We start from the raw sequence: 267,728 nt of genomic DNA, 5'->3' as shown, positions 1-267,728 counted from the left end.
CCTAACCCTAACCCTAACCTAACCCTAACCCTAACCCTAACCCTAACCCTAACCCTAACCCTAACCCTAACCTAACCCTAACCCTAACCCTAACCCTAACCCTAACCCTAACCCTAACCCTAACCCTAACCCTAACCCTAACCCTAACCCTAACCCTAACCCTAACCCTAACCCTAACCCTAACCCTAACCCTAACCCTAACCCTAACCCTAACCCTAACCTAACCCTAACCCTAACCCTAACCCTAACCCTAACCCTAACCCTAACCCTAACCCTAACCCTAACCCTAACCCTAACCCTAACCCTAACCCTAACCCTAACCCTAACCCTAACCCTAACCCTAACCCTAACCCTAACCCTAACCCTAACCCTAACCCTAACCCTAACCCTAACCCTAACCCTAACCCTAACCCTAACCCTAACCCTAACCCTAACCCTAACCCTAACCCTAACCCTAACCCTAACCCTAACCCTAACCCTTTGAGGACATATCCCAGATAAGTCAATTCAGTTTGACAGATCTGGGCCTTTTTAGCTGATGCCTGATACCCTAGGCTTCCCAAGTTTGTAAGCACACCACCAGTGCTTAACTTACAGTCTTCTTCAGTGTCAGCTGCTATCAGGAGATCATCCATATACTGCAGGAGAGTGATCTCTGGGTGTCCCCTCCAGTACTCCTGAGGTCCTCATGTAGGGCCTCATCAAAGATAGTTGGAAAGTTCTTGAACCCCTGGGGCAACCTGGTCTAAGTCAGTTGTCCATTATATCCCTTTTCAGAATGGTGCCATTCAAAGGCAAATAAGGACTGGCTCTTTGGGACTAAGGATAGGTTGAAGAAAGCATCTTTAAGACCCAATACTGTATACCAGGTCTGGGTGGGAGGAAGTGAGCTCAAAAGGGTTGTGGATTTGGGACAGTAGGGTGAATGTCCATAACTCTGTAATTGACCTATGATCTGCATGGGCCAGTAATCATTTGAGTTTGGCTTATTAACAAGGAGCAGGGGAGTATTCCAGTCTGAACAGCAATTCTTAGTTCTATGAGATGTCTGATGTGAGGGGTGATTCCCTCCTTAACCTCCCAGGACATGGGATATTACCACACATGGGCAGGAGGTGGCATTGGACTTGAACACAATTAGCACTGGGGCTTGATGTTTGCAAAACTCATTCCCCTAGTCTCTGCAAATGCCTCTGGATACTGAGCTAGCCATGTGGTGATATCCTGAAGGTAAGATGACAGCTCCTGGTGTAATCTACATTCATCCTCAAGCTGGAGGGTGGGGATTTGGATCAGTTGTTGGTCTTGATTTTAATTGAGACTCCATTCTTATTGAATGAGATCTGAGCCCCAACTTTAGTAAGCAAATCTCTGCCTAATAAGGGATAGGACAGTTATGTATGACCAGATATGAGTGAGATACTCAGGCCATTCACAGATCAACTAATATTCAGGTAGTACATGAATATTGGCTCATACCTGTGGCTCCCTGCACCCAAGATGTTTTCTGAAAGATTTCTTTGGGGTTTGGTTAAGACCAAATGTTGAGATTCAGTATGTGTTTCAACATCTGAACATTCCCCTTCTACTCTAAGTGTTACCCAAACCCTGACATAACCTTGTCTAATGTTAAACCTGACTCTAAATCTGTCTAACCCTATCCCTGACCTAACCATGAACTTGAACCTAACTCCTGACCCTGTCTAATCCTAACCCTAAACTTGACCCTAACTCCTGATCCTGTCTAACCCTAACCCAAACCCTAACCCTGACCCCTAACCCTGACCCTGACCCTGACCCTGACCCTAACCCCTAACCCCTGACCCTGACCCTGACCCTGACCCTGACCCCAACCCCGACCCTGACCCTGACCCTGACCCTTACCCTAACCCTAACCCTCTAACCCTGACCCTGACCCTGACCCTGACCCCGACCCGGACCCTGACCCAGACCCCGACCCTGACCCCGACCCTGACCCTAAACCATGACCCTGACCCTAACCATGACCCTGACCCTCTAACCCTGACCCTGTCCTGACCCTAAACCCTGACCCTGACCCTGACCCTGTGAGACCAAAATGAGCCATCTTAGAAATAAGACCAAAATGCTTTCACCCTAAAATTAAGGCCTAAGATTTCTCCTTTGAGGAATAGGCCATTAGTTACTGAAACAAGTCAGTCCAGATTCCAGAAACTAGCAAGTGTAAAACTACAGAGTCACAAGGTAGTCATGAGGTAATGACTGCCGGACTATAGAATGTTCTAACCCTGGTGTCCAGGGTAACTGACCATAAAAATGTCCCTAACTGAGAGCAGCCAATGAGGAATGGTGGCAGGTTAACCACTCCCTTAGAAGTAAGATTAAGCCATGATTTCTAGAAAGCCCCTAGAAGTGAGCCAATCAGAATTGTACCCATACTAGAACCCCTAAATGATGTAACCTTGTGATTTTTCCCTTTAAAAACTGAGCTTGCAGACAGGCGAGCACTTCTTCCAGCCTCCACTGCGTTGGATGTATTGGACAAAGTCCCTGCCTAGTGCCGTGGATATTGCTCTATATAAATAAAGCACTGATTGGCCAGTGACCAGGCAGGAAGTATAGACGGGACAAGGAGAGAGGAGAATGGAGGAAGGAGGAAGGAAAGGGAGACCAGCTGGAGCCACTGCCAAGACAAGGAAGATGTAAAGTACCAGTAAGCCATGAGCCACATGGCAAAGGAAAGATTAATAGAAATGGGCTGAATATAAGAGTGAGAGCTAGACAATGATAGGCCTAAGCTAATGGCCAAGCAGTTTAAATAATGTAAGAGTCTGTGTGTTTATTTTATAAGTGGGCTCCAGGACTGGCGGGACTTGGCGATGGGAGCTGGAGAAAAATTCTCCAGCTACAAATGGCGCCCAATGGCTCGAGTTTCTACCTTAAACCTAACAATATTTAATAACCAATTCCAAACAGAGCCAAAACCAGGTTCCTGCTTCATGTCTCATATGGGCAGCTAGACACCGCAAAACGCGGGTTTGAGCTACTGGCGGGTTCCTGGCGTGTGCACTTGACCTACAGTATGGCGGGCACATTACGCTGTGTGGTAGATTTAGTCTTTACTAGTATTTAAAGAGAGAGAGAGAGAGAGAGAGAGAGAGAGAGAGAGAGGTTTCTGGGCTACACGCTGCTTGTAGACCCACTATTTCTGAGACTTGATGCTCCCAGAGCTGGCGGAACTGCCATGTTGGGAAGCTAAAGTGGGTGGAGCCAGCAGCCACAGCACCATTTCAGGCTTAGAAGGCTGCAGTTTAAAGCAACAGGTTCACAATAAGACTGATTCAGATGAAATAGTTTCCAATGTATGTAAAAATGTACGTAGGCTTCAAAAAGATAAAAAGGAATATATACAGTTATATAAACAAATAGTTTTTAAAAGTAAAGTCTTTAAAGAAACAATAAAGGTAATGAGGCAAGTAAAGATGGCTATCACACAGAGAATCTAGATTATGTCGTCTTTGATATTCATAACTGAAGAAAAACATTTGATTGTAAAAGCTGTTCAGTTATGCCAAAATGTAAATTTTAAAGGTACCTTGACTTCAAAATTTAGATATAAGGATATGTTACTTTGGAAAAGAGGTTCTGCTTTTGTTTCCACAGAAAGCCAGAGGCTATGGATTTGTTCCAGATTAAGATACATCAGATTTGACCAGCCAAGACCCCCTGAAAGGTCTCCAGTGACACCATGGCCCAGATGATCCAACATCTGGAATGGTTTCAGGCAGCTGGCTCAGATGATACACCCTCATGGACTACTCCATAATCCTAAAATTTTCTTTGTGTCCCCATAAGATACAGTGCCCCCCTCTAGCAGGAAGTAGTAAGAGAAGCTACGCCCAAATTCCCAAATTTACCAAGCTGGCTTTAGAGATGGAATTGGCTCACTCCCCCTCTAAACCCAGACATATTGCTTAAAAAAAATGGTTAAGAGATTCTTGTGTCCCAAATCAGAAAAGCCCTCTGGTGTGGGACAGAGAAAAACCAATATTTTTATTTAAAACAGGTTGATTATAAATACAATCTCTTTCTAAAAAAAAGGGGGGATAGTTTAGATATGATAGGATGAAAGGGTAGATTAATGAACCTACTTTTAAAGAGTAACAACATTTAAAATGTTTTACATTGCTATAGATTTTAGTTTATTGATACAAATTTAAACTTAATTTTGTTATACTGTATATATATTTCTATTCTTGTGTGAGGTATTATGTTTATGTAACTCATTTAAAATTGTAATGGATAATTAAAAAATAGATTAATAATTAGTCATCTATGATAATCATATTTGTAGCCATGTTAGTTAAGTCTTCTAGGTATACATAGATATATTTCAGATAGATAGGTAGTCTTCAAACACTTCAAAGACCTACAGAATATGGCATTTAAAATGTTTTAAAAATTTAGACTTTCTGGACAGTGAGACATGTCTGCTCCTGACAGCACCAATTTACTTCAGAGAAGAGTATGGGTATCAAAGACACTCCATATGGAGTTTATCTTCACCTTGACAAAAATAGCCATTTGGACAAGAAACTGTTCTTGCCTGGACTTCTTGATCAACTTGACATACAGGACCCATAGAAAGGTAACCACTGAACTTTGCTTGACAAAATGGTCCTTCGGGTTCCTGATTTGCAGAGAAAACTGCAAGATATTCTACAGGACACAGAAAAAAGTGAATGAGAGACTCTAGGTCTGCGGGCTGAAGACAGATGCCCCAACTTTACAAGAGAACTTTGAATGACTGTCCAGGCTGTCAGCTGTCTCTGTCTACCCTACAAGACTCCCAAAAGTTGCTTGCATCCTTCTCCCATTTCTCAGGTAGTATTATATCCTTCTGAGGTCTTTGATGTGGTTAAAGACTAGATACTTACAATTTTCCTTAGTTATGATAAAAGATAAGTTAGATATAAGACCTTAAACTCACAAATATAAGATAGATATCTTCTTTTATATTGTAACTATAGTTCTTACTCGATAATTATTTTGTTATATGTAATATTACTATGTTAAAGTTAAAACCTTCTTTTTTGAAAAAGAAAAAAAGGGGAAGTGCCGTGGATATCGCTCTATATAAATAAAGTACTGATTGGCCAGTGACCAGGCAGGAAGTATAGGCGGGACAAGGAGAGAGGAGAATGGAGGAAGGAGGAAGGAAAGGGAGACCAGCTGGAGCCACCGCCAAGACAAGGAAGATGTAAAGTACCGGTAAGCCACGAGCCATGTGGCAAAGTAAAGATTGATAGAAATGGGCTGAATATAAGAGTGAGAGCTAGACAATGATAGGCCTAAGCTAATGGCCAAGCAGTTTAAATAATGTAAGAGTCTGTGTGTTTATTTTATAAGTGGGCTCCGGGACTGGCAGGACATGGCGATGGGAGCTGGAGAAAAATTCTCCAGCTACAGCCTAGGCTTATATTGCTTTTGGATATCCAGAATTTAACCTTACTTTTGCATTCCGGCATGCTTGTCTTTGGTGGTCTCTCTGGGGGTCACGATCTGGGCACAACAACCCTAACCCTAACCCTAACCCTAACCCTAACCCTAACCCCAACCCCGACCCTAACCCCAACAGCTATACCAATCTTGGGCATATACTCAAAGGATAATCAATTGTACCACAAGGACACTTGCTAAGTATGCTCATAGCAGGATTATTTATTATATCCAGAAACTGGAAACAACCTGGATGCTCCTCAACTGAAGAATGGATTAGGAAAATGTAATTTACATAATGGAGTATTACTCAGTTTTAAAAACCTATGACCTCATGAAATTTGCAGGCAAATGGATGGAAGTAGAACAAATCACTCTGAGTGGGGTAACCCAGAACCAGAAAGACAAACATAGTATGTATTCACTCTTAAGTGGATATTACGAGTAAAGTATAGGATAGCAAACCTACAATCCATACCCCAAAGAGGCTAGATAACAAGGAGGGCCCAAAGAGGGATGCATGGATTTCCCTGGGGAAGGGAAATAGAAGAGATCTCCTCAGTAAACTGAGTGAGGGAGCCAGTTGGATAGGCTGGGTATGGGAGGCAGGTTGAAGGTGGGATGGAGGGGGAGAGTAAAGAAAGAGACATCTTGATGGGGGTGGTGGCATTTTGGGGTTAGGGAGAAACCTGGCACCAGGGAACCCCCCATGAATCCATGAGGATAACCCCAGCTAAGACTCCTAGCAATAGTGGAGAGGGTGCTCGAACTGGCCATCTACTGTAATCAGACTGTTGACTACCCTAATTGTCATCAGAGATATTCTATCCAGTAACAGATGGAAGTAGATGCAGAGATCCACAGCCAAGCACTGGGCTGAGCTCCAGGAATCTTGCTGAAGAAAGGGAGGAGGGGTTGTTCAAGCCAGGGGGGGGTCATGACAGGCAACCCACAGAGACACTGATCTGAGCTGATGGGAGCTCATGGACTCTGGACCAACAATTAGGGATCTTCCACGAGACTGACACAGGCCCTCTGAGTGTATGTGATAGTTATGTAGCTTGGTCTCTTTGTAAGGCTCCTGGCAGTGAGATCAGGACCTGTCCCTGGTGCTTAGAAGGCTTTTGGGAACCTGTTTCCCATCCTAGATTACCTCACCCAGCCTTGATGCAAGGGGAAGAGCTCAGTCCTGCCTCAACTTGATGTGCCATGCTTTGCTCAAGCCCGTGGGAGGCCAGCCACTTTCTGAATGGAGACAGAGGAGGAGTGGAAGGGGAGGGGGTAGACGAGAAGTGGGTGGGGGCTGGGAGGAGAGGAGGGACGGTATGTAAAATAAATGAAAAAAATGTTATTTAAATAAAATCTGTATAATCAAATAAAAAAAAGTAGAGGCTTCTGAGTCTCTTGAGTTCTTCTTTTCAAGGGATATTTAGCTACTGTCTCAGACTGTTTCCACTGAAGGATCAGCCAGATAAGATGGGTGTGTAGTGTGTACACTCTGCCTAAGAAGAAGCACAGGCCCAGCTTAAGCTGACAGCACAGCATTATAAAAGTAGATATAGGACCCTTCCTTCTAAGGCTGTTCCCCAGCCACTGCATAGGCCCTTGCCAGGGAGCCAGTCTGCCCCACTGCAAAGTCTTCAAGTGGATCAAGCAAGAACACTGCAATTCTACCCTGGAGCCTCTCAAATGTAAGAGATTAACACAATTTGAGGGTATGTTTGAGTTAATGAGGTTACTAGAGACACAAAAAGGACAGAATAGCTTAAAATGTAGATGTTTGTTTTGCTCTGTGGCACTGGGGATAGAAGCCATGATCTCACACATAATGTAAGTGCTTCATGTTAATTAAATTTCTCAGCCTTCAAGAGTACTTTCTTGAACTTAGAAGCATGATAGTCAGGATTCCAGGGGGTCCATGATATATATTTAAGAAATATTTCAAAAAAAATCCTCAAAAGTAATCTCCTATCATTGACATTGAAAAGCTTTTCATTTTCCAGTCTGTTTTCAGCTCTTCAATGCTACACACAGGATATTTTAGTAACCATATTAAATCACAAAAAACGTGAATTTCCATTGGAGAATTTAATGACTGCTTCAATTTCTGTACTTTTTGCTTTCTCACCAATGCTTACTATTAAGTTGAATTTTACTGAAGCATCCATGTTGTTTTTGTTTGTTTGTTTGTTTGTTTGTTTGTTTTATTAATCCTCTACCTCTTCTGTTACTGGTACCTTTAAAATTTTTAGTTTTAAAATATTTTTGTAATATTACTTTTTAACACTGTTTAAAACTCTTAAGTGACCCATTGGTTTAAATAATTTTTTTTATAAATGTAAGTTTCAAACCTACAATACGAATTGTTTTCTGAAGGTTGAAGAATGCCACACTTGGCAGCTCCAGGCACTAAGAGCATTAGAAAGGATTGTCTCAACTTAGTATGTTCTGAAAATGTTTTTAATCCTTAAATGTCTTTGTGAATAGCTGAACTCATTTTCTATTCAACCAACGTATCAATAAATCTGTCTCAAGAGATTCCCATGCATAGCAAATTGAGTGGACCAACAGAAGGCTGTGAATTCTCAGAGCTGGTATTGAGACATGGAGCAGCGGAGTCTAAGAATCACCAGGGAGTTACTGAGCCCTTTAAACTACTGATCTTACCACTCACTTGGTGTGCTGGTATCAGTCTCCCTTAGACTACAGATATCAGCCACTCATTCTTCTAGCCTTTACCCTCCCTCCCTTCCTATCTCCTCCCTTCCTTCTTCCCATGCCTCCTTTCCTTTCTATTCTTTTTTTTTTTTCTGAGTCAGTGTCTTATGTATCCCAGGTAAGTGGTTATGTACCCAAAGACAATTTTGAAATCCTGATCCTTCTACCTCTGAGACCTCCCAGTTGTGGAGATTACAGACGTGTACAACCACTGGATATTTTAGTGTTTTCTTCATTTAGAGGTGGAATACAAAAGAGTACAAGGAATACTTTCCCAGTTCTTGTTTTCCAGCAGAAAATGTAATTTAAAAAATGGCATTTCAGGTGGCCATTCTTTCATGAACAATCATCCAACTTCATTTTTTAAAGTTATGTTTTATTCCTTTCAGAACTATTTGGCAGCCGGGCGGTGGTGGCGCACGCCTTTAATCCCAGCACTCGGGAGGCAGAGCCAGGCGGATCTCTGTGAGTTCGAGGCCAGCCTGGTCTCCAAAGCGAGTTCCAGGACAGGCGCAAAGCTACACAGAGAAACCCTGTCTCGAAAAACAAAAACAAAAACAAAAAAAAAAAAAAAAAAAAAAGAACTATTTGGCTTACTTTTCTTAAGAGAATGAAAGGAAGTTAACATTGCTTTGAGCACATGTTTTATCTTTCAAGTGCAAGGCCTGGTGAATTTCTTGCCATTCACATCATCCCATGTGCCAGTCTTGGTCAGGGCACATAGCAGCCTTGGGTAAAAGGAGAAGATGGAAGGCTTTGCTGGCTTATAAGAGCCACTTGCTTTGTTGGATTAGTCATGTAGACCCTTTTGGGAGATTGAAGGACTGTAAAAACTTCTAGTTAGTTATAACATAAATCTTAAAAGGTCTTATTAATAAAAACAAACCTGGAGCTGGGTATTGGGGTGAATGCTAGAAGATCAGAGAAGCAGAACAAACCACAGCCACCTCACCTTGCCACTTCCTCAGCTGATCCTGTTTCCTCAGACTGGAAACCTTTGAGTCCTCATCCAGAATGAATCTCAGCTGAACTGTTGCTCAGAAGCCTAAAAGCTTAACCAGGCCTAGTTCCTTGTCCTCATGCCTTATATACCTTTCTGCTTTCTGCCATCACTTCCTGGGATTAAAGGCTCACTTCCTGGGATTAAAGGCGTGAGTCACCATGCGTGGCTGTTTCCAGTGTGGCTTTAAACTCACAGAAATCCAGATGGGTCTCTGCCTCCAGAATACTAGGATTAAAGGTGTGAGTGCCACCATTTTCTGGCCTCTATGTCTGTCTAGTGGCTGTTCTGTTCTCTGACCCCAGATAAGTTTATTAGGGTACACAATATTTTGGGGAACACAATACTACCACAGTTAGTGTCTGGAAATTCCCTAAAAGACACATGTGGAAATAGGTCTCACTTGTTCAATTATATCTCAAAATACTTAAAGTGATAATGAAGTTTAACCATCACAGGGTTCTTCATTCCTGAAGAAGGTTCTAAGTAACTAACAGATTTGAGTAGCTGGGGTTTAAGCAGATGACAGGATTTCTTTCTGTTTAGAAAATAAGAAAATTATATTAAAATTAGAAAACTAATGGGAGGATGTTTTTGGCACACTCCATATGGTTATGTCTCTGTTTGAGCAACTCAGTTTCCACCCTACTTTAAACCACTGCACTAAGCCAGTCTAATTAACAGATATGAAAAAAGTCTTTTGATAAAAATGTACTGTATATACATAGCTTGGTCACACTATCACAACACAATGACTTTAGAAGAAGCTTAGCCTGCCAAAATGTAGTTTACATGGAGGCAAAACATATGCAGAGCCTTCTTTCATATCACATGCACTCATGGATTCACATTGCTGTGCTCCTTTGGAAAAGAGCCAAAAATGCTCCAGTTTTACTCTTTGGACATCTGGCAGGGGCATAACAGGTCCCACATGTACAAAGGCTTAGCAAGTAGTTATTTGAACAGCTCTGAAGAGTCACAACCAATTGATATGTCTTGTCTAAAGATTAAAAGATTTTCTTCAGTCTCTTAGTTAATTTCGACAATTTCAGTTTTCCAGGTGCACTAGCTTTTGGCTCACTTCAGGGAAAAGTTTGAACAAAACAGACATTACAAAACTTGTCTTTATTGCTAAAAAGGGAAAGTCAGAAGATTGAATATTTAACCTACTATTGGCCTTGAATGGAAGCAAATGCAAAGCAGAGCACAGGATGACAGATGTCCATGATGTCATCACCTGCATGTCTAAGTGCTGTTGTGAAATCAGGAACACAACCTCTGGGCCAGAATACAAAGCCCAAAAGGATGCCTTGGTCCTCTTCTTACCAAAGCTCTTAGTTTCTCCCTAATGCTGACTCTGAAGGTATTTCCCAAAACACACAAACATGGGCTTCAACGATTTGGAAGATGGAAAAGAATAGGGTGAACTCATGGGGTGCATGGTCCAGTGTCTAGAATCCATTCCTACTGACTTTCTGTGTGATATATATATCTGATCTTTCATTTAAAATTGAAAAAAATGTACTGTGTACACTGGCAGTTCCCCAAGCTAAGGCAGGCTCCTGGGAGAGCGACCAGTACTCACTGCCACTTGAGAATGGAACTGCTTCCTGCTTCTTAAACTGAGATGCTGTGATTTCCCCTAGATCTCCAGCCTACAGTTGGACATTGTAGGATTCCTTAGCCTCTGGGAGTATAGGCTACTCTCATCCAGGTTCTATTTTGAAAGGAATTGAGGAAGGAGAAAACATTATCAAAATATATTGTATGAATTTTTTTCAAAAAATGTTTTAAAAAGATCTAGTTATATTTCTGCACACTACATTGTATCTCTTCCTAGGGAAATGTCTAATACATCCTCATCATTATTGTGGGTGAAGCAGAGATACCTTTGCTTCCAAGGGCTCTAGCAAGATTAGAACAATAAATATGCCAAAAGGAGGGGAGATAACAGAACTCACCAAAATCCTGAGCACAGCCAGTATTGGAGTCTGCAGTAGTGTTAGAGTCAGGTGATTGTTGGGATGGCTGATCTGGGTGGAAAAGAGTTTAGAAACCACACACACACTTTACTTTCCAAAGTGAAGGCTAGAAACTATGGATGACAGAATACAAGCTCAGCTGGTAGAAATAAAATGCTTAAAGGAGACAGAAGCTTCAGCTAAAACTGGCCATGAGATTCTAATCCCACAAAGGACTGTCACGTATTTTTTATCAGTTTTCTATAGGATAGCAACTGAGAAGAGAGAATTAGAAACACAAAGACAAAATTTGTCTCTTGGTCTCTTACTGTTTTCCAAAAGCAGAAGAGAGTTCTTCTCAAATAATGGTTCACAGAAAATGATTTCATTTAAGTCCCATATGACTTGAGGTGATAATATAATTCAAATCATTTCATAGGATGGTCACCTCAATTGTCTTTTTCCACCTGTTATGTACAACTATGTGAAATACTGGGTTACTTAGCCATTGAAATTTGGGTATAATTATGATAAGCAAAGACCATTGACAAAAAATATAGTAGTTTTATAGTCTTTGAAAAGGACTTTGAAAAGGTGATGACAACTGTTCCTGCTATCACATTACTTTTGTGATCCTCCCTTGGAGTCACCCAGTTGGATGTTTTGGTCAGGTTTTTATCAATGGACTGAACCTGTTGGGAACTATACAAAAGAGCTGGAGATTACAAAATGTGTGTGCATGTATACCAGTGAACTTCATACATGTGTCAAGCATTTACAGGAAGCATCATCCCCTGAAATCAGCTCCCTCAGTGACTGTATGTAAAGTTGAAAATGACAGCATAATTTTAAGCCTGTCCTACAGACTAATCTCTGCATTTTTGGTAGTGTAACTGGAGAGTTTTCTCTCCGGGTCCCACCAAACCCCAGCAGTCTGACAGCCACTTATAAAATAAACACACAGACGCTTATATTATTTAAACTGTTTGGCCTAATGGCTCAGGCTTCTAGCTATCTAGTTCTTACATCTTAAATTAATCCATTTCTAAAAATCTATACCTTGCCACGTGGCTCATGGATTACCAGCATCTTCACATGCTGCTCGTCATGGCAGCAGCTGGCAGTGTCTCCCCCCCACCTTCCTGTTCTCTCAATTCTCCTCTCTGTTAGTCCCACCTATACTTCCTACCTGGCTACTGGCCAATCAGTGTTTTATTTATTGACCAATCAGAGCAACACATTTGACATACAGACCATCCCACAGCATGGTAGTTTTGAATTTAGAAGGAGAAACCCCTTTATGAATGTGAAGTTATCGAAGAACCATTAAAGGTCAAATTCTTGTTGATTGTAAACACCTTAGTTTGCACAGTAGGGAGACACTTGGGTCCTCTGAGTCCATATGTCCTTATCAGTCACTGACTTAGATTCACCCAGGAAACAAACAGTGAGATTTCCAGTCAGGTATCAGGAGAAGACTTGTGTGACACCTCTGGGCTTGCTGTGTGGAAACATCAATATTGAGACTGCCCAGGACTGTACTTCTGACTACGTTTAGCCCCCAAAAGTTGATGATTATCAACCATGAGGAAGAAATGGGCTGTGGTAAGAGAAGGCAAGTGCCACATCTGTAACCCCTTGTCCATTTCAGGGGGTTTCCATTCTCAGCATGATCACACAGAAATGACAACTTCTTTCAGTCATTGACTTCAGGTTGACATTCTATAACACAGGAGAAACTACTCTGTATTAAAGGGATTTTGCTTTCATCACTTTTTTTATTATCTAAAAAATATTAAGAGGATCTGTCAGTCAAGTTGCTATACAAATGTGGGAAACACAAGACTAAAAACCTGACTTAGTATATAAACTAGACATTTATATAGAATAACATCCTTATGAACAAACAGAAATGCTGACTGTTTCACATGTGACCTTCTGGTCTGGAACAGGAATAAGAATGAGCCAATAACATTCATTCCCTCCATTGGAAAATAGGTCCTTTCCATATCTGGTGATAAAATAAGGGTGATCTATAAATACTTCAATTTAAAGTAAATTGACCCTCAAAGGGTGAGTTCTAATAGCAAGTAGGCTCTGGATTTGTCTTGACCTGAAGTTTAGTTTTGTTCTGCTAATGATTTATTTGATTTGATTTCAGGAAGTTGGTTTACACAAAGCATGTGAACTGTCTAGTATGCAGTGGCTTCTTGATTTCTTGGTTCTTGTTACTTCACAGAGAAAATGTGGCAGTGACAGAGAAGAGTCTAAATCCCACCTCGAGGACAGAATTTGATGGGAGTGTTGGGTCCTGAAATTGTGCAAATAACTCTAGTCCCAGGAAAGCAAGGAGAGGGGACTAGAAAAAGATTTTCAGGGTTAAATGGGAACTGGAGAAAGGGGGTTTGTGAGCTGGGATGTGTCTTGTGAGCAGAGACTGAGGGAGTCTAGAGGATAGCATTGACCTCCACAAGTTAATAGTCACCAGTCATATGTTAATGGGAGACCCACCAGTTCCTCTTGTCAGCAAGCAGGAACTTTCTTCAAGCCCCCTACCCTTCCACCCCCCCAGGAAATGGGGGCTTTTGTCTAAATGCCTGACCTTGGGAAAGGGAATTTCTTGGGGGACCAGATGATACCAATTGGTAATTTTAAAGTAAAACTTTTCTTAAAGAGTTTAGACAGGGAATAAAGTGTTAATGATGTGTTTAAATTACATGCAAGCCAAAGGAGCACAAATGATTTGGCTCTGTTATTATTATAAACATTAAAAACATCTCTTGAATATACTACAATTATTAAATTTGTGTCCTTTGTATTCCTTGGTCACAAAAGTGGGAGAGTTTTCCTTCTTCAAACTGGAAACCTAATTTGTGAAGATCAAATTTGACAGCACAACCACTAGATGGAATGCACAAATTATCCACTCATGAATATACCAGACCATTGTGACCAGTTAAATACAATCAAGATGTTATCCAGTAAGGTAAGAAAGTAATGCCATTTTCAGAAAAATAGGTATGATGTAAGTTTCATGAATGGAAATTTATAATTACTGAATTTATTAGATTTAATCCAATTACTGGCCTTAAAGTATAACTTAAATGTATAAATATAGTCTACTTTTAGTGTAAATTTATTTCAGAAATAGGTTTTTGGATGTAGTATTCCATGTACAAAATCCATATTTGTAGTCATTCAAAGAATATTTGACAAATATATTTGAATTAATATTCTTTTCACTCTCATGTGACTAGAACTGAGGCACAAGTCACCTTCCTGTCAGGTTGTTGACTTGTTGAACTCCTAGGTATGCAACAGTGCATTGTGCTTTTTCTTCATATTCTCCCCAATAATAAATGAACACAGTTTAATTAGTTTTATATGGCTTAACTGTGTGATTTCCAAGTTTAGATTTTTTTCTTATTGTTTTCCTGACTATATCTAAGACTATATTTGGACTTTATGAGAATCCCTCTGGAAGGGTGTGCTAACACTGCCACCTGATATTCCAAATTCAGCTAGAAGAAGCCAGACCAGTCATTGCCCCAATCCCATAATGACAGTTAGGGTTACTTCTTCAGAGGGAGGTGCGATAAGAACTGGGGTAGAAATCAACTAGGCAGTTTAGGGTAAAAAGACCCCAAAGAAAAGTAACCAGTCGCCTTTTAGCGATTTTGTCTCTTGCTTAAATGATGTAGCCAAGAGACTGTTTGGGCTGGGCGAACACTAAAGCACCTTTGTTAAACACTTGGCCTTTGAAAACGCAAACCCTGCCTGTCAGGAAGTCCTCCGCCCTCATAAAAACAGAGTGGACCTGTCTAAATATGTCAGACTCTGGGTGTTGGTGTTGGTGCTGCCCATGCCATGGGATTAGCAATTGGTTCCGTCCTGAGGGCTTTACAACAGCATGTAGCTCGCACCTATTATTTCTGTAAACAACCTGGACATGTCGCTAGGGAGTGGCCCCAGAAAGGTAACAGCCTCACACCCTTAGCCCAGCTGGCCCAGGAGGCCACCTCTATGAGACCCCTGCCTTTCACTCTCTGCCCCCACTGCAACAAGGGCCGTCATTGGGCTACAGAATGCAGGTCAAAAACCAATTATCTCGGTCAGCCCCTTCCTCTGCTGGTGTCGGGAAACTTCCAAAGGGGCAAGCCCCTGGCCCCAATGCCTCCAAGAGTGCACCCTGGGGCCTTGAGGTCCGCTCACCCCCTGCCTCCCCAGCCTCAACAAATTCTCCCGCCCCAGTTCCCTTCTCCTCCCTCTGAAGAGCAACTCCTGGCAGTGCCGGATTGGACTTGTGTGCTGCTGCCGAAACAGTATTAAACTCCCTTGAAGGGGCTCAGGTCATCCCTACAGGGGTTACAGGACCCTTACCTCCTAATGTTTGCGCACTTGTCCTTGGCCGTGCTTCTGCAGCCCTCCGAGGGGTCCAGGTCTATCCTGGCATAATAGATAGTGATTTCACGGGTGAAATTAAGATTCTGGCCACTGCTGTAAATGGCATGGTCATGATTCCTCAAGGTACACGCCTGGCACAGCTAGTTCCTCTACCCTCGTCTGTCTGTGATAATCCCTCAATTACAAACACCCTTCAGGGGTCAGCTGGATTGGGCTCCTTGGACGCCTACTGGGTCCAGCCTGTTACACTCAGGATCACCCTACTCTTACCCTTACTATAGAGGGAAAGAAGTTCCAGGGTATCTTGGATATGGGGGCAGATACCACAGTCATTTCTCAGTCTTACTGGCCATCTGCTTGGCCACTGGTTCCATCCCTCACCAATTTAAAAGGAATTGGTCAGTCTACTAGTCCTTTAATTAGTTCAAGGACACTTTCCTGGAAGGACGAGGAAGGAAACCAGGGGACTGTCACTCCTTTTGTGGCTCCAGGCCTGCCTGTTAATCTTTGGGGAAGGGACATACTTTCACAAATGCAAGTAATCTTATATAGCCCAAACTCTACATTCACACAACAAATGCTACAGATGAATTATATCCCCAGGCTTGGGCAAGGCAGCTCAGGGGAGAGCCCAACCAATTCAGCCTGTTCCCAAGGAGGATAGACATGGGCTAGGATATTCGGGTTTTTAGTAGTGGCCACTGACTTTCCTGTACCCCATGTAGACAAAATTACCTGGATGACCCAGACCCCTGTCTGGGTGGATCAGTGGCCCCTTACTCAAGAAAAGCTACAGGCTGCCACTATGCTTGTACAGGAGCAGCTTATGGCTGGCCACATTGAGCCCTCCAACTCCCCTTGGAATACACCTATATTTGTTATAAAAAAGAAATCAGGAAAATGGAGGCTCCTTCAAGACTTAAGGGCAGTAAATAAGGTAATGAGGCCTATGGGGGCACTTCAGCCTGGATTGCCTTCATCTGTGGCCATTCCTGCTAAATTTTACAAGATGGTCATTGACCTTAAAGATTGTTTCTTTACTATTCCCTTGTACCCCGAGGACAGAGCCTATTTTGCATTCAGTCTTCCCTGTCCCAATTTTCAGGGACCCATGCTTTGCTACCAATGAAAGGTATTACCCCAGGGCATGACCAACAGCCCTACTCTCTGCCAGAAATTCGTGGCTCAGGCTGTGGACCCTGTCAGACTTAATTGGCCCCAGATATATATCTTACATTACATGAATGACCTTCTCCTCGCTGCACCTGATCCCATCTCCCTTAAGCGATGTTTTTCAGAACTCAGTAGAGCCCTTAATGGATTGGGACTACAGATTGCTCCAGATAAGGTCCAAACCCAGGACCCTTTCAATTACCTGGGGTTGGAACTCCATTCAAACCAGGTCCTCATTCCTTGCATCCAGTTACGCACTGACCATCTCCATACCCTAAATGATTTCCAACAATTGCTCGGCCATATCCAATGGCTTAGGCCTTATCTTAAACTTCCTATGGATTCTCTCCTTCCCCTCTATGAGATCTTCCAGGGCGACCCTGACCCCACATCACCCCGTGTGCTTTCCCCTGCAGCCAATGAGGCTTTGATTCAGATAGTCATTGCCATTAACCAACAGTCTTGCTTTCAGATTTCCTATGCTATACCTCTATATTTTATAGTTCTGCCCACACCACACACCTCCACAGGAGTCTTTTGGCAACATGCTCAAGAACCAAAACTTAAAGGCAAGATACTCCTCTGGGTCCACATGCCCACTGCCCTTTCGAGAGTCATTTCTGTCTACTCCGAACAGGTGGCCTCACTCATTATGAAAGGATGACAGACCTCTTGCCAACATTTTGGCAAGGACCCTGATACCATACTCACACCCTATTCCAGGGATCAAACCCAGTTTTTGTTCCAAACCTTAGATAAGTGGGGGGTTGCCTTGGCAGGGTTTATGGGGACCTTGGATAATGACCTCCCAGATGACCCCTTGCTCCATTTTGCCTGACTACATTCCTTCATCTTTCCAAAAATTACAAAAACCGGTCCCATTTCTCGTGCACTTACAGTCTTTACCGATGGTTCCACTAATGGTGTTGCGGCCTTTATGGCCCAAGGTCACCCTACCTTCTTCCTAATGCCTTTCCGGTCAGCACAGTTGGTTGAACTTTCAGCAATTTTAAATGTCTTTCAGACCTATTCTGATCAACCTATTAATATTTATACAGATAGTGCCTATACTGCCTTTTCCGTCCCCTTGTTAGAAATCTCTCCAGCCATAAGGCCTACCTCTAACACCACCCCACTTTTCTCCCAGATTCAACAGCTTGTCCTGACTCGCCAACACCCATTTTTTACAGGCCATATTAGAGCCCATAGTGATCTTCCTGGACCATTAACCAATGGCAATGCACAGGCTAACTTTCCCTGTCATGGTCAGCTCAGTCCTACAGGCCCAAACTGCCCATAAGATCCACCATTTAAATTCTCAGACCCTCAGTCTTCTTTTTAAGATCTCTAAACAACAGGCCCAAGAAATTGTCAAACAATGTCCCTCTTGTGTTGTTTCTCACCCTGCCCCACACTTGGGAGTCAACCCTCGAGGCCTCTTTCCCAACCAAATCTGGCAGATGGATGTTACTCATTGCCCCGAATTCAGCAGACAAAAATTTATCCATGTCTCTGTAGATACCTTTAGTGGCTTTATCTTCGCCTCTCCCCATGCTGGGGAAGCCACAAAGGATGTTCTTTCTCACATGATTCTTGCCTTTTCTGCCTTGGGAAAACCAGCTAAGATAAAGACAGACAATGGCCTGGCTTATACCAGCACAGGCTTCAAAAAATTTTGTGATAGTCTAAAAAATTATTCATACCACAGGGATACCTTACAATTCCCAGGGACAGGGCATAATAGAACGAGCCCACCAGACCCTAAAGACCTGGTTGGCTCGCCTCAAGTCTTCTAACCTTCATTTTACCTCACCCAGAGATCAATTGAGCCATGCTCTGTTTGTTCTCAACTTCCTCACCTTAGATGCTGCAGGGCACTCTGCTGCTGACAGGCACTGGCACCCTTCTCCAGATGCCACCTGGCCACTAGTCATGTGGCAAGATCCCCTCATGGGGCGTTGGAAGGGCCCCAACCCAGTCCTTATATGGGGATGAGGTTCGGCCTGTATTCTTGACCAGATACACTCTGCTCCCAGATGGTTACCAGAACGTCTGGTTAGAGCTGTAAATATACCTGATCTGCCCAGGAGAGATAGCCCCTCTCCTGAGGAAACTTCTTCTGTTTCAAATGCTGTCCCTCCGGCAAGCCCTCCAGGCTGTTGTCCTCACCCACAGCAACCCCCACCAGCCCTTTAGCTCTGTTATCACTCTGCTCCACCTTTTTATGAAAAGAATGGCTGTTGATTTAGCTTATGTAGTATGTGGGTCATCAACTTCCATTCCCTTTCCTTGGAGTTCCATTGGCTGAGCTTTAGCAAGCGTGTCAGTTAGAATGGCATGGGAAAAAAATTTAAAAAAAAATAAGATGGGGAAACGATCTTTATTATTGATTAATAATGCTATGTTGGCTTTTCAGAGTTCCTGTGGGGGGACAGTGGGAACTTTATAGCAAACTGTGCTTGAGACCTTTCACACAGTATACAAGTCCCATAGTCAATCATGTTCTGGGCTGAGCAGGGACACTGCTTGTCACAAATCCAGTCTGACAGCAGGGGTCATGTTTCCAAGGGCAGTGCTGAATTTTCATCCAAAGTGTCAGAAAGGTTTGTTCGACTTGCTGGCCTTGGTGTCACAGGTGGTCATAGCCATGTTGGGCTAGCTTGACACAGCCTGTGGCTGGCAGGTAGCACAGCAAACAGGGCAGCACCAAAGAGAGGGCGCCCATGAAGGACCAGCGAGTACAGCAGTTGGAGTGGGAGCAGGAGCAGGAGCAGGGATGGCCAGTGTAGGAGCTCTCATCATCCTCATTGGTACAATGGTAGAAGATGCCTTGTACTAGGCACATGCATGTGCCATAGACCTAAATCTTCTTTGCTCAGTTGATTCTAACCTTCTGCTTATAATGATACTTGTAGCAGGAATCTTAAAGAGTCTTATTAATAAAATCAAACCCAGAGCCAAATATTGGGGTGAAATGCTGGAAGATCAGAGAGACAGAACAAGCCATAGCTAACCTCACCTGGCCAACTTCTCAGCTGGTCTTGTTTCCTCAGACTGGAAGCTTCTGTGTCCTCATCCCAATGGCTCTCAACTGAACTGCTGCTCGAAAGCCTGAATGCTTAGCCAGCCAAAAGCTTAACCAGCCAAATGCTTCTAGTTTCTGGTCCTCATGCCTTATATACCTTTCTACTTTCTACCACCACTTCCCACGATTAAAGGCTTGCTTTCTGGGATTAAAGGCTTGATGAGTCACTATGCCTGTTTGTATCCTTGAACACATGGATTTCTGCCTCTGGAATGCTAGTATTAGTGTGCTACCACTGCCTATCCTTTATGTTTAATATTGTGGCTGCTCTGTCTCTGACCCCAGATAAGTTTATTAGCATGTACAATATTTGGGGGAATACAATACCACATTTCCTCTCTTTTTGTCTAAAATTTAAAAAAGCTTATAACTAATACAAGAAAAATTATATCCAGTAAGTATATACAATATACACAGTCAAGATTACATTAATGATGTCTAGCCCATTAACATTTGACAGATTCAGACAAAAAACTCCATTATATATATTAACAATGTCCAGTCCAGTGACATCTGATAAACTCAGACCAAAAAATTTTCATTACTTACCTTATTTAAAACAAGTAGTTCCTTTTTAAAAGTAGATTCCATAATCTCCCTTTTTATCTTATCATATCCATATTCTCTCTTTTTTCTTTTCATAATACATTCAGTAGTCTACCTTTTGTCATTTTTATATCTTCCCCTTTTTCTTCAGTGTAGATTCAGTGATCTACCTATTTATCCTATTATTTCTTTACCTTTTTTCTCAGAGTAGATTCAATGATCTATCTCACATCTTATTCTCATTTTCTTTTTGCTTTCTAGGGGTGAAGATATCTTTAGGAAATTTTGAAAAGAAAATTTTTGGGTTAATTGTCAAGTCCTGTATCATTTGTCCAGTCTCTGCATAATAGGAAAGTTCAGAGCTTGTCATAAATCCTTGCTCGAGTAGTCTATCAGACTGGATCATCTCAGCTAGTCATCTCGAAATTGTCCTGACTAGTTTGTAGTCCAAAGTCGATTTTTCCATGGTGTTAATCAGCTTAATGGCTTGATCATAGTCCACGTGGAATCATCTTTGTGGGGTCCCGTCATCCTTTGGAAGATTTCAAAGTTGCTGTTAGGTGTGGTCATGGTTCCCTGCAGACTTTTTTTTTATTGTGCCTCCTCTGTGGTTTGGAGTAATCACAGTGTGATAAATGTCTGTCTCTCGGAACCATGAGTATTCTTCCCTAGAAGAGAATATCTTCATAGCAATTTCTCCCCACCATTTGTCTTGCCAAGCTTTTCCAAACTGACCTTTGCCGATGCTTTCTTGTAACACGATGGCCCTGGCAAGTCGTCTCTGAACAAGCAGCAGCAAACCCTTTGCCCTAGGTAGCAGCATCACCACAGTCACCAACACGATGAGACAAAGCAAGCAAATTGGAGTAGCAGCCACTGCCTCCATGGTCCCACCACTGTTTGTGGTTCAGTCAGGGCCGAAGCTTCTCCCAAGCCTCCTAGACCTGCCTCAAACTCAGGATCCTCCTGCCTCTGCCTCCTTCAGTAAATCCTATGGGCATGCATGCACCACCACAACCGGCCGACTGTAGCTCAGGCCTGAGCCTGGGGCCCACAAGGCCACAGGCAAGAGGCTTTTTCCACAGATACTCTTTTAAAAAATCCTCTAACACTGATGGCAGAGGAAGCCCACCGATCCCATCATACATAGTGCACCTGCAGATCACTGGGTCAGGTCGCTGTGTTGCCACTCAGGACACTTAGGTCCCTTCCACCTAGACTAACCTATTATTCCTCAGATCAATTCCTAGATCTCTAGGAAGAGAAGCCATGCTGAGACAACTGCCTTGACAGGAGCCTGTTACTGCCATCACCTTAGCAGTCCTTTTGGGGGTTGGAGCAGCAGGAACAGGCACAGGGATTGCCTCTCTGGTCCTGTGCAACCAGCATTACTCTGAACTTCGACTGTCCATAGACGAGGATATTGCCCAATTTGGACAGGGAATTTCTGCCCTCGAGTCATCCCTTTCCTCCCTAGGTGAGGTAGTTTTACAGAACAGGAGAGGCCTGGATCTCCTCTTTCTACAACAGGGTGGTGTAGCTAGAGTTTTCCTGCCTGGCCCACAGTCAGGACAAATCTCTGTCACCTGCCAGTCCCACAGCAGCTCAGACCCGACCAAGTAAACACAGAGACTTATATTGCTTACAAACTGTATGGCCGTGGCAGGCTTCTTGATAACTGTTCTTACAGCTTAAATTAATCCATTTCTATTAATCTATACCTTGCCACATGGCTCGTGGCTTACCGGCATCTTCTCATGCTGTTTGTCATCGTGGCGGCTGGCAGTGTCTCTGACTCAACCTTCCACTTCCCACCTTTATTCTCCTCCTTGTCCTGCCTACACTTCCTGCCTAGCCACTGGCCAATCAGTGTTTTATTTATTGACCAATCAGCAACACACTTGACATACAGAACATCCCACAGCAGGGTGGCCTTTGTACTGGGCTCAAAGAGGAATGTTGCTTCTTTACAGACCACACCGGGGTAGTCAGGGACAGTATGGTAGGTTAGAAAAGGACTAGAAAAAAAGAAAAAGAAAAGGAGAACAAGAGCTTGGGTGGTTCCAGAATTGGTTTTCCAACTCCCCTTGGCTAACGACCTTTTTTCCCTCCCTCCTAGGACCTGTTGTAGGCCTGCTCCTGGTCCTTGCCTTTGGGCCATGGGCACTTTTCTGGCTCACTTGGTTCATCCAAAGCCAAATAACAGACCTGTGGGCCAGGCAGATCCAGGTTCATTACCACTGTCTTGATATGCAGGACTCCAGGGTTGAAATTTCCCCTGAGGAGAGATGCCCCACACAGACCCCTTCACTCAGGGGAGGCTGCACCTGTGTGTGGGAGAAAGGCTTGCTCAAGGCATGATTGGAGTGCAGCTGGGACTGCACAGGCTGGGGACCATGGTGCCCCAAAATTCAGAGAACCTGGATTATATGCCCTGTTGCATAGCAGTTGTGCAGTAGCAGCCTTGTGCTTACCCATTTCTACTCCCTCAAAAAACTGCATGGTCCATTGATTCCCACATTATGGGGATGCCTGTGGTGCTTGAGTCTGGAGAGACATTCCCTCTCGACCTTTTTTTCACAACCTTTAAAGGGACAGGGCCTCTGTAATCCTCCATGCAAAGCCTCTTTCAGAGCCCTCCTTTTAGACCATTCAAACCTGGTTTATGTTGGCCCTTAGATTTATTACTAAGAAGGGGGAGATGTCAGGGACAAGGACAGAATCTTTAGTTAGTAGAAAAATACAGACCCCCGATAAGACAGGGAACTAGATCATCTTACAGTCAGGTTGCCTAGCAACAGGACATTGAGTAGAGCCCTTGACCTTTTCACCCTGTAAACATCCTACACAAACATCCTGTTAGCTTGCCCCACCCTATGCAGATAACAGCTTCTTGCTCCCCCCACCCTGCAGGAACTATATAAACCCTCCTGGAGAAAAATAAAGTTGCACCTTGATCAGAATCTCTCCTTGGTGTATTTCCTTTGTGTCTCCTGTCCCTATCATTCCATCCTTAGGGTGGTCGAGAACCCATTGAAGCCCTGCTGGCCAGGGCAACAGATCATCTTCAAACACTTCAGAGATTTACAGAATATGGCATTTAAGATGTTTTAATAACATAGATTTTTTTTTTAATGACAATGAGACATGTCTGCTCCTGGCAGCACCAGTCTACTTCAGAGAAGATGATGAGCACTGAAGAACCTCCATATGGAGTTTACTTTCTTTGTGGGAAAAGTTAGCTACTGGGCAAGAAAATGCTCTTGCCTCAACGGCTGACAGTATGCTGCTCAAGGTGGACAAGGAAGACACAAAAGAAAGAACTGCCAAATCTTGCCAAGACAAGGTAGGAAGACTGTAGTGGTATTTGCTCCAAAAATCCTGCTTCACAGATATGTCTGTCAGATATGCTATGCCTGTATGCCAAAAATGGAAGCCCCAATGTTGTGGAGAAATCTTGGGTGACTGTCCAGGTATCCAGTTGTTTCTGCCATTTCTCACATTTTTTGGAAGTTGCTTGTTTGTACTTCCTGCTTACTAGGTAATATTATTTTCTTCTTGGGTTTCTGATGGAGTTGAAGATTAGATAATTAAAGTTACAGTTTTCCTTGCTAACAAATTCAGAAAAGAAACTCACTAAAGAGGTGTAAAGTGTATAAGTTTGAAAGACATTAAAATATAGTTTTTTTTGTTGGTAACACAAGTTAGGATAAAAAGTGAATTGGGTTCAACACTTTGGACTCACCAAAATAAGATGATAGAGGAGCATTTTCTCTGGATCTGTAAAATGCTAATGGACTGAACATTGTTAATGTAATTCCTGACTGTATATATTGTATATACTTATTGTACTTATTGTATATAGTTTTTCTTACATTAGTTATAACCTTTTATTATTTTAGACAAAAAACAGGAAATGTGGTGATATATTGTGTACTCTAATAAAGCTTGCCTGAGGATCAGAGAACAGAGCCAGCAACTAGATTAGACATAGAGGTTACACAGTGGTGGCACACACCTTTAATCCCAGCACTTGAGATCTCATGCCTTTGCTTGGGAAGCACACATACCTTTAACCCCAGGAAGTAATATAGCAGGGCAAAGAAAGGTATGTAAGGCATGAGGAAACCAGAACCGAGACTCTTTTTGGCTGAGGCTTTTCAGGTGAAGACTCAGAGGTTTTCAGCCTGAGTATTTGTGGAAACAGGATCAGCTGAGGAGTTGGTGAGGTGAGGTTGGCTGTGGCTTGCTCTGCTTCTCTAATCTTTCAGCTTTTACCCCAATATCTGGTAATGGGTTTTTTAAATTATAAGACCATTTAAGATTCTGAACAACATGTAAGAGCTAGCTAATAATAATCCTGAGCTAATGGTGAAACATTTAAAATTAATATAAGCTTCTGAATGGTTATTCGGGAACAGGTGGGCAGGAGAGATTCATCTGGTTACAAAGGGGAGAAATATTCTCCCTTTTAGCCCTTCTAACCACATTAGAATAGCTTCCAAGAATGATTATTAAACACCTAGAAGATCAGTTTCACACCAGCTCATTATTTTTAACTACTGTATAATATTTCAACAGCCAGACATAACTCAATAAACTTTTGTTTGATATACATTTTAGTCAATCCTTGAAATAGTAGATATCTGATCTTGCCAACTTTAACACAATATATGATTCCTAAATCTCATCCTTTATGTACCTTAAACAACTTACTCAGACATTCATAACTTTTTTATTCTGGAGTCATCCAAACATTATCTTTATATTTCTAAGTCTTTCTTTACTAAGGCCATTTCCATATTTACATTCTTCCAATATATTCTTTTATGCACTTGTTCCTTTTTATAATACCATGAGGCATAGGAACATTAACAAATATGTTTATGATCTATTGTGGGAGTTTTCACCTCTGTGGAGGGGGATGAAGCAATGTCTATCCCATCCCATTGGGATAGACAATGTCTGTCCCAATGTCTTTGGTGGACTTTAAGCAAAGTCTACCCTGGGGAACCAATGAGTTTATGGAGCTTACTTACTGAACATGGCTGAAGAGATACTTACAGGAGTTTGGATACTTTGGTGATTTGAATCAAAATGGCTCCCATAGTCCTATAGGGAGTGGCACTATTAGGAGGTGTTGCCTTGTTGGAGGAAAAGTGTTACAGTTACTTTCTTCTGCCTGCTGATCTGGATGTAGAATTCTCAGCTCTTTCTCTAGCACTGTGTCTACCTGCAGGCCACCATGCTTCCTGCCATGATGATAATGGACCAAACCCTCCGAACCTGTAAGCCAGCCTCTGTGAAATGTTTTCCTTTGTGAGAGTTGCCATAGTTATGGTGTCTCTTCACAGTAATAGAAACTCTAAGATAGATACTCAAAAACAGCTATACAGGAATGTCTCCACTTACTATATACAATGACTCTCCCATAGCTGCATATGTAGAGCTTACCTTCTCTCTACTCTTCCAATTCCCATGTACTCTAGCATTGCATTACACTTCTCAGTGTAGATAGGAAGTAAGCCTGAGAGCTCAAGGTAAATTCCCACTTTTAAAGACGGCTTTCCAATAGGTGCATATGCAGAATCCAACTCCATCTAAGTCTTTCTGAGGCTATATACTCTAGCTCCTCCCACAAACCATAGGGTCATGTGTCATTAGGGCTGAATTGCTTACAGTTGGCTGGGAAAGAGGCTGTATACTCAGAAGAAAGGGAAACTTCCTTCTATGACGGAATATCAAGAGTCAGCAAACTCTGTGGTGGTCAATCTTTGTAAGCAGACACAGTTGATCATAGGAAGGTACCAACTGTCTTAAGATAGTTCTGAGCAACAAAAATTAAGTAAAAGAAACATGAATAAAATGGTGAATAAGATAATGTAATAAATTAATATTTCCTAGGTACAATTTGTTAAACTAAACCATAGAGAAAACACAAGACAGTCTTGTCTTCACATAATACATGGCATCACTACTATAACCATGCTTTTGGTTTTTAATGGATGTATGTAGGCAATACAAAGAAATAGAAAATACATGACAAAACATCATTGAATTGATGTATACACAGTACAACACAACTAAGAAATCCCTCTTAACACTATGATGTTCCAGCTTGCTATAGAGATATCTATACACAGAGGATCTCTCTATCCTCTCCATGGATGAACATCCCATTAGCTGTTCTAACCACAGATGTATGACTAATAACAGTATTCATAAAAGGTGAACAAACATTTACATCCTAGCATCCTAATTTCTAACAGGCATGGTTAACATATGGCTTATCTTTGGGGTATTTTAGATGCAGCCCTCCCTTAGCTAAATTCTCCATTGTGTGACTTACAAGATCCTAAGCATTGGTAAGTCTTTTATATCACCAATTCTATTCTTCTACATCACAGCTTAGTAGTAGAGTCTACTAAACATATGAGATGCCATTTACAATTTTCACAAAATTAACTCCAAATGGATCTTACACCTAAATGTCAAATTGGAAGTGCAGAACTTCTAGAAGACACTTGAGAAACTAGGCCTCTCCAAGTTTGGCAACTTGCCTAGGCCTCAAGAGCTTTCTCTAAGGCCCTGATGCAAAACAGTTCCTTCTCTAAAACCTGGAATATGCTTGGGAGAGCTGATAAAGGTCTAGGGCCAGGGCATTTGGGAAGGGGGTGCTTCAGATCCTGAGAACCCCACTCTTTCCACTCATTGGGCTGTGGTTATCAGTCCCAGCACCATTATGGACCTTAATAACAAAGTTCTTGAGTTACCCTGTGTTCCCTTTGTGCAACATTGTCTGATTAGCCTCCTGAATTTGTATACTTTCTTTTTAAAATTGTATCCATTGGTTTACATTAGCCAGAGACTTGTTGAATTTGGTATAGATCTCCAGTCAATTTGAGATAGGTCTGTGCTATGGGTGGAAGCCAGGGGGAAACTCCTGCAGTGTGTTCCTTCAGCTTACTGGGTCCTGTCATTCATACCTCACTAGCCAATCAGAGCCTCCTGTGGACGTGCCAGTTGGATGGGCGGATTCTTCCGGGCTCCAGGCTCAACTTCTCTGCTGAGGGAGACGGAAGTCGTCTCAGCTGCTGCGCCTCGGACTTCCCTGTGGGGAGAGTGTGGGCAAGCTTGGCAGCCACACCATGGTGAGTGAGCGGCTGCTGTTCCCAGACTGGAACGAGTGGCTGGCCATGGTGAATGAGGGATTGCTGTCCCCAGACTGGGTGGAGCAGCTGGCTGAGCTATGGGAGCCGGTGTGTTGGGTCCTCCCCTGCCTGGGTGGGAGCCAGTGGCTATGCAGAATTTAGCATGTTCCTGCATGGTCCTGAGTAGTCCTGAGTGGTGCTGCATGGTCTATCCCAGGGATTGGCTGGCAGCCAGTAACTTCACTTCACGGACTGCGTCTGCACCGGAACGGGACTGTGCTTAGAAATAGCCTTGTTGTTGACATCACTGTGAAATGCTGGCACCGTGGTGCTTGTATTGTCACTATGGAAGGCAGATTTGCCAAACTCGGAGAGTCCTGGTCTCTCTAGTATCTTCCAGAAGTTCTGCACTTTTAAAATTTAGGTTTAGGATCTGTCTAGAATTAATTCTGTGGAGGTTGTAAACAGTATCTTCCACTCCACTGCTAGACTGTGATGTGGAAGAGTAGAATTGATGATAATAAAATTGATACTATAAAGATTTACCAATTCTTAGGAGACATTAAGTCAAAAAGTAGAATTAAGATAAGGGAATGCTGCCTCCCAAATACCCCAAAGATAAGAGGTGTGCTAATCATGCCTGTTAGAGATTAGTATGATAAGATGTAAATGTTTGTTCACCAGGTTTAACTGGCCTTTAAGATACAGTTTCCATAACAATGGAGACAAGTCTGATTTACAACCAGCCAAAAGGCCCACAACCAACATTAAATCCTGGTGTGCCACGAAGATATATTAATTCTAGAACAGCTGCATCTCCAGTCGTTTTGAAAAGTGGTTTTGAGTCAAGGTCTCCTATGTAAATTGAGGTGGACTTGAAACCTGTCTGTAGACCCACAGGGCATTGCCCTTGCTCTGACTAGACATCCTAAATTCTGGGATTACAGATCTGTAGCACCACAGAATTCTAAAATTACCAATTTGAGTCACATAGTAGACTGTCCATTGCAGTAACGGAAAGGATTTTCATGTGGAGCATGGCTTCTCCCTTCAGTTCAGAAGAGGAAGAACAGTGTATTGTGTACACTGCAGGGATAAACAGACTAGACAGTAACTAGATCACAGACAAAAGTTTAAGGCAGTGAGCTGCAAGGGTCTCCATCATAAAGACAGACCTGCAGGAGCAGGGTGAGTGACTTTCTATGTAATTTAAGTCTTTGTATTAATTGCTTCCATGTACATGAAGACAGGCAGAATTGGTGGGTGTACAATTTAGGGAGGGTACCTTGAACTACTGAGTTAGGAAACTCTCCTATGCAGATATATGCAATCCTGGTTGACACAGTTAAGTCAGCTCAGAGGTTTGAGACACAGGACATCAGCTATAACTCCATGTGTCAGCTTATAGCACTCAACAGCTAACATTTCACATGGGACAAAGTCATCCAATGTCTTATTAATGGCATTTTCTCTACCAGGAAAGTACCTAGTCTTTTTCAAAGTCAGTATAGCTAAGTGTTTTTCCAATTATTTTTATCATTTTAAAAAGTCAGTTACTGGTTTCATTTTTAAAATTTCATTTTCTTTGAATGCATTACTGATCTAATCTCTGTTTGTTTCTATTTCCCAGTGTTTCCCAGCCATTAGGAATTTCATTCTGGTTTTTTCCTTAAGTGCTATTTATTTATTTATATGTATCAGTTTAGAGCAGTGGTTCTCAACTTGGGGGGTTGAGGCTCCCTTTGAGGGATCAAATGACCTTACCAAAGGAATGGCCTAAGACCATTGGAAAACATAGATATTTATATTACAATTCATAACAGTAGCAAATTGCAGTTATGAAGTAGCAATGAAAATAATTTTACAGTTGGGGGTGGTCACCACAATGTGAGGAACCATATTAAAGGGTCACAGCATTAGGAAGGTTGAGAACCACTGGTTTAGATCACTGTCTCCTGTAGCTCAGGCTTGCCTCACACTATGTAATTGAGAATTGCTTTGAACATTTAATCCTTCCTCTACTGCCCAGGGCTGAGAAGACAGTCCTGCAACTCCTTCCAGGCTGGGACTTGACTGGTCTATGAGAAGGAAAAATAGACCAGTGAGTGAGTGTCCTCCAACTTCTCTGACTTTTTTGGGGAACTTACAAATGAAGAAGGATCTGTGTAAGAAATGAGTTCACGGACCAACTGTAAAGCAAGTGTAGTCATAGCACAGAAAGGGAGGCAAGAAGGAGGGTAAATCTTTTCTGCTTTGACAGTAGTTGACATTAGCAATGAGCAGTGAGATAATCAATTTTAGATGATCAATAAATGTCCTGACTGGCCATTTATCTGGTTTACAGACCAGGCAATCAAGAACTGGACAAAGAATTGAACTTTTGTGAAAACAAATTACTGTAGTTACACTAGTTCAACCAGAATAGAACTGGATAAAATGCTATGGTCCTGCATAACATGATAGGTTTTCCAGGTTTAAGATGTATAACCTGAGAGAAATGATGTGAGTAGTACTTGGTATGCCCTAATACAAATCCCTTGTCTCTAGAGCACATGGCCATAAAGCCTGATTCAACTTTTTAACATGATTTTTTTAGGATTATGATGATATTATTTCTACTACTTTTCCTGCATCCAAGTCCTCCCAGAGACACTTCATTGTTGTCTAATCCATGGCTTCTTTTTGCTTTAACAACAGTTACTGTTTGAATTTGACATGCGTTTGGCTGTAGGACCTCTGAGCTATGAAGTAAAGGGTTGACTGCACTGGACATTGAGTGTGTAATGGAATGTGCACACAAAGGACCCTGTACCTTGGAAGAGGAACAGAAAGTGTTTTGGAGAAGAGGAGATTCTACTAAACTACACTTTTCCCAGACTAGGTCCCTGTGTGACCTTAGGGTAGAAGGGCAGAGCTGTGAGGGCCTATGCTGTCTTAGTCATTTGATCTCTACTCACTCAGTGGGGTAACTGCTGATGTCTGGACCCCCAACTGGGTGGTCCTAACTCTGGGAAGACTTAGCGATCAGGAGTACCAGTAGGAGGTAGGTTCTTTTCAAGATTCTCTTGTGTAGGATTCTCTTCTGTTCTGTAGGGAGCCTTAAGGACGACTACAAGCCAGGAGGAACAAGTCTGCTGAACTGTCAGAGCTGCTGGGACTGGGATGGACCATGAGACAGACTGTGTTTCTCTTGATCCATGTCATGACTTGGGCAGTGGCCCTTGGCTTCTGAGCCTTGCTGAATGTGGATTCCCTGGGGAGCAGGAGGTTCTGTTGCCTTGGCATGGGAGGCTAAGATGCTGGTAATATCACTGTCCAGTGTGCACACCCAGGCACTGCTTTTGGTATGCAGTGGGAAGACAGATTGGAAAACTGAAGATCTGGTTTCTAGAAGTTTTGAACATTGCATTCCACTTTCAGTTGTCTTATAAATGTTACAGATAGTTTAGAAACTGATAGTAAGGAGGTGATGGGGATCATCCTTCAGCAATATGTGATTAGAATGCCTTCAACTTTCTGCTACCACAAGCCACGATGGTGTGATTCAGGGAAGTTCAGTTCCAGTGCACAAAAGAGGTTTCTGAGCTGCAGAGGTTTCTCAAGTTTACATGGTATTGGGCAGGTGGATAGGGCAGATGCCATATCTTGTGCCTTAATCCATGTGGCAGAAGGCAGACATTAAATTATTTTTCTATATTGTTTTGTGATTGGACATCATTGGGGCTGGGTTTGCATGAAAACACAGTGGGTATGAGGGCCTGTAGAGCCATAGTAGGCTCTGGAGATGATCATCTCCATTTGCAGAGAGGTCTCTAGAGCATATGGCCTTTCTGTTTGGAAGAAATATCTGCCAAGGACTGGTCCACCGGGAGTACCATGACCATAGGAGAATCAGGGCTTGGGTAGTCAGGAAGGCAAGGATTCGGCAAATGACAGACAGACAACACACTCAGAAGTGGTTTGAATCTGCTGGAATATGGACTCTTGTACTTTTTCACCTGTAAGGGGAAGGGGTTCTGCTGTAGTCCTTAAGTTTCCCATGCTGAACTTCCTCAACAGAGGGGCCCATCATCTGCCTCCTATGAGATAACGTTTTTTACCATATGTCACTTTAGTTGGGATTCTTAAAGGATTCCTAGTGGGTGAGTGTTCATTCCCTAGAAGTGCCTGAACCTTTATACTTTCTTTATCTAGCAGCTTGGGGTCTTTAAGAAATAGCTCATTTTGTTATATATGATTAAGATCCATGTCCAGCTTCCCCTTTCCTCCATAGTTCACAACCCAAGCATTCATTAATTTTGGCTGTGCTTCATAGATTAATTAGAACATTATCAGAAAAGCAGTTATACAGAACCCATAGCCCAGGGAGCTCATGATCCGTGAAGCACGTCTTCTTCGAGGGCACTCTGCCAGGGACCTCCAGGGATCTTAGTCCCGTGGGACACGTATCTCCCATCTGCTATTATAGACATAATTGTTTATGTCACACAGACGACACTGGAGTTGGTGTGGCATTTCTCGGTTTTTTTGTTTTTAAGATGTAGCTCCAGCAGATCACGCCTCACTGTGTGTAGGGAACGTAGGATAATTCTGAAAAGACAAGGAAATAATAACACAACCAAAAGAAAAATAAGAATCAATATTCCAATGAATGCAAAGCATTGTGTCCAATCTAGAGGATTAAGAGAGCAGACATCTGACTCAAGATCATGAGCTAAGGCATTCAAAGTGCCATTCTCCAAATCAGCTTTGCTCATAATCGCAATATCTTTTTGTAAAGCTTTCATGTTATGAGTGGTATTTGAATCCTTTTAGACTTTTTGTAGATGATTTTTTACCTTTTTCCAACTTTGTTTTTGTTTGTTTGTTTGTTTGTTTGGTTTTTGTTTTGTTTTGTTTTGTTTTGAGACAGGGTTTCTCAGTGTAGCTTTGCACCTTTCCTGGAACTCGCTTTGGAGACCAGGCTGGCCTCGAACTCACAGAGATCCGCCTGCCTCTGCCTCCCAAGTGCTAGGATTAAAGGCGTGCGCCACCACCGCCCGGCTCCTTTTTCCAACTTTGACTAGCGTTATAAGGCAGAGGAGTGACACAAATATATTGATATGCAGCATGATACCTAGTCCCTAATCTATTTTGAATATTAGCCAAATCCTGTCCAAGAGTCAGTACTACTTTTTTTAATACATTAATCTTTGTTTTTAATTTTTTATCTATAAGGGACTGCTTTGACAAAGCCAAGGTAACATTTTTATTTAATTTATTAACAAAATGAGCAGTATGAATTTCTTGCATTAAGGCGGTGGTAGCCACAGCAAAGGTGGTAATAATAGCTATCAAGGCAGATATGCCTAAATTTAATGTAGCAACAGTTCTCATAGTAATGAGTATAGTGATGCCCAAAATTAAAGTAGCAATAAATCTTTTAGTCTATTGAGAACATTAGTAATTTTTTTGATAGCATATGTTAAATAGACACCTCAGCCGTATATCCCAGGTTAGGAAATCAACATTCCAGTCTTTTGTAAATAAATGAATGATAAGGGGTGATATAATCATCTCATTACTTCCTGCTGAAATTTGGGGCGTAGCTGGGGACCCAAAAGGCTGGAATGTTGACCAAGTCTAGGAAGAGCAGACTGCTTTATTTGTTGTCCAGGTGATGTAGGACCATCTGAGGCTAGGGACATGCAGGCAGCAGTTTGAGTAGTCTGTAACCTTTAAGTGATTAGAAATCTGTTGGAACAAATATATATTAATGGGCAGAACATGAAGTTAAGAAATTTTGAAGAGGAAATTTTTCTCTTAGGGGTACATTTGGAAATTTTTTTTTTTATAGATTTATTTATTATGTAAACAGTGTTCTGTTTGTATGTATCCCTGCAGGCCAGAAGAGGACGCCAGATCTCATTACAGATGGTTGTGAGCCACCATGTGGGTGCTGGGAATTGAACTCAGGACCTCTGGAAGAGCACTCAGTGTTCTTCACCTCTGAGCCATCTCTCCAGCCCAACATTTGGAAATTTTAAGTGCATGGTTTTGGCAGATGAGAAAGGGGAGTTCCAATATTCAGAGAGAGAAAAAAAAAGATGTGTCCCTCAAGGAAATAGGCAGTTGGGGAAACAAACCATAGATTGATAGTACTTTTTTGAAGTCTGTCTTCGCCTGTGGGCATTGGTGGGTTTAGATCTCTTGAAACCTGTAAGAACCTTCTTAAAGAGATAAAAACTCCAAATGGTATTTTGTCAGAGCAAAATTATGAAACTTTGAAGTCTCAATATAACAGTAGAATAGCAAGAGAGAGAAATCTGAAATGTTTCATTTTTTTATACATCTCAAGTCACTTTTTAAAAAGTTATTATTTAAGCCTTTTTATCCTCAGCCCTTTATAACTTGTTTTTACAAATTTTAATAACTTGTAATTTACATACTTTCCTTCTTCCCAAAACATTCTTTTTATATTCTCATCCCTAAAGCCTTTACATCTTAGACCCTAAATAAACTTTACTTATACTCAAACCTCACAACTTACTTAAACTTTAAAGTTAGACTTTAAAGTTCCATATTTTTATACCTCAAACTACTTACTCAGATCAAAAATATCACATACTCAAACCCTCACGACATGTTTAAGCCTTTAAATTTTTACATCTTAAACTGCTTCCTTAAACCAAAAAAATCATTTATTTAAACTTTTATCTTAACCAACAATAATTTGAAACCAATTTTCTTAAATGACAGCGAGTATTTGTAACCCATGGAACTCAAATGACCAAAACCCATGTACATTTTTATTTTTCCTGTGGAAACAAAAGCATAATTTTCCCAGTATCTTGAACTGGTAATTCAACATTTCTTAAGCAATATTGGGACAGAGAAGAGTTAACAAGAGAAGTTGCTGGCTGGCAGAAGAGACCTTGAAGTCTCTCTCTTTGTCTTCCAGGAAAATAAGGGAGGTTAGTAGAAGAAACAAATAACATTTACACAGACAATCCAAGTATCAGTACATTATTATTATTATTTTTTAAGGGAAAATTTTAAGGATATCAATATGTATTTGTCTCAGAGGAATTAGTTTGTCTCATATTTATACTTTTAATCTTACATTTCTTATTTCTTCTCACTCTTTTCACCCAACCTTTTCTTGTGGGGGGGTCTGCAGCACCCTTAGTGAGGTCCTAGCTGTGGCGACGATTAGGGGGTTGCCTCTTCTTATATGGACAATCCCCAGGAGATGCCTCCATCTTGGACAATCTCTGAAAAGAGCTGCCGCTCTGCCCTTCATAGTCTTCTTGATTACCTTTTCAATATCTCTGTTCCTGACGCGCCAGGTATTGCTGCCTGGAGGTCCAGCCTCCAGCAGCACAGAGCACGAAAGGAATCCACAGCATCGGCGAGTATTAGACTTTTTATCTGAGGGGGTAAAACTTAACTCTCTGAGGCCGGCTAAAAGGGATCTTAATCTCTCTCTAACTATCTGAATCTACCACACCTGGTATCACTTTGAAATGCTTTTTATAATTGGAACTCCTTCCAATGATAAGTCCCATTGTACCTTGTGGTAATTTACCCAACACTTTAGTGGGAATTATAGTCACTCCATCCCATGAGGAGAGGATGACGTCCTGTGAACTTACAAGATCTAATCTTGAACTACCAGGTGTTGCTCTAGGTAAGTCATGGATAGTAAATTCTGGAGCCTCAGGGTCGAGGTCTGTATTAGCCTCTCTTGAATTACCAGGACTGAGAGGATGCCCCTCTTCTAGTTTTTTGAGTTAGTGCTCTTATCACCTTTTTTCCTGTTAAAGGAGTTCCATCTTTGTGGAACTTGGATTTGCATTCATTCCTCTAGTGTCTGTCTTTCTGACACTGTGAACATAATCCAGAAGCCGTATTTTTATGGTCCTTGTTGCCTTGCTTTGTACATGCCTTTTGCATGTGGCCTGTTTGCCCACACTTGAAACAGGTGGGTTCTGGGGATTGATTATTGCTGCCCCCATATTTTTTTTTTACATAGGCACTAAATCTCTGTCCTTTTATAGCTGCAGCATATGCCATACCTTGGACAACTGCTGGTGAGGCATCCATGCAAGCCTTAATATAATCCTGTAGACTACCTGTCTTTCTTACAGGTCTGATAAGATCCTGACACAGGGGGTTGGCATTTTCCCATGCCAACTGTTTAAGGAGCATGTCAGTCCCCTCTGAGGGGGGCACCATCCTATTAACTGCCTCTTCTAGTCTAGAGACAAAGTCTTAATAGAGCTCCTCATTGGATTGCCTTATACCTGAGAGCAGTTCCCTTGGTTCCAGGAGGAGGCAATATTTTCCATGTATTGACTGCATTGAGGGTAATAGCCTCCAGGACGTCTTTAGGAATGGAGGTCTGAGACTGAGGGGTGGCATAAGCTCCTGCCCCCAAAAGCTTATCCATACCTGGTTTGGCTCCTCTTTTCTTTAAAAAGGAAGCCACAGTCTCTTTAGACCTATCATAATCCGTCCTCCAGAGGATATAATCCCCTGGACTCAAGGTTGCCTTTGCTGTCTGATGCCAGTCATAAGTTGTAAGCCATAAACTGGCAACCATGTCCAATACCTGGATGGTATAGGGTGCTGATGGGCCAGCTGTTTTAACAGCTGCCTGTAATTCTTTAAGAGTCTTAAGGGGAATAGGTTCCCAAACAGGTTCTTCCCCATCTAAGGATTCCACCACCGGGAAGGTGAATGTAGTATCCCCAGTTCGCCTTGCTTCTTCCATAGCTCCTCTAAAGCCAGAAGGGATCAGAGGGCGTCTTTTAGGTTTTTACTTCACAACCTTAATGGGATAGAAATGATTGTGATGGTAGTCCCTATCCTCAGAGGGGCCATACTTAACTGCCTTCTCATCTAGGTCCCAATCATCATCATAATCATCATTCTTGGCTTTCACATAACAGGCACCTTCTAATAACAGCTCCTTACTACTTGAGGAGGTATTACTTGAGCTGGTACCATATGATTTAGTCTTTGATAATATTGGCTCAGCCTCATGTACAGAAGCTGTCTCCTGCTCTAGACCTTCAAAATCAGTAGAGTCAGTTAGTAACTCTCATCTGCAACCACAATGGATATGCATGGGGAGGGAGTTCCCCTTCACCATTTTTCTCAACATATTTTCTCATTTCCTTCCCCACACGTTTCCAATCTGGCAGGGTAAGGGTGCCTTCCTCAGGGAACCAAGGACTCACCTTCTTAATAAAGGCAAAGAGCTCTCCCAGTGATTGCTCCGATACTTTTAATACCCTGCTTGCCATCATATGCTTAAACACTGACATAAACAGCCTTTTCTGTTTTGACTCATGTTGCCCCATGTTACCTCAAGATTACTTGCCCTTAACCGATGATCTTTTATCGGCAGAACTGCAGCTTCCTGGCAAGAGCTGATCCTAAGCCTTGAAAGAAAGAAAAAAGGGGGAAAGAATTACCTGTCCCAAGGGTCCCTGTTCAGGCATCACCTGCCATGGACTGGCCCACCGGGAGTACCACGACCATAGGAGAATTAGGGCTTGGGTAGTCAGGAAGGCAAGGATTCAGCAAATGACAGACAACACACTCAGAAGTGGTTTGAATCTGCTGGAATATGGACTCTTGTACTTTTTCACCTATAAGGGGAAGGGGTTCTGCTGTAGTCCTTAAGTTTCCCATGCTGAACTTCCTCAACAGAGGGGCCCATCATCTGCCTCCTATGAGATAACGTTTTTTACCATATGTCACTTTAGTTGGGATTCCTAAAGGATTCCTAGTGGGTGAGTGTTCATTCCCTAGAAGTGCCTGAACCTTTATACTTTCTTTATCTAGCAGCTTGGGGTCTTTAAGAAATAGCTCATTCTGTTATATATGATTAAGATCCATGTCCAGCTTCCCCTTTCCTCCATAGTTCACAACCCAAGCATTCATTAATTTTGGCTGTGCTTCATAGATTAATTAGAACATTATCAGAAAAGCAGTTATACAGAACCCATAGCCCAGGGAGCTCATGATCCGTGAAGCACGTCTTCTTCGAGGGCACTCTGCCAGGGACCTCCAGGGATCTTAGTCCCGTGGGACACGTATCTCCCATCTGCTATTATAGACATAATTGTTTATGTCACACGGACGACACTGGATTTGGTGTGGCAAATATCAATAGATAAAGGGTAAGAAACACAACAGTTTAATGTCACTTGGAGTTAATTTTGTGGGAGTTGTGAAGTCTGTTTATTAAATTGCCATACACATAGAATCATAGGTAGCTGGGTAACATTGGTCAAGATCACAATTTTCCTGGCTGAGTTTCCTTTGGTTTTTTGATTAAAAGTTGACTGTATTTTCCTGCTTTTGTTCTTTGGCGTATTCTCTCCATCCCTTTATTCTTTTACAAATATTGTACACAATCTTAATTATGGTAGCTTTTGTGGTAAATATAGAAATCACATTTTATCCATGTGTGTACTATTTTTTAACAATCCCCTTGAGCATTTTGAGTGTTTCCACTTTGCATGTAGCTTTGGAATCAGCTTTTCTGGTATAAATTGTTGGGCATTGTCTTTGGATTCTGTTAAATTTATGGTGCAAATTGACCATATACATCTTAATATTGATTGACCATATACATCTTAATATGGATTCACCATGTTCCTAAGGATAGTTTATTTACTTTATTTATTTAGGTTTTGTTGTTGTTAGTCTGTGAAAGGCTTTTAGATTATTGAATAAAAAGCATCATGGGGCTTGGTAGGTTGCTCAGCACATATTCTTCTTGAGAATAACCTGAGTCCTGATTCCAACACCCACATTGGGAGGCTCATAATCACCTGTAACTCCAGGTCCAGGGCATCTGATATCTTCTATTCATGTGTGTCACCTGTATACACATGGAAGACATTCTCTCAAACACACAAACATATACATACAAACAGTAATAAATTTGTTTTCAAAAGTGCTTGTGACTTACAAAGCAATTAGAGTAAAACAAATTACTTTAGGTGTATAATACAGGTCATACACTGTTTCTTTAAAAATCTGTTATGTTGCATTTGGTTTGGAAAAGTTTTCCTGTCATTATTCTGATGCAGACTTACATCTAGTCATCAATCATAGGAAAGTGATCCTAACTTTCATGAGCAAGAAGGTAGATATGCATAGTCAGTGTAACAAAATTACATTTTATTATGCTGATGGTCATCACACAAGGTTCACCCTCTAAATTCCTAACTGAGATCCTAAACCTATTTCCCAAAGGCTGCTCATCCGTGTCACACACCTTAGCTGAAGTTCAGGTCCAGTCTCTAACAGATGTCTCTGATTCAAGGGTCAGGATCCTTGGGGAAATGCTCTAGCTGCTGGGCAGATCAAGGTGATGTCTCTCCAGATGTACAGAGCAGAGCATTGCTCTTGGTCTCTGCTTATATACTGCCCAGTTGGCATCATGGTATTCTAGGACTATGTCTGATAATCTTGAGTGAGTGATGTCACTGGGTTCTGGTTATTAAGTACAGCCTTGGGTATAGTGGGGTTCTTGAATAAGCTATTTTTAACATATCTAAAAGGCTTTTTTTTCTATGCACATTCCATTCCATTCCCTGATCCTTGAGGCATACACAGTGCCAATGGGGACCACATAAAAGAAATATTAACAGTTTCACAGCAATTTACAAATTTAGGCCACAACAGGAAAAAGAAATTATATAATAAATATTCCAATTACTAATAGACAAATAAATGCAGGCAAATAAATCTCAGACACTAAAACATACAATTATTAAGCAAAATGGTCCAAACAATATAGATCATAGGATATTGCTATGATCTTTTGCATATACTTATTTTCCCAAATTTGTATTTTCTCTAGGTTTGTTATGCATCAAATAGAAAAACACATTCAGAAATAACAGGAAATGTAATCACTTTCAAACAAAAATGTTAATGGGGGCATAGCCAGGGTTTGAGCTGTAGGAGTCTGAGTTAAGCAAATCATAGTAGTGCATTATTCTAACTTGATCATTTTAAAGCATGTGGGTCATGGCCATGGGCCAGGTATTTCTTCTTTTATTAGTGAAAAGAGCAACTAAGAGTCCCATAAGCTTCATAATTGTATTGTTTCTCAGTTTTTTTGTAAGTTAATATTATAAAAAGCAAATGATGAATATAAAGCATCAGGAAGTCTGGTGAGTCTCCAGTGGCATCCATCTTTGGTCTATGACCAATGTATGTAGACCCTCTTTCTGGCAAAAATGCCAATGATGTAGTGAGGCAGAATCTGGAATACAATATTCCTGGCCTGAAGTGTCATCATGGAGATGAAACATTTCCTGAAGAAGTTTTTTTAAAATCATGATTTGCACAGATATGTCTGCTGGAATCATACATAGCTGGTTTGTTCCTTCTGGTATGATAGGAGTCTCTAGAGCTCATTGTCATAATTTCTCCTAAAATGAAGTTTATTAAACCAGCCCAGAAAGAATTTATACACTAAAAAGACCAATATGATGTGTACAAACAGCCAAAGGCTCTCCTCTATCCAGTGGAATAAGTTCCTTTTAGGGAAGCGGTATAGTCAAATCTAAATATCCTAATAGTCACATCACATAAAGAGCATTTTTAAGCTTGGTAACCTTATGGGTATAGGCAATAGTGTCTGCTTTGAGTATAGCTGATAAATGTTGGACTCTATCTATCTGTCTTCCTGGAGTCTCAATATTCCTAGTAATCTCATAATCCATTGACTATAATTGTGGCATGTTAAAGGCAAGAACAGTGGAAATATCATTAATGACTTTCTAGCCTTTCCTAGCAAGCCATCTTCTGGTTTATTAATATATAAGGTACCTGAGTCAAAAACATATCTCTATTCAAGTGTTAGGATAGATAACTTGAAAGAAGCTGTAGCTCTAGTAGCATTGTATATATCCAGACAACCAGATTCTGCAAAATAAAAAGTAGAATCCAGTGTATCCCTGGTGATGTTATATGGTGATGTTAACTGTGAGGTTGAAGGCTTCATGGAGCATGCAATAAAGACTCCATTGCCAAGGTCTGTGAGTTGGTTTGCAAGTACCTAAAGGGTCCATTCTGACAATTGGTGGTGCTCACTGAGCAGAGGGTGGGTGGCCATAAATATGTTGGCCCCAAGTGAAATGGTATGTTCCTCTGGGTACTAGATACCCTCTGTACTAGTCTAACTTGTTTGCAGGAAAGAATCAATAGATACAACAAGCCCATGCCCAAGTTTTCTAGGCAATAGTATGTGTGCTAAGCTGGTACTGCATTGTTTCTATAGACTAAGTGTAAATGTATTTTGCAAAATATACTCAGACCAAGAGGTTTGCCAGAGACTTACAGATTGCTGTTTTTGTTCCAAGTCCTGAGAAAAGGGCTGAGCTAGGTCTGTGTACTCATTGAAACATCCAAGTCTTGCTGGATACATTCTTTTCTTTGTTCCTCTGAATAAGTTGTGGCAGATAATTTTGAGAGATCTTGTAGACGAATTTCTAAACAGTCTATAAGAAACATAGAGCCAGCCGGGCGGTGGTGGAGCACACCTTTAATCCCAGCACTCGGGAGGCAGAGCAAGGTGGATCTCTGTGAGTTCAAGGCCAGCCTGGGCTACCAAGTGAGTTCCAGGAGAGGCGCAAAGCTATGCAGAGAAACCCTGTCTCGAGAAACCAAAAAAAAAAAAAAAAAAAAAAAAAAAAAAAAGAAACATAGAGCCAAATACAGAGTTAAAGCCTAAGAGATCAAGGCAAGAGCCACAACTACCTTTAGCTTACCACTTGCTGTCATCCTTCCCCTGAGAGAGAGACCGTCTTCCTGTGTGCCTTGTGTTTTATTGCTTTCCTCTTCTGCCTTCTCATTGACTTTAAGCCCAGTCACATGACTTCCTTATCACTGCCTGTCTATACAGACCTCCTGGTCTCTATGGTTGGTACTGGGATTAAAGGCTCAAAGGTCACCACACTTGGCTGTGTCCTTGACCACACAGAGACTCTGCCTGCCATGTGATCAGATTAAGGGCATGGGCTACCACCAGCTGAATTTTGTTCCTGGCTCACTAATGACCTCTGATCTCCAGGCAAACTTTATTTATTAACATACAAATAAAATCACATTTCAGCACAATTAAAATATCACCACAAGATCTAGTTGGCTACAGCTAGTCTCTTCAAATTTTCAGCTATATATCTGTTAGTATCTACCAATGATTGCTTTAATACACTTAGTTCCAGATGAAGATGAAAAAAATCAGTTTTTGAGTAGTAGCTAGTCCATCAGACAAGGTGTTAATAGCCAATGTTTGTTGTTCAGTAAGATTTCTGATGTCTGCTGCACCTGCATTTATGTCTGAAAGAACAGAAGATGCCATGGTAGCTCCCTGTAAGGAGCCAACCAGCATAGCTCCAGCAACCATCAATTGTAAAGGTTTTCTTGCAGCAAACTTATTTCCTGAGGAGTAGGAGAATACTGGTATTTTCCTAAATTCAGGCTCAGGGCAGAGTTCTTCAGACAGGAGCCATGATTTGAGGTTGAAGGTAAGTGAGATTTTCTGGATTCTAGGTGTAATTATGTCTTACAGGCAGGCTAAGGTCAGGCATCATCATGGGTACTCTGTAACCATTGGTGGGAAAGTAGGGGGATTGACATTCTGCCTTGTAGTAGGCTATGAAGAACATGTTCTCATGCTGTCCTCCTCTATTAATAATGTATGGTGTTAGGTTGCCTTCTTTGATTACATAGAATTTCCATATTATGGGGAAGACATATACCTCATCAATTTGGGGTCCTTTGTGTAGAGTTCCTACATGTGATACGTTGAGTTTGGGCTCATGAGCCACAAAGTCTGCAATGTCTCATTTCTTGAGCTGTGGTAGTGGAAGAATCATGTGGAAATAATAGGGAGGTCCTGGGTATGTATGTTTCCAAGGTTCCAGTTTGGAAAGATCCATACCTGCAGTTTTCCACCAATGTAAATTTCTGTGATCTGCTCTAGTCAGAAGTTTTCTTGTTTCCCAGCTGGCTGGTGGTCGGGACAGATCTCTTCCATTTGCATCCCCCAAGTAAGCACACAGAGGCTTATATTAATTATAACCGCTTGGCCATTAGCTCAGGCTTATTACTGACTAGCTCTTACACGTAAATTAACCCATAATTCTTATCTATGTTTAGCCATGTGGCTTGATACCTTTTCTCAGTTCTGCCTTGTCATCTTGCTTCCTCTGTGTCTGGCTGGTGACTCCTGACTTAGCCCTTCCTCTTCCCAGAATTCTCCTCATCTGCTCACTCTGCCTATAGTCTGCCTTTTTAAATGTGATACCTTGGTACAAAGGAGTCATAGGATCCATCTTGGGCATCCTCTGGTTGCAAATTGTATCATATCCACTCTTGGGTTGATATAATCAGTTTGTTAGCCAGTATAAGTACAGGCTAGAATTTCAACAGACTGGGAACTAATGTTCCATATTCTGGAAGGAACCAATGTGTGATGTTCCTGGCATGTATATCCAGAGGAATTGGTAAGTTTATTGTTTCATTGTTGTGGAGTATATGCATTTTATCACAGCTACAAAAATTCTTCTTTGTTTGGCAAGCAGATTTTTCTTTGTTATAAAGATGGGTTCCAATGTATTATCAATAATTATTGGAGTCCTTTGGTTTCATTTTCCTTAAAAATGTGTCAGTAAATGTAGTTGTCAAGTTGTAAATCTTCTGAGAATGTAAAAGACCGGAAGGTCAGTTAGGTTACTCTATTGTCTCTTCCATCAGTTAAGTTTGTTGTTTTGTTGGTGGTGTATTAAACCTTGTATAGTGGTGGTCCAGAAGAAGCTGGAGCTCTTGATGGGCTGCAAGGCAATCTGAACAGACTTACCCTCACAAGTCCAGTGTGAATTGAGTGATTGCATTGAGTGTTTGCCCCATATACAAGAAGTGACATTAGTCAGTACATTTTTCCTATTTGCATTGATTGGTATCTGTTCCAGAGATTCTGTTATGGGGGTTGAGGCCTTTTGCATTAAAAATTATGGTGGTATGCTGTGGGCCACAGGAATATATCATAAGAACTCAGCTGGTTATGGCAAAGTCACTACCTGAGGAATCAGAGAATTCCTCCAGAGGAAGCCAAATCCCAAGGAGTTTTTGGTGTTACTTGGCTTGTTATATATCAGCTGTCTTCTGTTATGAAAATCATGTGTGCCTTCATAGTTTTCCCAATTGACTTTTCCCTAAGAAGGGCTAACAATGTGGACTGATCACTCTCTAGACATACACATTCCAGGCATTTGGAGAACAGCCTCAGGAAAGGCTTTCTCTGGAATCAGATATCTCCCCTAGCCACTTTCAAGGACTAAAGGAAACACCACCCAGGTGGTCGCCCAATTTCTGAGGACTAACAGTGATAATAACCCACAGGCGAGTCTCCTGATCTAAGGTAAATTCCACAAGGAGACACCACCCAGGGGGGCGCCCAACTTCCTAGGACTAACAGTGATAGCAGCCCACAGGCAAGTCTCCTGATCTAAGGTAAATTCCACAAAGAGACACCGCCTAGGTGAGGTGGGCATTAAGTAAATAGCTTTACACAATTTAGCTCGGACCCTCCCTTTATATACCGGGACTTCCAGGGCACAGGGGGAAGAGAAAAGAGAATGGAAGAACTAGATGGGTAACAACTTAAGAGGAACAAACTGAGATGGGGAAGAACTAGATTGAAGGGCTAGAAGAGAATACTAGAGGAACGAGATGGAAGATGTGGAAGAGCCAGATAGGGAAGAACAAGATGAGGAAGAGCCAGATGAAAGAGAAGGAGATGGGAGAGGTGCTGATAGGGGAAAGAACTAGATAGATGAGAACCTAGAAGGGACAGAACTAGATGAAGGAATTAAGATAGAACCTAGAGGGGACAGTAGATAAATATAGAGAGAAATCAGGCAAGAGAGGAGCTAGATAGACATGAGAGCAGAATAGAAGCTATGCAGAGAACTATCACAGAATAATAAAGTGTATGAACTAAGGAGTTTTGTGTACATAGATTCATTTCTTTTCATCAAAGATTAATTATCAGCTGGTTGTAGATTCTTCCCCGACCCTGGGAGGGGACTGTCGAGGGGCTGGACCCCCATAGTCCCCGATAGTGGTATATAGTCCATGTATGTAAAAAATATGGATGGCTGTGCTAAGGTATAATTTGAGTTCTGTAGAACACCATGCAGGCACAAAATGTCTGGGCATCTGCATAGGTCCTCAGGTGGTGGGGCTTTAGTATCATAAGATGTGAAGAGTTGTGGCAATAGGTCAGTCATGATCAATGGAAATCTGTAATATTGTAAAATTGTAATATTACAGTGCTGTAATTTCCAGACAGTCATTAATAGGTAGAAATGAATCATTTTCTGCTTTCCATACCAGGTGATTATTAAATATGTCCATCTTACCATAATAGGGTAGGTTGGGAAATTTGACCACAAACACTATGGTCATGTTTGGCATATTCAGTTTGTGCTTATAGCCCCAAAATTGAATTTGAGCATTTGAATCCATGTGGGAGTGGTATTGTATTCCAAGAGAGAAAATGCTTCCATGGTGTTTTCCTATCAGTGTCTGGATCAAAGGTACAGTTCTGCCAAATCATGGGTTCTCATGGGTTTGTTGTGATTGATGTTGATGTCTTCTCTGTAGCTAGAGTTTTCCTGCCTGGCCCACAGTCAGGACAAATCTCTGTCTACCACAAGTCCCACAGCCGCTCAGACCCAACCAAGTAAACACAGAGACTTATATTGCTTACAAACTGTATGGCTGTAGCAGGCTTCTTGCTAACTGTTCTTATATCTTAAATTAATCCATTTCTATAAATCTATACCTTGCCATGTGGCTTGTGTCTTACCGGCATCTTCACATGCTTCTTGTCATGGCGGCAGCTGGCAGTGTCTCTCTCCTCAGCCCAGAATTCTTCTCCTCCTTGTTTCACCTATACTTCCTCCTGCCTGACTACTGGCCAATCAGTGTTTTATTTACTAACCAATCAGAGCAAAACATTTGCCATACAGAACATCCCACAGCACTCCTCAGTCAAGTAACCTGGCTCCTGGTCTCAATCCAGATAATTGTATACATTTTCACTTGCAATTCTGGTAGTTTTATTGTACTGGTAGCCAAACACAGAGTTCATCTTCAATATGTATGGCATGAAGAATGCTGAAAGGAATTTTGTGTTTGCTACTGTTTCCATGCCTGGCATCTGTAGATGTATCCAACCTTCTTATTAAATAATAAACGCAGAACCAATGCAAAGAAGAAAGCCAAGAGGTCAGAGCTAAGAGCTAAAACCTTACCCTTCCTCCTGCGGTGGTCCTACCTCTCCGAACCAGAGATACCCCTGTGTTAAAGTCTTTATATAGAGTTCCTGTCCTGCCTTCTCATTGGTTGTAAACCCAACCACATGACCGCCTCCTCACAGCCTGTCTGTATAGGCCTCCAGGTTTTCCATGATTGGTATTAAGATTAAAAGCATGTGTATCCAATACTGGCTGTATCCCTGAACACACAGAGACTTACCCAGCTCTGCCTACCAAGTGCTGGAATTACAAGCGTACGCTACCACTGCCCTGCTTTCCTATGGCTTGCTAATAGCTCTGACCCCCGGGCAACTTTATTTATTAACATATAAATAATATTTTAATACAAATAAAATATCACCATATTTCCCCTTTTCTATTTTAATAAAAAGGAAAAAAAGAAAAAGCTTATAATTAATATAAGAAAAACTATATACAAAAGTACAATAACTATATACAATATATACAAGTAATAAATACCTAAACAATGTCTAGTCCATTTGTATTTGACAAATTCAGAGAAAATAATTTCATTATCTATCCTATTTTGGTAAGTCCAAAATGTATCCTAATTAATCTTCAACTATAACTAACTAATCTTTAACTCCCTCAGAGACCCAAGAAGGAAATAATATTAGCTAACAAAAATAAAAACAGGAAGTGCACATAAGCAACTTCCAAAAAATTTGTGAGTTGACAGAAACAGACAGCTGTCTGGACAGTCACCTGAGGTTTCTCCGCAGTGCTGGGGCATCATCTTCAGCCTATAGGCTTAGCATATCTGACAGACTCATTTGTGAAGTAGGATGTACACAAGGTCAACAGTTCAACCTCACATTGAGTGAGAGTAGTCCATGTACCAGAAACACCTGAATTCCACTAGTGTCATGTCATGATTCAGGATTTTAAATTCTGGAAATTGTTGATGGTTTTTTAATTCAGCTGTCCATTCTTCTTTGCTGTGTATATATGGCTTCATCTCAGCATCCCATTCTTCTCCATATCCCTCCATCAAATGCCAGTCTACTATTGAGAGGCGTGAGCTTAGTTACTCTTCAAGAATAACTGTTTCAGCTGCTGTTCCATTGCACATCAGAGGCCATCGGCCCACTGCCTGTTCAGCTGCCTTCGAAGAAAAGGGCACTGTACCTTTTTCGAATTGCGAAGGCCACTTCAGGGATGGTGCCATATTGTCCTGGCCTCTGAAGATGCCTTTTGATAAAGCCATAACCACACTTGTTTTGGCAAGAATCAGTAGTCCTTTGTTTTATGTCCTGTCTGTCCATTTTGTCCTGTTGATTCGAGGATACTTTGTTGTCCAGTGGCTAACTTTTGCCACAATGAAAGTTAACTCCATATGCAGTTTCTTCAATGCCCATATTTTCTCTGAAATAGATTGGTACTGCCAGGAGCCGACATGTCTCATAGTCATAACAAAAAAGAAAAATTTTCTAAGTTATTAAAACATTTTAAATGCCATATTCTGTAGATCTCTGAAGGGTTTGAAGATAACCTGTCTATCTAAAATATATCTACTCAATCTTGAAAACATACCTAATATAACTACAAGTTCTATTATAATATCTAACTACTAACTTTCATTTCTTTATATCCTAATAGTTGGTAATAACATTCAAGGATCAGAAAACTGCATTACATTGTTAGATGAACGGTACAATTAGAAAAATATATATAACATTTTCTAACAATATCAATTTCAATACATATAATTTGTATACAATATAAAACAATCCAATCCAATGTAAAGTATTTACATTTTTCTTTTCTTTCTTTCTTTTTTTTTTAATAAGAACCTTAAATCTAATCTCCTTTGCTTAGCCTTTTCCCTAACCCTTGACAACAACTTGTAACCAACCTCCCTAATCAATGAAAATTATCCCAGACCCAAAACCCATTAAAAGACCAAAAAAACCAACCGCCCCACACCACCTCTTTGGGAATGTGGGCGTCGTATTCTTGAAATTGCTTCCTGCTGGGTATGGGCGAAGGTATCTTTATCCTGAAAGAAAAATTTTAGGTTAATTGTCAAATTCTAGGAAAGGTAAATATATCCTTCGTTATCCAGTCTGTGTATAATGCCAAAATTCAGGGTTTATCTCAAATCCTTATTCAAGTAGTCTTTGAGACTGGATCATCTCAGCTAGCTCTTCTCAAAATTGCTCTGAGCACTTTGTAGTTCAAAGCTGATCTGTAGATGATGTTTGTCAGCTTAGTGATGTTATTATTGTCCACGTGGAATTGTTGTTGTTGTGGGGCCCCATCTTCTTCCTGGAGACTTCAGTTGATGTTAGGCCTAACCGTGATTTCCTGCAAAAAACTGATAAGAGACTCGAACACAAAGACTATATATGCGACTTTTTAGAATTAGTTAGTACTCTATATGACCCTTTATATCTTAACAAAGTTTAAAATGTATATATATCTATATATATTGATCTTGTAAATTTTGATATAAAATTCATACTTTAAGAAAAGTTTAAAGAATCAGAATAGAATCAAAGAGTTGAGATTCGTAATAGAATAGTCCCTTAATTAATTTGGCTTTTCTCCTGTCCCATAGCAGAAGATGGCTCTTTTCTTCTGGCATGATACAGGGAGTTTGCATTTTCCTTTTAACAACATGCTTGAGTTTAAAGAAGGAGAGAGCCATTCTCCAACTCCAAAGTCAGCTTTAAATTTTAATTGAACTGGGACTATTAGAAGTTAAATAGTGTTAAATCTTTAAAGAAAAGCAGAAACAAACATTTAGGAAGACATAAAATTTTTTTAGATAACATACCCATACGCCATTTCACTCTGTTTCTTAGGATAGATGATTTGTTCCTTTTCTTCAGTTGTCTCATTTGTCCAGTGTTCTTCAAATTCGTTAACCTTCATTCTCCTAAAAGACAAAAACAAAAACCTTTCCCCAAGGTTTTTTGGGGATGTTCCTTTTTGACAAGTTATCTGATTAAATGAAAAGGCATGTGTTACTGGTGTAAGTTAGTTTAAATTGGATGTTTACGATAGTTGATGAACTATCACCTCCTCTAATTAAGAGGTCTCTCTTGTTCAAATCGAACCTTTATCAATTTTGATGGTGCCCACAGCTTATCTTCTCCTGTAGAAATAAAAGCAAAACCTCGTCCCCAACGTAACACATACCCTGGTTTCCATTCTTTAAGGTCAGCACATCCTTAAAGTATATAGGTTGATTTAATTCTGTAGTTTTTTCTATTATCCAATGTCTCTCTGCAGCTGTTGTTCCTTTCTCATTGGCATTGAGAAAATTCAAAGTTAATAGAGCATTATGTAGTCTATTTCTGGGGGTTTTTGTTACTCCTTTTTGTTTATTTAGCATATCCTTTAGAGTTCTGTTTGATCTTTCTATAACTGCTTGACCTGTAGGATTATGTGGTATACCTGTAACATGGTTTATATTATAATAAGCAAAAAACTGTTTCATTTTAACAGAGACATATGATGGAGCATTATCAGTTTTGATTTGTGCAGGTATACCCATAATGGCCATAACTTCTAGCAAATGAGTGATTACAGAATCAGCTTTTTCAGAACTCAAAGCAGTTGCCCATTGAAATCCTGAATAAGTATCGATAGTGTGGTGTACATATTTCAGTTTTCCAAATTCTGCAAAGTGAAACACGTCCATCTGCCAGATTTCATTCCTCTGAGTACCCTTTGGGTTACATCCTGCTGGTAATGGTGTTTGATTGTAGAAGGAACAAGTAGGACATTTCTTTACTATTTCTTTGGCTTGTTGCCAGGTTATGGAAAAATCCTTTTTTAAACCTTTACTATTTACATGATGTTTTTTATGAAATTCTGAGGCCTCCAGCACATTTCCTATCAATAATTTATCAATCTCATCATTGCCTTGTGCTAGAGGGCCTGGCAGAACAGTATGGGATTGGATGTGAGTTATATATAAAGGATGACTCCTTTTTCTGATTGTATCTTGTAATTGAATAAATAATGAAGTTAATTCTGAAGCATCGTGGATAAATTCTGCAGTCTCAATATGTAATACTACTCTTTCAGCATACTGAGAGTCAGTTACTATATTGAGAGGTTCTGAAAAATCCATTAATACCAACAGAATAGCATACAATTCTGATTTTTGAACTGAATTATAAGGACTTTGAACCACTTTACTTAAATTTTCTGATTTGTAACCTGCCTTTCCTTGTTTGTTGGCATCTGTATAAAATGTACAAACTCCACATATGGGTTTTTTCCTCACAATTCGAGGCAAGATCCAATCAGCTCTCTTTATAAGATCAATTCTATTGCTTTTGGGATATTTGCTGTTAATTTCTCCCAAAAAATTACTACAAGCTTTTTGCCAAGCTTCATTTTCTATCCATAATTTTTCAATGTCCTCCTTAGTTAAAGGTACGACAATTTCTGCTGGGTCTATTCCTGCTAATTGACGAAGTCTCAATTTTCCTTTCCAAATCAAGTCAGAGATTTTTTCCACATAAGTTTTTAATTTTTTATTTGGTTTATTTGGTAAAAATATCCATTCCAATATAATATCTTCCCTTTGCATTAATATTCCTGTTGGGGAATGCCTAGAAGGTAAAATAACCAAAATGCAATCCAGCTTTGGATTAATACGATCTACGTGCCCTTCATGTACTTTCTTTTCTACCAAGGCCAATTCTTTCTCAGCTTCAGGTGATAATTCTCTTGGACTATTTAAGTCCTTATCACCTTCTAAGGTTTTAAACAAATTATTCAGTTCATCATTTTTTACCCCAACAATAGTTCTTAGATGAGAAATGTCTCCAAATAATCTTTGAAAGTCATTAAGAGTCTGTAGTCGATCTCTCCTAATTTGCACTTTTTGAGGTCTAATTTTTTGAAGTTCTATTTTATATCCTAAATAATTAATAGAATCTCCTCTTTGTACCTTTTCTAAAGCAATTTGTAATCCCCAGCAAGGCAAAATTTTCTTTCCTTTTTCAAACATTCTTTCTAAAGTATCTGCATTTGAATCAGCTAATAAAATGTCATCCATATAATGATAAATTATAGATTTAGGAAATTTTTTACGTACCACTTCTAATGGCTGTTTTACAAAATATTGGCACAAAGTTGGGCTATTCAACATTCCCTGTGGGAGAACCCTCCATTGAAATCTTTTAACCGGTTGAGAATTATTATAAGTAGGCACTGTGAAAGCAAATCTTTCTCTGTCTTTTTCTTGTAAGGGTATTGAAAAGAAACAGTCTTTTAAATCAATAACTATGAGAGGCCAGCCTTTTGGTAACAGAGTAGGTAAAGGAATTCCAGATTGTAAAGAGCCCATTGGCTGAATTACTTTGTTAATTGCTCTAAGGTCTGTTACCATTCTCCATTTACCAGATTTTTTTTTATAACAAATACAGGAGAATTCCAAGGGCTGGTTGATTCTTCAATATGATGAGCATTTAACTGTTCTTCCACCAGCTCTTGTAAAGCCTGTAGTTTCTCTGTTGTTAAAGGCCATTGCTGAACCCATACAGGCTTGTCTGTTGACCATTTTAAAGGTAGAGCTGTTAATGTTTTTGGAAGATTATCAGTTGTTGTGCCCTGTTCTTGTATGACATGGATGGCTGGTGAGCACTCATTAGAATAATATCTTTTAATATTTCTCTCAGAAACATGTACTAATTTATGATTTGTTTCTGAGATTGGAGGGATATTAATCTGAGTATTCCATTGTTGTAACAAGTCTCGACCCCACAGGTTCATAGCTATGTTAGCCATATATGGTTTTAATTTTCCTTTCTGTCCTTCTGGACCTATACATTCAAGCCATCTTACACTTTGTTTCACTCTAGATAATGTCCCAATTCCTAAGAGTTGAATGTTTACCTCCTGAAGAGGCCAAGTTGGATGCCAAAATTCTGGTGCAATTATGGTAATGTCAGCACCTGTGTCTACCAGACCAGACAACAAAACACCATTTATTTTTATTGTTAGTTTTGGTCTTTGTTCATTAATAGAAGTTTGCCAAAAAATTTTCTTTATGTTTTTTCCTGTATTTCCTATTTTCTCTGTTTCATCATCTCGACTAACATGATTTATTCCAATAGACATTTGGTTATTTAGTTGCTTTGAGTAGGGGTTTCCTCTACAACTGCAGGAAAGGTTTGAACTGGATTTACTGTGGGGGCCTGCCTGAGGCCCCTCTGGGAGTTTCCCGAAGCTCGAGGCAGAGGGTTACCCTGTCTGTCCCTTGTTGATCTACATTCGTTGGTCCAGTGTTTTCCCTTACCACACCTTCTGCATACTCCAGAAGGAAGGGGCATTCTGTTGCCAGTGTTCCTTGAAGAAACATTATTTCTAGGAATGACCTGTTTACAATCCCTTTTCAAATGTCCTTGCTTTCCACATCCAAAACATCTAACATTGCTCAAACCTTTTGAAATTGCTTTTCCTACCCACATATCATCATGGTCATAAGCCTCTACATTAACTGTATCTCTAATCCAATCTTCCAAAGGTGCAGATCTTGCCTTTAACGGCCTAATTATTCTTTTGCACGCTGCATTTGCATTCTCAAAGGCTAAAGATTCAATTATTATCTGACTAGCCTCTGAATTCGGGACCATTTTTTGTACTGCTGAAGTCAATCTTTGTAAGAAATCTGTGAAAGATTCTTTGGGGCCCTGTATAACCTTTGTAAATGACTCAGTTTTTTTTCCTGGTTCTTCAACTCTGTCCCATGCATTCAAAGCTGCCGTTCGACATAGAACTAGGGTTTGGACATCATATGAACATTGTGTTTGTACTGAAGCATATTGGCCTTCGCCAATAAGCTGATCCTGGCAGACTTGTATTCTGCTATCCCTCCATTGTCTTTCTATATTTTTAGCCTCATTATTGAACCACGTTTTCCACTGGAGATTTTGTCCGGGTTCAAGAACAGCCTGTGCCAATTCCCGCCAGTCCTTTGGTATAATCCTATTACAAGTTGACCAGGTGTTTAACATTTGCTTTACATATGGGGAGTACATGCCATAAGATGCTATTGCCTCCTTAAATCTTGGTAAGTCTAACATTTCAACTGGAACCCAAGTATTTTGTTCATTCTCTTCATCAGGTAGCTGCTGTACGGCTACTAGATAAATTAAGGGTGATTGTGTGAAAACTGGCTTTCTTTCTGTAACCTTACGATCCAATTTTGAAACAACTTCACTATTTATTTCTTCTGTCTGAATTTGAATTTCTCTATAATTCATTTTTACCGGTTTAACAAGTTTTTCTAAGACTGTTATCCTGGCACTTAAGTTGACGATCTTTTTAAATAGTAAAATGAGGATAAGAAAAGTAATAAACTGAATAATTCGATCAATATTAATCTTTTCATATAGTTGTTCCATTGTCAGAGTGCCTAAAATTTCAAACAAAGCCCAATTTTCTTCCAATGTACACATAAAGCCCTTTTTTTTTTAATGTAGAAAAAAATTCTCTTTTAAATAGATATGTTAATTGACTTACCAAGTCTGGGTAGAACAGTAGAATCCCAGGGAATTTCACAGCCACCTGGTGTTCAAGGTGTGAATCCAGCGAGAGAGAGAGAGAGAGAGAGAGAGAGAGAGAGAGAGAGAGAGAAAGTGTAGCCGCTTGAGCCGAGTCAAGCCTTGGCTTTACAGGCAGGGGCCCTGTTCAGCAGGGCAGGTCTGAGTTGTTTGTAGCAGTTGCAAGTAGCTCCAGCTGCGGGTCAGTCAGGCCTGGGCCCAAGCTAGGCAGCCGGGCCGCCCAGGCTGGAAACCGGACCTGCCGCCAAGCCAAGCCAAGCGGTTTTTAATGAATTCTTGTCACGTTGGGCGCCAAATGTAGATGTATCCAACCTTCTTATTAAATAATAAACACAGAACCAATGCAAAGAAGAAAGCCAAGAGGTCAGAGCTAAGAGCTAAAACCTTACCCTTCCTCCTGCGGTGGTCCTACCTCTCCGAACCAGAGCTACCCCTGTGTTAAAGTCTTTATATAGAGTTCCTGTCCTGCCTTCTCATTGGTTGTAAACCCAACCACATGACCGCCTCCTCACAGCCTGTCTGTATAGGCCTCCAGGTTTTCCATGATTGGTATTAAGATTAAAAGCATGTGTATCCAATACTGGCTGTATCCCTGAACACACAGAGACTTACCCAGCTCTGCCTACCAAGTGCTGGAATTACAAGCGTACGCTACCACTGCCCTGCTTTCCTATGGCTTGCTAATAGCTCTGACCCCCGGGCAACTTTATTTATTAACATACAAATAATATTTTAATACAAATAAAATATCACCATAGGCATCTCAAATCTTATTCTCCCCTTGTTCTTCATTGTAATATGGAAGGATGATTTAAGAGATATTTTTCTACATTGGAAGTTGTAGATGACTGTTGCTGCTGTGATGTTTTTCCAAATCTATGATAAATGGCACTCCACTGGGTTTATTTCTTTAAAATTGGTATTTTCTGTGTCCTCTTGGTCATTGGTGATTGACTCTCAAACTTGGTCTGTCTAGCTTCTCAATCTCTAGTCCTACTTCATTGTTCAATGGTCTTAGCCTCATCCTTCCACTAGGTCCTCTGTTGTAATTGGGGAACAGCTGCTAAGACAGCTGTAACCAAATCTCTCCAGTCTTGAGGGATAATTCCATTGCAAGTTGACCACAAGTTTAACATCTGCTTCACAAATAGGGAAATCTAACATTTGCACAGGAGTTCAGTCAACTCTTACACAGCCTTGAGCATTTGGCAGCTCTTGTAAGGTTACTGGATAGATTAAGATTGGCTGTTTGAAAGCCTTAGGCTGTTTGTCTGTAACGTATAATGCAATGCTGAGATTGATTCACCTTTAAATTCCTCTGTCTGGGACTGAATTTCTCTATGATTTGTTTTAACAAGTTTTTCTAAAACTTTTATCTTGGCACTTATATTAACCAAGATATAACCTTTTTAAATGATAAAACAAAAATAATTAAATAGTATTTATAATTGACATTACATAAATCCCATCTATATTAATTATCCTCTCATTTAATTGTTTCATTTTCAGACTGTCAATTGTATTATCAAACAGAAACCAAATTCCTTCCATTGTAAAAATGTTTCCCATTTTTTAATGTGGGAAAAATTTTTTTAATTTCTCCCTTTAAGAAATCCCAATTGTCTCACCAAATCTGCTGACAATGATAATTCAGATGTGAGGCTGACTGCGTCTGTGTAGAACAGTAGAAGCCTGAGCAGGTTTCAAGGCAGCTACCTAGTGTGGTAGCAGCCCAAGATGGGGATACCGGGAGAGCCCTCAACCTACCAGGAGAGAAGAAGCAAAAGAGCCAGCCATCTGCATGAAGGAACATGAGAAAGTGGCTAACTCCTATGGTTTTTGGAGCCCCCACACACACCTAAAAAAAATCCTATGGTGTTTGCTGCAGAGAGGCTGCAACAAAAACTTAGCCAGTGGGTTAGGGACTCGAGTCCACATGGGGTGGAGGTTCTGGCTGAGTGCAGCTGGGACCTGAACCATGGCCTGCAAGGCCACAGGCAAGCAGCTTTTTCGTGAACCATGCCCCACAAGTTGGACACCAGATGTTGTTTGAATCTTGGATGTTTTTTTTTTATAAAAACAACAACAACAACAAAAACCAAAAAAACCAGAGCCAGATATTGGCATGAAAGCTGAAAGATCAGAGAAACAGAGCAAAACACAGCCAACTTCATCTTGCCAACACCTCAGCTGATCCTGTCTCTATGAATGCTCAGACTGAAAGCCTCTGAGTCCTCACCCAAAAGGGTCTTGGCTGAACTGCCTTTTTCCTAACTCCTCATGTCTTATATACCTTTCTCTGCCCTGCTGTCACTTCCTAGGATTAAAGGCATATGTGCTTCCCAGTACTGAGATTAAAGGTGTGTGTCACCACTGCCTGGCTCTGTTTCCAGTGTGGCCTTGAACTCACAGAGATCCAGACAGATCTTTGCCTCCCAAGTGATAGGATTAAGGGTGTGTGCCACTACTGCCTGACCTCTATGTCTAATCTAGTGGCTGGCTCTGTCTTCTGATCCTCAGGCAAGTTTATTAGGGTACACAATATATTACCACTTACCTGTGGCCCATGTTTGTTATTGTCCATCCCAATTAAGAAAACAAACTTTTCAGGACCACCCAACATGTACTCGTCTGGAAACAAGAAAGAAAGAAAACTTAAGGTCATAGATTCTTAGTCTGTGGTTACAGTTCAGCATTGTTGCAGGCATCTATATTTGGTAGAGTAGACACCCAGTGAAGAGACTGAGAGTTCATTGCATGAAGCTGTGATGATGAAGCCTGGTATTGTTGGTTGGCTGTTTCGGTTTTGTGTGTGTGTATGTGTTTGTGTTTGTTTGTTTTTTAACTTTTTACTCTTTGGGGGGCCTGCCACCCACTGTCAAATAAATCACACACATGGAGGCTCTTTTCTTTCTTATAAATGCCTGGCCTTAGCTTGGCTTGTTTTTAGCTAGCTTTTCTTAACAGAAATTATCCCATCTACCTTTTGCCTCTGGGCTTTTATCTTTCTCTATTCTGTGTGCCTTTCTTTACTTCTTACTCTGTGACTTTTTTTGTAGCTGGATGGTTGGCCCCTGGTGTCCTCTTTTCTTGCTTCTCCTTTTTTCCTCCCAGATTTCTCCTATTTATTCTCTCTGCCTGCCAGCCCTACCTATACTTTCCTGCCAAGCTATTGGCTGTTCAGCTCTTTATTAGACCAATCAGGTATTTTAGATAGGCAAAGTATCACAGCTGCACAGTTAAAGAAATGCAATATAAAAAACTGCAACACACCTTTGCATCATTAAAACAAATGTTCCACAGCATAAACAAATATAACACATCTTAAAGTAATATTCCACAACAATCTGGATTGCTTTTTGAGACCACAAGATGTTAACATACCTAAGCTATGAGACATCTTCCATGGAGACTTAGCTGCATATTGGGAGTGGAACTAACCAAAGAGAGAGATGTATGAGAAGTATCAGGGATAGGGTCATCTAAGCCCTTTAAAACTGAAGCCCCATGCATCTGAGACAGAGTTACAGGAGTTGATGTTTGTCCTGCTGTGCTTCAGTCTTGCTGTGGTCCAATCTTCCTTCACTGTGTCTCCATTTCTCTCTTTTGGAATGTGAATGCCATTCTGTGCCATTGTATGTTAGAAAGATGTAACTTGTTTTCTGATTTTACAAGATGTCACTGTCAAGAGATTATCTTGAATGTTAAAAGAGATTTTGGACATTTGAACAGTGTAGGGGCTGTTGTAGACTATAAGAATCACTGAAGTGACTAAAGTATTTTCTTCATGGATGACCATTAGCCTATAGTGACTTAGGTCAGAATGTAGTTGATTGAATGAAAAACCTCCCAGATAGGAAGATGTATTTGAGCCTGTGTCTCTCCTTGGTGATTTTTTTCAATTGCTTGTGAAACCATCAGTAGGAAGAGACTTTCTGGATGAAATTCCTCATTGGGGATATAATATGAGTCTCTATAGCCTCAACACGTTTCCTGTTCCATGTGTCAGTAGATATGACATAACACTACTGTTATGTCTGCCATAACAGTAGTGTTATGGCTGAAACTAATCAGCCAGCTTCCTTCTTGTGCTGTCATGCCTTCACCACTGTTATAGACTCTCTCCCTAAATCACATAAGATACAGTAGAAGCAATTGCTATGCAGTGCTAAGGCAGTTTGATAGCCTGTTGTATTAATTTTTTGTTTGTTCTTTAAGACAAGTTTTGTTGTGTAGCCCTAGCTGTCCTGAAAGTAGCTCTATACACCAGGTTGGCCTTGAACTCAGAGATCACCATGACTCTGGCTACAAAGTGATGGGATTAAATGTGGGCCAACATTCCTGGCTTTTTGTTTGTTTGTTTTTATATTATAGAGTGATGGGCCTGGAATGTAGGTTTTTGTCCACTGAAGTGTATGCTGTTGTACTGAGCTTCATCCATATCTTGAATTTTAAAATTTCACAGAGGGTATCATTCTGTTTCCCAGAATGGCATGTATTCATGACATTAATATTGCTTGAGACTTCTGAGTCATTGGGTTGCTAATGCATCACCTTCTTCCTGCTTGTTGGGTTTGTTTTGAACTTTTTAATGAATATGAGTATTTTTTTTTTTTTTGGTTTTTCGAGACAGGGTTTCTCTGTGTAGCTTTGCGCCTTTCCTGGGACTCACTTGGTAGCCCAGGCTGGCCTCGAACTCACAGAGATCCGCCTGGCTCTGCCTCCTGAGTGCTGGGATTAAAGGCGTGCGCCACCACCGCCCGGCGAATATGAGTATTTTACCTGTATGCATGGATATGCACCATGTGGGTACCTGGTTTTCACAGTAATCAGAAGATGGTCTCAGAAACCTTGAACTTGTAATAATGAATGGTTGTGATCCTCCATGTAAGTACTGGCAATTAAGCCCACCTATATGCAAGACTAGCAAGAGCTCTTTACTACTGAGCTGTCTCTCCTGCCCTGTGTTGATTATTTATGATCAACATTTATATTGCTAATGTTTTCATCTGTCTATTTGTAACATTTTTTTTAAGATTTATTTATTTATTATGTATACAGCATGTATGACCGCAGGTCAGAAGAGGGCACCAGATCTCATTATAGATGGTTGTGAGCCACCATGTGGTTGCTGGGAATTGAACTGAGGACCTCTGGAAGAGCAGTCAGTGCTCTTAACCTCTGAGCCACCTCTCCAGCCCCTATTTGTAACATTTTAAACACACAGTGCCTTTTGTAGCTAGAGTTTTCCTGCTTGCCCACAGTCAGGACAAATCTCTCTCACCTGCCAGTCCCGACCAAGTAAACACAGAGACTTATATTGCTTACAAACTGTATGGCCGTGGCAGGCTTCTTGCTAACTGTTCTTACAGCTTAAATTAATCCATTTCCATTAATCTATACCTTGCCACATGGCTCGTGGCTTACCGGCATCTTCACATGTTGTTTGTCATCGTGGCAGCTGGCAGTGTCTCTCTGACTCAGCCTTCCACTTCCCAGCTTTATTCTCCTCCTTGTCCTGCCTACACTTCCTGCCTAGCCAATGGCCAGTCAGTGTTTTATTTATTGACTAATTAGAAACACATTTGCCATACAGAACATCTCACAGCAGCCTTTTAGTAAAATCTTATTGATGTTACAGTTTAGATTGGATACTTCAGTTTCTGGAAGATGAATACTGAACTAAAATGCATGCATAACTCTTTGTAGGAACTTCAGTAAAAACCTCTGATTTCTTTCTATCTTTTTTGTTTATTTGACTGATTTTTGCATGGGAGACAGGGTCTTAATATGTACCTCTGGCTGTTCTGGTCCTGATTGCATTGACTAGGCTGGCATTCAACTCAGAGGCACATATACCTGCCTCTGCTTTCTGAGTGTTGTGATTAAAGGCATGAGCCAATACACCCAGCTTGCCCGTATTATTTTTCCTTTTTGTAGTTAGTAATTAATTGTTCATACAATTTCTGTCATGTGTACTCTGTACTGTTGATCTGTTTACTTGTCTCTCTATGTTTGTTAATAGGCATTTCTCTTATAAGGTGATATCCCATTCAAGGGTACAGAAATGACAGAGGTGAACCTCCCATATAGTTTCCTTCTAAAGTGACTTGCTGATAAAATTATAATGTCTATGTCATGGAATAGGTATGGGGAATACCAGAATTATATGACTATACTGTCAAGGAAGTATACATTTACATTGTTGTTAGCATCATGCTTTCTGTTGTACACATGTATGGGATATTTTAGAATACAATCACCTATGATGATGTGCATGTCAACTTTACTTGGGAAGAGTGGACTTTGCTGGATCCTTTCCAGAAGAATCTCTACAAAGATGTGATGCTGGAGACATACAGGAACCTTACTACCATAGGTAAGACTGAATTTTCCTTCATGTTTTAAAATGAGACAACTGTTTCTTAGTTATTGATGCTCTTCTGTAATTTGTTTGAGATAGAAGAGTGAGCTGAATAAATCAGGCATAGTACTAAGTTTCACTGAGGATAGTAACTTAAATTTTGCATAGCTCTCAAGTAACATACATTTTCTGTTACTATATTTTAGGATACAGTTGGGAAGACAGTAATATTGAAGTACATTGTCAAAGTTCTGGAAGACATGAAAGGTAATTTTCATGGGCAAGCTGATACAAATGTGCCTCTGAAGAAATTATAATGTGTCCTGAAAGTTTTACACAAAAGCAACCATGTAAATAAGCACAACTTAAAGTGCATCGATGATTATGAAGTTCTCAAAAAACTATATACCTCAATTTCAGGTAGGTGAATTGCCTTTGCAAGGCATGCTTTTAAAAAAGAAGACAAGGAAACGATGCCTTAACAGATATCACCATTTGAATCATAACACCATGAGAGCTATGCTGTAGAACTGTCAATCTATTTAGTTTCATACCATTCATATTACAAAAGGTATATACATTGAAGAGGTAATAAGTATATCTTCAAAAAATTCTAATAAGTAGTCCATAGTAAAGCTAGTGTAACTCATACACTTGTGACTGCTAAGTTGAGTGAAAGGAGAGGCAGTTAGAGTCAAGGGGCAGTTGTTGTGGAGATATATTAACCCCTATACCACAAGCTTATGAGGAATGGAAAGTCAAACTGTATGAATTCAATGTGGAACCCTTTTATTCATTATTCTCCCTTTACTAGGCATATGATATGTCTCCCTGGAGACAAGACATATGAACATAGGGATAAGGAACAACGTAACATACCTCTCAGAAAAATTAGAAGATATTTAGCAGTCCCCACATTGAGTATACTTGTTGAATTTGATTCAAGTATGCAAGTAGTTGGTTTTCTAGTTTTATTGTTTATCAACAAACTTACACTGCTAAAAAGCCCTATGAGTACCTAGTTCACTTTGCAAAGGTAGTATGACTCACAGTATAGGAAAATTTATGAATGCACTAGACTTGGTAAAGCTCTGAGTTTTTCCAGTTCTCTTCAAGTATGTGGAAAATCTCATATAGAAAAAGATTCTGTAAATGTGAACCATGTAATAAAGGATCTTACCATCATAGGTATCTTAAAAATGCAAAACAACCCTTAATAACCCTTCTCTTTACAATTGGATCAAATGGTAAAATTAATTCATACAGATATAAAGATTCAACAGTATATTGAATGTGGTAACACTTTTACATGTGCCAATTATCCTTACAGGCATGAAAGAAGTCATACTGGAGAGAAACCTTCTGTATATACTCAGTGTGTTGAAACCTTTGCACATCATGGTAATCTCCAAATACATAAAAGAATACATACTGGAGAGAGACCCTCTGAATGTAATCAGTGTGGTAAAGCCTTTGTATGTGAGAATAATCTCCGAATACATAAAAGAACACATACTGGAGAGAAACCCTATGAATGTAATCAATGCAGTAAAACCTTTATACATCAACATACTCTTCAAATGCATGAAAGAACACATACTGGAGAGAAACCCTATGAATGTAATCAGTGTGGTAAAGCCTTTGTATGTCACAATTACCTTCAAAGGCATGAAAGAACACATACTGGAGAGAAGCCCTATGAATGTAATCAATGTGGTAAAGCTTTTGCACATTACAGGCAACTTCAAATGCATAAAAGAACACATACTGGAGAGAAACCCTATGAATGTAATCAGTGTAGTAAAGCCTTTGCTCATCACTCTAATCTTCAAAGGCATAAAAGAACACACACTGGAGAGAAACCCTATGAATGTAATCAGTGTGGTAAAGCCTTTGCTCATCACTGTAATCTTCAAAGACATAAAAGAATACATACTGGAGAGAAACCCTATGAATGTAATCAGTGTGGTAAAGCCTTTGTTCAATACAGTGCTCTTCACATGCATAAAACAACACATACTGGAGAGAAACCCTATGAATGTAACCAATGTGGTAAAGCCTTTGCACGTCATGGTACTCTTCACATGCATAAAAGAACACATACTGGAGAGAAACCCTATGAATGTAATCAATGTGGTAAAGCCTTTGCACATCACAGTCATCTTCAAATGCATAAAAGAACACATACTGGAGAGAAACCCTATGAATGTAATCAATGTGGTAAAGCCTTTGCTCATCACTGTAATCTTCAAAAGCATAAAAGAACACATACTGGAGAGAAACCCTATGAATGCAATCTGTGTGGTAAAGCCTTTGCACAACACAGTACTCTTCAAGTGCATAAAAGAACACATACTGGAGAGAAACCCTATGAATGTAATCAGTGTGGTAAAGCCTTTGTTCATCACAATACTCTTCACATGCATAAAAGAACACATACTGGAGAGAAACCCTATGAATGCAATCAATGTGGTAGAGCCTTTGCATGTGTCAGTAGTCTTCGAAATCATGAGAAAAAATCATACTGCAGAGAAACCCTATAAATTTAGTCAGTGTAGTAAAGTTTTGCACTTTATATAGAAGTAAAACTTTTAGTGTGCAATCATTCTGTTAAATCCTTTGCATATTACAATAGTCTTTGAGTAACTGAAAAAAATCCTGAGGGCTCCTTATTATAAAGTATTTTGTAAGATCTTTATCCAACACAGTTATATTCAGTTACACTAGAATTTATTCTGTAGAAGAAAATTTGACAATGCCAATATCTGTTCAAGCATTATGATGTCCATTTTTATATTGTTTGTACCTACAAACTCAGAGAAAAATGAATTTGTAAGGCCATATGTGTAGGGTAAAGGGCCAGCCAAAGAAACACCCTGGTCCTGAAACCAGAGCCAGTGAAAGACACACTTTGGCCCTGAAACCAGAGCCAAAGGAACACACTCTTCCCCTGATGAACTGAGCATGAAACCAACCAATCTATGAGCAGCAAAGCAGGGTCTAGGTACCCAAACCACCACAAACCTCAGCTGAGACAACCCTGTTTTACCTGATAACCAGCCAATCACCGGAACCCTTGGCCATTCAGGCCAAAAACAATAAAGGAAACACACAATAAAGGAACAAAAGACCTATCCAACAAAGACATCATGAGCAACACCTGTACCTATACCTATCCCAAGTCCAGATGGCTAAACGGAAGTGTAAGACTACATTCAACAACATAAAGAGCAGTATGGTACCACCAGAACCTGGTGGTTCTACAACAGCAAGACCTGAATATTCCAGTGCAGATGAAGCAGAAGAGAACGACCTTAAAACAACTTTATGAAGATGATAAAGGCCCTTAAAGAGGAAATAAAAAAATCCCTTAAAAAATCAAGAAAAAGACCAACAAAAAATTGGAAGAAAACAACAAATCCCTTAAGGAAGGCTAAGAAAAAAACAAGTAGGTCACAGAAACATTTCAAGACTTGAAAATTGAAATAGACACAAAGAAAACAAACTGAGGGAATTCTGGAAATGGAAAATCTGGATAAATGAACAGGAATTACAGATGCAAGCATAACCAACAAATACACAGGAAGATAGAAGAAAGAATCTCAGGCATTGAAGATATGATAGAGGAAATAGGTTCATTGGTCAGAGAAAATGTTAAATCCAGCAAATTCTTAACACAAAACATCCAGGAAATCTGGGACACCATGAAAAGACCAAACCTAAGAATAATAGGGATAGAAGAAGAATAATTCCAACTCAAAGGCACAGAAAATATATTCAACAAAACCAGAAGAAAAGTTTCCCAACCTAAAGAAGGACATGCCTATGAAGATACAAGAAGCTTACAGAACACCAAATATTCTGAACAAATTTTTTAAAAATCCCCTTGCCACATAATAATCAAAACACTAAACATACAGAATGAAAAAAAAAAAAGAATATTAAGAGTTGCAAAGGAAATAGACCAAATAACATAAAGGCAGACTTATCAGAATTATACCCAACTTCTCCATAGAGACCCTAAAAGCCAGAAGGTCCTGGACAGACATTTTGCAGACACTAAGAGACCATGGATACCAACCTAGACTACTATACCTAGCAAAACTTTGAATCATCATAGATGGAGAAAACAAAATATTCCATGACAAAACCAGATTTAAACAATACCTATCCAGCCCTACAGAAAGTATTAGAAGAAAAACTCCAGCTCAAGGAAGTTAGCTGCACCCACAAAAACACAGGCAATAGATAATCTCACACCAGCAGATCTCAAGGAAGGGAAACACACAGAGACACACAAACACTACCACTGACAAAACCAAAAAAAATAACAGGAATTAACAATTATTGGTCATTAATATCTCTTAATATCAATGGACTCAATTCACCTATAAAAAGACATAGGCTAACAGAATGGATACAAAAACAGGATTCATCCTTTTGTGGCATACAAAGAACACACCTCAACTTCAAAGACTGACATTGCCTCAGAGTAAAGGGTTGGGAAAATATTTTCCAATCAAATGGACCTAAGAAGCAAGCTGGCATAGCTATCCTAATATCTAACAAAATAGATTTCAAACTGAAATCAATTAAAAGAGATAGAGAAGGATATTTCATACTCATCACAGGAAAAATCCATCAAGATGAAGTCTCGCCGGGTGGTGGTAGTGCACTCCTTTAATCCCATCACTAAGGGGGCAAAGGCAGGTGGATCTCTGTGAGTTTGAGGCCAGCCTGATCTACAGAGTGAGATCCAGGACAGGCATCGAAACTACTCAGAGAAACCCTGTCTCAAAAAACCAAAAAAAAAGGATGAAGTCTCAGTTCTGAACATCTATGCCCCAAATACAAGGGCAACCACATTTGTAAAAGAAACATTACTAAAACTTAAATCACACATCAAACCCCACACACTAATAGTGGGAGACTTCAACACCCCACTTTCACCAATGGACAGGTCTCTGAGACAGAAACTTAACAGAGAAATAAGGAAACTAACATGTTATGACTCAAATGGATTTAACAGACATCTATAGAACATTTCACCCAAACACAAAAGAGTATAACTTCTCAGCATCTCATAGAGCCTTCTCTAAAATTGACTACATATTGAGCCACAAAGCAAATCTCAACAGGCACAAAAAAAAACTCTAATAACCCCCTGTACCTTAATGGATCACCATGGCTTAAAGTTAGAATTCAACAACAACACAAATTACAGAAACTCTACAAACTCGTGGAAATTGAAAAATGCTCAGCTGAGTCACCACTAGGTCAAGGAAGAAATACAGAAATTAAAGACTTCGTAGAATTCAATGAAAATGAATACACAATAACCAAAATTTATGGGACACTATGAAAGCAATGCTAAGTAGAAAATTCATAGCACTAAGTGCCTACATAAAGAATTTTGAGAAATCTCACACTAGCAACTTAAGAGCATACCTGAAAGCTCTAGAGCAAAAAGAAGGATGCTCACCCAGGAGGAGTAGATGGCAGGAAATAATCAAATTGAGGGCTGAAATCAATAAAATAGAAACAAAGAAAACAATACAAAGAATCAATGAAATAAAGAGTTGGTTCTTCGAGGAAATCAACAAGATAGACAAACCCTTATCCAAACTAACCAAAAGGCAGGGAAAGAATATCCAAATTAACAAAATCAGAAACAAAAAGGGAGACATAACAACAGACAATAAGGAAACCCAGATAATCATCATGTCATACTTCAAAAACTTGTACTCCACAAAATTGAAAAAACTAAAAGAAATGGACAAGTTTTTTGGATAGGTACCACATAACCAAATTAATAGGTCAATTTAAATAGACCTATAACCCCTAAGGGAATAGAAACAGTCATTAAAAATCTCCCAAACCAAAAAAAAAAAAAAAAAAAAAAAAGCCCAGGGCCAGATCGTTTCAGAGCAGATACCAGAATTTCACAGAAGAGCTAATACCATTACTCCTCAAATTGTTCCACACAATAGAAACAGAAGGAATATTGCCAAACTCTTTTTATGAAGCTACAGTTACCCTGATACCCAAACCACACAATGATGCAACAAAGAGAAAGAATTACAGACTAATCTCCCTCATGAACATTGATGTAAAAATACTCAATAAAATACTGGCAAACTGAATTCAAGAACACATCAAAAAAAAAATCATCCATCATGATCAAATAGGCTTCATCCCAGATATGCATGAGTGGTTTAACATGCAGAAATCTGTCAATATAATCCACCATATAAACAAACTGAAAGAAAAAAACCCTACATGATCATTCCATTAGATGCTGAAAAAAACCTTTGATAAAATCCAACACCCCTTCAAAAAGGTCTTGGAGAGATCAGGGAAAATATCTAAACATAATAAAGGCAATTTACAGCAACCCAGCAGCCAACATCAAATTAAATGGAGAGAAACTCAAAGTGATTCCATTAAAATCAAGAACAAGACAAGGCTGTCCACCCTCTCCATATCTATTCAATATAGTATTTGAAATTCTAGCTATAGCAATTAGACAACAAAATATTGCATGGTGCAGAATTATGCAGTAAGAATTAATCCATCATTTATGAGGCCAACCCATCAGAAATGTGGATTTTGTTGGAGGAAATCATCACATATAGCATTTTGGGATTATTTGCCTTTTGAATGGATTGCTGGTCTGGCTGCAGGATTTCTTGTTAGCTACAATACTTCCCGTCTGTTACAAATTTGGGATTTATTCCCACAGTTTAGCAGTGTTCTGATCATTTATTGGGCATAATTTCCTCTATGTATTGGTGTATTTTGGATGACCTCCCTAAGCTATGTGTGAAAGCAGTCACACAGTCAAAACCTTTGTTTCCCACAACCAAGTACTTGTTTTATTTTCCAGTGTAAACTTAGAGGTCTGCCTTCCTGCAATTATCCTTATTGGCCAGTGTTAGTGTCCAGGCAAGTAATCTCATTTGAGACATTCACAGACACTTCATGTCTGGACCTGTTGATTTATAGCCACTCAGATAGGGAACAGTCGTGCCCTGGTTTCACCCTGCTGACACAAACTACCTCACACTAACAGACCCTTAACTCCTTGCTTTTATTCTCACCTTGGTTTATTAATACAAGATTTTAGCTTAGAGATTTACTGCTTGTGATAACAGGTAAAGTAATTACACATTTGTTCATTCTCAAAGAAAGGTAATTTTCCAGACTTGCTGAGATTTATGCCACTAAGACTAGAGCAGCTGAGATGTGCCGGGTTCCATATGTTGTGCAAAATAGGCTCATGTCCTCCCTTTGTTTTAACCGCTTAAGGCAAAAGGTGTAATCCTTTAGATCTGAGAGCTTCTTTAAAGCCAGACAACACTGGCAAAAGTTCTACAGCAGACCAAAAGCTGCATGTATTCCTCAACTGCTTATGTTGGTTGCCTAGTAACAGAGGACACGTCCCCTGTCCACTGGAAAAGCAGCATGCGAGCTGCTTGGAAGCATCACATGGAGAAAAAGACAGGTTTTTTTTAACTTTATTTGTGATTTTTACTGATTATAGACTTTTAGCTTATTACCTAGCCACATTTAAGAATGTAGTTTAAGCACACAAATTATATTTCCTTTGTTGGTTTAATCTGTAGTTGAACTCATCAGGGAGCCTCCATTAACCACTCCCACTTTGTGCCGTAAATGAAAGCTGACAATAACTGCTCTGTGTGTCAATCTTATCTCTTTGAGAAATTCAAGCCTTGTAATATATTGCCAAAGAACCCACTGTTTGTAAATGTATATAAGCTGGTACTCTCACTGTAGAACTTGGATAGTTTCAGAACAATAAAGAGACATGGATAGAAAGAGCACAGTGTGAGTAGACTTATTCTCATCCTCAGATACTAGTATTTCCTCACTTGTTGTAGTACCTATTTAGAACCCTGGAAGAAGGCTTTTAAGGTAGGCACTTAAAAGTCTTCATTTCCTGGTGCCTGGGTGTTAGGGAATCAGAAAAAGTAGGTATTCAAGCATATCCAGGGAAAGAGGTATCACTTGACGGGAGCTGTCCAGCAAAGGGAGACCTAGCCCCTCCCAGAGATATGAATAGGAGACCTCCCTAGTCATCAGCTACAATCAAGATCTCACCAAAGGATTCTGCAGATCCCGGGGGAACCCACTGCCTGTCAGAGCAGTGAGTAGAGACATTAAATAACCCCTCCCTTTAGCACTCTCCTTAAATCTTTCCCGCACTATGTGACAAAATGAATCTAAATAGAAACAGCTTTTTGTGGAAGTTATTAAACATATGCTAAGATGAAGGAGTTTGAGTTAATTCTAGTCAACTTTCTGAGTTTCTTAAATTTGTATAGAAACTAAGTCCCTGTTTCCCAGACCATGGGGCCCCGAATTCTGAGGCATTGGAAACTGTATGGAAGGATATTAAGAACTGGCATGCACAGCATGGAGCACAGCAGATGCCATCCATAGCATTTTCCATGTGGAATATGCTTAAACAACCTCTGACAACTGATCAAGAACTTAAGCTCCAGCTAGAATCAGAGCTAACTATTCTCTCACCATCTGTTTATACCATGGCACCTCTCCTTCAGAGAACACTCCACACATACACACACACACTGTCTCCATGTTCAGAATCGAAACAGAACATTTTCCCCTCTTTAAGGGACCCTAAAGAGGAGATTTCTGATAATTTTAGTGATGAAAAATCAATCTCTGAGGAAGAAGATGATTGGGTAAAGGGAGCAATAAACTGTTGAACACCCGACTGCCTTCTGCTACAGTGTTTAACCATACACTCCACATGGCCCCCTGAAAAACAAAAAAGAAGTGAAGGGAGCTGGTGGGTTTTGCTGGAGTGATCTGACAAGCCCACCTTCAGGGTGAGGCACTATGATGCTTTCCTGTTATTGCACCTAGTCAAGGAACTAATGACTGGCCCACATGGGAACCCCTTCCTTTTAAACTGCTTAAGGAAATAAAACAGGTTACATCTGCCTTTGGGCCAACTTCTCCATATACACTCAATCTTGTGGAGAGTTTAATTGGTCCCAAGTAACTAAAGCTTGTTTAGCAGGAAGCACTTTCTTATTATGGAAAGCTGAATATGAGTGCCTCACTCACCAGGAAATGTCTAAAACTGCCAGGAGGAAAGGTGGGGAGACTTAACGTATGAGATGTTCATGGGCACTAGAAAATGATTTGAGACAGCTGAACAATTAAAGTTATCACAGGGAACCTTGCAGACAATTTCCACAGCAGCTTTAGCAACATGGAAGCATTTACCCTCAGCTAATGCTAACACCAAAGGGCTCACTACTATAACCAGAGGATCCATTTACAGAATTTATTGCTAGACTAATGGAGGTTGTGGAGAGAGCAGTTCCCAGCTCTGAAGCAGGAGATATCATTTTGAAACAATTGGCTTTTGAAAATGCTTCTCCTACTTGTCAATCTCTATTAACTCCAATAAAGAAAACTGGGAGCATTTCTGATTATGTTAAAGCAGGTGTTGATGTGAGTCCCTCTTACTTTCAAGGTGTGGCAATGGCAGTGGCATTATAGGGATGAACAACTGCCCAATTTCTAAATACGCAACAATGGGGAGATTTTAATCAGAGAAGCATGGGTCTCAAATGCTTCTCATTTGGACAAATTGGGCATACTAGCAAATACTGCTCCTTTCAAAGAGGGATTAATAATAAGTTCCAATCCCAGAGGCACTAATATAAGCTCAAATTCTCCAGCTTTGGCTCAAAATATAAATCAAAGCATGCCTCTTGGATTATGCCCTCATTGCCAAAAAGGCTTTCATTGGAAAAGGGATTGTAAGTCCCAATTTCCATAGGGATGGCACTCTCCTAATTGTTGCTACTGCCTCCCCAATCAGTGCAAGACTCCTGGCCAACCAGGGAAACTTCATGAGAGGTCAGCGCCAGCCCCATCAAATAGTAGGAGAAGTCCAGCCAGCCCAAACAACCCCTTCCTAAACGGAGGACCATTCAACAATTTCAGAGAGCAACTTGCAGAAGCATAAGAATGGACTTATGTGCCACCACCTTTATATTAACTCACAACTCTCCAACAGTTTGTCTTAACACCAGAGTCTATGAACCTCCCCCAGAGGGGACACTGGGCCTAATAATAGGCTGTAGCTCCTCTTTTGTAGCTACAGTTTTCCTGCCTTGCCCACAGTCAGGACAAATCTTTGTCACCTGCCAGTCCCACAGCCACTCAGACCCAATCAAGTAAACACAGAGACTTATATTGCTTACAAACTGTATAGCTGTGGCAGGCTTCTTGCTAACTGTTCTTATAGCTTAAATTAATCCATTTCTATAAATCTATACCTTGCCACGTGCCTTGTGTCTTACCGGCATCTTCACATGCTGCTTGTCATGGTGGTGGCTGGCAGTGTCTCCCTCTGCCTTCCTGTTCTCTCAGTTCTCCTCTCTGTTAGTCCCGCCTATATTTCCTGCCTGGCCACTGGCCAATCAGTGTTTTATTTATTGACCAATCAGAACAATTTGACATACAGGCCATCCCACAGCACTTTCCCTTTTCTTTCTTTCTTTCTTTCTTTCTTTCTTTTTCTTTCTTTCTTTCTTTCTTTCTTTCTTTTAAGAGGAAGGTTTTAACTTTTACACATCTCCAAAGCCAGTTTGGTATATTTGGGAATTTGGGTGTAGTAGCTTCTTTTACTACTTCCTGCTGGAGGGGGCACTGTATCTTATGGGGACACAAAGAAAATTTTAGGATTATGGAGTAGTCTGTGAGGGTGTATCGTCTGAGCCAGTTGCCTCGAAACGGTTCTGGATGTTGGATCATCTGGGCCTTGGTGTCATCGGAGACCTTTCAGGGGGTCTTGGCTGGTCAAACCTGATGTATCTTAATCTGGAACAAATCCATAGCCTCTGGCTTTCTGTGGAAACAAAAGCAGAGTCTCCTTTCCAAAGCAACATATCCTTACATCCAAATTTTGAAGTCAAGGTACCTTTAAAATATACATTTTGGCATAACTCAACAGCTTTTGCAATCAAATGTTTTTTTTCAGTTATGAATATCAAAGAGAACATAATCCAGATTCTCTGTGCGGTAGCCATCTTTACGTGGCTTATTTTTTATATTACCTTGAGCCTATTGCTTTAAACTGCAGCCTTCTAAACCTGAAACAGTGCTGTGGCTGCTGGCTCCGCCCACTTCAGCTTCCCAACATGGCAGTGGTACGTTTTCTGCCATCTCTAGGAACCATCAACTCTCAGAAATAGTGGGTCTATGCTTCTATCAAAGCAGCGTGTAGCTAAGAAACCTCTTTTTTGTTTTGTACTAGCAAAGGCTAAATTCACGACGCAGCTTAATGTGCCACTTGTAGAGGCCTCATTCCCACCAAACTGCAGGTTGAGTGCACATGCCAGAAACCTGCCATAGTAGCTCAAACACGCAGGCTGCCACTAACTTGAGAGAAACAACTAGGAACTGTTTTTAGCTCTGTTTTAGAATCTTTTTTCTCAGGTTTTAGGTGGAAACTCTTGCCAACATGTTGGGTGCCATTTGTAGCTAGAGTTTTCCTGCCTTGCCCACAGTCAGGACAAATCTTTGTCACCCGCCAGTCCCACAGCCACTCAGACCCAACCAAGTAAACACAGAGACTTATATTGCTTACAAACTGTATGGCTGTGGCAGGCTTCTTGCTAACTGTTCTTATAGCTTAAATTAATCCATTTCTATAAATCTATACCTTGCCACGTGCCTTGTGTCTTACCGGCATCTTCACATGCTGCTTGTCATGGTGGTGGCTGGCAGTGTCTCCCTCTGCCTTCCTGTTCTCTCAGTTCTCCTCTCTGTTAGTCCCGCCTATATTTCCTGCCTGGCCACTGGCCAATCAGTGTTTTATTTATTGACCAATCAGAGCAATTTGACATACAGGCCATCCCACAGCACTCTTTTGTACAAGTTCTTAATGTTGTCCCAGGAGTGATTGACCCTGACTTTACTGGAGAAATTAAAATTATTGTATAACCTCCCACAAAAAGAATTCATATTTGTGCAGGACAGCACATAACACAGCTGTTGCTGCTCCCATATCAGGTTACAGGAAGCACAGCCTGTGCAGCCCCAAGGGGAGCTGCCGGTTTTGGTTCTAGTGACATGGCTTTCTAGGTTCAGGAAATCAGAGACTCTAGACCATCTAAAACTCTTAAAATACAAGGAAAGAAAATAACTGGTTTGCTGAACACTGGTGCAGATATTTCCTGCATTTCTGGAAAAGATTGGCCAGGGACTTGGGAAATGTGGATTCCTCCTTCCTCCTTAGTGGGTTTGGCTCAGGCAAATAATGTAGCCAGAAGCTCAGAGCAAACTCCATAAAGAGTTTCTTCAGTGCCCATCATCCTCTTTGAAGTAATTGGTGCTACCAGGAGCAGACATGTCTCACCATCCAGAAAAATCTAAATTCTTAAAACATTTTAAATGCCATATTCTGTAGGTCTTTGAAGTGTTTGAAGATTATCTATCTAATTGAAATATATCTTTGTATACCTAGAAAACTTAATTAACGTGACCAAAAGTTTGACTATCATAAATGACTATTAATCTGAATTTCTTAATGATATATTACAATTTTAGATGAGTTGCATAAATATAATACCTTAAACAAGAGTAGAAATATATATACAGTATAACAACATTAACTTTATATTTGTATCAATAAACCAAAATCCATACCAATGTTAAGTATTTTGAGATTAACAGTTATTTTTTGTATCAAAATAGACTCAATAATTTATCCCTTTCTATCATTTCTATATCATATTCCCCTTTTTTCTTTAGAAAAAGATTGCATTTATAATCAATCACCTTTAAATAAAAACAAACATTCATAAACAATATTTTAGGAATTTGGGTATAGGTTTTCATACTACTTCCTGCTGATTAGAGGTGCTGGCAATCTTATGGGGATCCTGAGAAAATTTAGAATTATGGTTAAATCTTGGCTGTAGTAGTCTGTGAGGCTGCATCACCTCAGTCAGTTGCTTTGAAGCTGTTCTGGATGTTGCATCATCTGCGCTATGGCTGTTATCATAGAAGATCCCAATGGAAGGCATAAGAACTAGAGACCCACTTGTTCACACACTCTGGATCCCATAAGAATACTAAACTGGAACCCATAATATATACTTGGAGGACCTAGTGCAGACCCATATTGGTCCTGTCCATGCTGCTTCAGTCTCTGTGAATCCATAAAAGCTTTGCTAATGTTTATTTAGCAGGCCTTGTTTTCTTGGTGTCCACCATTCTCTCAGGTTCACAAACTATTTTCAGACTCCTCTTCCATGGAGTTCCCTGAGCTCTGAGGGCATAGATTTCATGGAGATATCCCATTTTGGGAGCTGAGTGTTCCAAGGTCTTTCATTCTTTGTGCAGTGTCTGTTTGTGGGTTTCTGTATTTGTTCCCTTCTGCTACAGGAAGAAGCTTCTCTGATGGTGGCTGATGAGGGAATTGATCTATGAGTATATCAAAATATCATTAGGAGTCATTTTATCAATATGTTTCTTTTTTTTCTTTTAGACCAGTATTATTTCATTTTCCAATAGGTTCCTAAGCTATTGGTTAGGGGAAGGGAAGTATATGATCAATATATATAAGGAAACAAGGATGGTGGTGTTGCACCCTCTTCTGGCCAAAGGTTGTCGTGTGAGGATGTGCATACCAGGTGTGGGGTGCCACCTTGTGGAAGTAAGGATTTAGTGCATCTGAGCAGTGTCTTCTCCCATAATTGCCTTGGTCCACAAGCATGTTTCCTCTCTCAAAAAGGTACCCAACTTTAGTCATAACAGAAAGGCACACTTGTTCTCTGGTGAGATTCATGCTCACCCCTCTACCTGGCAAAAGTCCAAAGGTCTTTCAGAACCATGATAATGCTAGGGAACCCAGGTCACTGACTATCATTGGAAAACTCAGGTCAGTGTCTTCTGGGACACTAGGACACTGTTCTCCAAATACCCAACTAAAAGTTCTTACTCTACAAGACTTGTCAGATGTCAAATTTAGTCATTATCCTGAATCCCACAAACTAATGATTATTTTATAATGAGTCAATAGTAATGTGATTGTTTGTGGCTGTAGGACACCAAGAAGAAACTGCCTGCCATGGTGGTACCCACTATTAGCTGGAGAACTCAAGGAGGAGGACAGAGACTAGCAGATAACAGGGAGTAAAACATCCTGGTTTACATAAATAGCTCCAGGCTAAATAAACATGAAAGAAACCTTCTGTTCCAAAATATGATTTTCAGTACTTGGCAACCAAGATGAACATGTCATTGCAGATATTATAGTGTGTGTCCCTTCTGCATGCAGAGTGTAAGATTAAACTTTATCATGCCAAGAGAACATTCATGAGAAACTCAGAAACCCAAGCAACTAGACAGATAAGAGCAGAAGTGATTAAAACATTAATATAAAAATATAGCCAGAGGATGGTGGCATACGCCTTTTAACCCCAGCAGGCAGATCTCTGACTTGCAGCCCAACCGCTACACAAAGAAACCCTGTCTGAGAAAAACCAAGAGGTCTGGGGGTAGTGGGGGGAATAAAGCTAAGTTTTACATAGGATCTTTTAGAAGCCAAAGTGGCTGATTCTGTACTATTATTTAAACAAACAAAAAAGTAGGCTAGAAAGTCTACATCTATTTTGTTTAAAAATGCAACTGTAGTCTTAAACTCTATTGCTGTTTTACAACATCCTTTTATTTTTAACATCCTACCAGTTCCCTGTCTTTAAGATGAGTGTTGTTTGTAAAATAAAACTTCAAACTAAGCTATATATATAAATATATACCACTACAGTTCAAAACTGAAAGAGTTAACATTAAGAGAGAATAAGCTTGTTCCAAAATTTGCTGTTCCCTGAGTATCCATTTGGAAAGTGTCTTCTTATGGTTATGGTGAGCAACTTTGCCTACCATTTCCCATCAAGCAACTCTTTCCATGCAAATGAGGCCATTTCTGTGGTATCCAGTTGCAGGTAATTCTGATTAGCTGCATGATTCTGACATTTTGTGGCTCTAGTTGAGTGTATAGAAATTCCGGGTTTTCTGCCTAAGGAATGCTTTTTGTAACTTGGTTGAAACTTGGATATGTATCCCATCTGTGCTTTTTCTCCCTCCCCCCATTTTATTATTTTATGTCTCTATGTGTTTTGTCTGCTTGTATGTGGGTGCATCACATGCTTGTCAGGTGTAGGCGGAGTCCAGAAGACAGCATTGCCTCTTCTGGAACAGAATTACAAGTACAGGTAGTTGTTAGCCTTTGAGTGTGTACTGGAAACCAAACCCAGATTCTCTGGAAGAACAAGTACTTTCAACTGCTGAAATACCTTTCCAGCATCCACCCCACACTGCTGTCTACTACCCTTAGCTGTTCCTCTACACTTCAGTTTTTCTGTAGCCTCTTTGACTCCACCTGCCAAAACAAAATGACTTTCAGTGTTACACCATCTATTTAAATAAAAACAAACAAACAAACAAAGGCTCTGGGCTCCCTCCAGATGTAACTATGGCTACATGCCCATACCATTTTCTTTGTTTTTATTGTGGTCTTCTTACTCCAAATGACAGGAGAGAGGCAAGTGGTGCTATGTTGTTGGTTAGTATACATCTAGGAACCATTATAAGATTGTCTTTTTTTTTAAGTTGAACAATGGCATTTGATAAAAAGGACAGAAGGTAGATAGCATGTCCAGCCCTCTATGAACCATTTTATTTCCCCATAAAAAATGCATAAAAACTGATTTTCCAAAAGAGGTCACCAAAACAACATTTTTAGATTCTATCCTTTGAATTGAGACCTTCCTTTTGTTGGTTTTCATTTGCTGAGATTCAATTTCTTTGTGTATCTCTAGCTGTCCTGGAACTAGCACTGTAGACCAGGCTGTCCTTGAACTCAGAATTCCTCCTGCCTTTGCCTCCTGAATGCTAGGATCAAAGTTGTGTACCACCACACCCAATCCTGAACTGGGACCTTTTTTTTTTTTTTTTCCAGAGCTGAGGACCAAACCCAGGGCCTTGTGCTTGCTAGGCAAGTGCTCTACCACTGAGCTAAATCCCCAACCCTGAACTGGGACCTTCTTAACACATGATTCAGGGTTATGGAGAGTGCATTTCTGTTTTGGGACCCCTTGATTACATATATATATATATATATATATATATATATATATATATATATACCTGCAAAAAACATTCATGCATACATACATACGTGTTTGTATGCAACAATAATTATCAGAAAAAGAAGCAATCAACTGGGGAGTGGGGAAAAAAAGAAGGGATACAAGAGAGGAGAGCACCTTGGAAAGAAAGGAGGGATGATAGGAAGGAGGAAAAGCATTTCTTCACTTTCAGTTAAAAACATCTAAATATAACCCTACCCACAAACCCAAACCATTTAATATGACCCTAACCATAAACCTAAACGCCTGACATTAACTCTCTAATGTGAACCCTAACCCTAAACTTAAGCCTAAACACCTAAACCTAGACCCTAACTCTAAAATCTAACCCAAACACTAACCCTAACCTCTAACACTAACCCTACCCCCTAAACTTAACCCTAACACCTAATCCTAACCCCTAACCCTAATCCCTAACTCTAACCCCTAACCCTAACCCTTAAGCCTAACCCCTAACATCTAACTCTGTCTAATCCTAACCTTAACCCCTAACTCTAACCTCTAATCCTAACTGTAACTTCTGACCCTTGACCCCGATTCTTGACTCCTGACTCTAATTAAAAAAAAACAAAAACAAATACCAAACACTTCCTATAGTATACAATGGCAAATCTCAGTGAGTACCTGGTGTTTACTGAAAGAAACACATTACAACTAAAAAAAAAATCAATGTTGAGGATGAAGAATATTGCAATCATAAGAGTAGATCATTGCAGTGGAAACATATATATTATAGCAAACCATGGAAATGTTTAGTGACGTTGAGGAATGGTTCTCTTTATATAGTACTGATGGGAACTGATCTTACAACCTCACATAGCCAGAAAATGGTTTTATACTAAGTTCTACTTCCAGAAAATGATATTTTTAAATGCAAAAATTTCAAGGATTAGATCAGATATTTTGAAACACTAATTCTTACCACAATAACAAGAATCATATCAGCCCAGGATAGAACAGACAGTTGCTGGGCAGATGAACTTGTTTTTAACAAAATCTCTAGTGTTGTTTTTTAACTAAATCTCAGTCATTTGATTTTACCTTTAGACTTGGGAACCAGATGCTGGGGTGAAAGGCTGCTAGCTCAGAGAAGCAGAGAAAGCACCCAGCTGCTTTCTCCTCTACCAGCATCCCAGAAAGAGCTTTTTCCTATGCCATCTTAAGCAAAACTCTACCAACTAAATGTTCCTTCCTCTACTTCCTATGTGTCTCTCTATTTGTACTCCTCACTTCCTCTTACTCTCTATGGTTTATTATGTTCACTTCCTATCAATTGGTTGCTTGCTCTGCCTCTTGACCTATGGTTGACTTCATTTAATCCTGTTGACAATATTCAAGCAGAAAGCTCGTGGATTAAAGGTGTATGCTAGGGCTGAGCCATACCACAATTAGAAGCAGGTTTGCCAGGCAGTAGTGGCCCATGCCTTTAATCCCAGCACTCAAGAGACAGAGACAGGCAGATCTCTGTGAGTTTGAGGCCAGCCTGGTCTACAGAGTGAGTTCCAGGAAAGGCCCAAAGCTACACAGAGAAACCCTGTCTCAAAAAACAAAACAACAACAAAAATAGAAGCAGGTTTTTCCAGCAAATAATACAATCTCAGGGTTCACAATCCATATTGACCATTGCAGTAACCATAGGTAACCTTAAGACATGTACAATGTCAACTTCAGTCACTGTCCAAGTGTGGAAAATCTTGTTGTTGATCAGGACAGACAGAAAAGCAATAAGAACCTGGCCTGGGAGGTAGAACCACATTGGACCCAGAGGTAAACTGTCAGGTGCTGGAAGAGCTGTTCCCATGAATGACCTGAGGAAGAAATACTTAATCTGAGCCATGTCGGAGCTTCTATGGGGTCTAGCATTAGGAGCTGGGGTTGAAGCCACCAAAAGACACTGTGGAAGCCACATAAGCGACCACCAAAAATCAGGGTTAGGTGCCAGGCAGCAGCTTCTAGTGGTCCTTTAGGGGACAAGGGGGAGCTGGGCCCAGATACTCTTAACCCTGGAAGTCTGAATGGTAAGAGCCTCCTTGGGATGGGGATGGAGGATAGGGCGATCCTGACCAGGTTTGCATAACCAGAGCAGTAATCACAAGACCTCACTGACCAGCAAGTCTACTTGAAATGGTGAGCTCCTGATTCAGTGGGGGTATCTTGTCTCAAAACTAAGGTGTCTATCAACCTCTGGCCTCTATACACTCACACCTAACCCCCACCTCTCTCTCTCTCTCTCTCTCTCTCTCTCTCTCTCTCTCTCTCTCTCTCTCTCTCTCTCTCTCTCTCCTCTCTCCCCTCCTTACAGTGTTTTTGTTTATATTTGAGGCTATTTGGAATGAGACTGTATTACCTCTGTGATGCTCTCACTCCCACTATCTCCTCATTTTCATGGGTGGGGATGTTTATGGCATCCTGTATGCTATGCAGCAAATATACCTGGGCCTATAACAGAAGCATGGATGGTGGATGCTTCAGCCAGTGCTCCAAGGCAGTTCACCCTAATATCCTGAAATGTCTAAAAGGTCTCAGAGAGTTTTCAAAACAGCCTTATTTAAGTACAGCTGCACACAACAGAACAGTATTTATAGTATACAGTTTGGTAAAGGGATCAACATAGGCTGGCATTATGATATGCAGCCGGGCAGGTGACCCAGTGAATCTACAGCAAGTACCAGTGCTGCACCTCTAACTCATCCAGGCACAGGCAAGATACTGGACTACTGGGACCTAGCAGCAATCCTGAGGCCATGTCTATAAAGCCCAGTTTGAGCTGTCCTGAGCAGCCAAAGAATGGTTACCTCCAGGCCTTGAGGATCAGGTGTGAAATAATCGAGAGAACAATGAATGTGAAATACCCTCTGAATGCCACAGGCAGGAAGAGGCTTTAACATCAAAAATGAGTTACTCTAACTGACATTACGGTCCTGGGAAGAGAGGACCCTGTGCTGCTGATATGGCAGATAGGTGTTTGTGTTCCATTAATTCTGTAGGGAAAAGAAGTGGGGTAACATTCAGCAGTCACAGGTGGATGAGGCTTGGATATGTAATTTATTTAAAGGTAACAGTGTTCATTTTTTTTTAGACATTTCTAAGCATACATTCATAGTTATTGTTAGATTTCCTAAGATATCATAGCTTTCATGGAAGAGTAAAAGGCAAGTCTAGAAACCATGGGATGCTCACAGGATGGAGGGACCAGGGAAACCAAAGTGTGGTGAGTAGTCAAGGTAACTCATGGGATTCCCACAAAACAAGTCACCTTGCTTAAGATTTCCACAACTTCCAGTGAATTAGTTCTTCTCATGACATACAAGAGAATGTGCCTTTAAAAAATTTGCTTTCACGTTAATGCTTACTTCTAATTTTGAATGCAGTTAAATTGGATTTCAAAAGCATATACTTCTTTAATTTATTTTGCTGAACAGTTTGGAAACTTCACAGGCATAGATAAAGTATAGTCTCTGGAGCAAATGGTTCATGGGATTGTCTGAGTCCTACCACTTCGAAAACACATGACTTTACACTAACTTTTGGGCTTCAGTTTCTATTCAGAGAAATGAGACTGATACCACTCACAGTATGGACAAGTAGTGAGGAATGAAGGTGCTCACATCACAATGTTTAGAGTCATGTCTGCAATAAATTTAATACCTGACAAACACTTGCTCATGCTTCAAATTTCTCCTTATATCCTATATTGTTCAAAATGTATAAAAAAATTACATGAATCGATGCAGACAAAAATCAGTGTTTATTTGCCTGTGTCTTTGATATAAAATAGTTTATAGTACAGCAGAACAGACATAACCCTCCCTTGGTCTAGCTACTTCAGAGTAAACATCAATGTCTTTACACTTTGGTAATAACTACAGAGATATTTCCTAAAGTCCCCATCAAGAACACAGCAGTGAGTGGTAGCAATAATCTATGTGTCATAAACACTTGTGTCCAGGTTGTAGCTGTTCTTGTCCTGCACATGTTCCTGAAATGTGAACAGGAAAAGTACAATACTGTAGGGAGCACACATCGAGAGAAAGATACCCATTATGATGAAGGCAAGCTTGGAAAGACCATACTTCCTCATCGCTAAAGCTTTGTGAATTCCTCACCCACACAGAGCAAAATATAAAAACCAGCAGTGGAGGAAAAGTAGCAAAATGTTCATCTTTAATGTCAGAAGATACTTCCAGAATGTCTCTTTAGCTGGCAGAAACTGTGGGCTACTAAAGGAGCACTTGTCTTTCTGATTTTCTATTTGAGGTGTATAAAACATGAATTCGAAGTGATCAGAACAGATATGACCCATGCCAGCACACTTGTAATGGTTCTACCAGGCACTGCCATGAGGGCTGCAGATAACTACCTCACCTGAAAAAGTGCCTGGTACCCTGTCACAATGAGAAGGATGTTGGAAAGCATCTCACCATGTAAGCTTGCAGAGTGGAGTCTAATGAGAACTTTACACATGAATTTATTAAGGCTTTCCCTGTGTAAAGCACTGTGAGAGCATAATGGCATGGGAAGCAAGAAACAAAAATTAGAAACTACCAAGTTTAGAAAGTACACATTTCCTACATGCATGAATCCTTTGTATTCACCAGGATGAACAATTAATATGTTATCCAGGAGCCCAACCGAGAACAGTGTAGAACACAGCTGTAGCACCTACCAGGCTGACAGGGGCCTGGTGTTGTATCTGTCATGTTGTTGCACATCACTGTTCTCCAGATCATCCTGTATGAGGACATCATACTCATCTTCCAGGACCATTGTATAATTTGCTATCTTCAGGCTACACTGTGGAGAAACCAGAAGTTATTTTTCCCATTCTATGGCCATATCTTCCCAGAGGAAACCACAAACAGGATTGGACTTACACAGTCACACTTTGCCCTTCTTGAGACTTGATTTTAGCCAGTTATAGGGGAAAAAAACCCCTCAGAACACTAAAGTAAACATTTCATTAACATGTGCTTACTTATGCAGAGCAGAGACTGTACTCTGCCTATTCATTAAATACTCAAAGACTTAACAATATGCTGGGTACTATTAGGAACCACAAAGTTCTGCCTGAAATAAGATTTACCAAATAATTAGAAGTAGATACCATGGTTAAAGAAAATAGAGCATCTCATACTTTCTATTAGTTTGAAAAGTTTTCTCACCCCTTGAAATGGCTTCTAGGCAGGCTTATGCTTTGCTCCAGATGGTTATAAACAAATGTTTGCAGAAGTAAAACTGCTCTATTCTTCATGGACAAAGTTGATGAGGTTGAGATGACTTACCACTTAACTAAACTTGAAGGAAGAAGGGCTTAGCTTCTCAACATACTGTCCAGGAGACTGCATCAGCAGGGCAAGAGAAGACTGCTCTCTTTTAAACAGACTGACCCTTACCCTGAGGAACCAAAGAAACCACCATTGATTCTGGGCTGTGGTCCTCCAGTCACAGAGCTCAGGTGCCAGCTGGAATCAAGAGATTTTAATGTTTCTCAGACCTTGTGAGCCTCTGTTGAGCTGCTGAGAGAAAATAGGAAGTTTTTCTTTCCTTGTCCCTCCCCAGTACCTCACCTTTGACTTCCCTGTTCCCTTTAAATAGCTGTCCTCTTGGCTACCCAGATATGGGAAGTAAGTTGCTGCTGTTTCCAGTGATAGAGGGAGTGATCAAGTCATGTAGTTCAGGGTGGCTTTGAACTCACAGAGATCCAGACAGATCTCTGCCTCCCGAGTCCTAGGATTAAAGGTGTGTGACACCACTGCCTGGCTTCTGTGTTTAATCTAGTGGCTTGTTCTGTTCTCTGATCTTCAGGCAAAGTTTATTAGGGTATACAATATATCACCACAGCTATTCAGCTTTCCATAGCAGACAAAATATCTGTGATAACTCAAAAAAGAGAGAAAAAGTTGAGCCTGGAGATTGGATGAAAGACTAAAATGTGTAAGCATGAGGAACGGAATTCAATTGTTCAGAACCCATGTAAAGCCAGGTGCAGTAGCTCATCTGTAATCCTAGTGTTTCTATAGAGATATGAGAAGAAGAAACAGGACAGTTCCCAGAAGCTCACAGGCAAGATAGGCTGGCATACACAGCAGCAAATAACAAAATACACTGCCCCCCAAAAGGTGGAAAGTAATTTCTGACACTCAAAACTATCCTTTGACCTTCATACATGCACCCTGACATGCATACACCTAAACTAACACAAACATTCATACAGAGAGAGAGAGAGAGAGAGAGAGAGAGAGAGAGAGAGAGAGAGAGAGAGAGCATGGCACAGAATGGGAACCAAGCCTTTAATACATAGGCCTTTGGGAGACATTTACTGAAACTCCAACATTCATGCATTTTGGTGTCACTAAACCATGTTCTGTGACTTTGGCCCTTGAAATCTTTAGCTTTGGAAGTATGGATTCCTCTTTATTACAGTAGTTTAATTCCACCTTCAGTCTAAAAGCGGTCATATTGTACTCTCACTACCCCATACAGACCACTCATTCATTCAACAAACATTCATAGGTTCTAGCATGTGTCCAGCCCTCTTCTAGATGCTGGGAATACAACAATGAACAAAAGAAAAAATCCCGACCTTCATGGAGTCATAAACAAAATAAGTCAATGGTAGGTAGTAGGAATGAATTTTTTCAGGGAAAGTAAAGTGATAAAGAAGAATGGGAGGATCAGGTGGTTCAGTAGCAAGAGGCAGCCTTGTTGAAAGAATGGGCAAAGGAGCAGCAAAGAATCAGTCCAATAAATAACACCAATTGCTGCTGTAGACTAATCCTTTTGTACACTGTGAAGATGTGTTGCTCTCATTATTAGTAAAAAGCTTATTGGCCGATGGTTAGGTAAGACTTTTGGGGCAGAGAGAATGCTGGGGAGAAAAAGGGCAGAGTCTGAGGAGATGTCATGAGACACAGAGTGAGCAGGATGGGAAGTACATACATCAGGTAAACGAGCCTCAGGACAGCACACAGATTAATAGAGATGGGTTAATTTAAGTTATAAGAGCTAGCTAAAAATTAGTCTGAGCTATCAGCTGAGCATTTATAATTAATATTAAGTCTCTGTATGGTTATTTGGAAACTGGCTGGCAGGACAGATAGGTCTGTCTTCAAGTTGCCCCATTCTTTCTTGTAAAGTTTTTATATCAAGTGTACTGAAAGCACATCCTAGGTCATAATTTTAGCAGTAACTGTTTAAAATAAACAGACATATTCTCAATTTTAAAAACATAGTATATACTGTCCCTATCATCAATAAATTGCTTTCAGATCCTAACCCACTCTTTGCAGTATTGAATGGAGATTATAGTGACCACATTTCACTGTTTTGCAAGCACCCACACTGTGATTTGGATACAGTCTGTGTGTAGCACGAATCTTAAAAGTTCTTATTAATAAAAACAAACCTGGGGCAGGTATTGGGGTGAACACTGGAAGATCAGAGAGACAGAACAAGCCACAGCTAACCTCACCTGGCCAACTTCTCAGCTGATCTTGTTTCCTCAGACTGAAAGCCTCTGTGTCCTCATATCCAAATGGCTCTCAGCTGAACTGTGCTGCTCAAAACCTAAAAGCTTAACCAGCCAAATGCTTCTAGTTTCTGGTCTTCATGCCTTATATATCTTTTTCTTTCTGCTGTCACTCCTTGGGATTAAAGGCTCACTTTCTGGGATTAAAGGCGTGAGTCACCATGCTTGGCTGTATCCTTGAACAGATGGATTTCTGCCTCTGGAATGCTAGGATTAAAGGCGTGTGCTACCACTGCCTATCCTCTATGTTTAATATAGTGGCTGTTTTGTCTCTGACCCCTATTGGTGAAATTATTAAGGCCACTCCACGTAGTTAAAAGGAGATTTATTTAATGGCATAACTTACAAATTAAGGGATAGGTAGGTCGCGGGGTCTGGGGAAGGTGTATCACAGTCCAGCGGTGTTCTCTGGAGCTCTGCTTGGTCCACCTCCACTATCCAGGGTCCTGGAACAGAGAGAGCGCCCGCCGATCCAGATCTCGGGTCCCCAGGCACCTCCCTTGGCCCCGCCTTGTAGGCGTGACAGTTGCTGAAGTCTCAATGGGGGTTGGAACTTCCAGATTAAAGCTGGAATGGCTACCCACTACAGACCCCAGATAAGTTTATTAGGGTGGACAATATTTCGGGAACACAATACCACCACATCTGTGTCTCCCAAACTTTCATGTGTTTGAAGCTTGGTTTCAGTGAGGTGAAGTTGGAAGAAGAGAGTGAAAGATCATTAGGAAGGCATTGATGCAGTTCACATAGGGTCCCAGTAAGTTTATGTAAGAGTGAATTAATATATACCAAAACAATGAGTTAAATAGAACTCTTTTCTTTATAAGGTACCCATTATTGAGCACTTTATTATAGCAACAGACAACAGACCAGTACATCACATGGGTGACTTCCTACTGAATTTTGCTGACACCTAGAATAGGTAACCTCTCAGTAAATTTTTCTGGCATCTGAGAACATATTTCTTGGCAAAGCATATCAGCCACTTTTTCAAAAAAACACAGTTGCCGGGAGGACACAATACAAACACATCTATTCACCCCAGAAAAGAGAATGTATTACAGACCAAAGTAAAGACTGCAACAATGTACAATTTGATAAACCAACACTTTTTTTTTTTTGGTGTTACTAACAGGAATATGGGTGAGGAGTTACTTACAAGAATCACGGATGACTCAAAAGCAGCTGCATGACTCACAAAAGCTGCAACCATGGAGCTTTCTGCACAGCTTGAGGAAGCTAGTCAGAAGATTTTTTTTCTCTGTAGTGAGATGGTCAGAGTTTCCTCTACCAGAAGTTGTTTACTCCTTTTGATACTGCTGGGGATGGGCACTTAATAATTCTCAGAGTTTTTGTTTTCTTTAACATGTGAACTTTCGTATGAAGGAAACAGCCACAAAGCAGAACAAAGGAATTCTTTATTTTGGTTATGGTGTCAAAGATGTTGTATAGCTGCTTCCTGCATATTGAAACATTTGGGAGGAGCAGAAGACTCATGAAACTCACAAGAAACATGTTATTCAGAAGCCCATGAAATTGGTGGTTCTCCCCTGAAGAAGCATAAACAGCACACATTCTCTGGGAGAAAGGAGACTCTTCAGTGGAGGGGCCCACAAATTGTTCAGGAAGCTCCAATGATACAACTTTTATTGCTCATGGTTGTGTGGGATTTTCAGTAATATGGCTGCCTGAGTCATCCAAGTTTCTCTAGATAGTCCCTTCAACCATGTTCCCGTAAGTAATCCCAATAAATTCTCTGGTTTACCAAGCTACACTTCAGCGGAATCATTTTCTTGATCTGTTGTCATTGACTTATTTGGATAAAACAGACACTTTATCATCTTTTCCCAGGGAATGTCATACAACAAGAATGTTCAGTTCATGATTGCTTAGTTCTATGTATTTGGTCTCAATATCATGGTGGCAGAAGTATGTGGTCGAGGAGGTTCTTCACCTCATGGTAGATAGCAAGCAGAGGGAAGAGAGAGGAAGGACAGGCCTTCAAAAGCACACCTCCAGTGACCTGCTTTTTCTAATAAGACCCATCTTCCAAATGGTTTCCACCACCTCCCAAAACATCATCAACATCTGGCACCAAGAATTCAATATAATGAGCCTACTGGGGACATTTCATATTCAAGAAATAACAGAGGCATGAACGATACCTAGGGAATCTACTGTCTTGTGACTCTCACTTGTATATTTCAGGCAGTTTCATGTTCTCCAAACTTAGCCTGCTGTAACTTAGCACCCTTGTTAACCACTTAGTGACTTACAACAAATCCCTCTTCAACAAGATATATCAACCTTGGAGGAAGTTCAAAGCTAATTCCTTCCTTGGGTTCTCTACATCAACCTACATGCAATAGATGCTACCTGTAGCACTATTCCTGTATCATTTAGAGTTCTTCTTACTCTTTTTAGTAGTTCATACTCTTTCCTAGTTAAGAATTCTTTATATTTAGTGGCTAGTTCAAGTTACACAAAATATGTGGATGCTGAAATGAAGAGTGCTGGCCGGTGTCAGGTATCAAGATCCTAACTTGACATTCAGAATAGATATTAGATTGTTTGGAATTACCATATTTGAAACATGTTTCTTATAACTGTCTCTGAAATATTTGTTTTCATAGGTTTTCTAGCCATCTAATTTTAATTGGTAAACATTACACTATAGAAAATTTGAAATGCTTATAAAAAAGAATATACAGTGGTAAAACTTTCAAATAGCATCTATTCTGTCATATAGTCCTTAATGGGAAAAGTACCAAAACTACTTTTAGGAAACAATCTTTTTTCTGCTGGCTTGGCTCTTTGTTATTAAATAGTAGTTTACAGGAGTACATACCCACATGTTGTGAGTTTTGGAGGATTATATTTTGGTATACCAGAGATGGAACAGGGGAAGAAAAGGTCACAGAAATCCAAGTGGTAACATTTTTATCATCTATTGACATCTGTGATTTTCAGTGAAAGAGAAAAATTTAAACCAAGAACCAGATCATTTAGATTCCTGGGAATCCAGGCCTCCAAGAGTTGGTCAGAGTCTTCCCTATATGGGACAGAATGAGGCAAAAATCAGGCAGAAGAGAGGGGGTCATAATGTAGTAACAACTAAGTAACAATTAGTTCAGCTAATGCTATAAGGAACAGTAGAGATAAAATGGCCTTGAGGAGTGTTCTGAATTTGGATGTTGGACCAAGCCTTTCCATCAGCTCCCATATTAAGCCACTCGATAAGAAATAGCATAGCTTGGACAGGTAGTTCCAGGTCTCAGCAGCCCCATCCCTGGTAATCAAGGGAGTGGCAAGTGCCTTGGCCATGAAAAGGGCACCTGGACAGCTCCCACAGTATCCTTTATGATTAGAAAAGGGAATCTGGATTTCTTACAAAATTTATTTACTCTGAATAATAAGAAATGAAAACTAAAAATCATAAAACCACAGTTTTGTAAGACTGTAGAAACCACACAGAGACATATCATTCTGAAAGAGGAAGTCACATGCCCACTGAGGGGACAGTGTCTATTGCTCCACCAGACCATTAGGTTGGCTTTTCATTCTGTCCCAAAAATGTGAACAGAAGGATCAGAGAGGAATTGAGACTTTTGCCCAACCCCCATTTTTCTAGCTCTCCTATTTCCTCTTCTTTCCCATCTATTTAGACACTCAAGATTGATGGGGTTTGAAAAGACTCAGATAAAAAAAAATGTTTCATTTATGTTTTAATATTGAAAATTAATAACTTAGATAGCATCCTCATTTTACAATAGTACTTCTAATAAAATTAAATTATGACTCATTCTAATTGTACAGGAAAAAGGTTTCAGCCTGTGCTACAGCCTAGGTGGCCTGTCCTAAGTTCTGTTGAGCACTTAGGAAGCTCTGCTTCCTTCCTATCCTCAGGGACAGTCCCTGAGACTCCTCAGAGGTTGCACACCATTCTTTTCTCAGGCTCCAGAGTCTCCAAGGATTTGAACTACTATCTACCCCAGAATCAATGACCTTTATCTTTTCCTCACAAAGGATTCAGCCACATCCTCTGGAAACATTCTTAATAAGGTGTCTCCATCTCAAGTAAACCAAGCTCTCAAAACCACAAGGCTGGTCTCATACTCTCTTTTTTGCAATTAATTACATATTATAATTATACTTATATAAAATAAAATATAAAACAATAATTACATATGTAGCAGTTTTTGTACCACGAGATGGCTAATCTTGGTTGTCAATGTAACACAATTCTGAGTCTCTATGGGATGCGCAACCTCATTTGAGGAATTGACTAGATCAGATTGGTCTGTGGAGTATTGTCTTGATTGTGGGAAGTACTATCTTTAGGCAGGCGGGCCTGGTCCATACAAAAAAATGCTAACTAGACATGTGCTAGACATGAGAGAGCCAGCCTCCATGGTCTCTGCTTCAGCTCTGCCTGAGTTTTTGTCCTGACTTCCCTCAGTGATGGAGTGCAACATGGAAGTGTAAGATGAAATAAACTCTTTCCTCCCCAATTTGCTTTTTTTCTTTTTCTTTTTTTTTTTTAAATTTATTTATTATGTATATAGTGTTCTGCCTACATGTATTCCTGCAGGCCAGAAGAGGGCACCAGATCTTATTACAGACAGTTATGAGCCACAATGTGGTTGCTGGGAATTGAACTCAGGGCCTTTGGAAGAGCAGCCAGTGCTCTTAACCATTGAGCCATCTCTCCAACCCCCCAATTTGCTTTTGCTCATGGTGTTTACCACAACAAGAGAAATCAAGCTAGAACAGACCATCTATTGTGGGCTGTGATGTAGGTGTAGCATGTGTGAATGGAGGACTTTTTCATTGTTTTGCATGCTCTGGTTCAAACCATAGATACTAATGACAAACTAACCCTGAACCTGTGAAGAATGAGCACAATAATTTGCCATAATATTCTTTTGGGATATGTGTGTTGACCATTCTTTTTCCATATTTCCCAAAGCTACTGGCTTGCTAAGATTTACTAATCCTTACATTCATTTTTGTTATTTTAATTTCCCAGAAAATTATACAATTCATTATATTTCCCAATGATTTCATATAAGGCCATGAATCCCTAATTTTCTTTTTTTATTGTTTAATTAATTTATTTATTTTACAGTTTCCCCTCCTCCCATATGTGTCTCCTATGTTCTGTTCAGAAAGGGGCATAAATTAGTCTCACACTTTCTAAAGAGACCAAACATGGGGACAAAAAGAAAGTAGTGCTTTTCTGGAACAAAGAAGAAAAGTTTCTTTGCATCCCTTTTCAACAGATCACCAAGGAAGAAGCAGACAGGAGTTGAGTAGTCTGCCATTCTGAAACCATCATAATGCTGTAGATATTCTGTTGTCTACCCATGTCTTTTGCCAGTCTTTGCAGCATTGGTCATTGCTGACACTTCACTTTCTCTTCCTTTCAGGGTCCTCTTCCCTGGGCTGCTATATATTTTTAGTACAAAAGTACTTCTGCCTTTTCTAGCAAATTTCCTTGTTCTTTAGCTGCTTGCATTACTCTAATTTCTGTCTGAGGCATTTTGTTCACCCTTGTGGCATCCATTGCCCATAACTCCAGGTGTACATCTCTATTCAGTCACTCTTCTTACTGCCCTACCAGTATTCCCCACTCAGTTTCCTCTACTGCCTAGATTTTCCTTATTGTTTCTAACTAAACCTGTCTTAAAAATGGAAACCATCCTCCCACGTTCTGAAGTCAGTGCTATTCATTTCACTGGGTTGAGGGTCAAGCTTGACTCCCATACCTGTGGTGGGAATTTAGCAGAGTCACTGTATCCAAAACAAACTGATTGTTTTCCATCATTTGTTTTACTGAAGGGGCATTATTGCCATACTATGACTTTGGTCACAAGACACCTCAGGTACACCTGAGGCTCTTTCTTGTAGTGCTGTGTATTGCAAATGATAAAGGACTAAAGTCGTGAGGGCATGTGATGCTTTCCTTTAGTAAGACATGTAAGTTAGGCTAGGGACCTTGGTATGAAGAAATACTTCATGTAACAATCAATACATACGCCTTTGTATGACTGTTCAGGGGGTTCAGTCCACCAGAGAGGCTGAATCTTCCTGCTGCCACATAGGCCTTAAAATTTCATCTTGGAGTGCCTTTTTTCTTCAACCAACTTGTGCTACATAGAACATCCTGACACAACCTCTCCCTAAGTCCAAGTCTTCATGATCATCCAACTTCCCTCATCACATTTCGAGCCATTAATATCTTCATTCAGAGCCTGTCTATCTAAGACAATGCCTGTTATATTTTTGAAACAGCACTAGCCACATCTCTGTCTTCAGCCTGACTCTTCTATCACAGTCTCCACAAGCCATCACCAATGAAAGATTCAAAATCATGTTTCTGTGAATACTCTGGATTTAATGTTTTCATAGTGTCAACTTGATTGGATTGAGAAGTGCCTAGAAGAACATAGTAAAGCCCTCCTCTAGGTAAGTCTGTGAAGGCATTTATGGAGAGACTCATCAAAAGGGGGAAGATTTGTCCTGCAAGTAGTTAGCACCATCCTACAGGTTAGGAGCCTGTAGTAGGCTTTCTTTGGGCCACCAACCAGCTCCCAAATAAAGACATGGAGACTTTTTATTAGTTATGAATGCTCAGCCTTATCTTACACTTGTCCCATTAGCTCTTATAACTTATTTTAACCTGTTTATCTTCATCTATATTTTGCCTCAGGGCTTTTTACCTTTCTTCCATTCTGTATTTCCTACATTTCCTGCTTCTTCCATGTCTGGCTGACTGGCAGCTGCCTGGCTGGCTGGCCCAGGGCATCTCCCTCTCTTCCTCCCTCATTCTCTCTTTTCTCTTGAACCTAGATTCCTCCTCCTACTTATTCTTTCTGCCTGTCAGCCCTGCCTATCCCTCTACTGCCTAGCTATTGGCCATTCAGCTTTTTATTAGACCAATCAGATGCTGTAGGCAGACAAAACAACACATTTTTACATAGTTAAATGCAGCATAAACAAATGCAACACATCTTTACAAAGTTAAACAAATGCAACATGTCTTTACATAGTTAAAGTAATATTCCATGACAGAGCCAAGATGGAATAAAAAGGGGAAAAAAAGAAAACCAACCAAAGCAGTCATTTTTTTTTCTATGCTTCCTGGACACCAAGGTGTTAGCTGTTCTGCTCTACCATTATCTTTCTGCCATGTTGGACTAACAACTCTGAAGCTGTGAGCCAAAATAAATCTTTCCTACTCTAGAATAATCAACAGTAGGTTGAATAAGGAAGGAATAAAATTAAGGATCACAGAACAGAAAAATGGATCTTATGTATCTTGAGTATGCCTGAAAGTTATGGGGTTGGATATTACCATTGGATTCTAAAGCATGTGCCCTTTGCACTGATATAACTAGTAGATGTTAGAAAGCTCACTCTTGAGGCTCATGTTCTCATTGAGCCACATCAGAAGACAGTTTAGACAGCTTAGCCCTGGTCTTGGAAGGCTTCTTATGTGCCCATGGAACATGCATCACTGCATTGTGACTGGGTTTACCTCTCTAGCTCCTTTATTTAGACTTTTACATCATTCCAAGATAACCTGTGTCTATTATAGTCCTTGTACCAGAATAGTAGCTTCTCAATAAATCTTTGTTAAAGAATAAATAATTTTAAATGTGAATCCTCTGAATTAATGATGCTTTCCATTGTAATCTTTTATTTATTCCTTAATAGAAGGAATTTAATATAAAAAGAGTACTATTTGACCCTTTGAAGTATGGCAGTTACTTTGAAGGAGGAGGATAATATTCTTTTGCAAGTAACATAGGTCCCATAAGAAAGCAAGTTTACGAACTATAGATAAACATCTTGTCATGAACAGTACTAATAAACAAGTAATTGTTCACTTGAATATGAAATCTGTTCATTCTATTGAGAGAATCTCAGGGGAGAAGAGCTGCTGAAAACTGGATGGGAGAAGTAATTCATGATGAAAATGTGCAAGAAATGGACACTTTTATCCAGGTGCTAGTTAAAGCACTCAAGTTAGTGAGACGAGTTTGGGCTTACTTGGCTAAAAAGGAGAGACTTGAAGGTTGGTAAAGATGGTCAGAGCACAGAGTGAATACCTGGGAATCTGGACTTAGAAACACCAGACTCAGGTCAGTTCTGTGTGGGACATCTACCCTGGTGGCCACAGATCTTTTCTTCAGAGATGTGCCTTTTGACTGCCTCTGTAGGGTCCAGTTATGTTCATTATTTCTAGTAGTTAGGCTATAATTGATCCATTTTAGATGGCACAGACTTAAAATTTGTGATCGGAAGGCAGCTTCTGTGGCTTGTGTAAACTGCAATGCCCCTTGAAAGGCTATTCTTTTCTCTCCTATCCTATTCTCTCCTCATATCACCCTTCCTTTCATTTTTTTCTCTTCCTCCTTTCCATCTCCACCCCTTACTTCTCCCTCCCTTCCCATTTCTATATCCATAAAGTGTCTATCTGTCCATGTACCCATCCACCCATTCATCCATCCATCCATCCTTGTTTGTCTCTGTTTGTCTGTGTATTTATATATCTGTAATGCATCTATCAATTCATCTAATTTCTGTGCCACTTTAGGTAAGTGGACCACACCTTGCTCTATTTTACCTCTGCACATTTGCAGAGAATTTCTACTCTTCCATTTAACTGTGAGCCAACTCTTACTTGGCTGCAACAGGGCTTCCCCCAGAACTCCTTTCTCTAGGTTTCTGTTCTTGGTCTGTGTAGGCCACCTTCCTTTTGCTCTTGGAGTCTGTTTCTGTGTCATTCACAGTGATTCTTAGAAACTAATGTGACTTTATCTATATTAGTACATTTTTTCCCTAAATAGTGAATCTCATAAAGTTAGAAGCTATTTTGTGGCATAGGTTAACATCTTGAATACAGCAGGCCTCCATAAATATCTATTGAATGATTACAAGGATACTGAATGTTGCTATGGATGGTTAGTACACCCATTACATATTACCTTCTCTCAATGTTTCTGCATCTGCTTCAAGAAGGGTGAAAGTTCTGCCCAAGTTCTCTCATCCTCTTGAAGGAGAACTGAAGAAAGCATCCCTATCCTAGCCATGATACTCCTTATCTTCCATGGGGGGAGGGCAGACTTAGGGTTGACTAATTAATTCTCTTCTCACAGGCACATCTGAGAGTGAAACTCTAGATGTAGATGAAAGGAGAGGGTAATATAAGAACAATTTCCTTTCTGTGCCTAAGTAAATATTTTCCCATGTGGCCTTGTTGGGGCTTTTCATTGTGTATTGCTCCTTTAGTTCTTGATAAGTTAATTCTTATGTGTTTCTCTTAGTTTGTCATATTATATTGAAATCCATAGTGGAGGTTTAAAACTACATTTGCTTTCCTAGTTTTCCCTGAGTTATAGAGTCTACATCTGTAGCTGCAAGTTTTCCTGTGCCCTGCCTGGTCTGCAGCCGCTCAGACCCAAGTAAATACATGGAGGCTTATATTAATTAAAACTGCTCAGCCATTAGCTCAGGCTAACTACTGACCAGCTCTTACATTTAAACTCAGCCCATTTATGTTAATCTATATGTTGCCACATGTTCTGTGGCTTTACCTATGTGCCATTATATGCTGCTCCCTGAATGTCAGGCTGGTGTCTCCTGACTCAGCTTTCCTTTCCCCAGAATTCTCCTTGTCTATCAAGGACTATTGGGGTCCAGTCCCTCAATGGTCCCCTCCCAGGGCCCGGGAAGAATCTACAACAAGCTGATAATTAATCTTTGATGACAGGAAATGAATCTATGTACACGAAACTCCCTAGTCCATACACTTTATTATTCTGTGTCAGTTCTCTCTCTGCATAGCTTCTATTCTGCTCTCATGCCTAGCTCCTTTCTTGCCTGATTTCTTTCTACATGTATCTGCTGTCCTCTCTAAGTTCTATTTTAATTCTCTCATATTAGTTCTGCCCCATCTAGGTTCTCATCCATCTAGTTCCTTCCCATCTCAGCTCCTCTCCTATCTCCTTCTTTCTCATCTTGTTCTTCCTCATCTTGTTCTTCTCCATCTGGCTCTTCCTCATCTTCATCTCATTCTTCTAGTACTCTCTTCTAGCCCTCAATATAGTTCTTCCCCATCTAGTTTGTTCCTCTCCAGTTCTTACCCATCTAGTTCTTCCATTCTCATTTATCTTCTCTGTCTCATCCTCAAGTTTTATCCCTCAAATTCCTCCTCTGAATCTCCTTATACCCCTCAGTTCTTTACCTCCCCTAGTTCTCTAGGGTATCCAGTTATATACTCAAGCAATAGCAATCCTCCACCTCCAGCCAGATCACCAGGTTTGAATTATTACAGGGTCATACAGGTAAGGATTTTCCTCAGGCAGTGACCATCAGGCTTTCTTTTACAACCTGAAAATGGAGTGGTTAAGGGAGGAGACCAATTGAGAGCTAATGATTGGTTAGTATATCAAGAAGGGGATCTATGTGCTCAGTTAGGTAAGAAGTTAGGAGTCTATAATGTTAGTGATAGAAAAGGAGGGTCTCAGATTGCACAAGAAATAAAGCTATCTGCCTGACCTAGGAGACAGGTGTTGTTTCGTTTGGCCTTGGATGCTTGATAGGTATTTTACATAAATACACTGTAAAGAGTTTGTGGAAGCACGCATAGCATTACAAGAAAATCACTGTAGGAACCAGCTAATATATATACAAAAGCTAAAATATCACCAAGAGACTTCTTAAGCCATGGCTTGACCTTTGGAGAAGTCCTTGACTTTTCCAAGCAGTAGCTTTTGTGATAGTAGCTGAATTCCATTATGTTTTCCTGTGGCTTGCAGGTCTTGTCTGCTTATCCTGCCTATACTTCCTGCCTGGCTACTGACCAATCAGCGTTTTATTTATCAACCAATCAGAGCAACACATATTCACAGCATACGAAACATCCCACAGTATACATCTGACCAGAATTATTAATGTCCTGCTAGCTCACCAAAAAATGATTCAGAAGTAGCAATATATGAAATATATGGAAGACAGTGATAAATTTTCCAGGACATTACACTGATCTCTGTAGTATGGTATTGATTGGCTAATACAAAATGGTATTGACGTCACAGGCAAGAAACCCTCACGTAGAATTCAGCTTTCTGGAACTTCTGTCTCATGACAGAATTTGATTTGAATTTCTAGACATAGGTAAGAGTACTGTAAGAGTGCTCCAAGATAAAGAGGAACTAGACATCCTGTAGCAGTTCTTATTAATAAGATCAATAAAGTTCTTATTAATAAGATCAAACCTGAGGCCAGTTATTGGGGTGAATTCTGGAAGATCAGAGAAGCAGAACAAGCCACAGCCACCTCACCTCACCAGTTCCTCGTCTGGTCCTGTTTCCTCAGACTGGAAGCCTCTGAATTCTCATCCAGAATGAATCTCAGCTGAACTGCTGCTAGAAGCCTGAAAGCTTAACCAGCCAAATGCTTGACCAGGCCAAATGCTTCTAGTTTCTGGTCCTCATGCCTTATATATCTTTCTGCCTTCTACCATCACTCCCTGGGATTAAAGGTTCACTTCTTGGGATTAAAGGTGTGAGTCACCATGCTTGGCTGTATCCTTGAACAGATGGATTTCTGCCTCTGGAATGCTAGGATTAAAGGCGTGTGCTACCACTGCCTATCTTCTATGTTTAACATTGTAGTTGTTCTGTCTATGACCCCAGATAAGTTTATTAGGGTGCACAATATTTTGGGGAACATAATACCACCACAACATCCTTAGTTTTTATAATAGCAAATATCTACAAGAATGTCTGTGAGCTAGGTAATGCCATGCTAAGGTCTTACCATGCAATATGCTATTTATCCTCTAATCAAAACTATGAGGCAGGTATTATTATACTCAATTATACAGAAGAAAACTGAGGCTTAAAATAGTAAATTTTGCATAATAACTCAATACCCTGTGTAAGACGAATTGCTAAATGGTCTTATTAATAAAAAACCTGGAGCCAGATATTGGGGTAAAAACTGGGAGATCAGAAAAGCAGAAAGAAGCCAGCCATGTTCTTACCACTTGGAAATCCTCAGCCAAAGAGACCTACTTCCTGTATACCCAAGCCTATATGCCTTTTTGTTCTGCATCTCACTTCCTCTCTCTGCCCAGCTACATCACTTCCTGTCTGCCTGTACAGACTTCCAGACCTCTATGGTTAGTTCTGGGATTAAAGGTATGTGTCACCACACCTGGCTCTGTTCTCCAGTTCTCTTGAAATCACAGAGATCTGGATGGATCTCTGCCTCCAGAATGCTAGGATTAAAGATGTGTGCTACCATTGCCTGACTTCTATATTTAATATAGTGGCTGGCTTTTTCCTCTGATGCTCAAATAAGCTTTATTAGAGTACACAATATATTGGTGACACAATATATCACCACAACCCTGACGCCAAAATCCAAGTCAAACTGATATTTATATGCACACTAGTATAGGTAGAGTTTTCCTGCCTGGCCCACAGTCAGGACAAATCTCTATCACCTGCCAGTCCCACAGCCCCTCAGACCCGACCAAGTAAACACAGAGACTTATATTGGTTTCAAACTGTATGGCCGTGGCAGGCTTCTTGCTAACTGTTCTTACAGCTTAAATTAATCCATTTCCATAAATCTATACCTTGCCACATGGCTCATGGCTTACCGGAATCTTCACATGCTGTTTCTCATCGTGGCGGCTGGCAGTGTCTCTCTGACTCAGCCTTCCACTTCCCAGCTTTATTCTCCTCCTTGTCCCGCCTACACTTCCTGCCTAGCCAATGGCCAATCAGTGTTTTATTTATTGACTAATTAGCAACACATTTGCCATACAGAACATCCCACAGCACTTTCTCCCCCCCCATTTTTTTTTTTCAAAAAGGAAGGTTTTAACCTTAACAAAGTAAAATTACATATAATTTGGGAATTTGGGCGTAGCTTCTCTTACTACTTCCTGCTGGAGGGGGGCGCTGTATCTTATGGGGAAACAAAGAAAATTTTAGGATTATGGAATAGTCCATGAGGCTGTATCGTCTGAGCCAGTTGCCTTGAAAACATTCTGGATGTTGGATCATCTGGGCCATGGTGTCATCAGAGACCTTTCAGGGGGTCTTGGCTGGTCAAACCTGATGTATCTTAATCTGGAACAAATCCATAGCCTCTGGCTTTCTGTGGGAACAAAAGCAGAGTCTCCTTTCCAAAGCAACATATCCTTATATTCAAATTTTGAAGTCAAGGTACCTTTAAAATATACATTTTGGCATAACTCAACAGCTTTTACAATCAAATGTTTTTCTGCAGTTAAAAGTCCCAAAGACAACACAATGCAGATTCTCTGTGTAATATCCATTTTTACGTGGCTTATTTTTTATACTACCTTTACTGTCTCTTTAAAGACTTTATTTTTTAAAACTATATATTTGTTTCTATAACTCTATATATCATCTTTTTTGTTTCTTTCAAGCCTACGTATCTTTTATACACATTGTAAACTATTACATCTGAATCTGTCTTATTGTGAATCTATTGCCTTAAACTGCAGCAGCTGTGGCTGCTGGCTCCACCCACCTCAGCTTCCCAACATGGCGGTGTTACCTTTTCCACCAGCTCTGGGAGCTATCATGGGTCTATGCTTTTAGCCAAGCAGCGTGTAGTCCAGAAACCTCTTTTTTTTTGTTTTGTACTAGCAACGTCTAAATCCACCATGCAGCTTAATGTGCCACTTGCAGAGGCCTCATTCCCGCCATACTACAGGTCGAGCACACACTCTAGGAACCCACCAGTAGCTCAAACAGGCAGCTGCCACTCATTTGAGAGAGACAATTAGGAACTATTTTTAGCTCCGTTTTAGAATCTTTTTTCTCAGGTTTTAGGTGGAAACTCTTGCCACCACGTTGGACGCCATTTGTAGATGTATTCAACCTTCTTATTAAATAATAAACACAGAACCAATGCAAAGAAGAAAGCCAAGAGGTCAGAGCTAAGAGCTAAAACCTTACCCTTCCTCCTGCGGTGGTCCTACCTCTCCGAACCAGAGCTACCCCTGTGTTAAAGTCTTTATATAGAGTTCCTGTCCTGCCTTCTCATTGGTTGTAAACCCAACCACATGACCACCTCCTCACAGCCTGTCTGTATAGGCCTCCAGGTTTTCCATGATTGGTATTAAGATTAAAGGCATGTGTATCCAATAATGGCTGTATCCCTGAACACACAGAGACTTACCCAGCTCTGCCTACCAAGTGCTGGAATTACAAGCGTACGCTACCACTGCCCTGCTTTCCTATGGCTTGCTAATAGCTCTGACCCCCGGGCAACTTTATTTATTAACATACAAATAATATTTTAATACAAATAAAATATCACCATACACTAGACTTGAAATGTTCAATATAATAACCCTGGCCACATTAAAATTAAGTAAAATTTAAAACCCACAATAGCCACATTCTGCACTTGTGTGATATCTTATCATTTTAGAAGATAAAGACCAAGAGCATGACATTAGGGAAATTCTATTGGACAGACTGGTCTAGACATTTTCTATCCAAAATAGCCCTGTCAGTTAATATCAGTAGTAATTCAAATTACCAAGTTCCCTTCCTAAACTCCCACTGCCTCAAGATGATAGTCAGGTCAATATGACTTTTAAGTTATTACTCTTCTGACCCCCAGAGTTTGATCTTTATCATGAAGGAAAGACTGAGTTGACCAATCAACAGTCATGATTTGATTATATATTGAGAAAACATAACTTCTTTATAGGATATTTTTGAGTAATCTAAGATAATGGAAATAAATATAAGTAGAAGAATTTTGGAGTAAATACAGACTATACTGAAGTCTATATTTCCACTATATTTTTATTTTTAGACTTAGTTGCATTATGTTCAGAGTTATATAGTTTCACAAGAAGAGCAACTTATATCTGCTTTTCAGAAATATCCCTCATAGGCTCATGTGCTGTGTGTAGTTCCAAGATGGTGGTACTATATGAGACTATAGAATCTTTAGGAGGTGAGGTCTGGCTAGCAGAAGAAGGTCACTAGGGATGGTCCTTTGAAAGTTATAGCCTGCACCCTGGTTCTGTCCACTGCTTCCTGGACTGCTGTAATGTAAACAGTCTCTGCTGTACATGCCCATATATTCCAATAGGACAGATGAACTATTCTTCTCTAAATGAACCAAAAAAAATGAGCCAAAGTAAACTTTTCCTCCCTTCAGTTGTTTTAATTGAGTAGTATTGTCACAGTGACACAAAAGTAACTAATACAAGCCAAGTTTTGTTTTATGTATATGTGTGCATACATTTAAACTAAATGCCAGACCATCTAAGAGTTGCTATCTTAATGCTAAATTTTCACTCATTACAGAATTAACATTGCCTGACTAGGGCTGCAATGAACTACTCGGATTCTCAATTCTTCAGAAACAGTACTTTACTAGGCAGAGTTTAAAGGGAGCTCACAAGAGCAACAAACACTAGAGATAAGAGGAGAACACTTTGGCCAACATAAGCAAAATCAATGTTTGTCTGTAAAACATCCCTAGTATACCCTTTTCTACACAAGAGACTTGTTTTCTCTTTTAAATTTGAAGTCTCTAGGCTCAGCATGGGTCCCAGACGTCATCTGACTTTTATTTGTTTTTCACTTGGAAAGGACAGGAACCTCAGAACCAGAAATTAAACTGCAAACTGAGAGCCTCAAATTCAGGTGTTTTGTATCATCACTGAGTCGAGATTCATATGCTTTATAAAGCAGCTTTGAGGAAGATGGAGTGATGTTTAGTGGTGAAAATCAAGAATCTGAATCTAGACTCCCTGATCCACATGGCACCTATTTGCAGGTCAAGTATGATTTTCTTCATACCCCAACCTTCACACTCTGTGTCACAGGCTCAGCCTCCAGCCATCATACCCAGTATGACAGGCTTCAACCCCAGTTTTCACTCCCAGTGTCTCTCAAACTTAGCTATTCTGAGAAGCATCTGGGGAGTTTGTAGGAGTTAAAACCACAAGCCACATTATGGGTTGATTGAAGCAAAATTGATTGGAGTAGAATTGATTAGAGTGGGACTCAGGGTCACTATTTGTAAAACTCCCCCATGTCACTTCAAAGTACAGCTAAGATTAAGCCAGGACCAGAATATGGCCTCCATGAATTGTAGGTCCAGCTCCTGAATTTATCCAGGCATGATTGTAAGGGGTACCAGAAACCCTCCCACCTACTCCACTCAATGACTTATCACTGACTGCCCACTGAGACTGGGAAACACTATCATAGCATAGTTGATGCTTGGGTCCTCTGAAGCCTTCTCTGGGGCTTGTAGTAAACTCTGCTCTTCACCCACACAGGGAGGCACCTAGACTGAATGGTACTCAATGGCTTTTCCATTTTCTCTCTCATTTTCAAGGTATATAGTTTTGTAAGAGTGTTGCATCCAAATGGATGATAACAGTAATGGAGAAAAGAGAGGATAAGTATCAAAGAAAACCACCTGCATCTCAACTATATTTGATCACTTCAAACACATGGGATATGCAGATTAAAATGAAATGCAGGAGGAGTTTGTAGCATTTCACATATGTGAAAAAATGCCTAGTTAGAAATAATTTCCTGACTTTATTCTAGGTCTGGGCTCCAGCATTCTGCAGATCCACCTGAAACATTTATTTTATTCAGTGTCAACTTATGTCCTAAACTGATGCTCTTCCTGTTCTTCAGAAGCAGTGAGAAAGAGCTGTGTGTCATCTGCCCTGAGCTGATCTGGATATGCCTCTGTCCACAGTGGAATGAAAGACACAAACAGTAAACGACCAAGTGAAACCATGCTCCTTGTTTGTATGCTGTGGTCAATGCTGATTGCCAAGCATCCTTGCTAATTTGCTAGTTGGCCACTGGTGGGCAGTATGGAAGCAGTATAACCCAGGTTATTTGCAGTTTGGATAGCCTTCCCATTGACTCAATCAGGGAAAAGATTCATATCCTCCACATATGCTTTAAAAACTATTTTTGAGGTGGTGGCACACTTCTTTAATCCCAGCACACAGGAGGCAGAGGCAGTGAGTGAGTTACAAGACAGGGCTACCCAAAGAACCCCTGTCTCACAAAACAAACAAATGAAAAAACTATTTTTATGATAACAAAAATAAGCTCCTGAAACATGACAGAATTATAATAACCCAGAACTTATAATTCAATGAAGTAGTAACAATATGGAGCCAAATGAAATGTTAAAATATTTATAAAATTGTGAAAAATATATATACATAGTTATATGACACCTCAAGCAACTTTTCTTCATGAATTCATCCAACATATGGAAAGGTAAGGACTGTATACATCAGCCATAAAAAACTGACACTTTTTGTGTTGGTTGGTATTTTACTGGAATTACCTAGAAAACACATTTCTGGCTGTATCTATGAGGGTGTTTCTAGAAAGGATTAACTGAGAAGGGAAAACCAACCTTAATGTGGACAACACCATTCCATAGGTTGGGGACTTCAACTGAATGAAAAAGGTAAAGGAAGCTTAAATCAGCATTCAGTTCTCTGCTTCCTGATGCAGATATAATGTGACCAACAACCTCACATTCCTCACAAACTATGATAGGCTGCATTCTTTCAAACTACCAACACAAGTAAACCCTTCCTTCTTTAAGATGCCTTCCTCAGATATTTTGTCACAGCAACAAGCAAAGTTACTACCATACTTTCTCATATCCACACAATAGCTGGCTTTATCATAGCAGATAGGGATCACTTCCCCCTGATTCTTTTCTCTCCTCTAACCCTAGCTGCTTCCCACTCTTCTTTGATACATTCCACCTTTGGATCTAAGGTATGAGAAGCAATCCTTTGAATCTGGTAAGAAGTTACTGTACTAGCCAGAGCCCTGTCTTGCTTACTACTCATCTTGTGTACTTTCCATTAAGAGCATGACCAGCTCCAACATCTTCACACATCCTGCTTTGGAAACTGACGCTGTAGCAGACTGAAAACCAGTATGTTCCAAACACTCCCTGGAGCATCTATCCTCTCTCTGAACAAGAAATATGAGGACAGAAATCCCAGTGTTACATAGTTGCCGTTACTAAAATTACTAACACACTTTGGGAAAGAATTTTAAATAAAATAAAAGCAATGCTGATCCTCTCTACCATGTGCCTCCCACTCAGATACCAGACCACAAAGTTGCATGTCTTTATTTTCAAGCAGATTCATGACTTCTGACATCAATTTGTAAGTATATTAAAACTCTTTTGGTTGAGGGTAAGCACAATTTGAAATTTACAATCTTTCAAGGCAACTCTGCTTAGGAACTACATGCTTAGAAGTAACACCTTTAACAACAAATTGTTACAACAATTTGTCTCAGGAAGAAAGTTAACTGTTAAAAATATTTTAAAGGAAATATAATCACCATCACCATACATTTAAGCTAAGGACTATATTTAAATAAGTACTATTTGGGGATGTTCTCCAAAACAACTACTTATAAAATACTCTCATAGTTTTGTGTACTACTCACTGAATGTACACTTGATTGAAAGAACAATAAAGAAATTATTTTTTACAAAGCACTTTTTATAAGACATATCTTCAAAGAATTTACAACTTTCTATATGCTTAAGAATATAGAAATACAGAGCTGAGTGTGTTCATATACACCTGTAATCCCAGTGCTTGAGATGTAGGAAGGAGGATCACGCACGAGTTTGAGTCTAGTCTCAGCTACATATTGGGGGACAAAATGTGGATTCCAGGAAAGAAAAAAGCAAATGCTCACCTCCTTGCTGACAGCCACAAGGCTCTGGTTTCACATTCAGAGCTCAAGAAAAACAAGTAGCACCTTTTGTTAACCAGACACTTTAATCCTCTGAGTGATTCTCACCCTTTTGTTTCTTCCCTTAGTCTTAACCGCTCCAAAATTCAAAACAATATCATAAATAGCAACTGCAAAAACAACAAAAAATCCTAAATCTCTCTGCAGTGGCTAAAAATAGCATTGTTTGTGTGAAGAAGTCATCTGTAAAGAGTTACTAAAGCCTTCAAACTTAGCCTGGAACACAGAGGGTGGTAATTACACTTTCATGACTTCTGAAGCTCACAGCAACTTGTTTCTAAAAGGATGCATTATCTCTCTGATTTGATGATTGCTAGGTAAATAGAGAAAATTGATGTTCTTCCCTCACATCTTAGGGCCTCTGCTCAAGGTTGTAAAGCTCTGGGTTCAAACTGTATAAGCAACCCTCAGCTAGAATCCACAAGGAGTCGATATTATTCCTAGATTTCAGGTTCATGATTCATATGCCAGGTGTTTTACAGCTCCCTGGTTACCCCTTAAGATTCAAAGCTGGTATGGCAAGATTTGTGTCTGAGAGAAGGAACAAAATGCTAGCCTGAGGCAACAGGTTGTAAAATGAGACTACCCTCCTAAGCCAGACTCTTTCCTGTACTCTTCTTTTGTATTTGTTGTTTCTTCAACAATTATTCCAATGTGTTTGAGCCTAGGTCTTCTTGTTCACCTCCACCTCGAATTTACCCCAAGTTCTGCTGACTCTACACTCTACATGCAGAAGTGGTACTTCCCCCCTGTCTAGCCCGGGTAACTTGATTGCACTCTGACCTTATTGTTGCTGATCTACTTTCCCTAAATGCTCACCATTGTCAGTACACTTAGCCATGAAATAGGCTTTGTACAAACCTATCCAGGTGCTCCCACCCTGCATATAACTTGAAGGAGCAATGCTGACATGGTGCATTCTGATCCAGCCTTGACATTTCTCTCCATGGCCTTTCCAGCTAGCCACAAGTATACCTCTGCTTTGCTTGTGCAGTCGTGCCACCCAAAGAATGGTTTCCCTCTCATTTGCTAATATATGATCCAGTTCAAATCCCTTCTTATAAAGGGATTTGTTTCCAGCCCTCCCAGGTCACAGAGAATTCACCTGATCATACAAGTCTATAGAACTAATTCATGTAGCTTAGTTATCTATCTCCTAACTAATCACATTCTCATCTCTTCTTCTCAGGGCAAGACAAAGACCTATTTTAAGTACATATATAGCCTGAATTTTGCCTTGTAAGGGAAAAAACTGTACAAGGTATTCTTCTTGATTGATGTTGTTATTTCTGTTCAGATAGTCAAGCTCAAAAAACTCCCAATTCTTGGGATTTTTTTGTAGTGAATTTTTGTGGCTAAAGAAGAGTTTGCCAATAACTGGAGGTAAGTGGGAATGAGACCAGGGATTGTTATCTTATCAATACATTCTCATTTGGCTTTCTAAAGTCAATCAGCTTTAAAAGACCCAATCTATCTAAAATAAATATCCAAAACATGCATGTATCTTAGGCCCTCGATGATAGTAACTTCTTTTTTAAAAAAACATTCTGACTTCCAAGTTACATAGAAAAACCAAGTGATACACAAAACAGCCCATGTCATAAACCAGTAGAAACTTCCTGCTCCCCTGTGGACCGGGTATAGACTGAGTTTATACGATCAAGATTGTCTTGCTGGAAGATTGGACAGTGCTTGCAAAAGCGTTTGACAATGTGTTTTTGGAAGAACACTGAGAGATAATTCCGGAATTTCTCCCCAACAAAGGCATAAATGACAGGGTTGATGCAGCAGTGTGTCATTCCAAGAGTCTCTGTCACCTGCATGGCCTGGTCTAGTCTATTAGAACCACTGCAATTATTCAGTCCAAAAAACTCTTGGAAGGTGATCAGGAGAAGGACAATGTTGTAGGGAGTCCAGAAGATAAAGTAGACAATCATGATGGCAAAGATGAGCCTCACAGCCTTGTGCCTCTTCTTCTCATTCCTACAGCGAAACAGGGTGTGGAGGATTCCTGAGTAGCAGATGACCATGACAAGCAGGGGAAAAACAAGGCTCAAGATGACCATCTTTAACGTTTGGAAACTCTTCCAGAAATGATATTGGGTGTGTGGAAAATGAGGACTACATGTATAACGAAAACCTTCTTTTTGAGATCTGATAAAGATTATTTCTGGGAGAGAGGCAAACACTGCCACCACCCAAGTGACTCCACTTGTCATCACCCCAAAGGTGACTGTCCTGGCTTTTAGAGCAAACACAGCATGGACAATAGCCAAGTACCTATCAATCGTCAGGAGGATAATGAAGAAGATTCCACCAAAATAGCCAATGTGATAGAGCCCTGTGAATAATTTACACATTATATCTCCAAAGACCCACTCATTTGCAGCATAGTGAGCCCAGACTGGGAGAGTAAGCAGGAAGAGCAGGTCAGAGATGGCCAGGTTGAACAAGTAGATGTCAGTCATGCTCTTCAGCTTTTTGCAACTTATCAGGATGAGAATGACCAACATGTTACCCACAAAACCAAAGATGAATACCAGAGAGTAGAGTGGGGGCAGAAGCTGGGCTGCAATTTGTTTCACATTGGTTTTTTGGCAGGGTGCTGACATACCATAATCAATATCATAGAGATAGGTTGGACTTGACACTTGCAAATCCATCCTATAAGAACCTATGAATAAAAAAAAAAGACAATGCTTAATAAAATTAAAAGCTGTTACTGGCCTACCACAATTACAAATGGTTTTATAATTTAGTAGGTCTATGAGGGATAGATTTCTACATTTAATTTTCCCCTCATTGTATGACCTGAAATTCACCAAAGATGCATTTTCATCAAATAAAATCTTGCTTTTCATATCAATGTGAGGTGAATTAATCTGTGAAACTGAGCCAGGCACTATGTAATTCACAGGCTAAGTACTTTAATGAAGATGCTGTTTATAGGCATTTACCCACAAATAATAGGTGCCACACAAGTGCCAGCAAGAATGAACACTGAGTTCCAATCACTGTTCTAAGCTTCTTACCTACTCATTCATTAAATGCTTGAAGTAACTGTTTGAGACAGGTAATATTGCTCACATTTTTTTCTAGATAAAAAGGCCCCAAGTACAGAGAGAATGAATAAGTTAACACAAAACCACACCACTCAGGAATAACTGTTTTTGAATTCGGGCACCATGAACCCTTAACTGACGTGTTGTCTGTCACTTCTTGGTAACTAATAAGCTTTTCTAAGTAACATGTTGCCTCTCTGTAGTTAAGATGACATGGGCTGATGTCCAAGTACTCTAACAGTGTCATAGAATCTACCATCAATTATTAAAGTAGGCTATCTTCATCTTTTCTCTCAAGTTATTTCTGCTCCCTAAGTTGCCACCATCAAGAGCTCTCATACAAGCAGAAGAAATGGTCAAGTAGAAAATGTTCCATCCTTCTCCATGGGTGAATATCTTACAGGCTAAATAGTTCTGTGTTCAGTCTCTACAACCAACTGGCTTGTCCTATCTAAGTTCCACTGCTTTCCTTGTGAATTTTCTCTACTTGATCCTTATACCTCTAAAGCTCTTCATATCTCCCACTTAGATAGTTAAGAGAAGCACCCAGAAAATCTCACCTTCAAGTGCTGACCCAGAACAAGAATCCTCTACTAAGTGTGCTCTAGAAACTTTGATATTTGTAATTTAATATGAACTTAGACAATTTTTAGGTTTCCCTCTTTTCTAGGAAACAGATGGGACAGGGAGAGAAAGAGAGCACAAGAGACTTAGAGCTTCTGACACATGTGTTCCAGGTGACCCACGGAGAGATTTCACCTCTTCTCAGCTGGAGATAATGATTATCAAACCAGTTTTCGGCCAATATCATTGTTTTAGAAGCTTTTTTAAGAGGCAAAAACTCTGCTTGTTTTAAAAACACAAACTGTCTCTTTTAAATATTTCATTTGCAATTATGTTTTATATACTGGATGACATCACATGCTGAAACATATCCTAAATTCTTGCCCTTTCTGTATCTTAAAGATTGTATTTTCAGATAATTCAGTGAGCACCTGGTGCTGACAGATGTCCTCCCAGGATTTCCTGTTGAAGTTTTTACTCATCACAGAAGCTGAGCTAACTGACCTGCCAAGGGCTGAGAGGTGACTTACCAGAGTTTCTTGTAGGGGAAACGGATGTCTCAGCTCCTCTGGCTGTGAGTGTTGTACAAATCAAACATATAGACAGTATAAAGTAAGAAACACAATTTCTTTCAAAGGGGGTGGAGTCTTATGAGAAAGGGTATTACGTAGTGTTTCAGTTTATGTGTGGGAGTGTTGGATCAGTTCTTCTTTTTTTTTTTTTTTAATTACATTTAAAGCAGAAAATAGAAGGTAGCTCTGGTCTGAAATTTTATTGAGGAGCTTCCCTCCTCACATTATTTTACTTATGTTCTCTGCTCATCCAACTCCACAGTCCATTAGAAATTAGAAAGAAGTAAAGAGTATTAAAGCTAAAAGAACACTTGTATCCATTACTCAAAGCCCACGTTTGAATCAAGGGAGTCACTGTTCAAGTGACAAATAATGTACACAATACCTCAGCTTCTCACTGGTAAAGCCAAAAGGGCAAGAACATAGTTTGTTCTCCTCATAGTTGTTCTTGGTTAAAGTAAAATCCAGCCAATTTAACATCAGATAGGAGGTTCATTACAGAACAGAACCTTGTTCCTTCTTTTACCCATCCTCCCCTTCTGTCCTACTGCTCGGTATGACTCTTCTGTGCAAATTAAAGCAACTGGCAAAAGAGTATCAAAGGGTTTACCACATATTTTCCTGGGAACTAAACATATTTCTTGGTTCTCCCCTAAATCTAGCAGCTGCTGAGACACATAATTATGCATTTTAAGTAGACATTTATGAGTACCTACTCTATGCCAAATTTGAAGGTAACAGAGTGTGGTATTGTATTCCCCCAAATATTGTGAATGCTAATAAACTTATCTGGGGTCAGAGACAGAGCAGCCACAATATTAAGCATAGAAGTTAAGCAGTGGTAGCACACACCTTTAATCCTAGCATTCCAGAGGCAGAAATCCATCGGGGATCTCTGTGAGTTCAAGGCCACATTGGAAAGAGCCAGGCATGGTGATTCACGCCTTTAATCCCAGGGAGTGAGCCTTTAATCCTAGGGAGTGGTGGTAGAAGGCAGAAAGATATATAAGGCATGAGGACCAGGAACTAGAAGCATTTTGGCTGGTTAAGCATTCAGGCTTCTAGCAGCAGTTCAGCTGAGAGCCATTGGAATGAGGACACAGAAGCTTCCAGTCTGAGGAAACAGGACCAGCTGAGGAATTGGCTAGGTGAGATAGCTGTGGCTTGTTCTGTCTCTCTGATCTACCAGCACTGACCCCAATAACTGGCCTCAGGTTTGATTTTATTAATAAGAACTTTTAAGACTCATGCTACAACGGAGTGCCTCACTTCAAGAACATAATTTATCTGGAGCCATAGGGGATTTTTCATGCAACAATGAACAGAAGGGCATGATAAAATTCAGGATAATATGATAATGCTATATGTGGCCATATCAGGTCTGCTGGATGGTGGGTGGACTTTTTAAAGACATCAAGGAACGACAGCAAAGAGCTGCCAATGACACACAAGAGCCCCTCTGGGCTTCCACAGCTGAGCTGTGGAAGCAGCAGCTTTGACTTACGACCTATAGGAAGGCAAGGGAACTTAAAACAGCAAAATTACTTGTCCCTAAATCTTCATGAGGCAACCTAGCACATGGACCCAAGCAAGGCTTCTGCATCCAGACTGCCACACTTGACTCACATCAGCTGCCTCATGTGTGTGTTAGGCTGAATAACAGTAGTCACTTCATGGTTTGTTATAACAGGCTGTTGCCTTCAGTAACTTCATTTTTCTTTATTCTTATTCCTCATTCCCAAAATATGGCCTTCTCTCCACACTCCAGAGCACCTTGTCTTCAAGGTAAGAATAGACCATCACCAGGTGATTAACATCTCTGGCTAGCACAGGATTGTCTAACTCAGGTTCCTGGGAATGTTGAGTCTACACAGAACCTTTAATCTTGTCCTCACATAAATATTCCCACTTCCCCAAACAACTTGGAAGGGGGGGAATTGAGACATCAGTTTTCTTCCTTCCAGGTGACTGGCATCCTCCATAAAACCTGCTTTATTTTTTTCAATTATTGTCTCCTGGGGACTAATTTTCTGAGTGGTAGCAATAAGAGGCACTACAGCAAGTATATAGACAAACTACACACACAATAAACAGCAATCTCTTAGTTACTCACTCAGTGGTCTTTTTAAAAAAAAGACAATTTAAAAATCTTCATTTCTTTATCATTCTCTGAGGTAGACCTCTCCAGTGCTGCTAGACAAATTTTATAATTTCATTTGTGAATACTACTGAGTCTTATTGTTTCCATGTAGATCTAGGGCTTAGCTTGGGCTGAGATAGTTTCATAGGGTAGTGGAAGATGTGAGAGCTATAGCTCACCCCCAGAGGGCAGTGTGGAGAAGCTCTACAGGCTCAGAAGTTACTCAGACAGGGCCTCCAGTGTAGACTTGGCATGCTACTTCATCTCTGAAATTCCATTGTCTCTCCTGTTAGTGATGTGCTAGAAGATGCATGAAAGAATTAATGCTACCAGAGATCATGCAGTGTGCCTTAGAACAGAGCCAGGGCCAAGATCACAGTTTGCAACAAGAAGCCCAGCTGAGCAAGGTATTACCCTCTCTCTATTGAGTACCTGGTCCAGAGATGTGTTCCAGTCAGCTCCTGGGTAGAAGTTTGTCTCAAGATGCACAAGGAAATGAGGACCTATGGACCCATGGAGGAGTCTTTACTCATAAATAAACTTTGTTCTGGGCATTACAACAATAGTACACTGTGCTACAACTTGGATTTTGGTCTCTGCTTCACTTACTGCTTTGTCCATCTCAGTTTGCATTACTTTGTTCTCATATATGTTGTACTTAGACTCCAATATGAAATGATCTTATGATTAGTTTGTCCCTCTAGATTCAATGGCCATGTGGAGTATCTCAAGCCAGTCTTCTTCTGGGATACCAGTAACTTCTCCATCACTAGCCATTATAACAGTTTCCCTCTCCTTGCTTTGCTCTCATTGCCCACAATATCCCTGAACCCATATTCAGAGCATCCTCAGCAAATAGGGAGATGCTGATCTTTCCCTTTGAGTTCAAGGGGCCACCTACATGAACACAAGAACACAGCAACTTCATCTCAAATCCTTGTCAGTGTAAGATGGGCTGTGAAACAGTAAATGAATCTTTTGAAAAAACAAGTGTCTAGTGCTGGGGAGACAGTTCAGTGGATAAAGTGATTGCTCTGAAAGCATGAGGACTTGAGTTTGGATCCTCAGTACTCAGATTTTTTTTTTTTAAAGCCAAATGTAGCAGTGCTGCCTTTAATCCTAGTCCTGAGGGACAGAGACAGGAGGATCCCAGGGGATCACTAGCCAGCCAGTCGAACCAATTAGTGAACTTCTGGTTCAGTAAAAGATCTTGTCTCAAGAATTAAGGTGAAGGGTGATTGAGGACACCTGAAATTGAGCTCTGGCCTCCACATGTTCATACACAGGTGCCTGAACCCACATACACATGCATATACCACATTCAGACAAATGTCTAATTATAAGAAGAAGTGGAGGAAAACAAAAATAAAAGTAGCCATATTCTCATAATTCAAAATCTAGCCCCCCTTTTAATACATTTCAATCCTAAACCTTTCCCATGAACCCTTTCAAACTGTTCTCACACATACACCACTCTAGCTTCTAGGTTTTTTGATAATTTTTTTCCTCAGTATTGTGGCACAGTCATTTCCTTGTGCTGTTAATTTTTTTTATGGTCCAGGTATAGTGGGGATACACCTTTAATCATAGCACTTGAGAGGCAGAGACAGGTAGATTTCTTTGAGTATGAGGTTAGCCTGGTCTACATAGTGAGTTCCAGGCCAGCTAGGGCTAAATAGTGGGACCTTGTCTCAAAAACATTTTTATTGTGAATATATTTCTTTAATTGTAGTTTTAATGGAAGTCTTATATATTAATTGTATAATTTTGATAGTTTTGATTTACATAGTTATAAAACTCCATCAAGATTTGGTGATAAGGAATATATCTTCCCTATGGACCAGCAAGGTGCCCTCTGTCTTGCCCAGGGGTAAGTGTCATTCTGACCTTATATAGATCAGATGGTTTTTAACTTCATAAAAAGGAAATCCCAGATGCTGCCTTCCTCCTGCCTGGTATCTTTTGCTCTACATCACAACATTACATGTGTTTTACAGATCAAATAAGATCTCTTCTGTAATTTACTAACAGGAACAATGTTATACTAATTGTCATTGTCAATGTTCTTTTGTCCTGTCAAGGAGGAAGTCCCTAGTGCCCACAAGGCTACCTTTATCAGGGTAGCCAGAGACTCCTTCCAGTCCTTACAAAAATAAGAAAATTCTACTCATCACCTCTCAATGTCACACATTGTTACCTGTGTGCTTCAGCAATGATACTTGGGTTCACTGACTCCCAGACTCTTTACTTTCTGTCTCATACTCATGTGGTGGTATTGTGTACCCCAAAATATTGTGCACTCTAATAAACTTATCTGGGGTCAGAGAACAGAACAGTCACAATATCGAACATAGAGGTTAGGCAGTGGTAGCACACGCCTTTAGTCCTAGCATTCCAGAGGTGGAGATCTGCCTGGATCTCTGTATGTTCAAGTATACAGCCAAGCATGGTGACTCATACCTTTAATCCCAGGAAGTGATGGCAGGAAGCATAAAGGTATATAAGGTGTGAGGACCAGGAACTAGGGCCTGGTTAAGCTTTTAGGCTTTTGAGCAGCACATTTCAGCAGAGAGGCATCCAGTCTGAGGATACAGGATCAGCTAAGGAATTGGCAAAGTGAGGTAGCTGTGGCTTGTTCTGCTTCTCTGATCTTCCAGCATTCACCCCAATACCTGGCCTTGGGTTTGGTTTTGTTAATAAGAACTTTTAAGATTCATGCTACATACTCTTGTCATGAAAACTGGAATTGGGAGGTACTGTGCTATTTTCCCATTTTTGTCTTTGTCCTCTAGACATTCATAATGAAAACCAAAACCCTCTCTCCAGCCTATACACCATTTACATGCTCCATGAAAAATATCAAATCATGTAATATTCAGAGACTGTCTGCTGTTTACTTTGATTAGATATGTCTGGGACATGGCATAAACCACTTAGCTCAGTTTGGAATTCTGCCCAATGTGTTTGGAATCTTTATTTTAGAACAGTTCAAAGGCATGGATGTAAGGATGGGGATGGTAACAGAATCTAAGCACCAGTTAAAGCTTACAACACTTAACTGTCATCTTCAGTGGGTCAGATCATACCTGCAGCTCCATGCATAACAGGATATTATGTAAGACTATTCTGATCACTGTGAAACTGGCAACCATAACCTAAGGCTGAGGTCAAGAAGTGTTAAGTGCTTCTTCATTATAGAGGAAACCACTGACACTTGGGGTTAGACACCTTTCCTGGGCTTACTAAGAAGTGACAGAACCATCCCTGTGCTGTCTCATCAACTCTTCCTAATGTCTATATAAGCAGCCAATTAGTAGGAGGACAAGATTGATGAGGCTCTTCCTCTCAGAGCTAAGTGGGGCTCTGAGAGAATCACATTTGAAATGGGGGCTTACAAAAAGGAAGGGCAGAACTCCTTACACCATGGGCCTTCACAGTGCAGCCAGTTAGCTGAACAGGGGACTAAGGGGTGGAATTGAAGTTGGGGGCTAGAGGCAGGAGGAAACAAAGATATGTACTTCATGTTCACTAGGTTGCATGGCTACCAAAAGAGGCAGCCAGGCTACAGTTGTATTGTGGAGCCCACTATCAGAGACAGGTAACATCATCACCCAAGAAATGGTGGATTGGAAAAAGCCCAGTTGAAGGAGATTTTACTTATCTAATATCTAATAGGTGGTCATGGGTATCCTTACTAGCTCTGGGTCCTCTGAAGGAAAAACACATCAGTGTTCATCTTTCTTGGCATTTTTGTCAACACAGAGGGGCCTGTGGCAGGGACCAGCTATGTAAAGAAATATGTGCCCTTCTCCTGGTCATATCCACTTTCCTCATGGCTAGCTATGCCTGGAAAGGAGAGGCACTAGAGGTCATCTTGAGGCAGACCACAAACCAGGGCTGAGGGTAGGGGTGGAGTTGGGACAGAAAAGGCAGAACTCATACCTACTTTAGGCACAGCCTTTCCGAATCCAATTGACTCTAAGAACCAATTGAACTTTATTCAGGAGAAAGAAAATAATTTCATATTGCAAATAGATTGCATTAGGAGGTTTAATAGTCAATGAACCAAAACTTTATTCAGTTCCCTGACCTTTGCTTATGAATTGCTGAGCTGATATGGCACAAGCTTTATGCTGGGGCCAGCAGGGATATAAGTCTTGATTTATATACCCTCTCCCCTGCCTCCCATACACATTCACCACATATCACACCATACCAGAAGCTTCTCAAAGTTACAGATAATATGTGTGGTGGTTTGAATAAGAATGGCTTCCTATAGACTCATATATTTGAATGCTTGGTCACCGGGGTATGGCACTATTTGAAAGGATTAGGAGGTATGACATTATTGGAGTAGCTGTGGCCTTGTTGGAGGAAGTGTGTCACTAGGGGTGGGCTTTGAGGTTTCAATGGCCCAAGTCAGGTCCAGTGTCTTGTTCTTCCTGCTGCCTGTGGATCTGGATGTAGAACTCTCAGCAACTTCTTCAGCACTATTCCTGTATGTCACCATGTTCCCCACCCTGATGACAATGGACTAAACCTCTGAAACTGTAAGCAAACCCCAATTAAATGCTTTCCTTTATAAGAGTTGCCATGGTCATAGTGTGTCTTTACAGCAATAGAACAGTGACTAAGACAAAATGCCTAAGTATCCATATTTTAACAAATTCTAGCCTCTATTGGTCACTCCCTAAACCTATGCCTGTTCTTTTCCCACCCCATTCCTGAGATGCCTTGCAGGAGCACTCAGCCCAGACTCCTTTTCTCTCATGATGTGTTTCTGTAGAGATACCTGGGTAGTCAACTTTGCTGGATATTCTCATTTGATGTAATTTCATTGGTCAGAGAAGTCTAAACAATGAGTAAAAGCAGATGGATAGGTTTTACTGGAGTCCTTTCAGGCAGCTGCAGGGTCCTCTGCACATACTCAGCCTCCCCAGCTGTTTTGACAGCACAGACCAAAGGCCATTTAGGAACAGTGTCAAGCCCACTATTCCACCAAAACTGTCCAAACACCCATCCCTTGGTATGGTGGCCTTTCTTCCCCTCATTCCTACTTTCCTCCAACTGTCCACTCAAAGGTTCTCCCCAGATGAATTTAGAGCTCACTTATGGAAACACATAACAGACAATTCCTACAAGGCAATTTCTTCTGTGGCAACAAAATCCTACTGTAGATGTTCATACTGTGCTGCATGACCATCATTGAGTTAGTCCCCCACCCTCTGGATTCTCAAAAAAGTCTTACATATTCTTCTTCCCCTTTGTTCATGTGATCCTATCTGAGCCCTCTGCACCCATACCACTCTCCAGGGCCCTGGACTGCAAGGTCTAAAGGACATGAAGGCCATGACAGTGACATCCATTTTTACCTTGCCCATCCAATCTGTAGACACTCAGGCTGTTTTTCACACTGCATCCCACAGTAGAAAAACATTTTTTTATAAACATTATCTCCCATCTGTATTAGTTAGCATTGTCTTAACAAATAATCCCCTTGGCTTATCATAGTGGACATGGATTTTTGCTCCTCTTCTTCATGCTGTGGTCCTAGCTTCATTTCTCTTATTTTCTCACTCACCAAGATGCATGGCTTTAGTTTGCTGAAAAGAGGCTCACGCCAGCCATGCTGAAGCTATAATTGGAAAAGGCAGAGTTCTCTGTGTTTGTCTTTTAGCAGAATAACTGCAGAAGGGTGTATAGCCTGGAAGGCAGGCTGTAAGTCACACCTCTCCAGCAGGTACCAGGTATGTGGAATTGCGAAGTAGTACAGGGGAAGATGTGTGTAGTTGTGAACAAAATAATCAACCACATTGGTATAACAAAACATATGCTTGTTTCTTTTTAATATTTCTAGCAATATAGATAGAGCACTGATTTATTTCTCAAATCATAGGTTTTTAAAAAATATTTACATCTCATCATCATTAAAATAAAACTATTAGGATATCTGAAGGTGATACTCTTATCCCTCACTTCTTCCAGAAACTTTTTCTCATCATGTGGTAGCAAAGCCAAACCACAAAGACTTCCAGTTCCCAGGCTGTCTGTTCCTTTGTTTGTTGCTTCGTCAGATGAGAAACATACTATGGGATAGGGAAGAACATTCTTGGTTCAATTCAGGAGAGATATTTTTCTTATGAGAAGGAATTTGTCTAAGTCCTCTTCTTTGTAAATTAAATTGTTAAAGCTTTGGTTAGAAGCTGGCTTGATTTAAGGATCCCCACTCACCCAAAGGACAATCTATCACCAGTGGCACATCTAGGAAGAATGATAAAAAGGAGTTTGGGGAAAACAAGGCTGAGAGAACAAGTACACTGCTGACATGACATCTGTGTAGCATGTGCTGGGCTCAAGATGGCTTAGACTCTGTATCACCATAGTTGGGTAAGTCCACAGATCACAAATCTAAGGCCCTGTCAATCCAGAGTTGTCTATGTCAGTTCAGATGCTTAAAGCCAGAATTTTCTCTATAACTAATGTAACACATTCAAGTTTGGCAAGGTAAAACCTCTTATAGAGGTATTTCATCACATTTAAAAGTTAAAGTTTCCAGTCTTGATTTTTATTTTTTCTACTTTTGATTTTTTGAAATCTTTGAATTATGTTTGTATCCAAAAATAAGGCACTGAAAGATAGTCTGTGACACACTTCCTCCCACTCCATCGGCAATCTTTTTTATCCAGGCTTACCCTGCCTGGTAATTAAGATATGTTCTTAGGTTAGGAGTATAATTTCCAAAGCAAGAGCTTCTGTCCCTGCCGCATCCATCCCTTTCTTTGCCCACAAAAACATACCCAGTGCATTTTCTCTTCTGGGACTATCTAGGGTTTCATATTTGGCTGTTTCATACATACTTCCCTCAGGCCCACTGATGTTTGAAGTATGGCAGTTAAGAAATAAAGACCAACGGGAAAGAGGCAGGTGCAAAAGTAGTGGAGCAGCAGGAAATAGCAGCAATGAAATAAAACCAATTCACACCCAGATAGCACCCTTTCCTCAGTGCTGAGGCATCCATTTTGCCTCTGATTCTATGTGGTTCCAAACACACATCCCTGCTATTGTGGTATTGTTCCACATATCCCCTGTCTTTTTGCTTCAGCTCTCTATGCCTGATGGAGGGATTGGCTTTTCTTCCCATTCTTGGTCACTCACTACCTCAAGTCTTTGCTCTTTCTGGAAAGATCAAAAAAGAGCCTTTATTATTTTTAGGCTAACCACTAATGATGCATATTTTATAAACAATAATTTTATAAATACCATGTGAGGAGATGTGGCTTGAAAAACATGTAAGCAATGGAGTGTGATATTGAAGATTTTCCATTTTGTCATATATAAAAATAACAAAGCAAAAATGTGCTATGCAGTTATGTATAAAAGGATCATGGGGCTCAAATAAAGTTCCCAACTAGTTATTACAGTTCCCAGATTTTCCACAACCTGATAAAGCAAGCCTTCATAATTAAATACAGATGGGAGATGGAGCTAAAGACCAGGACATTTCTTTCCAAGTGAAAAAGACCCCTGCTCATCTTATCTTCATCCAGGATCAACAATGTTTATCTCTTCTTCCTTCTCACTCAGTTCTGATGCCCTTACAACCTCCTTCCTGTTCATTCCATGCCTATCTTGTTAGAAATAAGGGGAAACATAGTGAAGATTGGCAAAATAGTATTAACACAAGGCAATGAGGCTCTTCCTAGAGACAGAGATGAGTTCACTGCAAAGCTGAAGATTCTATCAACATTTATTCTAGAATGTTGCCCGAACATGTGTTATATATACAAGAAGTGATGTAGTTCTGTCTTGGCATAATCCTAAGGTTCCTGGATACATGATTTAAAGGTCTCTATTCTTCAATATATCTTTGAGTAGTGGTTCTCAACATTCCTAATGCTATGACCCTTTAACACAGTCCCTCATGTTATGGTGACTCCCAACTATAAAAATATTTTTGTTGCTACTTCATAACTGTAATTTTGCTACTGTTACGAATTGTAATGTAAATATCTGTGTTTTCTGATGGTCTTAGACAATCCCTGTGAAAGTGTCATTCAGTCCCCAAGGGGTCGAGACCCAAAGGTGAGATTCATTGTCTTTGAAGCTTGTTACCATATACAAACTGCTCCTGGTACCTGCCAAAAAATACAAACTGCCACTTGCTTTACAACCCAACTGAAACTTCTTGCTCCCCAGTGGAAGGGGTGAATGTTGAGCTCACTCGATCCGCTGTCTCTCTGTAGAAAACTGGGCACTGTTTGCAGAGACGTTTAGCGATGTGCTTTCTGAAGAATATAGAGAGATACCTTCGGAACTTCTCCCCAACAAAGGCATAAATGACGGGGTTGATGCAGCAGTGTGTCATTCCAAGAGTCTCTGTCACCTGCATGGCCTGGTCTAAGTGATTGGCAACCACACAGTTACTCAGTCCTAAGAATTCCTGGAAGGTGTTCAGGAAGAGAACAATGTTGTAGGGAGTCCAGAAGATAAAGTAGACAATCATGATGGCAAAGATAAGCCTCACAGCCCTGTGCCTCTTCTTCTCATTCCTACAGCGAAACAGGGTGTGGAGGATTCCTGAGTAGCAGATGATCATGACAAGCAGGGGCAAAACAAGGCTCAAGATATTCCTCATTATTGCATGGAAATTCTTCCATATTAATGGAAAATAAGGACCACAGGTGTGATGATAATATTCTTCTTTGAATTTAGTAAATATAATTCCTGGGAGAGAGGCAAACACTGCCACCACCCAAGTGACTCCACTTGTCATCACCCCAAAGGTGACTGTCCTGGCTTTTAGAGCAAACACAGCATGGACAATAGCCAAGTACCTATCAATCGTCAGGAGGATAATGAAGAAGATTCCACCAAAATAGCCAATGTGATAGAGCCCTGTGAATAACTTACACATTATATCTCCAAAGACCCACTCATTTGCAGCATAGTGAGCCCAGACTGGGAGAGTAAGCAGGAAGAGCAGGTCAGAGATGGCCAGGTTGAACAAGTAGATGTCAGTCATGCTCTTCAGCTTTTTGCAACTTATCAGGATGAGAATGACCAACATGTTACCCACAAAACCAAAGATGAATACCAGAGAGTAGAGTGGGGGCAGGATCCAGGCGCCAATTTGCTTCACATTGTATTTATGACAAGGTTCACCATTATCATAGTCGTAAGGTGTGGTGGCATCTTCATCAAGCTCTTGGATACTTCTTGTAAACAGAGAATGAGATGTTGACAGTATGCCATGGATGATCTGAGGTAACATATCACTGTCTTCCATTTCCCTTGCTTCTGTGGACAGAGAACAAAATGATTACCTATAACACAAATGTCAAATTCCCTAATCCAAATAGCCTTGCCTGATTCAAGCAGCATCCCAGTCTTCAGTTTCTCTTTTATAGTCGTCTTCTTGACACCATGTGTTTATCACTTTCCTTTTATTCCTCATAGTAGACACACTTTGTCAACTCGGTAACCATTTCCTTAACACCCTTGATATTCCCTGGTGAGCATGTTTCTCATCGTAAGGCTACAAATGGTGTGTAGTGGGTAGTCATTCCAGCTTTGATCTGGAAGTTCCAACCCCCATTGAGGCTTCGGTAACTGTCACGCCTACAAGGTGGGGCCAAGAGAGGATCCTGAAGACCTGAGATCCAGATGGGCCAGCTCTCTTGGTTGCTGGACCCTGGATGCTGGAGGTAGACTGAGCAGAGTTCTCCAGACAACACTGCCAGACTGAGCCACACCTTTCCCAGATCCTGTAGCCTATCCCTTCACTTGTAAGTTACCCCACAAAATAAACCTCCTTTTTAACTATGTGGAGTGGCCTTAATAATTTCACCAATATCTGGCACCCAACATGGGGCAAATTTCAAAGGCCTGGGTAGCTCGGCTTCCTCCCCGGCTGGTGGGCACTTGAAGCTACAGGGTAACACCTGCAGAGCTCCAGGTCTGCCAGCAGGCACAGCTCCAAGCCCTCTCTGTGCCTGAGTAGGGTGGCGCTGGGGACAGTGCCCTGTCTATTTTAACTAGGAGAAACTGTGAAAGCCTCAGGCTAGGGCGGGGAGCCAGCACTCAGGGAGTAGGGGGAACGCCTCACTCACAAAGGTTTCATTGGTCTGGGGACTAAACTTGCCACAGAACTGAGACCGGATTAGCTCCTTTTCAGGAATGAAACTGTGTAGGTTTTTCCTGGTTTTACAGAACTCTGCAGGTGGTACCCTGCATCTTCAAGTGCCCACCAGCTGGGCTCAGAAGCTGAGGGTGGGAACCACCCAGGCCTTTGAAATTTGCCCCATGTTGGGTGCCAGATATTGGTGAAATTATTAAGGCCACTCCACATAGTTAAAAGGGAGGTTTATTTTGTGGGGTAACTTACAAGTGAAGGGATAGGCTACAGGGTCTGGGAAAGGTGTGGCTCAGTCTGGCGGTGTTGTCTGGAGAACTCTGCTCAGTCTACCTCCAGCATCCAGGGTCCAGCAACCAAGAGAGCTGGCCCACCTGGATCTCAGGTCTTCAGGGTCCTCTCTTGGCCCCACCTTGTAGGCGTGACAGTTACCGAAGCCTCAATGGGGGTTGGAACTTCCAGATCAAAGCTGGAATGGCTACCCACTACATCAGTGCATGTCTGGATTCGTTACCTCCTTTGCATGTGGTGAACAGGAGTATGACACATCACTGAATGATAAGATGTAATTAGGAGGTTTCTATGGAGGTTCTTCCCCAATAAAAGAGACGAGACACAGAAGAAACACTGCTGGCCCCTTCTCTTATTTTAACTTGCCTAGCATAAGCTTGGTGCTTAGCACTATAAACAAAAGACTTAGACATTGTACAGAAACCACAAAGGGGGCTCACTTTCTGACTTCTTATTTGAGAAAGAAAATAACCCATTGTAAATTGCATCATCCATTCCTTGCATCCAAAAGCATTCTAATAACCCTCTCAACTCCTGCCTCCACCATCCTCCCACACTTCTTTTGACAAGGTTTCAATGACAACCCAATGTAAATGCTTTAACTTTGTTCCAAATTCATTCTCATTGAGTATTAATTTCCCTATTCAAAACCCTGTTTAGGGGGCTGGAGAGATGACTCAGCAGTCAAAGGCACTTACTGCTCTTGCAGAGAACCCAAGTTGGTTTCCTGCACCCACAACAGGGAGCTCATAAAAACCTGTAATTCCAGTTCTGGGGGATCTATAACCTTCTGACCTCCATGCCCACCTGTACACACTTAATTCACATAAACTGAAGTAGGCACACATATTTACACAAAATAAATAAACAGATGAATCTTTTTTTAAACTTCTTTTTTAGCTTCTAAGAGGACATTCCTACCTGACTACATATATATATATATATATATATATATATATATATTTTGGTTTTTCGAGACAGGGTTTCTCTGTGTAGCTTTGCGCCTTTCCTGGAACTCACTTGGTAGTCCAGGCTGGCCTCGAACTCACAGATACTTATATATTTTTCTTGTGACATCTCATTACTCATTCCATAAAAATTCCCAGGCATTATACTTGGCTTTTGCCCCCTTTTACCTTTTGTTTCTTGCTCCAAAATTCTTCTAATTCAGATTGGCTGAATTATGTCATATAATCTTAGGATTCTGATTCTCCTGCATGCCTATTTTCCAAGGCTCTGTGTTCAAATCCCACCTTCTCCAAAACCTTAGTTTATGTTTTCACTATTTGATGGTATCTCTTCATGAATTTGTCCACACAGTCAATATTTATTTAGCATCTACTATGACTTATACATGAAGAGACATACACATATACTGCTATACATGTTCGGTGGTCAGAGGGCAATCTGTTCTTTCCCTCCTGTACAAGCTACAGGGATTTGAACTCAGGTTGCTAGGTTTGCACAGCAAGTACTTTGACACAGGAACTATCTTGCTGACCAAATTATGAGGTCTTGATCTTAGTTATTACCATCTATTACATTGTGTAATACATAAACTCTGGTATTATTCCAAATCACTCCTCTTCAGATAATTAAGGGTTGTCCCTCAGAACCAAATAGATTGGGTTCAAATTCTGCCTCCAGGTTAGATGACTAGATAGATGACTCAGCAATTAAGAGTACCTACTGTTGTTCTTGCAGATGATTTAAGTTCAGTTCCTAGCACCCATGATGGATCCAATGCCCTCCTCTGGTCATTACAGGTAGCTAAATTCATATGGCATTCACTAACACAGACGCACACATACTTTAAAAAAAAACAACTCAAAAATTAAAAAAATCCTGACTCTAACATAAAAGCTGTGTAATTTAAAGTCAAGTATCTGTTTCCCTGTATAGAAACTAAGCTGTTGTGAACCAGCGATGAGGACTTAGCACAGCATATGTTACAGATAAATGTTCTGTGTTAGTATTATATCATATGAGTTCTACCCCTACATACTTGTCAAATTCATCCTTTCTGGCTCTATGAGCGGCTGGTTTCTTGTCTCATCCACTACTCACTTCACATTGACATTTCCTTATATAGAGCTCATCCCTCTCATTCTGTCTGCTCTAACAGTTAACATTGTATATGCATTCCTCAGCCTGAAACCCCCAATAGCCACATGATTTCAGTTTGGTGGGACCTCATAGTGGTTGATCCACTCACTAGGGCAACTTGCTTCTCAGTTTCATCTCCAGTCATTTCTCACATTCCCAGTCCTGTGCACAGTTACAACCATCATCTCTCCATTTCCTTCATGCCTTGGTGATTTACTATGTGTATGTCCCTTGGCCTAAAATGGCTCCTATTCATCCTACCTCCTACTCAAATTCCCCTTTTCTTGTGAAGCCTAATCTGCACCTTCTGACAGATCACTCTGCTCTTGTGAAATCTAAGTAAGCACTTATCATGTTATCTTTTGCATACTATGCACCTCTCTGAGGTTAAGGAGTGGCAGTGTTTTTAATCTCTCACTTTTATAATTTCATCTGCCTAAAAGTTACCAGTAAATGCTAACTGAATGAGTGCACACAAGTCTATATTTATAATTATAAAATTATACGATGTAACATCATTAGATCTTGATTGTTAAGAATACCTTTTCTTGATATTGACCATAAGTTATTTATATCCACCTATATAGCACAGCATTTTTCCATCTCTTCAATGATAGTCACATTTTACAAGCTTGCATTTCACATCACTGAACCATATCACTAGACTGCAAAAACTAAATGAGATCTCTGATGAAAGTCAAGATGAAAATGTATGTGTCTGAATAATTACACTGTACTAAGTCCTAGTCAGTTCCTGAAGTTCCAGCTGTTATGGAAAATACTAGGCAATTCATCTAACCCTACATATCAAGGAGCCAACAAAGTGACTGGAAGGTATTGCCTGTGTATCACTTTGGGTATCAAAACCTAACACCCAGGGCTGCAGGAAAGCTGCCTTTTAGAAGGGGGGGGGGGTCTTTTCAGCTTGTGTGGCCCTCATGAGAAGAGCAAAAGGTATATTTAAATGGAATATTTTGGTTCTGGACTTGGACTAGCCCATATATATACTAGAGTGAAAGATTTCATGGTAGAAAGTTCTAGAAATTTAAGCCCTCTGCATGCTAAGTAAACCTGTGGATGCCTAGAAGATGACCAGGCAGAGTACTTTTCCTCCCTTAGTTGTCTCCTTTTAATCACCTGATCCCCAAAGGATGGTCCCACCCAACAACACCCTCATTTCCTGACTGCCACTAGGGTCTTTCTAACATTTCTTAATGCATATTACACCCTCTCCTCTACCTGAATCTTGATCACTGTCTCCACAGGCACAGGCTGTACAACCTCTCAGGCTGTCTCTCTAGTGCCCTGCACCTCAAGCTTGGAGATGCTTGAGCTTAACATTCATAAAGTCATGGAAAAATCACAACTCACCAGGGATGGCTTCTTCTTGGTAGCACTGGTATCTCAGACTTCTCAGCAACAAAAACCTCAGATCTGGAGGTAGAAACTTGGTGTGCAGAAGTAGGAAATAAAGTTTCCTGCAGAAAGAGAAGGCGGAGATAGAACAGCAAGTGATGGTAAAGAGTTGAAGAAAAAAATCAAAGATTTACAGTTCTTCTTTTCCAGCCAGGAACACTGTATACTGGGCTGAGGTCTCCACAGGATTAATTTTGAAATCTTGCTTATGCAATTTTGTGTGTGAGTCAGCCACTCCCTGTCCCCCTGCTTCAGTATATTTCAACTCTGAACTTCTTTGACTTACTTTCATAGCTTTTCCACTCTCTCTGTTCTCTTCTCTGTGTTATTTGGCATGGCCCAAGTGCAATAGAACCCATTACTCCCAGAGAATAAATACTAATGAGGACATTGATCATAACAGAAGAAATGCAGTGAGGTTTCACTGAGACTTGTGTGTTGCTTTCAGAGTATTGTGAATTGGAATCTGGTTACAAATATTACTTAAATAAAGCTTTCTAATGAAGGAGAATGCTTAGTGATCTTTTGTGTTAAGGATCTTTTTAGCAAGAGGAGCTCTCTTATTATTATTATTGTAGGTCACTTTCCTCTGAAACAGGCTTTGTTTAAAACAAAATCTGCATCATAAGCACCTACTTACATATGTCCCTAATGTTCTGCAAATCTGGACAGAGTTATCTGAGCTGGTCTCTGGAATTCTGCAGTATTACCAGACCCGGCAGTCAGGATCTTCTAAGCATTGATTTTCCCAACAGTCAAACTTGAATCATCAGAGCTCTGGGTCCTTGGATGGGTAAATGGATACGAAACAGCTCATGGGTCATCTGGTGTACAGTAGATGTTAAGCAAGTGACAAGCAAAACCACCAAAGCCCTATTGAGAGCAGTGGACTGAGGGGTGCCACCACTGTAAGAGATGGCAGCAGCAGGGAAGCTTAGTGCAGACCAAGGGTCCTTTCCAGATTCAGGAAGTTGGCAATCATGTGTATAATACTTAGGTTTTGTTAAGCAAAAACATCTCCAGTTTTTCTTAGAAAACTTTCTTTTCTTGTTCTAGAACAGCTCCATTTCTACAATCAAGACCCTTGGTTAAGACTGTTTTTCATTTCCATCTTAATACTATGTAGATCACTGATTCTAGCTATGGCATTTTGAAAACAAGGAGAAATACAGTGTTGGGTAGGTAAAAAATGATCTGACTCTAGGGTATAGAAAGATGGGTAGGGTCAGAAGAACCAATACCCAAAGATGAGCCGCAATGGAAGCTACTACCCCTGTGTTTTTCAGGAGGCCCATGTTTACCCCAGAACATGACTCTGCCATATTTGTTGGCATATTGGTGGTTGGTGAACAGCAGCAGATTCAGAAAGCTCTCTGCCCTCCCCTATTTGTCCAAAAGCAGAACATACAGTTTTTAAAGGTAAAAGGTATCCTCCTACCCTAGAGAGAAACAGCTAACCACTGAAGACAACTTTAGATCTTTATCAACCTGGAAATTATACCAGAAGAATCAACACAAACTTTACTAACTAGTCTTTTGCTGCCATTTTTCAACTGTCCCACAAGTTTCCACCCACAGAGATGCAAATTCCTTTTTTCTTTGTTTTGCTACTTCTTTAAACTTTTACTATACTTTGTTGAAGATAAGTTGGAATCCAAAGCCACATGTTTGAAAAGTACTTGTTCTCTCCAAATATTAAATATACTTCTTTTTCCCCCCTTAATTCATCATTTGATACACAAGTATAATCCAACTAAGAAATTTCCAGGATTGAGGAAAGAATTTTGTTTTCCTCCTTAGAACTTTAAGGGTCAAAACCAAAACAAAATAAATCCACCACCTGAGCTTTGACATTCAGAGCTAGAAATAAGTTGCTAGAATTTGGCAAAACAGGGTGGAAGAAAGACCTCAACTGCCTACTCCCACTTTCTGATCCCCTGTCTGCCTCCCAATGAGTAGACCCTACAAGACAAGAGACCAGTGGGAAGTGAAGATGTCCACTGGAAGCTCAGAGTGGATCTTGGAGGAACCACAAAACTGTTCTTGCCACCTTCATCTCATTTATACCATATCAATAGTTAGAAATTTGTGAATTTACATCTTAAAGTCTTTATGTGGATAAGGAAAACAGACAGGATGCCTTTGTGTGAGTTTAAGAACTCTGTATCTATCTGCCAGCTATGGGTTCATGTTTTTTAGGATTTTTAGTCAGAAAGATGAGTGCTGTGTCGTCTTTGAGATACTTCAAAGCCAACACATCACCAGCTGCACAGCTCTGGTATACCTGTTAGCTAAGCAGGATTCCAGTGAAGTCATGGCTGTGGTGCTTCAGGTAACCTGGAGAAGGATGAGGATCATCTCAATTCTCTGCAAACCAATGAAATGAAAATCATTTGTACTCCCCAAATGCTGTAAGAAGACTGACACTGGACATGAGATGCTTAAAATCATGTTGATTGCTGGGCGGTGGTGGCACATGCCTTTAATCCCAGCACTTGGGAGGCAGAACCAGGCAGATCTCTGTGAGTTTGAGGCCAGCCTGGGCTACCAAGTGAGTTCCAGGAAAGGTGCAAAGCTACACAGAGAAACCCTGTCTCAAAAAACCAAAAAAAACACAACCAAACAAAAAAACCCACAAAAACAAAATCATGTTGATTATCACTTTGAAGGTTAACTGAAGGTTATGTTCTCTCAAGTGACTTAAAAGGATTAATTTGAACCCCACTGGGGGTTAAATCACTCAAACTGAAAGTTAAGATGATATCAAAACTTATCTCTCTGCCACTTATCTATGGCAAGACACAACCAAATGAAAATGTGGGAATAGCATGTCCGGAGAGGTGACAGCAGAACAAGAAAGGTTTAATGGTCTCAAGGCCACTTTGATGGTGTCCTTTATAACTTCCTTACTCTTCTGTGATGGGTTTGTTCAGTTGCTACTTTAAAAGTGCAAACACTCTTGCCTCTTCTCATCATAGATGCTTTGGGTTCATTGTGGTTTCTACGGTTTATGTGCTTCCTGTGTCCTACTAAAATAAACTAGTGAATTCTAGGATTTTACACCTTCAGTTTTGTTACACATGATCTAAACTAATACAACTCATACGGATAAAGCAGTCAATATATTGACATTTGCTTTGGTCTTATCTTCATAACAAAATACACATGATTTCCACTGCTTCTGTGTCAAATAATAAAATAAGACAACAAGGCACAGAAAGTCAAAACAAGAAAGGCCAGCAACTCCTGATTCTTGTAAAGGACATATCAAAGATTAGAGACCAGGCATGAATTTCTTTCCCCTTTTCTATGATCATGAAAAGTGTCCAGATGAAGAATAGACAAAAGTATGTAATCAAAAATAGAAATAAGGCATTGGGAAGATCGCTCAGCAGGTAAGAACATTTGCTGAGTAAGTGTAAGGATCTGGATTCAAATTTCCAGCCCACAAGCTAGTCATCATCATGCAACCATAGGACAATGGGGCATGGTGACAGAGGATTGCTAAGGCTTGCTGGTTGCCATCCTAGCTCCAGGTTCTGTGAAAGACCCTGTCTCAAGGGAATAATGTAGATAGAGGGGACACTTTATATCTTCCTCTGGCCTCCATGTATATACGCACACAGGAGTAAACATCCATATGCACATGCATTCATATACCAAACATACACATACACATGTCAGAAAAAATAAAAAGACCATCCAAGAAGTAATTAAATTTTAATAAATTTATAATATAAAGGAAGCAGATTGTTTCTCTTTTGTCCATTCAAATAAAATTTGAGAAGAAAGATATGAAGTCAGAAACTTTGCTTTTTACTTGCAAATGAAAACCTGACTCTTAAGTTAACTTACTTAAGAGGATTTGTGCAGACTAGTGTTAAGGATGCTCTGTGCTAGATCTAGAGCTCAGTATAGATGTCTTAGCAGTAGCCTGCCATTAGGAAGAAGACTTGGCAGTGGTAAGGCATAGCACATTATTTGGCAGACATGTATCAATAACTCTGACACGGCAACAGCCAGTTGGGAGGGAAAGGATGGCATTCATATACCATTGCATCTTTCCTTAAGTCCTGATGAGTAAAAGTAGCATGAAAGTGAATACCATCAGTGTCTGGTTTTATGTCCAAAACTGTAGCTTCTGACATGCCTTGGGGAGGGCCATGATGCTATAGTAAGCACCAGAAAATCCAAATGCACTCTTCGTGGGTACAGTTGCAAAAAAAACAAAAACAAAAACAACAACAAAAAAAAACCCCTCAGATCTGGATGTGGCAGAAATTCTGTTTGGTACACATTGCTGGCCTAACTCTGGGTGGACAGCAGGTGATGGAAATAATGAGATGGACCCTGGCTAACCACAGCTAGTTGAAGTTCTACCCAAATAATACTGGCTTTGCCGGAACCATAAACATGTGGTAGGAGAGGGACAAGAATGTGGATTACAACTCATTTGTAGTGCAGCTCAGGTATGTATCATTATTTCAGAAGCAATACATTTTGAAAAGAAACGTTTATTTTAAAACATAAAGTGGCAAACCTTTATCTATATCACTAAGAGGAGAAGAGAGAAGATGCAGATAAGTAAAACCAGATGAAGGTGGAGTTAACTTTAAGCAAAAAACAAAAACAGTGGTGGTACATGCCTTTAATCCCAGCACTCAAGAGGCAGAGGCAGGCGCATCTCTGTGAGTTTGAGGCCAGCCTGGGTCCAGGGCAGCTAGAGCTGCTACACAGAAAACCCTGTCTCAAAAAGAAAAGAAAAGGAAAGTGACAAAGCAAAACAACAAAAACAAAAGGATATAAAAATACATTTAAACATGTTAGCATTTTGGGCTACTTCCATCTACCCCAATTACTCTCAGCTTATAGGTTTTATTTTGCTCAAATTGTTTAGATGGTATAATAGCTTGTGTGTGTGTTTGTGCATGTGCATGCATGCATACTTTGGTACTTTCTGTCTTTTCTACTAAGCAAGCTAAAGTTTTTCCTATGTTATAAATTATTCACAAACATAATTTTGGTGGCTATCTATTGATCATTATCCTCAGAAGATTGTAGCAGACACAAAAGCACCTCAGACTTCTTCAGATCTTGCTTCACTGTCAAGAAAATGGGAAATTTTACTATTCACAGAATATTACTGCAAGTTCTCATTTTATTACCCAAGACTTTGGGAAATGTAGCAGAACCTTAGAGCTTTTTATAAAAATTTCCTCTTTTCTTCTTGAGTTAGCAACTTGGTCACTATTTATTTAGCAGATTCTAAAGTCTGAATGATTAAGATTTTTCATTAAATCACCTCCCTTGTTTATAGTAGCTTTGTGTTTACCTTTGTTATCTAATAATATGATGGAATGTTTACAGTTCACTTAAATTATTAACAAATATTACTGGGAACAGCATGTATGAATTCATTCATCAAACACAGACTGAAAACCTAAAGTGTTTGGAGACTCTGCTAATGAAATACAAAGATGCATTGTAGCATGAATCTTAGAGGGTCTTATTAATAAAAACAAACCCGGAGCCAGGTATTGGGGTGGATGCTGGAAGATCAGAGAAGCAGAACAAGCCACAGCTTCCTCACCTCAGCAGTTCCTCAGCTGATCCTGTTTCCTCAGACTGGATACCTCTGAGTCCTCATGCAGAATGAATCTCAGAATGAATGAATGAAACTGCTGCTCAAAAGCCTAAAAGCTTAACCAGCCAAAAGCTTCTAGTTTCTGGTCTTCATGCCTTATATATCTTTCTGTTTTTGCCATCACTCCCTGGGATTAAAGGCTCACTTCTTGGGATTAAAGACGTGTGTCACCATGCCTGGCTGTTTCCAATGTGGCCTTGAACTCACAGAGATCCAGAGGGATTTCTGCCTCTGGAATGCTAGGATTAAAGGTGTGAGTGCCACCATTTTCTAGCCTCTGTATGTAGTGGCTGTTCTGTTCTTTGACCCCAGATAAATTTATTAGGGTGCACAATATTTTGGGGAACACAATACCACCACAATGCATGACATGATAATATACATGTCCTAAAGGGAATGACACTGTGAAAATCTGGAGAAGTGTTAACATAAAGCAACATAAGACAGTGCCCACAAATGTAGACTTCTGTGCTTTGGAGAGCTCAGAGTAAGGAGAACCTCTTAATGGTGGTTTTCATTAAATACTTGATAAAAGAAAAAAGGTTTGATATGAACCTTGGTGGATTTAAATCTGAGGAGATAATCAAGGAAAAGACATGGCCAAGACAAAAGTGAAGAGGGAAACAGAGGGAGGGAAATAATTCATGAGTTCACCCACGCCTCCAGAACCAGAAACTCTTGGAATGAAGCAATCTGTGTTGTAACAAGCTTCTCAGGTGATCCTGATGTACACTGAGGCTTGAAAATCATAGGCCTAGAAAAACAGAGCTTCTGCAATAGAAAAGATGTTCTGTGTAATCGAAAACATCAGGTAGGGTCCAGAGATGCCTGCTGTTGATCTGGATAACCAAATGTAATACATGTGGGCTTAGTAGGCAGAGCCTCAAACTAGATACCACATATTATGATCCAGCTCTGCTAGGTTCAGTTGATTATGGGCCTGGGAAGGAAACACTCTGAGACTCAGCTTCCTAACCAGCATGATTATATATAAAGACTTAAAAAATGGGAGCACTTAATAGTATTTCTTTATCTGTACAATTAATTACACATTTGACCTAGCATTATATGCTTCTAAAAATACTCTGGAGAATAGTCACTCACCTCTTGGTCGAATCGGAGCTGGCGGACTCTGTGTATCAAGGAACTGTTGAGGTCTTGCGGGGGATGGGTGGTTTTGGGGACTGAGTGGGACTTGTAGATTACAAAGCCCAGTGGGTGTTGGTGGTGGATAGACCTGCCTGCAGGAGTCTTGCCTGCTGGCCTGCAACTGGGGCTGCAATGGGTGGGGGTGGGGGCACGGGTTGTGCATTGGGGCCTAGAGACTGGGCTGACCAGCTGGGAGAACAGTCACTCACCTCTTGGTCCAACTGGAACTTGCAGAGTTTATGTCTCAGGGAGCCGCTGAGGTCTGTGGGGTGGGAAGGTTTGGGGGACAAAGTGGGCCTTGTAGATTACAGGGTCCGATGAGGGGGATGGTGGGGAGGCCTGCCTGCAGGAGTCTTGCCTGCTGACCTGCAACTGGGGCTGCAATCAATCTTATTTTAGAGCCCTTAAAAAGTGTACCAATGCCTAAATTTTTATTCTGAAAAATTTTGTGTGGACTGTTTGCCAAAATCATATTTTTTTTTTGCAAATTGTGAAATACATTTATCATCCATGCTGTATGTAATGAATAAAGCATCATAGTGTACAAAAATCTTCAAGTGAGCTTTTTGAGACTGACCAACAACTTCAGAGTTTGTATTTCAAAGGTTTGGAATGTGGCTGAAAATGAGCACTCTTGATAAGCTGTCAGTCAAATCTTCTACTTTGGTACTTTCTCTGGGAGTCACAGACTTAGAAGTAAACCTGATACTAAGCAAAGCTCATGGAGTGCTGGGAACTTAACCAGGTCCTCTGGAGGAGCAGCAAGTTCAGTATAAAGAGTCAATCATCTTGAAATGAGAGTCCATCAAAAAGAGCATAAGACAGTTATCAGACAAGGACATTTCCAGCTTTATCTCTAAGCCAGGGAAGGCTTCAGAGGTCATTTAAACTAATGCCAGTCTCTGAGATGTAAGGCAGGGAGACAGAAACAAAGAAAATCCATTTCTACTTTTAAACAAAATTTCTACTTTAAATTTTTTTTAATAAAGAAGTTATACTACTCTCCCATGAAAGATATTTGAATTCTCAATTGGAAAAGTGCAGAGAATTCTTTTTCTCTGGGATGCTACTCATGGACCATTTCCACTTTGTTGTCTCTTGGTGGAATACTCAGGGATAGGGATAGACGTTTGTAAAACAATTCAATTTCTGTTCCTCTTTTTCTATACCATTATCTTCCTCTTTTGGTTTCTTACTCTTGAGCCCTACCTTCTGTGAAATGTTTCAGTTCCCTCTCTATATTTTTGGACCAATTTTCTATCTTTCAACAGATGTGTCATGGGTACTTTTTTACTTGGCTCCGTAAGACCAAGACCCCAGTGGAAGACTCTTTATGAGAAGAGATACAAAATGGGACCTTTATTTCAAAACCTCTGATTTAATATGTTAATTTTTACTTTGTATGTTTGTTTGGAGTTTTTGTTTAGCTTATTATCAAGGCTTGGGTTTTTTTTTTCTTTATTATATTTTACATACCAACCACAGTTTCCCCTCCCTCTTCTCCTCCCCTTCCCTTCCCACACTTCCCTTTTATTACCCCTCCCCCAATCCACTCCTCCTTCCTCTCCATTCAGATGGGGTAAGGTCTCCCTTGGGAATCCACAAAGCTTGGCATATCAAGTTGCAGCAGGACCAAGCCCCCACCCCCCATCAAGGCTGAACAAGGCATCCCACTGTAGGGAATAGGTTCCAAAGAGCCAGCTCATGCATCAGGGACAGGACCTGGTCCCACTGTTAGGGGCCCCACAAAAGACCAAGCTGCACTGCTGTCACCCAGATGCAGAGGGCCTAGATCAGTCCCATGCCGGCTCCCTAGCTGTTTGTCCAGAGTCCATGAGCTCTCATAAACTCAGGTCAGCTGTCTCTGTGGGTTTTCTCCCTTGCTCATATAATCCCTCCACCCTCTCTTCAATTGGACTCCCAGAGCTTGACCCTGTGCTTGGCTGTGGCTCTCTGCATCTGCTTCCATCAGTTACTGGATGAAGGTTCTATGATGACAATTAGGGTAGTCACCAATCTGATTACAGGGGAAGGCCAGTTCAGGCACCCTCTCCACTATTGCTTGGAGTCTTAGCTGGGGTCATCTTTGTGGTTTTTTTGGGAGTTCACTGGCACCAGGTTTCTCTCTAACCCCTTCAGGGCCCCCTCTAGCAAGATTATCTCTTTTTTTTACTCTCCCCCTCTGTCCTGCCCCCAGCTCCTACAGAATGGGAAAAGATCTTCACCAACCCCACATCTGACAGAGGACTGATATCCAAAATATATGTAGAACTCAAGAAACTAGACATCAAAATACCAATAATCCCATTAAAAAATGGAGTACAGATTTAAATAGAGAATTCTCAAAAGAAGATACGACTTTTTATCTTCTTTGATTAAATTTATTTCTAAGTATTTTATTATTTGTTTTATGATTATAAGTTGAATTATTATTATTTTTAAGTTTTCTTTTTTGGCTTTGTATTTTTTGTACATATATTATAAGCCATTTTATATGAGTTTATGTCTTGTAACATTGCCAAATTAATTTATCATCTCTAAGAAACTTTTCTTTTCTTTTTGGTATGGACTCTACATGAAAGATCATATAATCCATAAGCAGAGATGATCTCACTTCTCTTCTAATTTCAGTGCCTTTTATTCATTTCTTTTCTCCTATGTGTGTGTGCATGTGGGGGTATGAATGCAAATGCACAGCTATACAGTGCACATGGAGGCCAGAGGTCAACTCCAGATGTTTCATAGACAACATGCACCTTGGTTTTTGAAACAGGGTATCTCACTGATCTGGAACTTACCAATTTGGCTAGGTTGGTTGGCTAGTGAGTCGCAAGAATCCGCCGATATCTACCTATGTAGAGCTGGGATTATAAGCAAACATTACCATTACTAGGCTTTTCCCTCTTCTATTGGTTCTGGGACTAAACTTAGGTCCTCAGGCTTGTGTTGCAAGCACTTTATTAACTGAACAATTTATTCAGACCTCTTTAGTAAATTTTCTTGTCTAATTTTTCTGATGAGGACTTTCAGTGCTATATTAAGTAGTGTTGGTAAAAATGTACATTCTTGTCTTATTCCTAGTCTTTTCTGTGGTTTAAAAAGTATTTTTATTTATTTATTTTTATTTTTTCAAGACAGGGTTTCTCTGTGTAGCTTTGCTCCTTTCCTGGATCTCACTCTGTAGACCAGGCTGGTCTTGAACTCACAAAGATCCGCCTGCCTCTGCCTCCCGAGTGCTGGGATTAAAGGCGTGCGCCACCACCGCTTGGCTGAAAAGTATTTTTTAAATGCATACATTTTTTTTTTTAAAAGAGGGTTTCACTTTGTAATCCTGACAGGTCTGGAACTGCTAGGTAGAGGAAGCTAGCCTGGAACAGAGATCCACCTACATCTGCCTCCCAGGTACTAGAATTAAAGGTGGAATTCTACATTCTGCATAGATGGACCGCCACATCTAACTACATTTTTTTTTTTTGTATTATTAAAGTAAAAGGATTTCAGCAGTTTGAAAAGAAAGGGATTGTTTTATTAACTTAACTAGCAACAATGCTGAGAGAACAGAAAGGTGAAAAGGAGAATGAGAAATTTGTGGCAAGAATATTGTATAGATATGTGTGCAGCACATAGTTTAAAATTTTGATAGCTATTAAAAATGACAAAAGAGTGAATTAAAATGAATAGTGGTATAGGGTAGGCAAAATATTTAATCAAAATTGAACATCTAAAATTAAATGACTTTGTCTTTATACCAAGGAATGACTCTCCAAGAAACCCCAGCCTTCAACTCAACCATCCTGATCCCTCATGTTCCCATTGCATGCCCCCCACCACCCTCAGGTTACCCAGGACATCTAATCTATTTTCTCTTCCTAGAGAGATCCATGTATCCCTCTTAGGGTCCTCCTTGTTACCTAGCTTCTCTGGGGCTGAAGATTATAGTCTGGTTATCCTTTGTTTTACATCCAATATCCCTTATGAATGAATACATATCATGTTTGTCTTTCTGGGTCTGGGTTACCTCACTCAGGATGAGTTTCATCCATTTGCCTGCAAATTTCATGATGTCATTGTCTTTTTTTTCCTCTGAGTAATACTCCATTATGTAGATATACCACATTTTCTTTATCCATTCTTTGGTTGAGGGGCATCTAGGTTGTTTCTAGGTTCTGGCTATTATGAATAATGCTGCTATGAGCATAGTTGAGCAAGTGTCCTTGTGGTATGGATAAGCATCCTTTGGGTATACACCCAAGAGTAGTATTGCTGGGTCTTGAGGTAGATTGATTTCCAATTTTCTGAGAAACCGCCATACTGATTTCCCAAGTGGCTGTACAAAATTGCCTTCCCACCAACAGTGAAGGAGTGTTCTCCTTACTCCACATCCTCTCCAACTATCATTAGCGTTTTTGATCTTAGCCATTCTGACAGGTGTAAGATGGTATCTCAGAGTTATTTTGATTTGCATTTCCCTGATAGCTAGGGATGTTGAACACTTCTTTTAGTGTATCTTGGCTATTCAAGATTCTTCTGTTGATAATTCTCTATTTAAATCTGTACTCAATTTTTTTAAATGAGATTATTTGGTATTTTGATGTCTAGTTTCTTGAGTTCTTTATATATTTTGGAAATCAGCCCTCTGTCAGATGTGGGGTGGTAAAGATATTTTCCTATTCTGTAGGCTGCTGTTTTGTCTTGTTGGACCATGTTCTTTGCCTTACAGAAGTTTCTCAGTTTTAGGAGGTCCCATTTATTAATTGTTGCCCTCAGTATCTGTGCTATTGATGTTATATTTAGGAAGTGGTTTCCTGTGCCGAGGCATTTGAGGCTACACCCCACTTTCTCTTCTATCAGGTTCAGGGTAGCTGGAATTATGTTGAAGTCTTTGATCCATTTGGACTTGAGTTTTGTGCATGGGGATAGATATGGATCTATTTGCATTCTTCTACATGTCAATATCCAGTTATGCCAGCACCATTTGTTGAAGGTGCTTTCTTTTTTCCATTGTACAATTTTGGCTTCTTTGTCAAAAACCAGATGTTCATAGGTTTTTGGATAAATGTCAGGGTCTTTGATTTGACTTCATTGTTCCACTTGTCTGTTTTTATGCCAATACCAAGCTATTTTTATTACTATAGCTCTATAGTAGAGCTTGAAGTCAGGGATGGTGGTGCCTCCAGAAGTTCCTTTATTGTGCAGGATTGTTTTGGCTATCCTGGATTTTTTTTTTCCATATAAAGTTGAATATTTGAGTATTTTTCTTTGCAGGTCTGTGAGGAATTGTGTTGTGATTTTGATGGGGATTGCGCTGAATCTGTAGACTGCTTTTGGTAAGATTGCCATTTTCACTATGTTGATCCTACCTATCCAAGAGCATTGGGATTGTAGAAGCCCACAACTGACTCAGTTTCCCAGTTTGAATCTGAAGTATATTCTGAGTCAATAGAGTTCAGGCTTGTTTGCTCCAGGGCTGTGAGAAAGTCCTGATTAGCCCATGGGAAGGAACATACTATCTAGCTAGACTCAGACTGCTGGTGCCAGCTGGAGGTACATTGAGATAGAAGATGAAACTGCCTGCCCCTTGACTCAAGGACAGGATAGATAGGGATTGAATGTCTGTGCATTGTTCTACTTTCTGTCCTTCAAGACTGTATATAAGCTAGCTGTGAAATAAACTCAGGACTGTTTGGCATTAACTAGCAGTCCTCTCGACTCTTTTCTGTTTTCTTCATTGTCTCTACAATCCACACGCCTCCACCCAGATACCCAGTCGACTCGTCAGCAGGCTGACTCTGACATGGGAGATCTTTCCATTTCTGAGATCTTCTTCAATTTCTTTCTTTAAAGACTTAATGTTCTTGTCATACATGTCTTTCACTTGTTTGGTTAGAGTTACCCCAAGATATTTTATGTTGTTTGTGGCTATTGTAAAAAGGTGATGTTTCTCTGATTTCTTTCTCAGCTCATTTATCATTTGTATATAGGAGGGCTACTGTTGTTGTTTTGTTTTGTTTTGTTTCGAGTTAATCTTGTATCCTGCCACATTACTGAAGGTGTTTATCAGCCGTAGGAGTTTTCTGATAGAATTTTTGGGGTCACTTGTGTATACTATCATATCATTTGCAATAGCTAAAGTTTGACTTCTTCCTTTCAAATTTGTATCCCCTTGATCTCCTTTTGTTGTCTTATTGCTCTAGCTAGAACTTTGAGTACTATATTGAATAGATATGGAGAGAGTAGACAGCCTTGTAGTTCATGGACTTTGGCCTGTCAGCTTGGAAACATACATGAAACCAAACTAGGCCCTCTGAATGTGGGTGACAGTTATGTGGCTAGATCTGTTTGGGGAACCCGTGGCACTGGGACCAGGACTTATCCTGGGTGCATAAAATGGCATAATGGATGGTCTTGGTTCTGCCTCAATTTAGTATGCCAGACTTTGTTGACTCCCCAAGAGAGGCCTTACCCTCTCTGAGGAGTGGAGAGGGGGATGGGAGAAGAGGAGGGAGGGGGAACTGGGATTGGTATGTAAAATTAAAAAAAAATAAAAAATAAATTAGCAGAGGAGCCAATACATCTCAAGTGTAAACAGGAGTGGGGATAGCTGAGCTCAGCAGATTACAACCTCACTTCCCTTGCTTTTTTGAGTCAACTGCAGCAAACTCGGGCCTTTCCTGAATGTGCATAAGTTATGGTGAGGTCAAAGATAGAGTTTTAAGGTTGGGGTTGTTAAAGCCAATGCTTCTCAATCTTCATCTGCATAAGGATTCCCCAGACATCTCCTTGGAAAGCTAATTCTGCTTCTATGAGACTGCAAAAAGCCCGAGCCTTGAATTTTTATTTGATTTAAAAAGTTCATTCATTCATTTTGCAGTGCCAGAGATTAAACCCAGAGTTTTATACATTGTAGGCAAATTCTCTTCCATTGAGTTCTATTGCCAGCATGAGATTTGTATTTTTAATGAGCTCTTGGCTAGTGCTGGAACTGCTGGCATTGGGTACAACACTGAGCTTTTGCAGGACCAACTCATCTTCCCAGGAAGTAGAGGTTGTTTTCCTGCAAGTAACTTTGTGTTATTTATATTAGTGTACTTAGAAATAATATTTTTTCATGATGGGATGACATGAAAAAGGCTGAGGTCTACACCAAAGGGTTCTTTAATTTGGGTGGAAATGAGAATCACCTGAGGAATCCAAAGGCCCAGGCCCTGTCAATTTCAAAGAACATGAATCCATAGCCCTCCATTGTTACCATCCTGGCAGGAGCAAATAGATTTTGAAGAGACACTTGTGCCCTTTATTTGGCTGTCAGACTATTAAAACAATGGACTCCCAAAAACTGAATATCCTCTAGTAATTTTATTCTGGGAAAGAGAAAACCTAAAACTTGATGTCAGCCAGAGGAGGCACTTGCCTCTCAGAAAAGAAATTACACGCAAGGCTGACAACTTGTCAGACCACCTTTCTAGAGATACTGGAGGTCAGCACTGGTGAGCAGGACCAAATGTAACTGGGACTGCTTAGATATGAAAATCCCTGGCACTCTATTTAAATTTTAATATTACTTAAGGACCTTGAATATGGATTTCACTGGAGGTCACTGGATCTCTTTGTTCCAATTTACAATATGGCCATACGGAATATTTCTTTCTCTGGTTTTTGCTATTAATTTGGTTGTTGTGATTGGCTTATTGAAGATTGGTAGCCTACCTGGCTTCTTGGAGAACAGACCATGATCTCAAGTTCAATAAAACTATGATTCTGATTCATATTAAAGTCTGAGAACCACTGCACAGATTGGGTGATTTTAAATGCCTCAGTAACTATTTAGTAGCCTTCAAGAATGTGGCAAAGCCCTTCATCTACTGTAAAAAGCAGCAAGGTTTATTTTCCTCTACTAGCTTAGCAAACGGGGCTTACTATGTGTCATGTGTGGTTTTGCACACTAGTGACATGGGTGCACAGAGTTAAGTCAGTCATGTATTCTTCTCATGGAAAAATCATGGCTTTGTGCAAGAGACAACAAGGGGATAACTGTAATAAATTACCTAGAGTTCACACTCTCACAGAAATAATAAGACATCTTTTTATAATGTAGTCCTCAGGGAATGGTTACTGTGAGTCGGGTGCTGAGCTTATAATAATGAATCAGATAGTTTCTGTCCCTGGGAAACTTATGGATAAAAAATAATGTGATAAGGTTAGCATGCCAATGTTGCTGGGAGTCAACTATTGAATGTCTACTCAACAACAACAACAAAAACTCACAGACTTCTCACTCAAAGATTCATATAAAAGATTCATTCAGATCAATATCTGTTAAGTCGCCATAGAAAATAAAATGAGTCTTCATTCAAAGTAGTTTTCACAAATATTTTGAAATACATAGTTGATGTTTTTCCCCAGACCCAACTTTTATGCTCTTTCTATGATCATAATTCATAGCTCAAAGAAAATGAGAGGTTAAAGTTTTTATATATAATCTTTCTTTCATTTTTTTACCTTTGAGACAGCTATATAGCTTAGGTTGGCCTCAAACTCGTGATCTTCCTGCCTTACCCTCAAAAGTACTAAGATTACAGGTGAGCAAACCGCACCCATGTGATGTTTAATCAAAAGAGAATTTCATCTTCCTTTGATCTGACGTGACCTATAACAACAGTATCACCCCAACTGTTGAGTTAAAAACAGATATCAGGACAAAACAGAAATGTTGGGAACACTACAGAAGATAAATAAGATGGCTTATACCTGGTTATGATATAGCCAAATTGACATGATAAGGGGAAAGATGAAAACTAGGACTGCAATAAAAACTATGAAGTTGGTCTCATCAGGCTCTGACCAGCTCCTACAAAACACCCTTTTAGGAATACCTGCAAGACACTGTTGTGCTTTCTGAAGTAAACTGTTTTACTTTATGAATAGTTACACCTTTATACATACTACTACATTTAATGTATCTAATTGTAACACACCGAACTGTGAGTAAGTTGGCTTCTAAGAAAGCCTCCACCCATTCTAGGAAGGAAACCATGACCAACAGCCCCAGGAATGGATAAGGGGAAGAGAAATGACAGACCAAGTCTTATGCATCAAGATACTAGAAGTTTTTTCCCATTGCTGCTCAGCTCAATCTGCCTTTCACTCTGGGGAGTGTACTTTGCTTTTTTTTTCTCAGCTGCCAAAATCACTTTGATTACTTGCTTGCTCTACTTGTGGCCCTTGTGGATTCTTCTTCAGGGGTACAAGAACCAAGCCTGCTGTTGTGATTGTAATGGGAGGGAATTTGGGGAGAAGGCATATTTTACCCTATCTATAACACAAACCTCTCCCTCTTTAGTTCCATTATATTCCAATGTTTTTGAGTTCCATGTCCTCAAATCCATGCAACTTACATACCACAGAAGGGAGGTGTCCTTTCTGCCTTTCCTTACTAGAAGCCACAACTTGCTTTGAGCAGAAATGACTCACTTCCTCTGACCTCTAACTCCTTTGATGTCAAGGTCTGAAACTATATGGTCAGAATCAATGTTATGAGAACAGTTTGTTGTAGGATTCTGGTATTTTCAGCTGTAAACACTCTTGTGTTGGGCCTAGTAGTAAGGTCACCCACCTGAAGCATAATGTGTTTAGACATCAGCCTTTGGTTTGTTTCACCAAGAATAATCAAACAAAAAAGGAAGATACTACTCCAGTGCCAAGAATAAGGAACTGGTTTGTAACATACATTTAGTAATATATTCCCACCAAATATTGAAAATTTGCCATTTTAATTTTTTTAAAGAACGATATAATTTTGTTTGTGAGCACCAAATATACTGTGTCTCATTCTTTGATTTCCAAAATTTCACAAATTCAAAAATCTGTGGCTTTTTACTATGTTGTATAAAACCTCCAATCCAACATGAATTTTTTCTCTTCTAAAATCATGAAATTACTCAATTTGTATCTCTTTCAGTAATGGATTAGTATGTGCTGAAAACTGAGAAGCACTGCAATGAAAGAGATGTCAAGATTACCTATTTCAAAAAACATGCTTTTCAATGAAAAAGGTAAGCTTAACATGTGAAGGGACAGGCAACAGTGCTACATTACACTCTTCCTCAGAGAACAAAGTTTCAATTTATGCACAAGTTTACATTATACTTCAGTTACATTCAGAAAGGCTATTGATCCTCTATTTTTCTATACAATGTCTATATGATTTTTACCTATTAGTTAAATCACATAGTCTCATAGAATGAGTTAGAAGTACTCTATACTGAATTTTATGAAGACTGTGAAACCTAATGTTTTCTTTAAAAAAATTTGTCAATGTATCTTGTTCACAGAAGGGTTTTTAATAACATTTTGAAGGGCTGGAGAGATGACTGAGTGGTTAAGAACACTGACTGCTCTTCCAGAGGACCTGGATTTAATTCCCAGCACCTGTATGGCAGATCACAACTCTCTGCAACTCTAGTTCCATGGGACAGGACACCATGGCAAAACACCAATGCACATAAAATAAAAATAAATTTAAAAAAGATTTTTAATAACATTTTAATTTATTTTATAGCTATGGAGCTACTTAGTGCATTTCTTTCTTTTTTTTTTTTGAGTTTTAGTTTTTGTATCTTTCAAGAACTTACCTTATCACTAAGTTATCTAATTTGTTCTGAAGTTGCTCACTGCATCCCACTGATAAACCCTTTATATTGAAGGATCTAAAGTGATATTGCTGCTTTCATTCTTAATTCTTGTACTTTCTGGTTTTTTTTTTTTTTTTTTGGTTTTTTTGAGACAGGGTTTCTCTGTGTAGCTTTGCGCCTTTTCCTGGAACTCACTTGGTAGCCCAGGCTGGCCTCGAACTCACAGAGATCCACCTGGCTCTGCCTCCCGAGTGCTGGGATTAAAGGCGTGCGCCACCACTGCCCGGCTTACTTTCTGTTTTTATGCAGTTTCTTATCAGTCCAGCAAATGTATTGTCAGTTTCATTGATTATCTTAGAAAATCAGCTTTTGTTTAACCAACTTTGTTTTGGAGTTTGTTTTCCAGCACATTGATTTCAGATCTTTATCATTTCCTTTCTTCTGTTTACATTGGATTTACTTTGACTTGTTTTTGTAATTTTAGGTAGAAGTTGGGATGATTTGAGACCCTTTTCTTTCAAAATATAGGATTTGATACTATTAATTTCCCTCTAAATATTGTTTTACATTGTTCACAAAATAGATTTCAATTTGAAGTAAAGTTAAACAAAAGAAAAGCATACTACTCTAGGAAATCTTAGAATGACAAACATCTGCCAACTAGTACACAATCTTTCAGGACCTTTGAGAATAGTTGTGTGGTAGGAGTACTAGAAGAGCCTGGGGTACAGTCCTAACTCTGGCTACCAAGTCCAGTGACAACTGTGGCTTTCTAGAGAGGACACATAACATAATTTGCTAAAAGCATTCTGTAGTTGTTTTCCCTTCATTGTTAGGAAAAGATTTCTAAGTTCAAGAAGAGTGGGCCTCCTATTGAAGAGCTTTGTGGAACAAAGCGCATACCTTTATTTTTAATTTCTTCTGCAATGTAAGGCTTGATAATGGTAAATATTTTCTTCAAGTTTTTCTTGTTGTTGCTTTACCATGTCTGATTGTTCCCATTTATTGCATTTGTATTTTGCGTAGTAGGGCCTTTGTTGTCTCACAGTAACAAAAATATTGTTCTGGGTCTGGATAGACAACTTAGTGGACAAAGTGTTTGCTGTATAAGCAAGAAGACTTGAGTTTTGATCCTCAACACTCATGTAAAAGCTGAGCATGGCTGTACATGCCTGTGTCCCAGCTCTGGTGGGTGCAGCAGCAGGAGGATTACTCAGGCTTGCTGGCCAGTCAGTCTAGCCAAAGCAGCTAGTTCTGGGTTTGGTGAAAGAACTTGTCTCAAAATAAAGATAGAGCATGCTAGAGGAAAACACCTCTATGTGCATCTAGCCTCTGTACACACATGTCAGAGAAGACACACACACACACACACACACACACACACACACACACACACACACACACCCCAAAAGCATTTTCTGTGTTGTAATACCTTTAGAATGATTTTTTCCTTGTTTTTATTAATACCTTTCACCTATCTAGAATTTTTTTTCACACATGAAACAAGGTAAGAGTTTTACTTTATGTATTTTCAATGTATAGCTGATTTCCCCAATGCCATTTGAAGAATAATTGTTATTCTTTTAACAATTTGGAGTATTGCTATTATTATATACTAATCATCTATAGCCATGAAATTGTCTTGGTTATTTTACTTCATTCTTTTTGTTTTTGTTTTGTTTTTTGAGACAGGGTTTCTCTGTGAAACAGTCCTGGCTGTCCTGGGACTCACTCTGTAGACCAGGCTGGCCTCAAACTCACACAGATCCGCCTGTCTCTGCCTCCTGAGTGCTGGGGTTAAAGGTGTGTTCCACCACTGTCTGGCTATTTTACTTTATTCTTTTATCATCTATTTCTGTACTATTGACTTTCATTTTCCAATTGTGTTTTTTGGTTTGTTTTTTGCTTTTTTTAAACAATATGTTTTGATAACAGAAAACTTTAGGCTTTATTCTCCTGTTTTTAATGTCATTATTTGGTGTCTTACATTTATTTTCCATGCAAATGTAGAATTAGAATTACTTTGTCCAATTTTTTAAAAAAAATACTGAATTTCACTGACTTTATAATTTTATGTAAGATCAGGCATTGCTGTGGAATAATCCTTTAGTACATTGTGAAAAATGTGTTGCTCTCATTGTTAATAAAAAGCTGATTGACCAATAGCTGGAAAAGAAGAGATTGGGTAAGACATGCTGGGAAGAGGAAAGGCAGAGTCAGAGGAATTGCCAGCCAGACACAGAGGGAGTAGGAGATGAACCTACCATGATAATAAAGGTACCACCATGAGGCAGATCATAAATAAGGACTATGGTTTAATTTAAAATGTAAGAGCTAGTAAGTAATAAGCCTGAGCTATTGGCCAAACATTTATAATTAATATTAAGACTCTGAGTGGTGCCCCTTTCTCATAGAGTTTCTCTTCTCTCTCTTCAGCTGGACTCCTGGAATTGGTCTGGTGTTTGGCTGTGGATCTCTGCATCTGCTTCTATCAGTTACTGGAGAAAGACTCTATGATGACAGAATATTCACCAATCTGATTACTGGGTTAAGCCAGTTCAGGCACCCTCCCCACTATTGCTAGTAGTCTAAGCTGGGGTCATCCTTGTGGATTTCTGGGAACTTCCCTAGCACCTGGTTTCTCTCTATCCCCGTGATGTCTCCCTCTACCATGGTATCTCTTTGACTGCTCTCCCATTCCATCCCTGTTCCAGCTCGACCATCTTGTTTCTTTATATTCTCATCCCCCCCCCCTACCCTCCATTGGTCTCCCTCATCCCCAGTTTACTCATGGAGATCTCATCTGTTTCCCCTTCCCATGGCAATCCATGCATCACTCTTAGGGTTCTCCCTGTTAGCTAGCTTGTCTGGAGCTGTTGATTATAGTCTGGTTATCCTTTGCTTTACATCTAGTATCCACTTATGAATGAGGGAAAACCTACAGAGACAACCAAACCAAACTAGTGGGAACTCATGAAATTGAGACTAACACCTGTGGAGCCTCCATGGGACTGGACTAGACCCTCTGCACAAGCAAGACTGTAATCTTAAAAGGTCTTATTAATAAAATCAAACCCGGAGCCAGGTATTGGGTTAAAGCTGGAAGATCAGAGAAGCAGAACAAGATACAACCACCTCACCTTGCCAATTCCTCAGCTGATCCTGTTTCCTCAGACTGGAAGCCTCTGAGTCCTCATCCAGAATGAATCTCAGCTGAACTGCTGCTCAAAAGCCTAAAAGCTTAACCAGCTCTAGTTCCTGGTTTTCACGCCTTATATACCTTTCTGATTTCTGACATCACTTTCTGGGATTAAAGGCATGAGTTACCATGCCTGGCTGTTTCCAGTGTGGCTTTGAATTCACAGAGAGCCGAATGGATCTCTGCCTCCCAAGTGATAGGATTAAAGGAGTGTGTGCCACCATTTTCTGGCCTCTATGTCTATCTAGTGGCTGTTCTGTCCTCTGACCCCAGATAAGTTTATTATGATGCACAATATATTGGAGGACACAATATATCACCACAAAAGACAGTTGTATAGCTTCATCTGCTTAAGGAGCCCCTGGCAGTGGGATCAGGGTCCATCCCTGGTGCATGAGCTGGCTTTTTGGAGCCCACTACCTATGGTGAGACACCTCGTACAGCCTTGAGGCAAGGGGAGGGGCTCGGATCTGCCTCTATAAATATACCAGGCTCTGCTGACTCCTTACCTTCTTGTAGGAAGGAATGGGGGGTAGGTGTGGGGGAAGGCTGGAGGGATGGGAGGAGGAAAGAGGGGGATCCATGCATGATTGGTATGTAAAATGAATAATAAAATTTCTTAATAAATAAAAAAGAAAGAGAGAGTCAAAGGAATAGAAAGAAAAAAAAGACTCTGAGTGATTATTTGGGAGCAGGTGGTCAAGACAGGAAATCTCTGCCTACAAGGCATCAAGGGAAAATTTTGAAATATGCTTAATTGAGTGAAAAGAAAATATAACCATGAGACACTACTAAAGCAGTGAAAGACATAAAAATGTATAACACAAAATATTTACATTAGAAAAGAGGAGGAATCTCTGATTTTCCTGCTCCCCTAAGAGTTAGAGAAGAAGTTAAATAAGATAAATAAAAAGTTTACTAAGAATAAGAGCAAGAAAAATTAACTAAGTTGAAAAAGCAAAAAAAAAAAAAACAAAGAAAACAAATGAAACACAAATCTGATCCTTCTAAAAGAATGGTAGGAGGTGGGAATTTAGCTCAGTGGTGAGATCCTGCTTAGCATGGGCAAAACTCTGGGTTTGATCCTCAGCTAAAACAAGCAAACAAACAAAAAAGACAAAATTTTAAAAAGTCAATATCATTAGTGTTAAGACAGACCAGAGAAAAATCAAAATACAAATTATCAATACAGGAATAAATCAAGAATATTGCTAAAGACCTTGCAGAATCAACGAGAAAAAATACTTTGAAATTCCAGTACATAAAATTTATAAATTCATTGAAATGGGCCAATTCCTTGAAAAATATAAAATATTTGCCTAAAGCAAGAGGTAATTTCATTATTACCTATGACTGTTAAAGAAATTAAATTAATAACTTCTTCCCAAAAATCCTCCAAAAAGAACTATTAAAAACATTATGGGAAATTTAAAAATTATGGAAAATTATCAACAATCTCTACCAGAAAATACAAAAAGAAGGGAAAATTTACTATTCTATGTAGCTGAAATTACCTTAATACCTAAACCAGAGGTCAGCACAACAAAAGATCATTTTAGTTCAAAACTATCCTGAATACATATACAAACATCCTTAACAAAACAGAATTTAGCAAGATTTTTAAAAAATAATTGCACACTATGATGAACTGATTTATTCCAGGGAAGCAAAACTTGATCAATATTTGAAAAAACAATGTGCCGTCAATGCAAAAACACAGTTTTAAACTCAAAGGAAATACAAGATATTTATTCTAGAGGTAAATTTGAATGGCATTGGCTCAGAAACATGGGTTTAGGTTACCTCAAGTTCCACTGTTCCAAAGTTTCATGTAATTTCTATGGTAACAGAACTAAGGAAGTTATAAATCAAGCCATACTTAAGACACAGTGATGCAAACATCAGAGAAGCAGGTTACAAAACAAAGTGGGGAGAACTCTGTCATAGGCCTGATGCTCTCTGACAGCACTCTTGGCCCTTTGATTAGCTGGGAAAACAGGGTTCTGCTAAATTGATACATTTTAAGTGATTTGTCCAGATGTTAGTTCTGGAAGTAGCAGAATGTTAAGTCTGATGCAGAAGAGGGGGATGGAGTAAGGAATGCCTGTTCAGTAGGCCTAAGATTGTCCAACAAAATTATTATTAGGATAATTAGTTTTAATTACTTAGCCTCTGCAAACACAGCTTCTCTTCAGGAATTCTTGTTTATACTGTCATATTAATGGAATAATAAAGAAAAATCATATGATCATATCAATTAATGTAATAAAAAGGCATTAACTAAATCCAATGTATATTAATGGAAAAAGGGAATCTCAGAGCACAAGAAATGCATAGAAATTTTCTCAGTTGATATAAATACACTACAGAAAACCTATAACTCACATTACACATGGTGATGAATGTCATAATATTTCTTGAATAGATAAGGAGCAAAGAAGAGTACACTTTCTCAACTTTATTCATCATTGGATTCTTCTAGCTACTGCAATCATACAAGAAACAGAAATAAAAAATTAGAGTCAGAAAATAAGAAATAAACTGTCATTATTGGCAGATGTTGACATTACTATCTATAGAGAAAATTCCTAAAAATAAGAAATGAGTCTAACAACGTCTCAAATATAAAATGAATTTTAAAAACCAGTTATTTTGATATATGTTAGAAAGTAAAAACTAAATCATTATTAATTAAAAAAAAAATCAAGAGCTAGCAAGATAGCCAAGTGGGTAAAGAAAGGCATTGCCACCAGGCCTGATATCCATGTCCTGAGTTTAATCCTCAGGATGCACAAGGTGAAAGGAGAAAACTGACTCCCACAAGTTGTCCTCTGACCTCTACAGGTATACTATGACACTTACTTACTCTCTTTCCTTCTCTATCTCCCCATGCATGCATATAATACAATACATTTATATATATATATATATATATATATATATATATATATAGCCAGCAGACCAAGGTGGGGTCATCCTTGTGGATTCCTGAGAGCCTCCCCAGCACACCCTGCCTCTTCCTATTCCCATGATGTCCTCATCTATCATGGTATCTTTCTCCCTGCCCTCCTACTCTGTCCCTGTTCCAGCTTGACCCTCCCATTTCCCTATGTTCTTATCCCCCACTCATCACCCTCTGACACCCCCCAACACCCAGTCCACTCATGTAGATTTCATCCACTTCTCCTTAGCAGGGTCATTCATGTGTCCCTCCTAGGGTCTTTCCCTGTTAGCTAGCCTCTCTGGAGTTGTGGATTGCAGTCTGGCCATCCCTTCCCTCACATCTAGTATCCACTTATGAGTGAGTACATACTATGTTTGTCCTTCTGAGTCTGGGTTACCTCACTTAAGATGATATTTTCTAGTTCCATCCATTTGCCTGCAAATTTCATGATATCATTGTTTTTTTACTGTGAGTAGTACTCCATTGTATATATGTGTCACATTTTCTTTATCCATTCTTCAGTTGAGGGGCATCTAGGTTGTTTCCAGGTTCTGGCTATTACGAATAATGCTGATATGAACATAGTTGAGCATGTATCTTTGTGGTAAGATTGAGCATTCCTTGGGTATATGCCCAAGAGTGGTATAGCTGGGTCTTGAGGAAGACTTATTCCCAATTTTCTGAGAAACTGCCATACTGATTTCCACAGTGGTTGTACAAGTTTGCATTCTCACCAACAGTGGAGGAGTGTTCCCCTTGCTCCATATCCTCTCCAACATACACTGTCTTCAGTGTTTTTGATCTTAGCCATTCTGACAGGTGTAAGGTGGTATCTCAGAGTTGTTTTGATTTGCATTTCCCTGATGACTAAGGATGTTGAGCAATTCCTTAAATGCCTTTCAGCCATTTGAGATTCTTCTGTTGAGAATTCTCTGTTAAGCTCTGTAGCCCATTTTTTAATTGGATTGTTCAGTATTTTGAAGTCTAGCTTTTTGAGTTCTTTATATACTTTGGAGATCAGCCCTCTGTCAGATGTGGGGTTGATGAAGATCTTTTCCCATTCTGTAGGCTGTTGTTTTGTCTTATTGACCATGTCCTTTGCTCTACAAAAGCTTCTCAGTTTCAGGTGGTCCCATTTATTAATTGTTGATCTTAGTGTCTGTGCTACTGGTGTTATATTTAGAAAGTGGTCTCCTGTGCCAATGTGTTCCAGACTACTTCCTACTTCCTCTTCTATCAAGTTCAGTGTAACTGGATTTATGTTGAGATCTTTGATCCACTTGGACTTGAGTTTTGTGCATGGCAGCAGATATGGATCTATTTGCAATCTTCTGCATGTTTGTATCCAGTTATGCCAGCACCATTTGTTGAAGATGCTTTCTTTTTTCCACGGTACAGTTTTGGCTTCTTTGTTGAAGATCATATGTTCATAGGTATGTGGATTAATGTCAGGGTCTTCAATTTGATTCCATTGGTCCACGTGTTGGTTTTTATGCCAGAACCAAGCTTTTTTTTTCATTACTATAGCGCTATAGTAGAGTTTGAGGTCAGGAATCATGATGCCTCCAGAGGTTGCTTTATTATACAGGATTCTTTTAGCTATCCTAGGTTTTTTGTTTTTCCATATAAAGTTACATATTGTTCTTTCCAAGTCTGTGAAGAATTGTGTTGGGATTTTGATGGGGATTTCATTAAATCTGCAGATTGCTTTTGGTAAGATTGCCATTTTTACTATGTTGATTCTACCTATCCATGAGCATGGGAGATCTTTCCATTTTCTGATATCTTCTTCAATTTCTTTCTTCAGAGACTTAAAGTTCTTATCATACAGGTCTTTCACTTGCTTAGTTAGAGTTACCCCAAGGTATTTTATATTATTTGTGGCTATTGTAAAGGGTGATTTTTCTGGTTTCTTTCTCAGCCCATTTATCATTTGTATATAGGAGGACTACTGATTTTTTTGAGTTAATCTTGTGTCCTGCCACCTTACTGAAGGAGTTTATCAGCTGTAGGAGTTCCCTGGTAGAATTTTTGGGGTCACTTACGTATACTATCATATTGTCTGCAAATAATGAAAGTTTGACTTCTTCCTTTCCAATTTGTATCCCCTTGATCTCCTTTTGTTGTCTTATTGCTCTAGCTAAAACTTCAAGTACTATGTTGAATAAGTATGAGGAGAGTGGACAGCCTTGTCTTGTTCCTGATTTTAGTGGAATCGCTTTGAGTTTCTCTCCATTTAATTTGATGTTGGCTGTCAGCTTGCTGTAAATTGCCTTTATTATGTTTAGGTATGTTCCTTGTATTCCTGATCTCTCTAGAACCTTTATCATGAAGGGGTGTTAGATTTTGTCCAAGGCTTTTTCAGCATTCAATGAGAAGATCATGTGTTTTTTTTCTTTCAGTTTGTTTATATGGTGCATTACATTGACAGATTTCAGGAGGTTACATAAATTTCAGGCCAGCCTGGGCTGCAGAAAAAAGGATGGAAGAAAGGGAGGGAGGAAGAGAGGGAGGGAGGGAGGGAGGGAGGGAGAAAAGAAGGGGAAAAAGAAAGCATAATGAAAGTATGTGATTGAGGCTATCTATGAACATTAAGACTTTATTATATAACAATTGAACGAAGTTGGAAGCAATGACTGATGATTTAAAAGACAGATTCAGAATTCATAACCATATCAATACCTGGAATAATAAAGATAAGATACAATAGTTTTCATGTAATTTTCATTTTTATATACATAGTAACATTTTACTTAAAAATTTAAGTAGCAAAATTGCTATTCTTAAGTTTGCCATAAATTAGATCATTTAAGATATCAGTTCTAATGAAAATGTCTTCTGAGGTCAATATCCAGGGATGTTCCACATTGTCCATACTGTCACTTTAAGACCAATTTTCCCAGTATGTGGACCTTTGAAGACAGAGTACCTATATCTTACCCATAGCAAAAAGATAAGCACTCATCATAGTACAAAATATTAAATACCAACCTTTTAGAAACTTTACACATAAAATAGTTTCCAATTTCTAAACTGGAGACGCTTCTGCCATAGGCATAAATATCTTTATCATTCATATATATATATATATATATATATATATATATATATATATATGTTTTTCAAGACAAAGTTTCTCTGTGTAGCTTTGGTGCCTTTCCTGGAACTCACTCTGTAGACCAGGCTGGCCTTGAACTCACAGAGATCCACCTGCCTCTTCTTCCCATGTGCTGGGATTAAAGGCATGCACCACCACCGCCCAGTTCCTTTATCATATTTTATGTCTGAATTGCTGTGCACGTTCCCCATCAAGGTTTTTAAAGATAATTTCAATTTCTTGATAATCATGATCAATGGGAAATTTTATTTTCATAAGTAGTGAAATCAAAATTTAATATTCATAAACATTCAAAAATTTGCAACATTTAAATCATATTTAATTTTTTACTAGTTCTTTATATTTCATTAACAAATGTCATAGTTTATGTAATATGAAAATACAAATGAGTATCAAAAAAACAAAATGTTTTAAATTAAGAGGTTCAAACTGATACAGCTCTGACAGATTATACATAAATTCTTAGAACAATCACCTGTGGCTGGCTTGAAACCTGCAGAAAGGACACATCAGACACAAATTGACAGAAGAGTCCTAAATACGTAAAGCAAAATTTGTGTTGCTGTCTGGCTGGGGCTTCACAGACCCTCAACTAAGCTGGAGGCCTTTGGCATACCCCATGTTCTTGGGCACAGGGAATAAGAGCACAGTCCTCTAAGAGTCCCCAGGGCCTTGTCCTTTATGAGCAGCTGGAACTCTACAACTGGTTGGTGATAGGCATCTACCTAGAGAACTCATGGGCCTTGCATGTCACCATGAAACAGCAAGGGTTGAATAAGCACCTTTGCTTACTGCTCAGGGCTCTTGACAAAGTTCCCAAGCATACAGTGAGGTGCTCATGTTGGGCTACTCTTTGCAAGACCCCATCTAGATGTTCTTAGGACAGAGGACAATGACATGTCACAACATGCCACAATTCACTTATGTATTCCTAACTGAGAAGTTCTAACACAGAGAATATACTTTGGAGCTATTGTAATAGTTGACTGTGTACAATTTCATCATAGAACTATAGGAAAATTTGATAAAACGGTATCATATAAATCATAGTCTCTGACTATAGTTTATTAAATTACAAAAGCAAAAGAACCTGTTTAGAAACTAAAAACTAAATTTCTAAATGCTCCATGAGTTAAAATGAAAGCAGAATAAAAACTACAAAACATTTAGAACAGAATAAAAATAAAAGCATAGATTCATGATGCAATCCTGAAATCTAAATATTCTGAAAACTTTTGCTTTTTACCACCGTTCATTTTGTGATTTTCTTGGCCTCAGGCTACTCAGTTTTAATAATGTGACTTCTATCAAATATGACAAAGAAAAAAATGAGAAAGTGGACAAATAAACAATATTGCCTTAGAAGAAACAGCAACAAAACAACACATGATTAAGTAGAAAAGAAGATATAAATCCCAAAAGAACACCTGCAGCAACTCTGTGACAATAATCCATGTGGAAATGTGAACAATAGGTGGCTTTCTGGATTTACCTTCTAATTGGTAGAAAAGTGAAATAAACTTGTAAAGAAATTTAATTATCTGTATCCCCCAGAAGATTTCCAACAAAAGAAGTACACATGGCCAGTAAACATGAAAATACACTAAACTTCCCTTAAAATCAAGAAAATGTTCTGGGCAGATGGCAGGTATAATTCAGGGTTAAAGTATGTGTTTAGCATGTTCAAGGCCCTGGGTATCACCTCCAACACACATACACAGAAGAGACAGAGGAGGGGAGGGAGGGATGATATAGTAAAATGGTGAAATGGTATAGTGTTAACATTTCCCATCCTTCTTATAAGGCGATATTATAAGTCTGTCTACACCAAATTTTAGAGTTGTGAAAAGTTCACCTTGCCCTGTCATATGGGTTGGACATTAGTTGGGAAAACCCCTTTGTAGAAATGTAGCAATATCTAAAAAGCACAGAGCTGCCCTGATCCAACACTTCGTATTTAAATCAGCCTAGAGAAATTTCAATACCTGTGCTCAAAGAAACACCAAAAAGACCAATAAAATTGTTGTGGGAGGACCAAGGATTGTGCTGAGACTCACAGCAGACTAAAGAATGGTAGACAGCACTTGGTCCCTCCTTGAAAATTGTACCTGGCTAGAGGAGGGACTGGAATTTTCAGCAGCATCCCACAGGTCTTTCTCTGAGCATAGACTGTTAAGAGGTGAGCAGAAGCAGGGAGACAAGTTGGGTCAAAGGTCCACCTACCATGGTGGCCTGGTAAAGGCAGGAAGAGTGGTCACAGAATATGTGGCCAGATGGAGGACACAACTCCAGGCACATTCTGATACTAAGCACAGGTGGTACCAGTCACATTGATATGTACCATTCACAGAGGTGAGTTTTGTGGTTACAAACAACAGCCAAGTAGTCTCCATCAATGTGAATTTGCTTAAAGCTAGTATCTTTTTCAGTAAGCAGCCAGTCTTTCCTGTTCCGTGTCAATAAGAGGAAGCTACTGCTATTGTGTTTACTGGTTCAATTTTGTTTGTTTTTGTTTTTTTAAAACAAGGCCTTACACTGTGGCATAGCTGGCCTTAGAGTCATGATTCTCCAGACTCATACTCCTGAGTACTAGGGTTAGAGGTGTATGCCTCCATGTCTGGCTGTGTTTTCATAATTTTGAGCTTTTAAAGCATGGATATTGGAGAATGACTCTAGAGCAAAAGGACCTGACCAGTGCTTTATACCAAGCACACAGATGCCAGGGAATGGAGTAAGGAAGGCATGCCACTGAACTCTCTGATGCTCTTAAGATAAGTAGTTTCCACTGTAGGGAGGAGGGCACTGGACCTGCCTCAACTAAATCTACCAGGCTGGGCTGACTCCCCAGGGGAGACCTTGCCTTGGAGGAGGTAGGAATGGGGGGTGGGTTGGGGGGAAAGGCTTGGAGGTGGGAGGAGGGAGGACAAGGGAATCCGTGGCTAATATGTAAAATTAAATTAATTATAAAATAAAAATATTTTTAAAAAGATAGGTAGTTTCAAAACCAAACAACAATATCTGGGTATGGTAGTTCACATCTCTAATCTCAGCACTTGGAAAGTTGAGGCAGAACAGCCATAAGTTTGAGGGCACCATGAAGCCACATAGTAAGGACAAAAAAACTATAAGATTACAATAATAATATTGGAGATTTATTTATAAGACTGGCTCCAGAAGTAACACAGCTGCTACCTGTTTGAGGGGGATACCTGCCTCTGGGTCCTTCTGTGAAGGCAGATTTCCACTGTGTCCTATTTGAGTATAAAGGCATTGACATTGACTGACTGGATCTCCACAACTTGAGACTTTATGAAGAATATAAAAGAATTATTTGAAAAAAATCAAATCATTCTGCAAAAAGTACTGGCTGCCAACAGTTAGTATGAATGTATGTATACCCACTTGAGCCCAGTAGTGTGATTGTTATTCAGAGCCCTGTTAGGGTCCTGTTAGGTTGGGAACATTCAGAATTTTTGCCTGGTCTAAGTGTGGTTTAGTCACTAACTACCTAGATGGATTCCAGGTAGCAATGCCCCATTGGCAGGGTCATATTGCCTCATTTAAGGCTTAATCTATTCAACTGTCCTTGACAATTCACCCCTCTGCTCCACATCTTAGTAAAATCCAGAGAGGAAAACAGTTAGACAAATCTACATTTTGGTTTAGACTTGTTCCTCTTTTGGATCCTTGTTCATTGCTAACCTCTTTACATCCCACACTACCCAGGCTGACCCAACCCATCACTTCCCTTTATCAAAGCACACACATTCCCTGCCAAGAGCATCTCTTTGTTTGCAGTTTACAGAGTTGAGGTTTGAAAGTAGATGATTTTCATGTCTAAGTGCCATGTCTAAGGTTTTATCTGGTTTTCCCCTGCTAAACACCTCATAAATCTCCTGAAACTTAAGAACTAATGAGCTAACATTTTCTTATGCAGCATTTCTAAAAAATGTCTGCTTCCTCTCTGCCTCCTTCCCTTTCTTGTTAAAGCCTCCAATACTCCAGTATTGACGTGGCTGTGGTTTTAGATCTACCTTGTTTGTGGTAAGTGAAACACTCTCTATAATGGTGGAATTTGAGGCTTCAAGTAGATAATTTTGGTTTGTGATTCCACAAAAAGACACTGGAGAGACAATTAATGTTGCTGGCTCATCTCACTGGTTCTTAAATTTTCACACAAGTCTCAGATGATCATGCTAATCTACTTTCTTCATTACTTTTTCTTTGATCTAAAAAGTTCTACTTTTTATCATGGTAGATTGGAGCATGAGCTCTGTGCTTAGTGTTTCTATGTTAAAGAGACATTGCCTCTAGAACCTCAGTTTCTCCAAGAGCAAAGAGAAAGGGGTGCTGCATTCCATCTCAGAAGATCTGTGGATGTCAGGAACTTGCTTCTAACTCTGTGCACTGTGTGTTATTAAAAAAAAGGCAAGGGAGCCACCACCCAGTTGCTTGTATTTTTGGCATCTCTTTCACCTATTTCATTATGACTCTAAGGAAGTGGTATTAAAGATAAGTGAGATTGCAGAAATGGTTTATCTTAAACACAGTGAAGTTTTTAAAAGTGTTTTTGAGTCCTACCTGGTTCATCAGACTTGCCCTTATTAATGACATTCAGAGAGTTTCTGTATCAGAAGGTATGGAGGGAGGACAAGACTGCTTTTCTGGCAGTATGTTGGTTTAAGGATCTAATTTTGAGAAGTACTGTCTCTTGGGCCTGGACTCAAAGCTAGAAAACTCCCTAATGCCAAGCTCTTCCCTTGTTATCTTTCCAAAGCTCCTGACTGATATTACATGAGCAAAGTCTTACTTCCATACCCATGATTCAGGAAAAGGCACCTAGGCAGGACAAATGTCTCAGCCTTCTCGAGCATCAGCCCAAGCCTGAGTCCCTGACTACAGCCAGGCTGACAAGCAGTTTCTAGGGTAACAGAGCCGAGACAAAGAGGTTTTAGCTTCTTGGTCTGGTGTCCTTCAGATGTTGGTAGTAGGAGACAGAAAGTTACAAGCAGTCTTGTTGAGAGAGGTTCAAACTAAGAGAGAAGCAGAGAAGTCAGGAGGAGAAAGGGGCCTCCTGATTCTCAAGGGTCCCTCCCATCTGTCATTGACCACTTTTGAGGTTCTTTTACATCTCTATCTTTAAATATCACAAAGTACCCTATATTCTTCAAATACATTCTTCTTAATTTGTTGTCTTAAATTGTCTTTAAAGTTTCAAGGGCCCTCACGTACCCTGGTAGGTGGCAATTAAAGAATTTTTTATTTATTATATTTTAGAAGGAGGCCAAGAATTAGCATTTTTAAGAGGTTCCCATTTAGTAGGATGCTACTGGTCCAGGGACTTGGAAAGTCACTGGCTTTGAAAGTAGTCTCCTCCTTATTTCTATTTACATAATAATAACTGGGAAGATTGGCCATGTTCTTCCAGATATACTGGTTTATATATTTTAATGATTCAGTCTCCAAAATGACTCTCTGAGGGGAGATTTTGTACCTCTACAGATGAGAAAACTGTTGCTGTGAGAGATCTATCTAATGTGTCCAACTTCCCTGTTACAAAGATGACAGAGCCAGAAATTGAAAGTCCAGGATGCTCTGACTTGGAAGCTCAATTTCTTCATTTGTGCTCCATCTCACTTCCCATTCCAGCCACTCTAGATTTGTCATAAACTCTATCACCATGTCCTAGACATGGCCCACATTTAGCCCTCTGTGTTTCTGTTCTCATTGGTCATCCCTGGATGCCTCTCTGCCATACACTTTGCCCAAACTTTCAGAGGCCACATCCAGTCTTGCCTTTCCTGTGAAGCCCACAGATTTCCTAATCTCTCCCTAATTCCTGTCCAAAATGTTTACAACAGCTTCCTCCTTTGAGCAGCTTTAACACTTTGTATTTGTCTTACTGTATTTTACACTTTGGGGTCATTTGTCTTCATAGTTTCATTGCAAAATCTACCAGATTCCTAAAGGTGGAGACTGATGTTTGCCTGTGGTAGTTTCAACTTGGCTCCTCTACTCACAAAATGTAGTACAGTGCCTCAAACACAGCTGGCACTGTGCAGATGTCCAAGAAGTTGAGTTACAAAAAAAAGGAGGTAGAAAATGGCTCATACCTTAACAAAGTTTCTTGGGGAACTTTGGATCTGATTTAGTAGGTCTGGGTGAGGTTGGAGGTTGGGTCTTAATAATAAGCACAAGTGCAAGCACCGAGGTTCCACACACATACACACACACACACACACACACACACACACACAAAAAAAAAAAAAAAAAAAAAAAAAAAAAAAACCCTTGGCACAGCTGTTCACTGACTTCCATTGCTTCACGATAGGACAATGATACCACCATTTGTTATAGGTATGTTCATTATTCATCCATACTGGTTCCTTGGACTGCTTTCTTGGAAACTCTCAGAAAAAAAAAATCACAAAACCTGGCCTGCTCCCTCAGAGTTCATGAGCTGAATACATAATTGTGGGTTTTGGGAGGATAGAGAATGAGGAGGCAAGAGAGAGAATGGGCAGCAGAGAAGGAAGAAATGGAGGAGGAGAAAGAAATTGCCCTCTTGGTCCCCGGCTGCTCCAGTTTCAATTTCTTAGCTCAATTCCACTTCTCACCTCTTACATCACACTTTTATCTTGGTGACTGTAGAAAGGTTGAAACTAACAACCTTTGAGTTTAAACACTGAGAGTAATTTCCTTCTGGTAGGTCATTATTACTTGCTTATCTCTCAGGTTTTTGAAACTCTCCCTCTCTCTGTTCCCAGTGGACCCCAAAGCTCTCCTACTACTAAGATGTATCAAGTTGATTTATCAGCTTCTCCAGGAGACTCACCTCCTTGCTTGTACATCAGCCTTCTCTCTGAGACAGAGAAACTGTGGATGCTATCTCATTCAAACACTATTTACACTCCTATAATTTCTGCACACCACCTCAGTGGTTGCTCTGTGTCACTATGCAATAGACTTATTCAGCTTCAAGGAACAGACTGTTTAGAGTCATTGAAGTTACCAACCTGGGGTAAGATGTACCCTAGGACTTTTCATTGCAGATCTCCTTACCCAAGTCACTGGGTAATGTTCAAATTGTAATCATGGGAAGGTAAGAAATTGAGGATGAGGCTAGACCAGGGTAGCAGAAGTGGCACCTCAAGAAATAGCTTTCATATAAAACAATCCTGTACAGGGCTCGACCTTGGTTCTTGATTCTATCCAAGCAGCTTGGTCCAGTGAGTTTGACTTAGTGGCCAAAGCACAGACATCATCTAAATCTGCATCCAATTTTCAGATAACCTATCCTTTAGGACCATGATGCAAAGGGAGAATCTTAAGGAGGCTGAGGCAATCTAGAACCAAGAAAGAATACTCTCCACAGTGAGGAGGTTTTAGCTCTGCTGTCAAACCAAGGGCAGGAATCACTTGTAGAGAGCTAATCATTACAGTTTCTCTTTCCTCTGCCACAAAGATAACCCTGCAAGTATAATACTGAATTAGGAGTCCTGTCAGTATAGATGTTGGTGGGCTTTAAAAGAGAGCACGTATTTGTTCCCTTTTATGACATCTAAAAGAGTGTGCTGGAGCAAAGTTATAATCTAATTTTTAATCTCTTATAGTTTGCCTTACTAAAAAAAATCTTTCTAAAGGATGCCAGCTATCTGTAGCATGAAACCTGTTTTTTTTTTTGTTTTTTTTTTTAATTTATTTTAATTTATTTTGCAATACAATTCAGTTCTACATATCGGTCACGGATTCCCTTGTTCTCCCCCCTCCCGTCCCCCTCACCTTCCCCCCAACGCCCCCCCCCCCCGCCCATTCCCATCTCCTCCAGGGCAAAGCCTTCCCCACAGACTGAGGTCAACCTGGTAGACTCAGTCCAGGTAGGTCTAGTCCCCTCCTCCCAGGCCGAGCCAAACAATCCTGCATAGGCCCCAGGTTTCAAACAGCCAACTCATGCAATGAGCACAAGATCTGGTCCCACTGCCTGGATGCCTCCCAAACAGATCAAGCCAATCAACTGTCTCACCCATTCGGAGGGCCTGATCCAGTGTGGACCCCTCAGCCATTGGTTCATAGTTCATGTGTTTCCATTCATTTGGCTATTTGTCCCTGTGCTTTATCCAACCTTGGTCTCAACAATTCTCGCTCATATAAACCCTCCTCATTCTCGTTAATTGGACTCCCAGAGATCCACCCAGGGCCTAGTCATGGATATCTGCATCCAGATCCCTCAGTAGTTGGATGAGGTTTCTAGCACAACAATTAGGGTGTTTGGCCATCCCATCACCAGAGTAGGTCAGTTCGGGCTGTCTCTCGACCATTGCCGGCAGTCTGTTGTGTGGGTATCTTTGTGGATTTCTGTGGGCCTCTCTAGCACTTTGCTTCTTCCTGTTCTCATGTGGTCTTCATTTACCATGGTCTCCTATTCCTTGTTCTCCCTCTCTGTTGTTGATCCAGCTGGGATCTCCCGCTCCCCCAAGCTCTCTTTCCCTCGACCCTCGCCTTTCATTACCCCCACTCATGTCCAGGCTGTTCATGTAGATCTCATTCCATTTCTCTGTCATTGGGCGATCCCTGTGTCTTTCTTGGGGTCCTGTTTTCCGGGTAGCCTCCCTGGTGATGTGAGTAGCAGACAATTCATCCTTGTTTCATGTCTAGTATCCTGCTATGAGTGAGTACATACCATGTTTGTCTTTCTGAGTCTGGGTTACCTCACTCAGGATGATTTTTTCTAGATCCATCCATTTGTCTGCAAACCTCATGATGCCATTGTTTTTTTCTGCTGAGTAGTATTCCATTGTGTATATGTACCACATTTTGTTTATCCATTCTTCAGTTGAAGGGCATCTGGGTTGTTTCCATGTTCTGGCTATTACAAACAATGCTGATATGAACATAGCTGAACAAGTGCTCTTATGGTGTGGTTGAGCATTTCTTGGGTATATGCCCAAGAGTGGTATAGCTGGATCTTGGGGGAGATTGATTCCCAATTTTCTAAGAAAGCGCCATATTGATTTCCAAAGTGGTTGTACAAGCTTGCATTCCCACCAGCAGTGGAGGAGAGTTCCCCTAGCTCCACATCCTCTCCAGCATAAGGTGTCTTCAGTGTTTTTGATCTTAGCCATTCTGACAGGCGTAAGGTGGTATCTCAGAGTTGTTTTGATTTGCATTTCCCTGATGATTAGGGATGTTGAGCAATTCCTTAAATGTCTTTCGGCCATTTGAGTTTCCTCTGTTGAGAATTCTCTGTTTAGTTCTATAGCCCATTTCTTAATTGGACTGTTGGGCATTTTGATGTCTAATTTCTTGAGTTCCTTATATATTCTGGATATCAGTCCTCTGTCAGATGTGGGGTTGGTGAAGATCTTTTCCCATTCTGTAGGCTGTCGCTTTGCCTTGTTGACCGTATCCTTTGCTCTACAAAAGCTTCTCAGTTTCAAAAGGTCCCATTGATTGATTGTTTCTCTCAGAGTCTGTGCTACTGGTGTTCTATTTAGGAAGTAGTCTCCAATGCCAATGCGTTCAAGACTACTTCCTACTTTCTCTTCTAGCAGGTTCAGAGTAGCTGGATTTATGTTGAGGTCCTTGATCCACTTGGACTTAAGTTTTGTGCACGGTGATAGATATGGATCTATTTGCAGCCTTCTACATGTTGATATCCAGTTTTGCCAGCACCATTTGTTGAAGATGCTTTCTTTTTTCCATTGTGCACTTTTGGCTTCTTTGTCAAAAATTATATGTTCATAGGTGTGCGGATTAATGTCAGGGTCTTCAATTCGATTCCATTGGTCCACATGTCGGTTTCTATGCCAGTACCAAGCTGTTTTTATTACTGTAGCTCTATAGTAGAGCTTGAAGTCAGGGATCGTGATGCCTCCAGAAGTTGTGTTATTGTACAGGATTCCTTTGGCTATCCTGGGTTTTTTGTTTTTCCATATGAATTTGAGTATTATTCTTTCCAGGTCTGTGAAGAATTGTGTTGGTATTTTGATGGGGATTGCATTGAATCTGTAGATTGCTTTTGGTAAGATTGCCATTTTTACTATGTTAGTCCTGCCTATCCATGAGCATGGGAGATCTTTCCATTTTCTGACATCTTCTTCAATTTCTTTTTTCAGGGACTTAAAGTTCTTGTCATATAGGTCCTTCACTTGCTTGGTTAGTGTTACCCCAAGGTATTTTATGCCATTTGTGGCTATAGTAAAGGGAGATGTATCTCTGATTTCCTTCTCCACTTCTTTGTCCATTGTATATAGGAGGGCTACTGATTTTTTTGAGTTGATCTTGTATCCTGCTATGTTGCTGAAGGTGTTTATAAGCTGTATCAGTTCCTTGGTGGAATCTTTGGGGTCGCTCAAGTATACTATCATGTCATCTGCAAATAGGGAAAGCTTGACTTCTTCCTTTCCAATTTGTATCCCCTTAATCTCCTTATGTTGTCTTATTGCTCTGGCTAGAACTTCAAGAAACCTGTTTTTTTATTGCACAAGTGTGATTTTGAATAACAGCTCATGGGTTACTTATCTTCTTCAAAATTGTAAGAACTCTATAATGCTGTGGGATGATCTTTTTGTACACTGTGAAGATGTGTCTTTGCCAATGTGCCTTCTGATTGGTTTAATAAAGAGCTGAATGACCAATAGCTAGTTAGGAGAGGATAGGCTGGATTTCCAGGAAGAGAGAGGAAGAGGAAATGAATCTAGGCTCACAGAGACATGGATCAAGTTGGACATAGAGATTGGAGGAGAGGAAAAAAGCCATGTGGCAGAATGTAGATTAATAGAAGCAGGTTAATTCAATTTATAAGAGCTAGTTGGGGACAAGCCTAAGCTAAAAGCCAAGCTGTGGTGATATTTTATTTGTGTTTTAATAAATAAAGCTTGCCTGGAGATCAGAGGAAAAAGCAAGTCATTATAAGTAAACAAAGAAGTCATGCAATGTTAGCACACACTTTTAATCCTATCACTTGGCAGGCATGGATCCGTCTGGATCCCAGTGAGTTCAAGGCCACACTGGAAACAGAGCCAGGTGTGGTGGCACAAGCCTTAAATTCCAGCACTAGTTAACCATGGAAGTCTGGAGGTCTATACAGACAGACAGGAAGTGACAGAGCTGGGCAGGAAGAGGAAGTGATGTGGCTGGAAAGAGAGAGCAAATCAGATGGCAGAAGAGCAAGCCATATAGGCCTAGGTAGATAGGAAGTATCTTGCATGTGGAAGCTACGGAGTTGGTGAGGTAAGTTTAGCTTATGGCTGTTCGTATTCCTCTGATCTCTCTCAGGTTTTCACTCCTATATCTGGCTCTATATTTTTTATTTAATAAGACCTGTTAGAAATTCATCTACACCAAGCTTTCATAGTTAATAAGAAGTCATGTCATTGTTTATGAGCTGTCAGTCCCAAAAGAAAGTATAGCTACACTATAATATATACATGATTTTATATATAATAAATATTATATATATAAGATTTACATATATGTATAGGTATATCATATACATATGTATATGTATATGTATACTCTATTGGCCATCTTATTGAAAGTCTTTTCCCCTTGCAAACCCCTAAATTTATTTTTTATATATTAAATTTTCTCTGGCCTACTTTGTATACAAAAACATTGACAGTGTTATACAATTAAATTTTTTTCTTTGACAACATTCAGAGTTATTTTTTCATTCTGGCTATTGATTTTCATATATTTCAGAAGTCTTCCTGCAAGTGACTCATGTGTAGAGAAGTATATTCTAAGAATATGGGCATTCAATGTTTTACTAGTTGATTTCTTTGTGATCACAGACATCCATGGATAGTTCTAATCAGATTAGATGGTCTAGTTTTAGTATTTCACCATTTGAGGTGATAGTCTTGGAAGGTTCTGGTAACAAATTTATGCAAATAATTTCACAAGTTTTATTTTATTTATACTTATTATTGAGAATAATTAGAAAATTTTGTCAAATACTTCTCAGTACTACCAATGTAATCATTTTGAATTTTGTTTTTATTTCATTGATCTACCACCTCAAGGAAACAGAGTTCCTAACTTGACCTCCTTCTCATGTTTGAGTCACATCACTTGGCAAAAGTGAATTATCCTCTTTGATAAATTAATAGATTGTGTTCATTAATATTTTGACTACTGCTTATAACTTATAAGTGATATTGGCACATAAAATGCCTTTTGCAGTCTATGTTTAAAACAGGTTTCAAAAATTAAAGTTTTCTATTTTGTCATATAATCTGAAATAACTTTTCTAACATAATATATATTTTTGAGACAGATTCTCATTATGTAGCTCAGGCTCCCCTGGAACTCATGACCTGCCTGACTCAGTCTCTCAAGTGCTAGAATTACATTCACATGCCACCAATGGTAGCCAAAAATAATATTCAAAGCTTAGGCAAAACATTCCTATGAAACTATCTGATTATGATACATTTAAAAATATACATTAACTCACCTTTTCAGTTTTTCTAACTTAATCAACCTATATTTCTATTCCTTGGGTTAATTTTGATGACTTTAATTTTATTACAAGATTCCCCATTCCTTCAAGTTTTCTAACATTTTTGCCACAGAACTCTGTATAGAATCTATCAATAATTTTTCATCACTTCTTTGTTGATGAGTATCTCCTTTCTCATCCCTAATGAATGGTTATTTCACAGAAAGCAAATTCAAATGGCTAGCAAACATAAAAGCATTCTCAATATGTAAGTTAAGTTACAAGTGAGATGTTTCATCTCATTAAATTTGGAAGAGTGGGATGTGCTTGAACATTTAGTAAGGCAGAAAGAAGTAAGAAGTCTCTTCATATATTGAAAGTGGAAAATAAGAAAACAATTGTGATAATTGTTTCAAAAAGAAATCTTGCAAGAAAATTTTAATTTAAAATAGATATCTTAGCCGGGCGGTGGTGGCGCACGCCTTTAATCCCAGCACTCGGGAGGCAGAGCCAGGCGGATCTCTGTGAGTTCGAGGCCAGTCTGGGCTACCAAGTGAGTTCCAGGAAAGGCGCAAAGCTACACAGAGAAACCCTGTCTCAAAAAACCAAAAACAAAAACAAAAATTAAAAAATTAAAAAAAATTAAAATTAAAATAGATATCTTGGGGCAGATAGATGGCTTAGTCAGTTAAGGTGCTTGCTACCAAATCTGAGGACCTGAGTTCCAACCTCAGAACCCATATGGAAGTTAAAGAGGATCTTCATACCATTCTCTGACCTCCTCATGTGCAACAAGGCATGTGTGAATGCTAAACACATGAGTGCACACACACATGAAAATAAATCACATAATATAATTTTAAATAAATAAAACACATCTTTTCCTACTGACATGGTGATACATGCCTGCATTCTAGTACTGAGAAACTGAGACAGGAACCTTGAAAGTTTCAGGCTATGCTGAACTACATAAAGAGAAACTGTATCAAAATCAAACAAATCAAACTAAAACAATAAAAAAAGTAACATGTATGCCCCTCCTGGGAATGTATGATGTGAAAATAGATGTACCAATAATGGTGTGTGAAGATATTTAAGTGAAGGAGGTGCTGGAAAATATTAATCTAAAATATTAAAAGAGTCAATGAGTCACATACCATCTATACTCTACAATATTATTATGCTTATTAAAAAGGAGTTAGAACTGTAACAGTTGATTTGGGGGCTTTTTAGAATTAAGAATATGTGAAGAACTGTGTATGGTGTGTCATAAACAGGATAGCTATGGAAGCACTGAGAGTGTGTGATGTCCATATCATTTACAGGTGTTAGAGAATGGTAGGGAAAAAAAGAGAGAAACAAAAACTACTAAAAGAAAAGGACACCTTCACTTGCACATGTATAATAACTCATAAGTGCAAAATTGTATATATGATTTTGTATTTGGCATAAATAAAGTAGGAGGAAAAACAGAGATTTAAAAATCTACTGGATAGTAGGATTCCCATAACAAAGTGAGAAATTAGCAAATTTGAAGAAATACAACTGAGAGCAAGTAGATATAACATCATGGTGGGGATATGCTTATACCTCCTTTTGTATGAGCAAGGGAAAGGGAAATGTTTTCCCTTGTTTTAATACATATTTAAATAGCAAGACATCACTTGCTATAATACATATGTATTCCTTTTCTAACCTGACATCCATCAGAAAGGAATAGTAGAAGATAAAGTGAACAGTGACTATTGTTGTTTTATATAAAAGCATTTCAGAACAGATAATACAGAAGTCAGCCCCAGGGCTAGATGACAGAAGATATGGCAAGGGCATAGTCATCTATGGGCTACAGCTAGAGGTGAGCTGAGCCCGTGTCATCATGCCCATACTTTTCCTGAAATGTCAGTTTCCACTGGACTTTCAGGGTGTGCTCAAATTGGTTGCCTGCAACCAATGAGCAAAGGGGAAATTTCACCAATATAACTTATTCACAACAATAAGAAAAATAAAAAGAAACAAGATAAGTACTGGGAGAAACAGCAATACTCACTTGTTCAAGCAGTATTTCAAACATCTCTGTTACTTATATAATGTTTCGCCTTTCTTTTGGCTACCATTTCCCTGGACAGCATCTTTGGAAAATGACCCAATCTGTCATTTCTTGGCCATCTGTATGTACCAGACTGCAGTAGTTTTCACTGACTCTTGCTTTTTGATGAAATCATGTAAGAGATCTTACTTTATGTAAAGATCTTACTTTGATGAAATTATTTAAGAGATCTTACTTATTATGTATACTTTCCCAAAACCATCCCTCTCTTGTCTAAGGAACTGATGGGGTTTGGTGGCACCCACTGTTTTCAATTAAATAGCACATTTCAGATTCACTTACAGAAACATTTTAATTTGGACACAGTCCTTAAACTAGTGGAGCCTAGGTATTTGTGGGCAGGGAGACAGTGTATTGCTAACCCAAGTTGGTCACCACATCTGTACCCTCCTTCTATTTTCACCTCGGAATTCCCCAGTCTATGCTTCCCAGTGTGGAGACTAGATTATCTCAAATTTTAAGGTCTTGTTTCAGAGAGCAACTTGGCTAAACATTTGCATAATTTTTAAATAGTCTATTGACATTTCAGATACAGAAAAAGGAAAATATGGTAGCAAAGTGCCATCAGATTTCTAGTAAGACTTTCTGAAACATCTACAGTCCTAGAATTAAGTAACATATGCTGCTCTCTTTTTTTATATTTTAATACTTCATAAGTCATAAAATATAAAATAATATATAGATTTTGACAAGTTTAGAAGTTCTTTATATAGAGATTTGGCACCATACATAATGGGATCGAAAGGTAATAAGAAACAGTCAAAGAATGTAATTGAAAGCATCTGGTTTGGGCTTCAGTGTTGACCTTGCCTTTTAGAAACCCCCCAAAGCCTACATCAATGTCTCTTTGAGAGTTTTGAGCTTTTGTGATGTCAGAGGCTCTGTGATTGTGAAGATCACCATGATATCAATGCATAAAACAGAAGTACAGGCTTATTATAAAAATGAATGGACAATTTCAAATATAACTAAGCATTTGGGTGTAATATAAGTGAAATCACCCTTTGTTCTTCACATGTTGAAAATCTATTAGCCATTAAACTATAAATGTATATTGAAAACTACAAGGTAAAATGCTGTAACAATGCTGATAATATGTTAACTTTATGTGCAAAAATTATATTTTTCAAATGATAAAATAACTAGAAATAAAGTTGGAAGTTAAGGTAGGAAGTACTAAGAGAGAAACATGGTAGAGTCCTTGTCTAGCATATTTCAACCTCCAGTTTGGTCACCAGCATAGAAAAATAAATATGTAGGAATATAAAAACTCAGTACAATAATAATATGTATGAAGAAGAAAAGCACCAGAGAAAAGAAAACCCTTGTGGTGGTATTGTGTTTCCCAAAATATTGTGCACCCTAATAAACTTATCTGGGGTCAGAGACAGAACAGCCACTAGATACAAAGGCTAGAAAATGGTGGCACTCACACCTTTAATCCTAGCATTCCAGAGGTAGAAATCCCTCTGGATCTCTGTGAGTTCAAGGCCACATTGGAAACAGCCAGACATGATGACACACGCCTTTAGTCCCAAGAAGTGAGCCTTTAATCCCAGGGAGTGACGGCAAAAACAGAAAGATATATAAGGATGGAGACCAGAAACTAGAAGCATTTTGGCTGGTTAAGCTTTTAGGCTTTGAGCAGCACAGTTCAGCTGAGACCCATTCTGGATGAGGACTCAGAGGCTTCCAGTCTGAGGAAACAGGATCAGCTGAGGAACTGGCGAGGTGAGGTGGCTGTGGCCTGTTCTGCTTCTCTGATCTTCCAACATTCACCCCAGTACCAGGCCCTGAGTTTGCTTTTATTAATAAGACCTTCTAAGATTCATGCTACAAACCCTCAAAATATATTATATGCCACAGATCCAACTTTGAAACAAGATATTTCATACATAGAATATTTTGTAGATACAGTCCTTGTTTTCAGAAGGCAACTGAGAACATAGAAGCTAAAATTCTAGTGAAAATTCTGTCAAAAGCATTGCCAAAGTATTCAATAATTTTTGAAAGTTTGATTTTGAGATGTGTTTATGCTATGAATTATAGGTTCAATGATCCATATAGAAAACATTTGACTCTGAGTCCTGATGCACACAGTGATGAGAACTTGTGGATTGCTTCCAGACTAATATGGTTTGACCAGCCAAGCCCCCGTGAAAGGTCTCCAATGATACCATGGCCCAGATCATCCAATATCCAAAATCAGCTTCAAGGCGACTGGCTCAGAGAATATAGCCCTCACAGACTACTCCAGTCAGGACTTCACCATAATCCTAAAATTTTCTCAGGATCTCCATAAGAATACAGCACCCATTATCATCAGGAAGTAGCCTAGAAAACTATGCCCACATTCCCAAAAAAATGGATTATGGATGTTTTTCTTTGTTTAGCTTGTTGGTTACAAATTGTTATTGGTAATACTCAATATTTTTCTAAAAGAAGAAAGGGGGATATGATGTGGAAATATAGGATATAGATATGATAGGATAAAAGGATGGATTGTTAAACCTACTTTTAAACAACAACTTTTTTGAAATGTTTTACATGCTATAGATTTTAGTTTATTACGAATTTAAAGTTAATTATGTTATACTGTATGTATATTTATACTATTGTTTAAGGTATTATGTTTGTACAGCTCATTTGAAATTGTAATGTATAATTAAGAAATACAGATTAGTAATTAGTCATCAATGATAATCAAACTTATAGTCATGTTAGTTAAGTTTTCTAGGTATACATAGATATATTTCAATTAGGTAGACAATCTTTAAACACTTTAAAGACAGTACAGAATATGGCATTTAAAATGTTTTAAAAACTTAGACTTTATAGACATTGAGACATGTCTGCTTCTGGCAACACCAATTTACTTCAAAGAGAAAAATTGGCATTGAAGACACTCCATATGGAGTTTATTTTCTTCTTGGCAAAAATAGCCACTTGGACAAGAGGCTGCTCTTACCTGAACTGCTGATAATACGTTATATAAACTGGACATGCAGGACCCATAGGAAGGTGACCACTGAACTTTGCAAGGTGAGATCGTCCCTCAGGTTCCTGCTTCACAGAAGAAACTGCCAGACATTCTACAGAAAAAAAAAATATGACTGAAAGACTAGTTCTATGGGCTGAAGATGGATGCCCCAACTTTACAGAGGAACTTTGGGTGATTGTCCAGGCAGTCAGCTGTTTCTGTCATTCTAGATTTGTGGAAGTTGCTTAAAATGTTCTTCCTGTTTACTTAGGTATTATATACTTCTGGAGTCTTTGATGTAATTGAAGACTACATAGTTATAGTTAAAATTTTCCTTAGTTATGATAAAAGATAAATTAGATATGAAACTTTAGACTCACAAATATAGGATAGATGATAGAATATTTTCTTTAATTTTGCAAAATACAAATAGACTAGATATTGTAAGTGTAATTCTTGCTTGATAACTGTTTGTTATATATAATTTTACTATGTTAAAGTTAAAACCTTCCTTTTTGATTAGACAGAAAAGGGGAAGTGCGGTGGGACGTCGTTCTGTATGCTGTGAATATGTGTTGCTCTGATTGTTTGATAAATAAAATGTTGATTGGCCAGTAGCCAGGAAGGAAGTAAGGGCAGGACAAGCAGATGAGAATTCTGGGAAGAGGAAGGGCTGAGTCAGGAGTCACCAGCCAGATATAGGAAGCAAGATGTCAAGGCAGAACAGAAAGGTACCAAGCCATGTGGCTAAACATAGATAAGATTTATGGGTTAATTTAAGTGTAAGAGCTAGTCAGTAATAAGCCTGAGCTAATGGCTGAGCAGTTATAATTAATATAAGCTTCTGTGTGCTTACTTGGGGGATGTGAGTAAGAGAGATTTGTCCTGACCGCTGGCCAGCCAGGACACAGGAAAACTTCCAACTACATGAAGGGACTGGTCCTGTGGAACATAGCCGCAGGGTCATCAAGACTCCTGGCAACAGCTGGATATCCTGGAGGTGTTTTGGAGAGGGTCTAGCATTGATGATGTACCAGAAGCCAGAGGCCTTGAACCACACCAACAACTCATTGCAATGAACATCTGCAAGAAAAACTGAATGAACAAAAGAGTATATTTCGTGACACACCACAGATACCAATGCCACTAAGAAGAGGTGTTGGAGAGGTGGGAAATATGGAGGAGTGAAGTGGTTTTGTTTGTTTGTTTTGCTTTGTTTTTAATTAATATATTTTTAAAGTTTCTTATGGTGGGGGCATGACCTGGGGATAAGGGCACATATGGAGGGACTGGGAAATGAGTGGGATTGAGGTGCATGAAGTGAAATTCCCAAAGAATAAATTAAAAATTGTTAATTAAAAAAAGAAGGAGAGAAAATAGTACTGGCATAAGGAGGACATCTTGACAGCATATGGAGACCCCACCATTTTCCCTGTTCAGAGACGTACATGAAAGAAAAGTTGAAAGACACATAGAATTTGAGGCCTTTTACCAAAAAATAAATAGTAATAATAATGTCAACCACATTGCTGCCTGATCCATTATTAGATTCAAAGATTGAGAAAAAACTTTACTCAGAAGTATCTTTGGAATCTCCAATGCATGGAGATGTATTAGAAATGGCTTGGATTCCTAAGAAGGCATATACCCAGTAGAGGCATATGCTCAGAATCTATCAGGGTGCATGATCTCAGGTAGCAAAGGTTAAGGTCAGGGAAAGAAAGCAAGAAAGAAAAACAGGCCAGAGATGCAGCCTGTGAGATCTCTTCAGACTTCCTAACAAGCTATGAGGTGATTCTCAGAACCCAGAGAGTAGATGGGGGAGATACACATTTTTCCATCAGCTCTTGCTCCTCCCAGGAAAAGCTTGGCCCCACTGAGCCACAAGACCCCTTCAAGGGCATTTGTGTGGGTGAGAAGTGTTGTGGAGGACAGGCAGTGAGAGGCATCAACCAGGCCTAGGCTGGGAACCTTTGGGCCTCATCTATGTAAGGCTAACAACTGGAGCCCCGTGGAGAGGCCAACGTTAGACATGGTGCCACAACATGTCCAGAAAGTCTCTAAAAATACCCTGAAATCTTTTTCAAACTGTACCCAATGAGGTTACATCATCACAAGAGATGCTATCTTTAATTCCAGGAGCTGAAGAACAGAGAAGCTGCTACCTTAGCTGATTATCACAATAGATAAAGTGAAATAATTCGGTGACAACTTCACCATGAACATACCTGAGATGATACAGCAAACACCAAACCTAACTCCCAACCAACCTCAGTTGGAAACAAATGACTCCTTGGCACCCTTTACTTCCCAAAATGTGGACACAGGAACTGTCAAATATTGACAGAGTAGAGGAGTGATTGTATCTTAACCGTGACATTAAATGTAAAACTCAGAGCATTCATTGCCAATGATATATTTGCAACTTAAATGCTCATTTTAAAATAAAAGTTTAGAGTAGCCTTACATCCTGGTGCTTTTTCTCTATAATGAGGGCAACTCTTTGCTGTGACCAGGTGGCTTGTATTTTTAGCTAACATTGGACCATTCAGCATTAGTCTCACCTGTGTAGTGAGCTATCCTCTAATTTAGTGCTGTTTTAATAACCTAATAGTACTTTGGTGACTACAATGAATAGGGCTTGTTCTTTGTTCTGGTTTGCCAGTTTCTTTTAACTTCCAGGGAGTTCTATGCAGTACAGAATTCCACTTGTAATGTCATCATTCTCTCCTATTTTTACTTTCTTTTTGCTTTTATTCTCTGACCTGATAACATAACATTTTAAAGTTATTCTTTATAAAAATGATACTACTGCTTAAGAAAGAAATTAAAGACAGCTGTTCTCCACCTGACCACTCCCCTAGGCAGTCACTCTCCTGTTTGTCCACTGCTGGTTTGGTGCTTGCCTACATGTGGTAAGTGATAGGTGAGGTTCACTTTAACCAACACATATTGACTTCCTGTCCTTGTAGTGTTAAGCTCATCACACTTCCTATCCCTCCCCACATCCTCTCAACACTGTTATTTGATAGTTTCTGGTTAATCACTAGGTTTTGTTCATGCTATTGCAACTGCATAAGTATCAAGCTCCTTTGACTTGCTGTTTCATGTTCTTAAAGTTAATGGTGGGCTCCCCCTTCCCCAATTTAATTAGCTTATATTTTCATATTTAGCAAAATTTTTCTAAATTTCCCCAGTTCAATCTTTCATGAGTCCAACAATAATCTTCCAAAATACTCAAAACTCCCTTGTTTTCCCTGACTGGATGCTCAGAGAGCTTGGATTCCCCTTTTCCATGCTTCTGTGCAGAAAAACAAAACAATAATAACAGCAACAAAAAATGTGATCTCTGTTCTGCTGAAGTGTGTATTTTGTCTCTTCCTGAGAAAATGTAAATTGTTGGTAAAGTTTTTTAAATCCTTACATTTCTAAATAAGTCCATATTCTGCTTGTAGCATATCTAATAATTTAGCTCTAACAGTAACACTGCCATGCCATCATCCTTTACCATCCAAAGTGCTGTTGAAAACCCAACAATATGTCTCTGTGTCTCCTACTGTCTGTCTTTTTCTTTAATAACTCTCATCAGTTCTGAGGGAGTTAGCTCTATACCCATTTATCTTGCCAGGCATCTGGAGCTGGTTCATTATAAAGACCCTTGACTATGTCCTGTTCTGGAGACTTCCCCCAAATCACTCCTCCTACTGCTTTGTGATAACATCCTTGCCAAAATTACTTTTAATATTTTCAAACTTCTTAGTCAAAAAATTTAAACTATCTAATTTTATGACCACTAATTTTTCTCTTATCTCCCTGTGGACATTCTTCTAAAAGTGACAATATTACACAATTGTTAAGGCATGGGCTCTGATGCCAGATCCTAACTTCAAATCCCATTCAGGCTTGCGGTTGGAATAATGCTATGCTCCCTTCTACAAGAAAGAATTATTAGGTTATTACGGACACGAGGGGAGACTGTTTGACTATGTATGGGCCACCAAGTTACCATAACACTCAGTTGTTTATTATGAACTGACAACCTTCTGACCTACTTTACAAAAAAAAAAAAAATGGAGTCAAACAGTACAGACTCATAGAGGAAAACGGTACACACAGAATTAAATCCATAAAGCTTATGAAGGCACCATAGAAGACCATTCATACCAGCTTTAGCCTTGATCCCAACATCCTGCCATCCTTAGGCTCATGTGCTCACAGTAAGTATACTAGATGATCTGCCTGAGGATGTACCCATTCTTGTCTAGCCTGAGAGCTGTGTTCTCTGCTTTTGTCAGCCTCTGGTAGATTATCATTTACAGCTCCTCTCAGGAGCAGCCCTCAAGTACAATAGAAAAGAAATCAAATAAGTACGGTTGTTTTAAACCAGTGTTTGCAGACACATTGTTATGTAGTCATAGATTGCCTATACCATTCTATCTCCAGCCCTTAGCTTTGAAGAGATAGTCTTCTAGGGGCCTAGCTCATCAGACCTTATGATCTTCACTGAAACAAGAGGCCGGCATTTTCTCTGGGTTTATTTGACACCTTCAGCCATGTGTTCATCAACCCATTCAGAGTTTTGTTACCTCTACTTCCCAAATTCACTCAGCACAATTCTGATGACAGTGTCCTATTAGATGTTGAGGTAAGGAGGTCCCTGCAGACCAGAATGAAGCAAATAATCCAGTAATATCCTAATCCTGTAGCAAGACAGTAAAGTACTCTCCAGGGCTGTGGATATAGACTGGTAATAGAACAATTACCTAGCATGTGAAAGGCCCTGAGTTCAGTGAAATGACAGATGGAAAGGAGGAGATAGAGGGAGAAAGGAAGGAGGGAGGGAGGGGAGGAAAGAAGGCAGGAAGGCAGGCAGGAAGGAAGGAAAGCATGAAGGCAGGAAAGAAGGAGAAAAAAGAAAAGGAAAGGAAAAAGAAGAAAACTCTGCCCCAGTAATGGAAAGCAAGCTGCTTCTTCAGGTGGCCTTCTACATACACCCAATGCATAAAAAACCTTTCCTGATCAGAGGGCAACAAACTCCAGCCCCATAAAGACCTTTGTGAGGATATACCCTGCCCCTTCACTGATACCTCATCTATAGTTCTTTTCCCATCATAATCACAGAGTTCAGTAATAGTAACAGAAAACATCTTTGCCAACACTCATTTAGACTAATATCTATGTACCAAATACCATAACTGTAATGATATACTTCATCCAGGAAAAAAATGTAAATAAGCATACAATTAAGTCATCATTGCATTCAGTTGTACTATCCACTGTTCTCTAAGAATAAGAACCATCAGATCACTCTCTTGTTTTATTTTGACTTGTTTGCCTTAACAGCCATATTTGACAAGTAAATGGAAATATGATGGGAATCAAGGTATCTATGTTTTTCTTGTTTTCCTCATAGGACAAAGTAGTGGTTTAAATGATCTACACTGTCTTTCAAATAGCTCCCTCCTAGTCTTTTCTCTCATAACAATAATCTCTATCCTGAAACCTCAACAGGAACCTCGCCCAGTGTGAGGACATCCATTCTCACACTTGGGGGCTGGTGCAAAATAAGGTGAGCTCAAAGCCAGATTCAGTTTACAGTGGTATAAAGTTCCATCAAAACTCTACCACTTGGCTCTAAATACAGCCACCCTGGAGATGACCAAATGATTTCCTTCATCCTTTAGATTTACTATAACTTACACCTGGCATCCATTCAGCCCCCAAATTTGTGGTTTATTTTTTTAATGTTAATTTTTGGTAAAAGTACAAAATAATGGATCTCATTGTGAGAGTGTCATACATATGTAACATTTAATCTTTCCCCTCCCCAACTGTCCTTTTCTGTCCCTCCTCTCCTCTTCTTTCTCTTGCTGGTCTTTGTCCTCCTTCCTCCTCCCTCCACCCAGTAATCCTTCTACTCTACATGCACACACACTACACACACACACACACACACACACACACACACACACACACACACACACAGAATATGTGTTAAATCAAGATTTTATATAAGACAAAGCATGAAATATTTTGTCTTTCTTTTTCCTGTTACCTTCTCTTGTTCCACTCTTCCTCCTTCCTTTAGACCTCTTCCCTCCCTGTCATAGTTTCCATATTACTTTTATGTCCTATGTGTGTACATATTTATACAACATATATTATATTTGAATCTAGACTGTGTTGATGAATGAGCATGCACCCTGAGGATCTGAAGTAGCAATAACTGTTTTTCATATATAAAAGTTTAGGTTTATGATTCTTTTAAGATTCCTTATAAGATTACTTTTGAGATAATAAATAAGGTGATTTACCCTTTCTTTGTAATCAAAAAATGCAGCCTGCCAGTAAAAGAACTGGCTGAGATAATACTTTGTTTGTTTACACTCAATCTATTAACAAGTAACTTGGATATGAATGTATGTAGGCTCTTGGGATAATTTGTTTTTCATCTATAAAATGTAAGATGTTTAATCATGTGAGGGAAATGGGAAAGATGTTTTTTACATGTATTCATTATAATCATTTACTTGAAAAATAGAATGTAACCACATTGTAATTTTTATATTGCCTGAAAGAGTTTGTTGGCATATATAAGCTGTAAAGGAAAAATAAGAGAGAGAAAAGAGATAGAACAGAGAAAGACCTTAACAGTGTATATGTGTTTTTCCCCTTTTTTGGGCAGCCCTAGAAAGTTAAGTTTAGCCCCCCTTGCCAATCCCTGAGAATTAAGTTTTACTCCCTCAGAAAAGTCAAGTTGAGTAATAGTCTGCCAACTCCACTGGCTCCCCCTCAAACCCTGAGCTTCTGGAGACTAGTCTTTGTGGCAGCAATAATTTGCTTTCTTGGAAATAGCCATTCTGATTAATGTAAGATGAACTCTCAAAGAAATTTTAGTTTGCACAACTAAGGATGTAAAATTTTCCCTATTAGCAGTATATTATTCCAGCAAAATTGTGTAAGACAAGTTGCTAAACCGTCTTATTAATAAAAAACCCAGAGCTAGATATTGGAGTAAAAACTGAGAGATCAGGGAAGCAGAAAGATGCCAGCCATGTTCTTACCACTAGAAATCCTCAGCCAAAGAGAGAGCCACTTCCTGTGTACTCATGCCTATATCCTTTCTGTGCCCTGCCATCTCATTTCCTCTCTTTGCCCAGCTGTTGTGCCCAGATCGAGACCCCCAGAGAGACCACTGAAGACAAGCATGCCAGAATGTAAAAGCAAGGTTTAATTTGGGATATCCAAATACAAGCCTAGGCAGGGACTTTGTCCAACAGATCCAATGCAGTGGAGGCTGGAGGAAGTGCCCACCTCTTGCAAGCTCAGTTTTTAAAGGCAAAAACCACAAGGTTACATCATTTAGGGGTGCTAGTACAGGTACAATTCTGATTGGCTCGCTTCCAGGGGCTTTCTAGAAATCATGGCTTAATCTTACTTCTAAGGGAGTGGTTACCCGCCACCATTTCTCATTGGCTGCCCTCAGGTGGGGACATTTCTGTGGTCAGTTACCCTGGAAACCAGGGAGAGGACATTCCATAGTCCGGCAGCCATTACCTCGTGACTACCTTGTGACTCTGTACTTTTACACTTCCTAGTTTCTGGAATCTAAACTGACTGGTTTTAGTAACTCATGGGCTGTACATAAAGGGAGAAATCTCAGGCCTTAGTTTTAGGGTGAAAGCATTTTGGTCTTATTTCTAAGATGGCTCATTTTGGTCTCACACAGCTACATCACTTCCTCTTTCTGTGCAGCTGTATCACTTCCTGTCTATCTGTACAAATGTGAGACCAAAATGAGCCATCTTAGAAATAAGACCAAAATGCTTTCACCCAAAAACTAAGGCCTAAGATTTCTCCTTCTAGGAATAGGCCAAGTCAGTCCAGATTCCAGAAACCAGGAAGTGTAAAAGTACAGAGTCACAAGGTAGTCACGAGGTAATGACTGCCAGACTATGGAATGTTCCAACGCTGGTTTCCAGGGTAACTGACCATAAAAATGTCCCCACCTGAGGGCAGCCAATGAGCAATGGTAGTTATGAAATTGCAATAAAAATAATTTTTAGTTGGGGGTCACCACAACATAAAGAATTATATTAAAGAGTCACAGCATTAGGAAAGTTGAAAATCACTGCTCTATAGCATCCCAAAAAATGTCCTACTAGCTGGAGACCAAGCATTCAAATACAGAACCTGTGAGAGATATTTCACATACAAACTATGGCACATGGTCACAGAAAGGTTCCAGCTGCTAGATGCCTTCAAGGGAAGCCATTATGCTCTCTGGTTTTGATGGTCCATATCTTCCTCATACTGGAGAACAAAAGCTTCTTCCTCCACTCATCATCATTCCTAAATGTGAAGTGTTCAGGGAAGACTTCCTGGAGGGCCAGCTCTTAAAGGCAGGATGCTACACAAGGTTGGAGGTGCAACCTGATACATTGTTTCATCTCTTGGTTTTATGTCTTGCCACTTTCCCATCCTGGTATTAAAAGAAAAATCTCACTTTTTACTAACTAATTCACATACATGTCCCTTCTCTAGAAGTTCAGTGTCAACAGTTTGCTTTCTAGAACTCATTCACATATCTCTTCTTCTTTCTTTTTAAACTTTAACCTAACTTTAACTAAGAATGGCTATAAGGAAAGGTGTAGATGTGTCTTTACAGAATGGAAGAATGAAGGAGCACCAGTCCTCCAGATGGTCTTTAGCTCCAGCAGTTCACGCAGTTCCCCTCTAAGCCACAGTCTGTCGTCCCACCTCTCTTTTCATTTTCCATGTCAATTGGCCTAGCTTAGAACAGAATGGGATCACCACCCTTGGATCAAAAAGGTCCAGAAAATCTGGGAGGCCTAGTAATGCCACAGCATTCATGATGAGCCAATGCCACACCCCATGGGCCATACTCTTAAGTTTACACTCTTAACATTTATGATTCTTAATTTTGACAGAAGTGTCCTTGCTTCTAGACATCTCCCACAACTAGCTCATCTGTTCTGTTCTATGCTGACCATCCTCTCTAAATGTCCTCTATCCACTCCTAACTGTACCTCTGCTTAATCTATACCCTTGCTCTCCACAAAGATGTAGCATCCTACCTTTAAGAACTGGCCCTCCAGGAAGCCTTCCCTGAACACTTCACATTTATCATATTTTCTCTTTTATGACCAATTTCCTTCCGATGCTAAATGTTGTCTCCTTGTGCCACTCAGGTTCCCAGGAGGAAACAACTGACATGCTCAAATTGGGCAATTTAAGGAAAGTTTACAAGAAGATAGCAGGAAAATGGGAGAATATATTTCTTTGAGGTACTGTATTGAGTGTCAGTGAGTCAAAAGGAGGAGGTTAAAAGGAGCTCTGTACTCAGGAAGCTCTACTCATGACCTATAGAGTTGACTAATAAATAGAATCTTCTTTGCCTCCCTATCCACTTTCAGTTCTTCCAGCCCAAGAAGCTGTTGGTCACAGTGTCAGATTTCAGTATATAAATTGGGCTATGCTTATTAGAGGCTACAGCCCCTACATATTAAAAATTCCCATGCATATACTGGCAAGTCTAGGCTCAATCCACCCTCAAACAGCAGAAAGTAGAATGAGGGTGGGCTTCATAGATGCCTGTGTCTTTTTCTTTGATAATCTCTATTTGTATATGTTTTTAGCATACTTATTATTTAGTCTCCTATAAGACCTCTTGGAAGAAAATATGAATTTTGATTTAAGCAAAGGTAGTAGAATTTCATAGGTCTTGAACTGTAACCAGCCTTACCAAAGCCCTACCTCAGAGGAAAGTAGAAATTGACCCAGAAAATAAACAAGAATTTCCCATCTTCTGTCACTCTCTCCTGCTGTCACTGCATCACACAATTCCTGGGAATACAAATAGTACCTCCTAGTGTTTTTCAACACAGGTGGAAAAGATAGATATAGGTATTCTAGAGTTTCTTGTAATATCATCAAAAGCCCAACTTTCCTGGCACATGAGCACACTCTCTGCTTGGGTCTGGCTGTGGTCAATGCATTGTCATTGGCTGGTGCTCTCTGGTGTTATCATCTACTACAACTGTAGGGAAAAGAGATGCTGGCAAGGAAAGAACTTGATCTAAGGAAGGTTGAAGACAATTTGTCAGCACCTCTAATTGAGCTTCTGAATTGCTGTGGCTTCTCCATCTGAGACCCCAGTCCACCCGACCCCAGCTTTTCTGTGTCCATATGTCTGTCTATCTATCTGTCCTTTATTCATTCCCTTGTTGTGCCTGTCAGGTCAGTTCCTGGAACTGTGCTGGACATAGCACTCATGTTTGTGTTCATATATACATATTTAAATCATGGAATTTCTTTTTCTTTATCCCATTTCTCAGCCAGGTCCTTGGTCTCTACTACCTAATTAAGTCCTACCAACTGCTCTGCCTGGACTTCAGAGAGTTGAAGTTTGAAGGCTATAATTTGAATCAACAGAACTCATAGAGTATAAACTTTACATTGATGCCTCACTGTTCCTTTGACTTCAACTAGAGACTGTCATTATTCTAGACATAAAAGAAAACTTAGGCAATCCTATAACTTTTTGTTATCACACTAAGGTACAAAAAGTCCCATGATTATCTGAAGTCACAAAAGAATTTCAACTTCTGAGAAAGGTCCAGGGTGTGCAATTTTGTTTCCTTGGGACTTGCCTGAGAACATGGTAAGAACTGAGTAAATATATGCTGAATGAATAGATGGTAAGTGAACAAATGAATGTAAGGGCAATGATATCCTCAATGCACCTTTACTGAACAATGGGAGTATGCCTGGTCCCACTGCTGATGAAGGTGGTGCAACTCTACCATTTCCTTCTCCATTTCTGCAGTCTAGTTTACAGAACTTGAACCTTCAGTTCCTCCTTCTCTCTAATTATTTAACAAAGTCTGAATCTACTTGGGATATGGGGAGACTGAAGATGATATCCCCCAATTTCTACATTATCCAACAGAGGACATTAAGACTAAAAGAAGTGAAATAACTTGTTACAGGTCAGAAGGTAAATTTATAGCAGGAAATCAAGAGAGAGAGAGAGAGAGAGAGAGAGAGAGAGAGAGAGAGAGAGAGAGAGAGAGAGAGAGACTCCCAAAGTCTATATGTTGACAGCTTGGTTCCCAGAATGGCAATACTGAAAGGCAGACCTGTAGGAAGTTGGGTCTAGTAAGATATCTTTTGGTTATCAAAAATGTGCCACCAAAAGGGATTGTGTGACCCAGGCATCTTCTTGGTTCATAGTGTAAGTGATTTTCTCCAACACATGCTCTATACTGTTACCAAAGACCCAAAATTTAGAGCTCATGCATCTGGAGATTCCAGGCATGAACTCAATTTACCTCTTCTGTTTATAAATTACTGCAGATATTTCACTATAGCAATGCAAAGATGACAGTATACTGATTTTTTTTCAAACATAGATTTCTCCTAGTACTTTGACTCTTTTTTCATTCTGTCCCTTGGTCAGATTCTCCTCAGGGTGTTTCTCACAATGATTACCACCCACTGTTCTTACCTTTCCCCCATATTTGACTCACTTCCTAACTTATCGCCTTGGGTAGTTTTGGGGCTTCTGGCCCATCTTCTATTATTGCCATATGTAGCTGGAATCTTAGAGAGTCTTATTAATAAAATCAAACCTGAGGCCAGTTATTGGGGTGAATGCTGGAAGATCAGAGAAGCAAAACAAGCCACAGCTACCTCACCTCACCAGTTCCTCAGCTGATCCTGTTTCCTCAGACTGGATGCCTCTGAGTCCTCATCCAGAATGAATCTCAGCTGAACTGCTGCTCGAAAGCCTGAAAGCTTAACCAGCCAAAATGCTTCTAGTTTCTGGTCTCCACGCCTTATATATCTTTCTGTTTTTGCCATCACTCCCTGGGATTAAAGGCTCACTTCTTGGGATTAAAGGCGTGTGTCATCATGCCTGGCTGTTTCCAATGTGGTTTGGAACTCACAGAGATCCAGAGGAATTTCTGCCTCTGGAATGCTAGGATTAAAGGCGTGTGCTACCACTGCCTATCCTCTATGTTTAATATTGTGGCTGTCCTGTTCTCTGACCCCAGATAAGTTTATTAGGGTGCACAATATTTTGGGGAACACAATACCACCACAGCCATATCTTCTTAATGCACAGAGTTGAGATTTATCCCCATGAAATAAGGTCTTCAATAGCCTTTCTTGCCTTCTTAACAAAGCTTGAGATCATGGCCCATCCTCATCTGTTCATCCCATATTTCTGTCCACTTATGATGAACATTCCCATTGAATTGAATGGGCATTCTACAAACTCTTGCTTAAATTGTTCCAAATTCTTCCTGTTCTTCACATACCTATTCAGAAACCCCTTCTTCCATGAAGTCATTCTTTACTCAAGTTACAACCAAAAATGATCTGTCCTTTTTTGATCTGGCACCAAGTGTCTATCCCTTTACATAGATAGATTCCTTTGTTCTTATTTATCCTACTTGACTGAGGTCTTTTGAGGTCAGGGTTGATGTTTTTTTCTTACACATTGGATTCCTCACTTAACCCAAAGCAGTTTTTTGTTTGTTTGTTTGTTTTTACATCTCATTCCTATAACTTAACATGGAGGTGTTAGGTGAGCAGCTGACAGGTTTATGTCACATTGTCTACATCTTCATTAGAAAATCACAAATTGTTGCACTAACTTTTCTTGAACAAACGTGTAGTTATAAACCAAAGCAATTATTCCACCAAAGTTCAACTTAGCAAACCAATGAGTTTATTGAGCCTACTTACAGAGCATTATTGAGAGTTTACTTAAAAGAGTGAGAGTTGCCCCAAACAGCTACGTTATCACAAAATTTCATCCCATCATGGATGATGATCTCAAGGAAACTCCATTCTTATACAAATCTTTAGCATCTCCCAAGATCATGTGTAAGTTGAGGCAGGAGAGATTAATGGTTGGAATCCAAGATGAGGGTCCTGTGACCCTAGATTCCTTCCTACTATGGAGTATCAGTAGTTCTAATAGCATCATTATTGACCAATCTACTTCTATATTGTTCTGCTGAAACACTTGTCAAGGTAAACCCTATTTTCGAATAACCATGAAATGATCATGTTATACCCAGAAGAAAAGTGCCATACTACAAATACAATTCAGAAAAAGCATAGAACTTACTCCTCCAAGAAACTATAAACAGGGAAAAGAAAAGTAATGAGAGAAAGAGACCTGAGTCATATACACTCTGTTTTTCTTCCTCATTCATCTTTGTGTCTCTCACTGTTTCTAGTTCAGGGTACTAAATAAAGACACTCAAGAAAAGCTCAACTGAATAAAACTGATATACTATAAGTTACTACTACACTAATGGGTTTTAGATGGACTAGCAAATCTTATAGGCTGACCATAATGGCATAAAACATTATCATAAACATCTAAAGGGCCCATATATCCCTCCCACAACACTTGTGAAATTCTTGGTTTCAGCTATCAAGTCTTTGAAAGTATCATAGTTACAACAATTCTAAAAGTGTGATCTTGGGACAAGTATCATGGCCATCACCTGGGAACCTGTTATCAATGCTGAGGTCTCACTTCAAACATGAATAATAAGCTCTGAGGTGGTGTTACAAGTGCACATCTGAATCCAGAGAGCATCTCCTGATACTTCCTGGGTCTTGTGTGCCAGAATAATGAATCTGAACAGGTATAGATAATGATAGAAATAGAGGCAGTTTATTAAGAAAGTTAAAAAGATATTCCTGAGATCTATAGAAGGGGGCTAATGATCTGGAAAAAAAGACAGGCACTCATAAGCACTGTACCATATGAATTCTGATCATTCACAGGTTATTTACATAGCACCAATTTTCTCTTGTGTAATATCATGGGCTTTTCTTATACATGCTCTTTTTGGTATGTGAGGCCAGATGGGAAAGGATTTTTTTCCAACTTAATTTATCTGGTCAGGTGGCAAAGGATTTTTCTTTCAATTTAATTTATCTGTTAATCTTGATACCTGTCTCCAAATCTCTACTCTTCTTCTACAATAGGTATCATCTATCCATGGGTCAATACATCCTTCAGGTACTTTTAATGTCAAGTTTAAGAGAAATTGAACTAGAGTACCACACCTGGACTCCTCAGTACAGATGGCTCCCATGTGAAATTGACATTTAGGAGGACAATGTGTTCTTTCCAGGGTGCTCTCAGTCACTAATGAAAAATACTATAATTTGACATGAATAGGAATTCATTTGACTTTTAAGAATAATTAAACAAGATATGACATCCAGTCTCCTGCAAGAGTAATTGTCCATATACAAATAATAGTAATAATTAAGAGGAAAAAAGACAGCCATTCATCAAGAGAAAAATAAACTACTTATGTCAGGAAATGAAATAAATGCATTTAGTGAAACATTTCACTGATGTCAAAAGACTGCTGAAGTAGAAGTTTAACATATTTTTTTAAAAAAACCTATCTACTTGTGCTGAATTTAACATTTAAGTGAATCAGAATATATGTAACTCTTCAAAGACTCAAGAAAAGCTATTGTTTTCCTGTTTGATGAATTGTCAACTGGCCAGTACATGACCTCTAGTAATGACCACAGGGTACATGAAGATACACTAAAGTCATTATGTGTGTTTTTTAAGGTCTTTGAGATCATCAGTGCTGCATGGAAAGTACAAATAACTGACCTAGAGGTCATTGTGATTGACTTCATGTGTTTGCTTCATCTCCCAGTCCATATAATGTGGGCAAGTTTTCTCTGCCCAACTAAAACACCACAGAGATTTCTTGATCCCCAGTTGATGGGGAAACAGAACTGGTTCTTTCCATTTTCTCACCAGGAAGGAATGGAATGTATTTCCCCAGGTAGATTGCCACATGTCTGTGGAAAAAGAGCCGAAGGTGTTTCCGGAACCTCTCACCAACAAAAGCATAGATGATTGGGTTGATACAGCAATGGGTGTAGGCAATCACCTCAGTCACTTGCATGGCCAGGTCCAGGTGTTTGCTCTGTTGACAGCTGTTCTCCAAAAATGTACTGTGAAAAGCAGAGAGAAGGAGAACCAGGTTGTATGGGGTCCAAAAAATAAAAAAGACTATCATGACAACAAAAATAAGCCGGATGGCCTTGTCCTTTTTTTTATTGGGGCATCTCAGCAGAGTTTTAATGATTCCTGAATAGCAGATAACCATAATGAGGAGAGGGAGAGCTAAACCAAAGATATTCATTCTCAGAGCATGGAAACGCTTCCAGCTGTCTTCTTCACCCTCTGGGTAACGAGGTCCACAGAAAGGCTCTCCAAAGCTGTCTTGGGACTCATGGAAGATAAATTCAGGTAATGCTGCCAGCCCTGCCAGTCCCCAGGTGATGATGCTGGTGATGGTAGCAAAAGTCACGGTCCGGGCTCTAAGGGCAAACACAGCATGGACAATGGCCAGGTACCTGTCAATCGTCAGCAGGATGATGAAAAATATCTCGCTGTACAAGGCAAGGTAATAAAACCCAGAGATTATTTTACACATGTGATGGCCAAAATGCCACTCATTCCACACAACATAGTGAATCCAGAATGGAATGGTGAAGAGAGAGAGCAGGTCAGAAATTGCCAAGTTGAGCAGATAGATATTAGTCATAATTTGGAGCTTCCTGTACTTTATGAGGATCAACACAACCACCATGTTGCCCAGGAGGCCAATGATGAACACCAGGGAGTACAGTGGAGGCAGGAGCCATGACCCCAGCTGTCTGATGCTGACTTTTTCACAGGGCGTTGCCCACTCATATTCATAGGGTGTGGTCCCAAAACTTTCAACCACAGTATTGATTTCATCTATGTAGAATGCCATTCCACTTTTCTCTGTAATAGAAAAAAATAAAAAAAAAAAACAATTAACTGTGTGAAACATACCAGTTGATTATTCATTAAAGAAACTCAAGTCAGAATTTGTTTAGTACATATTTCAAAAGATATATCTGAAATGCTCTGAGTAGGGGTCAGGAAGCAAAACTCTGCATTTCTCAAAGTCACCATGATTCATGATAGAAAAAGAAACAGAAATGCTTTGGCTGGTAGTAAAGAATGGAACATTAATTTCTAAAAGTATTTGAAGGAGGAAATTCAAAGGTTTGAACTGAGGAATGAAAATAAAAATGATGATGATATGAACCTTTCATAATTGTAATTATTATATAAATGCATAAAATATGCACACTGCATGTTTTAATGCATTTTAAAATTTCTATTTTACATATTATGACATTCAAAATCATTATCTTCATATAAATTGAAAAATGTTTATGGTACTAGTAATGATAACCACCCCTCTTAGGCCCTTTGATGAACATGTCTAAAATATTTAATGGGGAAACTGATGCTTACTGAAACAGTAATTTATCTAAAATTCTCTAATAAGTAAAGTAAATATAAATGTTTGATAGACTTTATATATACAGTCCTCCTGTCAGTAATTTAAATACAGTCATTTTGAATTTAGCTATACTGATTTAGCTATTATTATTATTATGAATATTGAGCATTGAATTTGGTACAATTTTAAGAGGCATTTTAATTGGTCACTCTCCTTTTCTCTGCCTCTTGGTAGTGCTAAGATAAGCAATGATATTCCAAGAGCTTTTCTTTCACTAAAGAGCTGATGAGATGCGGGGGAATGAGAAGGGGATTTTCTAAAACAACTTATTTTTTGGACCAGGAGATGGAGGACCAGTACCTGCTTTAGTCCTACAGACTATTGACTCCAGCAGAAAAGAAAGAAAAGCAGACAAGGCAGAAATCCCATGAAGGACAGCAAATCCATACTCTGCTTACTCAAAAGGAGGCCCACAAACCTTCTCCTGGCTAAGACAAGTGTGAAGACATGAATAAGTTGAGTTGGTTACCTAACTTACTTCTCTGAGGATTGTTTGGACAGGCTGTCTTCCAATATCCCTCCTACTTGCTAGTTGCAGTGATTTGGCCCCAGATTTACTGAGAGCTGATGGGTCTCACACTGGAAGACAAGAACACTCACTAGCAAAGGCCTCTTCCTTATTTGGGTGGTACCTGGAAAACTCAAAAGGAAACTGCCACGAAAGCAACTTGCTTTTTCATTTTTCCCTGTTCAGTTATATCTGTGTTTGAAGCCTCAAGATAGGTTCTATCAGTTGAGAAGGGACAGTGTCTGAACTAGACAAGTTTTGGAGTTTCTCCAGAGGTCAGAGACACACTAAGAAATTCCAGGGCCAACAATTTACAATCTTTTGAAGATGCTGCTTAGTTGTTTAAACCCATAGTTTTGTCATATTCTTTTTGATTATTATTATCTTATAAAATTAATTTAGGTAATTTTTTTACTTGGCAAATAGTTTTCATCTAAATACATTGTTATGTGCATTAATTTTTGTATTTTCTTAACTATTTATTGATTACTCTCTGAATTATTTTCTTTCCCTAAATTTAAGCTTTGAAATAATGATTTAAGAAATCTCCAAAGTAGACAAAATCATTTTTCAACAAAAGAACATACATATATCATAACCTTTAAAAACTGCTTTTCCATTAAAATCACATGCTTTTTATTTTTGCATGTGTTAGTGCTTGTATTAAGATGAATTTTAAACTTTTAGCAATCTCAATTTCTAATAAAGATGCAGGAAGAAAGCAATTTTAAATTGTGTGCCATATATCAGCAATTTATCATGACAATCAGTCATATTTATTAATAGATCCAAATACATGTTCTTTGGTAGAATTTATAATTCATATTTAGGAATGATGACTTTGTACTCAGGTTTTTATAACTTTTTATTTTAAATTACATAAAAAGTACATTTAAAAACTTTTAAATTTAAATTTACCTAGTTTGTTTACTTTTAACAATTATTTTAGATTTTGCATGTAAGCAGAGTATACAAACATAGTCAGTACTTTAACATATCTCCTCATCAAAGGAGAACTCCAAAAAGTTGATATACTTGATATGTGGAAAAATAATACACATTGTAAGTTAAATATCTAATAGGTAAGTTCATTCAATCCAGAATGGCCTAGAGCCTAGGTAAAATATATGCTAATAATTTAAGGATATTTTTACTTTTATCTTATATGCAAATTTATTTGTCAAATGTACTTAAGTCATGTGAATTAAAAAGTATTTGAGCTCATCTGCCAGTTTTAGTTTATGTGCATGGCACTCACCTTCATCTGCAGTGCAAACAACACAAAGCATAAGCATGATGTAGATGTACCAAACATGTACACATACATATGAAAATACACAAGATACATTTTTCTTTTTCATACATACATATGTGCTATTATTTTATATGTGTGTGCACCTTCATGAGTTTATGTGTACCACATATGTTCAGGAACCTGAGAAGGCCATCAGGTCCCCTGGAACTACAGTTACAGGTAGTTGTTACCTGCCACATGGGTGCTGGAAACCAAACCCAGGCCTTCTGCAAGAGCAATAGGCACTACTAAATGCTGAGCCATATCTCCAGTCCCATAAAATATGTTTTTAAGAACCTCAAAGATTTTAAGGTTTTTAATGGGTTTATCATCTGTCAGTTCTTTTAACTGTTAATCTGATTATTTTCTCCATAGCTCTAAGCAATCTTTAATTTTAACTGTGTTCTTTTAAAGGTCTGATTTTTTTTTCAGCTGAAACAAAGTATAAAATATATTGCAGTTCACAACCTGAGCATAAATTTTAAATGCCTACTCTAAAATAACAATTGAAACAAAGTACAGAAACTATACAAACCACTCACCTAGTCATCTACAGCATTATCAAATACTGTGTATTTAGTACATGATTGTATGTGCTATGTCTTTTAAAGTAAATTTGTAATTCATTTGTTAGTTTGTTTATGTAGTTCTGGATACTGAATCTAAGACATTCAGTGTTAGGCAAATACAGCGATACAGAGCTACATCCTCAGCTCTGTGCTAGGCCTCTACAGGACTGGTAACACAATAGGTTTTTTTGCATAGCATTTCTGTTCAGACTGGCAGTACACTGTGCTATGGTGTTATAAAAGCTGTGGCATCACTAAATGATAGGAATTTTCAGGCCCCTCATCATCCTGTGGGACCACAGTTGTACATTATGTCATCACTGACTGAAACATCAATATGCCAGGCATGACTACATAGTTTGGTTAATTTTTAACTATTTTATTTATTTATTTTATTGATATTTTGCTTGCGTGTATGTCTGTGTAAGATTGTCAGATACCCTGGAACTGGAGTTACAGACAGTTGTGAACTGCTAAATGGGTGCTAGGATTTGAACCTGGGTCTTCTGGAAGAGTAGCCAGTGCTCTTAACTGCTGAACCATCTCTCCAGGCCCAACTACAAAGTTTGTTAAAGACCCTTTTGCAATAATTTTCAAAATAACCTCCAAGACAGAACAAGATGGTTCATTTTCTCCACAAAAGCACATCCTCAAACTTCACCATTTACCTTACCCACAATGTACCTTATCTTTCTGACACATGAACAAACCTGTTTCCATTTTAGTTAAAAGTATGAATTAGAATTAGAATCCAATCCAAACAGAATGGTCTTCCTCCAAGAAAGGAGTAACTCTGCTTTTCCTCTTATTTCTTAAAGACAAGATGTAAATCTACCATGAGAAGAGAATATTATGTACCTAAAGATTTTAATATTTTTATACTCAAGAATGGGAAATTAAGGAGCTCTACACAAATTATTGAGTTCTGTGATCATTTGAAAATTATGAACAGTTAGAGATAAAATGTTTCTCCCATTCAGATAGATGTTTGGGTCTGACTACAAACATGTCCTGTGTCATATTTAAAATTAGAATAGTAAGAAGTATATGCAATAGTGAGCTTCCTCATTTTTTCTGGAAATTAAAGTAAGTAAAAGTTAATAATTTTTGTTCAGTGTTGGGAGTGGAATTCAGGTCATAGAGCATGATAAGCACTCTACCATTGAGCTACATCTTTATCCAAGATGAATAATTCTAATTCATACTTTTAACTAAAATGGAAACAGGTTTGTTCATGTATCAGAAAGACAAGGTACATTGTGGGTAAGGTAAATGGTGCAGTTTGAGGATGTGCTTTTGTGGAGAAAATGAGCCATCTTGTTCTGTCTTGAAGGTTATTTTGAAAATTATTTCAAAATGAGAAGTAAAGAGGATAAAAACTATATGGACATAAACCAGGGTGGGGAGGGGATGAGAAAGTGAGATAGAGACAAGAGGGAACAGAGACAGAGACTCATGGCTAAATTGCCCAAAATTGGATTGATTTTAGGAAACTTTATGCCTTCATATCAAATTCATACAAATGCAAAACTAGATTTTGGTCTTTTTTCTTCCCTTCTGTCCTTCAAAACTATTGTCTATATCTATCCACCTATATATGATTATTAGTCTGTTCTCAAAATATAACTTTTTTTTTTTTGGTTTTTCAAGACAGGGTTTTTCTGTGTAACAGCTCTGGCTGTCCTGGAACTCTCTCTGAAGACCAGGCTGGCCTCTAACTCATAGAAATCCACCAGCCTCTGCCTCCCAAGTACTAGGATTAAGGGCATGAGCCACTGCTACCTGGCACGAAAAGTAATTTTAAAAGGATCTACCAAAAAAGCCAGCCAACCTAATCCACACAGACAAGAAGACATTGAGGCAATCATCAACCAATCCATCTAGTAGCCTGACTCAGAATGAATTTCCAATGAAATTTTTATGCATTTAAACACATAATTACTTAGTATACACATGAATATATTTATGTGCTAATAATATACATGCATACACACAATTGATTACATTTTTATGATGATCTTATAAGTCAGTATTAACAAACACTAACTACCAGGTGTAACGCTTTGGGAATAATGCCATTCTCCATGGAAGGATAGGAAAGGGGAAAGCAAGAAGAAAATGGAAATATATTGCAAAATATTTTCTCACTCTACCTAACATTATCTTTAAATCACAATACACCACCACCCTCTTGGAAGCAAGAGGGCTTCTGGAAGCTATTTCTTCCACCTACCTGGATTAATATATCCATTTTTCCTTTCCTAGAGCTCTGACAGTCTACATGGACATATATTCTAATGGAACATCTGTTGAATTTCAGTATTTCTTGTCTAAAAGAGAACAAAAAGCAGAAACGATACCTGGTGATTTTCGCCAAGCTCTTTATGAGTCCAGTAGTAGCTTAGGTCTCACTGACGATAAAGGAAGATAACGTTCGATCACATACGCCAGTCAGGTAGTAAACAAACACAGCTTCCTGTTTTAAACAGGCTAGCTTCTCAAGTTTTGCAAATTTTCAGAAAGATATCAACTTGTTACAGTTCTTCCTTTTTGTTATTTACTGCGCATACTCAGTTCTCAGTGGAGTTATCTGGTTTGGACACTGCTGACATTCAGCAACTATCTTGCAGGCTCTTTACCCATTTGGCACTGCTCATTTTTGATATGAAGTGAGGGTGACAACTTCACAATAAATATTGCTTTGACCCATGAGCAGGCTGGCAGAAGAACAACATAGGAATTTCCCCATCAGGGAAAGATGAGAACAGCAAATTTGCTGGGAGCACCTGAAGATGATGAGGGCAAGCACATCAGTAAAGGTTTTGGCAATTCATGAAGACATGAGTTTACATTTCAGCTGTCGTTCCATAGTTGCATGACCTCAGAGTAATCACTGAGCCAGCCTTGCTGTACCCTAGTTTTCTCCTCTATAACTGCAATAGATATTTATGTCCTAAAACTGCCAGGAAGTCAATTAAGACAAACCTGGGAAGTTTCTATGTAAAGTGTAGAGCTCAATCAATGTAAAGTGTAGGTTGAATTCCACTGTGACATACCTTCCCAGGGCTGGGAACATACCAATACATAGGGAAGGTATGATGTGTTGATATCCCCAATGACTTAGTGTGATGCTAGACACTAGACCATTCACCTAATATTGATGGGAATAGTGCCAACTGTATGGTATAATCTCTGATACTGACTAACTACAAGGTTCAAAGCACTCTCAGTGGAGACCACTGTTACTATTTTAACATAAACTAATTTAATCCTAAGAGTCTGCTCCTCTGGAGAACCTTGATTGTTTTAATCTGTAGTGTATTTGATACAGCGTAAGCACACTGGCTAAATAGCTTTCCCTTTGTGACAATTTCAATGTAAAACACAATTCTTATATCAAAAGGACTTGGCTATAATTTATTCTGGAGACAAATATGAGTATCATGGGTTTAGATCATCATAAATAACATTTTTCAGAGAGTAAATGGTTTAATGAGGCTTTTATAGTTAGAGAACAAAATTAAGTCATAAGTAGAGGCATTTCTGAAATAAACTGGTGAGAATGTCACATAGGCAGGTTACAGCAAAGTGGGGAAAACTCTGCTATAGGTCTCAGGTGTTATTTGATGACATACTTAGCTTACAGGTTGATGATAGCTAGGATCTGTTAATAAAGTCCAAAATGTTTCTCACCTGATAGTCACAAGAATGCTAAGTCAGACACAGATTTGCAATTAATTATTAAAGGGACTAAGATAGGCCAAGGCGATGTGGCTCTAGATCTGGAACATTCTAACTCTTCACAATTATGAAGTTCTAACCAATCAGTCTTGTAGATAGAGGCTTTTTTCTGGGAAATTCAGTTTATAGCAGTAAAAGGTTATACTTTATTACTGAATGACTAGACTCAGAACCCATCGTGTGTGTGTGTGTGTATGTGTGTGTGTGTGTGTGTGTGTGTGTGTGTGTGTGTGTGTGTATGTGTGTGTGTGTACACACACACATGTGAGGGTGCTTATGCACAAGTTTATGTTTATGCATGAAGGCTAGAGATTGATGTCCTGTGTCTTCTTCAATTGCTCTCCACCTTACTTTTTCTGACAGGGATTTTTTTTTCTGGACCTGGAGTTCACATGTATAGCTAGACTGACTGTCTAGTGAGCTCTAGGGATCTGCCTGTCTCTGCCTCCCTAATGCTGGGATTATAGGTATATGCCACCATTCTTGGCTTTTTATATTGGTGCTGAAGATCCAAACTCAGGTCCTCACATTTACATGACAAGCACTTTACCAGCTGAGCCATCTCCCCAGCCTCTCAGTCTCATCTTTACCGCTCAATAATGACATGAGCTTAGAACTATGAAACCTCTGTGTGCTGCAGCTCTCTTTGTTAGAATGATACATGTTTGCAGTCATGATTCATATTTTTCATTATTCATGAGAAATAAATGAGTTGGACTCCATGCTAACCTGTGTGTATCAATTGATTCATGCCATAGGTTTAAATTCTAGTATAACATACTGTGTTCTAAATGAATGTATGGAATACCAAATGCAAGTTCTCAGGAGTTCAGAAAACTTGTCCATGTGGGTCAATAGAACTGGAAAGTTTTCACAACAAAGCTATGGTCTCTAACACACATAGAACTTCATGTGGTAGAAGGAAAGAAAGTTTCTAGGAAAGGGTAAACAGACTTTCCACAGCCAGGAGCTAGCAGGGCTTATCCTTGTAAAAAAGTAGGCATGCAAATGACATTAAGAAGCAAATATACATGGGTCCTGGTACAGGGACTCAAAAGTCAGTGAAATATACAAATGTATCCATATGTCTATGTTTATACATCCATTAACCCATCCATCCATTAGGAAGATGTATATTCAGAAGCTCTACTATCCAGCAAATTCAGAACCACCAGAAGGTCTGTTCCATGGCAGATGGAATTAAGTGGTGCCACTGTTGATATTTCACTCCCCACACTTACAGGGAGTTTTTATCTCTAGATTCAGTGAGACATCAACAAATGGCTGATGATATCTCAAGATGGACGTGGCAGAGACAGAAGGGCTTGAAATGGAGTACAAAGAGATAAAATTGAATATTGACCTTAACAAGATTATAAAGAGCTAAATAAAGTGGAATAAATTTTATAGAAATTGAGAAACTGCTAAAGGTTTTGAGTAACAAAATGTTTGCCAGCTTACTTTAGTCACTTAATGCACACAGGTTGGCATATAGTCCCAACTCATTTATTTCTCATGAATAGTGAGAAATATGAATCATGGCTGCAAAGCACACATGTGTCATTCTAACAAAGAGAGCTGAGGCACACAGAGTTTCATAGTTCTAAGCTCATGCCATTATTGAGTGGTAAAGATGAGAAACTGAGAGGTTGGGGAGATGGCTCAGCTGGCATCTCATCTAGGTCTGTGTTGAGAATTTTCAAAGCATTTCTACAAATATTTTATGACAACAAAACTATACCAACTTTTGTCATACTGGGGTTATCATCTTCTCATGAGTGCCTCCATGGATCACTCTATAATGTACACAAACATTTCTTCCTGGAACTGTGCAAAACACTGAAAGGAGAAGCAAGATCTAGTAACCTTCTAACTGCAAGTAAAGGAACCACAATCACACATAACTAAATAGTGAAGCCAAAATTCAGACTGCTTTCTCACCATTGGTGTAACAAGATGCTACAGACTCAGGACTAGTCAAACTAGACATGTCACCAGCATGAGATACTCAGTACAGTGGAAATTGTAGCTAAAATGGAGCACAGGGAAGAGACTTGATAAGAAACCCCCACTGCCAAATGATCCCTCTGCAGAGAAGAAACTAAGAAACTGAAATTACCAAACTGTAGCATCTCCTTGAAAGTTGTAGAGATTTTAGAAACATTGGGAGATTTCTGTAAAGACGCTACTGCACAAGATTTTTGAAAGGTAATTAAAAATGTTTTTAAAGTATCTTCATTTAGATTTCTAGACTATGTAGGAAAAAAAAGGAGAAAGAGGAAGCATTTTCTGGCCCTTGAAAACAAAGTTGTTTGTTTTTAATATCCCTAGTTCCCAACAGTTCTTCAATTAGCCATGTTTCAATGTTTTTATTTTTTATTTGTACTTATTTTGGTGTACAATTAAATAAATGTGACAGCTACATACATCCTTGCAATGCTACCATAATTAAATACAGAACACTCCCAGCCCTTTTGTGCATCCTCACTGGAACTCTCATGCTAAGCAGGAATGCAAAATTGTAGAACTGCTTTAAAAGTAAGGCAGTTCCTTTCCTTCTCAACCCTTAAACACTTTTTTTAAGTTTCAAATGGTCCTTGGTTTTTGTTTGCTTGTTTTTTAATTGATTCTGATCATGGTTTCTTCTTCTCCACTCCTCCCAGACTTTTATCACCTTCCCCTTTCTTTAGAAAGCAAACAAGCAGGCAAACAAATAAAAATACAAGAAACACACATACATAACAAAACCCATAAAAACACAAGATTGGAAACCATAATGCATATACAAAAGACCAATAAAACAAAAAATGTCCAAACAAATCAATATGAAATTTAAATTCTACAAAAATACCATTGAATTCATTTTGTGTTGGCCATCTACTGCTGAGCTCTGGGTCTACCTTGAAGTGTGGTTAATATACCCAGTGAAACTCCTTTGCAGACTAGTTTTTCCTTTGCAAGCAGGTGTCAATTGCAGATAACATTTTGGTTAGGGGTGGGAGCCTGTGCCCACTTTCCCTTCTTAGTGGTAGAACACCATCTGGCTTGAACCTGTGCAGACCCTGTGGATACTACCACAGACTCTGTAAGCTCTTATCTGCATTAGTTCTGTTGTTTATGAAAGACACTGTTTCCTTGGAGTCATCTATCCCCTCTGGCTCTTAAAATCTTTCCCTCTATCTTCCAAATAGCTCCCTGAGCCCCGAGGAGAGGGGTTTGATGAAGAAGTTTCATTTAGTACCGAATATTTTAAGATTTCTCTGTACATTGTCTGTTGTGGGTCTTTTCCTTAGTTCTCATCTACTGTAAGAAGTAGAGTCTCTGATGATGGCTGAGTGAGGCACTGATTTACAGGTACAGCAGAATGTCAACAAGAGTCATTTTATTGCTATATTCCTGAAGCAGAACAACAATATTTGTTTTTCCCCTAGGCCTATGGCCTATCCAGCCTAAGGTTCATGGCCACCTTGTCCTCAAATCCAATCAGAGAGTAGTTGGTTACTCACACAATGTCTGTGCCACCATTGCACCGGTATAACAAGTCTTGAACTGAGAAAACAGTTCAGTAAGTAAAGTGCTTGCCTCACAAACACAAGGACCTACATTTAATTCTCTGAACACACATAAAAATGCTACACAGTAGCATACACTTATAATCCAAGTGCTATATATAGAGAGAAAGGAGGATCCCTGGGGCTTAGTGAGTTAGCCAGCCTAGCCTAATTGGTAAGCTTCAGGCCAATAAGAAATCTTGTTTCAAAGAAAGTGTACAGTGTTACTGATGATGACACCCAAGGTTGTCCTCTAGCCTCCACATGCATGTACATACATACTGTAAAAAAATAATAAACATAATAGGGGTGGAAACAATAAAAATACATTACATAAATGTATGAAAATGTCTAAATAAAACTCATTTTGTAAACTAATACATGTGTCTTAGTTACTGCTTCATTACTGTGAAGAGACACCATGAATACTCTTTTAAGATACAAACATTACCTTCATAGCTGGCACCAACTCAGAGAGTCCTCTATCCAAGAACCATGATATTGTCTAAGATGGTCTTTCTAAAAGTATATGTCATGGACTCATGAAATTTAGAGGAGATTCTCTTATATACTGTTGAGGGGAATTAACTTTGTGGAGATACATGATGCATTAAAGTCCCTAAGAAGTCTTGTAGTAATAAACCTGTTTAAAACTTGGAGGGAAAATATGTACATCTCAAACAACTTCCAACACCCCTCAAGACAAGGCTCCCTAGGAACCTCTGAGAGGTACTGGTTTTATAAATAGCTGAACCTGGTTCACATAGTCCATACAAAGTGCTTTGGTCCAATAACCTCACTTTGTTAGAAATCTTGGGTTAGTAGAAGTGATCCTGCTGACTCTATAAGGATAAGGAAAAAGTGATTCAGAGACTTCCTAACTGCCACGAAGAGAGAAAGGCTGTCCCTCTTTCCTCCACTGTTTTATTATAGGCAGTTGGTGTCTGCCATCCTTTAGCTAAAGATGGCATCAAACCCAAAGGGAAGCAGAACCCAACATTCCTTTCTGAAACTGAGAGTGGTTTGTACTCTAGAGGCTCTTTCTAAACTTTCTAATACTTTCTAAAGTATTTGGAGCACTTATTTTGGAGTTGCATGCTTAGGACTCTTAGCTCAGAGGGAAAACTAAGGCAAATAGGAAATCCTGGACAAGATCTTTATACTCTTCAACCTTTCAATTGTCTGTGCCACTTTTACACTAAAGCAGAAACATCTCTGGAGAAAAAAAAACCCAAATCACAATATTATAAAAGACAGATTAGGTTTATAGGCGAATGTAAAGAGAAGGCTAACCTTCACTGTGGATCTGATGGTGTATATATGTAATCCCAGCATTCAAGATGAGTTTAAGGCTAACCTAGGCTATATTGAGGCTCTGTCTCTAAACACCCCTCAGAACTATGAAAAAGCCAGAACTTTCTTGCAGGAGAACCCAGTTCAAGCTGTAACCTTGAGCATGTGAAAGGAAGTAATTGCTAAAGCAGCAGGGAGAGAAACAGATCAGGGAGAAGTACAGTGCTTCCTTTGATTCCATCCATTTTCTGTCATACAGCCCTACAGGGAAGAATTTTGTGTCTACTTGAGACAGAAATGTTAGGATCCGGTCAGGATTTCTGCTTACTATCATTTCTCCCAAGAAAAGCAGTGAAAATTTTATGCAGATACTCTTATGCTTCCCCAATAGTGATTGAATATATTTCTGTGTTCCCCCTGTGCAAAGCACTCTAGACTCTATGAAACCAAAAGAGCAGCAGCAAGTCTTACAAAAAAATAAAATAAAATAAACCACTTTCCCACAGTAGGCCACTCTGCAAGAAAGACTAAGAATGTGGAAGTTATGCTATTATTTAGAGAAGTTGTGACTTTTGTATGAACTTATGATTTGATGATAGCCCCATGCCTGTGCCTACCAGTAACTAAGCATGGAGGGGCTACTCAGTAGTATTGTTTGAGCAGAAAGTGTTCACCAAATAAGTTACATATTCAATGCTGGGTCTACAATACAATATTTAGAGGCATGGCTTTATAAAGTGATTAGATCATGAGGGCACTGGCATAATCAATGGATTAATTTATTAATAGATTTACAATAGAAGGACCACATAAGGTAGGGAGTTCAGAGAGTTCAATTCATTTGGAATGATGTTTCTTACCCACTCCCAAAACTAGACTAGGAGCTTCAGAAATGCATCGAAGCTTCTGCTCTAAGCAAATAGTGAATGAATTTTAAAATGTACTAAGGTGGCTGCTCTGAAAGACAAAATAAAAGAGCCAATGTGAAAGCTGATGAAAAAGGGTATCAGGCTTGAATCCCAGGGGTGTGAATGCAGTCAAGCTAAGGAACTACACAATGACCAGAATAGATGAGGGCCTGAAGAAGGAAGTTTAGGGACTATCCATCCTACCAGAGATGCTGCCCAGTAAGCCTGTGAGGTAAGTGCATTTGTTTTTTACAACTTATCAGAAGAGGAAATGAGGCAAACTGTTAAGTAACAAGCCAACAATTACACACCAAGATAGCACTGGGGTTCAACTTGGAACAGTTCAGTCTGTCAGTTTCCAGTCCTCAGCCTCGAACTGCCACATGTGCTCCCTCAGTGGAGCTCTGAGCATGTACCAGGTGGAAGGATGAATGTGTAAGTGGCATGAGGCTGTGTATGACAGAGTGTTCTATGGGCTCCAATGTCCCAAGACCAAGTACCAGACAATTATTTTCAAGTCGGAACACTTTTGTTTTAATTCTACACTTATATTTTTAAAAAATGATTAAAATTTGCGTGTGGTGACTTTATTATAACAAAGAATGAGTCCTCTTTCCAGAGGAGAGAGTGTGTACATTGGCAATTCTCTGCTGCATTCTCTAGTCCTTCTGTTCATTTCTGGATGCTTTGGTCTCTGGATTATTGGATCCTAGCTAAAACATGGAGCTAACTATGTTATTTTTAAAGTTATTAAAATATAATGAATACACACCAAATCATATCATTTAATCTCTACAGTTAAAAAGAATCTTGACAACTTCTCTTAGTTTGAGTTTCTATTGCTCTAATAAAATTTCATGACCAAAAGCAACTTAGAGACAAAAAGGTTTATATTATCTTACAGCTTCTAGTCCATTATCCAGGGAAGTCACGGCAAAAACTCAAGCTAGGAACTAATGCAAAGGCCATGGAGGAGTAGTGCTTACTACTGGCTTGCTCTTCATCTCTTGCTCAGCCTGGTTTTTTGTTTTTGTTGTTTTGTTTTGTCTTTTGTTTGTTTGTTTTGTTTTTGAGACAGGATCTCTCTGTGTACTGCTGGCTGTCTTGAAACTCACTACATAGACCAGGCTGGCCTTGAACTCACAGAGATCCACCTGAGGTATGTGCTACCATTCCTGGCTCAGCAAGTTTTCTTATAACATCCAGGACCAACCACTGCTGCTGTGAGGACCAGCCTTCAGCAGCTCAGGGATTGGCAAGAATCCACAGAGTCAGCAAACTAAACACTCAACTTGACTTTAATATCTGAGAGAGTAAAACTTAATTCTCTGAGGCCAGAGAGGGGAACAAAACTCTCTGGGGCCAGTGTCGAAACACACACACACACACACACACACACACACACACACACACACACACACACACACACACACATCTCCATCATGTCAGGACCTCACCAAGGGTGCTGATGAATGGCAAGCCATCTGCAGGTCAGAGAAACTGAAGAGGAGATGCAGAATAGGCAAACTACTGGACAAACAAACAGACACATGAGGACTTTCCTGAGGGCCAACACTTAGTTCTTTATTTTATTATTCTTTCTGCTGCTTATTCTACTCTATTTTTCTGTCCTGTTCTCCTACCCCGATGCCTCCCTTCTGTCTGTTCTTAATTTTTTTTCCCTTCTAACTAACTTTATTTTTTCCCTTACAGATTACATACCCTGGAAAAAATCTTTCAAGCAGTATAAAAATTATAATGTGATTACATTCTATTTTTAAGTTAATGATTACAATGAATACAAGTAAAAAGCAATATGTTTTCCATATTCCTTACATGAATAAACATTTTACATATTACAGGTAAAAATCAAGTTGTCACAAGAACCCACATATATTCATTTCCAAGCAACTTGTTAAAGATTAACATAGTGTAAACAAGCAAGGCATTTTTCTCAGTCAGTTCTTTTGCTGGCAGGCTGCATGTTGCAGTTACAAAGAAAGGACCAATTAGTTTATTATTTGTCTCAAAAGATAATCTTATAAAAAAATCTTAAAGGAATTACAAATCTGAACTTGTGTGTATGAAAAACAGTCAGTCAGCTCTACTTTAAATCCTCAGGGTGCATACCCACTCAACAGTTTTTATATCAGGAATCTGAGGACAGAAATGGGTACAAGGAATTAATCATCACCCTTGGTCACCAGTCCATCCTAGCAAGAAAGGTACATCAGCCAGCAATAGCTAGACTGTCATTGTTCCTGCTCCCTGACCTTAATGAGTCCCTCACTCAGCTATTTAAAGTGTGTCCTTCTAAACTTTAAATTGTTTTTCAAAATTTTCTACCTCAAAGCCATTAACAAAAACATCTAAATCCTAACCTTAAGTCATTGTTTAAAGCTTTGTTTTAGCTATAATGCACACTGAAACCCGTGAACATACCTCCCAACATTAAGATTAAAATAATGAGCTAACTGGGCATCTGGGACTCAATTGTTTTTCTTAATCATTAACCTAAGCCACAGTCTACAGGACTACTCAAGAGGAACTAGCTGTGTGACACTTCCTTGTTCTTATTTTCTGTCCTCTGCAGCCCCTGCTTTACCTGAGGTGGGAGCAATACTATAGCCTACCTTTCCCTGTACTAATTTTATCACTAAACTAACTTCTATCAATAATCTCTTACTATGTTTGTTAGAAACCCTTAATCATCAAATTTCTTTTTTTTTATTTAAACTATCACTATCATTGTATAAAATCATTCCTTCAATTAAACAGTACAACTTAAGAGGCAATCATCACCATAGTAATCCACAGGTAAAAATGCCCAGTAGAATGGGATATTTCCATGAGATAATCACATTAAAGGCAGTGGGATTCCCCCCACACCCATTCACACCATGCCAGATAACAGAAAAATGGCAGTGGCAAAGTTGTAAAGGCACAGCAGTAGCAAGAGACATTCTGGAGCAAAAGCCCTCGGAGGGGCCTTGCTTATCCAAAATTCACCCATCAGAGCTTTGCTTCCTGGTGGGCCCTCCTCCTGAACTTCATTTGCTACCTGCTGCTCCTCTGGTATGGCCCCAGCAGTCCACATAGCGGTAGCAAAGACCCCTGTGGGATTAGACCCACTCACATTAATTACCAATCAAGAAAATATTTCACAGGCTTGCCCAAGGGCCAATATGATGAGGGCATTTTCTCAATTGAGGCTCCCTTTCCCCAAATGACTCTAGATTATGTCAAGTTGATATAAAAACTAGCCAGCACACAATTGTTTACAACTGTAATGATTCTTACTATAAACAAAGAATCTGTCCATCACACTAGGACATTCCTTATGTGTGGTGATATTTTATTTGTTTGTTAATAAATAAAGTTTGCCTGGAGATCAGAGGACATAGCAAGCCATAAACACAAAAGTCAGGCAGTGGTAGCACATGCCCTTAATCCAATCACTTGGCAGGCAGGGTCTCTGTGTGTTCAAGGACATACTAGGGAACTGCCAAGCGTGGTGACACATACCTTTAATCCCAGTATCAACCATAGAGACCTGGAGGTCTGTATGGACAGGCAGTGACAAGGAAGTGATGTGACTGGACTAAGAGCCAATGAGAGAGCAGAACATCAAGGCAATAAAGGCTTGGGTACACAGGAAGTCACTCCCTTTCTAGTAGCTTCAGAGCTGGAGAGGTAAGATTGGTGGCTATCACTATTTCCCTAATCTCTAAGGCTTTCATCCCTATACCTGGCTCCATGTTTTTTATTTAGTAGGACCATCTAGAAATTCACTTACACTTATGTTTTTTCTATGTTTTTTCATAGACTATCCTCTTTTCCATCTCAAACTCTAGATAACTACCACTTTCAGTCCTGAAGATAGGATTCCTTAACATTTAGTGAATGTTGCCTGTTTCAGTTTTACATGGCAGCCTCCCTCTCCAAGGTTATAATTTCTATACTAGTTAAGAAAATTCTAGGTACTATAGCAAATAAATTACAAAATGTAAAATGGCTTAAATATATAAGAGTATATTTATTGCTCATGTAGCACTAATGAGGGTTTCTAATTGGTCAACAGTCTCTGCTGAGCATTATTTCAGAGATCAAAGTACCTTTCATGATGCAATTCTGGCATCACAAAAGTCAGTATGTAAGACCACATTTTTTAATTTTTGTTTAAGAAGAAAAACTTTATTTTGGCTTATGGTTCCAGAGAGAGAATCCATAATGGCAAGGGAAGCATGGCAGAAGGTGACTGGAGCAGGAATCTGAGAGATCACGTCTTGAACAACAAACACAGACAGAGAGCGTTAACTGGATACAAAATGAGGCTATAAGCCCTCTAAGCCTTCCCCCAGGAACTGTACCTTTTAAGGGTTCCATAAATTTCCCAAACATTACAACCAAATGCCTTTTGCTTTTGTTTCAACTAAAACTTTTTAGCAGAAAAGAAATTGAGCATGCCCAGAAGTACCACTGCTCACCATTTTTATGATACAATCTGAATGTTCCCATGTGACATTTTAACTTTTTAGACATTTACTTTATGACTTCAAGCTAAGCATAGCCAGAAATGTGTCCCCTTCTTGAAGTATGGCCTTAAACTGAGCACGTGCCTGTCACCCAAATGCTTTCTTATATGTGTAGTTGTAAGATGTTCTGTGTCCTGCCCAGCCCATGGTCGGGACAAATCTCTTTCACCCGCAGTCCTGCAGCTGCTTATAAAATAACCACTCAGTGGCTTAATATTAATTACAAACTGTATGGCCTATGGCTAAGAATTCTTGCTAGCTAGCTCTTTCATCTTAAATTAACCCATTTCTATTAATCTATGTATTGCCATGTGGCCATGGTGTTACTGATCTGCTGCCATGTTGCTCCTTGGGCAGCAGGCTGGCATCTCCTCTGCCTCTCCTTTTGTCCTCCTGTCTCGCTCTTGGATTTCCTGCCTGGCTATAACCTGAATCACCATAGGCCAGAGCAGCTTCTTTATTAACCAATCATAGCAACACATATTTACAGCATACAGAAAGACATCCCACAGTACTTTCCCTTTTCTGTCTAATCAAAAAGGAAAGTTTTAACTTTAACATAGTAAAATTACATATAATAGAACAGTCACTAAGCAAGAATTACACTTACAATATCTAGTCTATTTGTATTTGGCAAAATTAAAGAAAATATTCTATCATCTATCCTATATGTGTGAGTCTAAAGTTTCACATTTAATTTATCTTTTATCACAACCAAGGAAAATTATAACTATAACTATCTAGCTTTCAATTACATCAAAAAATACAGAAAGATATAATATTACCTGAGTAAACAGGAAGTACATTGCAAGCAACTTTCATAATTCTAGAAATGACAGAGACATCTGGCTGCCTGAACAGTCATCCAAAGTTCCTCTGTAACATTGGGACATCTACCTTCAGCCTACAGGCCTAGAGTCTCTTGCAGACTTTTTAGTGAAGCAGGAAATTTGAAAGACTGTCTTGCCTATTGTCAAAGTTTATCAGTTGCTTCTCCCTGTGTCCTGCAGAATGTCTGGCAGTCTCCTCTGTGAAGCAGGAACCTAAAGGACCATCTCGCTCTGTTTAGGCAAAGTTTAGTGGTCGCTTTCCCATGGGTCCTGCATGTCCGGTTTATACAACATACTGTCAAGCAGTCCAGGCAAGAGCAGTTTCTTGCCCAAACGGCCAGTTTTGCCAAGAAGTAGGTAATCTCCATATGGAGTGTCTTTGATGCCCACCTTTCTCTTCAAAGCAAATAGGTGCTGCCAGGAGCAGATGTTTCTCATTGTCCAGAAAAGTCTAAGTTCTTAAAACATTTTAAATGCCATATTCTGTAGGTCTTTGAAGTATTTGAAAATTACTAATTGAAATATGTCTATGTATACCCAGAAAACTTAGCTGACATGACTATAAGTATGATTATCATAGATGACTAATTATTAATCTGTATTTCTTAATTATACATTACAATTTTAAATGAGTTGATAGATATAATACCTTAAACAAGAGTAGAAATATATACAGTATAACAAAATTAACTTTAAATTTGTATCAATAAACTGAAATCAATAGCAATGTAAAATATTTTAAACAAGTTGTTGCTCTTTAAAAGTAGATTCAGGTGGTGGTGGTGCATGCCTTTAATCCTACCACCTGGGAGGCAGAGCCAGGAGGATCTCTGTGAGTTTGAGGCCAGCCTGGTCTACAGAGCGAGATCTAGGACAGGCACCAAAGCTACACAGAGAAACCCTGTCTCAAAAATCCAAAAAAATTTTAAAAAGTAGATTCAATAAGCTACTCTTTTATCCTATCATATCTGTATCCCCTTTCTTCTTTAGAAAGAGATTGCATTTATAATCAACCCCCTTTAAATAAAAGTAAACATTTATAAATAATATTTTGGGAATTTGGGCATAGCTTTTCACACATACTGCTTCCTACTGATTGGAGACATTGGTAATCTTATGGGGATCCTGAGAAAATTAAGAATTATAGTTAAATCCTGGCTATAGTAGTCTGTGAGGGTGGATTATCTCAGCCAGTTACTTTGAAGCTGATTTTGGATGTTGGATCATCTATACTATGGCTGTCATTGGAGACCTTTCCTGGAGTCTTTGTTGAGCAAACCATATTAGCCTGGAAGCAATGCACAGGTTCTCATCTTCTGTGAAAACAAAAGCAGAACCTCTTTTCCAAAGCAATGTATTCTTAGACACAAATTTTGAAGTCAAGATACCTTTAAAATATATATATTGGTTTAACTTAGCAGCTTTAACAATCAAATGTCTTTCTGCAGTTAAAAATCCCAAAGACAATATAATCCAGACTCTTTGTATAATTTTCATCTTTATGTGGCTTATTTTTTATATTACTTTTTTCTTTCTCTTTATAGACTTTATTTTTTTTAAACTATCTATTTCATTATGTAACTATCTATCCTCCTTTTCCTTTCTTTTCCAATCCTACGTACATTTTTACATACGTTGTAAACCGTTTAGAGGTTTATTCCATCTGAATCTGTCTTTTGTGTATCTATAATCCTTCTCTGACCAAGAGAGATGTTAAACTGTTAAACTGCATGGCTAGGACAAAAAGTGACAGCCTTGGCTGCTGACTGCCCCACTCAGTTTTTCAGCATGGCGGAGGTACCAAGTTGTACTTACCTCCCCAATTCTGGGAAGCGGTATTAAATAGTATGACTGTGTTTTTAAGTCCATGGCTGTGCTCCCAAGCCTGTAGGTATCAGCTGGGAGAAGCCTCTTTGTATCGAAGCCCAGCTCATCAGAGACTAGAAGTTCACCATGTTGATGCTGAAGACCACCACAGCCAGTGGATGCGTTTCTGTACCACAGTCCTGCATGAGACCTGAAGTAGGAAGCTGTTTTTAGCTCAATTTTAGAATCTTTTTTTTTTTTTTAAAGTTCTCTCAGACAGAAAGAGAGTGAATTTGGAGGGGAAGGAGCTCAGAGGAGTTGGTGGAAGAGAAACCATATCAGAATATATTGCGTGAAAAAAATCTACTTTCAATAAAAGAAAAATGGAAAAATTTTCTGGAAACTTCAAAAACATTTGTCTAAGCAATCTATGGGTCAAAAAGGAAATCCTTGTGCATGTCTTTAATCCTAGCACTCAGGAGGCAGAGGCAAGTGGATCTCTGAGTTCAAGGACAGCCTAGTCTACAGAGTGAGTTCTAGAGCATCCAGGCCTATACAGAGAAACCCTGTCTCAAAAACAAAACAAAACCCAAGAACCAAAAAGGAAAACCTCAAAGAAAATAAAAATACATAGAACTATGGGACTGGAGAGATGGACCAGTGGTTAAAAGCACTCACTGCTCTTCCATAGGACCTGGCTTCAATTCCCAGCAACCACATAGAGGCAGCTCATAGATACCTGTAACTTCAGTTCCAGGGGATCTGACACTATCTTCCAGCCTCCACAGATACGAGACATGCATCCACCTGGTGCACAATCATACATGCAGACAAAACATTCATATACATAAAATAAAATAATTTTAAATACATAGAGCTCAATTAAGATGAAATTAACATTGTTTTCAAGATATCGTAGGTATAGCTAAAACAGAGGGAAATATGCAGAAGTATTAAATGCTTATGTTGAAAAAGAGCAGCTTAGCTAAAAGATTAAGGAAAGCAAGCAAAATCAACCCAAAGTCAACAGAAAGAGCAAAAAAAGGAAAATAAAAGCGATCTTATTTTTTTTTAATTATGCAATGACTCTAATTTGTGCTGCACATGTACTGCAGGATATACAGCCAAACAATGGAGCATGGTCAACCTACCAGAAGCCACACTGTTAAAGAAAACTGACTATCCCACCCCACAAAAGCCATCAACTGTCCATAGCTGTTCAGTTAGGGATGAGGACTCATGAACCCCTTCTCTATGATATAATGCTGACTTTCTTGATCTTGTACAGGGTATGTGTAAGTAACCATAGTTGGTAGGAGTCCATGAATGCAGTGGTCTTGTTATGCTTAGAAGATACAGTTTTGCTCCAGCCCTCCCCAACTTCTGGCTCTTACAATCTTTCCACCTCCCCTTCTATGACAGTTCCTGAGCCTTGTGAAGGGAGTGTGTCCTTGTGACTGAACACTTCACTGACATCTATTTCCTGAACTTTGACCAGTTGTGAGTTTCATTATCCTCTTATACAAAAACATTTTTCTAATAAGGTCTGAGAGATGTACTAATCAATGGATAAAGATGTGCAAATTTAGAGGGCAGTTTGACACAATGTCCTTCTAGTTGAGTAATAAATAGTAATTGGCTCACCTATGTGACCTGTGGACTCTCCAACCTTGAGGTTTGGACCAGATTTACAGTACCAGAAACGTGTTCCTTCTGTGGAGCAGCTCTTAAATCCAATCAAGGTATTCCCATAATATTTATGACACTTTTGGACCAGTGGGCATATCTTTTCATGCTGGTCATAATTGCATTTCACAAAGTTCACAGCTGGATAAGATTGTTGCTAGCCCTTTTTTTTTTCACTCAGCAGCATGTATAGTATCTTCCAGGAGCATGAAAGCTACCCAGCAGGGAGGAAGCTTCCTGATCAGTACCAGTTTATTTCTCCATTCCTGTGACCAAAGTGTGTGGTATCTTCAGCAACAGGGCCTTATAGTAAAGTTCTGGTGAACAACAATGAGAAAAAGAAACTAGTACCCACAATCAACTGAAAACAAAATGGATACAGGAAATCAAAAAGCTGTTTTTAAAAAAATTAATAAAAATAATAAACCTATAGACTACTGAGAGTGAAAAAAGGGAAGGGATAGAGAAATAGAGGAAAAAGAAATAGAAAAGAAAGGAAGAGAAAAAGGAGGAGGAAGAAGAAACTAAAATTATCAACATCAGTGTGATGGTTAACTTCAATTGTGAACTTGAGATATACAATTACTTGAGAGAAGGGCTTCAGAACATACATGGGATGTTCATGTCTCTTGATTGGGTTAACTAAGGCTGAAAGACACAATCACTGTGTGTGGAACTATTTCCTGGGTTGGTATTCTGATCTGTGTGAAAAAGAGAACAGGAACCAAGCAGACATTCACTGTTCTCTATTGCTACTTCTTGGACTTCCATACCATCATGAACTGGGCTCTGGAACTGTGACCCAAAACAACCCCTTCCTTCCTTAAGTTACTTTTATTAGGATATTTTATCACAGCAACAAGGAAAGTAACTAAGATAGTCAAGAATAAAACAAGGTACATCAACTATAGAAAGAGAATTCTATGAAAAAGTTCATGCTCATAAATTCAACACACACACATACACACACACACACACACACACACACACACATCTGTTTAGAACTAATACATGACTTCAGCAAAGTTGTAGGCATAAAACTGGCAAACATAAATCCTATCCATGGGTCAACAGAATTGCTCAGTGGATAGTGAAGTATTTGGGAATAGGCTTGACCACCTGCATTTTATCCCCAGATTCTCCATGGGGGCAGGAGAACTGACTCTGGAGAGTCCCCTAACCTCCACACACTCACCATGGCACCTGTGTGCCTGCACATACACAAACACACACAGTTTTAAAACTTGCTGGAATGATTATACATGCCTGTGATCCAAGTGAAAGCAGGAGGATTGCTGAAAGTTTGAGGCCAGTGAGTTCTAAGTCACCCAGAGTTGCATAGTAAGACTATTTCAAAAAATTTTCTTTGATTTTGCTCAGTAAGAAAACTTACTTAAAGCAGATAAAAAAGATAGCTGTAGACTCAGAGAAAATACTTGAAAATAGTATACCTAACAAAATGCTTTACTTAGAATATAAAGCACTTGTAAGTCTTAAAAATGAAGAAGTAATAAAATCCATTTTAAAATAAGGTAGGGGCTAGAGAGATGGCTCAGTAGGGAAAGGTGCTTGCCACCAAGCCTGGAGACCTGAATTTGATACCCAGGACCCACATGGTAAAAGGAGAAAACAGACTCCCACAAGTTGTCCTCTGACTATGACACCATGGCTTATGTATGTAGAGATATTCACTATCATTAGCCGTGTTTTAAGTGTTAATTAAAGCTACCATGACATAGTACCACATCATCACAGCTATTAAGATGGCTGACCTAAGAAAATGGGAAAAATAAAATTCTGGCAAAGATGCCATGAAACTGATTTGTACAGAACTAAGAACATGCTTGCAGTGTGTGTTGATTAGTTTTCATTGTCAACTTGACACAATAGTCACCTTAGAAGAAGAAACCTCAGTTGAAGAGTTGCACAGATCAGATTGGCCTATGGCCAATGAGGAATTGTCTTGATTGTTGGCTGATTGTGGTGAGCACACTGTGGGCTATGCCATTGCTGAGCAGGTAGCCCCAGGTCATATGAGCATGAGCCAGTGAGTGATCCAGTAAGCAATGTTCCTTTGTTGTTTCTGCTTCAAACATTTGTCTTAGCTCCTGCTCTGACTTCCCTCAATGATGGATTGTGACCTGAAAGTATAAGCTGAAAGAAACATTTTCCTTCCCTAAGTTGCTTTGGGTCATGGTTTTACCACAAGAACAGAATGAAAACTAGGGCAATGTAGCCCATAAATTTCATTCCTTGGAAATTGATTTTTTTTTAATGTGCATGTGTTTGTATCCTAGGAGGAGGGCATTTGACAGCCAGAGGTAGATATCAGGTATCTTCCTTGGAAGCTCTCAATCTGTTAGTTTTGGGGTTTTTTTTTTGTTTATTTTATTATATCTTTTATTTTATTTTTTAACATAATTCTTCGATTCTTTGGAAATATCATATCATGTACCCCAATCTCACTCACCTCCCAGTCCCTCCATATCTGCCCCTCACCCCTACAGCATGCCCCCCAAATTAATTAAAAACAAAACAAAAAGCCAAAAACCCACTGCACTTCTCCATCTCTCCAACACTTCTTCTTTCATCCTAGTGGCATCAGGAGCTGCATTGTGTCAAGCAGTATATCCTTTTGTCCAATCAGTTCCACTTGAAAAATGTTCATTGCAATGAGTCATTGGTCTAGTTTAAGGCATCTGTCACACCATCATCATTGGGTCTTAACCCAAACGTCTCTCAGATATCCTATTGTTGCCCTGAGTCATGGAGATCCTGTGGCCCCTTTGCACACTCCAGCAGGTCATAGATGAGGCATATATTAGGGTGGGTCAACCCAAGGCCCAGGATGTGGGTCTAGGTGATAGTTGAGCTGGTCAGTCTGGACCAGTGGGACCACACCCTCAGGCAAGAGGCAGAGCCATGCCATTGGTAGGCAAGCCTGTGATGAGGGATGGGGTCATCTCTCCCATGGGGGGAGGCGGTCAGTTCTCCCATGGGGTGAGTGGGACCAGCTCTCCAGCTGCAGTGTCCAGAGAGGAGCAGGGCCGGTGAGGGGCAGGGCTTGATCAGTATGGTCCTTGGATTTCAACACATATAGTTCCTGTGAACCCCTGTGGTAACATGAGCCACGGACATCAGTCCAGACCCTGTCTGCTTTTGGGCCACAGACCCAGACATGGCCCACAGCAACAACTCGGGCCTGGCTTTGTGTGGCTGCACAAGCCACTCAGATTGGCATGACCCCTGGAGCAGCAAGACTCTCAGACACCAACATGGCCCCAGGTGTTAACTTGAACTGAACCAAGAGGAGAAATTTCTAGAACACTTCCTTGAGATACTCTCTCCTTCCTCTTCTCAGCATGGGGGTTTCTTGGCAGCTTTATTGAACATAGAAGGCACTTAACAGAAACCTACAGGTTTGACTGAGGCTTGGGGTGAGGAAATAAATAGATGCATAGGTCCTATTCAATGAGCACCTTATAAGTGCAAGATATATGTATTAAACCACATTTAATTCCTGCAACAACTCTGAGGAGGAACTATTGTGGGCCCTGTAAGGAAATTGAAGCTCAAGAAAGCAGTAAAGGAAACTGCCCACAGTCAGATGGCTAGCATCTGAGGGAACCATGAGTTAGTCACATACTGGTGTACTAGAGTACATGCAGCCTGCTGCAAGATGGCAATTTTGCTCTTTGCTTTCACAAAGGGCCATTCAAGAGGCCTGGACACTCAGGAAACAAGACTGAGAGCCAGGACCTAAGGCACCAGACCACTAGTGCAAGACCCAAGTGGCAGCAATAAAGAGGAAAATCTGAGGAGATGGAATAATATAATCAGGTTTTTGGTCAATCCCAAGGTATGATATGGAATCCATCACAAGCCCAATGTAGCTGAATATTCATCTGCTTCAGAGAACTCTTATCTGTCTAGTTCCACATTGCACCCAGAAATACTCTAAACAAGCCAAACTCTGAGCACCAGCAGAGATGAGATTACATGTTGATGTGAACTAGTGGTACTGTCATGACCCATTGTCCTTCTTCTGTTTCACTGGCCCTTCAACTTGGAGAGTTCTAACCTCCATTATTCTAGGGAGTCAGACTGAGAAGTCTGCTGGTGTGACTGAGAGGCTCCTACTGGAAGCCAAAGGGCATTTTTGATATCACACTACATGTAGAAAGCCATTGCTTTCTCTGGGTTGAGGAGAGGGGGTGTCATGAAGGACACTGGTGACTGTGGTCTTTTGAATCGTCCTCTCATCCCTATATCCCAAGAGGGCTTTCCACTGACTCTGTCTCTTCTATTTGTGGTCATTGTTTCAGTGTTCAGGATCTCAGTGAGCTATTCTAGAAACTCTCCCACCTTAGGCCCCTACATGAAGAACTTGGTCTCTTGTTCCTTTTCTACTGCTCAAGAAGGAAAGACCTAGAGCAAGAATATCTCACCAATTTCCAATCTCAGAACTACCCAACTTGAGAAACACTCCTCCCAACCAAAACCTTTAAAAAGACTCTGGGACCCTGTAGAGAACACACAAAAGTGTGTACCCAACAGCTCCTGGATGCAGGAAGGAGCTTATCATGGGAATTGATATTTAAAAGGGGGGGGGAGTGAAAGAGATGGCTTGTTGCAAAATATTTGTTTACACTGTGTGAAAATGTGTCACTGTGACAGGTTTAATAAAGAGCTGGCAATAGCTAGGCAGGAGAAAAATAGGTAGGACTTCTAGGCAGAGAGAGGAGCTCGTGATGAATCTAGGTGCATGATAGACAACTGCCAGATACTGAAGAACCCAGATATACAGTACAGAGGAGAGGTAACCAATGTAGATTTATAAATATGGGTTAGTTTAAGTTATAAGAGCTAGTTGAGAAAAAGCCTAAGCTAAGGTCAAGCTTTCATAATTAATAATAAGTCTCCATGTCATTATTTGTGAGCTGGCAGTCCAAAGGAAAGTCCAACTACAGCAGCTCAGTGATTGTGATGTCTATTCTTGGCTGTAAGTTTGACTATATCTGGAACTAAAATCCAAAAATGGAGGGTACATTTTGAGTTGGGAAAAGACATGCCTTTAATCTGTGCTACATCTTCTGCTGGAAGCCTCTATAAGGATATGGAAGAAGGAAGCATTTTCTCTTAGACTGCTTGTCCTCAGCTTGCTATCAAGTCCATTCCTTCACTGGCATTAGACTCCAAATATTAGAGCCTACTTGTTCGGGATTCCAAAGACATCCAGCCTTGTGGACTAAACAATTACTGGATTCTTGGACTTTCTGTTCACAGCAGCCATTGTTGTATTGTTGAATTAGCTGGATTGCAGCCTGTAAGTCATTCTAATAAATCATATATCTATATATACACACACACATACATACATATATGTCTGACTAATATAGTGGTTAAGAGCACATATTTCTCTTGTATAGGATGAGAGTTCAGTTCACAGAACTCTCCTATGTGCAACTCTAACTCCAGGGAATTCAATGCTCTTTCCTGGCCTCTGTGGTCACTATACCACATGCACAAACCCACACCCAAACGTATACATATACACACAATTGAAAATAAAAATAAAATCCTGTTTGGAGGGAGGGAGGGAGGGAAGGAGGGAGGAATCCTAAAGCAGGAATCTAGAAGAGGAAGGCAGGCAAAGATAAGCATCAGAAAATGGCTAGGTCAGCGCCCAGGAATACATACATATCCCTTCATGATGCTATGGCTTCTTTATCTTTGTGCCTTGGTTAGCAAGCATTACACACACAGGATTATCTTCTGGGAGATCTAAACACATTTCAATGATGGGGAAACAGTCAGGAGGGAGCTAAAGGAGATGTAAATCCTGAAAATAAAATAACATATCTCTGCCCCCTCTATAACAAAACCCCACAAAAGGAAAAAGAGAACATGATCAAGAATACACAATTCAGAAAACCATAGATTTAGCATAAAATGCCTCAACTGAAGACACAAGCAAATAGTTTGAATGTAAGGTCTTGAAATTGAGCCCAGCCAGGAGATTAGAAAAGCAAGCTAATACCTCATCCCATGAAGAAGCACTAGGCGGTGTTAAGCATACAAACAGGTGGTTTCAGCATGTGAGGGAATTGGAAAATACATATACTCAAGTAAAAGCAAGATTCTTTCCAAACTCAGCAGCCAAAGATGTTATTGTCATCAGATCCTCTGCCCAGAGATAATCAGGCAAATGCAAAAATCTTCCTTGCATAGGCAGGGCCTGGAGAAATCCTGTAGAAGTGTACTGCAAGCAGTATAAGACTGGCTTTCTCTAGAAAGGACAAAAAGGAATAACTTATAGATAAATTATATGTATGTGTGATCCCCCAAGGATCCTTTGAACACATTTTGAGAACTGTAGTTAGATAATAGTTACACCTGGTTCCAAAGTCAAATAGTACAAAATAATGAACAAGTCTTTATCTCTTTCTTTCCCACTCATCAGAGACCACGGGTATTAGCAGTTTATTGGGTTTTCTTCAAGAGATACCAGAGACACCTCAAAGTGGAACTCTACTCAGGAACTTGCTGAAGAATCACTTTGCATTTGTTCACTTTTCTGGCCTTCTATCCTATTTTGAGTTTGAATAAAAGGTTGTGTAGTGTTTCAAGTAAAACTAGCCAACACTTACACACTCCCAGCAAACATTCTTTCCTCACAACCTGTAATTTGTAAGATAAATTCCTAAAGATTTAATTGTTAGAGCTAAATATATACCCACTGCATCATAGATATAGTCAAACAGCCCCTGTGGCAGGAAACTTAATTTCCACTTTCACCAGCAAAAGGAAGACATGACATTTTCTGCATGCATGTGCATACTCACACTAAACACACACACACACACACACACACACACACACACACACACACACACACACACACACACACATATACCACTCAGAATTCATAACTGACTCCAGGACTCCAGTGGCCCTCAGTAAGCATAAGAATAGGCCCTAGAAGTAAATATCTATCTGTACAGTGTAGCAGGAATCTTAAAAGTTCTTATTAATAAAATCAAACCTGAGCCAATTATTGGGGTGAATGCTGGAAGATCAGAGAGACAGAACAGGCCACAGCCACCTCACCTCACCAGTTCCTCAGCTGATCCTGTTTCCTCAGACTGGAAGCCTCTGAATCCTCATCCAGAATGAATCTCAGCTGAACTGCTGCTCCAAAGCCTGAAAGCTTAACCAGCTAAAAGCTTCTAGTTTCTGGTCTTCACGCCTTATATACCTTTCTGTTTTTGCCATCACTCCCTGGGATTAAAGGCTCACTTCTTGGGATTAAAGGGGTGTGTCACCATGCCTGGCTGTTTCCAATGTGGCCTTGAACTCACAGAGATCCAGAGGGATTTCTACCTCTGGAATGCTAGGATTAAAGATGTGAGTGCCACCATTTTCTAGCCTTTGTATCTAGTGGCTGTTCTGTCTCTGACCCCAGATAAGTTTATTAGGGTGCACAATATTTTGGGGAACACAATACCACCACATTTTCCCTTATTTTGTCTAAAATTTAAAAAAGCTTATAACTAATACAAGAAAAACTATCCAATAAGTATATACAATATGTACAGTCAAAAATTACATTAACAATATCTAGTCCATTAACATTTGACAGATTCAGACAAAAAACTCCATTATATATATTAACAATGTCCAGTCCAGTAACATTTGATAAACTCAGACAAAAAATTTCATTACTTATCCTATTTAAAACAAGTAGTTCCTTTTAAAAGTATTTTTTCTTTTCATAATATTCAGTAATCTACCTTTTGTCATTTTATATCTTCCCCTTTTTCTTTTTAGTGTAGATTCAGTGATCTACCCATTTATCCTATTAATTCTTTATCTTTTTTTCTCAGAATAGAGTCAATGATCTACCTCATATCTATATTCTCTTCTTTCTTTTTCCTTTTTTTTTAAAAAAAACAAAACCGCTGAATCTATCTCCTTGTTCAGCTTTTTTCCTGACCATTAACAATTAACAACTTGTAACCAACCATCATAAACAATGACAATATTCATAACTCATTAAACGACCGAAAAACCACCCACCCCACCTCTTGGGAATGTGGGCATTGTTTTCTTAAAATTACTTCCTACTTTCTGGGGGTGAAGACATCTTTAGGGGATCCTGAAAAGAAAATTTTTTGGTGAATTGTCAAGTCCTGTATCATTTGTCCAGTTGCTGCAGGCTTTGTTTCAAGTCCTTGTTCAAGTAGTCTGTCAGGCTGGATCATCTCAGCTAGCCATCTCAAAATTGACCTGAGTAGTTTGTAGTCCAAAGTCGATCTTTTGGTGGTGTTAATCAGCTTAATGACTTTGCCATAGTCCTTGTGGAGTCATCATTGTGGATTCCTGTCATCTTTTTGAAGATTTCAAAGTCACTGTTAGGCATGGTCATGGTTCCCTGCAGATTTTTTATTTTTTTAATTTTTATTTTGTGCCTCCTCTGTGGTTTGGAGTAATCACAGTCTGATAATTGTCTGTCTCTCGGAACCATGAGTGTTCTTCCCTAGAAGAGAAAATCTTCACAGCAATTTCTCCCCACCATTTGTCTTGCCAAATTTTCCAAACTGACCTTTCCCGATGCTTTCTTGTAACACGATGGTCCTGGCAATTCTTCTCTGAACAAGCAGTAGTAAACCCTTTGTCCCAGGTAGCAGCATTACCGCAGTCACCAACATGATGAGAAGCAGCCAGCAACTCAAAGCAGCAGCTGCTGCCTCCATGGTCCCGCTGCCACCGTTTGTGCCTGGGCCCTGGCCAAAGCTTCTTAGCAAGCCTCCTAGGCCCCCCTCAAACTCAGGATCCTCCTGCCTCTGCCTCCTTCAGCAAATCCAACCAGTGTGCTTCACCACAACAGGCTGAGGGTAGCTCGGGTCTGAGTTGGGGCCTGCAAGGTCACAGGCAAGCAGCTTTTTCGTGATTCATACCATGAACCTTGGGCACCAGATGTAGCATGAATTGTTAGAAGGTCTTGTTAATAAAATCAAACCTGAGGCCAGTTATTGGGGTGAATGCTGGAAGATCAGAGAGACAGAACAGGCCACAGCCACCTCACCTCACCAGTTCCTCAGCTGATCCTGTTTCCTCAGACTGGATACCTCTGAATCCTCATCCAGAATGAATCTCAGCTGAACTGCTGCTCCAAAGCCTGAAAGCTTAACCAGCTAAAAGCTTCTAGTTTCTGGTCTTCACGCCTTATATACCTTTCTGTTTTTGCCATCACTCCCTGGGATTAAAGGCTCACTTCTTGGGATTAAAGGGGTGTGTCACCATGCCTGGCTGTTTCCAATGTGGCCTTGAACTCACAGAGATCCAGAGAGATTTCTACCTCTGGAATGCTAGGATTAAAGGTGTGAGTGCCACCATTTTCTAGCCTTTGTATCTAGTGGCTGTTCTGTCTCTGACCCCAGATAAGTTTATTAGGGTGCACAATATTTTGGGGAACACAATACCACAACAGTACAGTATAGTGGGTCTGTCCTTAGGTCCCACATCCAATAATAAATTATTAATAAACATCCATATCTGACTGTACCTAACTCCCTATTCGGAGTCTGTGGCTATCTCCTGCTCCCAGATCATCTAGCTGACTCCAACATGTCTTACTAGACCCTGAATGAGTGCTCTGTACTTTTTACTCCAGCCATCTCTCTCCTAGGTGTCTCTTGAACTCTATGCAGACTTATACCTCGTTAGACCATGATACATTCACATAGCAATGTGTAATAAGGTCCCCAGGGGATCAGGTGAAAGTGCAGACTTCCATTTAGTAGTTTGTGGGACAGCCCATGTTTCTGATTGGCCCTCAGGTCTTGCCATCACTGAACAGCAAAGGTCTAACAAAGGATTCTCAAAGTCTAACATAAATAAGAAGCACTCAGTGAGTTTATTAAGACAGCTCCTCCCCCTGAGAGGGGCTGGACCTAGAAGCCTATATGTCCAGCTAGCTCCTAATGACACTGTTGCACCACAACGTCACCTGGAGCAACACTAGTTCCTGGCTTTGTCTGATTCATACTTCCTAGGACTCCGTGGAAGACACATGTACTTCAGAGACATGACGTGCTTCTTCTCATAAAGGGGAGCAGATACCAGATACAGCAGGATCCAGCTATATCACAGCTAGCTTTCAGGTATGTGTACTAGACTGTCTGAAGCTTGAACTTGGGGTAGAAAAGACTTTTATCATTTTATCAGTCTCCTTTTTCCTCCCTGCCCCCTCACTAGGCTCAGACCACAATGTGCTGCTGTTCTGGTAGACAGCCTCTTTGTAGCTTTGTGGTCCTACTCTGTGGCCTTTGTCAATAGGAGCCATCACACAAAGCACAGAGGACACAGGAAAGGAAAGAAGCTGGGAGCCAGAGCTGTGCTCTTCCTGTGTTCATAGGCTCTCAAATCCTGCCCCCCTGTGTCTGTTTTGTGCATTTTGCTGTGGCTGAAGGCTTGAAAGGAGGAATTTGTCCCATACTCCACACTGCCCTGCAGTGGGCATGGCCAGGGCAGATGCAGCTTAACATATGTATACAGTGGAGTGGTGTCTACTAGATGAGAGAAACCTGTAATGAGAAACGCCTGCTCATCTATTTTCTTAGTTAGGTAGGTAATTGTAGAGCTCAGGCTAAACCCTGCCCTAAATTACTCTGAAGGACTAGAGACTAGAGGCTATAAAATCATTGACAGGCAAACAACTAAGGGGAGTGCTCACAAATAGATAATAAATATTGCAAATTTCTGTCTTCTTCCTAGTCCTTTTATCCAATCTGATTCTCTCTTTCATTTTGTGCAGGATCCCAGCCTATTCAGTCTTGCTATTTTTTAAAATGCTGTAATGCAGTGGTTCTCAACCTTCCTAGTACTGCAACCCTTTAATACAGTTCTTCATGTTGTAGAGACCCCAAACCATAAAATTATTTTTGTTGCTACTTCATAACTGTAATTTTCAACTGTTGTGCTATAAATCTCTGATATGCAGGATATCTGATATACAACCCCTCCCCGTGAAAGGATCATTTGATCCCCAAAGGAGTCATGACCCACAGGTTGAGAACTGCTGCTCTAATGGATGATTTCTGAGTATACATACATATACTTCTGTCTTACTTACATCCACCTAGGAAATTCCCTTCAAAGTGACTGTTTTTCCACAGTATCTGCCCAGGATGCTTCATGTCTACCAACTGATAAGAGAAGAAGTCCTTTCTCTGTTGGGTTTTATCACACCTGGGTACGAACTCCACTAGCAGCTATATGGTTGTCCCAAGTGAAGTTGGGCTGAACAGGGCAAGGCCTAAAGACTGTATAGGGAGAATATGGGTCCCAGATGGAGCTGCTCAGTTAACCAGCTGCCGTGCAGCCAAATCTCTAACTTGGGATTTTTAAATGTTCCTATTGAACATATATCATGTGAGTTATATCCATCAACAGAAGAGAGACCATTCCAGCTTCTCACAACTCATGTTCATTGGAGAACAGTAAACAAGTAACTAAATTATATTTTTGTATGTTAGGTAGTGATAAGTAAAGCAAGCAAAGGGCCACAATTTCTACTTTAAATAAGATGGTTAAAGACTACCTTACTGAGAAAATAGCATATACTTAGATATGAAGGAAATAAGAGAGCGCAGGCTCAGGGACTGTGCCTGGAGCACACAAGGCTTCAAGTTAAGACATTAAACAGGAACCAGCAGCAGAAACTCAGTTTCAGAAAGAACAGTGAACAAAAATAAAGACAACTCTTTCAAGTAACTATTGTGATGAAGAGTGAGGAAAAGGAATGTCTGGAGATGGAAGTAGCATCAAGAGAGGATTTCTTTCTTTGATGCTTGCTTGCTTGCTTGCTTAATACAGAGGTGTGTGTGTGTGTGTGTGTGTGTGTGTGTGTGTGTGTGTGTGTGTGTGTGTACTCAGAGAAATAATCCATTGGGGCATTGTAAAAACTAACAAGACAAAAAAAAAGTTAGGTTGTGGTCATGAATAGGTGAAATAGGCTGGGACCCTGCACAAAATGAGAGTGAATTAGATTGGGGTTATAGAATTTGTCTATGAAACAGGACTGAATGCAGAGCTAAAGTATACAGTAAAGAGGAAAAAGTAGAGAAGAAGCTGAAAGTTTAGATCCTATTTTCTCAGTGGAATAGGAAGCAAGGTTGATGAGTGGAGATGATGGTGGAAAATTAAGATACAGGCAGAAGATTCTAAGTAATGATCTGTGGACAGAAACACAGCTGATAGACATTAAATATGGCTTTTTAATAGACTCTTTTAAATATGTCTCATCCATAGAGTGACACCAGTCCTTATGGTTGTGTGACTTTTCTCAGTAATATCCAATTTCATTGGTTCAGGAAGTTAGATCTATTGAAGTCTGAGGTTTTGCTAATTGAACATGACAAGAACATAAAAAGGTAAGGCAGTTGAGAATTTATGTAGGACATTGGTTTTATTGTCCACTCTTGGGTTTTAGAATAATAGATTAGAAATATATGGGGAGACTGAAAGTCTGTGGAAATTTTGAACATCTGTGCATTCAGGTCCTACTAGTGTCAAAGGCCTTTGGCATCAAGGTGCTACAAAATATGGACAGTGAAGGGAGTGGTCAGGGGCTAGGATTCTGGGAACAGAGATTGTGAAATGCTGCAGATATTGGAAATAGAAAGATCCAGGAGCTGATCATGAGAATGGAAGAGTTCAAGGAATTCCTTGGCTAGGGACCTGAAATAAACTTGAGCATTGGGGTAGAAGGTAAATAGTGGTCTTAAATCTTCTTATCCTTGTACAGACTTTTACATGGTGACTCTATAGCTCTTCCTTGAGTGTGGATTGATTTTGTGAGTTTCGCTGGTATTAGAATACAGAAGAAGTGATAGTGACATGTAAGAAGTATACCTTCAGAGACTAGTATACTAGCCTGAGGCCACCATGTAACAAAACCTTAAATCCAACATCCACAAAGAGTTAAGTTTAGGCACCCCACACATAGCAGAGCAGAAAGGACACCTCAAAAAATGGAAAGAAGATCTGGAGACATCCACTGGAGGGATGGGAGTTACAAGCATTTTGGGTGACCTGGGAGGTCCACACATGTTGGATTGGTCAACTTGAACAAAGAAAGGGGGCTGATAAGTCATCAACTTCAGATATACATGTTCATGAATGGCTTTATCATATCTGACCAATCTGGACCAGTCAGCCAGAAGTAAGTCCCTGCTGGCCATTGTCTCAGATAAGAAGGATGAAGAAGAAACCAGAAATTTGCCATATTTACTATCTGTTAGCCCTTTACTTACCTGTTTGCATGTCAAGGATCTGTCTAGCCTCTAGTCCCTCAGAGTAACTTACAGCAGGGCACAGTCTGAGCTCTACAATTACCTAACTAACAAAAAAATATATGGGTAGATATTGCCTTTTACATGCTTCTCTCATCTAATAGACACCTCTCCACTATATACATATGCCATGGCAAAACTAAGGACTGTGCATTTGTATATGTACATGTAGGATGGGGTCTGTTCTACCCTCTTGAAATGTCATGGATGATACATGATATGGGTTTGGAAAAGAAAGAAGTAACACTACCCAAGCAAAAAGCCAAGAGGCAAAGTCTTTTTGACCCTATCTGGATATTCTGGGAAAAGAGTGCATGAGACTCAGGGGCAAAGGCTCATAGAAAGTATATATTTGTGATAACTAAATTTAGGCATGCCTTAGAAGTCTTTGGAGGGAGTGTTAGATTTTTCAAAAAAGAAAGGGAAGTTTTCATAGACAACATTTATTGCTCCTGTAGTTCCCCCATTAGGATGCATGACAGTTCTGGGTAATTCAATCAAAAAGACCTGGGTAGTGAGTTGATAGGAAATACACAAAACTGGCTTCTCCCTGAAATGGAGAGCCTTGGTAATGTTTGTTGATTTCTATAGTGGCCAGTTACAAGTTGTCCACATGCTGTGTGGACATGGAACAGATGCACACAATTGAATCTTACGAGCCACAACAAACATCTGGCATCATCCTGGGCCTAGATACTTCTTATCATCTCTTCCCAGGCACTTCACAAATGAGCAAGCTACAGGACACTGTTACTGGAAGATTCCAGCATCTAGAGGTATACCTGAGGACTGTGAAAGGGCCCTGGGGCAGACTTCTTCAAGCAGCTATTCACAGGCATGGGAGAGTCAATGATAGCATGGGCCTTCTGTTTCTCCTCCAACCGCAGGCAGGGTCATGTCTCCTTAGCAGCAGTGTGCACTGGAACTGTTGCAACCTAACAACTTAGAGAGAGCAGATAAAGCTGGGGTCCCTCAGTAGGCAGATGGTGCTGAATATGCCACCTGACAGTGCTGAACTCAACCTGCCTTCACCTTGCGAGAATGCACAAAGATCTGGGCTCCTGAGAACCACTTTGTCCCAAATGATACTGCTCCCCAACTTTTGTTTACTCTGCTGTAAATCTGCCAACCTAGCTAGAAGTCCTGATTGCCAAGCTGAGTGTCTTCCCCCTTCAGCACCAGCAGGAGCAGCAGAAAGCAGAAGTCTCTGCCTCAGTCATCCCTGACTGCCAGCTGAGTTTCCCCAGTGAGGGCTGACAGTGAAGAGGTGAAGGGGGGACCACAGGGACAGAGCTGATAGGAAATGAAGGGACCCCTCTTGACAAAAGGGAAGCAGAATAGTCTTCCCTTTTCTGTCATGTGCCTTAATGTCCAGAGACCACTGTTCAGGTATGGATTTTATAATCAGGAAACATTGTCTAAGGACCCCAGAAGGGAGCGAAGTAGAAGCCCAGGGTGATTGCAGGATTGATGGAGCAGGTGCAGCATACTTTACTGATAGGTATTCAGGTCAAATACTAAAACTCTGGTCAGTAACAACTTACTGAAGTGTTTACTTATTTTCTAAGCTTTTAGGTTCTATTTGACATGTGCCACCTCTGCATATTTAAAGGATACAGGGGACATTTCAGTACATGGCACAGCGTGTAATGGTCAGCCAGAGGAATGGGATGTCTCTGGGTACCTGGATACCTCGATAATCCTCTTTAGCTATTTTGAAATATTCAAGTATGTGTTATCAACCATAGTCACCTTACTATATGTGCTATAGAGCATGAGACTAGTCCTGCTGTCCAGTTCAGGACTGTCATGTTCACTATCCTTTCTCCACCCTTCTCCCAAACTCTCCTCAGGCTCTGTAGCCACAACTTGACTTTCTAATTCTGTAAGTCCAGCTTTCTAGAGATTTCATAGCATGATTCATATGGAAGAACTGTCATTGACAATCAAGAAAAATCACTTTCTATGTTACCTAGAAGAAACCTGGTAGGGAGAGGAGGAATACAAACATTGTGGTCAGAATATCTGGTAATGACAGACTTTAGAGCAGGACCACTGTATGACAGTCAGGTCCCTGATATTCACTGTCTGGAGATGAAGGGACATTTTTCACATAGCTTCATAGCATCGTTGCAAGGTGTGCATTCATTAATCTCCTTGGTTTCAGATTAGGAATTTAGGCTCAAAGAAACAGGCTAATTCACCCAAGGTCACAGAACTAGTATGTTACAACAAAGCCCATATCCCTTTTGGAGGATTCTTCAAAAAGCTAACTGTAAAGAATTGAAAATGTATACAATCATACATGGTGTGGAAGAAGTTTCTATAGTGGTAAGCTATCTATTGGGTCTTTTGTTTATCTCAAGGCAATCCAGGTTTAAAAAAAAAATAATACCTCAGAATTCATTGCATTAGAATCCCATCTTCCATCTAGCTCCTATAAGGTGTCACCTTTTGGATCTCAGCATCTCTTCCTCCTTGAGCCCATTTTTCATATCTGTTTCCAGGTCATGCCCTCCTTCTAGCCTTCTCATGGTGCTCACAGAGGGATACTGAGTTAACTGTAAAGTACCTATACAAATAAAGGCCACATGATATGAATCAGCCTAAGTAAAACAATCTGGTACCTTGAGTCTTAACCTATAAAGTGATAGGTTGTTCTAGTAGGAATTCACTCTCTCAGCTATAATAGAGTCAGAGAGGGGGACTTTCTTCATTGCAGAACATTCATGACCCTATCTACCAAATGACAGCTGTAGCCTGATTTTTAGGCAACAGTAATAGAAGGAAGGTAGGTAGGTGGGTATGAAGCAAGCAAGCAAGGAAGGAAGGAAGGAAGGAAGGAAGGAAGGAAGAAAGGGAGGGAGGGAGGGAAGGAGGGGAGGGGAGAGAGGGGGGGGAAGGGAAGGGAAGCCTTTTCAAGTGCTGATAAGGCCATTGCTCCTCTCACTGAGAATCTTTATAGAATGAAATCCATGAAGCTGTTAAGTTTTTTAATTCTTTGCTAAGACTGCCCCTCTTCCTAGAAGGTTTGTAGAGACTCCAGGAGCAGAGCCAGCTCTTTGATTAGAGGTAGGAAAGTCCAACAGTTGCAGGGCTGATTTTGAGCATCCCAGGTTTCAATCCAGCTCTCATTCTCATCATTCTGTGTCCTGGGTCACAGTTCCTACACTCTGCACCTCTGGGTCATCATCTCTAAAATGAGAATTAAGTGGACCCTCTAGAGATTTAAATACTAAGTCCAATGTCTAAGCCCTTGGGCGGTGTGTGTGTGGGGGGGTTACTTTGGAATCCTTAGTTTGCACAGTGTGATAATATGTTCTTATATACTCACAGCTTAAATCATTGAGTAAATTATTTACACACTTATTTGTTTGTTCTGTGACTCTCTTAGATTACTGGGTTAATGTGGGCAGAAAGGACATTGGAACCCCTTTTTACCATTTCAAGTTCAGATTTTGATAAACTCTAAGTACTAGTAAACAGTTCAATTGGTTGAAGAAATGTATCCATTTCCTTGTCTTTGTTTTCCAGAGCCCTATGCATTTGATAGCGAAGTAAATATAGAGGCCATTTTCCTTGATCCATAGAAGAGTTTACAATGGATATTTCAGCCATTACAGAACCCTACTACAACACAGTCGCCAAGAATGACTACATTCCCGGTATTTTATGTGTGAGCATGGACGTGCGGGCATTTGGAGTCACAGTGCTGACCCCCCTGTACTCCCTGGTATTCATCATTGGCGTGATAGGCAACATCCTGGTGGTTCTGGTGCTCATGCAGCATAAGAGGCTTCGGAGCATGACCAGCATCTACCTGTTCAACTTGGCCATCTCTGATCTGGTCTTCCTCTTCACATTACCTTTCTGGATTGACTATATAATAAAAGGAGACTGGATTTTTGGTAATGCCATGTGTAAGTTCCTCTCTGGGTTTTATTACCTGGGCTTATACAGTGACATGTTTTTCATCACGCTGCTTACAATTGATAGGTACCTAGCCATCGTCCATGCAGTGTTTGCCCTGAGGGCCAGGACTGTCACTTTTGGCATCATCACCAGCATCATCACCTGGGTCCTGGCCATCTTGGCTTCCATCCCTTGTTTGTATTTTTTCAAGGCCCAGTTGGAGTTCACCTACCATACTTGCAGAGCAGCTTTGCCCCAGGAGAGCCTGAAACATTTTTTGAGGTTTCAGGCTCTAACAATGAACCTCCTTGGACTTATTTTACCTCTCTTGGCCATGATCATCTGCTACACAAGGATCATCAATGTTCTACACAGAAGACCCAATAAGAAGAAGGCCAAAGCTATGCGTCTGATTTTTGTTATCACACTTCTCTTCTTCCTCCTCTGGACCCCCTATTACCTGGCTGCATTTGTTTCAGCTTTTGAAGACTTCCTATTCACCAGCGGGTGTGAGAGAAGTCAACAGCTGGACCTGGCCTTGATGGTAACTGAAGCAATTGCCTACACTCACTGCTGTGTCAACCCAGTCATTTATGTCTTTGTGGGTGAGCGGTTCCGGAAGTACCTCCGGCAGCTGTTTCAAAGGCATACGGCCATACCCCTGGCAAAATGGCTGCCCTTCCTCTCTATGGACCGTACACAGAGGGCCAATGCCATGTCTCCATCCACAGGGGAGAATGAGATTTCTGCTGGCTTCTAATTCAGACCCCTGAATGCCAACAAAGATCCATGAGAGAATGGAATGACAGTGTAACTCTCCAAGACAGATACTGTCTGAGGATTCATCGTCTTGTAGATCAGAGGGACCTTGCAGGTAGCTTAGATATAAGTCAACTCTTTAATGTTTGCCTTGATCTTCTTCCTGTCAGAAAGATGTATGAACAAATTGTGACATTCCAAAGACTGGGCCAACAGGTTCCAGGGAAGGACTTAGGCCTCACAAGAGGTAGAGTTTGTGGCCATTAGGATTGTCAAATAGAGTGAACCCTACTCCAAATGATTGTGGAACCAGTTAAGCCTACAACTGTGTATACTCTGAATCTGGAAGTCAATGGAGATGGCAGATGCCTCTTCCACTGCACCCCCACGGCATGGCCTGAACTCTTGAAAACCCTGGAATTCAAGGTCAAAGTACTTGAGATCTATTGAGGCACTGCTTTATCTTTTGGGTAGGAAAGTCCTTAGAGAGAACTTTATATTTGTTAAGGCCAAAGACTTATGGCAAGTAAATAGGGAAGGACATTCACCTTTCCTGTTTATATTCTTCTCCCTAAGGGAAGAGGCCTCTTAGTATATATTATAACATAATATAATTAATATAATATAGTATATGTACTGTATATTAACCTCCATGTTACCCTTTCTAATCCTGCAAGTCCTCTGTATCTAGTCTAGAAAAATACTTCAAAGTGCTTTGTCTTTGCTTAATAGCAGGGCCAATATGTGAGATGTAAGAATCATTTTACCATGTTTAACCATGAAACTCAGTTCACCTAGTGGTTCCATTTTCAGTGACTGCCACCTGCTTCCCCCAGGAGACCTCCCTTGGTTTGATAACTTCATTTACCACTCTTATCTCATGATGGAAAAGAGATAGACTTTCATTTTGTAATGCTTTATTCATCACAAATGACATTTATCAACTTATTACTTCATTGATTTTACACTATATTGAATAGGAACCCCTAAAATTGTGAAGAGTTTTGTTTGTTTGTTTGGTTGGTTTGGTGGGATTATTTTTGTTTGTTTGGTTGGTTGATTGGTTTAGGTAACTTCAGTTGTCCTGAAACACACTCAGTAGACCAGGCTGGCCTTGAACTCATAGAGATCCACCTGCCTCTCCAGTGTTGGGATTCAAGGAGTACGCCACTACTGTCTGGCTACAAATACCTAATTTTGATGTCATAAATTTCATATTTTTTTTAAAATTTTGCTTCTGCTATTTAAATATTGTGTAAAGGTTTCATAAGCCTGTAGCTTGAGTTTTCCTGCCTGGCCCACAGTCAGGACAAATCTCTCTCACCTGCCAGTCCCACAGACGCTCAGATCCGACCAAGTAAACACAGAGATTTATATTGGTTACAAACTGTATGGCCATGGCAGGCTTCTTGCTAACTGTTCTTACAGCTTAAATTAATCCATTTCTATTAGTCTACACCTTGCCACATGGCTCTTGGCTTACCGGCATCTTCACATGCTGTTTCTCATCATGGCGGCTGGCAATGTCTCTCTGACTCAGCCTTCCACTTCTCAGCTTTTTTCTCCTCCTTGATCCGCCTACACTTCCTGCCTAGCCAATGGCCAATCAATGTTTTATTTATTGACTAATCAGCAACACATTTGACATACAGACCATCCCACAGCATAAGCCCATCTTTTCTAATTTGTCCTATATTTTCTTCTGTTACTGCAATATTTCATTTCTTTTTAGATCTTTACTCTGACAGGTAACTATGACATGCTACTCAAGTTCTCAGAAATCAATGATTCCAATCTTTGAAGTGTTGATGATAGTGGCATTTGCCTGATGGGGTTGGCATGAAGAATAACTGACAGTATACACGAAGTGCTGATATGAGTGTCTGCCACATAGTATCATGCAAATGACTTTGACTATATAGTTAAAATAAATGTATTTAGTTATATTTCTGTAAGTCATAGAGTATGTGAAGATGCAGCAAAAAAATAAAGATGATTCTAATAATTAAAGTTTCAGAAACATCAAATAGAAAAAAAATGAAACTTTACTTTTTCATAATTAGAAAACAGTGTCAGCAGCCGGGCGGTGGTGGCGCACGCCTTTAATCCCAGCACTCGGGAGGCAGAGCCAGGCGGATCTCTGTGAGTTCGAGGCCAGCCTGGGCTACCAGGAGAGGCGCAAAGCTACACAGAGAAACCCTGTCTCGATAAAACCAAAAAAAAAAAAAAAGAAAACAGTGTCAGCAAGGGCATTAAAAAGACCTGATGCAAGCTAATTTTTTTCTTCTCTGTAGAGTTTCTATGGAGTGCATGGATTTGGTCTTTGCAGCTCTGTGTACTCTAAAATTGCCCAATATTTGTTTTTAGTCTTTTTACTTCCCATTCTCACTTTCTAGAGTAAAAGCTAATTGTCTAAAAAGAGCTGGTAGACTGTTGTTCTGTGCCACATCTGGATGCTATCTTCCTAAAAGCATTGCTCAGGATGTTGCTTGTCCCCTGCCATACCTCCATAATGGGAAATCCATCAAGCATCACCTTAGCTAGAGTGACACACCAGCTGTCTTGCCCACCTGGAGCATCTTGGTCCCTTCATTTTCATGGACAAATATACTTTGCTCTGTGTATTAGTGACTTTTATAATCACTATGACAGAATATCCAAAAAAAGAAACTTAAGGAAGGAAGGGCATATTTGGTTCACAGTTTGAATTCACAGTCCTTCATGATAAGTGTGAGAGGTGGCTGGTCATAATGCATCCAAATAAGAATCAAATAGAAGAATGCTAGTGTTCCAACTTCTCCTTTATATTTAGCCTAGAACCACAGCCCATGGAATAGTTCAACCCATATTCAGGGGTGCTTTCCCACCTCAGTTAAACCTCATAATGAAATGGCCTCATAAACATGTCCAGAATGTTGTATTTAAAGTGACTCTAAATCTCATTGGGGTGGAAATATTAGACAGCACAAGTCAATCCCTTATCAAATTGACAACCTTGGGCCCTAAAGTCTCATATTCAACTCACAATACACAGGGTACTTTCCATATCCAGAAGTCTCCAGCATCTTAACAAATATAAAATTGTTCAAAACTGTAAATTCAGAGTCTCTTATATGTCTTCGTCTACCTCTTACGTGTAAGCCCCCTGTAAAATAAAAAGTGAGTTATACCTTTTTTACAAAAAACTTTATATTACATATAGAAATACAATTTATGTATTGAATTATACTATAATACATAGGTGGAGTTTTTTGTCAGGCCCACTGGCTCCCCAATAAGCACACAGAGACTTATTGTTAATTATAATTGCTCGGCTAATAGCTTAGGCTTGTTGCTAACTAATTCTTACAATTTTAATTAACCCATATTTCTTATCTACACTCTACCATGTGGTGGTATCTTTTTTCAGCATGGCGTTATCATCTTGCTTCTCTCTGAGTCTTGCGGGCAACCCGCCTTCTTTCTTTCCCATGCTCTCTTTTCATCCACAAGTCCCGTCTAACCTTTTCCTGCCTAGCTATTGGCCAGTCAGCTCTTTATTAAACCAATGAGAGTAACAAATATTCACAGTGTACAAAAAGATTTTTCCACAGCAATAGGAAGGCTTGATATGGTTTTAAGTAGAAGAAAGGGAGAAACATTTTGGATTATAAAAGCACTCCCCCCAAAACATATTTTTTATCACTTTTTCAAAATTGGTTGATGCATCTTCCAATATACAATGGCATAAGGTAAACATTCCAATTCCAAAAGTTTAGGAAGAGAGAATAAGGAGAGGAGACCAGACCAAAGCAAGACTGAAACCCAGAAGGGAAAACACCAAACATTGCAGCTCCATATCGGGCACCTAAAACACATGATAGAATCATCTGATTTCTAACAGCCCTGGGAAGCCCTGTCCTAAAACTTCTGGGCTGCCTCTGCTCTATGCCTATAGTTTTCCTCAGTGCACGTACCACAGTACTGACATTGCCTTCTTCCTGAGGTCTCCATTGAAACTCAGGTTTCATTTGCGTAGTTTAGTGTATGACTTCTCAAGGACTCCTTTCAGGAAATCTGATCCTTCCACATATTACCTAGCCTCACAAGCCTATGTTCTCTCTGGAAACGGATCTACCAATCCGTTTCCAGTATTATAGGGAGCCAGGCAAACACAGACCTTGTTTGCTTCTTTGGGGTTGAACTGAGTGATGACAGTTTTATAGATAGGGAACTGAATCATGAAGATGAAGCAGCCTAGGAACACAAGGAAATTCAAGAGAATGTGGGAAGGAAAGGGGGCCCCTTACTATTGTGGGCTAAGATTCAGGAAAATCTTACAAACAATATTTTGAACTATGTTTACAGCCCAAATGTACCCTAAGTTCCTTGTGATCTATGTACAGCAAGAATTTATTTGATGACCTTTTATCTATGTTTTATCTTATTAGCCTATAAAACTGTACTTTAGAAACCACCTCAGGATTTCATTTACTAAAGGAAAGTTTCTGAGCTGATGAGATAGTTTCACGAGTAAAAGCACTTGTTACACAAACCTGAGTTAGATTCCAGAACTCATGGTAGAAGGATAGAACAAACTCGTGGAAGTTATCCTTACACATGCTATGACATATGTGTACACCACTCCCACACAAACACATAACATAAATATATGATACATAATTTTTTTTTAAAAAAATGTATAAGGAGAAAGTTTCTTAGATGAGAATAAGTATACTGAAACATTTTTACTTAATTTTTTCCATCCCCTGAACAATGCAACTCTAAAAGCTACCACAAACCCTGTAGACAGCTAATGTCAAGACACTTATGGGGCTGAGGATATAGCTGAATTGGGTACTTATCTAGTATGTACAAAGCCTTTGGTTTGATCCTTAGCACCACATAAACATAACATGGTATCACATGCCAATAATCCCAAAACTCAGGAGGCAGAGGCAGGAAGATAAGGAATTCAAAGTCAACCCAAGCTATGTGCAAATGTCTCAAAAAACAAGATTGAGATGAATCTCTGGGTAAAATGCTTGCAGTACAAGCACGAGGACCCGAGTTCTGGTCCCGAGTACCCATACAAGTCCATATAAGTCCCATATAAGTAACATACATCTACGATCCCAGTTCTCCTACAGAAGGACAGGAGGCAGAAACAGAATCTCTGGAAGCTTCTGAGTCAGTTAGCTTGGTATATCCAGCAGTGAACAACAAAGAGACACTGCCTCAAGCAAGGTGGAAGTCAAGGACCAACACTCAAGGTTGTCCCCTAATGCCGTGCCCTGGTCATATCCACACTCACACACATGCCTGTACATGTATATTTGTGTTTAAACATGTGCATGCACACAAACAAATAAACAAATAGAGATTAAAAAACTAATAATAACACATTTTCCACAGTGGTTGCTAACTGGACTGAGCATACAGAACACACCTGTGATTCCATAATTCCAGAAATTGGGAGAATCAGGCATGAATATCATGAGTGTGAAACTGGCCTGAGCTATATTACAAAATATTGTCTCAAAAATGTTTCTTTAAAAGACAATTTAATGTGATTATTCCCTTCTGTTGAGCAGTCATACCCACTCTAGGGCATGTCCTACTGTCCTGTTACATGTCTGTCCTCCTCTGTGTTTAATTCTATATACCACGAGCATGTTATGTCAGGAATAAAAAGACATACCTGTGTCTCTCCAAAATGTCAAAATTTATTGAATAAGCAATAAAGTTGTAAGTCATATCAGTTTGTTGACTATAATTTGCCAAATAACCCCAGTATTGCTTTGATAGCTGATGGTTATCAATAACAATAATATCAATAACTCCTTTATTCCAATAATGTATGTGTTCATATGTGTACAGTTACTTGTGTGTTTATGTATGCACATGTGCATACACACATGTGGAGGCTAAAAGCCTCGATATCCTCAAATACCATCCACCTCTTTAAAAATTCCTTTTCTTTATGTATGTAGATGCCATGGGATGGGGGGGCTATGGAGACCAGAAGAGAGTATAGCATTGTTTGGAGCTAGATTTACAGGTGGTTGGTTGTAAGCCACCCATTGTGGGTTCTGAGAACTGAAGAGCAGCAAGCACTTTTAACCACTGAGATGTTTTTTGAGACAGGGTCTCTCATTAGCCTGGATCTCACTAATTAAACTAAGCTGGCTAGCCAGTGAGCCATAGGGATCTGTCTGTCTCCTCTCCCCCAGCACTAGGATCACAAACTCATGCCAATACTCTCAGCTTTTTTAAAATATGAGTTCTGAGGGATCAGCTCATGTCCTCATGCTTGCAAGGTAAGCACTTTACTGAGTTTTCATCCCAGCATTTTAATTATTAAGATCAGCTCTCAGATCACACATTAACACAACACAACAATATACAAATATTCAGGTTACAGAACAGTGAAGAAAGTGTTAAAGAGTCTTTAGAGTTCAGACAGGCTATCCTGACGTGTGAGGTAGAGAACTAATACAGGTACAAGGAAAAGTCTATAGGGACCAGATAAAAAGCCTTCACTGCAGTCTCATACCTGTTCAAGGGCAGAAATGTCAAATGGAGGTCTCAATTGCAAGCCAGTTAAGGTTCAGATTAAAGTGGACTGTGTCACTAAGCTTAAGTTGGAACAAGAATAGAATTAGGGGTCCTTCACTGTGGCAATCTTCTTGGAAAAGGCTCAAGATGACTGACTAGGTAATTAGTCAGCATACTTGCCACATATCAGACTCGGGGTGTTCTTTCTTTTATTGTACAAGGTAAAATGATTCCATCTACTGTGGTTGATAAGCTCATGTGTCTGGTATTTTTGATATGATGTGGTAGGTTCTGAAGAGTCGTTATTTATTGGTACAAATAAACAATAAGTTTGTGCCTCCTGGTATGCTGGCAAGGAGTGATTGCTTACTTATATAAACATGATGTGGAATCATTCTTTCTTGGTATTTATGCTCAAAATAGAGTAACTCCAGCCAAGGCTGTGCTGTATAAAATGACATCCTGAAAGTCAATACGACATAGAGAAATCAGAACAGGCTCAGCCTGTTCTTACTATATGAAACTTTTTTTTCTTAAATTCAAACTCGGCTTCAAACCAGTTCATCCTGAAATTCTTTTCTGTAAGATATTCAAGATCTCAGTCTGACCTGCATAGAGGCCTCTGAAAAAACTCCTCAGCCTGCATAACCTACAGTGTGCAGTTATAATCTCACTGACCAGTGGACATTTTCAAAGCACATTGTCATTTATACTTTCTAAAATCTTGCTTTGCAGTGAGGAAGGCTAGGAAAATTCCCACTTCAAAGACACACAAACAAATGAGAAAAGTGATGGTTGCTGTGTAGATGTCACTGGAAGCACTATTGTTCAGACTTTATTCTTTTTTACTGAAAATAGATTTTTTTTCATATAATATATTCTGATTACAGTTTCCTCTACACAAACTCCTCCCCGTTCTTCCCTACCTCTACTCCTATGCAGATCCGCATTCTTTCTGTCTCTCAGTAGTAAACAAATAAGCCTCTAAGGAATAATAATAAAATAAAGTAAGATGGAACAAAACAAACGAACAGAAGAAAAAGAAAAAGCACAAGAAACATATAGATACAGAGACACACATGTTACATACACAGGAATCCCATAAAAACACAAAACCAGAAGCAGTAATGTATATGCAAAGGGCCTACAAGGTAAATAAATGATTAAACAAATGCCCTGTCACAACATTGTGAGACAAAGAACCTCCAAAGATGCCACTGAGCTCATTTTGAGTTTCAGCATGGGGGCCTACCCTTCAGGGTCTGTTTCTCCTGTGAGACTCTTTTTTCATTTTCAATTGGAGATAGCTTCCGGGTTAGGAAGGGGGTTGGGCGTTCACTTCTCTTTTTGCCTTTAGGACCCCATCTGGTGAAGACCTGTGCAGGCCCTGTACATGTTACCACAGTCTCTGAAAGTTCATATGTGTGGTGGTCATTCTGTGGTTAGAAAGTCTTGCTTACTTGGGGGTCTTCCAATCCCTCTGGCTCTTACGTTCTTTGTGCTTCCTTTGCCATAGAGTTCCCTGAGCCCTGAGGAGAGGTAGTTGATGAAAATGTTCCAATTAAGGCTGAGTGTTCCAAGATTTCTCATTCTCTGCACATTATCTGGCTATGAGTCTCTGTATTTGTTCCTGTTTGCTGCAAGAGGAAGTTTCTCTGATAGTGGCTGAGTCATTTTATTGCTATGTTCCTTCACCACAGTGGTTCTCAACCTTCCTAATGCTGTGACCCTTTAATACAGTTCTTTATGTTGTGGTGTCCCCAACCATAAAATTATTTCATTGCTATTTCATAACTGTAATTTTGCTACTATTATGAATTGCAATGTAAATATCTGATATGCAGGATATTGGACATGCATCCACTGTGAAAGGGTCAATGGACCCCAAAAAGGGTCACAACACACATGCTGAGAACCACTGCTTTGGCAAAACAGTAGTATTCGGTTTTCCCCTATACCCCTGGCCTATCTAGTACAGGTTCTTGGCCGCGAGAGCAGTGTTGGATATGGGTTCCATCTCATGCAGTGGGCCTTAAATCAAAGCAGATCTTGTTTGGTTACTTCCACAAGCTTTGCGCCACTATTGCACCAATGTATCTTGTAGGCAGGTCACCATTGCAGACTAAAGGGTTTGTGGCAGTGTTGGTTTTACCTTTCTCCTTTGTTGGCATATAGAGTACCTTCCAGTACTATGAACATTAGTCCATAGGGGTGAAGGCTCTGGGTAGACACCAGCCATGTTCAATGAGTTGTGTAGGTGTTGTCTTCAGCAATAGGGCCTTACTACCAGTTTGTGGAGAACAACCAAAGCTTTGGCAATAGACTGGGTTGTTTGGGAGTTCCAATGGGAGCTCTTTGCCCAACAACTCAATTATATGTAAACCTTCCAGGTACTGGAATCTTCATTTGGTGAGAAGAGATGTCCAGCTGTGATTCTGTCTTCCCTTTATTTGGTGATTTCATTTAGATCAACTTCACGTGTATATATTTTAAGAACCTTCTACTGTATTATGTTTCCATATGACCCCTCGAATGGCCCTTAGTTTTTGATGTTCCTCTTCATATTCCCCCCTTAATTCTCTCTTCCCTCCCCTTCCACATTTGATCCTCCCAGCCCAGCCCAGCCATCATCCATCCATAACTATCTATTCTTTATCCCCTTCTTAGGGAGAGTCATATCTTCCCCTAGTCCTTTACTCTATGCATAACCTTTGTGGTTATGTTGATTGTAACTTGCTTATCTTCCAGTGACCATGTCAGAGGAGCAATAGGTGGTAGCTGAGGTTCAGGAAGTCAGCCCATCAGGAAGCAAAGCTCCAATGGGTGAGTCTCAGATAGTCAAGACCCTGAGAGCCTCAGCCCCAGAATGTCTTGCTACTGCTGTGTCTTTACATGTTTGCCACTACCATTTTTCTCTGGTATCTGGCATGGTGTGAGTGGGTGTGGAAAGATCCCCACTGCCTTTAAAGTAGTGTGATTATCTCATGGAAATATCCCATTCTACTAGGCATTTTTTACCTGTGGAGTATTATGAAGATGAATTCCTCTAAGCTGTATTGTTTAACTGAAGCAATGATTTTATACAATAATAGTGTTAGTTTAAATAGGGCTTTGATGATTAAGGGTCTTTAATAAGTACTGTATTATGATAGAGGTTAGCTTAGTGAAGAAACTAATATAGATAAAAGCAAGATATAGTGTTGCCTCCCACCCCTGATAGAGCAGGGGCTACAGACGATAGAAAAAATAAGAACAAGGAAGTGTCATACAGCTGGTTTCTCATGAGGAGCTATATACACTGTGGCTTAGGTTAATGATTAAGAAAGACAATTGAGTCCCAGAAGCCCAGCTAGCTCAAATTCTTTCAATCTTAATGTTGAGAGATGTGTTCACAGAGTTTGGTGTCCATTATAGCTAAAACAAAGCTTTAAAATATAACTTAAAGTTAGATTGAGATCTTTCTGTTAATAGCTTTAAGGTGAAAACCCCAAAGAAATGATTAAAAGTTTATAAGGGCACATAATTGAGTAAGAGACTCCTTGAGGTCAAATAATAAGAACAAAGCAGCCCAATTATTAGATGATGTACCTTTCTTGGTTGGTGATCAAAGATGATGACTCCTTGTACTCATTTCTGCCCTCAGCTTCTTGATTAAAAAAAAATGTTGACAAATGTGTATGAACCCTGAGGATTAAAAGTAGAGAAGACTGATTGTTTTTCAGATATAAAAGTTTAGGTTTGTGATTCTTTTAAGATTCATTATAAGATTACCTTTTGAGATAAGTAATAAAATAATTGATCCTTTCTTTGTAACCACAAAATGAATGAAGCCTTCCAGCAAAAGAACTGGCTGAGAAAAATACTTTGCTTGCTTGCTTACACTCTGTTAATCCATAACAAGTTGCTTGGACCTGAATGTATGTGAGTTCTTGAGACAACTTGTTTTTCACTTGTAATACATAAAATGTTTAATCATGTAAGTAATATAGAAAAACATTTTCTACCTATATTCATTATAATCATTCACTTGAAAAATAGAATGTAACCACATTGTAATTTGTATATTGCCTGAAAGATTTTACATGTATAAACTATAAGGGAAAAAATAAAATTAGTTAGAAGGAAGACATCAAGAGAGAGACAGAAGGGCTACATCTGGATAGAGGTAAGAAAAGAAATAAAGAACAGGAGAGAGAACACAGAATAACCATAGATGTGAGTGTGTATGTTTTCCCCATTTTTGGTGGCCCCAGAGAGTTAAATTTAGGCCCCCTCATCAACCACTGAGAATTAAGTTTTACTCCTTCAGATAGAAGAGTCAAGTTGAGTGATAGTCTGCTGACTCTGTTGGCTCCCCCTCAAACCCTGAGCTACTGAAGGTTGGTTCTCAGGGTAGTGGTAATTACCAATGACTTAACAGCTAACATCCACATATAAGTGAAAACATACCATATTTTTCTTTCTGTGTCTGAGTTATCTCACTCAGGATGATTTTTTTCCTAGCTCCATCCATTTACCTGCAAATTTCATTTTTATAATGGCAGAGTGATACTCTATTGTGTAAATGTACCACATTTTCTTTGTTCATTCATCTGTTGATGGACATCTAGGTTGTTTCCAATTTCTAGCTATTATGAATAGAGCATCAGTGAGCATGGTTGAGCAATTATCTCTGTAGTATTATATAGAGTCCTTTAGGTATATTCCCAAGAGTGGTATAGCTGGATCTTGAGGTATATTGATTCCCAGCTTTCTGAGAAATCACCACACTGATTTCCATAATGCCTGTACAAGTTTGCACTTCCACTAGCAATAGATGAGTGTTTTCCTTACTCCATATCCTCATCAGCATGAGTTGTTGTTTTATTCTTGATCATTCTTGATCATTATATCTTGATCATTCTGACTGGTATAAGATGAAATCTCAAAGAAGTTTTGATTTGCCTTTCCCTGATGGCTAAGGATGAATATTCCTTTAAGTGCCTTTCAGCCATTTGAGATTCCCCTTTTGTGAATTCTCTGTTTAGACCTGTACCCCATTTTTAAACTGGGTTATTTTTTTCCTTGATGTCCTGTTCTTTGAGTTCTTTATATATGTTGGATATTAGCTCTCTATATGATGTGTAAATAAAAATCTTTCCTTATTTTGTAGCCTGCCATGTTGCACAAATGATTGTGTCCTTTGCTATACAAAAGTTTTTCTTTCATGAGGTCCCATTTGCTAATTGCTGTTGTTCTTCATGTCTGTGTGCAAGTGCCTGTGCTTACTTACTGGGTTAAGGTCACCTGAAATGGCATTGAGGAATGAAACCAGGCTTGGTTGGAGTGGCCACAACATAACTGAAGCTGTGACAATTTTATGAAGAGCAATGAGACTTTTTACATCTTTATCAGAAACAGAATATAATGGCAATTGCCAGGATCAATACAGTTGTGGTTGCCAGGATACAATGAAGTTTGCAAGCTATACAGGGTATGCAAGATTAATGTCTAAAACCAACTGTCCTGTCAAGTTTCCATGCTTCCTTGACTACTAAGGGAACATACAGAGAAACACAAAGAGGCCTGAATGCTTTGCTACCTGAGGGAGTGCATTAGTCTCTCAGGAACTGGAAGGCACATTGCGCCCCAGGAGCCATGGACTCTGACCTGAAAAAAAATATGACAAATGCCTCTCAAGGCAGCTAGACCAGGCCAACTCCATGGTTCCCTGCATCTGTGTGATCAGTACTCTGTTCAAAAAGTTTTTTCCTGTGCCAATGAGTTCAACCTATACCCCACTTCTCTCTTTTATCAGATTCAGCATATCTGGTCTTATGTTTAGCATATCTGGTCTTCAATATATTTGGAGTTGAGTTTTGTACAGGGTGATAAGTATGAATCTATTTGTATTCTTCTATATGCAGCCATCCAGTTTGACTAGCACCTTTTGCTGATGATGCTGTCTTTTTCCAGTGTTTATTTCTGGCTTCTTTATCATTGTGCCAAACCCTCTGATGTTCTTTATGTACTCTTTAACCTCCTGCCCATGCTATGAGCCTAGTTCTTAGTGCTCTCATTTGACAGAATGGGACCTAAGACTCAGGGAGGTGTAGGGACTTGCAGGGCTTTGCATTTGGACCACGTTTGGCCAATGCATACATAAATCAAGAGTATCAAGAAGGGAAGAGGAGACTATAGCCATACCACCTTGAACATATCCAGTGTTCAGGATATGTTCATGTGTGGTTTGTTTGTCTGTTTGTTTATTAAAACAGAGTCTCTCTATGTAGTCCCTGCTATCCTGGAACTCACTATGTAGACCAAACTGGCCTGGAACCCACAGAAATTCTCCTACCCCTGTCTTATGAGTGCTGAGATTAAAGGCATGCACTACCACACCTGTCAGAAAAGGAAGGGGAAACAGCCTATACTCTCATGCCAGATATCTTTAAGAGGAAATCATCCTTTGAGGTTTGGTTGGGAAGAGATTTGGGAGCAGAGGAGAGGTATGGGGAGCAGTAAGAGTACAAATAGAAATAACATCAGTATAGAACCCCAAAGAGAAGTGCTGTGGGATGGTCTGTATGTCAATTTGCTCTGATTGGTCAATAAATAAAACACTGATTGGCCAGTGGCCAGGCAGGAAGTATAGGCAGGACTAACAGAGAGGAGAACTGAGAGAACAGGAAGGCGAAGGGAGACACTGCCAGCCGCCACCATGACAAGCAGCATGTGAAGATGCCAGTAAGCCACAAGCCATGTGGCAAGGTATAGATTTATAGAAATGGATTAATTTAAAATGTAAGAACTAGACAGCTAGAAGCCTGAGCCATTAGGCCAAACAGTTTAAACAATATAAGTCTCTGTGTTTACTTAGTTGGGTCTGAGCGACTGTGAGACTGGTGGGTGACAGAGATTTGTCCTGACTGTGGGCCAGGCAGGAAAACTCTAGCTACAGAGAAGGGGATGCCTTTCTAGGTCCTCATTCTTCAGCCAGATGATTTTGAGGAACAAGACATGGGGTTCTGGTTTAGACCTTTCCATTTGCAGTGTTAAAAAAAATAAAAGGCTCCTCACTGACCACAAGAACTCTGTGACCAGCCCCCACATTTACACGCCCACACTTACACATTCAATTGCTCCATGAGTCCTGGGGAACAGCTCACTGTCACTCACATAGTCCAACTCAACTCCACCCAACCACACACTACGCAATCCTTGTAGGGCAGCTGTGCTCCTTCTGAGAAGTCTAGAACTTTACTGGAACGGTAGTAGAGAGGACAGAGAAAGTACCTATAGTGAATTAGGACCCCAGAAATTAGCCACTGGTGGGCATCGTGGTGCTTCATAGGCAGTCAACCAGACAAAAAGAAGAACTTTACATCCTTCTTGTCATTTTGAAAGACTGTAAAACCAGAGTCCAATCTTCATCATCTCACAGGAAGCCAAGAACTTACTACTTGTTCAGGACCTTGAACAATGAATTCATAAAGACTGTTAAAGGCCCAGAAACAAAGTCCGTGCAGACAAAATCCTCTGGAAGCAGAGTAAGTGATACTTTTCTTTTCTATGCTGTTAGTTACCATGAAGGGCAATCTTAGAGGCATGAATGAGTGCAGCTCAGGGATACTGAACAGTGGGCAATGCTTTGAGAACCAGACAGATCCTACTTAGCCTATTGCTGTATCTGTGCAGTTAATACTCAAGAAATGCTGAAGATGCTGGATGTATTCCTAAGGCTGGATGTTCAGGTATAAAATGTTTTCTAGAAAGTGATCTTGACAATTTGTTGTTGATGATTAAGAAAGTAAACCTGTATAACGAGACAAGAAGTGCCTTTCATGGAACGTTATTTTAAAAGATATCCTTGCCAAACTTCCTGACATAAAGACCAACAAAATATGATATATGAAAAAAGGCAGCAAAGAATATAAATTAGTCAGAAAAATCATTGCAAATGCAGAAGTGACAAAATTCTGAACCAATTTCTTAATATTAGAACTAAAATCATAAAACTAGGACTACTATCTTGGAGGAGGTGGAAAGTCATACCCAGAGGTATCAGATGGACAAATGGAATCTTGTTGTATTCTATATCTACTGTATTCTAACATGATGTGAGTTGGTTTATGCAGAAGAGAAATAATTAGAACTGGTACTAGCAACTGCATATTTTGCCTTTCCTTCCATGGGTTGGGAAAAGGTGGGACAGCTACAGATTTTTCAAAGAACAAGAAACCCTTAGATTTTCATAGCCATTCCTTTCTGATCTTAAAGTTCTCTACACACCACACAGCAAAAAACTCTGGAATTCCTAAACCATTGAGACCATGAACTGCTGGGAAATAAGGAGCAATGGCCTGACATTACGATGCATGACAGCTCAGGGTTATTCAATCAAAAAGACCTGGGTAGTGAGTTGATAGGAAATACACAAAACTGGCTTCTCCCTCAAATAGAGAGCCCTGGTTGGTAATGCTTGTTGATTTCTGTGGTGGCCAGTTACAAGTTGTCCACATGCTGTGTGGACATAGAACAGATGCACACAATTGAATCTTACGAGCCACAACAAATATCTGGCATCATCCTGGGCCTGGATGCTTCTTATCACCTCTTCCCAGGCACTTCACAAATGAGCAAGCTACAGGACACTGTTACTGGAAGATTCCAGCATCTAGAGGTATACCTGAGGACTGTGAAAGGGCCCTGGGGCAGACTTCTTCAAGCAGCTATTCACAGGCATGGGAGAGCCAATGATAGCATGGGCCTTCTGTTTCTCCTCCAACCTCAGCCAGGGTCATGTCTCCTTAGCAGCAGTGTGCACTGGAACTGTTGCAACCTAACAACTTAGAGAGAGCAGATAAAGCTGGGGTCCCTCAGTAGGCAGATGGTGCTGAATATGCCACCTGACAGTGCTGAACTCAACCTGCCTTCACCTTGCAAGAATGCACAAAGATCTGGGCTCCTGAGAACCACTTTGCCCCAGATGATACTGCTCCCCAACTTTTGTTTACTCTGTTGTAAATCTGCCAACCTAGCTAGAAGTCCTGATTGCCAAGCTGAGTGTCTTCCCCCTTCAGCACCAGCAGGAGCAGCAGAAAGCAGAAGTCTCTGCCTCAGTCATCCCTGACTGCCAGCTGAGTTTCCCCAGTGAGGGCTGACAGTGAAGAGGTGAAGGGGGGACCACAGGGACAGAGCTGATAGGAAATGAAGGGACCCCTCTTGACAAAAGGGAAGCAGAATAGTCTTCCCTTTTCTGTCATGTGCCTTAATGTCCAATGACCACTGTTCAGGTATGGATTTTATAATCAGGAAACATTGTCTAAGGACCCCAGAAGGGAGCGAAGTAGAAGCCCAGGGTGATTGCAGGATTGATGGAGCAGGTGCAGCATACTTTACTGATAGGTATTCAGGTCAAATACTAAAACTCTGGTCAGTAACAACTTACTGAAGTGTTTACTTATTTTCTAAGCTTTTAGGTTCTATTTGACATGTGCCACCTCTGCATATTTAAAGGATACAGGGGACATTTCAGTACATGGCACAGCGTGTAATGGTCAGCCAGAGGAATGGGATGTCTCTGGGTACCTGGATACCTCGATAATCCTCTTTAACTATTTTGAAATATTCAAGTATGTGTTATCAACCATAGTCACCTTACTATATGTGCTATAGAGCATGAGACTAGTCCTGCTGTCCAGTTCAGGACTGTCATGTTCACTATCCTTTCTCCACCCTTCTCCCAAACTCTCCTCAGGCTCTGTAGCCACAACTTGACTTTCTAATTCTGTAAGTCCAGCTTTCTAGAGATATCATAGCATGATTCATATGGAAGAACTGTCATTGACAATCAAGAAAAATCACTTTCTATGTTGCCTAGAAGAAACCTGGTAGGGAGAGGAGGAATACAAACATTGTGGTCAGAATATCTGGTAATGACAGACTTTAGAGCAGGACCACTGTATGACAGTCAGGTCCCTGATATTCACTGTCTGGGGATGAAGGGATATTTTTCACATAGCTTCATAGCATCTTTGCAAGGTGTGCATTCATTAATCTCCTTGGTTTCAGATTAGGAATTTAGGCTCAAAGGAACAGGCTAATTCACCCAAGGTCACAGAACTAGTATGTTACAACAAAGCCCATATCCCTTTTGGAGGATTCTTCAAAAAGCTAACTGTAAAGAATTGAAAATGTATACAATCATACATGGTGTGGAAGAAGTTTCTATAGTGGTAAGCTATCTATTGGGTCTTTTGTTTATCTCAAGGCAATCCAGGTTTTAAAAAAAAATAATACCTCAGAGTTCATTGCATTAGAATCCCATCTTCCATCTAGCTCCTATAAGGTGTCACCTTTTGGATCTCAGCATCTCTTCCTCCTTGAGCCCATTTTTCATATCTGTTTCCAGGTCATGCCCTCCTTCTAGCCTTCTCATGGTGCTCACAGAGGGATACTGAGTTAACTGTAAAGTACCTATACAAATAAAGGCCACGTGATATGAATCAGCCTAAGTAAAACAATCTGGTACCTTGAGTCTTAACCTATAAAGTGATAGGTTGTTCTAGTATGAATTTGCTAGATCAGATGTACTAATCTTGGCATAGAGTGATTTTTTCATCAAAAACATGCATTGTCTCATTACCAACTGAAAGCAACATCTTCTAGTTTCTTCGACAACAAGGTAAATAATAATTTTCTATAGCTATGAATGTTTTGTTCTTATCCATGACTGTCCTCCTCCCAGAGCTTTCATGGAGACTCCAGCGGCAGAGCCAACACTGTGATTAGAGGCAGGAGAATCAAATAATTTCCATGCTAGATTTGAACAACATACTCATGTCTTTCTATCTTAGCTCTTATTCTGTGTCTTGTGCCACATTTCAGTAACTTGAGGCAATCTGGACCTCTGTGTCATCACTTCTAATGTCTTGCACCACACTATAGTATCCCATGGCAATATGCACCTCTGATTCATCACTTCTAAATGAGATCAATTTGCCCCCTTAATAGATGTTGAACATTAAGTCCAAACTCAATAGCTTGGGGTCACTTAGAAATCCTTGGTTAGAACAGCAAGGTAAGTCCTCTTATATGTTTGAACCATTGACCTTCTTACACAGTCACTCTTGAAATAGTTAAATGAATTATTTGCACACTCATTTGTTTGTTCTGTGCCCCTCTTAGACTATAAGGTTCATGTGAGTAGAAAATGCAAGAGCTCCTTGCCCTCCATTTCATCCCTAGGATTTTGTAATTACCAAGCTTCAATGAGCAGTTTATTGGTTGAAGAAATGTAACCATTGTCTTGTCTTTGTTTCCCAGAACCCTCTGTCTTTAATAGAAAAGTAAATACAGAAGCCATTGTTCCTGACCAGTTCCTGATGGAGATTTCAGCTACCACAGAAGACTACTATACAACCACAGAATTTGACTATGGAGACTCCACCCCATGCCAAAAGGCTGCTGTAAGAGCCTTAGGGGCTGGACTCCTACCCCCCCTGTACTCCCTGGTGTTCATCATTGGAATGATAGGCAATGTTCTGGTGGTTCTGGTGCTCATGCAGTACAGGAGGCTTCGAAGCATGACCAGCATCTACCTGTTCAACCTGGCCATCTCTGATCTGGTCTTCCTTTTCACTTTGCCTTTCTGGATTGACTACAAGCTGAAAGACAACTGGGTTTTTGGTGATGCCATGTGTAAGCTCCTCTCTGGGTTTTATTACCTGGGCTTATATAGTGAGATATTCTTTATCATCCTGCTGACGATTGACAGGTACCTGGCCATTGTTCATGCAGTGTTTGCCCTGAGGGCCCGGACTGTCACTTTTGGCATCATCACCAGCATCATCACCTGGGTCCTAGCCATCTTGGCCTCCATTCCTGGCTTATACTTTTTCAAAGTCCAGTGGGAAGCCAGTCACAATACCTGTAGCCCTCATTTCCCCTATGAGAGCCTGAAGCAGTGGAAGCGGTTTCAGGCTCTGAAGCTGAACCTCCTTGGGCTAATTTTGCCTCTGCTAGTCATGATCATCTGCTACACAGGGATCATCAGCATTCTGCAAAGACGACCCAGTGAGAAGAAGGCCAAAGCCATGCGCCTGATATTTGCTATCACGCTTCTCTTCTTCCTCCTCTGGACTCCCTATAATCTGACTGTATTTGTTTCTGCTTTCCAAGATGTTCTATTCACCAATCCATGTGAGCAGAGCAAACAACTGGACCTGGCCATGCAGGTGACTGAGGTGATTGCCTACACTCACTGCTGTGTCAACCCAGTCATTTACGTCTTTGTGGGTGAGCGGTTCCGGAAGTACCTCCGGCAACTGTTTCGAAAACATATGGCTGTACCCCTGGCAAAATGGCTGCCCTCCCATTTTGTGGACCAACCAGAAAGGGCCAGTTCCATATCTCCATCCACAGGAGAGCATGAGCTCTCTGCTGGCTTCTGATTCAGACCCCTGGCTGTCAACCAAGGTCTAGGAGAGAGTGAGGAGATAGTACATGGCTCTCCAGGACAGATACTGGCAGCTGTCACAATGAGGATTCACAATCTTGTAGGGTGAGAGGGAATTTAAAGGTGGCTTAGGTATAAGTCGTCTCTTTAATTTAACTTTCCTTGAATGTCTCTCTGTTGAAAAGTAGATGAATGAAAAAGTAGGATGTTCCAGAGACTAGGATAATGGATACCAATAAAGGGCTTGGGCCCAATAAGAATTAGGATCTGTGGTCATTAACAAACAGAGCTGAACTGAACTTTTACTGAATCCCACTCCTAATGATGTGATATTCTGAAAAAAATTCAAGAAACTATTGTAATAGAAAAGAATTTTGCATACTTGTATATTGGCATACATTATAAAGCATAAGATGTTATATCAAAAATTTAAACTGTAACAAACTGAAGTTAATTTATCCAGTTATTTTAAATAATTAGCAAAGATACAAATATATTACAGAATAAATGCAATAGCATTAGTATACAAATTCTGACCACAAGGAAATAACAATAAAAATACATAGTTCTTTTGGTTGCTAAAATTGGTGAAGAAATATTATTGCATTTTGTTAATGAAAATGCATAGTACAGGAGCAAATATGGCAAAAACAGTCACAGACATGTGGTTTGAAACAAATGTACATTAGTGAAGTATTTCTGAAAAACAATTTAAAAAGTTCAATATTACTAAAAAGCTAAGTAGTCCATTTTATGGTAATATTAGCAGATACTAGTAAAATGGCATATCATTTAATTATTTCAGAAATATTAAATGTTGGTCAATATGGCATATGACACAAACATAAATATTTTAAAGAATTTGTATTGATATGGGAATATGTTCATAATATTATTAAATTAAAATGGAAAATAAAAAGCTAGCAAGATGGCTCAGCTGGTAAAGGCATTTACCACCAAGCTTGACAACCTGAGTTCAATCTTAAGAACCCACATGGTGAAAGGAGAAAACTGACTCTAACAAATAGTCCTCTGATCTCCCTATGTACACACACACACACACACACACACACACAAATAAATTAATGTAAAAAATAAAAATATGAGATTCTTTCAGTTCACATTTTACATACAAAAAGAACAAAATAAAAGGATACACCAATCCATTTTCCTTTGCTATAATAAATTCCCTAAGGCTAGTACTTTAGACATGATAAAGGTTTATCTAGCTTGAAGCTTTGGAGGCTCAACATGACATCCTCCTCTGCTCAGCTCCCATGATAGCTGCATCACTACATCACCACACAGGAAAGGCTTCATGACCAGAGCTCAGGTGAGAAGGCAAAAATCACATAGAATGACAGGAAGCTGAAAAGCTTGTGGGGACCACCCAGGGTCTTCTGAGAATTCCCTGCCAAGAGTAATATTCCTGATAACATAATCACCTCCCACTTGGCTCAGTGATGTTAAAGGTCTTACACCCATATACTGAGAATCAAGTCAGCAACATGAGTCCTTGAGAAGACAGCCAGTGATTATAGGTGTGGCAGAGTTTGATCCAACAGATAGATAATTGTGTATGTAAGCCACCACAGAACCTGAGACATGTTTCCATCTTTTCAACATAGCACAGCAACCTTGGCTCCACTTTCTTCTAAATCTCACATTAAATAGCTATTTTGGGGGCTGGAGAGATGGCTCAGTAGTTAAAAGTTCTTTCTGCTCTTGCAGAGGACCAAAGTTCTATTCTTAGCACCCACATCAGGCAGCTCACAACCACCTGTAACTCCAGTTCCAGAGAATTGAATACCTTATTCTGGCCTCCCCTACTACATACAAATGGTACACAGACAGACAAGCAAACACACACACACACACACACACACACACACACACACACACACACACACACACACACGTATTTCTTATTTTAATTTAAATAAATAAATAGCTATCTTGCCTGTGCTGTTCTGGAACCCCAGGAAAGGAACTCTGGGGAATGTAGTTCTAATTGAATTAGATTGATATATAAACCTTCCACAATGAATGATGTTTATTTTCTATCCACTTCTCAACGCTGTCCAACTTTCAACACAGCAATTCATAAGGAAAAACACTCTTTGTGAATAAAAAGAAAGAAAGAATGAAATGAAAGAAAGATGAAAGGAGAAAGGGAAAAAGTTGAGGAGGAAAGAGGGATGAGACGAAATGACAAACAGGTTTTTCTCAGAAGAAAACACAACATGATCATTCCAAGATGAGGGTATGATATGAACAAATCCTAGCAGCATGACACCCTTGGGTTATGGCACAAAGTTTGGTATAATCCCCACAGTGTATAGATGAGCCTGGGTGCTAGGGAATACAGAATGGGTTGAAGAGCTGGACCATTGGCCTGGCAGGAGGTCTTGATAGACAGAGTCTGAATTTCCTGGTTGACTTACAACACACATTGAACACAAGCTTTAAAAGGACAGGTTTTTGGCTGTGGGTCTCTGCATCTGCTTCCCTCAGTTACTGGATGTAGGTTCTATGATGACAATTAGGATAGACACCAATCTGAGTACATGGAAAGGCTAGTTCAAGCACCCTCTCCACCATTGCTATGAGTCTTAGCTGGGGACAATCTTGTGAGTTCCTGGAGTTTTCTCTAGCTGCAGATTTCTTCCCATCCCCTTAATGGTACTTTCTGTCAAGATATCTTTTTCACTGTTCTCCCTTCCCATTTCTCCCCCATGTTTCCACCTCCCACTCCCTCCTATCTCCCTCTATTCCCCTCTCCCAGTTTACCCAGGAGATCTTAGCCTTTTCCCCTTCCTGGGGCGATCCATGTGTGTGTTTCTCTTAGTGTCTTCTTTACCTAGCTTCTCTGGGGTTGTGCATTGTAGCCTGGTTTTCCTTTGCTTTGTGTCTAATATTCACTTATGAGTGAGTACATACCATGTCCTGGAACTCAGTTGAAGAGAGGGAGGAAGGATTATAAGGGCAAGGGGGGTCAGAATCATGATGGGAAAAACCACAGAAATAGCTGACCCAAGCTAATGGGAGCTCATGGACTCTGAACTGACAGCTGGGGAGCCTGCATGGGACCAAACTAGACCCTCTGAATGTGGGTGACAGTTGTGTGGTTTGTGTTTGTGGGTCCTGTGGCAATGGGACTAGGACTTATCCCAGGTACACGAACTGGCTTTTTAGAACGCATTCCTTATGGTGTGATGCCTTCCTCAGCCTTGATGCAGGTGGGAGGGACTAGGTTTAGACCCAACTTGGTATGTCAGCCTGCGTAGACTATCCAAGGGAGGTCTTACCCTCTATGAGGAGGGGATGGGGTGGGATGGGGATAGGTGAGGGGAGTGGGAGAAAAGGAGGGAGGGGTAACAGAGGTTGGTATATAAAAGGAAAGAAAAAAAAATTTAAATAAAAAATTATAAAAAATAAAAATAAAGGGCAGGTGTTTACAAGTCAAAGGACTGGAGTTGGCATTTTGACGTCTCTGAGTCTTCCTTTACAAATGAGTATTTAAAATAACAGTAGTTATAAAGACATTGAATAAAGGTCCTATCAAGTAGAGACAGGAAGTCAAACCAGACTGCCCCTCCGGACTCCTTTCACTGTTCACAGTTCTCCTCGTTTCCCTGTCCTTACCTCTTCCCACTTTGTAACAAGTTATTTAAAGCTATGCACGCCCATAGCTGCACATACATTCTAATAGCTATTTCTTAAACACATCTGCCCCAGGACTGGAAAAGAAACTTAGGTTCATTTCTCTGAGTCAGTGTCACAAATCTGTGTCTTCAGTCCCATGCATTGCTCTGATTCCTTCAGGAAGCAGCACTTGATATCATCTGGGTACCTGTGGAGACAAATATTTTGCTCTTTGGCATTTTCTTAATTTCATATTTGATTCACGAACAGGAAGAAAAATAAGGGAAGGTGAGTCACCTTTGTAATTTAAATTTTGAATCAGTCTATGTGAAATTACAAAAGTTTGAGCAAGTTTTACTTCTCTTATCAAATGTTTTTACCTCTACCAGAAAACAAAGCTGAGCATTGTCCTGAAAGTAAATGTGATAGATGAAACTAAACATACTCACAGAAAAGCTGCAGAGTCCATAGCTATTTAAATATTTTAGGAGATCTAGAAACCCTGCAAGAGCTCCACCTTCATTTGTAACAGGAGTAGATAGACTGCTTCTTTCTGTGCATGTTCTGCTCATTAAAAGTAAAAAGGGAGACAACACTAAGGATGTTAACTAAACAGATTCAGTATCCTGCTAGAGCCAGGATGAAGCAGTTCAAAACCAATGATGTGGCCTTTCCCACCTCCATGACTTGGCTTTCAGTGGGAGTTTGTAACTGAATGTGTTTTGAGCATTTATATGAGAGAAACTGACAAATGCTCCAAATCAGGACCTTTTTTGGAAAGTCAGTGTCTTACCAGTGTCACATTATTTATAGTATCCTCATTAAATGAAGTATTAACCTATTATCAGTAATAACATAGAAAATCATTACATAATCGTTACATGTATGCACAAACATGAACTTGGACCCTCACTTATATCATACACAAGAATTAACTCAAAACAAGTCATAGCTTTTGCTTGCTTTTGGGACCCTTTTCCTCTTACTAGATTGCCTAGTCCAGCCTTGCTATGAGGGTTCATGCCTAGTCATACTGTAACTTGTTATAACATGTTCAGTAGATATCCCTGGGAGGCCTGCTCTTTTTTGAAGGGAAACAGAGGAGGAATGGGTCTGGGTGATAGGGAAGATCCAGAGCAGGGGTACTGGGAGGAATGGAGGGAGGAGAAACTGCGGTCAGGATGTAATACATGAGAGAAGAATTTTTAAAAGAGGGGGAAAAGAAAACAAACAAAATAAAAATGAGTGATAGATTACTTAAATGTAAAAGTTAAACAATGAAACTTTTAGAAGAAAACATTTAAGCAAATTTTTAAGACTTTAGGGTAGGCAAAGTTTTCATGTGTGTGCATGCAGGTGTGTTCATATGTATATGCGTACACAGGTTTATGTGTGTGAATGTGCATGGAAGTGAGAGGACAACCTCAGGTGTCATTTCTAACAAACCCTCCATTTTATTTTGAGATAGGATCTCTCACTGGTGCTGAACTTCCCAATTAAGGAAATGAGTCCCTGGGATTACAAGTACATGCCACCAAACCTATATAGTTTTAAAGATGGCTGATGAAAATCAGACTCAGGTCCCCATGCTTTCAAAGCAAGCATTTCACAAGCTGAATGACATGCACATATCTTTAAATGTTTGTTTAAAGATTTGTTTAAAAAAAAACAAAAAACAGGAGGTCACACCAGTCAGAACATATGAATGACACACCTGCCAGCTGAACTGCCCAACTCCCTAGATTCTGTTCTCAAAGACCCATTCCAGCACTCAAGCCCTCCCACATCATCATCCTCCCCACCACCAGCCCTTCTACCCCCTCCAGCAACTTCACCTGATCAGAGGCAGGCCACACCAGTCAGAAGAACAGAGACTCCCTGCTGCAACTAAGGCCAAGCTAAACACAAGAAGGCTAGCCACCAACTTGAACAGACACCCTACTTGATCAGAGGTCATGCCAGCCACCGGAAAGCCACAAAGACTAGGAGGCCAAATGGGAAACAGGAAGCAAGGAGCAAAACACCCATCCAACAGAGACAAACTCATAAATCTGGACCTAGACCTAATCATCCCAAACCCAGATGCCTAAACACCAGTGTAAGAATACAGTCAACAACAGCCAGGGCAATATGACACCACCAGAGCCCAGCTATCCTACAATAGCAAGACCTGAATATTCCAATGCAGCCAAAGCATGAGGAAAAGAAAACAACCTGAAAAACAATTTTATGAAGATGATAGCGGTTCTTAAAGAGGAAATGAAAAACTCCCTTAAAGAAATTGGGGAAAAGAAAAACAAAAAATTGGAGGAAATCAATAAATCCCTAACAGAATGCCAAGAAAAGTAAACAAACAGGTAAAGGAAACAATTTAAGACTTGAAAATGTGAAAATCAAAATAGAAGCAATAAAGAAAACACAAACTGAGGGAATACTAGAGACAGAAAATCTGTGTAAGCAAACAGAAACTACAGATGTGAGCATCACCAACAGAATACAAAAGATAGAAGACAGAATCTCAGGCATTGAAGATTTGACAGAAGAAATATATTCATTGGTCAAAGAAAATGCTAAATCTAAAAAACTCCTAACACAAAACATTCAGGAAATCTGGGACGCTGTGAAACAAACAAACAAACAAAGAATAATAGGAATAGAAGAAGGAGAAGAATCCCAGCTCAAAAATCCAGAAAATATATTTAACAAAATCATAGAAGAAAATTTTCTTAAACTAAAGGATATGCCTATAAATGTACAAGAAGCTTACAGAATACCAAATAGATTGGATCAGAAAGAAAGTCACTGCACCACATAGTAATCAAAACAATAAGCATACAAAGCAAAGTAAGAATATTAAAAGCTGCAAGGGGACAAGGCCAAGTAACATATAATAGTAGAGCTATTAGAATTACACCTGACTTCTCAATGGAGACACTAAAAGTCAGAAGGACCTGAACAGGTAGGTGTCTTGGAGACTCTAAGAGACCACAGATGCCAGCCTAGATACCATACTCAGCAAAACTCTCAATCACCATATATAAAGAAAACAAGGTATTTCATAACAAAGTCAAATTTAAACAATATCTAGCCAAAATCCAGCCCTACAGAAGGTACTAGAAGGAAAAGTCCAACCCAAGGAAGTTAACTACACTCATGAAAATACAGGTAATAAATAATCTCACAACAAAAAAACCCAAAGTAGGGACACACACACACACTCACATGCATGCACTAACACCAACAAAATAGCAGGAATTAACAATCATTGGTCATTAATGTCTGTGGTGGTATTTTACTTGTACTGAAATGTGATTTTAATTGTATGTTAATAAATAAAGTTGTCTGGGGGTCAGAGCTATCAGAGCCATAGCAAGTGTGTGGCAGCAGTGGCGCATGCCTTTAAGGACCTGGAGGGCGGTACATTCAGGCAGTGACGAGGCAGTCACATGTTTGGGTTTACAACCAATGAGAAGGCAGAACAGGAAGACTTTAAAAAGACATTCACACAGGAAGTAGGTCCCTTTTCGGAGAGCTCTCTTGGCTGAAGAGGGTCGCTGAAGCAGGAAGGGTGAGGCTCTTATCTCTGACCTCTTGGCTTTCTTCTCTGAATCGGCTCTGTGTTTCTTATTTAATAAGACGGTTGGTTACATCTACAAATGTCTCTCAATATCAATGGAATTAATTCCCCAATAAAAAGACACAGGCTAACAGAATGTGCTGTGGGATGGTCTGTATGTCAAATTGCTCTGATTGGTGCTGTGGGATGTTCTGTATGGCAAATGTGTTGCTGATTAGTCAATAAATAAAACACTGATTGGCCATTGGCTAGGCAGGAAGTGTAGGCGGGACAAGGAGGAGAATAAAGCTGGGAAGTGGAAGGCTGAGTCAGGGAGACACTGCCAGCTGCCACGATGAGAAAAAGCATGTGAAGATGCCGGTAAGCCATGAGCCATGTGGCAAGATACAGATTAATGGAAATGGATTAATTTAAGCTGTAAGAACAGTTAGCAAGAAGCCTGCCACGGCTATACAGTTTGTAACCAGTATAAGTCTCTGTGTTTATTTGGTCGGGTCTGAGCAACTGTGGGACTGGCAGGTGAGAGAGATTTACCCTGACTGTGGGCCAGGCAGGAAAACTCCAACTACAGATTGGTCAATAAATAAAACACTGATTGGCCAGTGGCTAGGCAGGAAGTGTAGGTGGGACTAACAGAGAGAACTGAGAGAACAGGAAGGCAGAAAGAGTCACTGCCAGCTGTCGCCATGACAAGCAGCATGTGAAGATGCCAGTAAGCCACGAGTCACGTGGCAAGGTATAGATTTATAGAAATGGATTAATTTAAGATATAAGAACAGTTAGTAAGAAGCCTGCCACGGCCATACAGTTTGTAAGCAATATAAGTCTTTGTGCTTACTTGGTTGGGTCTGAGCAACTGTGGGACTGGCGGGTGACAAAGATTTGTCCTGACTGTGGGCAAGGCAGGAAAACTCTAGTTAGAAATGGTGCCCAATGTATTAGCAAGAGTTTCCACCTAAAACCTGAGAAAAAAGATTCTAAAACAGAGCTAAAAACAGTTCCTAGTTGTTTCTCTCAAGTTAGTGGCAGCCTGTGTGTTTGAGCTACTATAGCAGGTTCCTGGCGTGTGCTCTCAACCTGCAGTTTGAGGGGAATGAGGCCTCTGCAAGTGGCACATTAAGCTGTGCTGTGGATTTAGCCTTTGCTAGTGCAAAACAAAAAAAGAGGTTTCTGGGCTACACGCTGCTTTGATAGAAACATAGATCCACTATTTCTGAGAGTTGATGGCTCCCAGAGCTGGCGGAAAACGTACACCGCCATGTTGGGAAGCTGAAGTGGGCAGAGCCAGCAGCCACAATGCCAGCACCATTTCAGTCTTAGAATGCTGCAGTTTAAAGCAATAGGCTCAAGGTAATATAAAAAATAAGCCATGTAAAGATGGCTACCACACAGAGAACCTGGATTATGTTCTCTTTGATATTCGTAACTGAAGAAAAACATTTGATTGCAAAAGCTGTTGAGTTATGCCAAAATGTATATTTTAAAGGTACTTTGACTTCAAAATTTGGATGTAAGGATATGTTGCTTTGGAAAGGAGGCTCTGCTTTTGTTCCCACAGAAAGCCAGAGGCTATGGATTTGTTCCAGATTAAGATACATCAGGTTTGACCAGTCAAGACCCCCAGAAAGGTCTCCGATGACACCAAGGCCCAGATGATCCAACATCCAGAACCATTTCAAGGCAACTGGCTCAGACAATACACCCTCACGGACTACTCCATGATCCTAAAATTTTCTTTGTGTCCCCATAAGATACAGTGCCCCCCTCCAGCAGGAAGTAGTAAGAGAAGCTATGCCCAAATTCTCAAATATACCAAGCTGACTTTGGAGATGTGTAAAAGTTAAAATCTTCCTTAAAAAAAAAAAAAAGAGGAAGTGCTGTGGGACAGTCTGTATGTCAAATTGCTCTGATTGGTCAATAAATAAAACACTAATTGGCCAGTGGCTAGGCAGGAAGTATAGGCAGGACTAACAGAGAGGAGAATTGAGAGAACAGGAAGGCAGAAGGAGTCACTGCCAGCTGTCGCCATGACAACCAGCATGTGAAGATGCCGGTAAGCCACGAGTCACGTGGCAAGGTATAGATTTATGAAAATGGATTAATTTAAGATATAAGAACAGTTAGCAAGAAGCCTGCCACAGCCATACAGTTTGTAAGCAATATAAGTCTCTGTGTTTACTTGGTTGGGTCTGAGCAGCTGTGGAACTGGTGGGTGACACAGATTTGTCCTGACTGTGGGCAAGGCAGGAAAACTCTAGTTACAAGAATGGATATGAAAATAGGATCCATCCTTCTGCTGCTTACAAAAAACACACCTCTATATCAAAGACAGACATTATCTTGGAGTAAAGGGTTAGAAAAAAGATTTTCCAAGCAAATGGACCTAAGAAGCAAGCTGGTGTGGCTATCCCAATATCTAACAAAAAGGCTTCAAATCAAAATTAATCAAAAGAGATGGAGAAGGACATTTCATATTCATCAAAGGAAAAATCCACCAAGAGGACTTTTCAATTCTTAACTCTAGGCTCCAAACACAATGGCACCCACATTTGTAAAAGAAACATTACAAAATCTTAAATCACACATCAAACTTCACACATTAATAACGGGAGACTTCAATACCCCACTCTCACCAATGGACAGGTCATCCAGACAGAAACCAAACAGAGAAATAAAGGAACTAATTGACACATACTCAGTCATAAAGCAAGTCTCAACAGACACAAGAAAATGGAAACAACCTACTGTATCTTATCAGACCACCATGGATTAAAGCTGCATTTCAAGAATAAGAGAAAGCCTAAAAAGTCATGGAAACTGAACAACTCTCTAGTGAATGACCACTGGGTCAAGGAAGAAATAAAGACAGAAATTAAAGACTCTCTAGAATTCAATGAAAATGAATGCACAACATACCCAAACGTCTGGAACACAATTATAAGTGATAAGAGGAAAGTTCATGGCATTAAGTTCTTGTATATATATATATATATATATATATATATATATATATATATATATATATATATATATATGGAGAGAGAGAGAGAGAGAGAGAGAGAGAGAGAGAGAGCTAATACTAGCAACTTAACAGCATTCCTGAAAGCTCTAGAACAAAAAGAAGCAAGCATACCCAAGAGGAGTAGATGGCAGGAAATAATCTCAAACTCAGGGCTGAAATCAAAAAAATAACAACAAAGAGAACAATACAAAGAATCAGTGAAACAGATTTGGTTCTTTGAGAAAATCAACAAGATAGATAAACCCTTAACCAAAATTAACTAAAAGGCAGAGAAATAATATCCAAATTAACAAAATCAGAAACAAAAATGGGGACATAACAACAGACACCAAGGAAATCCAGAGAATCATTAGGTCATACTTCAAAAACCTATACTCCACAACAATGGAAAAATCAAAAGGAAATGCACAATTTTCTCAATAGATACCACTTACCAAAGTTAAATCAGGATCAGATAAACAATTTAAATAGACCTATAACCCCTAAAGAAATAGAAGCAGTCATTAAGAGTCTCCCAACCAAAACGATCCCAGGGCCAGGCAGTCTTAACTCAGAATTCTATCAGACTTTCAAAGAAGATATAATACCAATACTCCTCAAATTATTCCACAAAATAGAAATAGAAGGAACATTGGAAATTCATTTTATGGAGCCATAGTCACCCTGATATCCAAACCACACAGATTTAACAAAGAAAGAGAACTGCAGATCAATTCCCTTCATGAGCATTGATGCAAAAATATTCAATAAAATACTCACAAACCAAATCTAAGAACACTACGAAAGATCATCCACCATGACCAAGTGGGCTTGATCCCAGAGATTCAGAGAGGGTTCATCATATGAAAATCTATCAATGCAATTCACCATATAAACAAACTGAAAGAAAAAAAAAACAAATGATCATCTCATTAGATGCCGAAAAGGCCTGTGACAAAATCCAACACCCCTTCATGACAAAAATCAGGGAGAGATCAGGGATACAAGGAACATACCTAAACATAATAAAGGCCATATATAGCAAGCCTATAGCCAACATCAAATTAAATGGAGAGAAACTTAAAGTAATCCCACTAAAATCAGGGACAAGACAAGGCTGCCCACTCTCTCCATATCTATTCAATATAGTACTTGAAGTTCTAGCTAGAGCAATAAGACAACTAAAGAAGATCATGAGGTTACAAATTGGCAAAGAGGAAATCAAAGTATTACTGTTTGCAGATGATATGATAGTATACATAAGTAACTCCAAAAATTCTACCAGGAAACTCCTACAGCTGACAAACACTTTCAGTGAAGTGGCTGGATACAAAATTAACTCGAAAAAAATCAGTAACCCTCCTCTATACAAACAACAAACAGGCTAAGAAAAAAATCAGAGAAACAACACCCTTCACAATAACCACAAATAATGTAAAATATCTTGTGGTATTTCCAACCAGGCAAGTGAAAGACCTGTTGATAAAAACTTCAAGTCTTTGAATAAAGAAGTTGGAGAAGATATCAGAAGATGAAAAGATCTCCCATGTTCATGGATCAGTAGGATTAACATAATGAAAATGGCCACCTTACCAAAAGCAATCTACATATTCAATAAAATTCCCATCAAAATTCCAACATAATTCTTTACAGACCTTGAAAGAACAATATTCAACCTCATATGAAAAAAAAAAAAACTAGGATAGCGAAAACAATCCTGTACAATAAAAGAACTTCTGGAGGTATCACCATCCCTGATTTCAAGCTTATTACAGAGTTGCAGTAATAAAAACTGCACAGTATTAGCATAAAAACACACACATTGATCAATAGAATCAAATTGAAGATCCAGATATAAATCTACACACCTATGTGGATGCTTGATTTTTTTTTTATAAAGAAGCCAGAAATATGGAAACAATGGGAAAAAAGCATTTTCAACAAATGCTGTTGGTCTAACTCGATTTCTGTATAAAGAATAATGCAAATAGATTCATATCTATCACCTTGCACAAAACTCAAGTCTAAGTGGAACAAGGCATTAACATAAAACCAGATACACTGAACCTGATAGAAAAGAAAGTGGGGAATAGCCTTGAACACATTGGCGCAGGGGACGACTTACTGAACAGAACACCAACTCAAGTCTTCTATAAGAGTAGCAAGTATCCTACCCAACAATGAAAAGCAGTAAAATACTGGTATCTGTTGAGTGGTATAAGAGCCTCTAAAATATTATGCTATGTGAAAGAATTCAGCCACAAGAAACCACCTCTTACATGATTTCATTCATGTGCAAAGTCCAGACAGCAAATATAGAGACAGAAAATAGATCAGCTTGCAATAGCCTGGGCTGGAAACATAGACTAAACTGTGAAGAGTATGAGTGAAACTTGTTAGAAGGATGGCAAAAACAAACTTGGGGTGATGATCGTATCAAGTAACATTAAAATACCACTGTATCTTATGCATGGAATGAATATATTTTATGATATGCAGAACATATTTCATAAAGTTGCTAAAATTTATGTGATTATTTTTTAAAAAAACTTTTTATTTTTCAGTTGTGTGGTATATGTGAGTACATGCAATGCTCCCAGAGGCCTGAAGATTATGTTGTATCCCCATGAACTGGAGTAATAGGCAGTTGTAGACCTCCTGACATGGATACTGGGAATCAAACTCAGGTCCTATGCAAGAGGAATACATCTTGTTAACCATTAAGCCATCTCTCCAGCCCCTAAAATGTATGTGATTTTTATTCCTGAAGAGTATTTGAAACTTATAAAAAGTACTGACAAAGAAAGAATTCTACATTTTTAGTGCTCAGTGTTTAATTTGGTTTGTGATAATTATGCATTATATGTGATTTATATCAACATTTTATGCAGAGCATTTCATTATAAAAACTTCATAAGTAGTATTCTTGTCAAGTGTACAATATTCTAGTGCAATATCATCAATTATCACCTCTCTAAGAAGTCCCAGAACTTAAAACATAGAATACTTTTACCAAGCTATCAGGACTCAGAGCTATCAGAGTATAGATGTTAATGTTCCCAATAATGCTGGTAAAGACTAATATGCATGTATAACTTCCAAAACAGTGTCTTCTATTATATTATGCTCTGTGCAGAGAGGAACAAACACCACTCACTCCTACTTCCTCTGGAATGCTTCTCCACAATACTTAGTCTTCAAAACATGAACCCCCTCAGAGTTGGTTTCAACTTGGTCAAGCAAAACTGGAGTCATCATCTATTTAATAAGGAATTCATTTTGGATCTTCTATTTTAATAAACAGGATGACTAAGTAATAGAATAACCACTTAAGAGCTTTTCAGAGCTTTAAATTAGATGTTTTCTTCCATCTGACATGTTGTTGGTTTTTAATGTGTGTGGCTTTTAGAAGATAACTTTGTTTTCTCCAATTAAAAGGGATACAACTGATATTCCTCAAGGGATTTCTCTCTTGGACATACCACTCTCAGAGATGTTTCAGTAGAACAGTTGTTGCAACAGGAAACAAAGCAAATGTGTACACAGTACTAAACTGCTACAGTCTAGTCATCTGGCATGTCTTATAGAGTGTTGTGAGTTGTCATCACATTAACACCATTACAGTTGAATACTTTGCACTCCCTACACTCTAACAGATTCTACCTCTCTGTTGTCTGTTTGGCCTTCTGTAGTGGAAACCTATTCTTGTGATGACAGTCATTCACAGTATGCCCAAGAATGAGCACCTTCTGCCCTCTTAGAAAGACACTGTCTAAGTAATGGCCTGTACAGGTAACTGGGTCTTAAATAGAGATAGCAGAAGGGACTTTGCAGCTAGGCTTAAGTCAAAGATCTTGAGATTTTAAATATATAGCAAAAGTAGCAAAGAGGAAGGTAGAGAAGATTGAATTACTGAAAAGGAGAAGGCAAAGCATCCCAAAATCCACAGCCAAGGAATCCTGCCAGCCAAGAATAACTAAAACAAAGAACAGATTTTCCTATGGAGTCACTAGAAGAAGCCAGCTCTCTCACCCCAGTAATAGTCATTTGAGACCTCTGACACCCACACTGTAGGAGAGTACATCTGTGTTATTTTAAGACCTCACTGCTGTGGGATGGTCTTCCTGTATGCTGTGAATATGTGTTGCTACTATTTGGTTAATAAAGAAGCTGTTTGGGCCTATGGTAAAGCAGGATGAGAGCCAGGTGAGAAATCCAAGAGAGATACAGGAGAAGAGGGTGGAGTCAGGGAGACACCATCTAGCCACCCAAGAAGCAAGATGACAGCAGATTGGTAATGCCATAGCCACATGGCAAAATATAGATTAATAGAAATGGGTTAATTTAAGATGTAATAGATAGCTAGCCATAAGCCTGAGCCATAGACTAAATAATTTGTAATTAATATTAAGCCTCTGAGTGATTATTTTATAAAAATGGCTCCTGCCCGGGAGGGACCCAGAGGGACCAAGAAACTTCAGTCTACACCCCACATCTATGTGAAATGTTATAGTGGCTACCGGAAAATTGTATAGACAACATGGTCACAGTTTTACCTTTCTTATAGCCAATCATCCAACCCAAAGGGAGTTGACACCTGTCCCTCATGCCTTTCCCATATGGACACCTGATCCCCAAATGTCTTCATGGTCTCTATTTTGTTCTTGATAATGTTGTTTTGTTTTTGAGACAAATTCTTACTATGTAGCTCAAGCTAGCCTCAGGTTTGTTATGTAGCCTATTCTGGCCTCAAACTCACAATGGATTCAAGTGCAGAGATTATAGACATTGACTCTAAAGTTTGGTTGTATTTTTCATATTTAAAAACCCATCTCAAGAATATCTTTATAACCACTAAGATAGATGTTGCAAGATTAAGTTCACTTGCAGTTTTTCAGTTCCACACAAAAGCTTAGAGAGTTCACAGAAGGTTATTTCCAGGTCAGGAATCCCCCTATGGTAGGCCAAAAGAAGGTCATTGTCCCTCTGTGCTCCTCTAGCAGCTTTCTTTCCTCTAGGAACCTGCTTTCTTCCAATAATTCTCAAGATTAGTCTTCACTAATTCTGGGCCAGCCAACCTTGGACCGACCTACACAGTGAGAACTGGACAGCAGACAGCACAAAGAGCAGCTGGGGAAGATCAAGATCAAACCCTATATCCATAAGCAATGAGAATCTACTAAGTGAAGTGAGCTTGCCAGATTCTATGGGTAGTAGTCATTGTATGTGTTTCCTAACTGGTTGTTGGTCTCACTGAGATATAACTTAACCATAGGGTTGCTTTGATTCTTAAATGTTGGTTATCCAAGTCACTTGTTTTCTAAGCCCAGAGATAATCAGATCCTTGTGTTCAGTTTTCTAGCAAGTGTCTCAAAACTGGTTTTGATTGACTTAGTTTGCTATAGGTCTTTCCCACTTACAACCTAGTCACAAAAGTTTTCTTTGAACTGCTATCCATCATAGTTCTTATTTTCTGGTTCTGTTGCATGGCTGATTCATGAACAGAAGCATTAATTTACTTTCTTTCCTTTTAAATTTCATCTGTTAGTCTTGGTTCAGTGGCCTAGTCTGTGAAGATCTTTCTGAACCTCCTTTCACTGCTGCCATTTATCTCTGCATTCGTGTTCCCACCTGTTCCTTCTCAAATTGACAGTATATGGTGCATGGTACCCTATTTTGTAAAGGACGATAAAATAATTACTATAAAAGAACTACAAATCTAGCAAGCACTGTTAAGCTTTGTTTATTTATTTTCCTGATAAGGCCAAAGGTCAATACTCTAGACATAAAAGTAGCACAAATTCACTAGAAACTCAAGTGGTTGGGCAGAGAGGTGGGTCCCAGGTCATGAAGTCTGAAATGTGCTCACATGAGGACATAGCTGTGTGAAATGAAAAGAAGAGGAGGAGTCTGCATGAATCATTAAGAAAGAATAGAAGAAAAGGTGCCTAGAGAACAGAACTATCTACATTTGAAGAAAGCAGGGGTGGAAGAGTCTTTGGGATACATTGTAATTACTTCCACAAAGTTTATCTTGTTATCAGAGTTACATTCCTTTATGTTTGAATAGTCCTTGTAAAGGAGCCCGTATTTTAGTTTCTGTGGCATGAAGGAGAAAAATGGCCCTTCAAAGAGGATGCAGCATCAGTAAAAGCTTGATGTTGATGAAATTCAAGCAGCCGGGCAGCAGTGGTGCACACTTGTAATCCGAGCACTCGGGAGGCAGAGCCAGGCGGATCTCTGTGAGTTCGAGGCCAGCCTGGTGTACAGAGTGAGATCCAGGACAGGCACCAAAACTACACAGAGAAACACTGTCTTGAAAAAAAAATTCAAGCAGTGGAGGAAAAAAAGGTGGTACTTAAAACTCAGCTTGGACATGTAGGCAGGGTTTCTTGCATCCAACAGGAGTCAGCAGGATGGCCTAAGAGAAAAGCACACTTATTTCACTATGTACATGACACTTCTGGGAGGCTAGCAGATGTGTAGGTAAAGGGATCAACAGATGCAAAGATGTTGAAGTGAAAAATAACTGGTTTCACTGAAGGAACTGAAAGTAGCCCACAAGGACAGGAACACAGCATCGGTTGAATGAGGAGGAAGAGGGAGGAGACTGGAGTCAGCAAGCACCAGACCATAACACACTTTGTAAGCCACACTTAGGTCTGCACCAAATTCAATCAGCAAATGAGCCAAATTTAAAAGTGACATAATCTTATTTCAAGTTTAGAAGGAATATTCTGGATGCAACCCAAAAAGTATTAAGAGGGGATAATGCAGGAGAGAACTGTCAGATGAAAGTTGTGGACTCCAAGAAATGAAATGATAACAACTCAACCTGGGAAAACTGGCAAGGAGGAAGGAGGCAAATAGGAAAGCACTGAGGAGGAAGAATCATCAAAGCTGTACAATTAGAAAGGCATGAGCAGAAATACCAGCAATCTGCTCCTGGCATTTTACTGGAGGGCATTGTCATGAGCTGAGACAGTGAGCCCATGGAGAAGAACATTGTACTGAGCTCAGTTCTGGATGCATCATACTTGCTCATCCATACCTAGAGAATAAGCTTCCAAATGGTTTTCTAAATGCCAGCATTTGATTACCAGATGGTTTCAAATAAAATGTAAGTTTCTTGCTCTTGGAGAACTAGAACACTGGGCCACCCTAAGTTTGTAATTTCCAGCCAGAGGTCAATAGGTAACAGAGTACACACACAATCTGTCTCTTGGTCTTTGTTGTACCAGTCTGGAGCTAATAATGACTTTTAGAAAACAAAGAATATCCAACAGAAATCATACATGACCCATGAAGCCTGTATTCATTATCTGTTTCATCACAGAAAAGGTTTGCCAAGCAGGCTGTGAGCATGAATCTGCCTTTTGGTGGCATGTCCTCTCTGGCTTCTTGATCCTTCCAACACTTGCTTCTTTCCAAGCCTGCATTACTCGAGCTCATTATTCTTAATCCTGACTTAGAGTGGCAAGATGAAAAAGGTCCAAGATAAGAGAAGAAAAAATTTTAGGAAAAGGCAGAGATAAAACAGTGAAGTAACAGAGAAGTGGAGGAAAACAAAGAGAGGGTTGTTTATTATTTTCTAAGGTAAAGAAATTAAGTATTTCAGGAGACAAGTGGAGGCTCAGGGTTGTAACAAGAATCTTTTTTTTTTTTTTTTTTTTTTTTTTTGGTTTTTCGAGACAGGGTTTCTCTGTGTAACTTTGCGCCTCTCCTGGAACTCACTTGGTAGCCCAGGCTGGCCTCGAACTCACAGAGATCCGCCTGACTCTGCCTCCCGAGTGCTGGGATTAAAGGCGTGCGCCACCACCGCCCGGCGTAACAAGAATCTTAAAGGGTCTTATTAATAAAAAAACATGGGAGCCAGATATTGGGGTGAATGCTGAAAGATCAGAGAAACAGAACAAGCCATATCCAACCTCACCTTGCCAACTTCTGAGTTGATCTTGTTTTCTCAAACTGGAAGCCTCTGTGTCCTCATCCAAATGGATCCCAGCTGAACTGCTGCTAAAAGCCTAAATAAAAGCTTAACAAGACTCTAGTTCCTAGTCCTCACGCCTTATATACCTTTCTGCTTCCTGCCATCACTTCCTGGGATTAAAGGCGTGAGTCACCATGCCTAGCTGTTTCTAGTGTGGCTTTGAACTCACAGAGATCCAGATAGATCTCTGCCTCCCAAGTGATAGGATTAAAGGTGTGTGTGCCCCCATTTTCTGGCCTCTATGTCTATCTAGTGGCTGTTCTGTTCTCTGACCCCAGATAAGTTTATTAGGGTTCACAATATATTGGGGGACACAATATCACCACACAGGGTCTTTCTTGAAAGACAACTGAACATGGTAGCTTGCAATTAGTTTGAATACAGTAATAAGCTCCAAGTCACCAATAATCCATTGGTGTCACATTAAGTAAATACGTCAAAGCACTTCACTTTGGTGTCATTTAACAAAGAGAAAACACAGATTTGAATTCTCTACTTCATATTCCCTGTGTTTTCTGTCCTTTGCCTGTTGCATAAGTCTCTCTATCTGTGCATGCCTGAAGGCTGTTTTGTGAATCTTTCCCTATGCCCAGGTCTGTCTATTATATGACTCTGTGTCTCTAACAAGGATTTTGCTCTGTATTTATTGAACAGCACAGAAAGTATCATATGGAGAAGGAATGAGTGATACTTTACAGAAATTTAACATAATTTTACAAGAAATTAAGTCACTGATTCCAACTGATCCTGATTGACCCATGTAACAAACAGTACTACAAACATCATTGTTTATCAAGGACCAAATACTGTGTTCAACATTTATAGAACTGCTTTGAATTTCTATTTTTGCTGCTTTCAGTAAATGATTATTAGAACTCGGATGCATTACTCTTGGTCAGGAGCATGGAAGAGTACATAACTTAAGAATACAGCTATGCATTAGCTTAGGTTGTAAAAGTTGAATTATGTGGGGAATACAAGGCAAGTATGGTTGATTGCTACTTCATTCTCTTAAAGACAGGTTAAACAAATAGGTTGAGTACACAGTAGAATATCAGTCTTAAGTCTTGTGTGACCTCAGATGTATTATTAACTCTGTCTGTGAGGGCCCCCATAAGTTCCAATCTCTTAGAATATAACAGTTGTTTTCATAATATTGCATCTCCACAGTGGCTCTCCCCTTCTAATTCTAGTATTCATGAATCTAAAGCAGAAGGATTGCTTAAGGCCACTGAGGTAGTTTGAAAGAAAATGGCCCCCATGGGGAGTGGCACTATTCAGAGGAGTGGTTTTGTTGGAGTAGGTGTGGCCTTGTTGGAGGAAGTCTGTCACTGTGGGGTGGGGGGTGTTCTGTGCTCAAGCTATGCTCATGGTATGGCACACACACTCCTGCTGCATACAGATTAAGATATAGAACTCCCAGCTCCTTCTCCAGCACCTTGTCTGACTGCACACCACATCCCACAATGATGAAAATGGACTAAACCTCTGAAAATGTAAGCAAGCCCCAATTAAATGCTTTCCTTTATAAGAGTTGTTATGGTCATGGTGTCTCTTCACAGCAATAGAAACCTTAATTATCAATCCCAGCAGACTCCCAGACCAGTCAGGACAGGTGAGTGAAGTGCCTGCCAGCCAAACTTCCCTACTCCCTAGATTTCTCTTCCCCTCTACCCATCCCACAGTCCTTGACCCCCACTTGATCAGCGCTGCTGCTTATGGGCCATGCCCCCAAATCAGCAGATTCCTTTGGCTCAGGTACAGGCCACACAAGTCAGAAAAACATATGAAAGACCCACCTGCCCAGCTGAACTGCCCAACTCCCTAGATTCTGTTCTCAAAGACCCATTCCAGCACTCGAGCCCTCCCACATCATCATCCTCCCCACCACCAGCCCTTCTACCCCCTCCAGCAACTTCACCTGCTCAGAGGCAAGCCACACCAGTCAGAAGGACAGGTGCAGGACACACCAGAATCAATGAAACAGAGAGTTGGTTCTTTGAGAAAATCAACAAGATAGATAAACCCTTATCCAAAATTAACTAAAAGGCAGAGAGATAATATCCAAATTAACAAAATCAGAAACAAAAATGGGGACATAACAACAGACACCAAGGAAATCCAGAGAATCATTAGGTCATACTTCAAAAACCTATACTCCACAACAATGGAAAAATCAAAAGGAAATGCACAATTTTCTCAATAGATACCACTTACCAAAGTTAAATCAGGATCAGATAAACAATTTAAATAGACCTATAACCCCTAAAGAAATAGAAGCAGTCATTAAGAGTCTCCCAACCAAAACGATCCCAGGGCCAGGCAGTCTTAACTCGGAATTCTACCAGACTTTCAAAGAAGATATAATACCAATACTCCTCAAATTATTCCACAAAATAGAAATAGAAGGAACATTGGAAATTCATTTTATGGAGCCATAGTCACCCTGATATCCAAACCACACAGATTTAACAAAGAAAGAAAACTACAGACCAATTTCCCTTGTGAACACGGATGCAAAAATACTCAATAAAATACCCACAAACCAAATCCAAGAACACTACAAAAAGATCATCTGCCATGATCAAGTAGACTTGATCCCAGAGATGCAGAGAGGGTTCATCATATGAAAATCTATCAATGCAATCCACCATATAAACAAACTGAAAGAAAAGAAAACACATGATCATCTCATTAGATGCTGAAAAGGCCTGTGACAAAATCCAGCACCCCTTCTTGATAAAAGTCTTGGAGAGATTAGGAATACAAGGGACATACCTAACCATAATAAAGGCCATATACAGCAAGCCTATAGCCAACATCAAATTAAATGGAGAGAAACTTAAAGTAATCCCACTAAAATTAGGGACAAGACAAGGCTGCCCACTTTCTCCATATCTATTCAATATAGTACTTGAAATTCTAGCTAGAGGTATAAGACAACTAAAGGAGATCAAGGGGATATAAATTGGCACAGAGAAATCAATATATCACTAGAAGAAATCAAAATATCACTATTTGCAGATAATATGATAGTATATATAAACAACTCCAAAAATTCTACCAGGAAACTCCTACAGCTGACAAACACCTTCAGTGAAGTAACTAGATACAAGAATAACTTGAAAAAATCAGTAGCCCTCCTGTATACAAACAACAAACAGACTGAGAAAGCAATCAGGGAAACAACACCCTTCACAATAGCTACAAATAATATAAAATATCTTGTGGTATCTCTAACCAAGCAAGTGAAAGACCTGTTGACAAAAACGTCAAGTCTTTGAAGAAAGAAATTGAAGAAGATATTAGAAGATGGAAAGATCTCTCATGCTTATGGATCGGTAGGATGAAATTGAAAAAAGGTCACTGTGGTGATATATTGTGTACCCTAATAAAGCTTGCCTGAGGATCAGAGGACAGAGCCAGCCACTAGATTAGACATAGAGGCCAGACAGTGGTGGCACACACCTTAATCCTATCACTTGGGAGGCAGAGATCCATCTGGATCTCTGTGAGTTCAAGGCCACACTGGAAACAGAGCCAGGCAGTGGTGGCACACACCTTTAATCCCAGTCCTAGGAAGCACACGCCTTTAATCCCAGGAAGTGGCAGCAGAAAGGTATATAAGGTGTGAGGAAACAGGAACTAAAGCAGTTCAGCTGAGACCCTTTCAGGTGAGGACTCAGAGGCTTTCAGTCTGAGGATTCATGGAAAAGGATCGGCTGAGGTGTTGGCGAGGTGAGGTTGGCTGTGGTTTGTTCTGCTTCTCTGATCTTTCAGTGTTCATCCCAATATCTGGCTCTAAGTTTTTTATTATAAGACCCTTCTAGATTTGAAAACAGGCCACCTTACCAAAAGCGATCTTTGAATTCAACACAATCCCTATAAAAATTCTAACACAATTCTTTACAGACTTTGAAAGAACAACATTCAACTTCACTTTATCTCATGACCCTGGCATCTCCAATATCTTGGAGTCTCCAAGACAATCCAAATTTCTCCTTCACAGTTTCACACAGTTTCCCTGGGCTTCCAATCAAGGACACCCCTGACACATGCCTTGCCTCAGTGAATTTCTCTGGTCATTGAGCAAGATTCCTTAACTCCTTTCTTTTACCCTTGACTCTAAAGCCAGAACCATGTGGCCAAAGCTGACAAGTACTACTGCTTGCTGGGTCTGGAACATGGCCCTCTTGTTCAATTACATCTTAACCAACTTTCACTGCCTAAGCTTGGCTGTCCTGAAACTGGATCTGTAGACCAGGCTAGCCTCAACTTGGAGATCTGCCAGGCTGGTATGAGACCTTATCTAAACGAAACAAAAAACAACAGAAAAAACAAGAGCCCTTTCATCTAATCTCATTTTTTCTTTCTTTTTTTTGGTTTTTCGAGACAGGGTTTCTCTGTGTAGCTTTGCGCCTCTCCTGGAACTCACTTGGTAGCCCAGGCTGGCCTCGAACTCACAGAGATCCGCCTGGCTCTGCCTCCCGAGTGCTGGGATTAAAGGCGTGCGCCACCACCGCCCGGCCATCTAATCTCATTTTTAAACTCATGCATTAACAGGTGTTATACAACGTACTTCACGGATCTTGTTGTTGTTTTGATTTAGTTTGGTTTTTAAGTGTCTTGCTATGATTCTCCCAGGCTGTCAGGGAGATTCTCCTCCCTCAGCCTCCCAAGTACTGGAATTTTCTCCCACGTACAGGTATTTCTGATTTACCTAGTTGTGCTTTGAGTTTTTTTTTTTTTTATGAGTATTCAGGTTAACTGACCATTATGGGTTGTGTAGCAATGTTTTCACATTTCATCTCAAACAGCAAATCAGCTGACTCGAAGGTACACCATGAACCCACCCTATAAGGTGAGGCAAGGAGAGAATGGTGCCCTTGATGTTGGGTGCCTGTTTCATTAAACTTGCAGATTCCATAGTCTCTATGTGACCTTAGACACCTGCTTTACCTTCTCTCAGCCCTGTAGTTCTCTTTTGGAAAGCAAGTGTTGACAATGGGAATAGTTTTAAAGGAGACTCAGTTGCAGGGAGGTTCAGGGAGAGATGGTTTGAGGCAGTCAGCAGAGACTGCTTTTTTTTTGTTTTTTTTGTTTTGTTTTTGTTTTGTTTTTGTTTTTTCTTTTCCTAATTGGAGCAGTGGGGAAAAGGGAGGCTTATTCCAATCTGTGATCCTCAGCCTAGCTTTACAACCAGCTTTGTGACTCAAGCAGATAATACTCCCTTTCTGGGTTTCAATTTCCATATATGACATGAAATCATTGGAGTTAATTATCTCTAAAGCTTTTTCCAGCCCCGATATATGTGAAGCCCAGGTCAGAAATTTGTAGATCGGGCAACAGTAATCAAGGATAGCTTGGTTTCAGTTATTCAAGTTATTCCAAGATAAATTGATTCAGTACAAGTTATCCTATTTTTAAGTAGCTTCTACCTCATCTGCCAAAGACTTCTTTTTAATCCCCACCTCACTCATCTGATTAGTTTAGAGCATGTTTTCACAAAATACCCTAAGACTTAATAGCTTAAAATAAAAGTAGATTCTATGTTAACTGGCTGGTTCTCTCCACAAGGTATTGACCAGGGTGCTAGGAGAATGGAAGACACTGGCCTCCCTCACAGAGCTGCCAGTGGTTTATGACTGTCCAAGCAGGACCTCAGCTAGGCTTCTGATCAGGAACTCCATCCTCTCTATATGTCTCTAGACTGGACTTCTTTCCATGTATAGGTCCAAGGATGCATTTTACATGGTGAAAGTCTTGGTGCTTTGTTAACATGTGCTCTCTCTCTGTCTCTCTCTCTGTCTCTCTGTCTCTGTCTCTCTGTCTCTCTCTCTCTCTCTGTCTCTCTCTGTCTCTCTCTCTCTCTGTCTCTCTCTCTCTCTCTCTCTCTCTCTCTCTCTCTCTCGCCTTGCCTTCTTCTCCTCTTCTCCCACTTTCTCTTTCCCTCCTTTCTCCCTCCCTCTCCCTCTTTCTCACTTTATTCATTTTTGTTTTTATGAGATAGGGTCTCACATTGTAGCTCAGGCTAGCCTACATCCTCCGAGTAAGCCAAACTGAGCTAGAACTTGCAGCAATCCCCCTACCTTTGGCCTCCCAAGGGCTGGGATTGCAGGCATAAGCCACCACACCTGGTCTTTTCACAGTCTCTAAGATGCAGACTGTCCCTTGTCACTCACTGTCTTTCACACACAACCCTCGGGCTAAAATGCTCATGTAACAATGCACCATCTGCCCTCATCTTCTGATATGTAACTCTTCTGCTGCATGCAGAAAGCTACTTCTTGCTATGGCACCCACCTGATGAGCCTTCCGTGAGTACTTAACTTCTACCTCCCTCATGACCCTGGCCTCACCACCATGCTGGTCATCCCCGCATGGCTGGCCCCAACAGCTGTTCTCACTCTGTACTGTAGAATCACTTCTGGGTCTGCCTTCCCCACTAGTCTGAGCATTTACTGAAGGCAGCACCTGTGTTTCATTTATTTGTCCCCAGTACCAGACACAGTGCAAAGAGATACCCAAACATCTGGAGGTTAATAACACAGCTGTAAGTCAAACCCCACTTTCACCTGAATTTCTCTTCTAAGACTTATTTACAAAGACCCTTTTCCATGGCAAACCATGACAGCTGCCTGAATACTTTCTCCCTCTTCTTCCTCATAACCTCTGACTTTGCTGGGTTTGACCCATGTTCTAAATATCTTTATGGATGTCATATTTGGCTCAAATTCCACCACTCAAAATGACTTTGTGATCTAGGCAAATGACTTTACCTTTCTACTTATTTATTGAGTTCAAGTCTTCATCTTCCTCAAACTTCATCTACACATGCTGCAAAACTTGTCATCCCCAGGATCTGCCTTACCAAGCAGTCTTTGCCATCACCCTTTCTGACCTGAGATTGCTAAAGTTCCTAATCTCAAATATCTCCTTACCTCACACTCACATGTTTTCTTTCCCATGGAGTACCCTCTGGCAGCTCTGGCCCACTATTTTCCCTGAATATTATCACCTTTTGTTGGTATGGCTTAATTTTTTATCTGATCAAGCCACCAACATGCCAATACCTTCCACTGACAACCTAAGAGGCAGTGCAATGGCCTCATTACTCTGTGCACATCCTGTTTCTACTAACATACTTGTCCAGGAGAATGCAGCCTAGCTCTGTCTAAACATTGAACTCCTCTTGGTTTTGCCAAACCTGCTAGAGAAATGTGTGAAGGTACCACAAATTCATGATGTCCAATTTTACCCAATCAGACTGGATCGTAGTTAGGAACCATGGACTTCTATGTAATAGAAAACAGGCTGGGCTCTGCTCTCCCTAGTCAATGCTCAAGCAAACAAAAGTTGAAATTCCAAAATCTCCTAACATAATACACTAGCTTTTTAGGACTTGGGAGAGGGGAATATCTACCTGTTTGCCTGTATGTTTGTTTGTTTTGAGACAATGTATCCCAAACTAGCCTTAAACTCACTATGTAATCAAGGATGACCTTGAACTTCTGATCCTCCTACCTCAACTTCCTGAGTGCTTGGATTATAGACATGTACCAGCACATGTTTTATGCAGTGTTGGGAATCAAATCCATGATGTTGTACATGCAAGGCAAGCACTCTACTAACAGAGCAACATTCCCAGCCCCCTTCCAGGATTTTTGTGTGGTAAAATATATATTGAATTTACTATTTTAGCTATTTTCAAGTGTAGAGTTGCAATTGCAACCCTCAGCACCATTCCTCTCCAGAACTTTCTTAGCTTTTCACACTGAAACTCTTCTCTTTGCACACTACCTCCCTATCACTCCTTATCAGCTCCCACAACTGCCATCCAGACGCCTCTTTCTGGGAATGTAGCACCTATTATAGGTGCCTCACGTGAATAGAATAATAGCACAAGACTTTTCTTTGTATTATTAACTTATCTCACTTAGCATCACATCCTGTGGTTCACCATTCTGAACTCTGTGTAAAATTCTCTAATTTCATAAACCTTAAAACTACAAAATGGAGGTGAAAGAAGCCAAATGACAAACAGATACTTTCTGTATTCACTGATTCAAAAACTCAACAAAGGGGATGGCTCATCAGTTAAGAACACCTGTTGCTCTTGCTGAGGCTCTGAGTTCAGTTCCTAGTACCTACATCAGGTGCTCACAATTGCCTATAACTACAGCTCTGGGGGGATCCGATGTCCTCTTCTAGCTTCCAAAGGAATCCATATGCATATGATGCACATGTATACATGCAGACAAAACACTCATGTGTGTATGTGTAGGGGGGTGTATGTGTGTATAAACTGTTTCATGGAACAAAAAAATAAATTTCATTTCATCCACGTCAAATCTCTTTCTTTTCTATAGTTTGGGAGAAAATCTGTAAACCACATATCTGAAAACACCTGTCTCCAATACATAAAACCCTCTCAAAACTTAATATTAGAGCTGAGAGTGTGACTCAGTGAT

General features: G+C 39.8%; 6 protein-coding genes across 15 annotated transcripts; 3 read left to right on the top strand and 3 right to left on the bottom strand.

Annotated features, from left to right (window-relative positions):
* Positions 1 to 27,406: 27,406 nt before the first annotated feature.
* Positions 27,407 to 146,154, top strand: LOC128102265 (zinc finger protein 431-like). 10 transcript variants are annotated; one of them, XM_052725856.1, is made up of 4 exons: positions 27,409 to 27,516; positions 59,660 to 59,786; positions 59,978 to 60,038; positions 61,102 to 67,612. In XM_052725856.1, exons 1-4 carry the CDS (start codon positions 27,514 to 27,516, stop codon positions 62,312 to 62,314), a joined length of 1,404 nt encoding a protein of 467 aa, XP_052581816.1. In that variant the 5' UTR covers positions 27,409 to 27,513; the 3' UTR covers positions 62,315 to 67,612. The 10 variants fall into 10 exon arrangements, 3 of the variants coding, with proteins under 3 accessions (XP_052581816.1, XP_052581822.1, XP_052581831.1); XR_008215374.1 differs by lacking the exons at positions 59,660 to 59,786; positions 61,102 to 67,612 and adding exons at positions 139,420 to 139,513; positions 142,529 to 144,232 and having other exon boundaries at positions 27,495 to 27,516; XR_008215372.1 differs by lacking the exons at positions 27,409 to 27,516; positions 61,102 to 67,612 and adding exons at positions 139,420 to 139,513; positions 142,529 to 142,766; positions 143,006 to 144,244 and having other exon boundaries at positions 58,685 to 60,038.
* On the bottom strand, positions 58,601 to 106,407 carry LOC128102292 (C-C chemokine receptor type 5). The gene is made up of 2 exons (XM_052725912.1): positions 96,046 to 106,407; positions 58,601 to 58,691 (listed from the first exon to the last, which is right to left on the bottom strand). The coding sequence occupies exon 1, from the start codon at positions 105,244 to 105,246 to the stop codon at positions 103,984 to 103,986; it is 1,263 nt and encodes a 420-aa protein (XP_052581872.1). The 5' UTR covers positions 105,247 to 106,407; the 3' UTR covers positions 58,601 to 58,691; positions 96,046 to 103,983.
* On the bottom strand, positions 106,539 to 118,240 carry Ccr2 (C-C motif chemokine receptor 2). The gene has a single exon (XM_052725924.1). The coding sequence runs from the start codon at positions 118,007 to 118,009 to the stop codon at positions 116,888 to 116,890; it is 1,122 nt and encodes a 373-aa protein (XP_052581884.1). The 5' UTR covers positions 118,010 to 118,240; the 3' UTR covers positions 106,539 to 116,887.
* Positions 146,155 to 181,288: 35,134 nt separating the features above from the next.
* On the bottom strand, positions 181,289 to 182,736 carry Ccr3 (C-C motif chemokine receptor 3). Its single transcript, XM_052730037.1, has one exon. It carries the CDS (start codon positions 182,734 to 182,736, stop codon positions 181,657 to 181,659), a length of 1,080 nt encoding a protein of 359 aa, XP_052585997.1. The 3' UTR covers positions 181,289 to 181,656.
* A 38,207-nt stretch (positions 182,737 to 220,943) lies between these two features.
* Positions 220,944 to 222,628, top strand: LOC128105132 (C-C chemokine receptor 1-like protein 1). Its single transcript, XM_052730027.1, has one exon. The coding sequence runs from the start codon at positions 220,999 to 221,001 to the stop codon at positions 222,067 to 222,069; it is 1,071 nt and encodes a 356-aa protein (XP_052585987.1). The 5' UTR covers positions 220,944 to 220,998; the 3' UTR covers positions 222,070 to 222,628.
* A 13,220-nt stretch (positions 222,629 to 235,848) lies between these two features.
* LOC128105126 (C-C chemokine receptor type 1) lies at positions 235,849 to 241,903 on the top strand. The gene is made up of 2 exons (XM_052730013.1): positions 235,849 to 236,134; positions 239,913 to 241,903. Exon 2 carries the CDS (start codon positions 239,972 to 239,974, stop codon positions 241,037 to 241,039), a length of 1,068 nt encoding a protein of 355 aa, XP_052585973.1. The 5' UTR covers positions 235,849 to 236,134; positions 239,913 to 239,971; the 3' UTR covers positions 241,040 to 241,903.
* Positions 241,904 to 267,728: the final 25,825 nt, after the last annotated feature.

Source organism: Peromyscus californicus, unplaced genomic scaffold (genome assembly GCF_007827085.1).
Source record: "Peromyscus californicus insignis strain IS unplaced genomic scaffold, ASM782708v3 Scaffold_11__1_contigs__length_118956290, whole genome shotgun sequence".
Taxonomy (NCBI): Eukaryota; Metazoa; Chordata; class Mammalia; order Rodentia; family Cricetidae; genus Peromyscus; species Peromyscus californicus.
Note: the sequence above shows the minus strand (reverse complement) of the source record. Positions and strands in the feature narration are given on the sequence as shown.

Excerpts from the sequence above, each read along its gene's own strand:
- LOC128105126 (XM_052730013.1), top strand. The coding sequence starts at position 239,972 with ATGGAGATTTCAGCTACCACAGAAGACTACTATACAACCACAGAATTT.
- Ccr2 (XM_052725924.1), bottom strand. The coding sequence starts at position 118,009 with ATGGAAGACAGTGATATGTTACCTCAGATCATCCATGGCATACTGTCA.
- Ccr3 (XM_052730037.1), bottom strand. The coding sequence starts at position 182,736 with ATGGCATTCTACATAGATGAAATCAATACTGTGGTTGAAAGTTTTGGG.
- LOC128102265 (XM_052725856.1), top strand. Across the intron at positions 59,787-59,977 it reads CAGGAACCTTACTACCATAG|GATACAGTTGGGAAGACAGT; the intron begins GTAAGACTGAAT and ends ACTATATTTTAG. Across the intron at positions 60,039-61,101 it reads AGTTCTGGAAGACATGAAAG|GCATGAAAGAAGTCATACTG; the intron begins GTAATTTTCATG and ends TTATCCTTACAG.
- LOC128102292 (XM_052725912.1), bottom strand. The coding sequence starts at position 105,246 with ATGAAAAGCAAGATTTTATTTGATGAAAATGCATCTTTGGTGAATTTC.
- LOC128105132 (XM_052730027.1), top strand. The coding sequence starts at position 220,999 with ATGGATATTTCAGCCATTACAGAACCCTACTACAACACAGTCGCCAAG.